The 260,122-nt window shown below is 45.3% G+C and overlaps 1 pseudogene; it reads right to left on the minus strand.

Moving 5' to 3' along the window:
- Nucleotides 1-62,611: 62,611 nt before the first annotated feature.
- LOC116882700 lies at nt 62,612-184,145 on the minus strand (annotated as a pseudogene).
- Between the last annotated feature and the right edge of the window lie 75,977 nt (nt 184,146-260,122).

The following is a 260,122-nucleotide window of genomic DNA, read 5'->3' on the forward strand; positions in this document are numbered from 1 at the left end:
CTCTCCCTCTTTTTTAGTTTCTTAAACTTGTTCTTTTCTTTGTTCATGGAAGAATCTCCCTCTTCATTGTTCTTTTCTTTACCATATGGGTTTTACAGGGCACTTATTGTCTCATTTTTAAAAATATAGGCTTTATTTTTAAGACAAATTTTGGGTTTATGTCAAATTTGAGTGGAAAGTACAGAGATTTCCTATAAATATTGGTTTCAAAAATAGTCTTCTTTTAGCACCAAATCTTGGGAGACCTTTTCTGACTATCTTTTAAGATTCTACTCAAATTTAAATATGGACTAGGATTTTGGAATCCCAGCTGCCTCTCAGGGTCCAGTGATGTTTTGAGGAGCTCACAATATTTCTCTAAATTGTGGCCATTATCATGCCAATGAAATTGTCAATACTGTGAGATATGGGCTGACAGGGCCACTGCTCACACCATGCTCTAGGTCACTGGGGAAATGAGGCCAACTCCACTGCTTGTGCTGTCTTTTAGGTCCTCACTACAGCCCACATCAGGGAAATAACTCCAGCCATTTATACCCCATTGCTGAGACTGTGCAGCCCTGCCATGAAGTTGTCATTTAGTGAATGTCTGTCCCATTGCTAATAGGACAGTCTGGGCTTTTCTATTTCTACACAACATCAAGTCCTTTTTCACGACATAAAATCTATCTAGGAAGACAACAGGGGATGATATGGTCTCTTACCTGGCAGAGGAGATTTATTCACCAAAAAGATTCTGTTGTGGTTGATTAAAATTAAGAAGTATTGATTAGGGATCTTATAAGACATTTCTGACAGGCTCAAAATAGGATATTTTGGTGAGTGTTTACTAAAGAGATAATTTATGAATTTGTGAGCAGAGCATCTGGAAATAGAGACTGAAAACCATAACCTAGTGATAGTGATGTGTGTGAAGGAAGTGGCAGTAGTAAGACAGGGGTGAAACAGGCCAATTGGGGATTCGTCCAGGCAATGGTGACCCCACTGGGAGGGGACCTGGGGTATCACTTGTCTTTAAACCCAATTTTCTCTCTGTAAATGTAAGAAAGTATGTCAGAAGCAAGTTTATCTTCTCAGAGTCAGCTGTGTTATTTGAATGGAGGTTGTGATTCTGGGGACATCAGAGGGCACTGTGAGCCTTACAAAAGAGTAGAGACTGATGCTCACTCCCTTACCACATGGGAAGAGCCCGAACCTGCTCTAGTGGGAACAGTAACATCCACCCATGTGTGACTCTCCTACAGCTATAACTTCTAAGCGCATGAGCCCATGAGAGAACCATTTCATTCTTCCTTCTCCCTGTGATTAGAACCATCACCAGCACAGAGCAATGCAGGAACTGGGCATGGAGAGTGGCAGCACCCTGTGTGCACTAATTGACTCCATTTACAAGAATGAAGGGGAAGAAATGAGTGAGACTCAATGTCCCTAGTCCCCATGGTGGCCCTTTGGAGGCTGTCCTGTCATGTTTCCTACATGACCTCATGTCCATTTGCAACAAACAATCCGTATGAGATCACCACCTGCTATCCAAGTATAACTCAGGAAGGAGGCCCTGCCCTCACCTGCAGGAGGTCCCTTCCACCCAGCCCCATCCCAAGTGGGATTCCAGAACTGACCCTGCTCCCACTGTGGAGATTTGTTCAGCAGCAGCAAAGTTAGCACAATTAATGTCCTTGCCCTGATTACTTCTCAAACTTCAAGGAGAGCAAGTGAGGAGGCAGCCTCTCTGATGGGCAGGATGGCTGTGGGGGAAAGGGACAGAGGGGGACAGAGGAGTTTGCAAAAGAGCTATGCTAAGGAGAGGAAGAAGACACTTGAGGAAATGAGGAAAGTCTAGAGAGGGTGAATGTCCCACCTTATCACACAATGAGCCCCAATTTCTTCTCATCCCCACCTCTCATGATGCCCCCTGTCCCAGATACTTCAGCTTGACCTTGGACACTATACACAGACATGACCTCATGACCCATCCCAGAGCCGCCCTGCTGTGCAGGTCTACAAATGTCTCCACCAAAGGCCTCTTCAAAGCCTTGAGAATTTGCTGTAACACTTCCTCAGGAAGACAAAGAAGGGTTGGTATGTCCTAAACCTACACCCACCTCTGCACTTGGGATACATGATCAATTAGAGGTGCCCACAGGGGTTCCACAGAGGTGACACAGTTGTGGACAGTAACCTTAAGACACTGAGGACCCCACAGGGGGCATGTGACAAGCAGAGGGCACTGTGCATCTCCCTAGACCCTGTAGAGGAGCCATCACAGCTGGGGGAGCCCCTCTGGCCTCAGGGTTAGGCAGAGGCAGAGTTGCCCACTGTGTTTCCTGGTGACACCCAGCAGCCTGGTCCCTCAGGGCCTGGCAGGGGTTCCTGAGCAAGTTCCTGTGGGTGTCCCCACAGCTGTGCCCTCCACACTGTCCTGGGTCCCACTTGGAGTAGGCTCTGCCCTCAGGTCCCCTCTCAGGCTCATGAATCAGTGGTCAGGTGAGGGCTGAGAGAACCAGAAAGGGGGTGTGCAAATTTGCACAAGGACAATAGTCTTTTATTTCCCTGGGGGCAGTATGGAAGACAAGAAAAGACTGGGACAGCCCAGCCCCAGTGTGGGGCCTCGAGCTGTGTCAGCATGGGCTGTGTTCCTCTTTCTGTATCCAGGTAGGGATAGGCCTGGGGGACAAGGTCACAGTTCCCAGGCTGTGTCAGCCACAGTGACTCACATCCCCTTGAGCTTTACTCTGGTCCTTGAAGTTCTCTCTTCCAGCCTGTGCTAACTCAACTGGCTTCCCCTCTGCATCCTTGGGTGAATCTTCCCTGCACCCTGAGATGTAACATCATTGTTGGTAAAAGAAAAAAAATATGTATATTCGTACCAACAGAAGCTGGGGAACCCTCCCTCGTATCTCACGAGACTCAATTCAGACTCAGATAAGAACCAGGGATCTGGGGACCTGTTTGCTTTTCTGCATCCAAAGGTGCATCACATAATTGAGAGGATCTGCACATCTCTGGAGACCATCACAAGGATAAGGTAACTATTACTGTCATATATGTCACCCTAGGGCCAGTGCACACCATGTTTCAGACTCCAGGAAGTGAGATAAAATCTATCTCCACTCTCCAGGCCTGGTGACATCACCCTCAGGTGGCTCTGGGAGTGACTTCTGCTGTTGGATCTCAACTGACCCCTATCTTTCCTGTAACAAGTAGATATGATGATGTCATTTCCTTTCCTTCAGTTACATTTTTAGACTGACAATGTATTCTCACTGTTTTCATGTTTTTGAAGGCAAGTTAGCTTGCTTAGAGATGAAAATTACTCAGTAGATTTGTCAGAGGTCAAAGGTATTGATTCCAGCTCTGGATCTTGGGGTGGCTCTAGATGCTTCCCATGTAAGTCCCTTGATCTGGGTTTCACGGGGTAGTGGGTGGGAGGTTGGAGGAACCAGGTGGTGGGTATTAGAGAGGGCATGGATTGCATGAAGCATTGGGTGTGGTGCAAAAACAATGAATACTGTTATGCTGAAAAGAAATAAAAAAAATGTAAAGCACGTTTTAAACTTAAAAAAAACTCATGTAGAAATAAATGGTATTTTATATTTATATTAATTTATTAATATTTACATAAATATTAGTATATTTATAGAAGCAATAAATCAACATTTAATAAATAAAAACAATGCCATTTTAAATTATGAAATTTTAAAATTGAGAGTCTTATAGCAGGAAAACTATATAGCAGTGCAAGAAAAATGAAAGGCAATTTGAGTAAGTTATTAGCTATCCCTTACTGTTGGGTCAAAATGCTGAGTTTGGCTAAGACAACAATTCTTCCTAAATATTTCAATTGATTGTCAACAACTTCCTGGCACAAATTAAAGAAATAGAAAATCCCTCCCAAATAGACACTCATATGTCTTTTGAAAATGTTAGAAGACCAGAATTTGTAATGGAACAAATACGAGTTACTCCTTGGTGAGCTGCAGGTAGACACTGCTCTAGGAGGCGAGTTGTCACAGGAAGGAAACAGTATGTGCAGCAAATAAGGAGATCATGGGGAATCACTTCCAGAACCATCACTCCCACAGCAGGGAGAGTGGGTTCTTTTTATGGAGGGTCTTGTGTGAATATTCAGAAAGGGGAGCGATGTCATCCTATATACAGCTGGACATAGTTTGCACGGGTGTATTTAGAGTGGGTGCATGTAGTACATCCTCTGTGATATTAATGCAGCTTGTGCTCCTCCCAGGGTGGAGATTTAACATTCTAATGAAGCAGAGGTAACTGACAAGGGTGAGGGGCTACACATAGGCTCCAGGAGCTGGTATAAACTGGATGGGGTCTTGGGTTGCTTATCTGCAATGAGCAAGGCAGGGCCATTTGTTTGTTCATCTGCAGAAACAGCTCCTGGATTTGTTAGTGGTCTCTGAAAAGAAACAATAGCTGATTAGAGAGGAACACTTCCCTGAAAAACAAGCTTTACCTTTTTTTGCTAGTTTCAACCTTATCAACCTTATGGGGCATGGTTTCAAAGTTAGTAATATATGACAGGACATACATATCAAGACCAAATGGGTTTCATTGCAAGGATGCAAGATAGGTTCAGTATTCAAATCAATCAATGTGATCTCTTGTATTAACAAGCTAAAAAAGAAAATCCCATAATCTCATCAATCAATACAGAAAAAGCTTTTAATACTATTCAAAACTTGTTTGTGACAAAAATCCTCAGAGAATGAGAAATAGAGACAATTGTCTGCTTGATAAACAAAGGTATAAGACACAGCTTGATAGATGGAGGTGAAACACTGAAAACTCTCCCCAAAGCATAGGGACAAAAGCAAGCAAGTCTAATCCTATCACTACTACTCAACATAAGACTGGATGTTGCAGAAAGAACTGTAAGGGAAAAAAAATAGTGAAAGGCATAAGGAATAAGAAGAAAAAGAGTTGTTTCAATTTTCAGGTGAGAGAACAGTTGTGGAGGCTGAGAAAAATTAAGGCCATCCCACCTCAGGTTTAGCCTTAGCATAAGTACAGCCATCTTAGCTCTGGCAGCCATCTCAGACCCCTGTGCCCAAGGGCTGAACTTTCCCCTACTTTACTTTAGTTCTAGGGACCCCCACCCTGCTTTAGTAACAGGAAGCCCCACCTTGCTTTGGTTCCAGAAACCCCCACCCTGCTTTAGTAACAGGAATCCCCACCCTGCTTTAGTAACAGGAACCCATAAATACCCCTGCCTTAACTAAGCTCGGGGTCCAAGTCCCTACTCTGCTGTGTCGGGTATACTTGGGCCCAAGTTTAAGCTTGTTAAATAAACCCTCATGTGATTGTATTGGTGTTGGCTCCTTGGTGGTCTCTTGGACGCGAAAACTCGGGTACAACATTTGGAGGTCCCACCGAGATCTGGGAGACTTCCAGGACCCCAAACCAGAGGGTCTTGCCCCGGCTGGTGAGTGCACTCATTTTCATCTATTTGTGTGCATACTTTGGGAACTCCAATCTGCATTTTTATCTGTAGGAATTCCAACTTGTATCTGGGTTGACATTGGCTCAAGCAGACGCAAAAACTCGGGTACAACACAGTCCACATGAAAAATATGAAGGACACTGCAAATATACCTGTAAGTATATAAATTCCAAGAGTATTAAGTAATTTCAGGAGTGTCTTATGATACAAGATCAACATAGATCATTTAGATGAACTATGCAATGAACATGTGAAAACTAAAGTACCACTTAAAACCACTCAACAATACACATTTATGTGTATATTTAAAAAAAAAACAGGTGCAGGCCACGGATGCTTTAAACTGGACATTGCTGGTCCATGTAATCAAAGTGGGTCTTAAACATACCAGGTTTCTCCCTTTCTCCTGAGACCAGAGCTTTGCTGAGCTCCTGAGTTCCTGGGTGCTGGGCGGTGCCTCCCCAGTGAGCAGATCTGAACAGACACCTTAGCAAGGAAGGTACACAAATGACTTTTATATGTGAAAAATGTCCAACATAATATGTCATTGAGGGATTACAAGCTGAACCAGTGAAGTACCACTTGGCTTCCACTAACATGGCTAAAATTCAATACAATGACAACATCAGATGCTGCCTGGGATGTGGAGCATTCATTGCTGGTGGGAATGCAAAATATTTCAGCCATTTTGGAACATGCCTTGGCAGTTTCTTAAAAAGCTAAACAGAGTCTTAATAATAATACAGAAAGCACACTCCCACATATTTCCCTAAATGAGTTACTAGTGTCCACAAAAAATATGCACATACATTTGATTGTTATTTAATATATGATTGTCAAGACTTGAAAGCAACAAATATGTCCTTCCATAGGTGAATAAGTATATAAACTCTGGTAGGGCCATACATGGAATATGATTCAATCATGAAAAGACATGAATTATCAAGCCAGAAAAGGAGACAGAGGAAACTTCCGCTAGTATTTCCGAGAGAATGAAGCAAAAACCTGAAGATGCGGAACTGTGAGCAGTGGGATGGGGGAAAGAGAAGCCCTGATACCAGCTCCAGCACAGGGTCCACAAACTTCCTGCATTCACTAGAGGGCACAGGTCCTCCCCAGTTCCTCAACCAGGTGCTCCTGTGTCATCCCTGGGGTGAAGCCACCCCCCATTCTTACACTCTCTTTGCTCTGCTGGAGCCCAACTGTAAGACAAAGGATGGGTTTCCATGGCCTCAGGAAAGGGGAGGATTTGCACAAAGAACACTACCCTGAGCATCAGAGGGACACATAGGAGGGGTTGGTGGGTTCAGGCCTGGCTGTGAGGTTCAGCAAACAGAGTCTGGTGTGTTTCTACCATGGTGTGGGTTTCTCTGCTTTTTACCTGCCTTACTCATGGCACAGGTGATTTCCAAATACTCCTGAGGGACAAAACAATCCCAGGTTGAGATCCGCTGGGTCAAATAACATATTCTTAACTAGTACACAACTTGAAATTCTTATGCCATTCACTGGATGGAGGCCTGATGGGATAAAATGGACAGATTGATGTCTCTTGACAATACCTGGTCTTCTGATTCAGGAAATAGTTAACTTGTGAGTCCTCACTGCCTAAAACAAATCCCCCTTCAGGGAAAAGAAAGTTTGAGATACTTGCCCTTTATTTATTTATTTTTTCTTTCAGTGTTCCAGAATCCATTGTTTATGCAACACACCCGGTGCTTCATGCAATATGTGTCCTCCATGATACCCACCACCAGGTTCACCAAACCTCCCACACCCCACCCCTCCAAAACCCCCAGTTTGTTTCTCAGAGTCCACAGTCTCTCATGGTTCTTCTCCCCCTCTAATTTCCCTCAACTCACTTCTCCTCTCCATCTCCCCATGTCCTCCGTGTTATTCCTTATGCTCCACCAGTAACTTCTTAAGGAATCCCCACACTGTTTTCCAAAGTGGCTGCATCAACTTGCATTCCCACCAACAGTGTAAGAGGGTTCCCCTTTCTCCACATCCTCTCCAACACATGTTGTTTCCTGTCTTGCTAATTTTGGCCATTCTAACTGGTGTAAGGTGCTGTCTCAGTGTGATTTTGATTTGAATCTCCCTGATGGCTAGTGATGATGAACATTTTTTCATGTGTTTGTTAGCCATTTGTATGCCTTCTTTGGAAAAGTGTCTGTTCATGCCTTCTGCCCATTTTTTGACGTGATTATCTGTTCTGTGTATGTTGAGTTTGAGAAGTTCTTTATAGATCCTGGATATCAGCCCATTTTCTGTACTGTCATTTGCGAATATCTTCTCCCATTCCTTGGGTTGTCTCTTTGTTTTGTTGACTGTTTCCTTTGCTGTGCAGAAGCTTTTGATCTTGATGAAGTCCCAAAAGTTCATTTTCCCTTTTGTTTTCTTTGTCTTTGGAGACATATCTTGAAAGAAGGTGCTGTGGCTGATGTCAAAGAGGTTACTGCCTATGTCAAAGAGGTTACTGCCTATGTTCTCCTCTAGGATTCTGATGGATTCCTGTCTCACGTTGAGGTCTTTTACCCATTTTGAGTTTATCTTTGTGTATGGCATAAGGGAATGGTCGAGTTTCTTTCTTCTATACATGGCTGTCCAATTTTTCCAGCACTATTTATTAAAGAGACTATTTTTTTTCCACTGGATATTTTTCTTGCTTTGTCAAAGATTATTTGACCATAAAATTGCGGGTCCATATCTGGGCTCTCTGCTCTGTTCCACTGGTCTATGTGTCTGTTTTTATGCCAGTACCATACTGTTGGTGATCACAGCTTTGTAGTAATGCTTGAAATCAGGCAACATGATGCCCCCAGTTTTGTTTTTCTTTTTCAACATTTCCTTAGCAATCTGGGGTCTCTTCTGCTTCCATACAAATTTAAGGATTGTTTGTTCCAACTCATTGAAAAATGTCCGTGGAATTTTGATCAGAATGGCATTGAAAGTATAGATTGCTCTAGGCATTATAGACATTTTAACAATGTTTATTCTTCTGATGCATGAGCATGGAATGGTATTCCATCTTTTTATGTCTTCTTCAATTTCTTTCATATGTGTTCTGTGGTCCTCGAGTATAGATCCTTTACCTCTTTGGTTAGGTTTATTCCCAGATATCTTTTGGTTCTTGGTGCTACAGTAAGTGGAATTGATTCTCTAATTTCCCTTTCTGTATTTTCATTGTTAGCATATAAGAAAGTGATTTCTGTACATTGATTTGGTATCCTGCCATATTACTGAATTGCATTATGAGTTCTAGTAGTTTGGGGGTGGAGTCTTTTGGGTTTTCCATATAAAGACTCATGTCCTGTGTGAAGAGAGAGAGTTTGACTTCTTCATTGTCAATTTGAATACCTTTTATTTCTCTCTGTTGTCTGATTGCTGTTGCTAGGACTTCTAATAGTATGTTGAACAGCAGTGGTGGGAGTGGGCATCCTTGTAGTGTTCCTGACCTTTTCCCCATTGGGAATGATATTCGCTGTGGGTTTTTCATAGACAGATTTTATGAAGTTGAGGAATGTTCCCACAATCCCTGTATTTTGAAGAGTTTTAATCAGGAATGGATGCTGTATTTTGTCAAATGCTTTTTTTCTGCATCAATTCAGATGACCATGTGGTTCTTTTCTCTTCTCTTACTGATTTCTTCCATCACATTGATTTGCAAATGTTGAATCACGCTTGCATGCCAGGGATAAATCCCACCTGGTCATATTAGATAATCCTTTTCATGTACAGTTGGATACTCTTAGCTAGGATCTCATTGAGAATATTAGCATCCATATTCATCAGGGATATTGGTCTGAAATTCTCCTTTTGGATGGGGTCTTTGCCTGGTTTGGGGATCGAGGTAATGCTGGCTTCATGAAAAGAGTCTGGAAGTTTTCCTTCTGTTTCTATTTTTTGAAACAGCTTCAGGAGAATAGGTCTTATTTCTTCTTTGAATGTTTGGTAGAATTCCCCAGGGAATCTGTCATGTCCTGGACTCCTGTTTTTTGGGACGTTTTAATCACTGCTTCAATCTTGTTACTAGATATTGGTCTATTCAGCTTGTCACTTTCTTCCTGTTTTAGTTTTGGAAGTTTCCACGTTTCCAGGAATGCATCCATTTCTTCTAGGCTGCTTAACTTATTGGCATATAGCTGTTGATAATAATTTCTGGTGATTGTTTGTATTTCCTTGGTGTTGGTCATGATCTCTATCTTTTCTTCCATAATTTTATTAATTTGGGTCCTCTCTCTTTTGTTTTGGATTAGTTTGGCCAGTGGTTCATTGATCTTATTGTTTCTTTTAAAGAACCAGCTTCTAGTTTCGTTGATGTATTCTACTTTATCTCTAGTTTCTAATTCATTGATCTCTCCTCTAATCTTGATTATTTCCCTACTTGTGTGTGGGGTTGGCTTAATTTGTTGTTGATTTTCCAGTTCTTTAAGGTGTAAAGAGAGCTGCACACAGTAATATAAGAACAATATATGTAGAGTACTCAGTGGCTTAGAAAAGTGTAACCATTAAGTGGAGACACAAAATGGCTAAGTGTGAGACTCTGTTTCAACTGGTTCCCTAAGGTGAGCTATCTACCAGAACACTCCGAACACCCATGAAATCAGCCTGAGATGTAAGATTATACACTTCTGGATCTCTATGGGGGCAGAAGACATCAGTGTAGCAGTAAAGCAGAGTGGGAATGCTCAGACTAATATTGAATGATAAGCAGAAGGGGGAAGGAGTCACCAGAAGCAACCCATTGGAAAGTAATAGCCCAATACAAAAGTGCCCTTTGGTTGAGGACCAGCATTAACTTGGATTCTGATTGAAGGCACTCAAAAACAGCAAAAGAGCTTAAGAGGTAACTGGTGAGATCGGGCTGTCATGGGCACAGGCCTAAGCCCACCGACCCATGGTGACCACCGCCAGTGACCACCCATGTGAGAGAGAGTGTAGTGGAGCCTCTGTGGTCCCTGAACTCATGGCTTTCAGCTGCTTGCACCACCGCTGAGCTGGGATCACTCCTGCCTGGTGCGTGAGAGAGTCTGGTGTGAGCGCTGACTGTTGCTCGCTACGTCCAAACCGTTCTGCACTTTGCGCACCCTGCATGACCAACAGGCTGTGAGCACACTCCCGCTGGGCCTGAGAGCACCTGGTGTGGGAGCCAGCTAACGCTCTTTAGGACCCCAGTCTCCTGCCACTGGCCGAGATTCTGGACATGCCCAGCCCGCGACTGAGAGAATCCAGTGCGATCCCTGCTCGAGATCCCTTGGTGGCGGCAGCCTTCTGCGACCTGAGCAACCGTGAGGTCTGGACCCCAGATAGCAATCCCGGCAAAGGAATCCACTGGGAGCGGGCTCCTTGGACCGATATTGCTCACGGTTTTAGTGGCACGGGTGTCCAGAGATAAATAGGTGCCTCTGGTGACCATCCAGAAGGTGGCTGGGGGCATCAACTGCCTGTGGGAGGTTGTGCTCTTCAGTGGAGTTTGCAGAAGGGGAGTCTGTGTGTTCTGGACCACCCAGAGGGGAGCAGTCTGAGGCTTCTTTCTGAGGTGGAGGTCTGGATGCATTTTGCTTTTCACTAAACCTCCAAAAAGCTACAAAAAGCGACCAAAGAACAAAAACCTCTAGAGAACAAGAGCCTGAAAACCAGTTTCCACAGAGCCCAGCCACTTGGTAGGGGTCAACCAAGCAAGACTGACTGACTCAAGACTGACTGAAAAACAATGTGGCAGGCCTCTCCTCCTGATGGTAAGTCAAAAGAACGAGAGGACAACCACCACAGGGACCCCATAAAACTGCAAAACCCCAACATTAGGGGAAAACAATATATTAAGATCTCAGTACTGCCATAAAAGCTATATATTTCACAGATAAAACTTTGCTTTTAAATTCTTTCTTACGATTCTTGTTCTTTTTAAATATTTTAACCTACTTACCATTACAACTAGAAGTTTAATACAACATATTCCATAATAATCTTTTAACTTAAACTTTTTTTTCATACATACACCTGTGTTTTTCTTTCACTTTTCTATTTTTTTAATATACATATAGATATAAGCTTCAAGGTACTCCTCTTTCCCCAATCAATACAACCCCTATATATAAACCTGTTTTAACCTCCCTATATCTCTGGAAATTTGAGTCCTTTAACAAAGATATCAGGATACACTCAGGAAGAATTAAATAAACTTCCTCACTCATATCATATAACCACCCTTCCATCTTTTTTGATGGTCAGTGTTTCTGTTTTTTTGCTCTAGCATTCTATAAATCTTATACTTGGGGTTCAATTTGATTGGATTTTTTTTTTCCTTGTCAATTATGTTTGTCCGGGTTTTGTTTGTCCGTTTATGTTTGTATACCTTATAAATCTTACTTTACTGAGGAAAGAAAGATTCGTTACCTGTGCGTGGTGTGGGAAACCTAAGGAAGGTGTAGGGCCCATGGGTTGGTGGATCTCCGAGAAGGCACCCCCTTAACTAGGGCCTCAGAGCAGCCCAATATGCTGCCAGGATACCGGCTCCTACTATCTCCCTGGCTGCCTCTCAAACCAGAAGCCCTGCTGCGGGACCCACAGCAGAACACAAACTCCACTTCTTAGTGTGCGACGACCACTTCTGACAGCTCCTGTTCTCTCAGGCTGACATTAGCAGTTGGCCCTGGCCATGCTTGTGCAGGCTTGAGGAGAGTGGCATGATGGATACGTATCTCATGGAGAGGACACGGTAGTGAGGCCCTCCTTCAGGCTAACATCTTTGAGGTTCCCTGAGCAGAGAGACTTTCCAAAACGGGTGTGAGGAAGCACAAGGCAAGTGCCAACGGCTGTCCTCGGGGAATTGCATCTGGGGCACATGCCAAACCTGGTCCCATGAGGAGAGAAGCATTTTGAACACCAGGAAGCACAGAGGAGGAAGTGCGAATCCCTCAGCCCCAAGAAGGAGCAACGGAGGGGAGGGCCATCAGCTTCCATTTACCCCTGAAGCCAAAAGCCATATCCCAGAGGCTGGTGAGCATGTGTATATGCTGAAGGCCCTAGGCTTCACTCCGAGAAAACCAACAGTGCCACATGTGCCTCAGGCCTGACAACTTGTTTCAGGGAGAGAGCAATGTGTTTACACAGCACTCTGGATGTCGAATGAGCATGCCGGGCCTGAAATCTAAGCAACCACCAATCTTGTCCACCCACAAACATTTCCGCAAAGACAAAAGGGCTGATGTGAGAGGGCAATAGTCTGCATACTGAATGGGGGGCAACAGGGCTGAGCAGCTGGGAGCTCTCAAGACACTGTATTGTGTCATAAAGGGGGACACAATTTCAAGAGGGCCTGAGAAAAAGGCTATCTGCCTCGCTGAGAGAAAGAACTCTGAGGAAGGTGACCAATGTCTCCTCACATGTTGCTCCAAAGAGAAGGATGCCTTCTAAAACCACTGCCTGGAAGCCCAAGGAGAGTGGCTTGCATTATCTCCTAGAAAGAAGCTTGAAACTGAGATGCTTTTCCCGAACATCGCTCTTCCCTGAGGAAAGAAAGGTTCACCACATGTGTGCGGTGGGGGAAGCTAAGGGAGGTGCCGGGCACTTTGCTCAGACGATCTCCGAGAAGGCGCCCACCTTACCTTGCGGCATAGAGTAACCCGGCACACCGACAGGGCATTGGTTACCGACATCTCCCAGACCACCACATTAAGCCAGAGCCACGGCCATGGAACCCACAACACAACATAGACTCCAGTTCTGTGTCCGCAAAGAACACTTCTAAAACATCCCGCTCTTTCAGCCTGATCATAGCGGGCAGCCCTGGCCCCGCCTGAGCAGGCATGAGGAGAGTGGCGTTGCCGATGCGTATCTCACAGAGAGCCCATGGAAGGGAGGCCCTAACGTCCTCGAGGCTCCCTGAGCAGAGAGGACTTCCAAAACCCGTATGTGGCAGCACAAGGGAATTGATGCAGGCTTACCATAGGGAATCCGGGCTGGGGCACACGAAAAACCTGCTCCATGTGGAGGGAAGCATTACTAACAGCAAGAAGCACGGAGGAGAGAGTGTGAATCTCTTAGGACCCAAAGGAGCAACGGAGGGGAAATTCAGCAGCTCCCGTGTTCCCCGGCTTTCATGGAGACAGCACAATTTACACACAGCCTCCTGGAAGTCCAAGAGAGTGCCGGGACCTAAATCCTAAGAAACAATTCTCTTGGGGGAAAACCCTCTTCCCTCAAAGACATTCCATGAAGAGAGAAGAGTCTCTATGAAAGGGAAACGGATGGCGTAATGACGGGGGCAAGACGGGGCTGAGGGGCCGGCAGCGCTCAGGTCACTGTCTGGCGGCCTGAAAGGGGGAAGTAATTTCCGTGGGTACATGGGGGAACGCTTGCAGAAAAGGCCAGCTGCCTCCGTGTGAGGAAAGAAGTCTATTTGTAAGAGGACCACTGTCCCCTCATGCACTGCTCCACGGAGAAGGAGGCCGTCACAAACCTCGGCCTGGAAGCCTGAGGAGAGTGCCATGCCCACAACTCCTGGAAATCAGACCAACACCAATACGCCTTACGTGACCTAGGCTCTTCCGTGAGGAGAGAAAGATTCACCACCCGTATGCGGTGCGATAAGGCTAAGGAAGGTACTGGCCCTTGGCACAGAGGATCTCGGAGAAGGCGCCCACCTGAACTCGGGCCTCAGAGCAACCTGGCACACTGACAGGGCACCGGTTACTGCCATCACCCCGGCCGCCACCCTAAAAGGGTGCACCGACCGCTGGACCCACAGCAGAACACAGACCCCAGTTCTGAGTCTGCCATGATCACTTCTGAAAAATCCCGCTCTCTCAGCCTGACCAGAGCAGTCGGCCCTGGCTCCGCCTGAGCAAGCATGAGGAGAGTGGTGTGGTGGAATCATATCGCTCAGGGAGCTCAAGGAAACTAGGCCCTCCTTCAGGCTAAAGTACTCGAGGCGCCCTGAGCAGAGAGGCCTCTGGAAACCGTGTGGGTGTCAGTGCAAGGCAAGTGACCAAGGCTTACCTCAGGGAATTGGGGCTGGGACACATGCCACCCCTGGTCCATGCAGAGGGAAGCATTGCTAAGCCCAGGAAGCATGGAGAAAGGGTGACTCTCTCAGGCCCCAAAGGAGCAACGGAGGGGGGACATCAGCAGCTCCCGTGTTCCCTGTCTTTCATGGAGACAGCACGGATTCCTCACAGCCTCCTGGAAGTACAATGAGTGTGCTGGGCCCTGAACTCGAAGAAACAACTCTCTTGGGGGAAAACCCTTCTCCTTCGAAGACTTTCCATTAAGAGAGAAGAGTCGCTATGCAGAGGAAACAGCTCGCCTACTGCCAGGTGAGCAAGGGGGCTGAGGGACTGGCTGCTCTGAGGTCACTGTGTGACATCCCGAATGGGGAATCAATTTCCATGGGTACACTTCGGTGTGGAAGCACAAGGCAAGTGCCACCGGCTCATCTCAGGTAATCCTGGCTGGCGCATACGCAAACCTTGTCCATGGAGTGAGAAGCATTACTAACCCCAGGAAGCATGAAGGAGAATATGTGAATATCTCAGCCCCATTTCAGAGCAATGGAGGGGAATGCCATCAGCTCCTATTTCCCCTGGTAGCCAGAAGCCATATCCCAGACTCTGGCCAGCACATCTATATGATGAGGGCCCTAGGCTCCATTCCGAGGACCCTGACCTTGCCACATGCGCTCATGCCTGACAACTTGTTTCAGGAGACAACACTGTTTACACACAGCCTCTTGGAAGTCAAACAAACGTTCCGGGCCCTGAACTCTAAGAAACAACCCTCTTGGCGGGAGAACTCTTCTCCTGGGTATAGTTTCCCCGTGGACAGGAGTGCTATAAGGCCCAGTTCTACAAAAAACAAAACAAAACAAAAAACCAACAAACAAAAAAAACATCCCTGACAGACTCAGTCACTTGCCAGGGACACAGCTGTGGGGCAATGATATGGACACCCTCCACAGACTCCAAGCCCCCTGTTCCCATAGCAATCTGCTCTGGGTTTCCATCTCAGTGAGCCCCTGTCATACTCTCCAGCCTCATCCTCGGTTCTGCTTCAGTGGGGTCCCTCCCCAGGGCCACTCCAACTCCAGGTGTGGCAGTCAGGGACATGGTCAGAGTTCTTGGGGAAGAGGACGACAAGATGTTGTTTGCATGCAGAGCCAATGGGTGTGCTCAGTGAAGTGACCTGTCCTACCTCCCATCTGGGACTTCCTAAGTACCAGGCACTGGAGCAGTGGTACCTTGGGCAAGGCCCTTCCCTACTCTTTACCCTGGCACCCACTTTGTGGCTTCTTGGGAAGTACCCATGAGCAGCATGTTCTGTGGATCTTCAGGGACAGAACTGGTGCCCTAGCCATGCTTAGAGTGTGAGCCAGTGTCCCTACGGCCTGTATGAACCCTCTAGGACAAGATACGGAGCAGACAGTCTAAGGGAAACATGAGCTGAACCCAGAGTGCTTGGAAACAATCCAAAGGGACAATCAGAAACCCTGCAAGAGGTAGAAGGCAAAGGAGGCTGGCGTGCCCTGAGCCCTTGGCACATCCTGGCCAAGTTCCAGGCATCGCAGACCACTACTCTCTCTACTTCCCACACAAGCAGGCTGAACCCCATCCTATAGGGGTTTTGTGGAGGCTTCATTCCACAGGCTAGACTGATGAAAGCATTGGCCATTGGCCATTGATTGAGCCTGTAGCCGCTCTCCCATCCCCAAAAGTCAGGAATGGGATGGAATGTTCCACACCTCTAATAACAAATTTAGTTATCTTGGTGAGCTGCCCACATCCTCATTAACATGACAAGAGACATATTTTCACTCTGCACAAAGATGCAACATATGAGCAACACATCATTCTCATCTGAGTGACTAAATAGATGTTCTTCTTAGAAGTCCCAGTATTGCAACACATCGCTTCAGTCTCTGCTTCCATGCTTCCATGAAGCTCTCCCAGGAGTGTGTCCAAATTCCTCTCCTCTTCTAAGGACCTTTGATTCTCTTTATTGTCTCAGTATCTGTCAACGGATTGCTGGATACTAAATTTGCTTCTCTAAATATGCTTTGTCTTCATTTTCAACAACTGATAATGTGGAACACTTGGGCTCCCCATGTGAATTAGCTATCATAATAGCTTGCTTATGGTTTAGCTATTAGTTAAATCATTAGCTGTTATAATACGCTGCTCTGTCCAACATTTGTCATTACATCTGGAAGCAGCTTTGCTGTTAGTGACCTTCAAACTTGAAGGTAGTCCTCTTGACATTGGGTGTCATTAAAAAGACCTGTAGATACTTTGTTTTGGAGTTTTGGGGGATTGTTAGGTTGAGCTTTTATTTGCATGACTCAGGATAGCATATATGCGGTCATTTATGTCGGGTAGATTGCTAGAAGTGTAATTGCTGGATTAAAAGTCAAGTGCATTGAAGACCTTGATAAATAAAAGAAAATTGCCTTCCCAAAAAGAAACCGGTCATTGAATTAGGGCCCTCTCTACCCAGTGTGATCTCCTCCTAACTGCAAGTTCTACAAAATCCTATGTCCATGTAAGGTGGCATCCACAGGTGCTGGGAGTTAGGATGCCAAAGTATCTTTATGGAGGACACAGTTCAACCCACAAGAAAGGAGTTTTCCTATAACAAATCTGTGGCCTCTACTGTGGGACCAGGACAGTGTTTACTAAGTTGCTGGTGGCACCCTATAGACAGTGGCTTCATGGGTGTCATGGGGAATTGGGCATGTATCTCTGTCCCTGGGCATGCCCTTTGTCCATCTGTGTGGTCACAGCTTGAGCTGTTCTTGTCCTTATTTGCTGAGTGTTCCAGAGGAGACATGAGAACCAGAGCCCCTGGCTCCCTGGTCAGCACTCTGGCTGCTGCAGCCCTCCCCAGACTGACTGACCAACAGACATTGATGGGAAGGAAAATGGGGGCTGGGTATCCCAGGGTGATCCCGGGGTGGGTTAAATTCAGAGCCTCATGGCTCGTCTCCCACCATTCACGTTCCACAGGTCTCTAAACTTTGAATGAGCACCTACCCTATCCTAGGCCCTTTGTATGTCACCTGACCTTGGAGGGACCAGGGGGGTTCCAGCTTAGGTCTGAGTCAGGACAGAGTTGGGGTGATCTGGAATGCAGAGCAGTCACTGGGCACCCCGTCTGAGGCAGTCACAAACCTGGATGGCTTTCAGGGCAGCATGGTGCCTGCCAGTCTCTGTGCAACAACCTACCCACATGCATAGCTCCCTTAGAGTTCTGGCTTCAGGATGTGTGGTTCAGGGAGTGTATCACTGCTCTCTCCACCTCCAGGGAGCAGGCTGTGCCTTGGCCCTGCTAAGGTCACAGGACAGCAGACGGGCAGTAGCTTGACCCGGCGTATCCCAGGAGTGGTGCTGAGTGGAACATGTGGCTCATTTGCCTCCTGTGCACTTGAACACACACCCCCATCCACGCCCCAGAGGTATCTCCCTTGGCTTTGGAACAAAATCAAAACAACAAAATGAAAGGACACAATGCATTTGGACCCTTTTACCTGCACAGGTGCTCTTGGTCTGTCTTGCTAATCCCTGTCAGAGTAGGGCTCCCACCTGAGCACAGGTAGGCCAATAGCCATGCCTGCCGCAGGGTATCTGGAAAAGTTGCCTCCCTGGGGAGAATCCCAAGTCTTCCCGATTGTTTTTTGTGCTATTTCCCGGATACTCCTCTTACCCACTCATCAGAGGGTGAGCACAGACCCCAAATACTGTGGGATGGGGTGCCTGGCTGTCTGAGAAAGCAGTGCAAGAACTTATGGGGAGCTAACAGTAAGTGTGGGGACAGCAGTGTACCTGGGCTGCGGCTTCCTAGTGAGGCGCCAGCCTGCAATGTTGGCAGACATCATTTGCAGTAACTGTTCCATGCCTGCTAGCTGCCTTTCTGCTTTGATTACCCCTAATAGCCCAAAGCAGTTTCAAGACCAGGAACAACAGCTTCAAGACCATGAACAGCAGCTCCACATTAACTACATATGAATCAACACGTAAGTACACACTGCCTTCAGCAGGAGCAACCATGACATTGGGGCAGGCCTGGGACAACAGCCATCACTGCCCCCCTCTAGGGCCCCATTCCTCTTCCATGGCTGAGCCTTTGTCCCCATGAAACATGCACCCCTCCCCATCCCGGCCCCTGGCACCCACCCTCTCATTTCTCTGCCTTTGAGTCCACCAGGGACCATGTTATGGGTTTGTCCCCTTTGAGGAAGGGAACTCTGGCTTCTTCTCTATCCAGCTTCATCCCTGCTGGGGCACATTTGGGATGCCCTTACTGTTTAGAGCTGAGTAGCGCCCCACTGCATGCACTCACCCCATTTTGGTTGCCCATTTATTTCCTCTTGCCTTTGGTGCACCATGTTGCTTGACCACATGCTCCTGGTCCTCCAATGGTTTCAAGTTCCAAATATAGGGCAAAGGGGCCCTACATTGTGACTCCTCTCTGTGCAGGAAACTGACCGTGATTGTGTCCACGTACCCTCTGGCTTGTCCCAGTTGACTACAAGGAGCCAGAAGGTCCATGGAGGTCAGGGTTGGGACTAAGAAGCCAGGCGGGTGTACCTGCCCAATAAGGCAGCACAGCTTTGGCAAGACTGAGAGCAGGAAAGGGCGGGTCCCTGTGTGTCCTTGATGCCAGAGGGGGCAGGAACCTGGTGCTCTGATTCACTGAACCTCTGCAGGCCAGCGCTTTCCCAGAAGGTGAGATCTGAACCCTGGCGTGCGTCTTCATTCACTCAGGGGTCAGACCTGCACATAGGCCTCGGGAAAGCCCAGTGATGATGAAGCAATATTAACTCATGAGAGAACCTTCCAGAATGTGCTGGTAAACAGGTCAGCTCCTTTTGCCCTGTCACTCGGGCTCTGCCTGTGTAACCCTAAGTATGTGGCTTCATGTGCCCTTGTCTTGCCATGGCACGGTTGTTAAAAACTCAGACAAATTTGCATTGCCAGTATATTTCTTCCTTAAACACTGGGGTCTTTCCTCACCAGTTTATGGAGAGATTTGGGACCAAAGGGAAGCCCACATCAATTTCTGCCACCTCCACTCTTCCCTCTGGAAGAGGGCCTTCTGCTGCCTTGACCCTGAGCACAGAGTGGATGGGTCTGCTGAAGCGCTTGGTGATTGTTAGTCTGGCACCAGTGAAGGAGGAGGAATACACTCCACAGACCCTCTGGGGACACACATGGACTGGCCTGTGGGCCCTTGGTGTGATCCCAAGGCAGGGAGGTGGTCATGGGCCAGCTGACCCTTGTCCCCTTCCACCTGTAGGTCTGAAGAAACACCAGTGCTATGCGGTCATACTGCCATCTTAAAACATCATCTGCAAGAGCCTTGCTGGCTTGCCCATGGAGGTGTTTGTCAGCGAGACCAGTAAGCTCTGGGCACCCTGGCCTTCTGAGAGGCCTGGTCTGCTGCTCTCAGGGGCCTAGCAGCGTGCCCGTGTTGAAGAGCATGTTTCCGGGGTACTGCGGGGTGGGGGACAGCGGGTTCAAGGTCACTGCTGGGAAAGAGATCTGCGGAGGACTGGGCAAACCCAATGGACAGAGAGATGCTTCCAGTCTTGTACTCAGACCTGAAAGATGATTTCACAGCTGGAGGCATCCTCCTGCTTCCCAGGACCTGCTCCCAGAGAGAGGCTGCTTCCTCCTCGGGAAGCCAGGCATGTGCAGACTTTGGCTTCTGCCGAGAAGTTTGTGCTTGGTCACCCACAGTCCCAGGTGGGCTCTGCAGCAGCCCAGCACCCATGTCAGCTTGACCTCCTGGTCACAGCCCCCTTCTCAGGTCTGAGAAAGCCATGTGGCTCATTGATTGTACCCCTTTTAGCTAAGATGAAGCCCCTGAGTTTGTTTTCAGAGCTGCACCTTCTTTAGAGTCTCCCAGAGGGATGTCATGTCTCGTTGAGAGCCAGTTGGGCTTGTCTCTGACCTGAGGTCCCTTCCCCTTCCCCTCTCCTCTGCTGGGGCTCCTGCTCAGGTCAGCTGAAGCAGTTAGAGGGCCATGCCTCTGGCCAGCAATGATGGCAGTTCCCTCTGAGGACCAAGCCCCAGGCTGGCAGGAGAAGCCGGCTCGGCTTCCGGGCCAGCCCTCAGAAATGGGTCACGTGACCTTTCAAAATCTGGTGAGATTACTGTTCTGACCCTAACAGCAGCACTGAGGCCATAACTTAGCAGGATTTTTCTTGAAGCATCAGTCAACTGTGCAGCATGTGAGGATGACTAAAATGCGTTGCCTGGAGTGTAGGTTGTGCTGGCGTCTTGGTACTTCTGTCCCCAGGGTTTATTCGGGTTGGTGGGGTGGGGGGTGGGGGCCCAGTATTTGGGACATATGTGCCTTGCTTCAGAGGTGTCCCCTGAGGCTGAGCAGGAAGGCAGGGGCTTCAGTCCTATCTGGCACCTGGGCACACATTGGTCACCACGGTGGTTGGTTTGAGGGGAGCACAGGGCCAGCCAGCTGGAGTCTGTGGACCCTGAACTGCCTGTTGGCAGTCTGCACCCAGGTCCCGGGACCCTGGAGGCAGAGCCTGAGTCACTGGGCCCAAGGCAAATGCTCATCGGAAAGGACTGGAGCCAGGGAAGGAGGCAGGCAGGCCCAGGCAGCCGTGTCAACCAGCCAGGTCACTGTGGGGCTGAAGCCCACCTCCATGGTCTGTGCTGCATTGGAGGGTTGGCATGTCTCAGGGCAAAATGCACACAGTGTGAAGTCTGCCATCCCCATCACCCTGAAGCAGAAGGTGTGGCATGGAGCTCACTCACGTTGTGGGGCAGCTGTCACCCATGTGTGGACAGAGCCCCCTGTCCCAGAAAGAAGCCACCTGCCATCCAGCTGTCCCTCCCTCCCCTGCCCCACTTCCCCTGCCCAATGGCCTGGAATGTCAACTGTTGGTCTCTATGAATCTGCCTGTGCTGAATGTCTCACAGTATCTGTGTTCTCCAGCTGGCTTCTTTTTCTGCACATATTTTCAATGTTCATAGCATTAGTCAGCACCTTGTTCCCTATCACAGCTGGGGAATATTCTCCTATGTGCACACACACATTTTGTCTCTCCCTATCTGTTGATGGACCCTGGCTTAACCCCACCATTTGGGTTCTGTGAGGAGAGCTGCTGTGAACAGTGATGCACTGGTGTTTTCCAGCAGCATTGAGCTGATGATGCTCCTCAGTGGGCAGGGGAAACCACAGGGTCTACATTGGGGGACCAGGTGCTGAGGCAGGTTGTGAGCTCTTTCTCCACCCTGGGCCCCTCATCTCCCTCCACTCTCTAGGAGGGGTCCTGCTCTGGCCCATGTCCTCTACCTACCCACTCCCCATGCTTCTCCACAAAATTTGGGTGTCAGCCCCCGGACCCCATGACCCCCCAGAAGGGAAAGGGGAGCCCTACCCATCAAGCCCAGTCTCCAAGGCCATCTGACACACACATACTCTTAGGAGCCAGCTGTTTTGCTGAGGGCACTGGCAGGAGATGCTAAGAAGGGCTTTTAAATTGTCTTGAGAAGTTCTATACTCAAAGTGTCTGTTGCACTGCCCAGCCTCTTAGCCCTGATCTCTCCCCCTCATGCCCAGGACCCAACTCTGGGGTCTCCTCTCCAGAAAGTTGTCTCTCACCCCTTTCCAAGTATAGGTCCAGCTTTCTCTCCCTGTGCCCAGATCCACAGGCACTGTATGGACACTGCCTTTGTTATCAGATGGAACTATCCTTTCTTTCTCCACACGGGGCCACAACCACTGATCTCAAAATGTGCCTCATCCTGAGCTTAGGACCAAAAGGGCACCTGAGTGTCTTTGCTGTCCTGTAAATAAAGGTCCCCAAACACCCACAAGCATGAGGCAGTGGAGCAGCTCTGGGAATCCTGAGCACTGGGAAACGCCCAGGTGGGGTGAGAGGATGTGGGTGGACTTCATGTCTCAGAGCAAGTGTGAATAAGTGGGGAGACAGAGCTAATCAGAGATGCCACGTACTGAAGCAATGTGATGTGTGGCAGTGGTACCTGCCCCGTGATTGCTGTGACCCCAGTACTCTTGTTGCCACAGGCACACACGTGCAGTTTGCATGTTTCTCCATCAAGTCTCCTTTCCAACACCTTCTACAGCACCTGGGCAGGGTAAGGAAAGGCAGCTAGCCAGGGTACATGAGTGTGCTCTGGGGAGGCAGGCACACAGGATGCTGACCTGTGGGTGGGGTGGTCCGGCAGTAAGGCAGGGACCAGAGAAGCCTGTTAAGGGGCTAAGGGCCAGGCTCTGTGCAAGGGGATTCATGGAAGCACCACATAGGAAGAACCCCACGTGCTTGTCCCTGCAGCTCTGCTCCCCCCGCACAACCTCAGGTGGGTACAGGGGGTGAGATAGGGAAGGAAGTTTATGTTGTTCTTTACACCATAATTTGGGTTACAGCCTTCCAAAGGGACTAGTCAAGGACAAGGAACATGGAGGCAGAGCAGCCTGGCAGGCACCAGGAGAGGGCGTGCTGTGTATCCGGGGGAGAAAGGGCGAGAATTGCCTGCCCTAGTGGGATGCACTGTCAAGGTGATGAACTGTCACCCCAGGGAAAGGAGGGACTGGGCTGGTTCTCCCTCCAAAAGAGGGAGTTGGAATTTCTCCTACACCTGGGGGGAAGCACCCATGGGAGGTCAGGTCTGCAGTCTGACCTTTGTTCTTTGACATAATAACTGTTGCTGAAAGGGAAAACGGATAGTCCTGAACTGTTGTCATCAGTTGCTTTGGGGACATATTGGTCACATTGGGCCCAAGTGTTGCTTCTGGAGACCGCAAAGCATCTTGGAATGATTGTTTGGTTCTTTTTTTAAAGAATGAGAAACTTACTGTGATCTGTGACTCTACCTTTCTTGTAAGAGGTCGAGTTTTTAATTGTGGCTATTCCAAAGGAGAGAGAAACCACATGGCTTCTCACTGTTTTAGCTCACCCTAGGGACACATAGATCTGGGCTCCAGCCTCAGGGGACAAGAGAAGGCTTTGGAGCTCTGCTGGTCTGAGCCTGGTGGGTGGGCAGGAGTCCAGGCACTTCGCTGATGGCTTCTCCCTGGCATCAGACACCACAGTCTCCGGGTAATTACCTATGGTCATGACAGGAAGAAAGCCATGGGCAACTTCCGTGGCATGTCTGGTCCATCTTTTAGTGGGCCTCACAGTATGTAGGTGGAGAAGTGCGTTTACAGGCAGGTGAACACCAGTGGTGGAGTTGGTGTCTGCTGGGATGTGACAGCCTGCTGTGGGCCAGATGTGATTGCTCTATCTGGCTCTCAGGTGAGCCACTGATGCTCAGAGGCCATCACCCAGTCTCGAGGTGGTCGGGGGCTCCTGGGGTTCCTTCTCAAATCAGGTCATTTGCTAGGCTCACCCTAAGGGAGGGGGCGTGCATCAAGTAAAACTATGAAGATGTGGTTTATAAAATACATCTGCCCTCCAGAACCTCTTCTTTCCCTCAGGACACCCCCATAATACCCCATGTGGCTTCCTGTAAGGTGGCATTTTCCTAGGACAAAGATGTTTGTTTCCACCTCAGACCAGAGCTGACACAAATATTGGTGCTGAAATGGGGGTTCTGAGGTTTGCTCTGCCCATGCCAACCCCCCATGAGGAGCCCTGTGTGACATGTGACCCATCACAAACTGGCCACATGAGGGTCAGCAGAGATTGGAGATGAGCCTCAACTGCCTTGTCTTCTATCCAACATGCCCATCATCTGTCCAGCCCCAAAGTCCTTGGCAGGAGACACCTCACTGGGACCAGAACTCCCACCATGGACACTGTATTCAGTACGTCCCCTGCTCTCTGTTCTTCTTTCCAAAGGGGCCACAGTCCCTGCAGGCTGGCAGCAACCTGAGGCTGTGAGACTCATAAAGTTGTGGAAGGTTCCCAAGGTTCAATATTGTACTCAGTCTTCTTGGCTTTGCTGTCAAAGGGCCACGGGAATATCGAGGAAGAAATAAACACGCCCCCGGGACAATTGTTGGCTTTGAGAATTGATGGAGAGGATGTAAGAACCCAGTTTCTATGCCATGCAGTAGTCCAGGTGCAACTGTTCTCACGAGAGGTCACCCCTACATGGAAGACAGTGTCAACAGTGCCCAAGGAGTTCAACACCAGGACAGCCTTAAGATGTGACCTCTGCTTTGCCGCTGGCTTATCCCATGGTCTTCTGGAGAGGTGGGGTTTGGGATTGCTTGGGGCCTGACAACACACATCATAGACCCGCTGGCTCTCTCCCAAATTAATGGAGGCTTCCATCGTGATGGGTAGGGCTCAAGCCCAGTGCCATTATCCCTGCCAAAAAAGGATCCGACCAGTTAATCCTTAGCCCTGAATATTGGGATAGCTTAATGCTCACAAACTCTGATGTCAGTGGTAAAGAGGTCCTAAGACTAAGAATCGTGTGTTGACTCTTTAAATATATATGTAGGCATATGGAGAGAGAGAGTTCATATGCTAATACATCACCTGCACCTCTTACCCCAGGCAAACACTAATTTTCTTTCTCTCTATAGACCAACCTTCTGGGTACTTGAGACAAAGCACCTCATCTCTGTCTCACCTCTTTTGTACTTGCCTTTTTCTTTTCATGTACTAAGTTCATCCACACGGTACCATGTTTCAGTTGTTCAGTCCATGTTACTGTTAAAAAGGATTCCACTGCATGTGTAGAGCAGCAACTACAGTTTCTTCTGTAGATGCACACGTGGCTTGCTTCCAGTTGGAAGGGTTGACCAGTAATGCTGCCATGCCCACTTATGTGCAGAGTTTCTGTGTTTTCTGCTGGGGAGAAACCCCAGAGCAGAGCATCCAAGCTAGATGATAATTCTGTGTCTAGCGCTTGGAGGAATTGCCAAAGGGCTTTCCAAAGTGGCTGAACCGATCCCACCTTTCTACCAGTGCTTCACCAAGGTTCCAGTATCTCCCTGTCTTTGCCAACATTCTGTGTCCTCTGTGGGTGACCACAGCCATCTTGGAGGACGTGGGGTGCTTGCTCATGTAGGTTTTGATTCCCATTTCCCCAATGGTTATGGTTTAGGCATTTTTTTGTGTGCTTTTTTTGGCCATTTGCATATCTTCTTCAGAGATATATCTGCTGAAATCCTTTGCCCACATTTTTCAAATTGGTTTACTTTTTAAAAAACAATTATGTAAGTGGTATTATGTTCCTTATCAAATATAAATCTGCAAACATTTTTCTCCCAGTCTGTGGGTTGTCTTGTCCCTTTCTCGATGTTTTCATTAGGTCTTTGAACTATTTTTCCTATTAATGTTTCATGTTTAATGTGTATGAGTTTTGGACTTCCTTTATTAAGTGTACTCCTAATTATTTGACTCTTCTGATGCTATTATAAAATGAATGGTTTTCTTAATTTTATTTGAGGATTGTTCATTTCTACTGTAGAGAAATTCAAGTGATTTCTTTATGTGGATCTTTCATCTGAAACCTTGCTTAACCTCATCAGTTGTCCGAATAGTTTTTTTTTTTTAGTGTATTTTTAGACATTTTTAAAATACAAAATCATGTTTCTGTAAATAGAGATGGTTTTATTTCTTCCATTCAAACTGGATGTTCTTTACATATTTTTGATCTTTAAGTACTCTGGCCGAAGCTTCCAGTACAACATGTGAGAAAAGTCGGGAAAGCAGGCATAATGGTCTTTTTACTGATCCTACTGAAGGGAAATCCTTCAATTATTCATCACTGACTGTCCTAAATACAGATTTTTCATAAATGATGTATCAGGTTATGGAAGTTCCCTTTTGTTCCTAGTTTGTTCAATGCTTGTATTATGGAAGAGTATTGGGTTTTGTCAAATGTGTTTCCTGTGTCCATTGAGATGATCATATGGGCTATGTCCTTCATTCTCTTAATGTTTTTAATATAATGATTTGTTTTCACATATTAAACCAACTTCACTTTACATCCTAGATGACCATAGTGTATCTTTTTCCTTTGTTGCTGGGCTTCATTGACTAAGATTTTGTTAAGGATTTTTAATCACTATCCATTAGGGATATTGTTGTGTCATGTTGGAATATTTTTGTTTTTGTTATCTCTTTGTCTGGCTTCAGTATTTGGGTAATTCTGGCCTCATAAAATTAGTTAGTAAATGTTCTTCCTCCTCTTATTTTTGGGAAGAGTTTGTGAGGCATTAGTGCTTCTTCTTCTTTCAGTGTTTGACAGAATTGATCAGTGAAGCAATCCGCTTGTGAACTTGCCTTCATGGGAAGTTTTATTGCTAATTCAATCTCTTTACTTGCTATACATCTGTTCAGATTGTCTATTTTTTTTTTTTCCTGAGATGGTTTTGGTGATTTGCGGTTTTCTAGGAGTCTGTTTCTCTTATCTGGAGTCTGTTTTTAGTTTTCTAGGAGTCTGTTATCTTAGCTATCGCTATAATTGTTAACAAAATTCCCTTATAATCTTTTTTTTTTAAAATTTGTGAAGTCACTAGGCAGACCTTCTTGTTGAATCTTGATTTTAGTAATTTGACTATATTTGTTTCTTCTTTCAGGCAGTCTGTGTGAGGTTTCTCAATTTTGTTGATTTTTTCAAGAACGCCTTTGTGTTCTATTGATATTCTGTGTTGATTTTCTATTCTCTATTTTATAATATTTCTGTTCCTTATGATTTCATTGTCTTCTACTTGCTTTGGGTTTTGCTTTTTTCTTGTTCTGTTTTGTTTTGTTAAGGTGGAAAGGCTGGATTGGTTTAAATCATTACTCTTCTTTCTTTGTTTCTTTACTACTATGAATTTCTATTAAGCACTCTTCAGCTGCATTCTTTAACTCATGGTATGTTGCATTTTCTTCTTATTCATGGTGAAATTTTTTTTTTAAAGATTTTATTTATTTATTTGACAGAGAGAGATCACAAGTAGGTAGAGAGGCAGGCAGAAAGAGAGGAGAAGCAGGCTACTTGCTGAGCAGAGAGCCCGATATGGGGCTCGATCCCAGGACCCCGGTATCATGACCTGAGCCGAAGGCAGAGGCTTAACCCACTGAGCCACCAGGCGCCCCTCATGGTGAAATATTTTTTTATTTTGTTTGTGATTTCCTCTTTTGCCCTACATGTTTTTGAGTCTATGTCTCTGAGTTGCCCCAATTTTCTCCTTTCATCAATCACTCATTAAATTCTACTGTTGTTAGAAATTGTATGTATAGTTTCTTCCTTAAATGTATTAAGGTATTCAACTTCTCTGAAGTCCCCTTTTAGGGTCCTCTGGCCAAAGCTTGAGGCTCTCATCACTGTGGTCTGCTGGCCACCTGTCTTGGGCATTGCATGTGGGCTCATGTGGAGGGAGGAGAGGGAGAGGAAACCTCCAGGGTCGGTACCCTTTTGAGTGTCATAATTCCACTGAACGTAGAAGGAAGTCCCCCTCTCTGAGTTTGGGCTCCTGTTGGCCCCTTGATCAGCCACTACCTCTGGGATTGTCCGAGGGCCAGGGTATGAGAGAAAGGGTAAAACAAGAAAGAAGATGGAAAAGGAAGCCCAGGGCACTGCTCCTCTTTTTGGGGATTAGGAATCCCATTTTTCGACTTTGAGCCAGAGCCAGCAGCTTCCCTGAGCTCGCTGCCTGTGCCCCCACAGGTCACAAGTGGGTTTTCAGCTACATCCTATCCAGGCTGGGACACTGGAGGGAAAATGGCAAGCTCACCACCACCGGAGTTCTTTTAAATGTTGGTCTTTTTCCTCAATCTTCCCAGCACTGTTTTCTTCTGAGGGACCTCTGGTACCTGCCCCATGCATTCTGTCCAAGTTTTATAATTAAACATCGTGGAAAAAAGAGGAGAAATGTTGTTCCATTGTATTCAGAACTGGAACTTGAAGTGGATTTTAGAAACCAGAAGTAAAAGATGAACACAGATTAATGCAAATGCATTTTTTTTTTTTTTTGCGGGAAAGATAAACCCATTGTCTGCTGTTAGTGGGGCTGCTATTTTATCCTCATCTACAAAGGATGGCTTTGTTACCCTCATATAAATTGTATGCTCAGCCATAAATTTATCGAATTCTTCCTTATTTGAAAGAATCACTCATATTCACTGAAATTTCCAGGTGCTTCAAGACTAGGTTGAATAAATAAATGACTCCCCGAGATGTGCTCACTTTTTAAAGATGTTTAATGACTCGAATACTCCAGGCTCTTGCTAATTCTATAGCTGAGGTCCTTCAGGGATTCTCTCAAACCCATAGTCTTAGATATTAACTTGCGTTTTTGACAAGACAATTGATGGCAATGGCGACTTCAAAAACGTTAATTATAACAAATTTGATCACGTCATTAGGTGCACATGTGCTGATTCTCCTACTGATTTTTTAAGAACTGGCCTAGTAAGACAAAGGAGAGATCAGAGAACAGAGATGCCACAGTCCCCAATTCACTGAAATGCAAATTTCGTGAGACAGATCCTGTTGATTCCATCTGCATCAGGCAATTGGTTGCAGGAAAGGAGTCAGAAAGTGCTTGTCAGATACTTTTTTCCCAACCTGCTTTAGTTTCAAAAGCTTAAGCTCATTGGGAATATAGAGTTCAAAGAGAGAAGTGAGCTCTTGAGGGATATGTGGAGACAGAAAGAGAGTTTCTCTTAGTTTAAATAAAAGAACATCTGGGTGTGTCGGGTAGAGGCTATAGGGGAGGCAGAAATGCTGCAAACTCTGGTCTGACCTCAGGGACAGTGGTCAAGTGATGTCCCATGGATGTGGATACCACCCCAAACCCAGTCCAGAGGCACCAAAGGGGCTTCATATCTGAAGGGTTCATGGGAACTGGCAGGGGGTGTCTCTTCTCTCAGCTGTCATTCTCCCACTTGGAACTCCAAAGGTGAGTCTCAGTTTCTAGAAAAAGTTACAGTGGTAGAGTGCCCTAAGGGTTTAGCATTATAGGATTTGAGCTATGGAGATGGTGGTTCCCCAGGGTGGGAAGAAATCGGACATACTTGTTGAGATGCTTTACAGGCAGGAAAGCACTTAATCCTTTTGCCAGGCCCTTTGAATAATGCAGAGGAAGTTGATAGACTCCAAGTGGTTGCAAAAGTAATTGATGATCAGAAAAGCCACCTGATTTTCTTTAAGTAGAATACCTTGGAGTTATTTTCACTTACCCCCCAAAAGAGCACCAAGGTCCCTTGTTAAGCATCGGAGAAGGTCAAGAATCACAAAGACTGACCAATTAAGTGACACTTTTTGTTATCAGAAAGCAGGATGAGAATGGGCGGAGCCAGCTCATTTGCAGAAGTGAACAAAGAGCACTCAGTGTTACAGTGTTCTGTGTGTTTTGTGGTACAATGAGCCCTTATTGGTGAAGGTCAGGAGTTTTACCCGCATTTACCTCTGCATTCCTTAACAGTTGTCCCACAAGTTAAATTCAAAGACTTATCTTCAAGAACTGAGCAAAACAAAGGATGCAAACACAGTGATCCAGAGGGGTACCTACACCCCAATGTCTATAGCAGCAATGTCCACAATAGCCACTCTGTGGAAAGAGCCCAGATGTCCATCAACAGATGAATGGATAAAGAAGATGTGGTATACGTGTGTGTATACACACATTACAATGTGTGTATACAACCATGGTTGCATTACAACCATCTAAAAAATGAAATCTTACCACTTGCAATGACATGGGCATAGCTAGAGGATATTATGCTAAGTGGAATAAGTCAGTCGGAGAAAGACAACTATCAAACAATTTCACTCACATGGAATTTAAGAAATAAAACAGAAGAGCATAGGGGAAGGGAGGGGAAAATAAAATAAGATAAAATCAGAGAGGGAGACAAACAATAGGATACTCTTAATCATAGGAAACAAACAGGGTTGCTGGAGAGGTTGGGGAGAAAGGATAAGTAGGTGATGGACATTAAGGAGGGCATATGATAGAATGAGCACTGGGTGTTATATGCAACTGATGAACCACTGACCTTTACTTCTGAAACTAATAGTATACCATGTGTTAATTAATTGAATGTAAATACGATTTAAAAAATAATAATTAAAAACAAAACAGCAGAAGTACCCTTGATTTCATATATGGGAATCCCTGTCCACTTGGAACAAAAGAACAGCATAAACTCCAATTTCGGTAGTGTCATAAGCTCCTTCTCTTCCGTCTTCCCTTCCCTGACCTCTCTTCTCACAGCCCTGTGTGGACATGGCTGCCTGCCCCTCAGAGGTATGCTGTTGGAGTTTTGTCCCAGGCCTGCCTTCTGTCCTTGCTCTTCCTGCTGTCCCAGAGAGGTCTTCCTGTCTCAGAATTTCACTCACGATTCCTGCACTGACCAGCCAATACCCACTAGACACCCCACAGCCACCTGAACATAGCCATCTTTCCCCCAAATGCCTTCCTTCTCTTCCACCCTAACACACCAACGTCCTCACCCCCAGCCCTACTCTTTCTTCCAAGTTTTCACCCCTGAGTCTCTCTGCTGACCACCCAAACCACTCTGGCCAGCAACCAGGAGCATTTCTGTACAGAAATCCAGCTGCCTGAGGCCCCTCTGCTCTCTCTCCCTCCTCCCCGTGGCATCTCACCCTCTCTTACTCAGAATGGTCCCCTCCTTAGGGTCCTTAAGTGACTCTCCATTCTTCACTGGATCATGTCCCTGCCACATCCAGAAGCACTTACCCTCAACCTCCAGAGGGACTGGTACTTTTCCATGTGTGCTGGCAGGTTTCCACCTTTGTTGTTTTCTGTTCCTGAAGTGCCTTTCCTTCCCTCCTCCACCTGGTGAATGTCTATGCATCATTCAAGGACATGACTCAGGCTTTCCAAATTCCCCTGGAAGAATTAAGAAGTATTTGCTGAAAATAACCAACTCTCTTCTATTTGGACATGACTTAATTCTTTATTTAACAAGCACTTGCAGAAGAGCTGTTATGGCTAAAGCACATTGTTTCATAGCAAGATGAATAATAATACATGTGTCCTTTCTTATTCCAAAAGGTGGATAGACCTAGGGGCACCTGAGTGGTTCATTCAGTTTAAGGGTCTGCCTTTGGCTGTGGTCAGACAACATACAGGTCAATGGCATTATATATTTCTTCATTTTATCAATTTTTATTATGTTATGTTAATCACCACACAGTACATCATTAGTTTTTGACGTAGAGTTCCATGATTCATTGTTTGCATATAACAGCCTGTGCTCCATGCAGTATGTGCCCTCCGTAATACTCATCACTGGCCTCACCCATCCCCCCACCCCCTCCCCTTGAAAACCCTCAGATTGATTCCCAGAGTCCATAGTCTCTCATTCATTTCCCCCTCTGAATCCACCCCCCTTCATTTTTCCCTTCCCTCTCCTAATGTCTTCCATGCTACTATTCCTTATGTTCCACAAATAAGTGAAACCAAATGATAATTGTCTTTCTCTACTTGACTTATTTCACTTTGCATAATCTCCAGTTCCATACTTGTTAATGCAAATGTTGAGTATTCATCCTTTCTGATGGCTGAGTGATATTCCATTGTATATATGGGCCACATCTTCATTATCCATTTTCCTATTGAAGGACATCTCGTTCCTTCCACAGTTTAGTGATTGTGGATATTGCTGCTAAGAATATTAGGATACATGTGACCATTCTTTTCACCCTATCTGTATCTTTGGGGTGAATACCTGGTAGTGCAATTACTGGGTCATAGAGTAGCTCTATTTTTAAATTTTTCGGGAAGCTCTGCACTGTTTTCCAAAGTGGCTATGCCAACTGGCATTCCCACCAACAGTGAAAGGGGGTTCCCCTTTCTCCACAAGCTCTCCAACATTTATTGTTTTTATCTTGTCAATTATCGCCATTCCAACTGGTGTAAGGTGGTATCTCAATGTGGTTTTGATTTCAATTTCCCTGAGGGCTAATGATGGTGAACATTTTTTCATGTGTCTGTTAACCATTTGTATGTCTTTGAAGAAGTGTCTGTTCATTTTTTGACTTGATTATTAGTTTGAGAAGTTCTTTATAGATCTTGGATACCAGCCCTTTATCTGTAGTGTCATTTTCAAATATCTTCTCCCATTCTGTAGATTGTCTCTTAGTTTTGTTGACTATTTCCTTTGCTGTGCAGAAGCTTTTATCTAGATGAGGTCCCAAAAGTTCTTTTTTTGTTTTTGTTTCCCTTGCCTTAGGAGATGTGTCATGAAAGAAGTGCTGTGGCTGATATTGAAGAGGTTAGTGTGGATTCCTACCTCACATTGAGGTCTTTTATCCACTTAGAGTTTATCTTTGCGTATGGTGTAAGTGAACGGTCGAGTTTCATTCTTCTGTATACAGCGGCCCAGTTTTCCCAGCACCATTTATTGAAGAGACTATCTTTTTTCCATTGTATATTTTCCCCTGCTTTGTTGAAGATTAGTTGACCATAGAGTTGAAAGATTTCATTTTAAAGTAATCTGTACACCCAGCATGGGACTGGAACTCCCAACCTTAAGATCAACGGTTGCAGACTTCCGACTGAGCCAGCCAGGTGCCCCTCTTTATTTTGCTTTAAAATGTTTATATTGGATATTTATGTCGCATATAGCTACTTTATTACCTTCTTTTCAAGTTTGCAGAAAGGCAGATTTTTAAATTATGTTAGTCACCGTTCATTGCATTAGTTTTTGATGTAATGTTCCATAATTCATTGTTTGCATATGGGCAGATGGGCACATAAGTTTTTTCCATGTTTTGGCTGATGGGAATGAGGCTTCCATGAGTGTGGGGGTGCAGACTTTTATTTTGTGGTAGTGTTTTCTTTTCCTTTGGGTCCATACACTGAAAAGGGAGTGCTGGGTCATATGATAGTTGTATTTTTAATTTTTAATTTTTTTTTTTTTTGAAGAATGGACAGAGATGGTGTTGGAGACAGGATGGTAAAGAGTGAACTTTGGGAGCAGAAAAGCAAAAAACCAAGTGTAGAGGGATACGTCCGGGTCACTGCTGAGCCTTGAGCCTCTTCCGGAACTGCTCCCCACAAGCCTGAACCTGCCTGGTCTTTCCTCTCAGACACAGCAGCTTCTCTCACCACAGCTCCTCTTCCATAGACATTACTGTATTGAACTGCCAGAAAACTCTGACTCTGCCCTTGAAAAGTGCCCCAAACCTAGTTTCCATCCCCATCACCCATTCTTTTGGTCCCTTGCCCCCTACAGTGGGTTCCAGGGTTTGAACCTTAAAACAGGTTCACATCATGTCATCCTCTGCCCTAGATGTTCCAGTGCCTTCCAACCCACCTTTAAGATAAATATATATGTATATTTTTTAAGATTTTATTTATTTACTTGACAGAGAGAACAAGAGAGCACAAGCAAGGGAAGCAGTAGAAGGAGAGGGAGTAGGTTCCCTGCTTGGATATAGCCCATGTAGGGCTAGATCCCAGGACCCTGAGATCATGAGCTGAGTGGAAAGCAGACACTTAACTACCTGAGCCACCCAGTTGCCCTCACTTTTAGGTTTTTGCCCAGAGTTTTCCTGGAGGTGTGAGGCCTTCTCTGAGCTGACCTCTCCCATCACTGCCCCTTGCCCATGTCTCCCCTTGTCCTTGGGGCTCCAGTCTGCAGCCCACAGCAGTCTCTCCAGCACCCTGAGCCCACCAGGCAGTGCAGGCTCTGCAGCATTCCCTCCCTGGAATGCCCTGCTCCCAGGCATTCCCAGGCTGATTCCCCACGCCCCACTCCTTCTGGGTTCCATACCTTCTCCAGAGTCTGTCTTCACAGGCATTCCCAGGCTGATCCCCCCTGCCCCACTCCTTCTGGGTTCCATACCTTCTCCAGAGTCTGTCTTCCTGTCTCCATATGCTTGCTCTTCCCCTAAAGCCACAGAGCAGGGTGTCTGTCTTTTACCCTCCTTCATCTACAGCTCTGCAGCACTAGGAGTTTAGGTGAACTTTGAACTTTTTGTCATTATTATTATTTTTTTTGGCAGCATTCCAAGATTCATTGTTTATGTACTTTCTGATTAAATGCTACTTCCCCCTACCCAGCTCTCCGTGATATAGGGTTCCTGGTGAGGGGTAGACTGAGGAAGATTAGGTGCCGTTTCCCTGGCTCAGATGATCTGTTCCCATAAGTACAAATAGGCCTCTGCTAAAGCTTTTGCCTTGCTGCTGCTGAAGCTGCCTGGTGCCCATTTGTTGCGGACCTCGGCAGAAAGCCTCTCTGGATTCAGTGTCTTCAGCTCCAACCACCTTAAACCAGCCAGGGAACTGTTAGGTGGAAAACTGCAGTAAAGTCTCAGTTAAGGAAATTCTTGGGGGAAGGAATATTCTAGTCGATATAATTTTTGATTAACTGAGCACCGCCAGAGTTTTTATTAGGAGGAAATGGCATTATGCGAAAGGAAGTTGACAAACTTTGGATGGAGGCTTTCCTTTATTTAAACCCTTTGCCTGCCATTTGAAGTCATGTGACTCCGGGCCTCAATTTTCTCATCTATAAGAGGGGGGCAGTAATAGCTCTCTTGTTGTTTGGCCATTAGCTCAAGTGGGGAAACGTTTGCAAGTCATTTAGCTATAGACTTGGTGGCTACATGGGAGCTTGGTAAAGTGTGCTCCCTTCCCTTGTCCTTTGCATTCTTCTCAGAAAGAATTCTTAATACATTGGCATACAGCATTTAAAAAATCTTGTGTTAACATACAGCATTGAAGGAGAGTGTACTGTTCCTGGTGGGGGTAGCAGTGACTCATTATTGGGGAATATGTATGAAAAAATACCCAGTCATTAAGGATTTTGAATGCTTTTGTATCTCTACAAACAGCGCAAGTAAAAGAGGCTGTTTTATTCTTTTTGAAATGCCTATTCTTCTTTGCATCGCTCTTCTAAAAACTGAATGTGGGGGAAAAATTGGTAGCTAAGTCAGCATGGCAGGTTCAAATGGCAGATAAAACATCTTTATTATTGCATCTCTCTTAAAAAAGAAATAAAAACCCTCTTAAAAGCAGTAAAGGGGTAAGGGACTGAGGAGCACAATGGCAAAAAACAAAACAAAACAAAACAAAACAAAACAAAAAAACAAAACAGGAATGATTCACGGATGGGAGGTGAAACCATTTCTAGAGAACTGCTTTCAGATGGTGGAATGGGGCCATGGGGGACAAAGTAGCAGCCTAGGGACCCTTGAAGTGCTCTGGGTTACAGAGGGACTGATAGGACCTGTACCTGTAGACAGGGGGAAGAGGAAATGCTTTGTCTCTGGAACAATCTACTTCCTGCCCTGTACTGAATGCAGAAAGTCAGCAGCTATACAGGACGGACAGACGGACACATAGGTAAGGTTCTCCTCCACTGAGGATGAATGGCCCGGAAGGAAAATCTCTGCACTCTGGGATCTGGGGTCTCTGCAGAATAATAGTGTCTCCCGCATGACCCAATTTGCTAGTTAACAATCTGAGTGCTCACATGGGGGTCATCCATGTGCCCATGCAGGTTTGATTGAGATTTAAGTTCTTTAGAAGAGAGTGCTGTAGCCTCATGGGCTGTCATGAGCACAGTTCCTACAATTGGGATATCTGCATTCTGGCACTTGGGTAAAATTGTACTGAAACGTTGTAACAGCAGTTTCAACAGCACTTGTGCAGCTTTGCTCAGATCTTGCTGTGTGGGCTCCAGGAGTCAAGGTCACCTCACCACAAAGGATCACAGATACTGCACTGAGAAATGACCACAGTTTAATGTGCACCTCTTACCCCTCCTACTCCAACATGTGTCTTGTGCCCTGAATCAAACCCAAGGTATGACTGGACTTGTCCATCTGACCCTGCAGCTGAGGCGCCTTGGCACAGCATCTTGCTGTGTGTGAAAGTGAGTTACAGAAATACCGCTTGCTGCTCCATCTGTCCCTATGGCCAGAACCCTCGACAGAGTGGTGCTGCTCTGTCCCACCCGCCCCTGAGGAGCTGTAAGCTGGGCCCTGGCACTTCTCAGTGCTGTGTGCATGGAGGCCTGAGGTCAGTGTGCCATTGAGGCCAACCAGCAGAGGCCCCATCCTCCCTGGGCAGTGACAAGTGCTTGAGCACAGGTTTCCTCTTCTGACACTGTGGCTGAATGGTGATTAATGCCAGATTAGCACCTTGCTGGATGACTTTGAGCATTTGCCACAATTCTTCTTCACTTCACATAACTATTTGCAAATATTAGCTTCTCAGGTCATTGCTCCTCATCAGCAACTTTCACAGATGACAGGCAGGTTTGGCAGTCAGCTTTTGTCCTTGACCCCATCATGAAAGTGTCTGTGCTTGAGCATCTCATCAGGAATCCGATAAGCAGCCCTGTGGCTTCTATGATGTTCTAAGCAGAGAATATCAGAAGGAGGCTCGCAGGCCTTTCCAGGCTCGCTTTGGGGGCAGAGAGGCTGGGAAGAGCTTGAAGCCAGATTCCCAGGAGGCCCTGGGACTTGTGGAAACTGGCTTCCATCAATGTCATCAATGTATAGGTTAAAAAATTAATTTGTTGGCTCTGTGCACACCAAGCTTTTTTTCTGTAATTCACATGAACCTATAAATAAAAAATTACAAATACTTAAGCAGTGAAGGCAGAACACAGACAAAGCTAATCCTTGTTTTCCCTGCCATGCTTTCTCAGTGGCTTTAACCCCACTGCAACCAGGATTATGTAGAGATACTATACACAAGTTCTGGAGTTTCTTCTGCTCCTCAAGATGGATGAGAAGCCCTTTTTCTTTCTTCTTTTCACTATTATTTAGCCATCCATTGATGTATTAAATCTATATTTTATAGAAGAACCATCAAGACTTTACGAAATTTGTTATTGGTCTGATCCATTCCCTGACACAGGCCCCATGCCTGGCTATGACACTTTATTTGACATGCTGCATGCAGCGGGGTTTGGTTTAGACACTAAAACAAACTATCTTGTAAAACACTGTGCTGTAAATATAAACATTTAGGAAGCTCTCAGGATAGTCCTTCTAAAATGTGAATTAAGATATTCTATGATTCAAATCCGTAATCAGAAAAGTAGCCTGAGTAGTAATTTGATTTCTGAAACCTTAGAATATAAACCACCTTTGGCCTCTACTCACTGCATTCCGAGCCTGTGTGTACAATCATGACTAAAGAAGTTTCCAGAAATAGTTCTTAAAAGGAGTTCAAACACTTTCAGGCTAGATGTGTCTCCTGATATACTCCTCTTTTGCTTAGGAGCTTTTTTTTTTTTTTCCTCACTTAAAGAGCAATTGTATTTTACTGCTGAGCCTGAGAGTCAGATCATAGGAGAAGTGGACAGTACCATGGACATCATGTGTTGAGCGTGGGTGAGTGTGGGATAGCTGCTCCACAGGCCACCAAAGGTGGAGGAATGGAAGGGGCACTTTCGTCACAAACGGGACACACAATGAGTGTGATGTTAGTGACAGGGCCTTTGGATCCTAGAACTCAGTTACTGGGCATGTGACCATGAGGAAGGTGACCTTGACCTTGCTGATCTATTGTTTCCTTGCCCACAGAATAGAGATAAGAATATTCACCCAAGGGAACAACAAGGAGGCCTTCACCCCATCCAACCCCACAGAGAGGGATGTTCTTGTCCTCTGGACTCCCTTTCAAATGCTCTGGTTCCACAAGAGTGTGACTCCCTAAGGCTTGGGGCAGGAGATACTTCCCCATCTTGTAGGGTGATTGGGACTTGTGACCACATGTGCTCTGTAGTAAGAGAAATGGTTTCAAATTCTTTGAACAGGAAACCTTCCTTTTTTTTTTTTCTCCTTTTTTTCTTTTCAGCTTTCGGTTGACATTTATTTTGTTATTCCAGTAATCTCACTACTCACCTCCTTGCCTTGTTAAATGAGCTGTCCACTGTCAGGCAGCACAAATAATTATATGGACCCCCCCTCACAGGGACAGGCTTTTTAAAGGCAATTTCATTAACAAAGACTATATGTTAGTGCATTGGAGACTGTCAGGGAAAAGGACTTTTTTACTTTTATGTTTAAACCTGTCCATCTTCAGAACAGGTATTTTATTCTAAGAACTTGGAGGACAAGGATCACTAGCAATTTTGTAAATCTTCAAAACAGCTCTATAAAAGAGATACTGTTATCTCAGCATACACTCATGAAAACAAGACTTTAGAAGGCGAGGCTAAGTAATATGTTCAAGTCATAGAGCCAGGGAGGGGAGATAAGATACCTTGGTGTCTGGCATATAGGAGCTGCTCATTAAAGACTGGACAAACCACCAGGAGTGCATGGCAAGGGAGATAGGATCCAGTCCCAGACCCATCAGCTCGCAGAGCAAGGGCTTTGGCCAGGACATCTGGCTTCTCCCAGGAATCCGAGGTCCAGGCCTAGAACACATGCTAGCAATCCACAGGTATGGACATGTCATCTTTCATCTCTGAAAGGGAGTGGGGGTGCCCTCTGATAAGTGCTGATGGCTCCTGTAGAGATCAGGGTCTGCCATGGGCACCCTCTAATACCCACTGTGTTTCTGCCCACAGCATGTGTCCTGGGGGGTTTGGTCCCCAGCCCCCCTGGACAGTTCACAGGGATGATGTTGGCACATCAGCTCTGCAGCATCCTTTGCTGTTCAGGATCTTGGGGAGGAGTGGGGAGAGAGTGATGTGAACTCTACATCGAAATGTCCCACTCGCAGTGGGTCACATTGAGCAGAGAGCCTGATGCAGGGCCCGATCCCAGGACCCCGGGATCATGATCCAAGCCGAAGGCAGAGGCCTTAACCCACTTGAGCCACCCAGCACCCTGAGTACTCAGATTTTAGAAACCAGCATCTGCAGCACTGCTGAGGTTAAGATTTCTGTTTATGACACCACATCGCCCCCAAATGGAAAGGCTCCCAGTTCCATGTATACTAACAATTAATTTTTGATGAATGACAATCTTAAGCTCATCCCTTGACAAGATAATGCTCTTTTTTTGCATAATTTATATAGGGTAAACAGCTTGTTAAACAGAGACATATAAATATACATTTATCTTGCCTTTCAATGTTGCCATTGGATAATTTACTGATTTCTTATAATTTTAACAATGAAACTATAGCAGCATGGGAAGCAGTTATTCTTCATGAAAGCCACATCATGTAATTGCTCTTATGAGATCTTATATGAATTGGTTACGCTTTTGCCTTGAAATTGATTTTTAATATTTCCTGATTTGAGGAAAAGTGGCAGGAAACATCATTAAGGCAAAGGACAGAATCTGAGAGCATATCATCTTGAAATATTCCATGATATTAACTTTATTTATTAAGTCTTACATCTTACACACCTTACACCTACATAGCATCTGAAGTCAAGGGATTAGGGTGTGCTTCTTACCATGAATCCTATTGAGACGTGATTTACTTAAATTAATTTCATAGGTAGGGATACCGAGGTACAGAACAAGCCTAGACATTCCTGCGCGTTTCCTGTGGGCCCACAGCAGGCATACACATGCCCACCATGGCTTAGGACCTTGTTGTTTCATGTGCTTTGGTGGAGATTCTATTCACAGCCTGTCATGTCTACCAGTTGGCCCCTCCAGTGGTTTAGAAGGGCCGGAGAAGCACCAAGGAAGCAGTGTCCCCTGCTGCTAGTCACACAAGACTTCCAGGGGAACTGCCCAGGGAAGGAGCCTGGCGCCTCCCCAGTCAGGGCTCATCCCATGCAGTAGGGCTCCAGGGGAACACTGCATGCCTTATCTTTGCCCAGGCTCCACGTGCTGAGCACAGCTGTGTGGGGGCCTAGCAACAGAGGTCCTCGTGCTCTCAGACTGAGGATAGTACCTTCATTTACAACCCAAGTTCTGCCCCTGTGGGCATGTCCTTTGTCCCCTGCATCTTCCCTTCCAAACCCAGCCTCACTCTCTATCAGCTGGGCCAGCTGGGTGGCACGGAGCTCTGGTCTCACTAACTGAGGCCTGGGTTTTCACTGTATCATTAGGATGAGGAAGGCATACCTAACCACAGTCTGATGCTCCCATCCTCCTGGTACAAGTGTTGGTTTTGCTCTGAGTGCCATTACCTCCTAGGGACAGGGATGGCACCATCCTGCAGCCCTTCCCCATCATCTGCTGGACTCACATTTGTCTCAGGAGCCATGGCAGCCTTTCCCATGTCCAGAGTTGAATGCCACTCATGTCTCTTCAGCCTCCATCCATGTGCATCTTGGGTGCTTACTTAACAGCACCCATCTTCCACTGCCATAGACACCTGCCTAGGCCAGTGATGTCCAACACCCTCAGCAGGGGACAGCTGGAAAGATGGGATGCCTTCTTCTTGTGCTTAGTTGTAATCATAGCCATTCTAGCCATTGAGCGGTGGCCATGTGCTGGGCACTAGGAGATTTGTGTGCACTGATGCTGTTGATCTCCCCAACATTTCGGGGTTGCAATGACCACTTCCCGCCAAATGTGTCTCCTTTCCTGGTGGCCCTTCCCCAAGCCTCGAGTACCAGAATCAGGCACTGCAGGACATCAAGGACCTTCCTCCCAATCCCTATCTGTCCCCGGGTCGGTCATGGTCATGGATGGAATTCCTTTCAATCCAGACCAGAGCACAGTCCTGCATCAGCTCAGGGGGAACAGAACAGTCTGCAGCCTGGCATCAGGACTTCAGTTCTGCTCTTCCTCTTTCTGCCTCTCTCTGTCCATTTCTTCATAGAGATGAGAAAAATAACACTGTGTTGGGTGGATGAAAGGACTCCTAGAAGGAAAAATGCCACGGAAGTATTGCCTGTATCCTGTGAATCATGTTTGCCTCAGCCCTCACATTAAATGATTGAAATTTAATTTTTTAAATGCCCAATTATTTCCGCTCCCATACAGGGGTCCCTCTTCCCACCCTCCAGTGTGGTACAAGGATGCCATCTCCATGAGTAGGCTCCAGAATCCCCATGACATGATGCTGTCAGGTGGAGGCCTGTGCATCCAGAAGCTGCATCTGGGGGACTTGGGGATCTTCCAGTGCTTTGCAAGTAACGAAGGAGGGGAGAACCAGACCTGCACCTACCTGGATGCCATCAGTGAGTACTGCCCCTCAGCAATGCCAGACCACCTGGGCTGGGCCCTCAGCCGGAGCTCCCCAACCTTTGTGTGTCTGATACCCTTGGAAAATGGTAGCATCTGTTCAGCAAATGGACAGGATACAGGGGCCAGCAGTGAGCCTCTGTGGAGCGCTGCCTCTTCAGCCGACAGGAGCCCATGTGCTCAGCCCCTCAGCAGCAAATACACCTCATTGTCCTCATGCTCTGGTGTCTGACCCACTCTCAGGTGAGCCTTGAGCCCTCCTCTCTACTGAGAAGTGGGGTTGGGGAGTGGGATCTCCATTTTTCTGGACAGAACTGGTAGGACTGTTTAGTGAATAGCTTATTCCTAAACTTTTCTTTGGATATTTCCTCCATATTTTATATTCATTTTATATTTTAGTTTTATTGAACAACTATAGGTCTTCTGTAAATTTCTTTTATTATCCCATTAGGAGAAAGACTTTGGCACTCTGTCTTTGAAAAATAAAATGAAGGTACAGGTTTTCACTGTATCTGTGGGGTTTCTTCTTCATCCCACAGTTGTAACATTGTTCTTCTAAAATGAAGTAGAACTTAGTGATTATGGAATTAAACCTTTCACATTTGCCCCTTTGGAAGCAAAATGCTGATATCCTTAGGCATCAAAGCCATTTGAGAAAGAAAATCATGTCCATATGCAAATGGCCCTTGTCTGCTGGAACTTCAGAATTTAAGGATTCCATAATTTTGGTAAATTAAATTAAATTAAGGATTCCATAATTTTGGTAAATTAGAGGTCACTTCCTTGAACCTTGCCCAGGGGTCAAATTTGGCCTCTGGTTTGGAGTATAAGAAACCAGTATCACTTCAAAAAGCAACAATAATTTGGGTTCTTAAGCTGGAAACTGAGTTTCGATCAATTAGAATTATTTAAAGTGTATTTTAAATAATTTAAATTATCTAATATTATTTAAATAATTATTTAAATCACTTAATTAAATTATTTAATAAATAATTATTAAATTATTTAAATTATTTAAAGTGTATTTTATGACTGCCAGGGGCACAAATGAGCACAGTTTTTTTTTCCTTTTTAAAACTTAACCTTATTTCCAGTACAGTTAACACACTGTTGTATTAGTTCATTCATTTAACAAACATTTACTCAGCATCTGTGTCAGGCACTGGGGTCTGTCACACTTGGGGACAGAGCTCTGAGGGAGACATGTGAGCAGAGGTCATGAAGTGGGGAGACAGCAGAGGAGACAATAATTTAGCCAGGGATGAGGGCTGTGAAATGAGGGAACAGGCCGGACTTGGGGTGACCAGGGAGGCCTCCCTGACCCTCCATCTCAGGCCCCTAGCTGCCATTTTGCCATTTAGGGTGTCCCCTTCTAGCAGGCCCTAGAGCCTTCTCTTTGGTGGCTTTTTATCAGCAAGGGGGTGGGAATTCAGAAACCACTTTTACTGGAATCACACACTGAGTGAGAATCAGGAAGCTCTGAGGGGCAGAGAGACTGTGCACAACACCCTCCAGGAGCAAGTGCTCAAGTAGTTTGCTCTCCTTCCAGAAGTGGCTGTGATTGGCTAATAATTGACAAAACACTCCACTCCCCAGAAAAAAAGCTCTCTGGTCACCTGTCACATTGGTCATTTCTTAGCCCTCATTCTAGGCTGAGAGAAGCATGATCTGAAATTGAGCAGAAGAACTGCATATTTTCCCAGCTGCCTGAAAGACATACTTTCAAGATTTAGAGTTGTATCCAGTGTGGCCCCTCAAGGCCACAAGACATGGTGACATAGTAGTGTCATTTTCTCTGGAGCCACAGGATGGACACTCCTGTTGTCCAATAGGAGCCTATTTGCCTACAGCCTTGGGTCCAGTCCATCCAAACTCAAGGTCCAGAAGCATCACTCTGCAAGGCTTGTCCCCAGCAAGCTGTGCACTCCCCACTGTCTCCTTTCAGAGCCTGGATGCCTGGCTCCTTAATCTGTAACCCAGCTTTTGTCTCAGGACCTGTCTTCTCTCCTGACTGTTATGCAGATGTCATGATATTTTGTCTAGTCCCTGGGACACTTTCCAATGAGCTGCTCTTGGGGTTCCAGCCCTGAAAGTCAGTGTCACACAGATAGCCCAGAAATTTTGAACCCATATGTCTCTTATGTGCCTTCCTCTGTTACCCAGTGCAAACTGTGCATTCCCACCACTGCCCCCAAACCACCCTCAGTCTCCCCCTTGCCCACAGTGGGTCATTCCCCTTCTTACCCCTCCTGCCTAAGGAGACTCCTCTCCCTCTCCACTCACCCATATCACTCTAGCCATGTGATCACCTCCTCCACAAGGTGATCCTTGATGCAGTCCACCCTGTATACCCACCCAACATTATTTTCAGAAACACCCTGTGGCTCCTGATCTGAGGTGCCTCACCGTGTCCTAGTCTGTGTACAGACCTCATGCCCCTCCTTAGCTTGTCAGCTCTGGGAGAGGAGGACAGTGGCAGTCTCTCCCTCAAGGTCAATGGAAAGAGGCAAAGAAAGGAGAAGAGAAATTTCCTACCTTGGAGAAGGCAGGCAGATCCAGAATCAAATAAGATACAGTGGGGTTCCTGCTCCTATAGGACTTCAAGATGTTTGGTGAACTGAAAAATATATAAATTGCAGTAGGAATCAAGAGGTAGAAGTGATCTGTTCTTCCCAAGAATTACTCAAAGGTGAGAGGGAGGCTGAGCCTCAGAGGCTGGCACTCTGATTGACATGACCTTCTGGTCAATGGGGTATCATGCCTGCACACAGGTCACAGAATGGCTTGACTCATGGAGCTGCTGGAGGTTTGATGTTCTCAGGAGGGCACCCAGGGTTGGATGGGGGCTAAAGGGTATAGGAGGGGTCATAGTGGATGCAGGAGGTAGTTCATGGCATGACCCTGTATAATGGCAGTAAGCAGGACCATTGGGAGGATCGCATGTCATGGCTCATGGGAGAGCAGGTGTCAGTTGGGCTGAGGCTGGTCTGTGGTAATGAGGGGTTGGTGTTATGGCCATTCTTCATGTACAGTAGTTTAAACATAGTGACTACATAGATGCATGTGAGGGTGTACAGGAGAGTGGAGATGGGAGTGCAACCAGTGACTGAAAGAAGGATAGGCAAACCAATGCTGTGGCTTTGGTGGGATGAATATTTCATGACTCACTGTCAACCTCAAGAGATCCTTCCTCTTAAATGTATCATTGGACTTGCCTCCTGCTCATTGTAATATCCTCTTAGGAACTCTCAGTGCATCATTTCCATCACCCTTGTCCTCCCAGGCTCTCCAGATTGCTGCATCTGCTTCCAAGCCTTGGGGCTGCATGCACATCTCTCCTCCTAACTTGTAAGTGGGGGCTCAGGCCCATGTGCGGCAGTGTTCTACATGAACAATGGCTTAGAACACCAATTATCCCTGTCAACCTTCCCAGTTAGTGTTCATCATGTCAGAACACCTCATATTTTAGGGGAAGTCTTTAGAGGGCAACTCTGACCCCGTGGAGTCAGCAGCACCCCACAGGTGACGAACACCATTCCTCACTTCAGACATGAGGTACACCTCCATGGTCCCCAGGCCACCTGTGACTCTGATCAACTAAGTAGTGTTTGGAGCTTCCCACTGACACAACAGGGTTAATAATTGCCTAGAACAACTCACAGAAATCAGTTAAGTGCCATACTGAGGACTCCTATCTTATTGGGATAAAATCAGGTCCAGACATATGAAGAGAGGCAAAGACAAGGTATGGGAGGGTCCCAACACAAAGCTTCCATGTCATTGGGATACGTCATCATCCCAGCACATATATATCTGGTTACTGACCATGAAGCTCAACTGAACTTGGTGTCCAGAGTTTTTATTGGGGTGAAATTATCACTGGCCATATGACTGAGCTTGGCTCCCATTTCCTACCCCTGCACTCTTTTTTTAATAAAATTTTATTTTTTCAGTGTTCCAAGAGTCATTGTTAATGCACCACACACAGAGCTCCATGCAATACACGTCTTCCTTTAATTCCTGCCACCAGTCTCACTCAACCTCCACACCTTCCCCTCCAAAACCCTCAGTTTATTTCTCAGAGCCCATAGTCTCTCATGCTTTGTCTACTCCTCCGATTTACCCCAAATCATTTCTCCTCTCCTTCTCCCAATGTCCTCCATGTTATTTCTGTTCTCCACAAGTAAGTGAAACCATATGATAATTGACTCTCTCTGCTTGACTTATTTCACTCAGCATAATCTCTTCCAGTCCTGTCCATGTTGCTACAAAAGTTGGGTATTCGTCATTTCTGATGGAGGCATAGTATTCCATGGTATATATGGACCATATCTTCTTTATTCATTCATTTGTTGAAGGGCATCTTGGTTCTTTCCATAGTTTGGTGACTGTGGTAATTGCTGTTATGAACACTGGGGTACAGATGGCCCTTCTTTCACTACATCTGTATCTTTGGGGTAAATACCCTGTAGCGCAATTGCAGGGTCATAGGGAAGCTCTATTTTTAATTTCTTAAGGAATCTCCACACTGTTTTCCAAAGTGGCTGCACCAACTTGCATTCCCACCAACAGTGTAAGAGGGTTCCCCTTTCTCCACATCCTCTCCAACACACAATGTTTCCTGTCTTGCTAATTTTGGCCATTGTAACTGATGTAAGGTGGATTCTCAATGTGATTTTGATTTGAATCTTCCTGATGGCTAATGATGATGAACATTTTCTCATGTGTCTGTTAGCCATTTGTATGTCTTCTTTGGAGAAGTGTCTGTTCATGTTTTCAACCCATTTTTTGACATGATTATCTGTTTTTTGAGTGTTGAGTTTGAGTTCTTTATAGATCTTGGATATCAGCCCTTTGTCTGTAGTGTCATTTGTGAATATCTTCTCCCATTCTGTGGGTTGCCCTTTGTTTGGTTGACTGTTTACTTTGTTGTGCAGAAGCTTTTGATCTTGATGAAGTCCCAAAAGTTCATTTTTACTTTTGTTTTCTTTGCCTTTGGAGACATGTCTTGAAAGAAGGTGTTGTGGCCGATGTTGAAGAGGTTACCGCCTATAGTCTCCTCTAGGATTTTGATAGATTCCTGCCTCACGTTTATCCATTTTGAATTTATCTTTGTGTATGGTGTAAGAGAATGGTCAAGTTTCATTTTTCTATACAGAGCTGTCCAATTTTCTCAGAACCACTTATTGAAGAGATCCTTTTCCACTGGATATTTTTTTCCTGCTTTGTCGAAGATTATTTGACCATAGAGTTGAGGGTCCATATCCTGGCTCTCTACTCTGTTCCACTGGTCTATGTGTCTGTTTTTGTGCAAGTACCCAGCTGTCTTGGTGATCACACCTTTGTAGTAAAGCTTGAAATCAGGCAACAGAATAGCCCCGGTTTTGTTTTTGTTTTTCAACATTTCCTTAGCAATTCGGGGTTTCTTCTGTTTCCATACAAATTTTAGGTTTGTTTGTTCCAGCATTTTGGAAAAATGCCAGTGGAATTTTGGTAGGTATGACATTGAAAGTATAGATTGCTCTAGGCAGTAAGACCTTTTAACAATGTTTATTCTTCTGATCCATGAACATGGAATGCTATACCATCTTTTTGGGTCTTCTTCAGTTTCTTTCATGAGTGTTTTGTAGTTCCTCGTGTACAGATCCTTTACCTCTTTGGTTAGGTTTATTCCAAGGTATCTTATGGTTCTTGGTTCTATAATAAATGGAATCAATTCTCTAATTTCCCTTTCTATATTTTCATTGTTATTGTATAAGAGAGCAACTGTCCATTGATTTTGCATCCTGCCACATTACTGAATTGTGGTATGAGTTCTAGTAGTTTGAGAGTTGAGTCTTTTGGGTTTTCCATATAAAGTATCATGTCATCTGTGAAGAGAGAGAGTTTGACTTCTTTACCAACTTGAATACCTTTTATTTCTTTTTGTTATATGATTGTTATTTCTAGTACTTCTGGTACTACGTTGAACAACAGTGGCAAGAGTGGGCATCCTTGTTGTGTTCCTGATCTCAAAGGGAAGGCTATCAGCTTTTCCCCATTGAGGATGATATTTGCTGTGGGTTTTTCATAGATAGATTTTATGAAGTTGAGGAATGTTCCCTCTATCCCTATACTTTGAAGTGTTTTAATCAGGAATGGATGCTGTATCTTGTCAAATGCTTTTTCTGCAACAATTGAGAAGACCATGTGGTTTTTCTCCCTTCTCATTGATTTGTTCTATCACATTGACTGATTTGTGAATGTTGAACCACCCTTGCATGCCAGGGATAAATTCCACCTGGTCATGGTGAATAATCCTTTTAATGTACTATTGGATTCTATTAACTAAGATCTTGTTGAAAATGTTGGCATCCATATTCATCAGGGATATTGGTCTGAAATTCTCATTTTTGGTGGGGTCTTTTCCTGGTTTTGGGGATCAAGGAAATGCTGGCTTCATAGGAAGAGTCTGGAAGTTTTCCTTCCTTTTCTATTTTTTGAAACAGCTTCAGGAGAATAGGTATTATTTCATATTTGAATGATTGGTAGAGTTCTCCAGGGATTCTTCAGGTCCTGGGCTCTTGTTTTTTTGGGAGGTTTTTGATCATTGCTTCAGTCTTGGTTACTAGATATTGGTCTATTCAGGTTACCAATTTCTTCCTGATTCAATCTTGGATGTTTATAGGTTCCCAGGCATCATTTTCTTCTAATTTGCTTAGCTTCTTGGCATATAACTGTTGATAATAATTTCTGATGATTGTTTCTATTTCTTTAGTGTAAGTTGTGATCTCTCCCTTTTCATTCATAATTTTATTAATTTGGGTCTTCTCTCTTTTCTTTTGGATTAGTTTGGCCAATGGTTTATTGATTTTATTGATCCTTTCAAAAAACCAGCTTCTAGTTTCATTGATGCATTCCACTATATCTCTAGTTTCTATCTCATTGATCTCTGCTCTAATCTTGATTATTTCCCTTCTGGTGTGTGGAGTTGGCTTAATTTGTTGTTGATTCTCCAGTTCTTTAAGGTGTAAAGAGAGCTGGTTTATTCTGGATTTTACAGTTTTTTTGAGGGAGGCTTGGATGGCTATGTATTTTCCTCTTAGGACTGCCTTTGCTGTATCCCATAGGTTTTGGACCGAAGTGTCTTCATTCTCATTGGTTTCCATGAATTGTTTCAGTTATTCTTTGATCTCCTGGTTGATCCAAGCATTCTTAAGCAAGGTGGTCTTTAGCTTCCAGGTGTTTGAGTTCCTTCCAAACTTTTTCTTGTGGTTGAGCTCCAGTTTCAAAGTGTTGTGATCTGAGAATATGCATGGAATAATCTCCATCTTTTGGTATCAGTTGAGCTCTGATTTGTGACCCAGTGTGTGGTCTATTCTGGAGAAGGTTCATATGCACTCGAGAAAAAGGAATATTCTGTTGTTTTAGGGTGGAATGTTCTGTATATATCTGTGAGGTCCATCTGGTCCAATGTGTTGTTCAATGCTCTTGTTTATTGATTTTCTGCTTGAGTGATCTGTCTATTACTGAGAGTGGCATGTTAAGATCTCCTATATTAATGTGTTCATATCAATATGACTCTTTATCTTTATTAAGAGTTTTCTTATGTAATTGGCTGCTCCCATATTGGGGGCTTACATATTTAAAATTTTTAGATCTTCTTGGTGGATAGACCCTTTAGGGTTATGTAGTGTCCTTCTGTATATCTGACTACAGTCTTTATATTAAAATCTAATATATCTGACATGAGAATCACTACTCCAGCCTTCTTTTAAGGCCCTTGGCATGAAAGATGCTTCTCCATCCCTTCACTTTCAGTCTGGATGTATCCTTAGGTCCTTCACTTTCAAGGATATATTTCAGTCTGGATATATCCTTAGGTTCAAAATGGGTCTCCTATAGGCAACATATGGATGGGTCCTGTCGTTTTATCCAATCTGCAAACCTGTGCCATTTTTTGGGCATGTTTAGGCCATTCATGTTGAGAGTGATTATTGTTATTATTATTTTTTATTTATTTGACAGAGAGAGATATCATAAGCAGGCAGAGAGGCAGGCAGAGAGAGAGGAGGAAGCAGGCTCCTCGCTGAGCAGAGACCCTGATGCAGGGCTTGATCCCAGCACCCTGGGACCATGACCTGAGCTGAAGGAAGAGGATTTAACCCACTGAGCTACCCAGGTGCCCCAAGAGTGATTATTGAGAGATATGTTTTAATTGACATTGTGTTACCTGTGAAGTCTTTGTTTCTATAGATTGTGTCCATAAATTTCTGTTCAATGATATTCTTGTTTTTTTTTCCTCTTTTTTAAAAATTAATTAATTTTTAAAAAATAAACATACAATGTATTATTATCCCCAGGGGTACAGGTCTGTGAATCACCAGGTTTACACATTTCATAGCACTCATCATAGCACATACCCTCCCCTATGTCCATATCCCCACCACCCTCTCCTATCGCCCCTCCCCCCAGCAACCATCAGTCTGTTTTTTGAGATTGAGTCTTTTATGGTTTGTCTCCCTCCCAATCCCACCTTCTTTCATTTTTTCTTTTCCTACCCCAACCCCCCCACATTGCATCTCCACTTCCTCATATCAGGGAGATCATATGATAGCTGTCTTTCTCAGACTGACTTATTTCACTAAGCATAATACCCTCTAGTTCCATCCACATTGTCGCAAATGGCAAGATTTCATTTCTTTTGATGGCTGCATAGTATTCCATTGTGTACATATACCACTTCTTCTTTATCCATTCATCTGTTGATGGACATCTAGGTTCTTTCCATAGTTTGGCTATTGTGGACATTGCTGATATAAACATTCGGGTGCACGTGCCCCTTTGGAGCACCACATTTGTATCTTTAAGATATATACCCAGTAGTGCAATCGCTGGGTCATAGGGTAGCTCTATTTTCAGTTTTTTGAGGAACCTCCACACTGTTTTCCAGAGTGGTTGCACCAGCTTGCATTCCCACCAACAGTGTAGGAGGGTTCCCCTTTCTCTGCATCCTCACCAGCATCGTTCATTTCTTGACTTGTTAATTTTAGCCATTCTGACTGGTGTGAGGTGGTATCTCATTGTGGTTTTGATTTGTATTTCCCTGATGCCGAGTGATGTGGAGCATTTTTTCATGTGTCTGTTGGCCATCTGGACGTCTTCTTTGGAGAAATGTCTGTTCATGTCCTCTGCCCATTTCTTGATTGGATTATTTGTTCTTTGGGTGTTGAGTTTGATAAGCTCCTTATAGATTTTGGGCACTAGCCCTTTATCTGATATGTTGTTTGCAAATATCTTCTCCCATTCTGTCAGTTGTCTTTTGGTTTTGTTAACTGTTTCCTTTGCTAGAAAGCAAAAGCTTTTGATCTTGATAAAATCCCAATAGTTCATTTTTGCCCTTGCTTCTGTTGTCTTTGGCAATGTTCCTAGGAAGAAGTTGCTGTGGCTGAGGTTGAAGAGGTTGCTGCCTGTGTTGTCCTCAGGATTTTGATGGATTCTTTTCTCACATTGAGGTCCTTCATCCATTTTGAGTCTATTCTCATATATGGTGTAAGAAAATGGTCCAATTTCATTTTTCTGCATGTGGCTGTCCAATTTTCCCAACACCATTTGTTGAAGAGGCTGTCTTTTCTCCATTGGATATTCCTTCCTGCTTTGTCAAAGATTAGTTGACCATAGAGTTGAGGGTCTATTTCTGGGCTGTCCATTCTGTTCCATTGATCTATGTGTCTGTTTTTGTGCCAGTACCATATTGTCTTGATGATGACAGCTTTGTAATAGAGCTTGAAGTCTGGAATTGTGATGCCACCAACTTTGGCTTTCTTTTTCAATATTCCTTTGGCTACTCGAGGTCTTTTCTTGTTCCATATAAATTTCAGGATTGTTTGTTCTATTTCTTTGAAAAAAAATGGATGGGATTTTGATAGGGATTGCATTAAATGTGTAGATTTCTTTAGGTAGCATAGACATTTTCACAATGTTTGTTCTTCCAATCTATGAATATGGAAAATTTTTCCATTTATTTGTATCTTCCTCAATTTCTTTCATGAGTACTTTATAGTTTTCTGTGTATAGATTCTTAGTCTCTTTGGTTAGGTTTATTCCTAGGTATCTTATAGTTTTGGGTGCAGTTGTAAATGGGACTGACTCCTTAATTTCTCTTTCTTCTGTCTTGTTGGTAGTGTAAAGAAATGCAACTAATTTCTGTGCATTGACTTTATATCCTGACATTTTACTCAATTCCTGTACAAGTTCTAGCAGTTTTGGAGTGGAGTCTTTTGGGTTTTCCACATATAGTATCATATCATCTGCGAAGAGTGATAGTTTGACTTCTTCTTTGCGTATTTGGATGCCTTTGATTTCTTTTTGTTGTCTGATTGCTGAGGCTAGGACTTCTAGTACTATGTTGAACAGCAGTGGTGATAACAGACATCCTTGCCGTGTTCCTGACCTTAGCAGAAAAGCTTTCAGTTTTTCTCCATTGAGAATGATATTTGCAGTGGGTTTTTCATAGACGGCTTTGATAATATTGAGATATGTGCCCTCTATCCCTACACGTTGAAGGGTTTTAATCAGGAAGGGATGCTACACTTTGTCAAATGCTTTTTCAGCATCTATTGAGAGTATCATATAGTTCTTATTCTTTCTTTTATTAATGTATTGTATCACATTGATTGATTTGCAGATGTTGAACCAACCTTGCAGCCCTGGAATAAATCCCACTTGGTCGTGGTGAATAATCCTTTTAATGAACTGTTGGATCCTATTGGCCAGTATTTTGGTGAGAATTTTCACATCTGTGTTCATCAAGGATTTGGTCTGTAATTCTCTTTTTTGATGGGATCCTTGTCTGGTTTTGGGATCAAGGTAATGCTGGCCTCATAAAATGAGTGGAAGTTTTCCTTCCATTTCTATTTTTTGGAAAGTTTCAGGAGAATAGGAATTAATTCTTCTTTAAATGTTTGGTAGAATTCCCCTGGGAAGCCATCTGGCCCTGGGCTCTTGTTTGTTTGGAGGTTATTGATAACTGTTTCAATTTCCTTACTGGTTATGGGTCTGCTCAGGTTTTCTATTTCTTCCTGGTTCAATTGTGGTAGTCTATATGTCTCTAGAAATGTATCCATTTCTTCCAGATTGTCAAATTTGTTGGTGTAGAGTTGCTCATAGTATGTTCTTATAATTGTTTGTATTTCTTTGGTGTTGGTTGTGATCTCTCCTCTTTCCTTCATGATTTTATTAATTTGGATCCTTTCCTTTTCTTTTTGATAAGTCTGGCTAAGGGTTTATCAATCTTATTAATTCTTTCAAAGAACCAGCTCCTCGTTTTGTTGATTTGTTCTATTGTTTTTTTAGTTTCTATTTCATTGATTTCTGCTCTGATCTTTATGATTTCTCTTCTCCTGCTGGGTTTAGGCTTTCTTTGCTGTTCTTTCTCCAGCTCCTTTAAGTGTAGGATTAGGTTGTGTATTTGAGACCTTTCTTGTTTCTTGAGAAAGGCTTGAACAGCTATATACTTTCCTCTCAGGACTGCCTTTGTTGTGTCCCACAGATTTTGAACCGTTGTGTTTTCATTATCACTTGTTTCCATGAATTTTTTCAATTCTTCTTTAATTTCCTGGTTGACCCATTCATTTTTTAGAAGGATGCTGTTTAGTCTCCATGTATTTGGGTCCTTTCCAAATTTCCTCTTGTGATTGAATTCTAGCTTTAGAGCATTGTGGTCTGAAAATATGCAGGGAATGATCCCAATCTTTTGATACCGGTTGAGACTTGATTTATGTCCCAGGATGTGATCTATTCTGGAGAATGTTCCATGTGCACTAGAGAAGAATGTATATTCTGTTGCTTTGGGATGGAATGTTCTGAATATATCTGTGATGTCCATCTGGTCCAGTGTGTCATTTAAGGCCTTTATTTCTTTGTTGATCTTTTGCTTAGATGATCTGTCCATTTCAGTGAGGGGAGTGTTAAAGTCCCCTACTATTATTGTATTACTGTCGATGTATTTCTTTGATTTTGTTATTAATTGGTTTTATAGTTGGATGCTCCCATGTTAGGGGCATTGATATTTAAAATTGTTAGGTCTTCTTGTTGGACAGACCCTTTGAGTATGATATAGTGTCCTTCCTCATTTCTTATTATAGTCTTTGGCTTAAAATGTAATTTATGTGATTGAAGGATTGCCACCCCAGCTTTCTTCTGATGTCCATTAGCATGGTACATTGTTTTCCACCCACTCACTTTAAATATGGAGGTGCTTTGGGTCTAAAATGAGTTTCTTGTAGGCAGCATATTGATGGGTTTTTTTTTTTTTTTATCCATTCTGATATCCTGTGTCTTTTGATTGGGGCATTTAGCCCATTAACATTCAGGGTAACTATTGAAAGATTTGAATTTAGTGCCATTGTATTGCCTGTAAGGTGACTGTTACTGTATATTGTCTCGGTTTCTTTCTGATCTACTACTTTTAGGGTCTCTCTTTGCTTAGAGGACCGCTTTCAATATTTCCTGTAGAGCTGGTTTGGTATTTGCAAATTCTTTCAGTTTTTGTTTGTCCTGGAAGCTTTTTATCTCTCCTTCTATTTCCAATGATAGCCTAGCTGGATATAATATTCATGGCTGCATGTTTTTCTCATTTAGTGCTCTGAATATATCATGCCAGTTCTTTCTGGCCTGCCAGGTCTCTGTGGATAGGTCCACTGCCAATCTAATATTTTTGCCCTTGTATGTTACAGACTTCTTTTCCCAGGCTGCTTTCAGGATTTTCTTTTTGTCACTAAGATTTGTAAATTTTACTATCAGGTGATGGGGTGTGGACCTATTTTTATTGATTTTGAGGGGTGTTCTTAGCATTTCCTGGATTTTGATGTTTGTTCCCTTTTCCATATTAGGGAAATTCTCTATAACAATTCTCTCCAATATACCTTCTGCTCCCCTCTCTCTTCTTCTGGAATCCCAATTATTCTAATGTTGTGTTGTCTTATGGTGTCACTTATCTCTCAAATTCTCTCCTCGTTGTCCAGTATTTGTTTGTCTCTCTTTTGCTCAGCTTATTTATTCTCTGTCATTTGGTCTTCTATGTCACTAATTCTTTCTTCTACCTCATTTATCCTAGCAGTAAGAGCTTCCATTTTTTATTGCATCTCATTAATAATTCTTTTGATTTCAACTTGGTTAGATTTTAGTTCTTTTATTTCTCCAGAAAGGGCTTTATCTCTCCAGAGAGGGTTTCTCTAATATCTTCTATGCCTTTTTCGAGCCTGGCTATCACCTTGAGAATCGTCATTCTGAACTCTAGGTCTGTCATATTACCAATGTCTGTATTGATTAGGTCCCCAGCCTTTGGTACTGCCTCTTGTTCTTTTTTTTTGTGGTGAGTTTTTCTGCCTTGTCATTTTGTCCAGATAAGATTTGCTTTCTCCTCTTCTGGAATTCCACTGTTCTCCTTGGTGAGTGAAGTTGGTCTTGGCTGGGTTTCTTGTTGATCTTCTGGGGGAGGGGCCTGTTGTAGTGATTCTCAAGTGTTTTGCCCCAGGTGGAATTGCACCGCCCTTACCAGGGGCTGGGCTGAGTAATCCGCTCGGGTTTGCTTTCGGGAGCTTTTGTTCCCAGAGAGCTTTCCCTAGAGTTCTGGAGGACTGGAATGAAGATGGCAGCCTCCCAATCTCCGGCCTGGAGGAGCCAAGAGCTCGGGGTCCTGCTCCTCAGTGCGCCCTCAGAGAAAAGCGCCCAACAGCCCCCGTCTCCCTGGCCTCTGGTCCCGCTTGGAGGAAAGCGCTCAATTGGTTGCACTTGGAGAAAAGTGCCCAGTCGCTTCCGTCTCTGTGGCCTCTGGCCGTGCTCCAAGTTCACCCAGCCTGTGACCGGTTCAAGGTAACCCTGAGCTGAGAGCTCACTCCTCGGCTTTGTTGCTATAGCTGGCTTCCCCGCTTTAATACCTGTGAGCTCTGCGACACTCAGACACCCCCGGTCCTTCAGTGACCCTGCGGGATGTGGGGTTATGCTGACCCCGCGTGGGCTTTCCCCCGGTTTAGCCTCTGGAACAATGTCCCTCCATGGAGCAGACTTTTAAAAGTCCTGATTTTGTGCTCCGTTGCTCTGCCACTTGCTGGGAGCTGGCCCCTCCCACCATGGTCTATCTTCCCATCAGTTTGGATTCATTTCTCCGCAGGTCTTACATTTCAGAGAGTGATCAATTTTCTGTTTCTAGAATTGTTGCTCTTCTTCTCTTTGATTTCCCGTTGGATTTGTAGGTGTTCGCAATGGTTAGATAAGCTATCTAGCTGATCTCCTGCTACCTGATGTCATCTCAGCCTGCTACTTTTTCGCCATCTTGACTCCTGCCAGGTTTTTTCCTCTTTTTTAGAACCCCCTTAATATTTCTTGTAGTGCTGCTTTGGTGGTCACATTCTCTTTTAAACCTTGCTGGTCTTGGAAACTCTTTATCTTTCCATCCATTTTGAATGTCAGTCTTGCTGGATAAAGTATTCTCGGCTGCATGTTATTCTCATTTAGTGTCCTGAATACATCTTGCCAGCCCTTTCTGGCTTGCCAGATTTCTGTGGACAGGTCTGACATTATTCTGATGGGCTTTCCTCTGTATGTAAGGAATCACTTCCCCCTAGCTGCTTTCAAGAGCTCCTGTCTAAAATTGTGATTCATCATGTTCACCATCAGGTATCTAGAGGTATTTCTAGATTCTATGATCTTGGGGGGAGACCTTGCTGCCTCTAGGACATGAACACTAGTTCCATTTGCCAGATTGGAAAAATTTTCTTGGAGAATTTGTTCAACTATATCTTCTAGTCTTCTTTCTTTCTCCTCCCCCTCAGGGATTCCAATAATTCTGATGTTGGAACATTTCATGGCCGCATTTATTTCCCTAATTCTGTTTTCATGGCTTCTAAGCTGTTTGTTCCAGGCTTCCTCCTGATCCTGTGGTTCTAGAGAGCACTGGCTGGCGTCCACCCCAGACTACCTCATGGGTGCCCCCACCCAGACTCTCTCAGGCATGCTGGTGGCTCAGGGACCAAGACCTGGCTTCTTCGCTGAACTCTCTGATTCCTCGCCCACGGTGGCTGTCCTGGGTCTGTGGGGTCAAGTTTCTGTCCCTAACCGCCCAATTCCACCAATTTCCCCTTAAGATCTTTTGCTCTTTTTGAGTGCTTTCAACAAGACTCCAAGTTAATGCTGGTCCTCAAACAAAGGGCACTCTTGTATTGGGGTATTACTTTCCAATGGGTTGTTTCTGGTGGCCCCTCCCCCTTTTGTTTATCATCCGATATCAGTCCGATGTTCCCACTCTGCTTTACCTGTCCTCTGGTGTCTTCTGCCCCTGTAGTGATCCAGAAGTGTTTAATTCTAATCTCAGGCTGATTTCATGGGTGATCAGAGTTCTTTGGTAGGTAATCAGCTCACTTTAGGGGACAGGTTGAAACAGTGCCTCCCACTTCTCTGCCATCTTGTCTCCTCCCGTCACCCCTCTACTTCTAAGAAATCAGAAGATCTGGCTGATATCACTAACACAAGGGCCCAACCCTCTAACCATTCGGTCTGGTTAGTCTTTCCAGCATTGCGAGTCTCCTCCTGGAACTCTGCAGGGACCACCATGAGTGCCATTATTGGCATAAATGCAGGTGCGGCCCAACAGGCCCTCCACAGACAGCTAAATCAGTTCCTCAGGAACTTCCGAGGGTTTAGAGTTCTACCTCAGGAAACTGGGGCAAAGACCAGGCCAACTCATTATGATACCACAGTCTTCTTTGGACATATTTATCCAAGTTTATTTCAATATGAGGCCAAGTGGGATGATTTGAACAATTTCAGTTTAGGTTTCAGAACAAACCAGTGACAGTAGGAAATGGTGGGTGGGAGAATAGGTATTTTATCCTGGTATTCCTTTCATATTGGTCTTCACTGGGAATTTAAGGGTGAATCAGTTACTGGAGAATTCAAATAGAAATAATCAGCTCCCTCTCTGATTTAAAACATAATTCACAATTAAAGTGAAAACAGGGCAACTTTTCAGGCTCATGTTGATTCTTTATTGTACTAATTTAAAATTTCTGTCTACACTGTAAATATTGTTTGTTTATTAACAGTGTGCCTGCATTAGAAAGAGCTGCATTTCTTAGGTAGCTGTAAGCATATAATGACTTAATAAATTTCACAGTGTAAGGAGTACATTTTTTAAAGGTTTTTATTTATTTATTTGACAGAGAGACACAAAGCAAGAGAGGGAACACAAGCTGGGAACACAAGAGGGGGAGCATCAGGCCTTCCACAGAGCAGAGAGCCTAATGCAGGTCTCAATGTCAGGACCCCGGGATCATGACCTGACCCAAAGGAAAATGTCCAATGACTGTGGCACCTGGCCACCATTGGGACGGACTTCTTCTAGAAACTTCCCCAGGCATTGTTGGGAGGGTAGTGCCACATGGACCTGATTTCATGGACCACTAGCTAATTTTGTCTTAGACATCAATTACTGCTGGCCCACACTGGTCAGCACAAAGAGCCAAAATTATGCTAGACACTTTAAATTTTAAAAATGTGCCCCAATGAATTGGTACATTTTAAAAATGTAAAATGTAAAATTTGGCTTGGGCATTTTGTCTAGTGACCCCACATGCCAACATCCAAAACATTCATGTTCAATATTATTTCCTAGGTCTTTTCCTGTTTACATGGCTTCCTGTATTTCCATTACGGTTTCAGGTTGTAAAAACTAATTGCTGACCAATGATTTTCAATTAAATAACATATTGTGTAAAAATTGGCCCTCCCCACCCTATTGAAGTTATGGAGTCATTAGCTGCAGAAACTCCACCAGAAGGATTGATAAAATTTCTGTGGTAGAAAAATGAAATTGTGGATGGGGGAGGATTGGAGGAGAGGGGCAGTCGTTATTTGTGCTTGGGGCATATTTAGTTCCCCATTTTCCCAGCAGTATCCACCAGGACCATGCAGTGTAAGGACCAGGGCTAGCCATTGACCCTAATGTGCTCTCTCTTCCATTTTTGTTCCTTTGTGCCCTAGTGAACTGACTCACTCACCTCAGAACCAGCTGGCCAACCTGAACGCTTCCCACAACCACACCATGATGCTGTCTTGGGGCCAACCCTTTGATGGAAACAGCCCAGTGCTTTATTCCATCATGCAGCTGTCTGAGAACAGTAAATAGTGAAGCCAAGTCATTGTCTTGGAGAGTAATCAGATTGGTCTCTGCACACACAATGCCCTCAAACTTTACTTCTGGCTCAGACCCCAGAGGATCAGTAAAATGCTACTAATGCTTTACAGAGTTCCAGTGAAAACCCCAGCTCTGGCTTTGGGAAAGATAGAATGTGACGTTGGAGCCTGGGAAGGATGAGGAGGCCTGGGGACTTCCCATGAGGGCCCAGATATGGAGGCTGAGGCTCCACAGGGAGTCTGTGCACACACCTGTTCAGCACTGCTGCTAGGACATACCTGGGCTTTGTTTGGGAGCCAAGGACAACACTAGTTAGCATCTTTGCATGTTTCTTCTGGTGCAGACACAGGCTAAGTATTCCCTGGGCCTTCCTTTCCTCCACCTCTTGGCCTTGGTCTACATGTTCTGGCTTTGCTCCAGCCCCAACTGATCCTCTTTCCCTCCTCTCTGGATGTGCTCCTCAGTGCCTCTCCCCTCTGCCTCCTGCAATCTTTTCTTAGGAAGTCATGTGCATCCCTGTGATTTCAAGGGGCATCTTTTCCCTGAGAAGAGATCTTGGTCTCCAGCATCCTTATCTGGACCTCTGGAGTCAGGCACAGAGCATCGTCCCTCCACATCTCTGTTTGGTGGTCTCACACACTCTTCTGTGTGAATTCTTCAGTTATTTCAACTCCTTTTATCCCTGCTCAAACTCACCACATTAGTGCAGCCATTCAAATCTTTCACATCACATGGCACCCTTGGTGATCTCTATGTAGCTCAAAATGGAAGGCATAAAATAGTCCATGGCTCCTTTCTCCTTCACCTGGCCCCACATCCACATCTGCATCTCAGCCACCCTGCCTGGTGTTTGTCCTAGGACAAACTTGACCCTGCTCCCCTTTCCAGCTTTGCAGCTCCCATTCTTTCTCACCAGGACAGCCTCTAACTGGTCCCCCTGCTTCCACTCTTCTTTCTTCCAAAGCATTCTTACACAAGCAGAAACACTGATCTTCTTCAAATATGAAGGATCTAACCCTAACCCTCAACTTTATGGTCAACTAATTTTCGACAAAGTAGGAAAGAATGTCCAGTGGAAAAAAAGACAGCTTCTTCAATAAATGGTGTTGGGAAAATTGGACAGCCACATGCAGAAAAATGAAATTGGACCATTTCCTTACACCACACACGAAAATAGACTCAAAATGGATGAAGGACCTCAATGTGAGAAAGGAATCCATCAAAATCCTTGAGGAGAACACAGGCAGCAACCTCTTCGACCTCAGCTGCAGCAACATCTTCTTAGGAACATCGCCAAAGGCAAGGGAAGCAAGGGCAAAAATGAACCATTGGGACTTCATCAAGATCGAAAGCTTTTGCACAGCAAAGGAAACAGCCAACAAAACCAAAAGACAACTGACAGAATGGGAGAAGATATTTGCAAACGACATATCAGATAAAGGGCTAGTGTCCAAAATCTATAAAGAACTTATCAAACTCAACGCCCAAAGAACAAATAATCCAATCAAGAAATGGGCAGAAGACATGAACAGACATTTCTGCAAAGAAGACATCCAGATGGCCAACAGACACATGAAAAAGTGCTCCACATCACTCGGCATCAGGGAAATACAAATCAAAACCACAATGAGATAATACCTCACACCAGTCAGAATGGCTAAAATTAACAAGTCAGGAAATGACAGATGCTGGCGAGGATGCGGAGAAAGGGGAACCTCCTACACTGTTGGTGGGAATGCAAGCTGGTGCAACCACTCTGGAAAACAGCATGGAGGTTCCTCAAAATGTTGAAAATAGAACTACTCTATGACCCAGCAATTGCACTACTGGGTATTTACCCTAAAGATACAAACGTAGTGATCCGAAGGGGCACGTGCACCCGAATGTTTATAGCAGCAATGTCTACAATAGCCAAACTATGGAACGAACCTAGATGTCCATCAACAGATGAATGGATAAAGAAGATGTGGTATATATACACTATGGAATACTATGCAGCCATCAAAAGAAATGAAATCTTGCCATTTGCGACGACGTGGATGGAACTAGAGGGTATCATGCTTAGCGAAATAAGTCAATCGGAGAAAGACAACTATCATATGATCTCCCTGATATGAGGGAGAGGAGATGCAACATGGGGGGTTAAGGGGGTAGGAGAAGAGTAAATGAAGCAAGATGGGATTGGGAGGGAGATAAAACATAAGTGACTCTTAATCTCACAAAACAAACTGAGGGTTGCTGGGGGGAGGGGGGTTGGGAGAGGGGGGGTGGGGTTATGGACATTGGGGAGGGTATGTGCTATGGTGAGTGCTGTGAAATGTGTAAACCTGGCGATTCACAGACCTGTACCCCTGGGGAAAAAATATATGTTTATTAATAAAAAAAAAAAAGAACAGCAGTGTAACAGTGGCTATAATGTACATGTTCTGTGCCAAGAGCCTTATCTCATGTAATCCCCACAAGGGGCCTATGTCGAAGGTGCTGTGAACATCCCCATTTTGCAGATGCTAAAACCAAGACATGGGGGTGAAGTGACTTGCTACAGTTCAACCAGGATTCCAGAGCCCATGGCCACTACCTCAGGTACCTCCTGGTCAGGTGCATCTTTATTAAGTTAAGTAGCACGTGGTTCTCATTTGGGGAGAAACCGAGATACTAACTTCCTAGTTTCAGGTCCCCCCACCCCCGGCTGGCCCCAGAGTCCAGATCACTTTTTTTCTAATCGCAAACACCTGAAATCATTTTCATGATCAACTAACTGGTGGATCCAGGGGGTCCAAAGATGGGGCAGCTTACCGAATTCAGACTGCATACGAGGGTAGATGATCCTGAGCATGTAATTTCTGGCCTTGTCATTTTCCTTGTCTGAAGACGTGGATTGGGCAGAATTCTGAGATCTTCGCTTGTGCAGTTTGGGAACTACTTTGCCCTGAAAGAACATGTCCCATTGCACCGTCCTTGGGATACACCTGTTCCCACAATCTGCACGGCCTGAGGGTTTCAGTGGGATGTGTGCCTACAAAGTCATGTAAGGATCCATAGGCAAGAATGGCCACTTCTCCGGGAGCCTGGGTAGCTCTGTCAGTTAAACATCGACTCCTGATTTCGGCTCAGGTCATGATGACCTGGTGATGGTTGTGAGATTAAGCCCCGAGTTTCAGGCTCCTTGGTGCATGGAGCCTGTTTGGGATTCTCCCCCTCCCACCACTCCTCCCCATCCCACTTGCACACGTACACATGGTCCTCTCCTCCCTCTCTCTCTCAAAAAAAAAAAAAAAAGGACGTGGTCCAGAAGAGTATGGTTGGCCATTGTGAAGTGACCCACCAAAGGGAAATAGTGTTCCCAAACATCCGATGTCCTTCAAGCACCCTCCACGAATCAACTTGACCTATTTTTATATGGAATCTTTCAGACCTATCCCATTTCAGAGAAGTATTTGACTAGCTAGCACATATTGAGCACTTACTGTATATAAGCACAACGCATTAAAGGCAGTGTCTTATTGGAATACTCAAAATAGACCTATGAGGTATATCTATTACTGTCTATTTTACAAATGATGGAACCAAGGCCCAGAGAGGTAATGTAATTTGCTCACAGCTGCAGAGTAGGGCCTGGATCTGAACCCAGGTCTGTCTCACGAAATAAGCTTAATGTTTTGTGCCTAGGTGCGGTACAGATCCCTTGCTTTCTACAGCAGGATCGCCTTCTTGTTCTGAATGTACCTTCTCTTTACTTTAAAGAGAACTGTAGTCTTTTATCCCAGATCTTCAGAACACAGGCTTTGGAACAAAAAAGACCTGATTTTGAGTCCAAACTATGGCGCTTCCAGGCTGTTTAGAGCCCTGCTGTGCCAAGCTGTTTAGAGCCCTGCTTAGCACATTACAAGAGCTCAATAAGTGTTAGCTGATAACACCATGGGTAGGATGCTGAACCCTTATCATATATCATAGGATGTTCACAACAAGACCAGGAGAAGGTGCTGCTATGTTTCCAATTCATAGATGGGGAAACTGAGGCTCAGTGAGGAGAAGTCCCTTGTTTGAGGCTATACAAGTAGTAAGGAGGTGGGGCCAGTCATGGGAGCTAGGAGGAACACTCCAGCCCTGTGTTCCCCCATGGTCCCTACCTTGCTGGTGGCAGTACACATACACAATCTCCTCTAGGTGGGTGGTCATGGCATAGTTCCAGTAGACGCTGGAAGCGGAGGGATGGTTAGGTCCACAGGATGCCTTCTCACCTCATTCTGACAAAGGTCCCAGGAAGGCAGACCACACCTATGGGCTCCTGCACCCTTATCACTAGGACCCATCTGCCCCCAACAACAATTGGTTAGACTTCGAATCCCACTTCCACCAATTATACTGAATCAGACCCTTCTCCTCTCTGTGCCTCAGTTTCCCTAGCCACAACACATGGAAGTTAGAAGAGAAGTTCTCTAAGGGACCTTCCTGCACTGGTCTGTACCAGAGTCAGCCGTGCCAGGGCCCATGGAGTGAACGTCCTCTGAAGGCAGCCAAGCATAAGAGGGTTTTCAGAGTAGCAGTCTCTATGGAGCCCCTTGCATGTGAATCTGGGCCAGGAGTTCCTTCCCCAGACTCCCACACTACCCATCACCCAGGGGTACAGTGGTCTGTTTTCTCTTGTTTCCTGGAGAGGTGCTGATCTGGACAATAACTGGGTTTTGCTCACTTCTACAAGATGCTCAGAGAATATTCAGAGCTAATGGTGAATGCCCTCGGGTACCCAGTAAACAAAGCAACTCTCCACCTACCACCAGATACCAGCAAGGAAGAGCTGTGGCCACAGTCCCTTTGAAGATGTGTAACTTGACACCAACAGCCTCTGGGTTCCAGCCTCCCAGCTAAGGGCTTTACCAGCATTTTCTCATTGACTCTTTCCTGTATGCCCATTCCAAGCTTCCATTATCACATCCCCATTTTACATCAGATGAACAAACTGAGGCTCAGGAAGGTGAAGCTGACTGTCCAAGATCACTCAACTGGGAAGGAGTAAGAGCTGAGCGTCTGTTTTCATTTTACATGTTTCAACAGTTTCCTAGAGTAGTACTGCTGGGTCACGTGGTAAGAGTAGGTCATAAGAAACTTCCAAACTGGTTTGTGAAGTGATCGTATCATCAGCGATGTGGGGGGAGTTCCAGATGATGCTCCACATGGCAAGGCTAAGATCTGAGCCAAGTGCAACCTGACTCCAGAGGCCAAGTAGCCATTCTCTGGTGATATTTCCTCACGTACACTAGGAAAGTCAGCTGGGGAGTTCTGACCCTCGTTATTTAACAGAGGGTGCTGACGGGGACAAGAGAAGAAGTCCTGAAGCTCCTCAGACAAGGACCATGCCCCTTTTCTTCATTGCCTCTTCATCCCCAAAGAGATGCCGGGGTCCCTGGGCACTCTCATTTCCTACACGTTAACCACCATGTTTCTGACACCTGGCTTTTTCTCTTTCACTGAGTTCTGGGTTCCAGGCAGGAGTAAAAATGATAGTTGGGGGTTCAGAGCCCAGGGCTGGGGAAGTCTCTAGCCTCTGCAGTAATGACCTTGAAAGTGCAGACTCAGCTGGAACAAAATATCAATGTGTCTACAATGTGCCTGTTCACAGAAGAAAAGGTGAGGCAGAAAGATGAAGGCCCCAGTGATGTAAGTAAGGTGAGGGGGAGGAGTGCTTGGTAATCATATGGTTCAATGTTTCTCCAAGCTAAAAGTTTTTTGGCCACAAAACCCTGGGCTTAAATGCAACTAAGAAACTGGGCCCTCGAATTGAATTCTGAGGAGAATTCTGGGGAGAAAACTTATCCCGCCCCCTCATTTGATAGGAAGGGGGAAACTAAGGCCCAGAGATAGGAAGAGATATACCCCAAGTCACCCAATGAGATGAGGACCAAGCAAGAACTTGGCCCCAGAACATACATTTATGCATTTACCTGCATATTCGTTTTCTCCTCCGGTATAATGTAAACACATGGTAAGCTCTGAAAAGATAAAGGTTTTCCTCTCTTTTTCTGCATCTGCTCTCCCTCTTTTTCTCATATTTAGCACAGAGACTAGCACATTGCAGGTTCTCCATTAATAGCTGATGAACAAATCCAGGTCCTCTTTTTTTTTTTTTTTAAGATTTTATTTATTTATTTGAAAGAGAGGCAGTGAGAGAGAGCATGAGCGAGGAGAAGGTCAGAGGGAGAAACACTCCCCATGGAGCCGGGAGCCGGATGCGGGACTCGATCCCGGGACTCCGAGATCATGACCTGAGCTGAAAGCAGTCGTCCAACCAACTGAGCCACCCAGGCGTCCCCAAATCCAGGTCCTCTTACTTCCCTGCTTCATTTCACAGAGATTATCTGAGCACTGACTTTGTGCTAGGATGGGTGGCAGGTGCCGGAGAAAAGACATGCGCATGAAAGATTTCTTGCCTTTTCAGAAATGAGGTCTAGAAAACAAGAGCTGGTATACAGGTGGGCACAGATTTATCAATTGAGCACTATTTTATAAATGCTGTGAAGAAGATTCAGGGCTCCATGTGATCCAAATTCAGCTGGGAAATCAGGGAAGGCCACGGGTTTAAGACGAATAAGCTGAAACAAGGTCCCAGGCCAAGGGCATCTCCTAGGCCCCGCATCATTCCGTGGGGAGGGTTTTTTGATCAGAAACTCTGGAGTCTGGGGTGCCTGGGTGGCTCAGTTGGTTAAATGACTGCCTTCAGCTCAGGTCATGATCCTGGAGTCCCAGGATCAAGTCCCACATTGGGCGTTCCTGCTCGTCCATGCTTTTCCCGCTGACCTCTCCCCTCTCATGTTCTCTCTCTCTTTCATTCTCTATCTCTCAAATAAATAAATAAATAAAATCTAAAAGAAAGAGAGAGAGAGAGAGACTCTGGAGTCTGGCTGGAGCTGAGTTATGTGGCCCAGCCCAAGACGGATTGTACCTTCCATTGACCATCTCTGAAGACAGATGCCACCTCTGCACAGGAATTGGCCAGCTTAGAGAATAGCATTAATCACACCAAGGCCTGAGGTTCCTCACAGTGAAGCCTAACATGAAACAGAACAAGTAATGGTGTTCTGCTTCTGTTCTGTTAAAAGAGCCCTTATTATATAGATATAATATCTATATACTGCCAGGATTCCTCAAGCTGGAATAATCAGGCCATACACACTCTGCACAGTACCTTCCCTCTGTCTGCATTCCTTCTAGGGCCCATCCCTAATTTTGCTAGAACAGAGGGTTGCAGCAGGAAATTCCTGTTTTTCGGGTTTCTTCAGAGCATGACCACAAAGCCTTTGCTGAGCTTTACAGATCACAGGGTAACATAGGGAGACATAGCTCTGGACCAGATACCCACCAACCACAGCCTCCCGCTTTCTTTCTTGACTTGAGTGATGGGAAGGGAGGCAGCAGATGGGGGAATATTTGCCATTGGTAGGCTTCGCAGATCTTTGTTAAGATTTCTCCCACTGGGAGAAATGGTGTTTTGACCAGGATTTGGCTAACTCCCATGCCCTAAGATTCTTCTCTTTGGTTTTTAGATCCTCCCATTGAGCTACCCGTAAAGCCACAGCTGTAGGGAGGCTGGGCCAAATGGCTGCAAGAACCAGACCAAGCACTAGGTCAGGGCAGGGCATGAAGGGGAGAGCACAAACCTCCCTGTGTTAAGGGTAGGAGAGGGACAAGGCACCCTACCTCTTCTCATAGCACAGGTACCCCATTGACCCATTCATTAGTTGGTTCAGTGTCCATTTCAAAGTCATAACATCAGCCGTCTGATACAGGGACAGGTACCCTGGCACAACCTCCATATCATCCCTCTGCAGAGAGAGCACAGGCTCAGTCAAAGTGTCACAGTGATCGTGGGTCCTGGCCCAACTGCTTTAGGATGCATAACAAGAACCAAGATGTTGGGTCATGCCCCCAAGGCCATGGACATTTGGAAGATTCTGAACCTCCTTCCAGGTGGCCATGCCAAGCAAAGCAGTGTGTAATCACCACCCACCTCCACCAAAATGGGTTCTGTAGATCCAGGTATGAAAGCTGTCTGCCCCCACCCACTTTCATACTCACACCTCCTCCCCTCAACCAAGGTCCAGGAGCCTTGCTGCAAGGGCAGGGCTGGTGGCTCTTTAGAATCAGGAAGGGGCTCTACCCCTCTTCAACACCACCCTCTTCTCAACAGAAGACATTTATCAGCATTGTTTTGGCCAGTCTTAAGCGGGGAAAAGAGGGCAGCTGAGCTCTATGTCCCATCTATAAACATTTTCCAGAATCCCCAAATACCAACACTGTATTCGCTGCTCAGCAGCCTGACCCTCTGTCTTCCCAATTTGCCTGCAGAGCTTTTTACCTGCTTGCTCTGCTTTATCCCAAGTGGGGTGTGAGGGAGGGGGCTAACTCCAAGACTCATACATAGAGGAGGCAATTTCTCCACCAAATTCACCTAAACAACACGTAGGGATGGACAGCTGACATTTACTGAGCACCTACTGTGTGCACCAAGCATGGCTTGGCATCATGTGCATGGTCTCCATTTAACCACACATGCCCCATGATGGAGCACTATTTTATGAATGGTTTTCACATTTTAATGCTCCTGAAATGAGGATGCGTCTGATAGAGTAGCATCTCATGATCATGACATAGTGGTCACTGCCTGATCTCATGCAAACTCGGGCCTAGCAGTTCAGACACTATTACTTCAATACAGTTTTTTTTTTTTTTTTTTTTAGATTTTATTTATTTCTTTGACAAAGAGAGAGAGAGAGAGAGAGAGAAAGAACGAACAAGCAGGGCAGGTGCAGAGGGAGAGGGGGAAGCAGGCTACCCACTGCGCAGGGAGCCTGATTCTGGGCTCAATCCTAGGACGCTGGGATCATGGCCTGAACCGATGACAGCCAAGTTGCCAAATGGAGCCAACCAGGCGCCCCTCCATTCCATTTTGAGCATGGTTGTTACTTCCTTTGTGGAGGGAGTACAGGTGCTATTTTAAATGTCTTTATAAATATTAGGCTGATTCATCTTTGAATCCAAAAGTGATTGTGCAGAAAACCTGGCAACAGAGCAAAAGGGCACTGATGTGATATTGGCAAAGCAGACACACTATTCACCACTGCACAAATGCCCACAGTGCCAGGTTGTCTCACAAAGCAACAACCAAGTGCACACGTTTGGAAAAAATACTGCGCTTTCAACACTCTTGATCAGAGGTTAGCAAACTTTCTACAAAGGGTCAGATAGGGAAAAATTTGGGCTCTGGGCGCCATACAGGCTCCATGGCAGCCAGTCAACTCTCCATTGTAGCCTCAAAGCAGCTATACACGATATGTCATGGGCATGGCTGTGTTACAACAAAGCTTTATTTGCAAAAACAGGTGGAGCACTGCATTCAGCCTGTGACTATATAGTTTGTTGACCCCTTCTTTTGATGGAACAGAAGACAATATTTGGTGGAAAAATATAGACAGTGATGTCTCTCAGTCAAAAAGTGACCTGATGATTAAACCCTAAAATGTGAAGAAGTTTTCAGACTATCTTCACTAATGAATGTCAATTTCATGTTCTGTGGGAGTTCCTCAGTGGCTCAGTCAGTTAACTATTTGCCTTCAGCTTAGGTCATGATCCCAGGGTCCTGGGATTGAGCCCCACACTGGGCTCCTTGCTCAGTGTGGAGCCTGCTTCTCCCTCTCCTTCTGCCTGACATTCCACCTGATTGTGCTATCTCTCTGTGTTACTATTTCTGTCTGTCTGTCTCTCTCTCTGTCAAATAAACAAATCTTTTTTTAACTGTATGTTTTGCGTGTAGATACAAGTATAATGTATGACTTTAAAAAACAATATATCCAAATAAGTCTTAAAGAGTTCCTTCAAAAAGTGTAAAATAAAATGTTCAAGTTGTGAAAAAACATTTTATATGACTTAATAGCATTTTTTTTACTTCCTGATGGTTATGTTTAAAAATGGGATGTCTTAAATTCATAGTTTCTTAGATCTGAGGAGATAGGATCTTGTACCCACTAGGATGTAGATACAAAGGCTCAGAGGGAGAAGTGACTTGCTTAGGGTTACCTTGTGGTCACAACTGTGACTGCAGAGCAGGAGTGGCCAACAAGAGAGATTGGATGGAGAGACAGCTGTGTGGACAGGTGAGTGGAGAGAGGGACTGGAAGATAAACGGACAAATAGTTGGATAGACGGATGGATGAATGGGTAGATGCATGCAAAGATGGGTAGGTGAATGGATGGATAGACATGTAAATAGGGGTAGATGGACAGAGTGATGTCTGTATAGGTAGGTGGGTGGAAAGAAGTAAAGATGGGTAGATGGATGTATGGATGACTAAATGGATGGATATAAAGATGGATGGATGAACAGATGTCAAGATGGGTTGATGGGTGGATAGAAAGATGGATGGATAGTTACATAGATGGATGGACTGATGGATGGGTAGATAGAAGGAAATGTTGTCCTATGGATGAATGGTTGAAGAGATGGAATACTGACAAATGAAAGAAGAGATAGATATGTGGGTAGGTGGAAGGATGAATGCATGGATGAATGACTGAATGGATAGATGTAAAGATGGGTGGATGGATGAATAGTTGGATGGATGGATGCGTGGATGGATGGGTAGGAGGAAATGTCATAGAGATGAGTGGATGGAGAGATGTACCACTGGCAGAAAAGAAGAGACAAGTATGTGGGTAGGTTGATGGATTGAATGGATGAGCAACATGGAGCCAGAGGGAACTCCTCCTCTATAACCTGAAGACAGACCCCCCCCCCCACACACACACCACCCGTGGAAGATCAGACCCAAGATCTCTCTCACCGGCTGAACCTGAATGTTGTTCTTGCCATAGAGCAACGTGGCCTTGGAGCTCTGAAACAGGGATTCTATGTAGTTACAGGCAGAAAGGGATTGTCAGTCACCCATGCTGTCACTTGAATACCTATTCTGGATCTGGCAGTGTGACAAGAGGAGGAGGGTGAAGCCTGGGGTGACCCTCAGGGTCCCACTCCATTCCCCACCTTCCCCACCAAAGTCTGGGACCCAGCCCAACTCCCTTCCGTGGCCCCACAGCCCACCCCTACTCACACAGAGGGCCAGATGCTTGGTGGATAAGTCCTGCCACAGGTGCAAGCTGCGGATGCGGTGCTTCTGCATGAACTCGTCTGCCAAGGGGTTAGTCCAAAAGTGATCCACAATCTTCATCTGGGAGTACTCCAGGGCACGGGGCCCCACTGTGGGGGATACAGGGGCTAGGACTCCAGAACCCCAGACAGTTCGTCTACCCCCTCCATGGGCCACTGATTTCACCTCTTCTCTCCTCCAGCTGGTGAGTACCCCCCAGGGTCCTCCTAAGGAGAGGCCAGCACCAGACCCTGGGAGCCAGAGCCAGGGAACAGGTACGTTTTTGATGGAGGAGGCTGGGGGGAGTTGACAGAGGCTCTTTGTCTGCCCAGTGGGCAGAGCTCAGAGTACTGGACTACTTACCCAACAAAGACACAAGGATGGGCCATCCATGGGTCCATTAGGAGGGCCTCCTTCACATAGTACTTACTAGCATGAGTAAAGGACAGGCAGGTTTGGATGGTGACTGGCAGAGAGCGCACAATCGACTTTGACCATCTGATTAACAGTGGACTGTGTTCAGTCTCCCTCTTGTCACCTCTGTGAGCCTCAGATGCCCCATCTGTAAAATGGGTGTAATAAAAATAGGTGTCTTAGGGCTGTTGGAAAGCCTTTTGAGAGAGACAACAGATGTGAGGCACTTAGCACCATGGGTGGCGTGGAACTGCTTAGTACATGGCTATATGATACAGCTGGAATGAGAGTAACAGGAATAATGATTACAAAGTGACTCCTGGGGTTTCTTGGGTGGCCCAGTCATTAAGCATCTGCCTTTGACTCTGGTTAGGATCCCAGGGTCCTGGGACCAAGCCGCACATTGGGCTCCCTGTGCAATAAGAGGCCTCTTTTTCCCTCTCCCACTTCTCCTGCTTGTGTTCCCTCTGTCTCTCTCTCTCTGCCAAATAAATAAATAAAATCTTTAAAAAACAACAACAGCAACAGCAACAACAAAATGACAACAATAACAAAACGAAGTGGCTCCTGGGTGGTTATATCAACTTCTACCTCATCTTCCATTTCAGAGGGCAAATTGCTTAGGGGCTCGGATGTTGTTGGCCCTTCTAATGTTACTGAGGCAGCGAGATGCTTTTTAGCCCTTGTGTGCCCTGAAAAGCTGTGTTAACAGGACTTCTTGCCCAGGCAACCAATGTGGGTCATGCCTGCCTGATGTGCTCACGAGCGCCCCCTGGCTCCTGACTCTTCCCCATAACTTGTTCTTGCTGTTTTGCTTTTCATTTCTTTGTTTGAGTTGTTGTGGAGTGGCTTCTAATTCTTTGCTAACTCATACCATCTAGAAACAGAATTCTAGAGGTTGGAAAAGACCTTGTTCTACCCTCCTGAGGGGTCTCAGGCTCAGGGAGGGCAAGTGACTTGTTGGAGGCCACACAGCAAGTGGCTGTAGGCTACACCCAGTCAGCCTGGCTCTTCCCATCCTATAGCAGGGGTGAAGACCACAGGATTGGGAGGGAGACAGGAGACAGACTGAGGGAGTGCCAGGCTCAGCCATTCCGCCATCGGTGTGTGTCCCTGGGCAGGTGACTACCTTCTCTGAGCTTCAGTGTCCTCAGCTGTAAAATGGGAAGAACAAAAAAACTCACTTACCCAGGTTGTTGGGAGGATTAAATGTAGACCTGCTTGTACAGGAACAGCACAGACCCTGTATCTAGGAAGTTCTCATGAAATGGTGGCAACATCATGGTAATTTTACCCCAGAGGAATCTTCTGTCCACAAGAATATTGGCTGAGGCAGAACTGACCTGCCAAGTACACACTCAGCAGCAAGTTTATATGTTTTGGCTGAAGATGAGGCTTCAAGACACTTTCCACTCTGCCACTCCGTTTCCATTCCAAAAATCAGTACAGTTACCTGATCATAAACCTTGGGAATACTGCCTTGAAAAATAGCAGGTAGGATTGGGAGCAAGATGTGACCATCAAGGGTGGCCCAAGGAAGCTCCTTTAGGGTGATAGGTTTCGCTGGAACAGTTCTGTGTCCTGACTGTGCTGTCGGTTATACAAACCTATACATGTGTTGAAATTCCATAGAACAACACAGGGGGAAAAAATGAGTGCATGTAAAAGCTAACAAAATCCAAATAAAGTTTGTCGTTTGGTTAACAGTATTTTACCAATGGCAATCTCCTATTTTGGTTCCTTGTACTATGGTTATGGAGGATGTTATCAGCTAGGGTAGAAGAGACTCTCTGTACTAATATTAGAGCTTCTATGTGAATCTAAAAAAAATAAGTTTAATGAAGAAATAGGTTAGCATTATTGCTGAAATAAATCGCTGATTCCTTTTGACTGGCTTATTGAGAAAACACAAGGTCATGTGCCAGAGGTAATAACTACAGAGGCCCTGAACCCATGCTAGGCACAAGGCAGACACGTGTCACAAGAAGATGAAGAGATTAATTGGACTCCAAGGCCTGGATTTCTTCCAGTTCCTCTCTGCCTCCTGGCCTTTGCATCTGCTCTTCCCTCTGCTGGGATCACTATTTCCCCATACCCCCCTTACCTGGCTAATGCCTACATGTCCTTCAAATGGAAGCTTAACTGCCATGTCTTCCAGTACACTTTCCCAGACCACCCAGTGGAGATTAAACACCACCCACCTGACTTGGAATACTCATCATATCTTAACCCAATTAGCAGGTACCTGTTTTCCTTGCTACAATACAAGGTTCATGAGAAGAAGCACTTTGCTCTACACTTTCATACACATTTTCCTAGGAAATAGGCTAAGAATAAAAGATGATCATAATACCCATTGTATGTGAAGATGTGGTTAAACAGGCACTTTCATACAACAAGAGATGAGGGAATTCTCAGATACTCCTCTCATATTCTCCCTCCCTCCCACCTTCTCCCGCACCCCTGGCTGGAAAGGAGTACTGGCCATGAATAGTATCTTCATTCTTCACTGGCTGCCCCATGCTCTTATTTTTTTTTTTAAGATTTTATTTATTTATCTGACAGAGAGAGAGAGATCACGAGTAGGCAGAGAGGCAGGCAGAGAGAGGGGAAAGCACGGTCCCTGCTGAGCAGAGAGTCCGATGCGGGGATCGATCCCAGGACCCTGAGATCATGACCTGAGCCGAAGGCAGAGGCTTTAACCCACTGAGCCACCCCGGCACCCCCTCCTCCATGATCTTAGCATAACATCCAAGTTTTGAACATTGACAGTTGAGACCAGTGTATCCCCAACATCTGGGTTAGTGCCTGGCAGATGGTAGGTGCATAAATATTTATTGGATGAATGGATGGATGGATGGGTGGATGGGTAAATGCTTGCCAAGAGTGCTCATAATATGAAACTTTTACACCAGGTTGATCTGAGCTAGAAAAGAAAATGTAAAAAGGTATCATTATTTCTAAAATGCTGTGTACTCACTAACTCTCCTTCTTTCCCCTTCTCCAGAATGGTGGCAATCCCTGTCCCATTTACCAAATGAGAGAATAGACAGAGGAGCTAAATGACTCCTCTAGGGCCATAGCTAGCAGGAAGACAGTAGGCTGAATTCACGGGAGAAGAAAGATGCCTAAGATAGCAAGATCCTACATCCCACTCTGAATCTTAATATCCTGCATTGACAATAAGCACCTGAATTGTCCCAAGGTTCTCAACTAGGCTAATTTGGAGGCAAACATCAAGAAAGCCTTTACTTAATCTCTTTCAGATAAAGTACATACCAAGAGGGAGAAAATAAAACTTTGTGTAATAGGTTGCAACTCCCAGCAGGTGGCGGCAGAGCACACCCAGGCATCCAGTCTTTCAGGCGCACCTGATGTTTTTCACCAGGTAATGCATTATTTTGTCCAGCACCTTCGCAAACAAGGCAGTATGAATCCACAGGTGCTTGATGGCAAGTGGGGACAGGCTGGGCAGCTTCAGCAGCTTCTGCACATTCTCCTGGATCTGGTTTCACCTTCAAGGCCAGTAAAGGAGGATGAATATTCACAAAAGAGGAAATTCCACAGGACCAATATGCAACTGGTGAAATGTTCTACCTCTCTAGGAAATGAAGGAATGGCAACTAAACCAACAGCAGCCCTTATTGCTCCTGGCAAGTGGGTAAAGAGTTGAAAAAATCATAATACCCAGTGAGTGTAAATTTACAGAGATACAGACACTTTCATAAACTGTTGATGGATAAGCCAGATTCTCACAGTGCTACTTCTCTTCTCTTCCCCTTTCTTCCTCTCTCTTTCTCTTACCCTCTATCTGCCATGGATGAGTGACTGCATGAATAAATGAATAGCTCTCCCTTACCACCTGGCATGGGTATCTGGGTATCTCTAATTTCTCCATTAGAAAGTCTCTCCCAATATTATGGAAGACCCATGGAAATCCATTCCTTTAAAAGTTATCAGCAAACACCTGGGAATTTAGCAGATGGATTGGAAGGCACCTGAAGACCATGTGGCTGAGGAGTCAGACTGCAAACAGGAGTTGGCAATGCCAAAGCCACATGCGGGTCCATCATGCAGTTCTGGCCAGAAGCACTGGGCTGACATGGCCTGGAAGGCAAGGCAAGGACGATTTTCCATCCACTGATGTGGAGTGATCACCCACAGCAGAGAAGACAAACATGGCATACATGCCTCTCTCACCCTTCTCTTGCCCAGAACTGACATGGCTGATCAATCCACACATTCTTTCCCCTGAAACCCACTAGCAGCTCTGGAATCTTTCAAAACAAGGCCTTTGGGTGACCTCTAGCATGGACTGAGAATCCCTGACCAGGCCCCAGATGGAAGCTTTGGCTGCATAGTTGGGACTTTGGGGGTGACTCTGGTGGAAGGTATGCATATACACACACTCATGCCATAAGTCTCCCCCCAACAAACACAATCATCCCTTAACATGTGTGAGTGAAGTCACTGCTCCCCTTCAATGGTTGCCTCAATGTCACACCCGGGCCATGCAGACTGTGACCATACTGGTTTCATTAAACTTTGGTCTTCCTGCATTCAGAATGGGGTCTGGCTCCCAAGAGGCACTTATTCATTCAACAATCATTTCTAGAGCATTTGGGGTGCCGGGCACTGTCCAGGCACTGGGGACATAATGGGGAATAACTGATTTTAGTTGTCTGTTCTCATGGAGTTCAGAGTCCAGTGGAGGAGATAGACAAGAATCAAGTGAACAAAAGAATGAATTAGAGGTAGTGATAACCACAGGAAAGTAAATAAACAGAGGGATGATCTAAAAGATAAATGGGGTGAGGGTTGGAATTTACCTTTAACTGGGGAAGGCCTGAATGATGACAAGGAAGTAGTCATGGAAGATGGGGTGTGTGACCTGGGTGGTGGGTACAGAATGTGCAAAGGCGCTGGGATAGGAAAGAGCCTGGAGGTTTGGGGAACAGAAAGGAGACTGGAGAGAGTGCCAGGAGGTACAGGTTCTTGCAGAGCTCAGGGAAGAGCATGGACTGTCCTCTACGGGTCCGCCCCACCCATACTCCACACTCACGCACTCTTGTTTAGCTGCTCCAGGTCCTGCACCTTGTGGCTCAGCTCCTTGCCTGGTGGGAAGTTCTTGTCCACTTTCATTAAGAGAGCTACAATCTTGTTGCTGTGCAGAAAGCCAGCTGCCAGCTGCCTGCTGCCACAGCCCATGCAGGATGCAGGCCTCCAGAGCTGCTGCAGGGACACAATGGTTGGTCAGCAGGCCCTGCCCTGCCCATGATCCCCTGCACCCAGCTCAGAACTCCAGCCACACAGAGGCGCCTTGGAGATCTATGGGACCCAGAATCACAAAATTTGTAAAAGTCTCATAAGGAAAGGCATATATGCCTCCCTACCTTCCACTACCTCAAAAAGGAGCAAGAGAGTTTAGCAGTTAACGTATGCTCACTGTCCAAGGTCAGATTGTCCGTGTTGATGTCCTCTCCCAAATACTAACCAGTCATGTGACCTTGGGCAACTACTTCCCCTCCCTGAGTCACAGTTTCCTCATCTGTGAAATGTGTCTTAAAAGGTTGCTGTTAGAATGAGGTGGAGAGGGATGCCTGGGCGGTTCAGTCAGTTAAGCATCTGCCTACAACTCAGGTGGTGATCTTGGGGTCCTGGGACTGAGCCCCACAGAGGGGTCTCTGTTTAGGGGTAGTCTGCTTCTTCCTCTCCCTCTGTTCTCTTTCTTTTCCTCTCTCATATAATTGTGTAAAATCTTAAAAAAAAAAAAGAGAATGAGGTGGAAAAAAAATGTATGGAAAGCACTTCATGTAAAGTCACGCACATAGTGAGTGCTTTAGAAACATGAGCTATTGCTCCTGCCAGTGACAGAGGAGGGACTGGACCACAGGACTGTCAAGCTTTATCTGGGTTAAAGAATCACACCAACGTCATTACTGTGAATCCGTAAGAGCTAACATTATGCATCTCTCATTCTATCTCTGCCACAGCCAAGGAAGAAAAATTTAAAAATCCCCATTTTTCAGATGTAAAAACAGAGGTGCTAAGCGGTGAGCTGAATTCCCCAAACCCAGCAAATGAGTGATGGGGTTGTGATACAAATTCAGCCCTGAGCCTGGGGTGTGCTCACAACACTTGTGCTTCCATGAAAATTTTGAAGAGAGGATTCAGTCATCATCTTTTGGTGTTTGTGTTTCCCCTGGGTGGTTGCCTGTGCTCTACCATGACCTTGCTGTGTGACCTCAGGCAAATTGCTTTCCCTCTCTGGCCCTTAGTGTTCCCTCCTGGAAAATAGTCCCTGTGTAGGCCCTTCCGATGACCCCAGTCTTCTTTTTGGTATTTTCAGCAGGCCTCTATTAAGTATTTTCCTGCCTTCTGTCTTACACACAGCAGACTGGGAGCTCATTCTGCTATGTAACAGGAGCATAGTCAGTGTTGATGGGAAAAGGGAGTCTATTATAAGAGCTACTTCTTAGTGGGTATCTGCCGGGTGTTCACCAGTGTTGAAGTTTACCGTCCCTAATCCTGGTGGAAAAACCCTGTGAAGTGAGTGTTCTAGTTTCTGTCACTCCATGCAAGGAAAATGCAAGTAGTCCAAGGGTGAAGAACCTGGCCAAGGTCAGGTTGTGCACAAGGAGAAATACTGAGAAGTTTTGGTTCAACTACTTGTCTTGGGGTATTTATTGTTATTGTTGCTGTTGTTGCTAGCAATTACTTGGCTTTTTTAAAAATTACACTTTTTTTTTTTTTTTTTTTTACACGTAGGCTCCATGCCCAACGTGCGGCTTGAACTCACAACCCTGAGATCAAGAGATGTGTGCCTACCGAATGAGCCAGCCAGGTGCCCCGGCAATTATTTGACTTTGAATGTATGTCCATTCTATTGTCTAATTTGCATGTGGGCTTAAAATATTATGGGTAAGCATCTCCTAAACACCATTTTTGCTTACACACACAACATTTTTCATTTGTCTCTACTGCAACAACTTAATCATCTAGGCATTGGACCTTGGTTGATTCTTTCCAATAATGGCTCATAAGGAGCAATGGGTCTGGGAGACCCTGTAGGCCTTATTCAGTGCCATTATGCTTCTTCTCTCATCCCCAAACGGTGGTTGAAGTTAGAAAATTATCATGATTTTTAGCACTTTCTATTCCTCTAAGTCTTTTTTTTTCTTTGCCTGTTGTTAGTCTTTATTTTTTTTCAGACTAGATTTTTTTTAATTTAATTTCTTTTCAGTGTAACAGAATTCATTGTTTATGCACTACACCTAGTGCTCCATGCAATACGTGCCTTCCATAATACCCACCACCAGACTCCCCCAACCTCCCACCCCGCGCCCCTTCATAACCCTCAGATTATTTTTCAGAGTCCATAGTCTCTCATGGTTCATCTCCCCCTCCAATTTCCCTCAACTCCCTTCTCCTCTCCATTTCCCCATGTCTTCCATGTTATTTCTTATGCTCCACAAATAAGTGAAAATGATAATTGACTCTCTCTGCTTGACTTATTTCGCTCAGCATAATCTCTTCCAGTCCCGTCCATGTTGCTACAAAAGTTGGGTATTCATCCTTTCTGATGGAGGCATAATACTCCATAGTGTATATGGACCACATCTTCCTTATCCATTCGTCCGTTGAAGGGCATCTTGGTTCTTTCCACAGTTTGACAACTGTGGCCATTGCTGCTATGAACATTGGGGTGCAGATGGCCCTTCTTTCACTACATCTGTATCTTTGGGGTAAATACCCAGTAGTGCAATTGCAGGGTCATAGGGAAGCTCTATTTTTAATTTCTTAAGGAATCTCCACACTGTTCTCCAAAGTGGCTGCACCAACTTGCATTCCCAATAACAGTGTAATAGGGTTCCCCTTTCTCCACATCCTCTTTAACACACGTTGTTTCTTGTCTAGCTAATTTTGGCCATTCTAACTGGTGTCAGGTGGTATCTCAATCTGGTTTTGATTTGAATCTCCCTGATGGCTAGTGATGGTGAACATTTTTTCATGTGTCTGACAGCCATTTGTATGTCTTCATTGGAGAAGTGTCACAGCAACTTCTTTCAAGATATGTCTCCAAAGGCAAAGAAAACAAAAGCAAAAATGAACTTTTGGGACTTCATCACGATCAAAAGCTTCTGCATAGCAAAGGAAACCATCAACAAAACAAAAAGGCAACCCACGGAATGGGAGAAGATATTTGCAAATGACAGTACAGACAAGAGGCTGATATCCAGGATCTATAAAGAACTTCTCAAACTCAACACACACAAAACAGATAATCATGTCAAAAAATGGGCAGAAGACACGAACAGACACTTCTCCAACGAAGACATACAAATGGCTATCAGACACATGAAAAAATATTCCTCTAAGTCTTTAACAGGTAGATATGGTCACACATTCTGAAATGGACATGCCTGTTATTTTCTTTGGAAAGAAAGATGTCCAAAAGAAAAAAAAAATAGGTAAGCATATCCCCATATTCACATTTATATGTGTGTGGGTGTTTGTATACACCCACACACATATAAATGTGTATCTATACACCCCTACATATATACATACACATATAAGTACATAAATATACCTAACATTATGCATCTCATTTAAATCTCTGTAATTTAAACAAACATTATCTCATTAAAAACATAAAATTTGCCAAGGTCACCCAAAAACCAAGTGGCAGAAAAGGATTTGAACCTAGGTCTGCCTGGCTGCAAGGGGAATGGATGGACATCAGCATGCTCCCAGATCTCAGCATGTGCTCCCATGGGTGGTGTGCCCAGCCTATGGGATGAAGTTGAAGGGCTGACTGGGTTTCCTCACTGGGGCCTCTCCAGGAGGCCAAGACCTCAAGAAGGGAATTAACACATATCCTTTCTCTCAAGACCCTCCAGTCATGAAGTAAAAAGGGTTTTCAGGGAGAAAGAAATACCCCCACTTACACATACACATGGATTAGAAGCTGAATTCTGACTTGGTGGACACACAAACCCTGCATCTATAGCCACAGTGGAAATATAGTAAGAACCTGGCAGCATGGTTATTTCTAGAAACTTTGTGATATAATGTATTATTTGCCCCGGTACAGGTCTGTGATCGTTAGGCTTACACACTTCACAGCACTCACGATAGCACATACCGTCTCCAATGTCCATAACCCAACCACCCTCTCCATACCTCCCCTCCCCTGCAGCAACCCTCAGTTTGTTTTGTGAGATTAAGATTATGGTTTGTCTCCCTCCCGATCCCATCTTGTTTCATTTTGTCCTTCCCTACCCTCCAAACTCTCATTTTGCCTCTCAAATTCCTCACATCAGGGAGAACATATGATAATTGTTTTTCTCTGATTGACTTATTTCACTTAGCATAATACCCTCTAGTTCCATCCACATCTTTGCAAATGGCAAGATTTCATTTTTGATGGCTGCATAGTATTCCATTGCATATATGTACCACTTCTTCTTTATCCATTCATCTGTTGATGGACATCTAGGTTCTTTCCATAGTTTGGCTATTCTGGACATTGCTGCTATAAACATTCAGGTGCACGTGCCCCTTCGGATCACTACATTTGGATCTTTAAGGTAAATACCCAGTAGTGCGATTGCTGGGTTGTAGGGTAGCTCTATTTTCAACTTTTTCAAGAACCTCCATGCTGCTTTACAGAGTGGTTGCACCAGCTTGCATTCCATCTGTGTAGGAGGGTTCCCCTTTCTCCACATCCTTGCCAGCATCTGTCGTTTCCTGACTATTTTAATTTTAGCCCTTCTGACTGGTGTGAGATGGCATGTCATTGTGGTTTTGATTTGTATTTCCCTGATGCCGAGTGATGTGGAGCACTTTTCATGTGTCTATTGGCCATCTGGATGTCTTCTTTGCAGAAATGTCTGTTCATGTCCTCTGTCCATTTCTTGATTGGATTATTTGTTCTTTGGGTGTTGAGCTTGATAAGTTCTTTATAGATTTTGGATACTAGCCCTTTATCTGATATGTTGTTTGTAAACATCTTCTCCCATTCTGTCAGTTGTCTTTTGGTTTTGTTGGCTGTTTCCTTTGCTGTGCAAAAGCTTTCGATCTTGATGAAGTCCCAAAGGTTCATTTTTGCCCTTGCTTCCCTTGCCTTTGGTGATGTTGCTAGGAAGAAGTTGCTGTGGCTGAGGTCAAAGAGGTTGCTGCCTGTGTTGTTCTCAAGGATTTTGATGGATTCCTTTCTCACAGTCCTTCATCCATTTTTGAGTCTATTTTCATGCATGGTGTAAGGAAATGGTCCAGTTTCATTTTTCTGCATGTGAGCCGTAGTTCTAAACATTGACATGGAACAATCCAAAGAAGAATATCAACATTCCATTTCCAAGAGCATCAAAAAGGATAAAATACTTAAGAATAAACTTAACCAAGGAGGAGAAAGGCCTGGGTGTTGAAAGCTCTAATAGATCTGCTGAGAGAACTTTGTAAGGAGGCATAGAAATGGAAAGGCATTCATTCCACCTGTTCAGAGATCAAAAGACACAATATCATTGTCAGTAAAACCCAAAGCAATCTGCAGGTGTCATGTAATCCTCATCAAAATCCCAATAGCATTTTTTTGCCCTTATTGTTGTTTATGGGCATTTTTTTTTTTTGCAGAAAAAAAGGAAAATCTATCCTAAAATTTGTATGGAATCTCAAGGGACCATGAATAGGCAAAGCATCTTGAAAAGGAAGAACCAAGTTATAGGTCTCACACTTCCTGACTTCAAACATTTAGAAAATTATGGTAATCAAAACAGTGAGATATGGGCATAAAGACAAGTGGAAAAAAATAGAGAGCCCAGAAATAAACCCTCGTGTCTATCAGTATACGTGAAATGATTTTGACATGGGTGCCCAGACCATTCAATGGGGGGAAAGGACAGTCTTTCTCACAAAATGCTCTTGGAAAAACTGGATCTCTACATGCAGAAGAAGAGACCCTCACCTATTCCACACACAAGAATCAACTAAAAAATGGGTCAAAGACCTAAATAGAACAGTTTGCCATGGTACTCAGAAAACCGTGGGACTCCTCGAAGGAAACATAGCAGAGAAACTCATGACGCTGCGTTTGATAATGATTTCTTGGCTCTGACACCAAAAGTAAAGGCAGCAAAAGTAACATGAAATAAACTGAGTACATCGAAGTAAAAAACATCTGTACATAAAAGGACACAGTAGAATGAAAAAGGCAAGCCATGCAGTGGGAGAAAATATTTGCAAATCGTGTATCTGATAAGGAGCCGATGTCTAGATAGATGATGAATTCCAAACAGCCCAACAACAAAAAACAACCTGATTCCATAATGGGCAAAGGACCTTAACAGACACATCTTCCAGAGAAGACCTACAGATGGCCAACCAGTGCATGAGAAGGTGCCCAACATCACTCATCATCAGGGAATTGCAGATCAAAACCACCATGAGATACCACCTCACATCCGTGAGGAGGGCTACTATCCAAAAACAGAGAATAACCATGTGGATGGGAATGTGGAGAAACTGGGACCCTTGTGCATTGCTAGTGGGTACATCCATTTTACATAAATCAGGTAGTTCCTAATGAAAATAGTAGCAGTTGCTGAAAAAATTAAACAGAACATCACTGTAGGATCCAGCAATTCTGTTTCTGGGAACACACCCCAAGGAACTGGACACAGAGTATTGGAGAGTGATTTGCACGCCTGTGTTCACGACAGCATTAACTACAAGGGCCAAATGTGGAAGCAACCTGAGTGGCCATTGCTAGACCAATGGATAAGCAAGACGGAGTGGACACGTTCAAGGGAATAAAATTTAGCCTTACAAAGGAAGGGCATTTAGACACCTGCTCCAGCATGGGTGAACTTGAACACATCATGCCAAGAGAAACAAGCCAGCCACAAAGAGACATGGTCTCATGGGAAGCCCCTGGAGTAGTCAAGTGCATAGAGACAGGAAGAAGTATGGCACATGCTGGGGGCTGGGAGGAGGAGGGCACGGGGAATTCTGGCTTAATGCAATTACTGTTTAATGGGTACAGAGTTGTAGTTTTGTAAGATGGAGAGAGACTGACTACCCGACAATGTGAATTACTTACATTACCGAACTTAAAAAAGATGAAGACAGTAAATTTCATGTTCTGTGTAATTTACCACAATTTTTAGATGTGTGGATATTATGTGTTAACATGGTATAAATAAATGAATATTTTGAACCCTGCAGGGCTCTCATCTCACTGAGAATGACAACTCCAGTCCTCACCATGGGCCACAAGGCTCTGCATGACCTGGACCCACTACCAACCTCCTGACCTCCTCCCCAGCTGTCCCCATCATTCAGTCACCACTGAAGACACCACTTCTTCTTGTGGTCTGCCCAGCTTGGCAGTCGTAGGCCCATCTCATGGCCCTCTGCACGTGCTGTCCGCTTTGCTGGAATGCTCTCTCCCCATAGATCAATACAGTTCAACTCTGTGCTTAAATGCCACCTTCCCTGATCATGCTGTTTACAACTGCCTGCCTCCCCCTACCTGACACTCAATGTACCCATTTTCTGCTTATTTCTCTCCAGAGCACTTCTTGCCTCTAATCCACTATGCATGGTGCTTATTTTATAATGGGCATCTCCAATCTCATGGGCCCCTATAATATACAAGGTTAGGAATTCCACATATGTCAATCACTGCCCTATTCTCAAGACCTGGAGAATGCCTAGCACATAGTAGGCATGCAGTATCTGTGGGAGGAATGTGGACCTCCCATGGTGACATTTACATGAGGTGAGAAAGAGCACTCAGCATAGCGCCAGATAGAGGCGCTCTGTGCTCCATAAACAGCAGCATTTTAATAATGATGATGCAGGCAGCCTGCTGCTTAAACAAGTCACTTCTGGTCCTTGCACCCTACTCCTCTACTCATTCAACACATGTATGCAGGTAAAACCAGGTTAAAAAGAAAGAAAATCAATCTTGCAGGGGAAACTGCCACCAAAGGTGGCTTGCAGGCAGTGTGGAAAGAAGGGGCTTTGCCTTGAAGATGAGGAGGTAGGTGCCTTGAAGATGAGGAAGTGGGGGGCGTTATAAGCAGGTGGAATGCAGAGAAGAAGAGCTAGTAAGTTCCAAGAGTGTCCCAGTTTGTAAAGTGCTCTCTTGCCTGCCTTCCCTCCTTGGATCATCCTGACAATTCAGGGCAAGTGTTTTCCATTTACAGAGGAAGAAACAGAGACTCTGGAGAGAAGGGCACTCCCTGCCATAGACTGAATGCTTATATTCCCCTGAGAATTCCTATGTTGAAACCCTAATCCCCAGTGTGATGGTTTTGGGTGGACGGGCTGTGGGAGGTGATGAGGTCATGAACAGGAGTAGTACCCATATGAAAGAGTCCCCAGAGAGCCCCCTTCCCTCTTCTGCCATGTGAGGACACAGAAGACTGTTGCTTATGAACTGGGAAGCAGGTTCTCAGCAGACACCAAACTACTGGCACCTTGATCTTGGACCTCCCAATGACCAGAACTATGAGAAATACATGTTTATTGTTTAAGCCACCCACTGTATGGTATTTTTGTCATAGCAGGCCAAATGGACTAAGACACTTCTTCGAGTTGGCAAAACAGGGAAGTTTCGGGGGCAGACGTGGCACCCAGAACTCTGGTCCCCTAAGCCCAATGACTGGGGTCTGCAAACTTCTTCTGTAGAGATATGCAGTGTAAGCATTTGTGGCCATGCTGGCCATCTGGTCTCTGTCTCAATGATTGAACTTTGCCCTTGTGCCATGAGAGCAGTGATATGTAAATGAATGAGTGTGGCTGTGTTCCAATAAAACTTTATTTACAAAAACAGGTGGAGGGCCAGTTCTGTCCTTTGGGCAAGAGTTTGCTGAGAGTGAAATAATAAAAAAATATATATGTAATCTATTGGTCTTGGCCTCCAGTTTCTGGCAGAGCTCGTAAAGCCCTGGTAATTTCCTATGTGATAATAGCACTAGGAGCATCTTCTGGTCTGACATTCAACCTTTGACCCCAATTCCTGACACTGAAGTCCTAAATCCCTTGGAATTTCCTCAGTGATAGGAATGTCTTTTATTCTAATGAGGCGATGCCTGGTGGGCTCTTGGATCATGTCAGGATGGGTACTGGTCACCAAAAAGACCAAGCCATGGTGAGAAGCTTGCAACCTTCAGCCCCATCCCTCATTCTCCAGGAATGGGGGGGAGGGGAAGGGATGGAGACTGAATTAACTACTGATCATGTCTATGTCATGAAGCCTCCATAAAAATCCCAAAAGTGCGGGGTTTGGAGACAATCTGGGACTTGTATCTGAAGTGGGGGGCAGGCTTGCAGGACTGGTCCCTGAACCTGTGGGATCTAACACTGACTCCAGGTAGCCAGCATCAGAATTCAGTTCGATGACCGGCCATGCAGCTGGGGCCAGAGACCTGCCTGATGTGTAGCAAACATACAGCCCTCTAGGGTCCGTAGGGTCATGTAGGAATAATGTGAGATAAAGGAGGAATGCACAAGAGTGTGTCTTCCCAAATCATTGATCCTACATGAGAATACCTGGGAGCACCAGGGTGGCCCTGGATGCCTGCCTTGGGGACATAAGTAATGACACAGTGGGGACAGCTCTGCGGTAAGCACTAACGCGGCAGACCACACCATGCCCGGGGCCAGCCTCAGCTCTTCTCAGGGTCCAGTCCTCTCTTATGCAGCTTGCAACCCTCCTATCAAGGTCCCCCTCCTCCTCGGTGGTGGCCATCTGCCTGTCCCCTGCTGGAGCCACTGTGGTGCAGGGGCCCTGCACCTGTGTCCTCCCCTCATGGCAAACACAGAGACTGCCAGGCACTATCTGCTCCATCCATACAAGGATGCCAGGATAGAAAATCCCTCAGCTTTACGTTCTGGTGGGGCTACCAACTAGGAGGTGTCGTCAGGCTGGCACTGTCCCTTGGGGGCTCAGTTTACCCTCTGGGCTCAAAGACCTTCACCTCCTTTGTGTCACACTGCCTCTACCCACATTTCAGTTCCTGCAGACTGTCACCTCCTCCACTGCTATGGGCTGAACTGTGTCCCTGCCCTTTGCTCATATGCTGAAATCGTAAACCCTAGTATCTTAGCATGTGATTTACCTATTTGAGGACAAAATCTTTAGGGAGGTAATTATTAAAATGAAGTCATTAAGGTGGGCCATCATCTGGTACTGCTCGTGTTCTTGTAAGAGGAAATGTGAACACAGCCCGCTCCAGAGGGAAGGTCACATGAAGACTCCCCCAGCGCCCTCCCTTGAGGACCTTGGAAGGAGCCAAACCTGCTCGACGCTATGATCTTAGACTTCCAGCCTCCAGAACTGTGAGAAATTAAATTTCTGTTGTCCAAGCATTCCCCTCTCCCCCCAGAATGTGGTACCTTGTGATGGCAGCCAGGAGAGAATGCCAAAGCTCCCATCAGCATCCTCGCCATCACATTCCTCACCCCCATCCCTCTGACTGAGCAATTCTCTGCCAGAGAATAAAAGAATGAATGAGGGAATGAATTCTAGGCTTACCATATTATCAACTTTCTTACCCTCTCCAAAGCCCTGGAGACTTGGTTCTATTTTTATGAGAATGAAGATCAGAGAGGCTAAGCAACTGGCCCAAGGTCACACAGTGAACAGGAGGCAGAAGCAGAATCTAAACCCGGGCTCTTGATGCTGCTCTAGAAGCTTCAGCCAATGGCTTGTCTTTGAAAATAATAATAATGGTCTCACTTACTATATGCACAGCACTATGCTAAGCAGACATGGTATTATGGACCAGATGCTTGTGTCCACACAAATCACATGAGGGAGCCCTACCCCCCACCCCAGTCCTGTGTGACGGTATTTGGAGGAGGTGCCTCTGGGGTGCAATTAGAGTGACATGAGGTCATGAAGGTGATGCCTCAGGATGGGACTGGTGTCATTAAAAAAAGAGGAACAAATCAGAGCAGTGGAAAGTGAAAAGGTAGTGGTCTACAAGCCAGGAAGAGAGCCCTCACCCGGAATCAAATCAGCAAGCACCCTGACCTTGTCAGGACTTCTCAGCCTCTAAACTGCAAGAAACAAATGTCTGCTTAGACCACTGCATCTGTGGACTTCTGCTATAGCAGCCTGACTTGAGACGCATGGCAAGCCCCATGTAATCCCCATGACACAGTTCCTATCCACTTAATAGATAAGGAAATGGTGAAATTAGAGGTATCGGTGACTACCAAGCCAAGGTCATCAGAAAAATCCAAGGTCACCCTGCTGAGGTTCATATGCTGGTCACTCTGACTCCAAGGGGAGCCTCTACCCACCATACTCTGCCCCAGAAATAGGGGTCAGACGCTCTCACTGGGGTTGCTGGCCTCAGTGACCAGAGAAGACACAATCCCTTATTATCCCATTCTTTGTCTCCACAAGGCCCAGGGGACTCCTAACCACTGCATGTGTAACAGGTAACAACAGTGATGCATCTATTCCACATCTCAGCACAAGCCAGGGTGCAGTCTGGGGGGCTTATGCCTCTCTGTGTCCCAGGATGGCCTGGCCCAGCAAAACAAAGATTCAGAAGGCAGCTGTTGGCAAACCCACAGTCAGGGGCTTCTGTGTGCTTGAGGGATAGCAAGAACGTTTTCGGTTTGGGGCACAGGGGCCACAGGACTCAGGGATAGGGAAGGGAGGCCTCTGGTCCCTCCCTGGCTCCTCAGACAGGTCCTGATGGTGTGGTAGGTATTACAGTGTGCCCCACAGACCCCTCCGGGACTGGAAGCTGCTGGAGATCTGTGGGAGAAACCTCAGCTACCAGTCCCTTAGGGGACAGGGGATCCCTTCAGCTAAAGGCAGAGAGCTTCCCCCAAGGCCTCACTGCTTCCCAGGGTGGCCCCCACCCAGTGGCTGGAACATGTGGGCTATAAGATCTGGCCTCCTTGCCCCGACTCAGGACACCTTTGAAGGGCCATCTCGGCTCCCTGGGAATGCTCTGCCGGGTTTCCATGAAAGGCTCATGGGCCATCTTCTCCCTTGGCTCCCTCCTGCTTGCCTTACTTTGCTTCCCTGGGTGTTCATCCCAAAGACACCCCCAAATAAGCCTGTGTGCTGACCTCCATCTTGACAATGGCCTCTGCTTGGGGACTGCCAGGCCTCGGGGAAACTGCCAACAGGGACAAGATGCACACAGTTCCCCATGCCGGGGAGCTGTTTGGCAGCAGGCAAGAGGCCCCCTACCCTGAGAGCACAGAGCAGCGGGGACAGAGCCAGGCAGTCCCGCCCCAGAAGACCACTCACCCCAGTGAGAGACAAAGGTGGAACCAGCTAAGACAGGCACAGGGCAGGTGCGACTTGGCCAAACAGAGCTGCTGCCTGGGAGCAGGCTGCAGATACAGATGCTCGGCCTTGGACCCATGCAGTCAGCAGCTCCGGGTGGTTCATCAAGGGCTCTAAGGGATTCTCATGCATGCTCAGATTGCAGCAGGGGATTTGAGAGGAGGACAGAAAACAAGGAGCTATCCCAAAAATCCTTAGGAAGACACTGAGCAATTATAGCTCCTGTCCATTCTGGGACCTACCCCACACAGTTATTCCCCTCTGGCACCTCTCCCTTCCCCCAGGTCACACTAGGGAAGCTAATAGTTCCTGGTTCCCCAATATTACAACCACAGGGTGCTGCATCCTTCCCCCCCACCCTGCCCCCACTCTGCCTTGGTCAAGAGCGCCTTTACTAAATGCACCTTACTCTACTCAGTTTGGGGGAATCATTTGTTTCCTATTGTTACCCAGACTCTACATGCACATTGTCTTGAGTCCAAACTGCCAAGGGGAAGAGGTTGTCTGCTTATCGCTGTAGACCCTGAAACTCAGCAACGGTCATGCTCAAGGAAGGCTGGCCAGGCCTCTTGTCCTGGGGATGGATCTGGAGGGAGGGTGGGAGGCGGAGTGGGGAAGGCACCACCCATGGGTAGTACTCAGCCTAGGGAGGGGCTCCAACAAGTGAGGTGCCTTCCCAGCCCTCCCCACTGGCTCCCAGCTGTGGGGTACAACTGGGCCCCAGAAGTTAATAACAGGCTGAGAGCCTGAGGCCAGAAGAGGAAATCAAAAAGGCAGTGGGGTGGAAGGTTGCTGAGAACTTTACAGGGGAGGAAATGGCTGTGCCCACACCTGCGAGGTTGGGGGCCATCCCAGGAGCCTGATCTGATCTGCGGGCCAGGGTGGATGGCCACAGAAGGCCTCCGAAATTCAGTTTCACCTCCTTCCCCGTCTTGCGCTCTCAGGCACAGGCTTGGCCTTGGTCCACCATGGAGGCTGACAGATCTGAGGGACCTTGGGGTGATCTGGGATGGTGATGGTGGCAGCATGGCCCCCTGGCTCCCTGCAGCATCCTATATGATTTCTCTAAGCTCTGGCCCTGGAATCATGCCTGATTCACACAGCACAGTGGCTGAGGCTGGTAGGACTCTGGGGTCATATAGACCAGTGTCTGTGTCCCAGCTCGGTCCCTCATGTCCAGGGGTGAGGATTAAATGGGCTGTTATTTGCAGGCCTGACTAGTACATAGTAGGAGTTTTATGATGTTGAAGCTTGCTGCTCATTTTTTTTTCCTTCGAGCACTCACTGTGTTCCTGGGACTGTTTATAGCATGACTACCTGAACAAAGTAGGTTACCAAATTATTCCCATTTCACAGATGAGGAAATTGAGGCAGAGAGCTATTAGATAACCCACCCAAGGTCATGCAGAGGAGCCAAGGATCAGACCCAGGGCCTTAATTCTAACAAATACTTTGTCTCATAGCAGAAGCTGGAGGTCATTTTGAACAATAACAGTCTTCTGTTATTGTCCAGCTTAGAGTGAGACCATATGTTTACTGAGCATCTACCAAGTGCCAGGTACTTTGTATAGAATATTTAATCTTCACAGGAACATAATTATCCCCACTTTAAAGATGGATAAACTGAGGTTCAGAGTTTATGTAATTTGCCTTAAGGTTACAAAACCAGGAAAGGGAGCAGCCAGGACTTGAACTCAGGTCTGATGGTCAGCAATGCCTCCAGCCCTGCCCAGAAATGGGTCAGGCCCTCTGAAACCCCAAGGTGCTGAGAAACCTATGAGAAGGGGTTCCTCAGTCTCGCCCAACATGGGGACCTAAAAAGCACTTAACTGGGAGTCAGGACACTGCCAACCACATCCCATGGGGGTCTTCCTGGGGAAATAGGACCTCAAAGGTCAAAGTGGTCAGGAAGTTTCATCCCCGTCCAGCATCCATTCAAGGAGACCTCCAACATCTGCTTGTATTCCTCCAATGATGGGGAGCTCACTTCTTTTGGAACCAGTTTATTAGTTCTAACGACAGGATTTTAGGAGGCAGTTGAGAGGCTAAGAGCCAGAATGTGGAGTCACTGACCTGGCGTCGAATCCTTGACCACTCGTGATACTGGACAAGTTTCCCCATGTGGAAAATGGGGTGGATGACAGTAGTACCCCCATCTCATTGAGTAATGGGAGCCTTGAATGAGCCTGTGGAGACAGCACCTGGCACACAGTAGGGCTTCTACGACCAGGAGCCAGTCTTAGATGTCAGGGATGGCCTGGGTCATGATCTGGGCTCCTGGTGGGTATTTGTGAGTGTGAGTTAGGAGAATGTGCAGTTGCTAAGGGGCTCTTCCGGCTCTATGCACTTACCCCAGCTTACTATCCTTGGGGCTATCCAGGACCTAGCTGGCCTCTGGGGTAGTGGCCTGGCCCCACCCCTCCACAGGAGACCTCTGAGCATCAGCCACTGCCCACCTCTCGCCCCACCCTGCAACCATTCAGAAACCAGTCACGCCCTCCCACCCTCCACCTGGAAATATTTAAATAGCACAGAGGAGGACTCTCCAGATGGAGTCAGGCAGGGAAATCGGGACAATCCGCAAAGCCCAAGGGGGGGCTCCTGGGGCTCCCAGGCCTACCTTGTCTTCCCCCTTCCTCATTCCTGCTACCTGTCCACCCATACCCAGGTACCCTCATTCTGCCCATCTGGAACCCTGTCAGGTTCCAGATCAACTCACTACTGGCCCCTGCCTCTCCACGTAGTGCTATGCTCACCCCTTCTATGCCTAGAGAGGAAAAGTCCAGCCCAGTGAACAGGGCTGTCCTAAGGATTATGAGACATGTTGGCAGAGGGCCCCAAACAGGACTGGGCACACAGCTGGCACCATAGAAAGGGAGACACCCGAATGAAGTCAGTAAAAGTCAGCTCAGGTATCAACAGGCCCAGGTCAAATTCCAATAACGCCATTGGCTGGGTGATCTCAGGCCTCAGTTTCTTCATTTGTGAAATGGAGATGATGCTCACACCACCTGTCAGGGCTATTATGTGCGAATTTCATGAACAAATCATGCGCAGTGCTCAGAATCAAGGCAAGGGCTCAGGACCACCACCCTATGGAAAAGAGAGCTTCACACATGGCACTTGCTACCTCTTCTGCCGCTGTATATGTTTGTTTAGAATTTATCATGGCCTGACTTTCACTATATATCTGTGCACTTATCTGTTTAGTAGTGTACACCTCTAGGACAGTGCCAGGCAAACAGAAGGTGCTCAATATATGCTGATGACCACTCTGATGATATTAGCAGTGCTAATGCCAGCAGCTAATGCTCATCAAGTTTGGTCCAGGCAGTGTCTTTAAGTCCCTCTGACACCTGATCTCATTTGTTGTGTGTTCAAGGCCAGGGCAGGCAAATATTTTCTGTAAAGGGTCAGAGAGCAAACACATCAGGTTTGATAGTAGGACTTCCAGAAAAATACAGGCTGCCCAGTGACATCTAAACTTCCAATATGTAAGGAATGTCTTTTAGTGTTAAGGATGTACCAAATATTGCATGGACCCTATCCACACTAAAAGATTATTTGTTGTTTTTCTGAAATTCACATCTAAGCAGGCCATCTGGATTTTTATTTGCTAAATCCATTAAACCAATTTGCAGGCCACATACAGCCTATGCCCCATCGCCTCCTGTTTTCACAACCCTTTTTAGGATACCAAAACCGTTCTTAGCTTAAGGGCGGTGCATACTCGGGCTGGATTTGGCCCATGGGGACCCCTGGTATAAAGCACCTAGCACTGTGCCTGTAGCGTACCTGCAGCCAAATACAAACCAGCCGAGCTGCCACCTGCTCCTCTCCAAGGCCTGTTGCCTCGGTCCTGACTCAGAACACATTGTACCCCGGCTGGGGTTTTGGGCGGTTGCAGCTAATGAGATGGAGGCCCCCTGAGTCTCACGTCTGCAAGAAACTCACAGCAGAAAGGCCAGTTAATTTAGGATATCTGGAGGGCCTTTAGGGTGGCTTTAAAAAATAGCTCTCAGGGGGGGCGCCTGGGTGGCTCAGTGGGTTGAGCCTCTGCCTTTGGCTCAGGTCGTGATCTCAGGGTCCTGGGATCGAGTCCCGCATTGGGCTCTATGCTCAGCAGGGAGCCTGCTTCCTCCTCCTCCTCCCTCTCTCTCTCTGCTTGCCTCTCTGCGTACTTGTGATCTCTCTCTGTCAAATAAATAAAAATAAAAATAAAATAGCTCTCAGCCTTTGGGCCAGGTGAGGAGGGGAGGGCAGTGAGCAGAGGGCTGGCTCTGCCTCCCATGCAGGCACTCTGGATGCTGAGGACAAGATGAGGGTGCTCTAGCAGGCCAGCGTCTCCACCTTGCCTTGGACTGCTGACCCTAAGACATAGCTTCCCTAAGGCAGTGCTGTGGGATCTTCTGTGCCTTTGCTCACTCATGCCAGGTGCCTCTTCCTCCATGTCCCAGCTCACTAAGTGCAACTCAGTCCTCAGCCGGATGTCACCTCCTCCTCCTGGGAGCCTTCCTGGATTCTCCATACCAAGCAGGGATAAATGGACCTCTTCCACGTTCAGCTAACACCTGTCTTCCCAGCACCTGTCACATGAGCCAAAGTTGCCCCTGATTCACTCATCATTTATGGAGCACCTCCTATGAGTTTGGTACAAGGTGATAAGCAGATAGAATCCCTGTCCTCTTGGAGGTGCCAGTCTATTGAGATAGATGTTAACCAAATCCAACAAATGGGGACATTACAACGAAAAGTGAGGCCAGTTCTCTGCAGCCAAAGAATGTGGTTCCATGAGAACAAATAACAAAGAAACTTAACCTAGTGAGGTAGGTCAAGAAGTCAGGGAAGGCTTCCTGAAGGAGGCGTTACTCAAGATCTAAGGTACAAACAGAATGGAACTCTCTGGTCTGTGGTTTCTTTAACTCTAAAGCAGAGGGGGAAAAAAGCTGTCCCCTGCAACCGCCCCCACAGAGCCACCATGGAGCTCAAAGGAAGGAACAGATGTAAGGACAGTGTGGCAGGGAAAAGCACTACACGGAAATAGCTGGCGGCTTTTTATTTTTTAATTTGTTATAGGTGGGGCGCCCAAGAGGTGAGCTGGGAGAGGCTGGAACAGGGCTGCCAGCTGTGACTCTTTCCACCACTGTGTGGCCCTACCTTCCTTTCCTGCAAATCCTGTCTCTTCCCCTTCCTGCACCCAGCTCCACCAGTCACAGGTGGAGCTGTGTGACTTCCTTCTGTGTGACTCCCTATTCATATGCCCCACCTTTGCTTTGTGCAGCCCCTCCACCTGATATCCCCACCCACTCCTACCTCCATCTCCAGCTCTGGAGAAGCCACCCCATCCCCCAGGACTCACTGAGGGACCCTTCTCCTCACTCCCTCCTGAGAGCCCCCCAAAGTTGATGTGATTGTTCCCTCTTCTAAGCTCCTATAGTCAGCTAGGAGCACTGGGCTCTCCAGGCAAACTTCCAGAATTCACACCCCAGCTCTTGCACACATGATCTTGGCAAATCGTGTCCCTTCTCTGAACCTCAGCATTTCCATAAGTAAAATGGGTCTCAGCTATTGGCCTCACAGGCATAAGATAATACATTGAAAGCTTTTAACACGGTGGCAGCCACAGAATAAGTGCTTCATATACTGATACGGTGTCACCGAGCCTGGCACCGTGCTTGGACATTTTATTTCATTTAATCATCAGGGCAATTAGGTGAGATGGGTATGAGGACTCATTTCACAGATGAGGAAACTGAGTCTTGGTGAGGTTAAATACTTGCCCAAGAGCACATGGCTTTTGAATGGCAGACTGGGGACTCGAACCCAAGACCAACTGCCCTCACACTGAGCCTGGCACACAGTAGGATCATTTATTCATTCAACACCAATGGGTGCATCCCACAAGCCACGTGGGTGTTTCACATCCAAGAACCCAAAGATTCATAACAAGCATGCAATGTGGGTGTCACTGTTGTTATTCTATTTTCCCAATGAGGCAGGTGACCTAGGAGGGATGGAGACCATCTGGCCCATGAAGAGGTTGGGATTTGAATCAAAGTCTCCTGCTCTGGAGTTCCAGGTGGCCAATGCACCTGCTCCCTCAGCCCAGCGCAGCCAGTGTCACAGTCATGGCCAACTCCCTGCTTCCCCCATCCTAGTCCTAGGGCACCAGCCGGCTCCACCTCTGTCCTGCCATGACCTTTCATCCCTGACCTCCCCCAGGTGTGCCCAGCACCTCACAGCTCCCTTTCCCCACAGCACTTTGGCTTCTTCTTCCTTTTTTTTTTTTTTTTAAAGATTTTATTTATTTATTTGACAGACAGAGATCACAAGTAGGCAGAGAGGCAGAGAGAGAGGAAGGGAAGCAGGCTCCCTGCTGAACAGAGAGCCTGATGCGGGGCTCATCCCAGGACTCTGGGATCATGACCTGAGCCGAAGGCAGAGGTTTTAACCCACTGAGCCACCCAGGGGCCCCATGCACATTGACTTCTAAAGGAGAATCATGATCACAAATGGAAAACATCCAACCTGAAATGCTTATTACTGAATGAAAGAAGCCAATCTGAAAAAGGCTACATGCTGTACAATTCTAGCTGCAGGACATTCTGGAAAGAGCAACCCTATGGAGACCACAAAAAGATCAGTGGTTGCCAGGGGTTGGAGGGAGGGATGGATGAATAGGCAAAGCACAGAGGATTTTTAGGGCAGATAAGAGATGTATAGGAAATCTCTGTACTTTCTTTTCAATTTTCACTGTGAACCTAAAGCTGCTGTAAAAAATAGTCTATTAAAAAAAACAAGAAGAAGAAGAAGAAAGGAAAAAGGAAACATCCTTTTTGTGCTCTGGGGCCAGTGTAGGATATAAGCATGTATGCTGTGCTTCTGCACATGGGCGAAGTGCCCCCTCCCAGACGGGGTCCTCCACGCCCTCAGACCATCATGGCCTGCACTGGGCTGGGATCTTCTCAGACAAGGGGTCTGCAGGGGTCTGGCACTCAGCAGGAGTGTGCAGCAGCCGCTGGTGGATGGATGGATCAGAGCTTCCTCTCCTGGAGGAATTCCAGAGAGAGCTGCCCCGCCCTCCAATCCACACACTTCCACCCCACCCTCCACATCCACACAGATGGAAGATGAAAGCCAAGACACAGGACGGTCCTTCTGCAGCCCCATCTGTGCGGTGGGAGAGAGTGGGTGGGGAGAGGGTGGTTCCTGTAAGTGATGACACCATGGCACAAGGATCTTCAGAGGGCTAGAAAAGACCTCCCTCCCGCACTTCCCTGTTGACCTGCCCTAAATATGGCTGTGGGCCTTGCAAGGGAAGCAAAAGCCTCTCTATCTCACTGGGGGGCTGCTAGACTGGTCCCGGTTAATCCTTTACTAGGATGCTGTAAAAAGGCACAACGCATCATTTCCTCATGGTATAGGGACTCGCCAACCTGCTCTGACCTGGAAGCTTGGCGTTCTGGGTACTTAGGATGGGTTTCCCACACAAAGGCGCCTCCTCACTGCCCTGCACAGGTGTTCAGACACCCCGTGACAAGGCGGTCCTCCCGCCCCACCACTGTGCCTGGTTCTGGGGTGTTCACCTGGGGGCATCTTGACAAAAAGGTCCTTCCAGCCCCACTCCTGCACACAGCCACCCAGGGAGATGATGGAACTGTGAAGACAGTCAGTCCCCGCCTCCCCTCCATTCCCAGAGGAAACGGCCTGCATGTCTCACATTCCCAGCCCACACCCTAGAGACCAGCCAGCATCCTGCTGGGGGCTCTGACTGTTGCCGAAGGCGGCTCCTCTGACAACGCGCCTCGCTTCCACAGACCCACGAGCCTCGTGGATGAGGAAGGTACACATAGAGTCTGGAGCAGCCTCGATTCTCTTTGGGGGTCTGAGCAGCTGCAGGAAAGAAGAGCCGGAATTCCCAGAAAGTTGCTTCAAACATGCACAGGGCATACCAGGAAACTGACAAACTGCCTCTAGCCAAGGTTAGGAGGGAAAGCAGTCCAGGATCACATCCAAGGGCTGGGGTAGGACCCTGGCTCTGCCCCCTCACCAGCTGTGTGACCTTGGGTAGGTCATTTCACTTCCTCCATGCTTCCATGTACCCACCTGTAAAAGGGGATAATACACTGGACCTACCCTGCTGAGATGTTTTAAGAATTAACTATGTTAACAGATGTAAAGCACTTAGCACAATGTCTAGGGCACAACCTAACTTTCGGGAAATGTTCTATGCCTGTTTTGTCCAAAGTGGGATCGCTAGCCACATGTGGCTGTCGTGCACTTGAAACTCGGCTAATGTGACTGAGCGACAGGGTTTTTTATGTAATTGAGTTTTACTTAAATGTAAACAGGCACACATGACTAGTGGCTCCCATTGGACTGTACAGTTCCAGAACACAGTAGGTGCCCAATAAATGCTAATTATGATTATTATTAGGGGAGGTTGTGTTTAGAGGGCTCACTGAGTTAGAAATTAGGGAGCATTTCATTTCTGAGCTAGCTGAGGTCGGTTAAACTGTGTTCCTCTTCACATCCCACCACCTTGCCGGGCAGTTCTAAACCACTTTGGGTTTCAGGGGTTGTGGACCCCTTAGAGGTACTGAGGATACTGTCTTCCTACAGCAAGTACAATGACAGGGCTGTGCACACCGCTGGAGTAGAATCACTGATTCCACAGACACCCAGCACCCGGTAGGCCCTCAAGCAGCACTTCCAGTAGGACTGGGGCAACCTCTACATTTCAGGGCTGGGCTCCAGATGCCGGCACCCTCATCCTGTCCAGGTGGACATCTGTGGCTTGTCTGCCTGGTTCCCATGTCCCTGTCTAGTCATTTCACCTTGACATTCCCTGGGGGTCCCCTCGCTCACTCTCCCTGGGCTAAAGCCACACCACACCATCCCTCTAGGCCCAACCTAGTGGAGCAATGCACCTGACAGTGATTGACGCAAAAGGTACTTGTGACCCAGCTGGTCCTGTGAAACCTAATCCTAAAACTTCTGGGAGAACCACAGGGAAGAGGATGCTTTCTGTCTGCTGATGCCAAGGTTGTACCCTGAGAGCTGCCTGGGCAACACTCTCCCTCCCCACGCAGACAGGCAAGGCAGAAAGCTAGCACAGAGACATGAAAACACACAGGGTCCTGATGACATCATCGGTAACCCTGGATAGTGTCACACCTGAAGCTGAAGCTGGCTGGACTCCAACTTCCCAAATGCCTGAACCAATGAATCGATTTTTTTAAAGCCTCTTTCTCTTTTGGCTTTATGTTTATATATGTATTTATTGTTCTAGCTAGTTTTGTTAGCAAGTTATTACTCAAATTGAAATGGGTGCAGCTAGCTAAAAATTCCCTGCTGTGCTGCTTCCCAGTTGTGTGAACTTGGTCCAGTTTTATTTTTTTTAGATTATTTACTCATTTATTTATTTGATAGAGATATAGGGAGAGCACACAGTAAGGGCTAAGAGCAGAAGGAGATGAGAGAAGACGACTTTCAGCTGAGCCGGGAGCTTGGCACAGGGCTCAATCCCGGAGTCCTGAAATTGTGACCTGAGCCGTAGGTAGACACTTAACCGACTGAACCACCCAGGTGCCCCACCTCAGTCCAGTTTCTTAACCTCTCTCAGCTTCAATTTCCCTCATCAGTAGAGCTGCTATTTGTACCTAGTCTAAAGGAAACTTGCTTGATGCATTAAATGAGATCAAACAAAGCAATTTAGAAAAGCATTTAATAAATGGTGGTTGTAAAGATATTTTTATTTCTTAAAAAAGGGAGGGCAAAAAAATGCATGATAGTTGCTACAATTCTAACTTACTAATTAAACATAATTTACTAACTATACAAATTAAAGGAGGATGCGTTCAAGGTCCCAGGTATCACCAAGTCTCTTCACTCTAGGGGCTTCTGTTATCTGATTTTTTAAAAATTTTTTTAAAAGATTTTCTTTATTTGAGAGAGAGACAGGGAGGGCATGAGAGGGGAGAAGGTCAGAGGGAGAAGTAGACTCCCCATGGAGCTGGGAGCCTGACAAGGGACTTGATCCCGGGACTCCAAGATCATGACCTGAGCCGAAGACAGTCACCTAACCAACTGAGCCACCCAGGTGCCCCTGTTATCTGATTTTTAAATGGGGACTCATGGCTAAAGGAACTGCTAGTGTCCTTTATGAACCTGAGTTCCTTCAAGGTACTCTGAAGAAAAAGCACAAGAATCTATTCATGTCTTGCCTTTCTGTACCACTGAAAGAAAAATACGCTGCCTCTCACTGGAGTTCAGTAGCCTTAGCTGCTCACTCAGGAGCTCTGCACAGCTAAGTTGTGGGGCCCACAGGCTCACGAGGGCGCAGACCTTCCTTGGCTGAGGGATCACCTCCATGAGGCCAAGGAGCCACCAGACCCAGAGGGAAGATTCCACTGCCCACCTCAGGATGGCGAGGCAGACAGGCAAGACTCAGCCTTCCTGGCCCCCATTCATGGGCTCATTTTTCTGGACCCCACAAAATAACCCCTCCCCAGCCTGTGGCTGCTGCATCCCCCGGCCCAGGGCTTACCCACAGAGAGCCAGATCCCACGCCGAGAACATCTGCAAGTTCAGATGTGCCTGACCAGAAAGGGCAGCACAATGTCCCTCTGTGACTGAGTTCTGTCTTACTCTTAAATGGGTGAGCGAAGCCGTATGCCAGGGCCCTTCATGAATACTGATGAATGCCCGGGAATGATGGCATAATAGCAGTGCTGCGTGGTACAGGGTACACTTGCCATCTGATGCCCGAGGACGCCGGAGCCAGAGAGGTTCATGCGTCTGCTAAATGACAGGGCCAGAACTTTAACTCAAGGTGGTCCAGTTCCAAAGCTTGGACCTTTCCCCAGTTCCACATACTCAGGGTATCTCCTAACCTTAGGTAGGTCATCGGTTTCAGCTCTGGAGTAATGCAGAGCAGGGTTCTAGGGCCAGAACCCCATGCTGTACTACTGACAATGTCTGTGACCTTTGGCAACTTACTTGCCATCTCTGCGTGTCAATATCCTTATCTTTAAGGGACAGCCTTCTTTTCCACTTCATGTGGTGGCATCAGGACAACGGAAAGAGGTCATCTATATAAAATGCCCAGTAAATGCTGTTTAAGAAACAAATAAAAAATTTATCCCATTAGAATGCCTTTAGTTGACTCTTGTTTTCCCTGAGTGGAATGAAGGCTCCCAAATAGTTTCATCAGCTACTGAGTTTTTAATAGGTTTTAAGTATAGGCTTGGCAACTTCAGAGTTGACAAAATGCGGGGAGACTTGGCTCTTGGAAAGACATGCTGGCCAAATCTGATGGCTCTAGGTTCTTAGAATCCTGGAGCTGTCCAACCTTGTCCACTTAGAAAGCAGAATGACACAGGGAGAAGGGACCTGTTCGGAGGCCACAGGTGCTTAGGGGAAGAGTTGGGACAAGGGCTTTGGTGTCCTTGCTTCCCATCCTGGGGTCTGCAGGCCCATGGGGGTGACAAAAATACCCTTCCCTACCTGCCAACCAGTAACAGAGGCGACCAGCCTCTCCTGGAGCCCCTCATGAGGTCACTGCAGGGGAGACCCAGCCAGACCTCGCAGGAGACATAACCAAGCCAGAAGTCCTTCTGTCACCCTTGTCACATCTGACCGAGGTGCTGAAATCCAGGCCCTGCACCAGCAGGAGCTCCTGGAAGCTGCATTGCCAGAGCCCTAAGAAAAGCATCAAATGCAAGGCATGGCTGTGGCTGCATGATTCATGAGGAGAAATTCTGCCATCTTAAGCCTGGAAACATGACACATGTGAACTGATCTGAGTCAACCCTATAAGCATCAGAGAGCCCAAAAATATCTGCACCTGGTTTTCCTGCATCCATGCAACTGGCAAGCATTTCCAGAACCCCTACTTGGCCAGTGGGGGAGTGGGGCAGAGTGGGAAGGGCTGTGGTTTCTAGCCTGAGTATTGAAAGCTCAGAAAAGAACAAGCTAAGTTTCTTCTCTTGCTTAATGACCTTGTACCCCCATTTGTCCCCCTCATTTATCGCTGGCCTATAGCCTGAACCGTCTACAACAGGGATGAATTCATGTTCCCTTCACCTCTCGTTCAAAATCCTCCCATGGCTGCTATCTCTTGTCCAAGGGCCACAAGACCCTGCAGGAGCAGCCTCCTGTTCTCTCTTTGACCTTGTCTCCTCCTTCTCCACTCTGTTCACTCCATTCCAGGCTTCTTGGCCTCTTCATCCTTCATTGCTCCTGACTCTGCGCCTTTGCATATGCAGTTCCTTCTGTCAAGAACACCCTTTCTGCAGATGTCAGTAGGGTTCTCTCCATCCCTTGAGGTCCTTGCTCAAATGTCATTATATCAGAGAGGCCATTCCTGACCACCCCTTCCCCTCCTCTCCATCCACTTTCCAGCTTTATTTTCCTCACAGTACTTGTGACTTCTAATACAGGCATACTTAGCTTTATTGTGCTTTGTAGACACTACTTTTTTTCTTTTTCTTTTCCTTTTTTTTTTTAAACAAACTGAAGATTTGTAGCAATCCTATATCAAGCAAGTCTCTATCAGCCCCATTTTCCAAACAGCATTTGCTCACTTCCTGTCTCTGTGTCACACTTTGGTAATTCTAACAATATTTTCAAACTTCTCTTTATTATTACATTTATCACAGTGATTTGTGATCAGTGATGATAACTCACTGGAAATTCAAATGATGGTTAGCAATTTTTTAGCAGTAAAATGTATTTTTTGTGGGGGGAAGCCTGCACCTCCTACTTAAAATGTATAAAATATGGGGCACCTGGGTAGCTCAGTCAGGTAAGCGTCTGCCTTCTGCTCAGGTCATAATCCTGGAGTCCCAGGATCGAGTCCCACATGAGGCTCCCTGCTTGGTGGGGAGTCTGCTTCTCTCTCTGCTCCTCACCACACCCTCCTGCCTTCTCTCTCTCAAATAAAGAGATTAACTCTACATTTAAAAAAATGTATACAATATATTTAAAATGTATACAATGTATACAATAAGATAAAAATATAATTTATTTAATAATATAACAGTATTTCTAAGTTAAAAATATACACATTGGTCTTTTGAGACACAATCCTTTTGTACCCTTAATAGACTACAGCATAGTATGAACATAACTTTTACATGCTCTGAAAAACCAAAAAATTCCTTTGACTCAATTGATCTCGGTACTTGCTTTCTCCTGGTGGCCTGGAATAGAATCTGCAATATCTCCGAGGTGTGCCTGCATATATTTATTGTTTATCTATCTGTTCCCCCAACTAGATCATATGCTTCATGACAGCATGTGAGCAAGGATGCTGCTTTGCTCCTTCTCTACAGTTCCTAGAGCGGTACCTGGTATATAATGGATGCTCAGTAAATATTTGTGGAAGAAAGGAAGAAGTAAAGAAGGAAGGGATGGAAGGAGGGGGTGCGGGGAGAAGAGGTGGGGAGTGAAAGAGAGAGGAAAGAAGGAGAAAGTTTTCTTCCAAGAAGTGGCAAAGGCTCCCTCCTGGCCCCTGTTATCAGCTGACACTTTCTGAAGTCCAAGTGCAACTAACACCCTCCCTGCTCCTACGTCTTCTCTAGCTCCACACTACCTGATGGAGCAAATGCTGCAGCCTGGCAATTCACAGCCCCGAACAAGCTGAGGCCCATGGACCTATCCTGCCTTATCTCTTTCCCTACACGCATGTGACCCTGAGCAATGTTTCTGGGGACTATGCTGAACCTCTCTGAGGCCACCCTTCAGAGCTGGACGAAGCAGCATTTGAATCCTGGCTTCACCATGGGCTGGCTATGTGACCTTAAATGGGGCTGCTTAACTTCTCTGTGCTTCCAGCTCCTCTTTTATCAAGCAGATAATTACTCTCCCTCTTGGGGCTGTTGTGAAGAGTGAAGGAGGGAACATTTGGGGGTGCACTCAACACATGCTCTGCCCAGAAGTTTCTCAATTGCAACAACAGTACCATTCTGGGCTGGACACGTCTTTGTGGTGGGGGGCTATCCCAGGTGCTGCAGGAAGCGGAGCAAAATCCCTGGATTCTCCCCACTAAATGCCAGCAGGACCCCTAGTTTTGACAACCAGAAATGGCTCCAGACATTAGCAAATGTCCCCTGGGGTGGGACTGCCAGATTCAGAAATTCATACTTACACTAAAAAAAAGTATTTACTGTTTATCTGGAATTTGAATTTAACTGTATGACCCATATGTTATCTGGCAACCCTACCTGGGGGAGGGGGGCAAGCTGTCATCCGCCTTTCACTGAGCGCCCCTGGATTAAAGTGGAAGCACCATGGGGGTCTTAGTAGAAACATGGGTTGATTCTCTCACTTTCCTCCAATCTTAGGATGTGATGCCCTCCTCCCCCATCCCATCACCCCCCACAGGAGGGCTGGGAGGTGCAATTCCCCAAACATGCCAGCTCAACCACTGTGACAAGGGTTCCCCATGGCAACTCTCACACCAGCCCCAATTGGCAGAGGTACATGGAGCCTTCTCTCCAGCACCCGCCTTGTCCGCCTGCTTGCTTCCCAGGGTCTCTCCTCCTGCCCTCCGGCAGTGGGAATCCTTTCCAATTAAGAGGCCTCCCAGGCCCAGCACCTGGCAAGAAAACAAGGCAGTCACTTTGCTTCCCTTATCAACTCCTGTCACGTGGCTGGCTCATTTACTGGCAGTCGTCATGGCAACGAGAAGCCAGTCCCCACAGCTCTGGGAAACAAAACAAAATTAAGGGGTGGAGAGAGGGGAGATGAAAGGAGGGGAGGGTGAAACCAGTAAGGAAGGAGCCAGGATGGAGATAGTTGGGTTTAACTGGAGGAAATTGTGCCCTTGTCGAGGCCACCCTGACCCTAGCTTTCCCTTGGCAACATTAGGGAGACCAAAAAAAAAAAAAAAAAAAAAGAAAAAAAAAATGCCTGCCCAGAAGCAGCACAGGCTAACATGGTGGGCATGTCCACATGGCTTATCCTGGCAGGTGAGTAATCTTCATCCTCATGATGAATAAACTGAAACTCAGGACGCTTGTGAAGGTAAAGACAGATGCTTGTCTAAGACTGTACAACTTACAAGCCATCAAGTTTAGCTCCACCCTCTACCTCCATATAGCTCATGTCGTCCCCACTCCTCTCCTTCTGCTTTTAGGATAGGACCACATGCTCTGCCCCTCTGCGTTTGGCACCAGGCTCCTTTCCCTCTGTACTCCAGCCACTTCCCCAGTCTGTTCATCCCTCAAGTTCATGGTGCTCCCTCCAGCCACAAAGTCTTTGTATATGCAGTTTCCTCTGCCAGAAAGGGTTTTCCTCTGTGTCTTCCCACCTCCCACCTCCACCTAGAAGGTTTACTCATTCCCCATGTATCTTCTTAAACATCATTTCCTCCAGAATGTCTTCCTGGGCCACCTGCATGAGGTTAATTCACCCTGTTGTGTGTTCTTTTGGTGCCAAGTGTCTCTCCTTCACACTTTGGTGCAAAGCCTGTCATGATCCCTTGAATTATACTCAGAATGTCTATTGGGGTCTGTCTACCATACCGGCATGTCAGCCCCAAGAGGGCAAGACTTATCTTGTTCACTGCTATAGCCACAGAGCCCAGCCCAGTGTCTGGCACACAGATGCCACCCCAAATGCACCGGAATTTAAACCCAGCTCTGGGTGAGCCCAAAGCCCCTTCTTGACCTGCTTCATGGTACTGGGTCATAATAGCGCCCAGAGTCAGCACTGGACAGAACTCCCAGCCCCACGGACTCTGCTGGTCATTGTGGTTTCTGTGGCTCAGCCCAAACTTGCACACCTTATCTAAGGAAACTAATTGTTAAGCCACCCCTTCCAGAAAGAATGATGGGAGTTGCCTCTGGCAGGGACGTGGCTCCTCTGAACCCAGAAGATGGCAGTGGTGGGGGGGAGAAGGAAGAGCAGACTTGACTTCCAGATTTCTAGGCAAAGAGCTTCCCACCACCATTCCACTGGAGACCGGATCTCTGATACTGGGAAGAGATGCTCCCCCAAAGAGGCGGGAAGAGGAAGGAAAGGAGAGAGGAGGTCTTCTTTGGTGGGGCACGACTTGTCGCCATGCCCCTGGGGGCACCCATGCTGAACAAAGGCCTCATAGAAGACTTGAACTTGTCTTCCATTTGCTGGTTCCATGCCCTTGAGACCTTGCTTATTCTGTCTGGGTCATTTTTCAGCTCTGTATGATGGAAATCATGCCACCCACATGCTGAGACTCTGGTGCCATGATTGGGCACATTTGGGATATGGGAGGTAAGAGCCTGGCTCTGATGTCAGACAGACCGGGTGGTTTAAGCCCCTGGCTTTGCACCTTTTTGGCTGTGTTCTCTTGAGCAGCTCATACCTCCTCTCTAGGCTTAGTTTCCTTGTCCATAAAATGTGAACAATCTCAGTCACCTCATAAAGTTACTATGTACATCGGGTATGGCACAGAGTAGCCCCCACTGTCTGGAAACTCTGATTATTGAAATGACCCAAGAAATGTGGAATTTAGAAATAGCCACCAATTTGTGACCATAAGTCTTGCCTTCTGGCTGCACGTCATGAGGCTGCTTGAGGCCCTTTCCCCAAACTTGCAAGGTTCTGTCCCTAACCCCCTCAGGCACCAAGCAGGGTATCAAGGGGTCCCTTTGATCAGGTGATGGCTGTGGCCTTATGCCAGGCAGAGAGTTTATTCCAAGCCCTAAACTCAGCTGCTCCCAGGAGAGAGGATGCAAGCCCACAACTCTGGTCACCAGGGGCAAAGTGTCCCCCACAGCCTGCCACTATCCCAAAATAGACTAAAATGGGTGGTATCTCTAAGAACAGTAGACCAATGCCTCTTTCTCCAGATGTGGAAACTGAGTCCTTGAGAGGGTAAAGGGTCTTGTCCAGGGCACTGAGGGAGCTACTGACTGAGCCAGTACCAGGGCCCCAGCTGAGCCCTGCACAGAGGCACTGTCCTGCCCAGATGCCTTGTTCAAAAGCTCTTCTGCCTGTAGAGTTCTCCTAATTGAACCAGCAAACCATTTCCTTAAAAACATTGCCATTCCAGGTGAAAACATCTGGGAAACAAAAATTGACCCAAACTAAGTAGGTTTAGTTAAACAATGAACAAACAGGCTCTTCGGACACACTCCCCCTGACACGGTCTTCAGACTATTGTAGGTCTGTGGGTTCTCTTGGAAGGATGGTCTATCTAGACAGAGCTTTCTTCAGGTCCCCATAGTGCCTATAAGAGGGCTAAACTGAAAAGTTCTGGGCCTTTCTGAGGAATTCCACGTATACTATTTTGCATCCTTACTCAGAAATCCTGGAGTGTGCAACCAGCCCTGGAGCTGATTCTTTAAACAACGCAGGACATGCCACACACAGTGACCTATACACAGACATACGCCCATGCTTTCCGAGGAGGGAGGGACAGCAACAGGTCCCAGAATCAAGGCTGTCTTTGATGGCTGTCTGCAGACCATATGGGGAGGGACTTCTTGGTGCTCAGTGCTGACATCAAAGACTGACACCCTCAACACACACACACACACACACACACACACACACACACACACAGGCATATACACACGTAAAGGAATCAGGCCAGCCCCCGAGGTCTGTAGCCATTCCTGGTCTTGGGCTGAGAACTCAAAGATAGGTGATCAGCTCAGCAGTGATGGGGTTCCAGGGTGAGGGATGTTAGGGGACATAAGCAAGGCAAGATACACAAACACACAATTACACATACATGGTTAGAGCCTCACTCATGCACAAAGAGACTCATACATCACACAGATACACATCATACTCACAAAAATGGATAAACAGACACATACACACACAATACGGAGATGCACTTGGATATCTCCAGACAGATGCACAAAAATTCTCAGATACACACTCACAGCCACATGTCCTCGCCCACACAGGCGTTGAGTATGCTCTACACACACGCACACACACAGTCCGAGCATCTAAATGCTTCCCAGGAACCCACCCTATAGATTCACCCCTCTGCGGAAAGTCAAGCGCTATTAACTAAAGGCTAGACCTGGCTCCCAGGTGGGCCCAAGGAGAGAGAAGGGGCAGAAGGGCAGCTGAGCCGGGCCTGATTCTGTGTGTGGGGGTAGGGAGGGGTGGGTGAGGGAAGCCCACCTGCCAAGACGCCCTGGCACATGCCCACAAATGGAGTAAGCCACTGACTAGGGACTTTCAGGGAGGGAGTCCCCTGGCTCCTGAGGGTGGCTCCAAGGACAGAGAATCGAGGGGAAGGTGGTATGGGAGGGGTTGTTATTTTCCCAAAGTGAACTTTTTCCTTTTTCCGAAGTCTGGTCCTCCTTCTGCAGCCCAGTCCAGGTCCCCACCTTCCAATATGTCCAGTCAGCACCCACATGTGCTTGCCTCCCCTTAGTGAGACTCAGGCATCTGCTCCTCCACAAGAGGGGGTCCTACCCAGGCACATCCAGGTGTGCCCCACACCTGGGGGGCCCTCCCGCTGCATCCAGAGCCCCCCCAATACCAGAGGCTCCCACCCCCAAACTCACTGGCCTACAGTCCTGCAGGAGGTAAATACCTACCCAGGGGAGCCCACACCCGAGGTGGCCGTCCCCGCTGCCATGAGCCACCACTCCTTTAGAGAACTTTCCCGGGGTGGGGGTGCGGGGCTGCAGCAGCCCTCTCCCGCAGGGTCGCGACCCCCGCCCCCGCCCTGGCACCTACCTCCTTCTTGACAGTGCGCAGCAGCCTCTGTCGCGTGTCCGCCTCTGTGGGACGAGAGGGGGGACGGCCGGTCAGCTCAGCGCTGGGGGTGGGGGCTCGAGGCTGTCCTTCCGCCGGCCCCCCTCACACCCCGCGCCCCATGGCCGCGGGGCCCGAGGCCACCTCTGTGAGCTCTACTGTCCCAGTCAGGCCAGCGGTGATGGCTGTTCGCTGGCTGGGCTCCAGCGGCCGCCGCGGGGCGGGGCCCAGCGCCGGGTGTCCTCAGGACCCGCCCCACCGCTGCCCCGCCCCTCCAGAGAGCTGCCGCCGTGCGTCCTGGCTCCTGGCAAAAGGTTCCTCTGGAGCCAGACGCGGGCTCAGATCCCGACAAGGCCAGCGCCCCGTGCTACGCGGAAGCCCGGTTCCCCACGACCAGCGCGCCAAGCCCCTCACAACCCCTATTGGGCAGGGCAGGGAGGCATCCTTTATTGGAGGTCTGCTCTGTGCCAGGCTCCAGGAAGCAGGAGGAGATGGTGGGACTGTTACTGACACTCTGAGCTTCAGGGTTTTCACCTTTAAAATGGATATAATTTGATAATAGAGGAATGATATGAGACATAAATGAGAATGAAGATAAAGCACTTAATGGAGACCTAGGAAAAAAGGCCAGCAACGGTAAAAGATAGCTGTTGTTGTTGTTGTTGTTATTATTATTACTATTATTATTGTTATTATTATCAAGAGGCTTGTACGTTATGGCCAGGTCTTAAGTGGCTCCCTCCCCCACAAGCAGCTCATTGGGGAAAAACCTCCCTGGACCCTAATAGGGCACCTGTGAGCCAGGACCTCCAGGGCCAGGCAGGCAATGACCTCTTTGGGACCAGCACTTGTTCCACCAAGCTCCTGACCGCAGCCACCCAGACTGCAGCTTGGGTCTACAAACATTTATTGAGCACCTACCATGTGTCAGGTTATTGTGCTGAGGATACCAAAGTGAGCAACTCAGACAAAAGCCTGCCCTCACAGGGCTTAGGAGGCAGAAAACAAAATAAATAAGCAGATCATGCGGCATGTTGGAAGTTTCTGGAGAAAAATTATGTAGGCAAAGGACACAGGGAGGGCCCACACAGGTGCGATTTGTATTTTGAAGTAGGGTGTTTGAGAGGTCCCTCACTGAGGAGGTGACATCTGAGTAAAGAAGAGAAGGAAAAGACTGTGGGGATTTATGGAGGAAAAGCATTCTGGGCAAAGGGAACAGAAAGGGCAGTGGCCTTGAAGTGGGAGTGTGCCACTGGGTGTGACAAACAGCTTGGAAGCCAGTGGTCTGGAGTGGCATGAACAAGGAGGTTGGTGGAAGTCCAAGCTCCTGTTATGACCTTGAAGTCCACTTTAAAAACTTGCATCCTGCCCTCAAGAGCCCCCCAGGTTTTAGCCCTCCTGTCACAAGGACTGAGGACAGCTCATAGTGTGCCCTATCCTTGAGGGGATTCAGAATCCCCTCTTTTCCATTTGTCAGTGTCGGAAGTCTTTGGCTATAAGCCAGAGAAGGTGATTTTGGCTAACTTAGGGAAAAGGGAAAAACTGGAAGGATGATGGGCATTCCCAGAGTCTAAGGGAGCCTGGGGAACTGGGTTGAAAGCAAGGCAGTTCCAGTAAGAGAGACCTTTGGGAATAGTCAGCTGGTAAGGACAGTGTGGTTAAGGTGACACCACTCAGGTGAAAGGAGCTATAGCTATTGGAGGTTCCTGTTCCGAAGAGGGAGCATCCCACTGAGACACACACCTGCTCCTTGCTAAGGAAGGGGACTCTGAGTCACAATCCCACCCACCCACTATCTCCAATGAGAATGTGGTAAGTCTGCCATGAGGCAAGAGAAGGTGAAATGGTGGCTTGGAGGCCAAATACCCCCCCCCCCCACACCATATATTAGAACCATATATTGAGGACCTATTATGTGCCAGCCACTGTGTTAAGGGCTTTAGGTGTGTCTGCTTGATCTTCTTATCTTCCCACCCCTCAACACTGATTTTTTTTGTATTATAAGAGAAGAAAGCCAAGCTTAGAGAGACCTTTGTCCAACTTCATGCAGCAAGTGAGCCACAGCCAGAATTATGACCTCAAGATCCAAGAGATTGATTTAGTGGTTCTTCCCCTTGACTGCACACCTACGTTAACTAGGGTACTTTAGAAAAGTAGGGTGCCTAGACATCACTGTGGGGAGCCAGTATTCAGAGACCAAGTTTCTCTCTTCCATGCCAGGCACTAAGTCTGGGAAGTTGACCTGAGCTGCGCTGGTCCTTCCTTGATAACCTGGAGGTTTTCTTCCAAGATGCAGGATTTGGTAGTTTGGGTTTGATAGCAGCAGGAAGTTGGGCATAGATGGGATCAGGCCTGGCTCCCTGGGGTTTCTCAACAAAGCCCACTGCAGTTGGACCACTCAGGGGCGCCATCACTTAGTATCATCTTGGGAAGTGATGGGACTCTCCCCCTGGCCAGAGCAGAAAAAATTTGCTGGGTGCCAAAGCCTTCCCCATGCCTCCCAGGCTATGCCTCATCCAGTGTCACTGCCCAATGGTGCTGCAGCCAGAACCAGGTGGAAAGCCTTTTTCTCCTGCCTTGTCCCTTCTCTGCCCTCTATTAAGAAAGCTTAGCAAGGTGCTCAGTACAAGTTAGAAATGCTCAGGCAGTCCTGCCTATTATAGAGAAACAATCTTTGGAGGAGCAATTTGGAGCTGAGAGGCAGTACACTGATAACTGGCAGAAGGCATGACCTTACAATTCATGATACAATAACAATGATAATAATTACTCTCATGTAGAGCATTTAAATGTGTCTGGCACAGAGCTGTGAACTTCTCATGTATTAGCTCATTTAATGCACCCAAAACCTCCATGATGTAGGTTCTTCTCATCATCTGTATTTTATCCTGAAGCTCCCAGAGAAGTTAAACAGCTTAGCCAAAGGCATGTAGCTAGAACATAGAGAGGCTGGATTCAAGCCAAGTTGTTCTTAACCCACTAACTGTAGAGAGTAATCCTAGATCTTATTGTCTTTTGTGCCCCGTGCAGCATTTACTCTTCATTGCTGTGGTGGTTAATTGTATGTGTCCACTTGATAGGGTCATGGGCTGGCCAGATATTTGTTTCAATTTTACTCTGGGTGTGTCTTTGAGGATGTTGCTAGATGAGATTCACAGTTGAGTAAAGCAGATGGTCCTCTCTAGTGTGGGGAGGCCTCAGCTAACCAACTGATGACCTGAATAGAATAAAGAAGTCCGAGTTAGAGGGAATTCTTCTAGCCTGACTGTGTGAGCTGAAGCATCTATCTTTTGGGGCCTTCGGATTCAAAGAGAAATCTCAGCTCTTGTTGGGTTCTGGGCCTTCAGACTTGCTGTGGAATACACCATTGGCTCTCTTGGGTCACCTGTTTGCCCGTCTTGGGATATTTCAGCTTCCATAACTGCAAAGGCCAATTCCTTGTAAAAATTGGTAAATAATTCCAGTTGGTTTTGTTTCTCTAGATGGGTCTCCATCACAGGATGTTATGCCCCTTGGGTCTTTCGTCTTTTGAGTTAAGAGATAAAGTGGAAAGTGGAAAGAAGAGCCTACGGAAAACCATAGGACAAAGGTCAGTGGGTAGAAGCAGGTGAGTAAATTTCGGTCTTGGGGTCTGGATGATGTTATTTTTCTCATGGAACTCACAGCTGAGCTGGGGGGAGACAGACAATAAGCAAATAATCAAATCCATAAAATAATAGATTGTGATCAATGCTGTGAGACATGTGAACTGGATGCCATGACACTGGGGATCTTGGGGTTGGGGAGATAAGGAGGAGTCAGTCAAAACTGTGGAAGGATGTTTAAGGAGTGACAGCACAGCTGAGACATGAGTGGAGATGGCAGTAGCCAGGCCTACAGCTGGAGGAAAATAATTCCAGGTCTGTGGAAAGGCAAGTGCAAAGGGCCTAAGGTGGGATTTGCTGTGCCTAGACAAAGAAGAGAAAGGATGCAGTAGAGTCTGAAACCCAGTGAGGACTCAGGAAAACCAGGAGACTCTTGATTTCCTTCTGACACTTTCATCCTACCTTCTTACCTTCAGCAAGCTTTTTTCTTTTTTTAAAATTTTAATGGTGATTACAGTCACCATTTTAACCATTTTATTTCTTTTTTTAAAGATTTATTTACTTATGAGAGAGAGAGAGGGTAGGGGGAGGGCAGAGGGAGAGAGAATCTCAAGCAGACTCCCTTTATCATTTCCCTACATACTAGCAATGAACAATTGGACCTTGGTATTAAAAACAGAACACCATTTACATTAGCACCAAACCCAGAAATATTTATGTATAACATGAACAAGACCTGTAAAATGGAAATTATAAGAGTCTAATAAAATAAATCAGGGGTGCCTGGGTGGCTCAGTCATTAAGCATCTGACTTTGGCTCAGGTCATGATCCCAGGGTCCTGGGATTGAGTCCCTCATCGGGCTGCCTGCTTAGAGGGAGGCCTGCTTCTCCCTCTCCCACTCCCTCTGCTTGTGATACTCACTGAGGATCTTAAGGGAAAGCTTTTGTAAGGGTCTACTTAGCCAGAGGGAGCCATTTTGTTGTTTATGCAGTAAACTTAGATTGACTCTGCCCCTACCCAGAGAAACTTACTTACAAAGCCTAGATACAAGGGCAGGTCAGGCCAGGTGGAGTCATCCAATCAGTGGAGTGCACATACTATCTCCCTAGCTACCAGGGAGAGTGGGCCCTGCCTTTTGGGTGCCAATTCTGACCAAGGTGATGGGCTAGGGTAAATTGTAATCTCATTGGCCACCTGTGTGTAGCCAGGCTCAACCACATAACCTTTGCTCTATAAAAGCTAGTCTGTGAGTCGGGGAAGGGTCGCCTCTTTGTAAGAGAAGGCCCTGACTGGTCAATTTGATTCTCAATGCTTGGCACAAAATAAAGCTTTGCTTGACCTTCGCTTTGTATCAGTCTCGTTCCTTTGATTACAGACCGAACACTTTCAATCCTACACCATTGAGTATGATTCTGCAAATCTTTTTTTTTTCTTTTTTAAATATTTTATTTATTTATTTGACAGAGAGAGATCACAAATAGGCAGGGAGGCAGACAGAGGAAGCAGGCTCCCTGCTGAGCAGAGAGCCCGATGTGGGGCTCAATCCCAGGACCCTGGGATCATGACCTGAGCCGAAAGCAGAGGCTTTAACCCACTGAGCCACACAGGCGCCCCTGATTCTGCAAGTCTTGGGGATCTTGAATCTGTCCACTTCTCAATCCCCTGTTCCTACTTCTTGAACTCTTTTGCCTATAATATCACCACTTGCTTGGACCACTCCAACCAACTTCTAAAGTGAGTTCCCCCTTATCTCTCCACCCTGAAATCCAATCCAAGATCAATTCTTGCACATGTTGATCTTTTCCCTCTCTCTGGAGTTCAAAGGTCAGCCCCATCCTGGCCTCCCCTTCCCACCTTGCTTCTTTCATAGCCCTTATCCCGATTTCACTCTCTATTTTTATTTGCACTTTTACAAAGCTTATTTCTGTGGCTACACAATAGATCAATTCCCTGTCTGCCAGTTCGACACAGAAGCTCTTTCTATCTTTTAAGTTCCCTTCCTGTCTGAGCCCCCAGGCATCCACTGTTGTGGCTGCATTCCCTGAGGCAGCACAGGACTTGAAAGTTTATAAACTGCTTTCATAGTCATCACTTGAGCCTCATGAGGACCTTGTGAGGTAAATGTTATAATCACTGTGTTTCCTCTTCTGAACACTAGGAAACTGAGGTCCCCGACATGGGGTGATACGCCCAAGGACTGACCGTTCTGAAGTGGCAGATCCAGAGAGAACACAAAACAAGAGAAAGAACAAATGAGGCACTCAGAGGTGAGAACCAGAGTGAAACATTTGGGAAACTGCATATTGTTCTGTAAAGACTTGAATGTTGGGGTGCCTTAAGGAGAAATGGGGTCCACTAAGAAAGGCAGCACCACATAAGAAAGGTTAAGACCACAGTCTCTGGTCAGACATATGCATAACTGAACTTCAACCCTGCTACTTACTAGCTATGTAACCTTCATCACAACCCTTGACCTTCCTGAACTTCAGTTACTCATCCATAAAATGGGGCAATAATTATCAGTCTATGCTGGTTGCAGTATGAGATGGACAGCAAGTGTTCTGTGTTGTTCCTGACACTTAGAAAATCCTCAGAAAATAAGAGTTTCTGGCTTGCAAATTTCAAAATCTGATTAACATATCTTAAATATATTACTATTTATATCCATGGACATCCTTAAAATGAACTGGAAGTGGTAACTGTCACAGAGGAATTTATTTATTTACTTATTCTACTTGCATGGTCTTGATCACTTCTCCACAGGACCATACTTTTTCTTTTCCTTTCTTTTTTTAAAATTTTCAAAAAATTTTTAAAAATTTTTTAATTTTTTAATTAACATATAGTATAATATTAACATATAATGTATTATTAGCCCCAGGGGTACAAGTGTTTGAATCACCAGGTTTACACAATTCACAGCACTCACCGTAGCACATACCTTCCTCAGTGTCCATAACCCAACCACCCTCCCCCTACCCTTCTCCTCCCGGCAACCCTCAGTTTGTTTTGTGAGATTAAGAGTCTCTTATGGTTTGTTTCCCTCCTGATCCCATCTTATTTCATTTATTCCTTTCCTACCCCCAACCCCATTGCCTCTCAACTTCCTCATATCAGGGAGATCATATGATAATTGTCTTTCTCTGATTGACTTATTTTGCTAAGCATAATACCCTCTAGTTCCATCCACATTGTCACAAATGGCAAGATTTCATTTCTTTTTTTTAAAGATTTTATTTATTTATTTGTCAGAGAGAGAGAGTGCGAGAGCGAGAGCGAGCACAGGCAGACAGAGTGGCAGGCAGAGTCAGAGGGAGAAGCAGGCTCCCCACTGAGCAAGGAGCCCGATGTGGGACTCGATCCCAGGGCGCTGGGATCATGACCTGAGCCAAAGGCAGCTGCTTAACCAACTGAGCCACCCAGGCGTCCCAAGATTTCATTTCTTTTGATGGTTGCATAGTATTCCATTGTATATATATACCCCATCTTCTTTATCTATTCATCTGTTGATGGACATCTAGGTTCTTTCCATAGTTTGGCTATTGAGGACATTGCTGCTATAAACATTCAGGTGTATCTGCCCCTTTGGATCACTACATTTGTATCTTTAAGGTAAATAAATACCCAGTAGTGTGATTGCTGGGTCATAGAGTAGCTCTATTTCAACTTTTTGAGGAACCTCTTTTCCTTTCTTTAAAAAAAAAACATTTTGTTTATTTATTTGAGAGAGAAAGAACATGCAGGGGAAGGGGAAGAGGAAAGGAAACTCCTGCTGAATGGGGAGCTGGATGGGGCTTGGGGGGAGCTGGATCTCAGGACCCTGAGATCATGACCTAAGCCAAAATCAAGAGTTGGACACTTAACCTACTCCACTGCCCAGGTGCCCTGGGAGAGTGCTTTTTCTAGTTTGTTTTGTAGAACAAGTAAAATAAATTTCAGTCTTTCCTCTGGTGTGGAAGATAGAAATTTGTTCTTCCTTAGTGATAGCTTAGAAAATGATGTGTCCTCAGTTGTGATACCAACTAAATTTTTGAGATTGTTGTCAAATGTGGGAAAGACTTTACTGAGCTTCTATCAGCATGTATAATTTCCATAACCTGGGCATTTTGAGGTGTTTTTTCTTTTTTTTTTTTTGTGAACTGATTAAATTTTAATAGTCTTTGAAGTAAGGATACTCATTAGTTAGTTTGTCACCAGTGTAAATTTATAGAGAGTTTTCTATTGGTTTCTCATCAAACCAGTCAGGAAATGTTTCTATTCTTTGAGATGTTCAGATTTACTCCTCTTTATTAACTAGGTTATCAAATAATCTGAGAACCTGATCTTTGATTCTATTTGCAATTTATCTCTTCCTCTTAATGCATGATTGCTTCTGATATGATACAAAAACCTTTCATTATAAAATTCTCATCATTTGGTTCATTTATAACGATACATGTTGCCTCATTGAGTGTATTCCAGTAGGAATGGATTACTAGCAAAATTCTCTTGGGTCCACATGAACCTGAATGTCCTAACTGAGCACTCTAGCTTGTTCATTATGGGAAATGGTCCTCAGTTTTTGCATATTTGGCACCTGAGAATTGGGGGAAAAAGATATCAGACAGGAAATGTTTTCTTCTGGTAATTAAGGACACCCGCACCCACACACAAAACCACTACACATCGATTTTCTCCATCATTTCTTAAAAGGAAGATCATCTTAACTCATAAAGAAGAGTATGACTTCACAAAAAAATAATCATAGCCCTTCCCAGGCAGGGGCAGTTGGTAACTTCTGCCACTGGTTTACAGATTTGAGTCTTGTGTCCATTCCCCCCAAACTCTGTGACCTTGGGTAGGCCACCTGGCCTCTCTGTGCCTCCCTGCCTCCTTCTAGGGGTGGTTGGGAGGATTAAGCAATCTAACCCCAGGGAAAGCCTTCACTCACCCAGCTCCAGGAGCTCCAGAGGATGGGAGAGCGATCTTCGTCGTTATTCACAAGGCAACAGCGCCCCCCAGTGGCTCTTCATCCTGGCTGCAGACAAGCTGTCTCCACGCAGCAGTAATGAAGCCCAGAGGGCTGGCTGTGGGTGGGCACCTTGTGCCTGGGCCATGGCTGAGGCCCAAGCAGGGAAAAAAGCCATAAATATTCATGGCATTATGAATGAACTTGGACCCTCACCTGACACTATATACAAAAGTTAATTCAAATTGGACAAATATCAAAACCTAGGGCAAAACCCATAAAACTGTTAGAAGGAAACAGGGCAAAAGTTCCATGACACTGGATTTGGCAATGATTTCTTGGATATGACAATAAAAGCGCAGGCAACAGAATAAAAATAGATAAACAGACTTCATCAACATTTAAAATTTATGTCCATCATAGTTCACAATCAACAGAGTGAAAAAGAGAGCCAATGGAATGGAAGAAAATATCTGCAAATCATAGATAATGGTTTAATATCCAGGATATATAAACAACTCTTACAACTCAAGAACAAAACATAAATGGCAAAATTCAAAAATGGGCAAGAGACTTGAATAGACATCCATCTGTAAAAGATATACAAATTCTCAACAGACACATGAAAAGATGCTTAACATTATTTTCTTATTTTTTAGAAGTTATACATATTTAAAAAGACTTTATTTATTTGAAAGAGTGCAAGAGAGAGCAGGAGTGGCTGGGTGGGGAAGAGAGAGAAGCAGGCTCCTTGCTCAGCAGGGAGCCTCATGCAGGGCTGGATCCCAGGATCCTGGGATCATGACCTGAGCCGAAGGCAGACCCTTAACCACTTAACCGACTGAACCATCCAGGGGCCCCAAAGATGCTCAACACTATTGATCATTAGAGAAATGTAAATCAAAACTGCAGTGGATGCCACTTCACATGCATTCAGATGGTTACTATCAAAGAAACAAAAAACAAATATTGGTGAGAATGTGGAGGAAGTGAGACCTTTGCACACTGTTGCTTGGAGTGTGAAAATGCTGTAGCCTCTATGGAAAATGGTGGCATGGCTCCTAGAATGAAAAATAGAATTACCACATAATCTGGGAACTCCGCTTCTGGGTATATACCCAAAAGAATGGAAAGAAAGGTCTTTTTTTTTTTTTTAAGATTTTATTTATTTATTTATTTTGACAGAGAGAGACACAGCGAGAGAGGAAACACAAGCACGGGGAGTGGGAGATGGAGAGGGAGAAGCAGGCTCCCTGAGCCCAAGGCAGATGCTTAAGGACTGAGCCACCCAGGTGCTCTGAAAGAAGAGTCTTGAAGAGATATTTTTACACCCATATTCATAGCACTATTATTCAATGAAAACCAATCTATGAAAGCCATTTAAATGTCCATCAAGAGTTGAATAGTGGATAAAGAAAATGTGGTCTATACATAACAATGGAATAATATTCAGACTTAAAATGGAAAGAATCCTGTCACATGTTACAACCCAGATAAACCTTGTGGATATTATGTAAGTGAAAATAAGCCAGTCACAAAAGGACAAATATTGTATGAGTCCACCTATCTGAGGCTCCTAGGGTAGCCAAATTCACAGGGAGAGAAAACAAAATGATGGTTGCCGAGGCAGTTTTGCAAGATGAAGGGAGTTTTAGTGATTGGACACACAGCAATGTGACTGTCCAGTTACAAAGGATTAAGATGGTAAAATTTATGTTATGTGTATTTTAGCACAATTTTAAAAAATCAAAGTGTCAGTACCATAAAAGACAACACAAAGCTAAAATTCAAGACCCAGATTTTAAGAAAAAACCTTTGCAATTCATAAGCAAATAAGCATACAGACTATATAAAGCCTGGTGGTGGGTATTAAGGAGCACACGTATTGCATGGAGCACTTGGTGTGATGCATAAACAATGACACTTGAAACACTGAAAAAATAAAATAAAGTTATACACACACACACACACATATGTTAAAAAATTAAAAATAAAACATTTTCTATAAATAGAAAATGGTGGAGTACCTGGATGACTCCATTGTTTAAATATGTGACTCCTGATTTGGGCTCAGGTTATGATCTCAGGGTCATGAAATTCAGCCTCGTGTGGAGCCCCACATGGGCTCTGGGATCAGCAGGGAGTCTGCTTGGGATTCTCTCTCTCCTTCTTCCTCTGGCCCTCCCCTCTCTCTAATAAACAAATAAATAAATAGAAAATGGTAGAAGATCAAGAAAGGGACAGAAGAATAAAATAAATGGCTAATAAATCTATGCAAATATACATAATCTCACTAATCATTTGAGAAAAAGGAGTTAGAAAGAAAAATTATTTCTCAATCACCAATTTGACGAACGATGATGGATGATATTCTCTATAATTAAGGATGTGGGTAAATAGGAACTCTTATATACCGGTAGTGATGATATAAATCAGTGACTTCTTTTCTGGCACACAAATCTTTCATTTTTACCAAAATCCACACTATTTCCTAGTATTCTATTTCTAGGACCAATCATTAAAAAAAAATCTAGCTCCTGTAACAACGGGGGAATATACAGGTGTGCCCCATTCAATATTATTGACAATAGCAAATAATCAATAAAAATGTGACCGCTCCTCAGTGGATAAAGTATGATAAACCATCCCATGGAATAATGGTACAACTACTTATAAAAATGATCCATATGTTTTGTGTAAAGTCTGGCCATGAGACACCACATAAAACCAGGTTGCATTGTGTAAATATATGTGTATGTTCATTTATAACTGGGATTTCTGGTGTGCATATCTTCACCAATTAGAAATATTTTTATTTTCCAAAGATTTGAAATCAAAGAAGATCACTGTTTTATAGATGAGGAGGTTACTAGGTAAGGCAGACCTGAGAGAGGCAATTCTTTCCAAATGGAAATCTCTGGAAACTGCAGAAAACAAGTGCAAAGCAAGGTAATCTTCATGGAGAACAGGGAATCAAACAAAGAATTTAGACCAAAGCTCTTTGCACACTGACTTGACTCCATTCCACTGACTTTCTAAATTGTACCCTCTTTCTTTATTGACAAAGAGAAACAAAGGCAAAAATTCTAGTCTATGGTCACCTCATTAGACAAAATGCCAGGTGCTCATCTCCCTGTTGCAATAGAAAAACTAAACCAAACCAAACCAAAACAACAACAACAACAACAATAAAAACAAATAACAACAAAACCCCCCACACCCAACAACAACAAAAGAAACTATGAAAGCAAAAATCTATAAAATTATGTTTCATTTAATAAATATTCTCAGAATCTCAGATAAGAGTTTAGGCCAAACAAACACGGATGAAGGCAGACACTGCCAGGAGGAAGATGGCCTTGATGTTTAAGGTGGTCCCACACAAGGACTTCTCAGATGAGTCCATCAGCTCCCTCTTGGGCTGTGCCCTTCCCCCATCTTTGCTCAATATGGGGCCTTTCCTTTGCAAACTGCAGAATAAGTCATAAGCCCCTTTGAGACAATCCAAATTCATCAGGCTTGTACAAAGCAAAGGAAAATAAATTACCCTAAAACATGGGAAATAGAATTCTTATTTCAACTGACAGCTGGCTGATCCTTGTCAATGCGAGAAAGATCACTATAAAGAATGACTGTAACTGCTTGTAAGTGTTGGAAGAAACCCTGAGACATACAGATGCAATTGATTATATAAAAATGGAAAAATATTGCATCCCATAACATTCAATAAACAAAGTAAAAAAGATAAAGAACAAAATAGGAAAAATCTGTATTTTAAATCACAAAGTTCTAAGTTATAAATATTTCCTAAATATAAGGAAAAAAAGACTGCTAACAGTTCCAGCAGAACATGGTAGAAACACGAATAAACAGTTCAGAAGAAAAGAAGACAAATGACTCTTTACCTTGTTCAAAAAAGACAAATTCAAATGCAAATTACACTGAGATACTACATCTCTTCTATCAAAAATTGAATAGTTTCATAATATACTATGTTAGTGTGGCTGTGCTGAAATAGGCTCTCCCACACATTATTGCTCAGAAAGCATCATTCAGCCCCAAATGGAGGGAAATTTGACAATACCTAGTAAAACTACATAGGCATTAACCCTTTGATTCAAGAATCTTCTCAAAATGTGTCCCAAAGACATATTGGCAAAAATATGAAAAGATTTGTATACATGATCATCTGTTGCAGTGTTGGGAAATTTAAAACATACTTCTAAACTCAAATGTCTACAAAAGTAATAAAATTAGACAAAGCTTGGTAATAAATATTAAGGAAAATTCTAGAGATTAAAAGCTGTGGGATACACCAAAAACATTACTTTGAGGCCAATCAATAGCATGAATTATTTATATTAAAAATTCCAACTTAAGTTAGAAACTATCATGAGCATACTACGAATGTGCATGCATGAGTCATGTCTTTCCAGAACGCCAACTTTATTCAATTATGAAACAAGGTTAACATCATTGCAAAGCAGGCTCAGGATCCCAAACTCAATGACATTTCACTCCACATTTCACTTGGCTTCATACAGGTCACACAAAGCAAAGCACAACACAAAGTCACAAGAAACAAGGTAGAACAAGGAGTAAGAAGTTGAGGAACCAAACAGGAAGTCAGTCGGTGAGCATGCATTTGTGATGAGGACTGGGTCTGGTCTGGGTCAGCTCAGGGCATTTCCTGCTCATTCTTTTCAAGCCTTGGAGAGTCTCTGTTATTTCAGAGATCAATCAGGCAGAACCTTTCATGGTATTTGCCTTTCAAATGTAGTCAGACAGCTAAGGGTGAGCATCTGGAGGGCCAGACAGTTTGCTGCAAGTCTTCCCATTTTTAAGAGAGTTTAATCAGGCCTGGGTCCTTGCTGGCCACTTCTGGTTCTAGTGATTATCAGCTCCAGGTCCTTCCAGGCTCTACTGGCTTTGCTAGTTATCTGTTCTGAGTGATGCTGGTCTGGGCTGATTTCAGTGATGTCTGGTCTATCTGCAGGGCCTTGGCTGTTTGCATCATGGCTTGACATGAGTGACTCCATCTTGCTCTCTACAGAAACAATGACAGAATAAACTCATATAGTGACAGTGCAAGGTACACAAATGAGAACAGAACGTAATGAAATAGAAAATAGGGATGATAGTAGAAATAAAGCTGAAAATTGGTTTTGTCTAGAAAGTAAGAACAGATTAAGTCTTTAATGAGATTTATTGAGGAAAAAAGAAATCACAAAAAATTATATTAAGAATTAAAAAGAAGATATAACTATAGATATGGAAGGGATAGAAAAGATAACAAATGGATCTCATGGACAAATTTATGCCAATACATTTGAAAAATGTATACGAAATGTACAGAGTCATAGAAAAACACAACTTTCTAAAACTGATCCACGGAGAAATGTAAACTCTAAATAGTTTTATAGCGAGTGACTAAATTTAATCATAGTTTAAAAGCTTCTCTCTGTCTCTGTCCATCCATCCATCTGTCTGTCTTTCTGTCTCTTTTTTACACACACACACACACACACACACACACACACACACACTCCAGGCCATATTGGTATTATTGGCTAAATACCAAAATTTCAATGGAGATATCACTCCAATCTTATTGAAATACTTCCATGAAATAGTAGAAGGGGCTACTTGCCAATCCATTTTATGAGAACTCTGTGACTTTAATACCAAAATCAGGCAAATACTAGGTAGAAGAAAGGAGAACTATACACCAGTCTTACTGTGAATCACTGATATAAAAAAATAAAAATAAAAAGGAGGAGAAGGCATTGACCTTTTCTTTGAGTCAAAGATCATGACCCAATCCAAACCAAACCAAATCAGTTCATGTGCAGTTGAAGACAACATGTCCTGAAGTACTAAACATAGCAAATGGCATTTAAAATAGTAGATAAACAAAGACTAAGGTGGGGGGTGGCTGTTGGAGAAATTGTCATGAAGGAAGTGAGTTAGGAAATACATGTTTTAGAAACAAGTATTTTAAAAAATGTTTTTATCTATTTATTTAAGAGAGAGATAGTGAGCACAGAGGGAGAGTGAGGAGAAGCAGACTCCCCACTGAGCAGAGGGCCCAGTGTGCGGCTCAATCCCAGGATCCTGAGATCAGGACCTGAGCTGAAGGCAGATGCTTCACCAACTGAGCCACCCAGGTGCCCCAGAAATAAATCTTTAAAAGTGATCTTTTTCTATCCACAAGGTGGTAGAAATATGGTACTGCGTATGTGGGGAGTTTGGTGTTTGTGGGTAAAAGTGAAGAAATCTGCCTGCCTGGAACAGAAGATATATTGGGGGAAGATAGAAATAAGATAGGGGGAGAAGGTAGGATTGCTTAATCACAATCATCAAGATGGATTTGTTGAGCACAATCATGGCTAGGGAAGGAGTATCTGAAACTCTCACCTCAGCAGCTAACACAGATCCATGGATGGGTGATGGATGGACAGGCAGACTAATAGACACACAGATGAAGGGATGGATTTCACATGTAACAACTTATCCAGGCTGTTGGGAAGGTAAAAGTTTGAAGTTTCAGTTAGCCATAAATCTAACAGATTTGCCAGAAGCTAGACTGAGTGACATTAAAAGATATAAATCCATGCTAGACACACAGAATTCCTATAGGAACCAACTATTATTCCTTTTAAGACCATCATCAGCTTCTTCCTGTCTTGTCTTTTCTGCATCTAGATTGATTTGTTCCTCTGAACTGTCCTAAAGACTCCACCCAGCATGGACAATACAGCTACCCAGAGACCACCATCAAGTCCATGGTTGAGGGGCAAATTTTCACATTTCTACCATGTAACCTTTTACAAGTCAATCTGAAATTTCCTGATGAGTACTAGTGAAGTAATATGAGTGATAAAAACCCTGCCATTCCCTTCCTGCCCAAAAGAAGATGTCCTGTCCTGCAACAATCTTTTCTTCTTCCCCCACCCTCCTCCTTATAAAAAACCTTCCATTTTGTACAACCCCTTGGAGCATCTCTCAACTTGCTAGATAGGATGCTGCCTGATTTGTGGACCACTTAATATGGCCACTTAGATCTTCAAATTTACTTGATTGAATTCTGTTTTATTATTTTTTACAACTGAATTATAGTCAATATAGAATGTTGTCTTAGTTTCAGGTATACAACATAGTAATTCAACACTTCCATACCTTACATAACGTTCACTATGAATTTTGTCTTTGGACATCACCAACCAAGCTGCCTAAAGACCCAGGGTCTGTGGTCACATTACCTCATGGGAAGGAGGCTCTCAGGTTGATTCTTATAGAATTTGTGCACAGTGTAGCTGATTGGAGATGAAGGACACCCCTCAGGAGACACATTTTCTCCCAGCATGAGACAGAATTGGATTCTGAGGCTATGGGAAGTCAATACCATGAGGAGGGGTGGCCTAGACAAATACATTACAATTTGGTTCTGTTTCATGAGCTATGGTGTAAACTCTGTAGCTGCATCATGAAAGCCAGAATTCAAATGGGAAGAATAGAATGCTAACAAAGGGTCACAGAACTGGAAGAAGAGAAGGCAACTATGACTTATAATTCTGTCTTTCATTCAATCAACCGGTATTATTGGGTATCTAGAATATTGTTGGTACAGGGAATGCCCACATGAGTGAGTCCCAAACATGGGAAATGCATAGTATCATTTTTTGAAGAATGTTATAACTCCCTTGGGATCAAAATTATCTGATTGCCACTGGCCTGAGACTGGTGCCTGGGGCCTTCCCTTTTGGGTAAGCACTCCTATCCCTAGGCTTTTACTTCAAAGAGCAAAATCCAGAGGTCATGGACCCTGAGTCATGATAATCACCATGAGATACTTTTAGGTTGGCTCATTTGTTGTCAAAGCCACTGACCCAGCCCCACCCATAGCCCTGTTTGAGTAGCCAAAGAAGATATACAAACAGCCAATAGCATATGAAAAGATGCCTAACATCTCCAATAATCAGAGGAAACTGCAAATCAAATCCACATTGAAATATCAACTCATAACCATTAGGATGGGCACATTGTATGTATATACTTCATTGTTTAATCCATTCATCTGTTGATAAACATGGGTTTTGCTTCCACCCTTTGGCTATTGGAATAATAATGCTGCAATTAACAAGGGTGTGCAGATACCTCTTCTTTGAGATCCTGGTTTCAGTTCTTTTGAATGTATACCCAGAAGTAGGCTTGCTGGATCCTATGGAAATTCTACTTTCAAATTCTTGAGTAACCTCCATACTGTTTTCTACAGCTGCTGCACCATTTCACATCCCCATCGAGTGTACAGGGTTCTGATTTCTCCACATCCTGAGCCAATACTTATGGTTCTAAGGGTAGACCCCTACCTCCTTAGAGATCTTATGACTTGGACCCCACTCTGCCCATTCATCTCACTTACCCAAGTGGCCACCTCCAGGGGCTGAGCAAAGGCACACACTTTGGCATCCCGGCCTTAAGCAAGTAGATTACTCTTGCATTTATGTGGGCAGTTATGTGGCCCACATTCATTGTGTTTCAGAAGCTTCATGAGGCTTTCAAATGGAATTTCCAATACACTGCACCAGCACGTTTATCATGAGTTGTTTGACTGTATGGTATAGTCATTACTTATGATTTAGGAATCTTTCAATACCTAAATGTTACCCTTTGGGGTAACACCATGCTTTTCCTGTACTACCATATGTATTGTTCTTCACCTACCCCACTGCAAAGATTTATCTTTATCAAATAGTCCCACCATTCACAGAGCAAAGAGCTTTGCTCTTTTGAACTTTGATATGAAGTCCTGCCATGCAGCAACTCCCTCAGAGAGCTAGGCATCCTTTAATTCAGTGGGGGAAGGATCCAGAACATTTGGCTCTACAATGGAGGTGGGTTCTCAGGTGGTTTTACTACCAGTCCTAGAGGCAGAGACCTGATATGCTTGCATGCTTCCAGAAATACCTCCACTCTTAGCATATGTCATTTTATAGAGTAATTTTGCTGCACACGTCTTTCTAGAATGACTTTTCCATACTACTCAAGACCTAATAGTTTCTTCATGCTTCCATATAATCTGAGGTCCTTTGTGTCAATAGCATGCATGCCTAAGAGGTCACATCCAACCGTGGAATCAGTAAATATTCTAATCCCAAATCCAGCTGTCATTTTAGGAAGCTGAGCAGAATTCTTTCAGAACCTCCACCTGGATGTGTTTTAGTTGCATTTGAATTTAGTAGAATTTGAATCAGAGCTGGGGTTTTCCAATGTCCCCTTGGAAATCAGAACTCTTTACTATTTACTACACAGGTGGTCTTGGCAATCCAAAGAGCTCCCATTTATCATGGGCAATCTCAACTGAGCAGAGAATAGGCTTGCCAGAATTCAGCTATGAGCTGGTGGTAACAAGTTCTCTATTTACGAATCATGTGCATTTTATTTACACTTTTAGGGACAGGTGATGGCACCAGTCCATAGCTGTCCTTCTTACTTTCCTCCTTGGAGTTTTACTGGGACCTTGGTGCTTTTAACATAACAATGATCTAAAACCAAACTTCACTTCTGGCCTCTTAATATTATCTTCGTTGATATGTTACATTGTAAAAGGGGAAATGAAATAGTCAAGGGTTTTTAAAATGGAGCCCAAGGCTAGTAAGGAGATGCGCCTTATGCATATCTTCACCTATAGGAGAACCGTGAGTGTCTGAACTGGGCCAAACTGCAAATATTCCAGGGACCCAGCCCAAACACCTGGAACTTGCTATAGTAAGAGACTTTGCTTTGTGATAGCCTTCGAAACCAGGTATGTTTGAAACCAAGATTAGTTTTCTGCCACCAACACTAATCTTTGTAATCTGCATTCTCTGTAAATAACATATAAAAGCATTCCTTTTTGTCTTTAAAAAACCCTTTACTTTTGGGATGCCTGGGTGGCCTGGTTGACTAAGAAGTCTGTCTTCAGCTCAGGTCATGATCCCAGGGTCCTGGGATGGCAAGTCCCACATGGGGCTCCTTGCTCAGCAGGGAGTCTGTTTCTCCCTCTCCCTTTGCCCTTCCCGCACTCATTCTCTTCCTTCCAAATAAATAAATAAAATCTTAAAAAAAAAAGAACATTTTACTTTTGTTCCTGGGAGGTAGGGGGACGCTGATGTAAATGATATGATTTGAAGTTTTGGGTTCATGACTGAATGGCTAAGAAAGAATTCTTGGGACATTTTTTGGGGGAAAAGTTGATTTTATTATAATACAGGGACAGGACACCTCGGTAGAAAGGGCTGCGGCTACAGGTTCGAGGGGGGGCTGATTATATATTTTAAGTTTTGTGGAGGGAGAGATGGTAGGGAAAACACAGGTTTCCAAGGATTTCTGTATGCAGAAAGCAGGGTCTTACAGGACCTTGAAGATTTAGTTATTGTCAAGATAAGGTTACTTTTAGTCTTTAATGAAATAGAAACATGAAGGCATTATGGCAGCCATGAATTCCTTGAGGTATATCACACTCTGCATATTTCAGGTATCTACCAGTGGGCTGCAAGCTGTCAGGAGATTTAATTAAACTACATCTTTTTTCTCTTTTGTTTTCATCAATGTTTTCTTGGGTTGCTGCCCAAATCTGAGCTCCAGCACCTGCAATTCTGAGACCCCCAAATAAATACTTCTGTTTTTATTTCTGTTCTGCCTCCTCTCAGTCAATGCAATAGGTATATAAAAGCTTTACTCACTCACCTCTAGGCTCTTTAAACATTTTAAGTAACTTAATTTTAACACAATTTGGATCTTGCAGGGAAATTTCAAGCACAACAAAAGCATCCTGGTGTATTCTTCCCTGAAATGCCTTGACTTTATATTCTCTCCCTTTATACAACAAATTGCACACATTTACTGTACACACTTTGATGAATGTGGTCATACACACACACCATATTGATACCATCACTATAGCTGAGGTACTAAACCTATCCATCACCTCTGGGAGTGATCTTGTGTTCTTTTGTGGTTATTTACTTATTTATTTGGGTAAGAACTTCTAGGAAGCAGAGTCCTGGGGGCAAGCTGGGGTGGGGAACATGAAGCCAGGAGGGGGAGAGTGATCAAGGTGATTTTATGCAGGGTGGTGTAGAATACCATTCCTTTTGCCCAGGTTTCTCCATTAATTTGCAGAGGCATGCTAATTATTCTCTTATCATCCCTTCTCCATCTCTGTGATCATTTCTTATTCTTTCTTCAAAGATTCTCAGTGCTTTCTTTTTGTCTCAATTAGGCTGAATGGTGGTTTGGCTGCTCTCTTGGTTACTTAATGAACCACCTCTTTACTTATTCTTTTTTTTTTTTTTTTTTTTTGACAGATTACAAGTAGGCAGAGAGAGAGGGGGAAGCAGGCTTCCCGCTGAGCAGAGCGCCTGATGTGGGACTCGATCCCAGGACCCTGGGATCATGACCTGAGCTGAAGGCAGAGGCCTTAACCCACTGAGCCACCCGGGTGCCCCTTGTTCTATGTATTTTTTTCCACCTCCCAATTCATCCTCCTCTTCCATTGGCTGGTTTTCACTAGGTATATTTTGATGTGAGATTGTGTTTTCTCCATGCAGGTGTAAATACACATATACATATATACATACATAAAATGTATGTGTAGATCCAAGATGTTTACAAAATATTTCTCCAAATTACATTTAATTATCTATCCATTTTTGACTGTGTATCCCCAATTTTCCAGTTTAAATATCACCTTCTTTCCCACTACCCACCCCCTCCTGTTTAAAATTATTTATTTATTTATTTTAAAGAGAGAGAGAGTGAGCAAGCAGGGGGAGGAGTGAAGGGAGAATCTCATGCAGACTGAATGCTGCACACAGAGCTTGAACCAAAGCTCAGTCCCATGACCTTGAGAACACGACCTCAGCAGAAACTAAGAGTTGGATGCCTCACTGACTGAGCCACCCAGGTGCCCCTGCCCTCCTTTTTTGCCCAGAAAGCACATTGGCAGACTCCTGCAAGTTATCAGGAACCTAATGGAAATCAGATCAACTCTCTGGTGTTTGGGGTTATTCATAAGAGTTATAAATCAGTCAGATTTCCCAGCGGATTCATCATTAAATTGAATCATTCATGCATCCATCTATTCTCTTCTGACATGTGAACTGAACACATAGTCTCGACCAGGCACTATTATATCTACTGGAGAAGGAGCAGGGAAAGAACAGATCAACTCCCTTCCCTTGAGGCCCTTACATTCTGATGGTGAAGGGTCAACAATAAGTAGTGATGCAGACTCTGACCTTCAGGAACAAATCCAGTGCAGGACCTGTAACACCGGCGGGCAGAAAGTGGTATAACTTCTTTGAAAGGCATAGAAAGAAGACCTACTGGAAGGACTCCCAAGTACCATGAAGAGCTAGGTACTTCCTGAAGGATGCATTTCAGGTGTGCTTAATGCAGGTCCAGGAAGTATTTACTAAGTGTCTGCTATACCCAAGGACTGAGCTGGACTCAGGGCAGAGCACACACCCGGTCTACAAGTGAGGTCTGGGAGTATCTCATCCGAGTCAATATTCCAGAGTTTTCTTCTCTGGTTCTCCTGTCTTCTCTTTATATCCTCTCACCTGGGTTGCCCTCTACCAGACAAATCAGACTCTTCAACAAAGCAGAACATGCACTAGGCATGGCCACTATCCAGAAGGCACCTGGTACAGTTTCTGTGGTGCTATCTTCACAGCAACCTGGACATCTACACACATCTTCCTTGGAATAATTTCTGAGCACAAGGGTTTTCCAGGAAAATCTTAGTGAGGGCTCTGCAACTCAGAAAGTAAATCAATGTCTAAATTCAATCCAACCTCAAAGTAATAGAACAATAGAATTTACTATATTCTGGAACTTAAGGCAACGACTATAATTCATTTGAAAAAACAGCCAGGGATTTTCATGTGTTTAGCCAATTTAGGCTTTTCTAGTCTTTAGAATGTTTTCAGCATATAACAAAGATATATTACTGGCATAGCAGACAAGGCAGAATTGAGTTTGGAATTAGAACTAAGGGAGCAAACAGGTTTATATAGAATTATGGTGGGACTTCAAAGCAGTGGGTAAGGTTAGGATTACTCAAGAAAAAATGTCAAAAAAAAGTATTTTAATTAAAATTGCTCATCCAGTGGAAACTAATATGAAATTGTATGCTAACTGGAATTGAACTGAAAAAATTTAAAAGTAAAATGGATATACATTGTGTGCATCAAGGATTTAAATGCAAAACAATGCAATTATAAAAATCAAATAATTGCTGATTAAAAATGTTTTTTAAATATTTTATTTATTTATCTGGCAGAGAGAGAGGGGGAGCACAAGCAGGAGAATCCTCACAGGGAGAGAGAGAGAGGAAGAGGGCGAGTTAAAAGAAGTCTGGCCACTGAGAGGGAGCCTGATGAGGGGCTCAGTCCCAGGATCCCAGGATCAAGACCTGAGCTGAAGAGAGACCCTCAATGGAATGACCCAGGCCCCCCCAAAAAATGCTTTTAGTAGCAAAATCAAAGAATGATGGAAACTTGGAAACAATTAACAAGAAAAGACGGACACAACAAATATCATTAAAAAAAAAATGACTCCCCATACTTACAAATTTACACCACACTGCAAATCCACTTGTAGGGATCTAGGCCAAGGAGATGATGATGGAAGAGTGTAGGTTTGGACAGTGATTACAATTTAGTTGTATTGGTAACAGCAGGGAATTGGATAAAATATTAAGTGGTAAGGGACTAAGTTTCTGGATCTCTAAGTGCACATCATTCCCTAAAGTCACTGGCAGGTTAATCTGGGGATGATTGATGGGTGAGTTAAGGTGGGACAAGAGAGCAGGCAGAACCACTCACTTTCATCACACTGGAACCCAGAGCACCTATAAAGCTGCCTGGTGAACATCAAGGATGGTCTCATTTGAGCAGAAAGGAGGTGGGCTGGAAGGGGTAGGGCCAGCAGGGTTGAAATTGAAAGGAAGATGGGTCCCTGGACACACCTGTCTTCCTGATTGCAGGAGCATCCTGCAAGGCAGTTAGGCTAGTCCTACATCTACTTGGTGACTGTGGCAGGGTACAGGGTCAGTCCAGGAAAAGGCTAACCCTTTTGGAGAGAAGCTTTAGCCCTTCTGACCACACAGATATCAGCACTCAGACACTGTGGGGCTGGAGGAGAAGAGCTCCAGGCCATAGGGCCTGGGTACATCACCCACAGAGGACCCTAATTCTTGAGGAGGAGGGTGAGTGGTATCAGTGATGCTGGGAGGACCCGTTCAGGTTAGCTCCAGGGTGTGTGTTCCTGTGGTGGGGGATCAAGTGTTCAGGGACACCGGAGCTCCTCCCTGTGCCATGGGGATACATCGTAGGCAAGAACCTTGTGCACACCTGACTTCTACAAGCAAGCACTGTAACCCATGGTGTCCTGTCACTTTGTGTGGGGAAAGAATCCTAGCCAACTGTTTTTCTTAAAATTTTAAGAATATTTTACCAGGTTCCTATCTTTTACTACAGGACACTTCCCTGACAACTTTGGAGTTATCAGGCTTGTTGTGATCAGAAAACCTGCCTGGTTAGTACCTGCTGTTTTCTTTAAAGTCCTGGTTTGTAGAAAGTTACCAGGCAACTTACATAGAGATGTCTAATAGAACCGTGCTCTTCCAGGGCTTGTCCCTTCAGGGTCTGCACCTTCAGGACAGCAAGGTCAGGCTGAGCCAGGACCCAAGCCCAAGGTAGAACGTGTGGTCAGATACCCTCCCAACCCATACCACCTGGAGCCACCATGCCACCTGAAACCACCATGCCACCTGGAGCCACAACGCCACTAGTGAGCTCAGCCCTGTTCAGTCTCCTTTATGCAAAAGATGCTTTATTTTCCTTTACTGCTTCCCTCTCATGTGCTTTCACATATGCACATGGACTTAAATTCACCCTGATAGATGGAAAGTTTTCTGAATAGCTTGGCCCCAGCCAATGACTCCTCTTGGGGAATGACTTCAAAACAAGCAGCTGATGCCCCACAGATCTTTCCACATTCCTGACATGCTCATCTAGACAGGTCCCACTCACCTTGTTTGAAGAGCCCCATTCTTCCAGTTGCTGGGGCCAAAGTCTTTGGACACATCATGGACTCCTCTGAAACCCTTCACATAAACAACCAGGAAATACTCTTGTACCCTAATTTTTTTTATTATTTTATTTTTTCATTAACATATAATGTATTATTAGCCCCAGGGTTACAGGTCTGTGAATTGCCAGGTTTACACACTTCACAGCACTCACCATAGCATATACCTTCCCCAATGTCCATAACAAAACCACCCTCCCTACCCCGCCTTCCCCTGCCACAACCCTTAGTTTGTTTTGTGAAATTAAGTGTCTCTTATGGTTTTTCTCCCACCCGATCCCATCTTGTTTTATTTATTCCTTTCCTACCACCCAAATCCCCCACATTGCCTCTCACCATCCTCATATCAAGGAGATCATATAATAATTGTCTTTCTCTGATTGACTTATTTTGCTAAGCATAATACCCTCTAGTTCCATCCACATCATTGCAAATAGCAAGATTTCATTTCTTTTGATGGCTGCATAGTATTCCATTGCATATATGTACCACTTCTTTTTTATCCATTCATCTGTTGATGGACATCTAGGTTCTTTCCATAGTTTGGCTATTCTGGACATTGCTGCTATAAACATTCAGGTGCATGTGCCCCTTTGGATCACTACATTTGGATCTTTAAGGTAAATACCCAGTAGTGCAATTGCTGGGTTGTAGGGTAGCTCTATTTCAACTTTTTGAGGAACTTCTGTGCTGTTTTCCAGAGTGGTTGCACCAGTTTTCATTCCCACCAACAGCGTAGGAGGGTTCCCCTTTCTCTGCATCCTCGCCAACCTCTGTCGTTTCCTGACTTGTTAATTTTAGCCATTCTGACTGGTGCGAAGTGGTATCTCATTGTGGTTTTGATTTGTATTTCTCCGATGCCGAGTGATGTGGAGCACTTTTTCATGTGTCTATTGTCCATTTGGATGTCTTTGCAGAAATGTCTGTTCATGTCCTCTGCCCATTTCTTGATTGGATTATTTGTTCTTTGGGTGTTGAACTTGATAAGTTCTTTATAGATTTTGGATACTAGCCCTTTATCTGATATGTTGTTTGTAAATATCTTCTCCCATTCTGTCAGTTGTCTTTTGGTTTTGTTGACTCTTTCCTTTGCTGTGCAAAAGCTTTCACTCTTGATGACGTCCCAATAGTTCATTTTTGCCCTTGCTTCCTTTGCCTTTGGCAATGTTGCTAGGAAGAAGTTGCTGTAGCTGAGGTCAAAGAGGTTGCTGCCTGTGTTGTTTTCAAGGATTTTGATGGATTCCTTTCTCACAGTAAGGTCCTTCATCCATTTTTGAGTCTATTTTCATGTGTGGTGTAAGGAAATGGTCCAGTTTCATTTTTCTGCATGTGGCTGTCCAATTTTCCCAACATAATTTGTTGAAGAGGCTGTCTTTTCTCCATTGGACATTCTTTCCTGCTTTGTCAAAGATTGATTGACCATAGAGTTGAGGGTCTATTTCTGGGCTCTCTATTCCATTCCATTGATCTATGTGTCTGTTTTTGTGCCAGTACTGTCTTGATGATGAGAGCTTTGTAATAGAGCTTGAAGTCTGGAATTGCGATGCCACCAATTCTGGCTTTTTTTCCCCAACAATCCTCTGGTTATTTGAGGTCTTTTCTGGTTCCATATAAATTTTAGGATTATTTGTCTCATTTCTTTGAAAAACATTGATGATATTTTGATTGGGATTGCATTAAATGTGTTGATTGCTTTAGGTAGCATAGACATTTTTACGATATTTGTTCTTCCAACCCATGAACATGGAACTTTTTTCCATGTCTTTGTGTCTTCCTCAATTTGTTTCATGAGTACTTTGTAGTTTTCTGAGTACTGATTCTTGGCCTCTTTGGTTAGGTTTATTCCTAGGTATCTTATGGTTTTGGATGCAATTGTAAATGGGATTGACTCCGTAATTTCTCTTACATCTGTCTTGCTGTTGGTGTATAGAAATGCAACTGATTTCTGTGCATTGATTTTATATCTTGACATTACTGAATTCCTTTATGAGTTCTAGCAGTTTTGGAGTGGAGTCCTTTTGGTTTTCCATGTTAAATATCATATCATCTGCAAAGAGCAGAGTTTGATTTCTTCTCTGCCAATTTGGTTGTCTTTTATTTCTTTCTATTATCTGATTGCTGAGGCTAGGACTTCTAGTACTATGTTGAATAGCAGTGGTGATAGTGGACAGCCCTGCCATGTTCCTGACCTTAGGGAAATCTCTCAGTTTTTCCCCAGTGAAGATGATATTCACTGTGGGTTTTTCATGGATGGCTTTTACGATATTGAAGTATGCACCCTCTATCCTACCCTCTATCCTACCCTCTATCCTTGTTTGAAGAGTTTTAATCAAGAAAGATGCTGTACTTTGTCAAATGTTTTTTCAGCTTCTATTGAGAGTATTGTATGATTCTTGTTCTTTTATTAATGTATTGTATCACATTGATTCATTTGAGGATGTTGAACCAACCTTGCAGTCCTGGAATAAATCCCACTTGGTCATGGTGAATAAACCTTTTAATGTACTATTGGATCCTATTGGCTAGTATTTTGGTGAGAATTTTTGCAGCTGTGTCCATCAAGGATATTGGTCTGTAATTCTTTTTTTTTTTTTTTTTTTTAAATGAGATCCTTGTCTGGTTTTGGGATCAAGGTGATGCTGGCCTCATAAAATGAGTTTGGAAGTTTTCCTTCCATTTCTATTTTTTGAAACAGTTTCAGGAGAATAGGAATTAATTTTTCTTTAAATGATTGGTAGAATTCCCCTGGGAAGCCATCTGGCCCTGGGCTCTTGTTTGTTTGGAGATTATTGATGACTGTTTCAATCTCCTTACTGGTTATGGGTCTGTTCAGGTTTTCTATTTCTTCCTGGTTCAGTTGTGGTGGTTTATATGTCTCTAGGAATGCATCCATTTCTTCCAGATTGTCGAATTTGCTGGCATAGAGTTGTTCACAATATGTTCTTATAATTGTTTGTATTTCTTTGGTGTTGGTTGTGATCTCTCCTCTTTCATTCATGATTTTATTTATTAGGGTCCTTTCTCTTTTCTTTTTGATAAGTCGTGCCAGGGGTTTGTCAATCTTATTAATTCTTTCAAAGAACCAGCTCCTAGTTTCATTGATTTGTTCTATTGGTTTTTTTGTTTTTGTTTTTGTTTTTTGTTTTGTTTCTATTTCGTTGATTTCTGCTCTGATCTTTATTATTTCTCTTCTACTTCTGGGTTTAGGCTTTTTTTTTTATTTCTCCAGCTCCTTTAGGTGTAGGGTTAGTTTGCATATTTGACACCTTTCTTGTTTCTTGAGAAAGGCTTGTATTGCTACATATTTTCCTCTAAGGACTGCCTTTGCTGTGTCCCACAGATTTTGAACCATTGTGTTTTCATTATCATTTGTTTCCATGAATTTTTTCAATTCTTCTTTAATTTCCTGGTTGACCCATTCATTCTTTAGAAGGATGCTGTTTAGTCTCCATGTATTTGGGTTCTTTCCAAATTTCCTCTTGTGGTTGAGTTCTAGCTTCAGAGCATTGTGGTCTGAAAATATGCAGGGAATGATCCCAGTCTTTTGATACTAGTTGTGACCTGATTTGTGACCCAGGATATGATCTATTCTGGAGAATGTTCCATGTGCACTAGAGAAGAATGTGTATTCTCTTGCTTTGGAATGGAATGTTCTGAATATATCTGTGATGTCCATCTGGTCCAGTGTGTCATTTGAGACCTTTATTTCCTTGTTGATCTTTGCTTGTATGATCTGTCCATTTCAGTGAGGGGAGTGCTAAAGTCCCCTACTATTATTGTATTATTGTTGTTGTGTTTCTTTGATTTTGTTATTAATTGGTTTATATAGTTGGCCGCTCCCATGTTAGGGGCATAGATATTTAAAATTGTTAGATCTTCTTGTCAGACAGACCCTTTGAGTATGATATAGTGTCCTTCCTCATCTCTTATTATAGTCTTTGGCTTAAAACCTAATTGATCTGATAGAAGGATTGCCACCCCAGCTTTCTTTTGATGTCCATTAGCATGGTAAATTGTTTTCACCCCCTCACTTTAAATCTGGAGGTGTCTTTTGGTCTAAAATGAGTTTCTTATAGGCAGCGTATTGTTGTTGTTGTTTTTTTTTTTTAATCCATTCTGATACCCTGTGTCTTTTGATTGGGGCATTTAGCCCATATACATTCAGGGTAAAAATTGAGAGATATGAATTCAGTGCCATCGTATTGTCTGCAAGGTGACTGTCATTGTATATTGTCTCTGTTCCTTTCTGGTCTACTACTTTTAGGCTCTCTCTTTGCTTAGAAGACCCCTTTCAACATTTCCCGTAGAGCTGGTTTGGTGTTTACAAACTCTTTTAGTTTTTGTTTGTCCTGGAAGCTTTTTAGCTCTCCTTCTATTTTCAATGATAGCCTAGCTGGATATAGTATTCTTGGCTGCATATTTTTCTCATTTAGTGCTCTGAATATATCATGGCAGTTCTTTCAGGTCTGCCAGGTCTCTGCCACCAATCTAATATTTTTACCACTGTATGTTACAGACTTCTTGTCCCGCGCTGCTTTCAGGATTTTCTATTTTCACTAAGACTTGTAAGTCTTACTATTAGATGATGGGGTGTGGACCTATTTTTACCGATTTTGAGGGGGATTCTCTGCACCTCCTGGATTTTGATGCTTGTTACCTTTGCCATATTAGGGAAATTCTCTACAATAATTTGCTCCAATGTACCTTCTGCTCCCCTCTGTCTTCTTCTTCTGGAATCCCAATTATTCTAATGTTGTTTCTTCTTAGAGTACCACTTATCTCTCGAATTCTCCCCTCGTGGTCCAGTAGTTTTTTTGTCTCTCTTTTGCTCAGCTTCTTTGTTCTCCATCATTTGGTCTTCCATATCTCTAATTCTCTCTTCTGCCTAATTTATCCTGCAGTAATAGCCTCTATTTTTGATTGCACCTCATCAATAGCTTTTTTGATTTCAGCTTGGTTAGATTTTTTGTTCTTTTATTTATCCAGAAAGAGCTTTTATTTCTCCAGACAGCGTTTCTCTAATATCTTCCATGCCTTTTTTGAGCCCATCTAGCACCTTGAGAATCATCATTCTGAACTCTAGATCTGACATATTAGTAACGTCCATATTGATTATGTCCCTTCGGTACTGCCTCTTGCTCTTTTTTTGTGGTGAGTTTTTCTACATTGTCATTTTATCCAGATAAGAATATATGAATGAGAGAATAAAATACTAAAAGGTTAGCAAAGATCCCAGGAAAATGTGCATTAACCAAATCAGAAGAGACCCCAAATTGTGGGGAGAAGAAAGGGGATAAAAAGAAGTTAAAATTTTTTTTAAAAAGAGGAAAAAAAAGAAAAAAAAATACATATATTAGACTGGGGATTAGAACAGAGCCACCCACTTAATTTTGGGAGTATTTTCATCTCTTAGAAGAAACTATCTCCCAAAATTTTAAAGAAACAAAAATAAGGGTAAATATGAAGGGATGGAATATGACTATAAAGATGAAAACTTAAAAAAACTTCTAAAAAAGGGAGACAAGATGGTGAGGAAGTAGGAGGAGGTACCTTTTCAACTTGTATCCTAAAGTGAGCTGGTTACCTACCAAAGAACTCTGATCACCCATGAAATCAGCCTGAGATCAGAATTATACACGTCTGGATCTCTACAGGGGCAGAAGACACCAGTGGGCAGGTAAAGCGGAGTGAGAATGTCGGACTGATATCGGAGGATAAACAAAAGGGGGAGGGAGCCACCAGAGGCGACCCATTGGAAAGTAATACCCCTAATACGAGAGTGCCCTGCATCTGGGGACCAGCATTAACTTGGAGACTGGTTGAAAGCACTCCAAAAGAGCAAAGGATCGCGGGTGGGGGGGGGATTGTGGGAATCAGGGTGGCTAGGGACAGGGGCTTAAGTCCTCGGACCCAGGACAACCTCCCCTGGCACTGAGCCAGAGAGAGTGCCGCGGAGAAACCAGGTCTTGGTCCCTGAGTGGCCAGCGCGCCCGAAATTGCGTGGGGTCTGGCTCCTGTGAGGGGCTGGGAGCCACGCCAGATGGCAAAATGCCGAGCCCTGCTACAGAGCCTAAGACACGCGTGCCCCTCACCCTCCCCTGAGAGAGGTGTACAAAGGCCCAGCCGGCGCTCTTACACCCGCGCCACTGTTTCAGAGTCTGAGACGCACGCCCCAAACTCTCCACTGAGAGAGGTGCGCGAAGGCCCAGCCTGATACTTTCAGACCTGCACCCTGCTCTCAGAGCCTGAGACACGCGCGCATGACCCACAGCCTCCCCTGAGAAAGGTGCGTGCAAGCCGGGCGCTCTTAGACCCAGAAAGACCAGGCACTCCCAGCCTGGGCCGGCGGGAATATCTCAGTGTGCGATCACTGCTTGGAACCTCTCTGGCAGTCTGGAGCTGCCCACAGAGCCGCCGCTGCCATGGTTTTGGGTACAAGCAGAAGATCCTGAGTCCCCAGGGACCGAGACTTGGAACCTGCTCCGCCAGCAGCCAAGGGGGAATTTATATGGGCTCTGTAGCCAGACTGAGGCTTCTCTCTGAGAGGGAGGTCCGGGTGCAGATTGCTTTCCTCTAAACCTACAAAAACCATCAAAAGCAGTCAAGGCGAGAAAAAAAAAAAAAAGTGAACAAACACAAAAACCTCCAGAGAACAAAAGCCTGAAAAAACCGGTTTCCTCAGAGCCCACCCCCTTGAGGGGGACTGGAGGACTTAACTCAGGGAACATCATTGACTGAAAACCCACGTGGCAGGCCCCTCCCCCAGAAAACCAACTGTAAAAGAAACAAACAAACAAAAAGACTACAAGAGAACAACCACCACTACTTCATAGGACAACTTTTATTTTTAATTTGTTCCCACTATTCTGGCTCATTTTTAAAATATAGATAATTTTTTAACCTATTTACCATCACAGTGAGCTGTCCAGTACATCAAGTTCAATAATAACCTTCTAACCTGAACTTTTTGATACATAAACCTGCGTTTTTCTTTAGCATTTCTATTTTTTTAATTTCTTTTTTTAAAATTTTAGTTTAGTTTAGTCTAGTTTATTCCTTTCTTATTTTTATTTTCTAATATTCATATAGAGTTAAACTTCAAAGTAATCCCCTTTCCCCAATCAATACTACCCCTATAGGTAAACCAATTTTAATCCCCCTTTAGCCTAGGAAAGTTGAGTCCTTTAACAAAGATATCAAGATACACCCAGGAAGAATCAAAACAACCTTCCTCGCCCACACTGAGAATTTATAACCACCCTCCCATCTTTTCTTCCACCAGTGTTTCTGTGCTTTTGTGTTTGTCCTGATAGTATATAAATCTTACACTTGGGGGTTTTTTTGACAAGGTTCTTCCTTTATTTGCCTTTATATATATATATATATATATATATATATATATATATATATTTTTTTTTTTTTTTTTCCTCTTGTCATATACTTTTATCAGTCTTTTTGTTTGTCTGGTTTTGTTTGTATACTTCATAAATCTTACCTTGGGGCCTATTTGGGCTGAACCTTCTCTTTTATCTTCCCTTTCTTTCCTGTCTCTCTCTCTCTCTCTTCTCTTTTTTCTCTCATTTGGGTGGGGAATCCTGATGGCTCAGAAGTGTTCCAGGGTGTACCTTGATGGCACCACGGTCGATACATCCAGCTACATCAGTTCAATCATCTCTCACCAAAATGACTAGGAGAAGGAATGCCCAACAGAAGAAAAATACAGAGGATGGGCCTTCTGCAATAGAGCTAACGGCTATCAACATAGACAATATGTCGGAAAGAGAATTCAGGCTAACAATTATCCAGGCAATAGCTAGGTTGGAGAAAGCCATGGATGACCAAGTGGAATTGATTAGGGCCAAACTGAAAGCGACCAAAGTCGATGTTCACAATGTTATGGCAGAGCTAAAAGCTACCAGGGATGAGCTTCACAATGCTCTCAATGAGTTCCAATCTAATCTAAATTCTCTCAAAGCTAGGGTAACTGAGACAGAAGATAGAATTAGTGATCTGGAGGACAAACAGATAGAAAGGATCAGGAGGAAGCCTGGAACAAACAGCTTAGAAGCCATGGAAACAGAATCAGGGAAATAAATGATGCCATGAAACATTCCAACGTCAGAATTATTGGAATCCCTGAAGGGGAGGAGAAAGAAAGAAGTCTAGAAGATATAGTGGAACAAGTTCTTCATGAAAATTTTCCCAATCTCACGAATGGAGCCAGTGTCCATGTACTAGAGGCCGAACAGTCTCCACCCAAGATTATAGATTCCAAAAAAAATCAAGGCACCTGATAGTCAAATTGAGGAATCATAATTGTAGATATAATCTCTTGAAAGCTGCTAGGACAAAGAGGCTCCTTACTTATAGAGGAAAGCCCATCAGAATAACGTCAGACCTGTCCACAGAGACATGGCAAGCCAGAAAGGGCTGGAAAGATATATTCAGGGCACTAAATGAGAAGAACATGCAGCCAAGAATACTTTATCCAGCAAGACTGACATTCAAAATGGATGGAGAGATAAAGAGTTTCCAAGACTGGCAAGGCTTAAAAGACTATGCAACCACCAAGCCGACATTGCAGGAAATATTAAGGGGGGTTCTATAAAAGAGAAAAATCCTAAGAATAGCATTGAACATAAATATAGAGACAATCTACAGAAAGAAAGACTTCAAAGGTAATACGATGTCAATAAAAACATATCTATCAATAATCACTCTCAATGTGAAATGGCCTAAATGCACCCATAAAATGGCACAGGGTTGCAGATAGGATAAAATGACAGGACCCACCCATATGTTGTCTATAGGAGACCCATTTTGAACCTAAAGATACACCCAGACTGAAAGTGAAGGGTTGAAGAAGCATCTTTCAGCCAATGGGCCTCAAAAGAAGGCCGGGGTAGCGATTCTCATATCAGATAAATTAGATTTTAAACTAAAGACTGTAGTCAGAGATACAGAAGGACACTACATAATTCTTTTTTTTTTAATTTTTAAATTTATTTTCAGCATAACAGTATTCATTGTTTTTGCACCACACCCAGTGCCCCATGCAATCCGTGCCCTCTCCAATACCCACCACCTGGTTCCCCCAACCTCCCACCCCCCGCTCCTTCAAAACCCTCAGATTGTTTTTCAGAGTCCATAGTCTCTCATGGTTCACCTCCCCTTCCAATTTCCCCCAACTCCCTTCTCCTCTCCATCTCCCCTTGTCCTCCATGCTATTTGTTATGCTCCACAAATAAGTGAAACCATATGATAATTGACTTTCTCTGCTTGACTTATTTCACTCAGCATAATCTCTTCCAGTCCCGTCCATGTTGCTACAAAAGTTGGGTATTCATCCTTTCTGATGGAGGCATAATACTCCATAGTGTATATGGACCACATCTTCCTTATCCATTCGTCCGTTGAAGGGCATCTTGGTTCTTTCCACAGTTTGGTGACCGTGCCATTGCTGCTATAAACATTGGGGTACAGATGGCCCTTCTTTTCACTCCATCTGTATCTTTGGGGTAAATACCCAGTAGTGCAATGGCAGGGTCATAGGGAAGCTCTATTTTTAATTTCTTGAGGAATCTCCACACTGTTCTCCAAAGTGGCTGCACCAACTTGCATTCCCACCAACAGGGTAAGAGGGTTCCCCTTTCTCCACATGCCCTCCAACACACGTTGTTTCCTGTCTTGCTAATTTTGGCCATTCTAACTGGTGTAAGGTGATATCTCAATGTGGTTTTAATTTGAATCTCCCTGATGGCTAGTGATGATGAACATTTCTTCATGTGTCTGATAGCCATTTGTTTGTCTTCATTGGAGAAGTGTCTGTTCATATCTTCTGCCAATTTTTTTTTTTTTTAAAGATTTTATTTATTTGACAGAGAGAGATCACAAGTAGACAGAGAGGCAGGCAGAGAGAGAGAGGGAAGCAGGCTCCCTGCTGAGCAGAGAGCCCGATGCGGGACTCGATCCCAGGACCCTGAGATCATGACCTGAGCCGAAGGCAGAGGCTTAACCCACTGAGCCACCCAGGCGCCCATCTTCTGCCAATTTTTTAATATGATTGTCTGTTTTGTTTGTGTTGAATTTGAGGAGTTCTTTATAGATCCTGGATATCAACCTTTTGTCTGTACTGTCATTTGCAAATATCTTCTCCCATTCCGTGGGTTGCCTTTTTGATTTGTTGAATGTTTCCTTTTCAGCACCTACTTCTTGACTGACACCATCGTGTACCAATGCAAAGCCCATGTTAGGCTATCTATACATTATCAGGTTATGGCAAATATCAGAGAAAACATTAAAATGCCAAAGTGCACTTCACCTTAAATTCAGATTCCTGAAATTGATCTGTTTACAGTTAAATCTTTTTGGAAAATTTGGTGCAATTGAACCAGTTCTGGGTGTCATAAGTAAAATTTATATTTTGGCAGAACACCAGAAGTCCATCTAAGTCATCCATAATAACCTATAAGGTACTCTAAATAAGTATACTTATATTCACACCACCACCTACAAAAACAAAAACAAAAACAATAAGAAAAACAAAACAAAAAAAACCTTGCAAAGTCATAAACTCAAATTAGTTGTTATCTGACATTTGCCCAACTGAGAAATTACTTGATATTATATAAAAATATAGTTCTTAAAACTATATATTTTCATAAAACAACTAATAAAGTTTTCTAAAACTGTGCCAGAAAATTATTGGGTAAAATGCTATGACTACATTACCTAAAGAAGCAAAAAGACTGATTTGTAATGTTTAAATTTATGCTGTTACTCATATTTTTTTCCCAATCCTATTACACATCATAAAATATATTTTATTTTTTAAATTTTCTTAAATATTTTATTTAATTACTTGGTAGAGAGAGAGAGGGAGCACAAGTAAGCAGAGTTGCAGGCAGAGGGAGAGGAAAAGCCAGCTCTCCACTGAGCAGGGAACCTGATGCAGAGCTCAATCCCAGGACACTGGACCTGAGCCTTAGGCAGCTGCTTAAATAACTGAGGCAACCAGGTGCCCTGGGAGAGACTTTTTGAAACATTGTATTAATAATGAAAGTTTTATATAATAGGTATGTAAAATGAAAATTTAAGTCTCCTATGTACCTCCTTCCAGGAGTATCCTTTTTTTTAAAATTAATTTTAGTTAACTTACAGTGCTGTATTAGTTTCTAGAGTAGAATTCAGTGATTCATCACTTATACACACCACTCAGTGCTGATCACAAGTGCCCTCTTTAATGCCCATCATCCATCTACCCATCCCCAACCCACTTCCCTCCATCAACCCACAGTTTGCAGAGCTGCCTTAATTCTGCAAATTCTAGCATGACCCATCACCATGGTACCTGATGATACACACCCTTTTTTGGGTATCAGTCTGTCAGTTAAGCCTTTGCAGTTTGGTAACAGGTGTGAAGGTCCCCAAGAAGAAAAGTGTGGGTCTACATCAAACTATAAAATGTCCAAACAACAAAGGAAACCATCAACAAAATAAAAAGGCAACCTATGGTATGGGAAAACATTTGTAAATTATATATCTGATAATGGGTTAATATTTAAAATATAAAGAACTCATGAAACTCAACAGCAATACAAAGCAAAACACACCAAATCACCGAAGATGATAAGAACTCCACAAGCCATCTAATTTAAAAATGAGCTGATCCAAATAAACATTTTCCTAAAGAAGACATACAGAAGGTCTACATGAACATGAAAAGATGCTCAATCTCATTAATCATCAGGGAAATGCAAATCAAACCAGAATGAGGCACCACTTCACACCTGTCAGAAGGGCCATTATCAAAAAGACAAGAAATAGCAAGTTTTGGTGAAGATGTGGAGTAGAGGAAAACCCTTGTGCACTGTGACTGGGAGTATAAATGGGTGCAGCCATTATGGAAAACAGTACAGAAGTTCCTCAAAAACAATGAGAAATAGAACTACCATAGGATCCAGCAATTGCCTTTCTGAGTATTTACCTGAAGGAAATGAAAACGTTAACTCACAAAGGTATATTCACTCCTGTGTACACTGCAGGATTATTTACAACAGTGAAAATAAAGAAACCTAAATGCCATCAGTGGATAAATGGATAAAGAAATTGCAGTGAATAAACACAGTGGAATCTTACTGAGACATAATGAAGGATGAAATCTTTCCATTTACAACATGGTGGCCCTTGAAGGCATTATGCTAAGTAAAACACACCAGAAAGAAAGACAAACACTAGAAATCACTTACATGTAGAACCTCCAAACAAACAAAACAAAAACAAAAGTCTGAGCTCCTAGATAGAACAAATGGGGTGTGGCAGAAATAGGGGGCTGGAGGTGGGAGAAATGGGTGAAGGGGTCAAAAGGAAAAAGAAAGCAAGTCCAATTGTAGCATTTTTTTAAATTAAGTAATCTGTACCCCCAACATGGCTCAAACTCATAACCCTGAGATCAAGGGTAGCACACTCCACCCACGGAGCCAGCCAGGGGCCCAGAATTGTAGCATCTTCTGATACTCAATGGATTGAGAAAGGGAAAACTAATTTAATCTATGGTTTTTTGAGGACTAGGTATTTATTTGGTAAATGTAAAAATGAAAGTACACAAACTTCAGAGTCACACACATGGGTCTGTACCTGGTTCTAATATTTATAATGACACTGAGCAAGTAACTTAACTTTTTAAATTTTACTTATTCATTTGAGAGAGAGAGGACATAAATAGGGGGATGGACAGAGGGAAAAGGAGAAGAAGACTCTCCACTGAGCTCAGAGCCTGATCTGGGGTTCAATCCCAGGAACCTGGAATAATGTCTTATGCCAAAGGCAGAAGCTTCACCGACTAAACCAACCCGGTGCTTAACCTCTTTTCTGCCTGTATTTCCCCACTTCTGAGGATATTATGAATATTTGCTTTTAGAATAGATTCTATTTTTAATTTAAGAATAGTTTTTAGAATTGAATGAAATAGAGGTCACTTAGAATAATACCTATGAGAGTGAGCCCTCAAAAGTATTTTAAAAAACTTATTCTGGGGGGAACTGGGTGGCACAGTCAGTTAAGCGGCCGACTCTTGATTTGGGCTCAAATCAAGATACAAAGTTCCTGGGAGACAGCCCCACACCAGGCTCCACACCAGGATAACCTCTCTCCCTCTGCCCCTCCCCTCTCTAACATATGCATGTGCATGCACTCTCTTTCTGTCTGTACAACAAATAAATATGTCTTTAAAAACCTTATCCTGAACATTTGGTGGTTGCATAATCATGAGCATTATAACTTTTCATACTTGGGCAGTATCTCCTAGTTTTCAAAGCACTTTTATACACATCCTATTATTGGAGTCAGAATATAGTCCTGGAAGGAGAATTTATTGTTTCTATTCTATAGAAAAAGAAAAAGAAAACCAGACTTAGAGCAGGGGTGTGCTTTGTTCATGGCTGCAGAGCCAACAGATGATCTTCTGATCCTCAGTCCAATGGAGGAGAAAAAGAAAAAATCAAAACACTGTAACAAGAGCCAAAGAAGGGCACTACAAACTGATAATGGAATCAATGCAGTAAGAGGATGCAACATTTATAAATATGTGCCCACCCAACAGAGGAGCAACTAAATATGTAGTGCATATATAAAAAACCTAAGAGGAGCAATCAGCACAAATACTGTAAAGAACTTTAATACCTCACACTCTCTCATTGAAATATACCATCAAGACAGCAGATCACAAAGGAAACATCAGCCTCAGACACCGTGTTACTTAGATGGACTTGACAGATATACACAGAACCCTCCATCCAAAAGCAGCATATGGAATACACCCCTTTCAAGCGCACATAGAACATTTTCCACCACAGATCATATGAGAGGCCACAATACGAGTCAATAAACTCCAGAAGACGAGAATTTTCCCAAATGATGACTGAAATCAAATCAACCATCTTTTCCAACCACAGTGGTATAGAACTAGAAATCAATTACAAGAAGAAAACTGGAATTTCATAAACACAGAGATTAAAGAAAATGCAACTGAACAACCAATTGGGTCCATGGGCAAACCAAAAGAGAAACCAAGAAATACTTTGAGGCAAATGAAAATATAATACAATGAAACAAAATTTATGGAACACAGTAAAACGGATTCTTTTTTCTTTTTTAAAGAAATTTTTCTTAAGATTGTATTTATTTATTTGACAGAGAGAGAGATCACATGTAGGCAGAGAGGCCAGGCAGAGAGAGAGAGGGAGAAGCAGGTTCCCTGCTGAGCAGAGAGCCCGATGTGGGGCTCAATCCCAGGACTCTGGGATCATAACCTGAGCCAAAGGCAGAGGCTTTAACCCACTGAGACACCAGGGCACCCCGGTAAAACAGGTTCTAAAACGGGGCACCTGATTAGTCAGTGGAACGCTTTGACTCCTGATCTTGTGGGCTTTTTTTTAAAAGATTTTATTTATTTATTTATTTGCCAGACAGAGACCACAAGTAGGCAGAGGCAGGCAGAGAGAGAGAGAGAGGGAAGCAGGCTGCCCGCTGAGCAGAGAACCCGATGTGGGACTTGATCCCAGGACCCCCTGATCATGACCTGAGCCGAAGGCAGTGGCTTAACCCACTGAGTCACCCAGGCGCCCCTGATCTTGTGGTTTTGAGCTTCATCCCCACACTGGGCATAGAGCTCACTTTACTTTTTTAAAGATGTCATTTATTTATTTGACACAGTGAGAGACTGAGCAAAGCCAGGGGAGTGGCAGGCAATAGGAGAGGGAGAAAGTGGCTCCCCGTGCTGAGCCGGGAGCTGATGCAGGGCTCAATCCCAGGACCCTAAATTCAGGACTTGAACCAAAGGCAAATGCCTAACAGACTCAGCCACCCAGACAACCCTTAGATCTAACTTTAAAAAAGAAAAAAAAAAACAAAAAAAAAAAAAAAAAAGAAGTAGTTCTAAGAGGGAAGTTTATACTGATACAGGCCTAACTCAAGAAACAAGAAACATCTCAAATAACAACCTAATTTGATACCTCCAGGAAACAGAAAAAGAACAAATAAAATCCAAAGTTAGTAGAAGAAAGGAAGGAACACATCAGAACTGAAATAAATGAAATACAGACTAAAAAGACAATAGAAAGATTAAAAGAAAAACAATAGAAAGATCAACAAAAGAGTTGCTTCTTTGAAAAGAACAAAGCTGACAGATTCTCAGCCAGACTCAAGCTAAGAAAAAGAAAGAGGTCTCATCATCAGGAATGAAAGAGCTGTTCCCACTGATACCATAGATTTGCAAAGGCTCATAAGAAGGTACTATGAACAATTATACCCCAACAAGTTGAACAATCCAAAAGAAAAGGATAAATTCCTGAAAACATACAACCTGCCAAGACTGAATCCTGAAGAAACGGAAATTCTGAACAGACCAATGATGAGTATGAGATTAAATGAGTAATCAAAAACTTCTCAACAAGCAAAAGTCCAGGACCCCATGGTTTCACTGGTGAATTCTACGAATCATCCACAGGAAAAAAAAAAAAAAAAAAAAAGAATACCAATCCTTCTCAACCTCTGCCAGAAAAACAAGAGGAAGGAATGCTTCCCACCTCATTTTATGAGGCCAGCATGGCCCTTATCAAAACCTCCCAAGACACCAAAAGAAAATTATAGACCAGTATCTGTGATGAACATAGACATTAAAATCCTCGACCAAATATCAGCAAGCCTAATTCAACAATACAGGAAGAGGTATGAATGAGTAAGATTTATTCCAGGGATGCAAGGGTCGTTCAACATCCACAAATCAGTCGAAGTAATATGCCTCCTTAACAAAATGAAGGATCAAAATCATAGGATCATCTCAACAGATAGAGAAAAAGCATTTGACAAAATTCAACACCCATTTTGATGAAAGCTCTCAACAAAGCACATATACAGAGAACATAACTCAACATAGTAAAGGTGAAACATGACAAGCCACTTCATCAGCCATGGTGAACGTCAAAAGCCTTTCCTCTAAGACCAGGGAAAATCAAGGATGCCCACTCTTGCCACCTTTATTCAACACGTAGTTGGCCCTTGAATAATGCAGAGATTAGGGGTGCCAAACCCCTGTGCAGCTGAAAATCTCAGCATACTTTCCACTCCTCCATCACTGAACAGCTAATAGCCTACTGGTGCCCGGAAGCTTTACCAATAACACAGAGTCGATGAACACACATTTTGTATGTTGAGTGTATCATGGACTATATTCTTACAACAAAGTAAGCTACAGAAACAACGTGATGAAGAGCACCCTCATGGAACTAGAGTGTGTTATGCCCAGCAAAATAAGTCTGTGAGAGAAAGACAAATGCCATATGATTCCACTCCTGTGGAATGTAAGAGACAAAACAGATCAACCAATGGGAGGGGGACAACAAAGAACAGAGAGGGAAACAAACTATCAGAGACTCTTGAGGACAGAAAACAAACTGATGGAGGGGAGTTAGTCAGGGGACGGACTAACTGGGTGATGGGGATTAAGGAGCACACGTGTTATGATGAGCACTGGGTATTGTATTACAGTGATGAATCCCTGAATTCTCTTAAACCAATATTGCACTGCGTGTCAACTAGCTGGAATTTAAATAAAAAGTTGAAAAGAAAAAAAAAAACAGAAAGAAATCTGAAAGGAAAACACATTTACAGCAATGTCTGCATTTCCTAAAAAAAAATCCATGTCTTAGGTGGATGGCACAGTACAAACCCATGATGGCTAAGGGTCAACCGTAGTACTGGAAATCCTCGGCAGACCAATGACACAAGAAAAATAAATAAATAAATAAAAGCTCTCCAAATTGGAAAGGAAGAAGAAAGGTCACTCTTTTCAGATGACATGATATTATATGTAGAAAACCCTGAAGACAACAGAAAAAAACTCGAACAAATCCAGTAAAGTTGTAAGATAAAATCACATAAAAATCTGTTGCATTTTAAACACTAATAATGAACTAGCACAAAAAAAAATTTAAAAATTATCATATTTACAATCACAATAAAAAAGAAGTAAGGATAATCTTCACCTAGGAGGTGAAAGCCTATGTATGGAAAACTATAAGATATTAAGGAAAGAAACAACACAACACAAGTAAATGGACATTCCATGCTCGTGGATTGAAAGAAGTCATAGTGTTAAAACATCTACACAACCCAAAGCCATCTATAGTTCAATGCAATTCCTATCAAAATTCCAATCATATTTTTTGATGGACATAAGGCAAAGAATCTTTAAGATTTGTATGGAACCACAAAACACTCTGAACAGCCAAAGCAATTCTTAAGAAAAAACAAAGCTGGAGGCATCATGCCTCCTGGTTTCAAACTGTATGAAAAAGCATGAGTGGTTGTTGGCACACTGGCTTAAGAACAGACACGCCCAATAGCAGAATAGAAGAGAGAGCCCAGAAGTAAACACACACATCCATGGTCCAGCACCTTGTGACAACTGGACAGCCACATGCAAAAGAATGAAACTGCACTACTATCTTATACCATACACAAAAATTAAGTCAAAATGGATTTAAGACTTCAATATAGGACCTGAAACCATAAAACTCTTAGCAGAAAACACACGGGCAAAGACACTTGTGCAGTGATTTTTTGGGATCACCCTCCAAAAGCCATGGCAACAAAAGCAAAAATAAACAAGTGAAATGACTTCAAACTAAATAGCCCCTGCTTAGCAAAGAAAATCACCAACAAAATAAATAGGCAACCTACCGCCTGGGAGAAAAGATTTGCCAATCATAGATATGATAAAAGGTTCATATCCTATATATACGTATATATTAAAATTCATACAACTCAGTAACAACAAACAACAGTAACAACAAACAACAGCAACAACAACAACAACAATAACAATGTGATTAAAAAGTGGAAGGACTATCCAAAAGGGCATTATCTAGAGAACAGCTACAGAGAACCAACAGGTAGGTGAAAAGTGGCTGAATATAAATCATCAAGGAAATGCAAATCCAAAAACAATGAGGTATCACCTCACACTGGTGAGAAGGCTTAGTATCAAAAAGAAAAGAAATCACAAATGTGAATGAGGATGTGGAAGGAAGGGAACCCTGGGGCACTGTTGGTGGGAATGTAAGTAGGTGCAACCACTGAGGAAACAATATGCAGGCTCCTCAAAATTTAAAAATACAACTGTCCTACAAGCCAGCAATTTCTCTTCTAGCCATTTATTCAATGAAAACAAAAAACCGATTTGAAAAGACAGATGAAGTGGGAGAGGAACCATGAGAGACGGTGGACTCTGAGAAACAAAGGGAGGGTTTGGGAGGGGAGAGGGTGGGGGGTTGGGTGAGCCTCCTGGTAGGTATTATGGAGGGCAGGTATTGCCTGGAGCACTGGGTGTGGTGCACAAACAATGAATTCTGGAACACTGAAAAGAAATTATTAAAAAAAGAGGGGCACCTGGGTGGCTCAGTGGGTTAAAGCCTCTGCCTTCGGCTCAGGTCATGATCCCAGGGTCCTGGGATCGAGCCCCACATGGGGCTCTCTGCTCAGCAGGGAGCCTGCTTCCTTCTCTCTCTCTGCCTGCCTCTCTGCCTACTTGTGATCTCTGTCAAATAAATAAATAGAAATCTTTAAAAAAAAAAAGAAATTAAAAAAAGAAAAAGAAATAACAGATGAACCCCCATGTTCACTGCAGCACTATTTAGAATAGCTAAGAGAGGAGGACAACTTACGTGTCCCATGGAGGGATGAATCGATAAAGAAGATGTGGTGTATGCCTATAAAGTGCGATACTCTTTGGTCATCCTAAAAAAAAAACAACCCCGAGGGCATGATGCTAAGTGAAATGAGTTAACAACAAATGCTATATGATGACATGACTTTTACATGACACCTAAAAAAACATTTAAAACTGAGCTTAAAGAGACAGTGAACAGATGAGTGGTTGACGGGCAGGGAGACGGGTGTGAGATGGATGACAAGGGTCCAAAGGTACAAACATACAGGGATAAAATAAGTAAGTCACAGGGTGTAATGGGCAACATGGTGACCACAGTTAATAACACTGTACTGCAAACTTAGAAGTTGCTAAGAGTAATCTTACAAGTTATCAAAAGAATAAGGTTTTGTAAGACAAGACAAGACAAAACTGGATTTAAACAGATAAGCCATACAGCACTACTCAGAGGACTCAGAACGTACACAGAACTGCAAACATCTGCACGGGAGGCTGCCCTCATGATCCTCACAGAGCCTAAAGGAGGGCTTTCGAAACTGGTGAGTGCATGCACAGAACAGCATGTAAGGTGCTGGGCTCCACTCTGCTCAGCACGGTCTGCCCTGCATCACACTTCGGGGTATGGGAAGAAGCAGGGAGTTGATGGGGGATACTGAAGTTGAGGAAGGGTAGCAATGCTGGATGTATGGAAAGTGCCTTACCGGCTTCCAAATCCTTGGGCATGGTCCATCTCCTAGGTGTCTTTTGAGATCCTACAAAAAGTCATTGCTGCTGTCTACTCAGGCTCATTCAGCTGGGCAGCCAAGTTCTTTACTTCACGAGTAACCTCTGAATCATCCCTGTCTTGTGATCCTAATCATGGAGGAGAAGAGCACATAAAAATGGTCTCATTTCTCTCTGTTGGGATGGTCTTTCAGCTGTTGATCTCAATCACTAACAAAGGCTGTTCCTGACTGTGCCATCAATGGACTGCAAGTGAATCAAGACAACTATAGTAACAGAAATAGGCAACATTTAGTCCTATGTGTTAGAAAGTGTTCTAAGCCATAAAGCGTTCTAAGCCATAAGTTCCAGAGCAAAGCATGGAGGCAGGAGGGATTGGGATAAGCCCCAAAAGGGAGAGCTTCCAAGCACGGGTTTTGGATCTGCAGAGACAAGGGCTTGAAATCTAGTTCCAAACATTATCTGTGTCTCTAAGACCCAGGGCCCTCTCAGGATCCTAGCTGACTGAGATAATCAAGCTGGTAAAGTGTGTAGAATGCTGAAACCAGGGGCCTGCTCTTTAGTTACCTAATGATGATACTCCTGAGGGTGACCATCACATTGGCATTCGCTTACCCTGCACCAGGCACCAGGGTTCACATTTACCGTGGACGTGCCTTCCATTTACTAATTCACTAACTCCTTAAAACAAGCCTACATAGGTATTATTTTCAGGTCCATCTGTCAGATGAGAAATCTGACGCATGGAGATGACATTCTCTGCCAAAGGTCAGGCAGCTAGAAGTGCAATGAGAGGAATGACAACCTGTACTATGAACCTGTCTGTAATAAGCTCATTACCTCCGTTAAATCCTACAATAACCCCAAGGTTTTGAGGTTCTGCCCGCTTTACAGATGGAGAGCCTGAGGCACAGTCCCAGGGTGGAGGCCCTACCTACCTGGCCTCGCCAATGTGAGGAAACACCCCTTGGCAGTCTACCTTGGCCTAGTCCTCCCCTCCAGGCTACTTCACTCCCTCCACCCCCCTACTGTTGTCCAGCTCTACTGCTCTGCCCTTCTGTTGTGCAGCTGCTGCCCGCTGTCCACTACATGCCATTGCTGTCCCGCTGCCATATCCCCTCGCCACTGCTGCTCTGCTGTGTCCCCCCAGCACCACTACAACCCCCCCAAGCTACTGCCCAACTACTGCCCTCCCCCCACCTGTTGCGCGTTGTGTTTCCAACACCACCACTGCTACCTTGGTCGCCCAGCTGCCGCTACCCATCTCCGATGCACCGCTCAGCTCCCCAAGCCAGGCGGCGCCATTGCTGTACAGCTGCAGTGGCGCCGATCTATCCTACCGTCCTTGCCAACGCCGATGGGCTTTGCACCCCACCCCGGCCTTCTGCTGCCACCTCACTGCCCTTCTCCAAGCCACTGCTTTCCTTCTGCCCCACCTACTTGCTGCTGTGGCCCCGCAGCACCGCCCCCTTACCCAGGAGTCACTGCTGCCCTCTGTCCTATCCTGCTTCGACCTTTGGCTGACTTGTCTGACAAGCTGCTGATCTGGCGCTGCCGGGGCTTGCCCCTCTTCCCGTGCTCTACCACCTTGCAGCCCTCCAACCCCCAACGCTGGTGCAGCCCCAATGCCCCAACCTGCTCCCAACCGCCTGCCTTTACTGCCTCACTTGCCCCACCATGTTGCCATGGCCATGGGATAAGCCACGCCCCCGTGCTACAGCCCCACTACACCCTCCCCCACTGCCACCCTGTGAGGCTGCGGCCCCCCCACCCTGCTGTCACTGCCCCCCCTTACTGCCCCATCACTCCCGATTTGCTGCTACTGCCCTATGTCCCAATACTGCTCTATGTCCAGCTGCTGCGGCGCTTCACAGCCTCTTCTCTGCCCCGCCCCGTTGAACAGGACTGCCCCCTTGCCCTCCACACCAGGCCATTGCCAAGCCACTGCATCCCCCACCCCAACGCTGGCCCCACCTCCCCCTCCCTTGAACCACTACTGCCTAGCTTCCCCTTCACCCTGCTCTGCTGCCGCCCCAATCCCCTGCCCAGTTGCCATGCTACCGTCGCCCTGCTGGTCCTGGCCGCACTCCCTGTGCTGAAACCGCCTGGCTGTCCCACCCCAACATGCACCCCTGCCCCCGCCCACACCACCCCCTTACCACCTCTGCTGCTGCTCCACTGCTGTCCTGTGTCCCCAGCTGCTGTTGCTCTCAGCTGCCCTGCCCCATATTAATGAATACTAGTGCCCAGCGCTGCCTGCCACGCTGTTGCTGTACTGCTATCACCAAGCTAGTCCAGGTCCTCCTCACCATGGGTTACTGCCTAGGTTCCACCCCCCACCGCCAGTGCTGCCCTGCTGACCCACCTGGTTGTCATACCGCTCCCGCCCCCCCTGGTCTCACCACACCTCCCTGCAATGCTACTGCCTGGCTGCCCCCTTCTCCCCCACTCTGGTGCCTCCCCACTGCCCTGTCCCATTGGTGCACTGCAGCCACATGCCTGGTCTCGGCCCCCACTCCCTGTGTTGCCACTAAAGGGCTACCCCCCCAACATGTGCTGCTGCCACCCAGCTGATCCTTACACCTCGCACCGCTGCCACTCCGCTGTGCCATCCCCCTCACTGCCACCCTGCTGCACCCCACACGCCTGACGCTGTCCCTTCCACCAGCCCCCCGTTCCTGACAGGCCGCTGCCACCCTCCACTCTGCTATGCTGTCAAGCTCCACAGCATTGTCCCTTTCTTCTGCAACTTCTCACCCTCCCCATTGCTGCCCTGCTGCTCCGCTCTGTTGTCACTGACACCCCCTTGTGCCACCTCCAGCGCCCGTACCACTCCATTGTGCTCCTGCCAGGACTCTGATGCCCTGCTGCACCACCGTCCAGCACTGCTACCGCCCTCACCTGCTGCCCTGGTGCCTGTGTTTCCAACGCTACTGCCACCCCTACCTTGGTTGCCCTGCTGCTCCTTCCCATCTCCACTGCCCCGCCCTGCCACCACACCATGCTGTGCCATTGCTGTGCAGCTGCTGCCCCGCTGGTCCCTCCCAACCCACATCCATGTCAATGCCTTCCCGTTTCTCTTCCCCATCTGCTGCCATCCCACCGAGACCCCCCCGACGTTGCTGCCACCCCCTGCTCCCCGCCCCGCACCATTTCTTCACTGTTTACTGCCCCCTTGCTGCTGCAGCTACGCAGCATCCCACCCGGCTGCCCTCCTTACCCCAATGCCTCTGCAGCTGCAGATCCCTTGCTGCCCTCAGTCCTGCTCTGCTGCTCCTGATGCTGCGTTTCCCTGCCCTGTCCACTCAGCTGCATTTCCCTGCCCTGCCCACCCAGCTGCCCACCTGATGCTGCTGCCCTGATGGTCCCACTAACCACTCCCGCACCGCTACCACCTGGCTGCCCCCCTACCCCTGCTCCGGTACATCCTGATTCCCTCCCCTTTGACTTGCTGCTGCCACCCTACTCATCCCAGCCCCACCCTCCATGCTGCTACCACCCAGCTGCCCCCCCTTGTGACCCTGCCTCCCTGGTGTGCACCCCCACACTGTCCATCTTACTGCCACTGCTGCTGCCGCTGGGCTCCTACCCTGTACCCCCGCTGCTGAGCTTCACTGACCCGCCCCCACTGACATGCTTTAAGGCCCCACCTAGCCCACCATGCCCTTGCTGTGCAGTTGCTGTACCACTGCTTCCCACCTGGGCCCTCCCCCCCTCTCCAGGGTGCTACTGCCTGCCTGCCACCCCGCATGCACCAGGGCAGCCCCGCTGCCCCACCCTGCCCACCAGCATGCGCCATTACATCCCTGCTGCCCCACAGCATTGCTGCTACTGTCCTGCTATGCCCTCCCTGGCTGCGCCCCACCCCTGCTACCAGTCCCCTATCCCTCGCTGTCACTGCCCCCCTTACCGCACCCTGCTGCTGATCTGCTGCCACCCAGTGTCCCACTACTACCCTGTGACCTGCTGCTGTCCTGTGTCCTCCAGCTGCTGTTCTTTGTAGTCCAGCCCTTCGAAGCCCTGCCCCGTTGACTTGCACTGCTGCCCTGCCTGCCACACTGCAACCCTCTGGTCCCACACCCCTCCCCTCGTGCCACAACCTAGCTGCTACCTCTGCCCCCGAACTCTGGAGCCTTCCTGCTTCCTTACCCCTGTTGCCGCACTGATGCTGCCCCACTGGTCCTGCTCCACCTTCCTTGCACTGCTACTGCCAGGCTGCTCCCACAACATGAGCTGCTCCTACTGCACTGCACCCCTTTCCACACCGACCCACTTAGAGCCATTGTTGCTGCTCTGCTGCTGCCCTGGTTAAACCCCCCTCTCCTGCTGTTGGTGGTACTGCCCTTTTGACACACAACAGGCTCAGCCCACAAAGCCTGATCCAGGCACTTGCTTTTCTGCCCCACCCACCACGCTCTAACATTAAAGCTGTCCTGCTGCCCTGCTGTTCTAGCCCCACCCAGGAGCCCCTAAGGCCTAGCTGCTTCCCCTTCCCACCTCTGTTGTGTCCCCACTGCCCTGCACTTTACTGCGCTGCTGCCACCCCGCAGGTCCACTCCCCCCACGTGCTACTACCACCTAGCTGTCCCCCCACATGCACCTCTGCCACCCTGCTGTGCCTCCAACACCACCCCCCTTACCTCCACTGCCATTGCTATGCGGCTGCCCTGTGCCCTGTGCCTCTGCTGTGCTGTGCTTCTCTGCCCCGCCCCCTGGAGGTGCACTGTGGGCCTGACCACCACACCCATCACTCCTCTGCCAGGCGGGCTGGTCCCCCCCCCTTTCCCCTTCCTTTATTGAATTTAGGCTACCTTTCCCTCTAAAGCCTTGTCATTTGTGCTGGAACACTTTGTAATTTCAATGAAAATACCAAATGAGTAATTACGAATTTTCTATGGTCTAGAGTTACCACTTTTCTCGTTGCTGCTTACCCAACAAACTTTCAACCTTCTTTCACTACAATTTAGAAAAGACCTCTCTCTGGCAGTTGTGGAGTTACAGAAAATCTATTGAGCTAGAACTCACAAGAACAGAGTGATTGTAAAGCTCTGTTTGTGGAATCCTCAAAGGTCACTGGGGATATAGCTCATAAAAGGATCTGGTGAGTGGAGTTTGCACCCTCAAATTTTCAACTAGAAGTCTTTTATTATTTCACACACAATTCAGTGATTCAGCCTCAGGAATAATTCTCATTGTTTTGCATCTATTTGAAATATTTTTTCTGTAATTTTTTTCTCTTTAAGAGTTGATTCTACAAAACAAAAACCATTATCCATACATTGGACCGACTGAACAGTTTCAGGATGCTGGGGTTTGTAAAATAACAGCTATCATATGGCTGTGGCTTAACGATGAAGGAGGTATACTTTTAAGTGGTGATCCATGTAAAATGTCAGTGTGGAGCGTCATTCACTCTCTGAGGGCAAAATTAGTGGATATAGGACAAACTTCTGAACCTGAGTATTGCTCTGCATCTCTATCTACCACAAGAGGGCACCATTATAGTTTATGTTGTGGTTTAATGACTGCCAGTGTCGGCTTGGTTTTCATTTGCACATACTCCTTTCCCTTCCTGTTCTTAGTAGGACTGGAGTGCTAGTATCCATCGGAAGCCCACTTTTAAGGAGTCCCTTAGTATCCTAGTCACCTCATGGGGACGTGCTTGCCAGGGCCTCCATATATGTGCCGTCAGCTAAAGACTCTCCGTGCTGCTGGCTTGGGTTCTTTGGTCCTTTTCTCACTGATTCTCTTGAAGGTCCTAGCCTGATGCTCATACTGTGGCTCTTCCAAAACATACAAGGCAGAACTGTGTGATCTTACCCTGTCCTCTTTGATGCCCTTTTTTGTTCATGCTTTTATTGAGTCATACACAGTGATTTGTCTTCTGATATATTGAAGCAATAGGTCAGATGACTGTCACAACAACGTCTGTCTAATGACTGGCCGTAAAAACTCCTGCTGAAGACCACTCCCAACAAAGGTGACCAGATTTGCCATTCTCACCCCCCATATAGAATTTCAGGACAACTGCCTGAACCTTCTTTCTCAGATGTTTATCTTCTTGGGAGTGCGGTAAGATCGCTTCCTTTTCTTTGATTCATCACAAAGACTCAACACAAGATGAGGGGTGGACTTCTTTGGAATGCTACAGTCAGACTAGGTACCCCCATCTTCCAGCACAGGTTACTCTTTGCTGATCAGGACAGACTCCTTCCTTATCCTGGATCTTGGCTTAATATGTATATATATATTTTTAACTATATCAGATGTTTCAATCTCAAGAATAATGGTCTTCCCTTAAGGGTTTTTAATTTGTTTAGCTTGGCAGTGGCTCCAGTGCAGATGGCGGATGGGAAAGTTCCTCCTTGACTTTTAAGATTGTCAAGCAAATTCAGTTTCAATGATTGAATTCCATTTAAAAATGGCAAAATAAATAACTTGATGAGGTTATTTGCAACCCTAATAGGTTTGAGGCACGTAGATTCCTTTGATGCATTAACATGTACCAGGAATTCCAGCCAAATGTCTGACTTGAGCATGAGTCCAACACTTGATCTGAAGTCCCACATTCTCCTTTTATTTCTCCATACTGTGACAATCTATAAGAGAGGTTCAAATTGGTGTTAGACGAATAATGGTGTTATTATTGGTGTTAGATAGTGTTAGACGAATATGTGTTTAAAATTCTGATATTGTGTGAAGATTGGTCTTGACTCTGGGCAAATGATTTATCCTTGGCAAGCTTAATTTTGTATTTCTACAAAGGACAATAATAACAGGACTACTGAGAGAGTTAAATGTGATAAAGCATGTGTAATGTAGTGGTTGGTAAAATGTAAATCTGTGATGATTATTAATTATTGATTCAAAATATATCCCTCAATGTCTCCCCAAACCTGTGTCATTCCCCATTATACTTAGTCCTGCCATAACTAACAAAGCATTATTTAGAAGATAAACATGGTTCTCCATATTTAAATGGAGCCCCACAACATCATCACTTCATTGTTGTGAAGACATTCAGCAAAACTGATGCTAAAAGAGAAATTCCCTGTACGTATCTCCTCCTCACGTTAAATTAAATGCATGTTTGTGATGAATATTTTTGAACACTTAAGTTTAAATTTTCTCTAGTTTCTACCATCCATAATAAAAGGTCTATGTTGTTGAATATTAAGCAAAAAACTGTATGAAGTTTTACAAACTTCAAATTTCCAATTTCATTAAGTGTGTTTGGCATATTGAAGGGGTGGATAATTTACTGTAAAATATTAAAATGTTAAATGTAATGACCTGCACAAAATGTTGGCTGAATCCTTGGAACAGTAGTTAACTAATTTTGGGTACATTGTCAACTCCACAGAAGGCTTCAGACATTTAAAGTAACAGAAGTTAATGTGCTATGATGAATAAGGTTCTTCTGCAAATCAAAGGAATTAAGGCTGATTAGATTAGCATCTGCAAGGGTTATCCAAATTTGATACAATTTATATAAATCAACATAATAAAGCTGGAAAGAAAAAGAATCAAAAATAGGCATAATAACATATAAAGCAAAGATTGATCACTTTTCTAGTTTGTAGTATACTTTGGAAGTAACAACTTGTATATCTTCATTTTCTTTCCAATTATAGCAAATGCTGATATTTTACAAATGTAGGAGCAAGGTCATATTTTCTCTGCATATTACATATTTAATCAAAATCCCATACTTGCTATCCTTAGAGATATGTTTACGTTCCTAGCACCAATTTTTATGTGATGAAGTGTCTGGAATTAGTACAGATTTGGGTCTATACTCACTTGCACAAGTGGTACGGAATGAGGTAAATAAAATTATTTTAAAAATGGAAGTCAGGAAAATATAAATCTGGGAATAGAATCTTGGATTACATAAGACTATTATTTGAATACCAGTAAACTGCTCCCCCCCGCCCAGTTTCACCAAATTTAATGAGGAAGATATTATCTGGAACTGCTGGACCTATGAGAGGACCCGGGGTACGCTACAACCTGAGGGCAAACCTGGCTCACCCCCTGTTTTTGCACAGAAAGCTTATTGGAACACAACAATGCCTGTTCATTTAGGCATAGTGCATGGCCGTTTTCATACTTGATAGCAGAGTCAAGTGCTTGCAGCAGAGACTGCTGCAAAGCCTAGAATATTTATTATTTGATGCTCAACAGAGAAACCCGAATTCTAGCTCACCAGACTGCTCTGTGTTGTTGGAAAAGATCATCAGTTTTAAAGCAGTCACACAATTGCTCATGCAGCTCTCTCTGCTTAAGTTCTTTCCTTGAGTTCTACCTGATAATCTCTCCTTCATTCCCAAACACGAATTAATTGACAGGTGGTCTACGTCATTCCTAAGCACAGAGAAACATGGCCTCCTTGGTGTTGTAGTAACACTTTGACCTGGCTTCCTACTAAAATACGCTGTTGGGATTGCATCTGTTTTCCCTATTTTTCCTTAGAGCAGGAAACTTCATATAATTCACATTTTTGTCTCCTAGAAACAAAGAGACAAAAATTTATCTTTAGCTTAAAACCTAAAAAACAGAAGAAGGTGCTCCATAGATTTCTGGTTCACGAAATGGAAGAAGAAGGAAGGAAGAAGGAAATAAAGCAGGGAGAGAGGAAGGATGGAGGAAACAAGTGATTTGAGGTAAATGAGTGAAATAACTTATGGACACAGACTAGAGAACATTATTTCAATAGAATGAGACACAGTACTATTACAGGACATCAGTGTTAAAGTTAGAGTGCACACAATTTCATATTGAGGGAAACATCAAGAAATACATGTACATATGAAAAACACATACCTATAGCACCTATAGGATATAATGCATATTGATATATAGCAAAACAGTTTTAAGGTATGTTGTTATGATACATATGGGATGCATATATATTATCAACATGTTTAGTTATTATTACAATTATCTTATTATTATTATTATTTTTTTAGAGAGAGCATGGAAGTGCTCATGAGTGGAGGGAGGAGCAGAGGAGAAGTAGAGAGAGAATCTGAAACAGACTCTGCACTACATGGAGCCCAACGTAGGGTCCGATCTCACCACACTGAGATCGTGACCAGAGCCAAAGTAAAGAGTCAGATGCCAAACCAACTGAGCCACGTGGGCACCCCAATTAGATTTATTTTAATATATTATGGTGGTCTAATATTATTAGATTGACATTATATTGCAGGAACAATAAATGTCATCAGGATCAGATGCTTGATTTCTCCTGCTTCCTTGCTGCTCCCAATTTCCTATATTTAATAAATTCTACTTTTAATTGAACTATGGTGGCAGAACAAACTTACAAATTTTCAAAAAAATCTACTTCTTTGGTTGTTTTACCAGCAAATCTTAAGCTTCAGTTCTGTCCTACGAGTAACTAAGTATGATAAGAACAAACCACTGAACTTGACAAATAGCTTTAGGTGGTACTATAATTTCTTTCTCTCATTCTTCATTTTTAAAGAGATTTTATATATTTAATTGGAAGCGGGGAAAGGAGTAGAGGACAAGCAGACTCCCAGCTGAACAGAGTCCACATGGGGCTTAACATGGGGCTCCACATGGGGCTCAATCTCAGGACCCTGGGCTCAGGACCTGAGTTGAATCTGGATGCTTCACTGACTGAGCCCCCCAGGCATACCAGGTGGTGCTGCAATTTCATTAATGCAAACTCGCAGATGGAATTTTCAACACTGCTTGCTATAGTCTCATCTAAATAGTTCCTGAGCAGACACAAGTTCATTGTCATGATTGCTGTCTCTTGTATTTTTTACTTCTAATATTTTTTCATGGGCCAGATTTGAACATTCACTTGAGATGAATTTGCTCATAAAACATGGACATAGAAGAAACAACAGATGCTGGTGAGGATGCAGAGAAAGGGGAACCCTCCTACACTGTTGGTGGGAATGCAAGCTGGTGCAGCCATTCTGGAAAACAGTATGGAGGGTCCCAAAAAGTTGAAAATAGAGCTACATTATGACCAAGCAATCACACTACTAGGAATCTATCCTAAAGATACAAATGTAGTGATCCAAAGGGGCATGTGTACCCAAATGTTAATAGCAACAATGTCCGCAGTACACAAACTAAGGAAAGAACCTGCATGCCCATCAACAGATGAGTGGATAAAGAAAAGCGGTATAATGGAATTCTATGTGGCCATCAAAAAGGCAGAACAAAATCGTCCCATTTGGAATGACTTGGATGGAACTAGAGGGTATGACACTATGTGAAATAAGTCAATCAGAGAAGGACAATTATCATATGATCTCTCTGTTATTAGGAACTTGAGAGGCAGGACATGGAGTCGTGGGTGGAAGGGAGATAAAAGTGAAACAAGATGGGACTGGGGAGGGAGACAAATCATAAGAGACTCTTAATCTCAGGAAACAAACTTAGGGCTGTTGAGGGGTGAGGGGAGGTATAGGGTGGCTGGGTTATGAACACTGGGGAGGGTATGTACTATGGTAAGTTCTGTGAATTATGTAGGACTGATGATTCACAGACCTGTACGCCTGACTCAAATAATACATTATACATTAATAAAAAAAAATTAAAATAAGTAAAACTTGGACCTATAAATGTGTCAGTGGAACAATTTAATTATTTTGATTGGTAGGGAAATTATGTTTTGATTTCCTCATTTTTTCCATTATTTTCTTCTTTTTATGCATGTGTGTGTGTGTGTATGTGTATGTGTAGATGTAATTTTGTCTAAACCAGAGAAGACAAACTATGGATGGTGTTATAATATGATTTTGGAGTTGTTCTTCCTCTTGGAATTTAGAGGTGACAAAAGGCAAAATGGACAATTGTCTGAAAATTTTCAGTAATTGTTTTCTATCTGAAATTTGGCAGTGTTGAATATAATGAATAAATATTCTAAAATGCCACTCCTCAAATATATATTCAGAGATATTTTAATGTATAAAACAAGCCAGGAGTTTTCACTCTAGAAACATCTAAGTTGCCTGTTGAAACTTTCAACTGTTTGCTTTTAAATTTATATGCAATATCCATTACTCTATGGGGGTACATCATTCTCAGTTTTGACAGATGCATAGAGTCAGATAACCAGCACCACACTCAAGACACAGAACTGGTCAGTCACCCCCAGAATTTTCTTGGTACCATCCCTTGGTCTTCAGTTATCCATACCCCAGTAGCTGCAAACCCCTGATGGTTTTCACCAACTACTGCTATTTTTCCAGAATGTCATTATCAGTGCAATAATAGATTGTTCAGCCTTTTTTTTTTTAAATTTTATTTTTTATAAACATATATTTTTTTCCCCAGGGGTACAGGTCTGTGAATAGCCAGGTTTACACACTTCACCGCACTCATCATAGCACATACCCTCCCCAATGTCCATAATAACCCCACCCCCCCTCTCCCAAACCCCCTCCCCCCAGCAACCCTCAGTTTGTTTTGTGAGATTAAGAGTCACTTATGGTTTATCTCCCTCCCAATCCCATCTTGCTTCATTTACTCTTCTCCTACCCCCTTAGCCCCCATGTTGCATCTCCTCTCCCTCATATCAGGGAGATCGTATGATAGTTGTCTTTCTCCGATTGACTTATTTCGCTAAGCATGATACCCTCTAGTTCCATCCACGTCGTCGCAAATGGCAAGATTTCATTTCTTTTGATGGCTGCATAGTATTCCATTGTGTATATATAGCACTTCTTCTTTATCCATTCGTCTGTTGATGGACATCCAGGTTCTTTCCATAGTTTGGCTATTGTAGACATTGCTGCTATAAACATTCGGGTGCACGTGCCCCTTCGGATCACTACGTTTGTATCTTTAGGGTAAATACCCAGCAGTGCAATTGCTGGGTCATAGGGTAGTTCTATTTTCAACATTTTGAGGAACCTCCATGCTGTTTTCCAGAGTGGTTGCACCAGCTTGCATTCCCACCAACAGTGTAGGAGGGTTCCCCTTTCTCCGCATCCTCGCCAGCATCTGTTATTTCCTGACTTGTTAATTTTAGCCATTCTGACTGGTGTGAGGTGGTATCTCATTGTGGTTTTGATTTGTATTTCCCTGATGCCGAGTGATATGGAGCACTTTTTCATGTGTCTGTTGGCCATCTGGATGTCTTCTTTGCAGAAATGTCTGTTCATGTCTTCTGCCCATTTCTTGATTGGATTATTTGTTCTTTGGGCGTTGAGTTTGCTAAGTTCTTTATAGATTCTGGACACTAGCCCTTTATCTGATATGTCGTTTGCAAATATCTTCTCCCATTCTGTCAGTTGTCTTTTGGTTTTGTTAACTGTTTCCTTTGCTGTGCAAAAGCTTTTGATCTTGAGAAAATCCCAATAGTTCATTTTTGCCCTTGCTTCCCTTGCCTTTGGCGATGTTCCTAGGAAGATGTTGCTGCGGCTGAGGTCGAAGAGGTTGCTGCCTGTGTTCTCCTCAAGGATTTTGATGGATTCCTTTCTCACATTGAGGTCCTTCATCCATTTTGAGTCTATTTTCGTGTGTGGTGTAAGGAAATGATCCAATTTCATTTTTTTGCATGTGGCTGTCCAATTTTCCCAACACCATTTATTGAAGAGGCTGTCTTTTTTCCATTGGACATTCTTTCCTGCTTTGTCGAAGATTAGTTGACCATAGAGTTGAGGGTCTATTTCTGGGCTCTCTATTCTGTTCCATTGATCTATGTATCTGTTTTTGTGCCAGTACCATGCTGTCTTGATGATGACAACTTTGTAGTAGAGCTTGAAGTCTGGAATTGTGATGCCACCAACTTTGGCTTTCTTTTTCAATATTCCTTTGGCTATTCGAGGTCTTTTCTGGTTCCATATAAATTTTAGGATTATTTGTTCCATTTCTTTCAAAAAAATGGGTGGTACTTTGATAGGAATTGCATTAAATGTGTAGATTGCTTTAGGTAGCATAGACATTTTCACAATATTTATTCTTCCAATCCAGGAGCATGGAACATTTTTCCATTTATTTGTATCTTCCTCAATTTCTTTCATGAGTACTTTATAGTTTTCTGTGTATAGATTCTTAGTCTCTTTGGTTAGGTTTATTCCTAGGTATCTTATAGTTTTGGGTGCAATTGTAAATGGGATTGACTCCTTAATTTCTCTTTCTTCTGTCTTGTTGTTGGTGTAGAGAAATGCAACTGATTTCTGTGCATTGATTTTATATCCTGACACTTTACTGAATTCCTGTACCAGTTCTAGCAGTTTTGGAGTGGAGTCTTTTGGGTTTTCCACAGAGAGTATCATATCATCTGCGAAGAGTGATAGTTTGACTTCTTCTTTGCCGATTTGGATGCCTTTAATTTCTTTTTGTTGTCTGATTGCTGAGGCTAGGACTTCTAGTACTATGTTGAATAGCATTAGTGATAACGGACATCCCTGCCATGTTCCTGACCTTAGTGGAAATGCTTTCAGTTTTTCTCCATTGAGAATGATATTTGTGATGGGTTTTTCATAGATGGCTTTGATAATATTGAGGTATGTGCCCTCTATCCCTACACTTTGAAGAGTTTTGATCAGGAAGGGATGCTGCACTTTGTCAAATGCTTTTTCAGCGTCTATGGAGAGTATCATATGGTTCTTGTTCTTTCTTTTATTAATGTGTTGTATCACATTGATTGATTTGCGGATGTTGAACCAACCTTGCAGCCCTGGAATAAATCCCACTTGGTCGTGGTGAATAGTCCTTTTAATGTACTGTTGAATCCTATTGGCTAGTATTTTGGTGAGAATTTTCGCATCTGTGTTCATCAAGGATATTGGTCTGTAGTTCTCTTTTTTGACGGGATCCTTGTCTGGTTTGGGGATCAAGGTGATGCTGGCCTCATAAAATGAGTTTGGAAGTTTTCCTTCCATTTCTATTTTTTGGAACAGTTTCAGGAGAATAGGAATTAGTTCTTCCTTAAATGTTTGGTAGAATTCCCCCGGGAAGCCATCTGGCCCTGGGCTTTTGTTTATTTGGAGATTTTTGATGACTGTTTCAATCTCCTTACTGGTTATGGGTCTGTTCAAGCTTTCTATTTCTTCCTGGTTTGTGGTAGTTTATATGTCTCTAGGAGTGGATCCATTTCTTCCAGATTGTCAAATTTGTTGGTATAGAGTTGCTCATAATATGTTCTTATGATTGTCTGTATTTCTTTGGTGTTAGTTGTGATCTCTCCTCTTTCATTCATGATTTTATTGATTTGGGTCCTTTCTCTTTTCTTTTTGATAAGTCGTGCCAGGTGTTTATCAATCTTATTAATTCTTTCAAAGAACCAGCTCCTAGTTTCGTTGATTTGTTCTATTGTTTTTTTGGTTTCTATTTCATTGATTTCTGCTCTGATCTTTATGATTTCTCTTCTCCTGCTGGGTTTAGGGTTTCTTTCTTGTTCTTTCTCCAGCTCCTTTAGGTGTAGGGTTAGGTTGTGTACCTGAGACCTTTCTTGTTTCTTGAGAAAGGCTTGTACCGCTATATATTTTCCTCTCAGGACTGCCTTTGTTGTGTCCCACAGATTTTGAACCGTTGTATTTTCATTATCATTTGTTTCCATGAATTTTTTCAATTCTTCTTTAATTTCCTGGTTGACCCATTCATTCTTTAGAAGGATGCTGTTTAGTCTCCATGTGTTTGGGTTCTTTCCAAATTTCCTCTTGTGATTGAGTTCTAGCTTCAGAGCATTGTGGTCTGAAAATATGCAGGGAATGATCCCAATCTTTTGATACCGGTTGAGACCTGATTTAGGACCGAGGATGTGATCTATTCTGGAGAATGTTCCATGTGCACTAGAGAAGAATGTGTATTCTGTTGCTTTGGGATGAAATGTTCTGAATATATCTGTGATGTCCATCTGGTCCAGTGTGTCATTTAAGGCCTTTATCTCCTTGTTGATCTTTTGCTTGGATGATCTGTCCATTTCAGTGAGGGGATTGTTAAAGTCCCCTACTATTATTGTATTATTGTTGATTTGTTTCTTTGATTTTGTTATTAATTGGTTTATGTAGTTGGCTGCTCCCACGTTAGGGGTATAGATATTTAAAATTGTTAGATCTTCTTGTTGGACAGATCCTTTGAGTATGATATAGTGTCCTTCCTCATCTCTTATTATAGTCTTTGGCTTAAAATCTAATTGATCTGATATAAGGATTGCCACTCCTGCTTTCTTCTGTTGTCCATTAGCATGGTAAATTCTTTTCCACCCCCTCACTTTAAATCTGAAGGTGTCTTCGGGTTTCAAATGAGTTTCTTGTAGGCAACATATAGATGGGTTTTGTTTTTTTATCCATTCTGATACCCTGTGTCTTTTGATTGGGGCATTTAGCCCATTAACATTCAGGGTAACTATTGAGAGATATGAATTTAGTGCCATTGTATTGCCTGTAAGGTGACTGTTATTGTATATTGTTTCTGCTCCTTTCTGGTCTACTACTTTTAGGCTCTCTCTTTGCTTAGAGGACCCCTTTCAATATTTCCTGTAGAGGTGGTTTGGTGTTTGCAAATTCTTTCAGTTTTTGTTTGTCCTGGAAGCTTTTAATCTCTCCTTCTATTTTCAATGATAGCCTAGCTGGATATAGTATTCTTGGCTGCATGTTTTTCTCGTTTAGTACTCTGAATATATCATGCCAGCTTTTTCTGGCCTGCCAGGTCTCTGTGGATAAGTCTGCTGCCAATCTAATATTTTTACCATTGTATGTTACAGACTTCTTTTCGCAGGGGAGAACTTCTGACTGGATCTTCCTGAGTGGAAAGGACCTTCTGTCCTCTGGAAGTTACTGCAGTGAAGGGTTCCTGGCACCACCTGCAGAGATGCGGGGAAAACAACACAACAAGGTTAGAAGAAGAAAGAGAAGGAGAAGCCCCATGAAGAGTCCTTTAATAGTGGGTGAGAGCCCTCCCCCAGGCCAAGAGTTGAGCTAATCCTTAAAGAGAAGGATCCTTGAAAGTGCAGATTTGAGCCAGTGCTGTGTGTTAGGAACCCAGAAATCTCTCTGTGATAGTGGGGAATGTACCCACAGCATGCTGTCCTTAGATTGGCACAATCTCCACCTTGTGCAGCAGTTACAACATCTAAAGCCTTTGTGTTTTGTAGAACTGCTTTATGCATTGGGATCATTCCCGTATTCCACTGAGAAATCCTTTTCGGGGTGACAGGTAGGGCCTTGACTTTGTACTCAGTAAGGAATTCCCCATGCCCCATGACATCCTCCAGTCCCAAAAAGGGACAAAGATGGATGCTAGGTGGCCATCTCAATGGAATAGAGCACACGTGCACCGTTGCTTGAGATGTGGAAGTTTGGCAGGGTCGGTGATGGTTTTAATAATGTGCCCATGCATCTAGGCCCAACCCAAGAGTCTGGTGGCCTTTGGAGCTTGGGGAAGCCATGGGCACAGGTTAGAGCTTCATGGCCATTGGGTCCCAGCTAGGGGCCCCGATCTAATCCTGAGTGTCCTTGAACTGCAGTCAGGCTTTCAAGGGCTACTCGGGTTTGGACGGCCATTCTTGGAATGTGCAGTCATTTCAGGCCCTTATTAGGTTGGCAGGTTATGGCTTGGGAAGAAGAGCTTTTTCTGTAAATTGCTTCATGGGCATAGAGGATGAGGAAGGCCTGTTGGAGTCAGGATAAATACTTGTAAGATTTTGCCAATTACAACCAACAGGCAGGCACTAGGATCTCTGCTTTGGGGGCAGACATGTTTGCTGATAGACTTTGGCCTCAGCAGTCTGAGTTCGGCTGATGACAGCATACCTGGTCTTTCTTATTCCCTTTCCATGAAACTGTTGCCATTGATAAACCACCTGTCCTCTGCATTTTTGTAGGGGTATCTTAAGTCTGTTCGACTTAAGAACCTTTCAAGAGTTATCAGCCATGGACGTAGAGTGGTTGGGTCCAGGGCTAAGGGTCGGGCCACCAAGTGCATCCTCCACTCCAGTCACAGAGAGAGTGGGGCCCTTCACTGTCTCTGTAAGTCCCTAGAGAACCCTGTGGAGTGGTGTATGTTCTCTGGCTTTGAGGGAATGAGTTCCTCAGCCCAGGCACATCTAGTTGGTCAAGGTGCTAGTTGACTTGTACAGTCATGGGGGAATCAGTCGCATGTTCCAGTTGTTTAATTAACCCTGGGCCCATGAGGTCCTGGTGTTATCCCCACAGAATAAGAAGCAAGGGGATTGCCTATCCATGAGCTAATGTGGAAATGTTTCTGAAGATGACCTCAAGTTGTCTAGCTTAGGTAAGCAACACATATGGAAAGGCCACCAGAGTTAGACTTGAATGTCCACAAAGGTGGGTTCTGGAAACCTACTTTTCCTCTTCAAAAGAATGCTCCTTTCCAGAGATAGCCAACTCAGGGCTCATTTCCTTGAAAAGCAAGTCCCGCTTTAACCCTCGTGGCCCAATTATCGACTTAAGCTTAGCAAGCCTAGTGATTGATCATGTTGATTGCTTAGAATCTACATCACTGGGACTTTTCCAAGGAATCTCTAATCGTTGTCTCTCTAGGCCAGAAGCCAAGGGAAGGGCTTGCCATTAGACATGCCTGTGATACCTGTGGATTTGGGCAGATTCCTTTTCCTGAGGTGCCCGACATATCCTGAGGTTCCTACACCTGCCAGGAAGTGACATTCTTTACGCTCCTGGTGAGGCGGTGGGGAAGTCTGGAAGCAAGAGGTCAGGCCAACATTCTCAAGGGGCTTGATGGCTGCAGGTTTTCTGAAAGTCAGCCTTAGTTTCTTAAAGCCCTTTGGTCCCATCTGAGCCTCTTCCTAGCTCTCTCCATAGGACAGTCCCGTCTAAGCCTTGGTCAAATCACCCATGTTTCCAATGATGCCCTGTTACAAGGAGAAGAGATTCTTATTGAACATAGGGAGATAATGAGGGTTGCCATGGAAGAAGAAATGCTTCCTGAGACCTTTTGACTTGGAGGGCTCAGGTAGAGCAAAACGTGCAATGCTTTAACTTGCTTCCAAAGGAATACTGGACCCCATTTCTGTATGTCCTAGATGTCTGTCTAGCATTGCCAACCTTGAGGCCCCAGTTTTCCCCAAGGTGCAGCATGGTGCTTGGGGCCCCAGTTCCTGTGCCGTGGTGTCTGGGTGCTCCAGAGGTCGAGCTCAGATTAGGGACAGCCTCTCCTCCCTACACCTATTGCTGCTGCAAAACACACAGACTGATGGGGGGCCCGTTTTGTGGGGCCACTGCCAGTACTGAGCCCAGCATTGGTCACAGACCTGTGTGTGGAAGCGACAGGCTGGTTCAGGGGCAGCACCCTAGGGGAATACAGCTGGGATAGCTGCTGCCCCTGGAGTTGATTCCAGGGTGGTCAAGGGGCCCTGGCAGTCCCACTTCTTCCTGCATCTGTCATGCTCTGCATGGTTGCTGAGGACTGGAGGGACAGTGGGAGGAGGAGCAGCCCCTGCAGCAGACAGGGGAAAAGACCGGAAGGCTGCTGTGCCCCCCAGTCCCAGGTGGGCTCAGTCTCACCAGACAATGGAGTATTGTAGGCCCAGATCGTTGCCTCCTGCTCCAAGTGTCAGTCATCATCAGGGCCTGGGCAGCCAATTCTGGGTGTGGTGGCCGACTCAGAGGGTCCTCTCATCTTGTCCTCGGGGTTCCAGTGCTGTCTTCTGGTGGGATGCACAGAAGTCTTCTCTTTCTTTGGCTTTCAGAGGTCAGGTGCAAGAAAGCCGGTCCCACAGGGGTGTTTCCTTGCGTTTTCACACCGAGTCTTCCTCCGGGCCCACATCGAAGCCGCGGGTGGGGCCCCAGGCCCCTCCTGGCTCCCTTTGTCTGAGCACCTCTGGAGACACTGGTGCCTCGGGGTTGTGGGTAGACTGTCCTGTGGTGCAGCTGTGGAGACAGCAGGTGGAGTGGTATGAGAGAGTGAGTGGCGTGTGGCCTGGGGCAGGTCTTACCAGAAGCCTGTGGGGTTGTGTGGGACATGTCTTCTGAGGTCTTGAGGTAGAGGTTTCCCTGCAGGAGCCGTGTATGACATGAAGAAAGGGAAGTTTCCCATGGGCCCCCTGGGGCTGAATGAAGGCTACACTCCCAGGGTCACTTACCCACTTCCCTGACCGTCCTCCTCCATGACTGCGGGGTCCTCGTCCTGCTGGGCTGTCCCTTCCCCAGCCTCTCTGAGAACCCTCACTGTGCCCTTCTCTGGGGTGGGAGCCTTTGCCCACACGAGTGTTGCAGGTGGCGTGGCAGAGACGACGTGCTCCCGACTCCCATGGGAAGGGAGTTTGCCTGTCCACACGCTGTGGGCAGGTAGTGGGCGAGGTGGGAGCAGGCAGGGTGGCCTTTCCCTGATGGGTCTTCCCTGCAGATTGAGGGATTGAGGAGAGTCGATAGAGTATCAAATTCACATAGCAAAATGGTGCCATGAGGGGACCCGCTATCTCCCATGAGGCTTCTTGGAGGCTCGGGGGACTGAAGGTGTTGGTCAGGTCCTATGGGAGTGGCAGGTGTACATGACTCGGCTGGAGACTGGGGCCTACTCCATGCCCATAGGGATGCAGCGCTGGGAGGGGTGAGCTTTCCTGCTCCTATGAGCCTGGTGGCCTGTCTTGTTTGCTCATTTCTCAGGTGCCTGAAGTGGTTGATGAGGCCACGCCACCACTGTCTCTTCCCTACTAGTGTTGTTCGGAAGTCTACTGACTTTTGCAGGGTGGGAGGGCAAGGCTTGGGTCGTGCAGAGTGAGGGGCTCAATGGGGCATGGGACCCTTTTCCAGAAGAGCACAGTGCATAGGCTTCCTTGGGTCCAGTCCCTCCAGGCAGCCACTGCCCTCCCTCGGAGTTCAGCAGCTCCTGGACAACACCACCCAACCACCACAGGGAGTTGCACGGATCAGGGGGAGGTTCCCCGTGGGATGTTCTCAGGGCTTCCTAGTGCCTACAGGGACTGTGACCTTCCTCTCATCTCCTCTTTGTGGTCAGAGGTTAGGGTAGCACCCTGGGTTTTGTGTGGCTTCCCGAGGTGCCCACAACGAAGTCAGGGAAACGAGGGAGAATATGTGTCCATGTTTTCCTGCCCCTTTTCCTGCCCAACTCACCCCATTCCCAAGTCCCTCTCCTCTTCTGCTTCCCTTGTTGTTTCTGTCAAGTCCATAGAAGGGAAGCTTCTTGAAAGCTGTAAGCAGAATGGGGCATGAGCACAGACTCCCAGGCAGCAGAGAACCAAGTGGGGACATCCAGGCCCAGCCTCTCTTCCTGAGGCCCCTCCAGCAGGGTGAGCTGTGCCCTGCCTTTCCCAGCCCTACTTGCTGCTCTGCTGTTAAGGGCTGCTTCCCAGACTCAGTGGTGAGGGGTCAGGGTGATGCTAGGAAAGGGGTGAGGAGGGCTGCACAGGGATTTCATGCAGTAGTTCAGATGCAAAGCCTTAGTGCCTGAAGGAGACTAGGGCCCCCAGGGTGGGCCTCATCAAAGCAGGGAAAGGGGAAGAGCTTGGAGGAGGGGCTTATGGACAGATGAGAGAGGAAGCCCAAAAGATGGAGGTGGAAATGAATTACAGGCGCAGTGTGCCTCCTTCCATCGGAATCGTCGTCTTCTGCGGAATCGTCCTCCAGTGCAGAGAGCAGTGATGATGCTGGGGTGGCCGTGAGAGAGGACAAAGGGGAGTTAGTGGAGCTGACGACCTATGGCCTGCTGCTTTGGGGATGATGGGCTCTGCCCTTAGTTGGATGGAGCCCCAGCTCTGAGTCCTCCCTGGCCTTGGTTGCTTGATCTCCGCAGGGTGCAGGCGGGTCTCTGCTTTCTCACCTGCTTTTCCCACCTCCAGTTCTCTCCGAGACCTGGAAGCCTGTCTGTGTTTGATCCTTTCCCTCCTGGAGGCCGTCACTGTCCCTAAGACTGACTATGCTGGACTTTGCCTTCCTCCGTCCTTGTTCCTCTCCCTCCTTGCTCCCCTTCCTCCTCTTCCTCCCCTAGTGATGCTCCATGTCCTTCCCCCTGCCAGGCTCCACCAGTCATATTGTTGTCCAAGATGGGACAACCAAGGAAAGAGAGGAGATATCCTGGATGGCCAACCACCTCTCTATAGCCTTTGTCTGCCCAGTGCCTGAGATGACCTTCCCAGAGACATGTTTCAGGCTAATACTACGCCCTCTGTTTCCAGAAGTGTTACAGAGGTTGAATGGAGATGGGAGCACAGGAAATTCTCCAGGTGCCTTCAGCTGTTCAGTGCGGCCCTGGAACATGTCCAATGGTGTGGTCACTGAAACACAGGATTCCTGCCAGTGCTCCTGCTGAGGCTTGCAGGGAATGGACGGGACAGGGGTGTGTGTAGGACCTTGGGCAGGCCTGAGGAATGTTTGCATTTGGACATGACTGGGGAGTGGGGAGCATGGCCAGGGCTGTGTGCCGGAGAGGTGGGTTTGTGAGAGGAGCCGTGATTCCCTGGCCCTGCTCCCAAGAGGCTCTGTGCTATGCCTAGACAACAGCTGGTGTGAGGTCGAGTGGACCTGGGACAGCATGTGTGAAGCAGTTCCAGCAGCCCCTACGCACAGGCCTGGAGGACCCTGGCCTGAGACAGGGGGTCTCCAGGGCAGCTGCATGGGGGCGTCATTCCCTTGGAAACAGGCCCACAGATCAGACTCTGCTGGGGTGTGAAGGCTGGCAGAAGCAAAGGGACACAGGAGCCTATGTAGTGAAGCCAGGGGAAGTACGCTTTACCTTCTCCAGCTCCTTCAAGGAGTCCCCTTGAAGGTACAGCAGCTTGGACAGAACCAGGAATGTTTGGTAGTGGATGTTATCAGGGAGAGAGTTTACCTGTCTTCCATCTCCTGGCTCACACCAGAATGTAGTGTCCTGGTTCTGTTGCACAGGAGAGGGTGGTTGGGGCCTCCATGTCATGACCATGACCAAGTCTAGACCCATGACAAGAACGATCCAGAATCTCTTGTGCACCGTTCCCGAGAGGCCATGAGCAAAGAGACCAACTTTGACATGTGGCAGTGGCAAAGGGAGGCAAGAGCAGGTTTGTGGGAAAGATCCTTAACATAGCCACCCAAGGAGTAGAGTGGTGGTTACAAACCCAGCCTACCCTGAAGGCCTGTGGACACAATGTCTGTTCTTTTTCCTTCAGAAACTATGAAATGAACAAATCATGCTTGTTGCCAACGCATCCCTTTCACCTTCTTCATTCTCCAGAGCAGCAGGGGCAACCACATGTTCCCAGGAGCCCTGTACCACTGTTCCCTTCCTGTGTGCTTTTCCCTACCTGAAGAGACTTCATCCTCGCTGCTGGAGTCGTGATTGCTCTCTACACGCAGATCTGTAGGAACTGAAACAGAGGCAATGCTGTTATTAGAGACACTGACTCACCCATTCATCCCAGTTCCATTGAGATGTCTATGGGCCATGCAGCATCTGCCTGAAATTTTTGCTCTGCTGTCAGAATTTCATGGGGCTGGTGGAGTCAGAGCCCTTCGAGGAGACAGGGATTGGAGTTTCATCCCTTCTGATGAGACCGGGATGCTGCAGCAGTCACCTCAGTGTCAGTTCTACATGCCCATGACCGCTTTCCCCTCCCAGTGCAACAGTCTAAAATTCCAGTCGTTACGGGACTCTTGACATGTGGCTGGTGGGAGTGAGCACCTGGATGTTTTCTTTTTCTTGATGATTTTCTTGTAGTTCATGGAGATAATAAATAACTGTGTAAAATGGATTGTAGACAGACTTTTCCCTGGTTACCTCAGCACTAGAAGCCAACCAGGAGCGAGAGACAAGCCCCATTCTCCCGTGTATTTCTCAGGCATTAGTGGCTGGCCTGACAGGAACATTGATACGTAAGATGTTCCCAGACTCACGCACACCCACCAGGCACTGTTAGAGGCCTTTGGACCCTAAGAGATTAAGGTGAACCCCCAGTTCCTAGAATAAATGGAGAATAGATTCAGTGCAGCACTGACCAAAAAGCACAATGTGATGATGCTCTCAAAACAGAGAAAGTGCTAAAGTAGATATGGAACCACAAAGGAACACAACGAGACAAAACGTTTCTGAATATGAAGAAGTAGGTGGTGGGTCACCAAAAAGCACAATGTGTGATATTCTCAAAACAGAGAAAGTGCTAAAGTAGATAGCAGAGGAACACAACGAGACAAAATGTTTCTGAATATGAAGAAGTAGGTTGTGGGTCCCTAGAAGCTGACCTTCAAAAACCTTGGATCACTCCCCTGAGCCAACAGGATGGTGCTGGCATAATAATAGGCAGAGGCACGTGGGAGCGAAATAGAGATGCCTGAATAAATGTGTTCATGTTGGCATCACGATGCTTGAACAGACGGCCGACTAGAAAAAGCATCGTCTTCTGAAACAGTGAACAGAATGAAAAGGCAGCCCACATATTGGAGACACCATTTGCAATCCTTATTTCAGAAAAGGCGTGCTCACTGACAAAAAGGAAAAACAAAAAACAAAACAAAAATAAGAAGAACGGGATTTCACCAAATGAAAAAATCGAGAAAAAGACTTGAATAGACTGTGCTTCAAAGGAAACAAATGACTGGCCAAACAGACGTATGAAAAGATGCTCAACATAAGGCATCGTGAGGGCAATGCAAATCAGAAGGCCGTGGTCTGTTTAGGGTAGGGCCCAAACCAGGAATTCAGACCCAAAACCCATGTTGGAAGGATGCAGAAAATTTGAGACTTTGTATGCAATTAGTGGAATGCAGAATGGTGCAACTACCCTGGAAAAGCCTGTTGAGTATCCTCAGAGAGCAGCAAAAGGTACTCCCGTGGATCCCACACATGAGAGTGAGGAAAATAGATGTCGAAAAATCAGATTCTGTTCAAATACATGTTTCTCATGAGAGAAAGTCTTGTTTGCTGCAAAAGAACCCTGAAACCTTAATTTGGCTCTGTTTCCATTCCCAGGCACTGAACTACCTTGACTTGTCTACTGGCCCAAATCTTCCAAATAAAACAAGGCCCTCTTGCATGGACAGATGGCCAGGGAAATGTGTGGTGATTGTCCTTACACACTTGTTGAGGTTGGAGGTTCTCTTTCGCCACCTTACAATGCACAGAGCACCCTTTGTTCCCGCATGGAGAAGGCCCAGGTCCCCACGGTGATTCTCAGTCCCTGAAGAAGACTTCATTTCTCCTTTGGCAGGACATCTTTTGGGCCCACCTCAGAGAGCCCAAGCTCTAGGACCAGTGGTGGGTGTGTGATTTCCCACGGGAGAAGGCTGGTTTAATTCTTAGACACAATATCTGAACGGAAATGGTAGATCTCCATGGAGAAACGTGGAGTAAATTGGCCCCAGCTGTTCCTGGCCACTGCTCCTTTGTCAGGATCCTCCCCGAATGGGCTGTTGCACGAGGCTGCACCAGAAGCCTCCTGCAGAAGGAAGGAGTCTGTCTCAGCACACAGTGCTTCCAATGAGGTTGGGAAGATGCATCGTGGGGCCTCTGATGCAGGATGTGTGTGTGAGTGAAGTGGCAAGAGTGAGATATTGTGACCATTCATGCCCGAGACGTACCATGACGTGAGACACTCATGGACACTGACTCAGTAGCAGGGATTGGAAAAGACACACTTGTGTCTTTGGGGCACAGTTTTCTCCATCCTAGTTAGTGACAGGATTTGTTTTCTAGGGGAATTGATGTGTATTTGCAAGGAAAGAACACCTATTTAAATTGTAGGTGTTGAAGAGTTTTCACATGCATGGACATTCATGACGTCATGGTGATGGGAAACTTCCTTGAGAAAGTGGACACCATTAATCGCCATGTTGAAGGGAACAAACACGTACGAGAACACACCACTCACCCAACTGACACACGCATCAACCCTGAGAATCACAGCACATGGATTCCCATGTAAACACACCTCCTGCCTAGCACCCAATCCTACAATGCCTAAGAACAGCACAGTAGCTTCCAGGGACAGGGTCATGAGGCCTCATGGTCCGGTACATGACCCTTAGTCTCATCGCAGCAGGATCTGGATTCTGGCTCTCAAGATGGAGCCTGCAAGGAAGCCCCAGCTTGCCCATTGTCCAGGTTGCTCCAAACCAGTGAGTGACTCTAGAGTACAGCATACTTACCACTCTCCCTTTCCAGCAGGGCCACCTGTGATTTCAGAAAAGAAAACATTATGAACATCAAATCATGCCTAGTCCTGCGTTCACAGCTTTTTTGTTTTCTTGGTGATGGGCAGGACATGGAATCTACCTAGAGGTTGCATGCCCTTGGTCCATTTGACAAAACAGTTGGCAGGGTGGTGTAAGCAGTACCCATGAAAAACCTCACTAACCTGTGGGCTGTAACTGAACCTGCTGTTTCCTCCTGCAGTGTCTTTGGAATCGGGTATCCATGGGAAACAGACTCTCACTCAATAATCTCCCCACCAGGTATATTGTACGTGCTGAAGTGTTTGGATCTGATTTCGATTATAAGAGAAACAAAGGATGCTGTGCCTCACATGAAGGAAGGCTAACTTACCACCTTGGTGAAAAATGGGGCCTCTCCCTCTATGCTGTTCATGGCAAGGCCATCATACAGGCTAGCCAGGGGATCTAGGTAGATACACACAGAGAGTGTCGGGACACGGATGGGGCTCTTCGGGCATCACACAGGGAGCTTTGCTTGGCGTGCACATGTGGACGAGTTTGTGGAGGTGGGGAGCTAATCAGTATGGACTGAGCTGCAGTTGGCCCTTCTTTGATGGAGGAAGAAAGGTCCTGGAGAGGAGCAGGGAAGTGAATAGAAACTCTGCCTCCTATTGGAGCTATAGGGCATGGAGTAGCTGTGAAATAGTCCATCTCAAAGGCACACCTACTCCCTGCACCCAAACCTGCACCACCTAAGGGCAGCAGAGTAGTTTCTGGGGACAGGGCCATGAGGCCCCGGGTCGTTCCCCAGAAAATACCTTTCTGTTACTACGACCCTTATTCTCAGTCCCGCAGTACCTGGAATCAGGGTGGTTCTCATCATGGAGCCTGCGAGGAAGCCTCACCTTTCCCCTTTTCCAGGTTGTTGCAAACAAGTAAGTGATCCTAGAGTACAGAATACTTACCACCCTCCTCCTCCAGGAGGGACACCTGTGATTTCAGAAAAGAAAACAGTATATGAACATCAAATCATGCTTTGTCCTGTTTGCATGGCTCTTTTGTTCCCTGGGGGATGGGAGAAAACCAGATGGAGGAGTATGATAGAGGCCCGTGAACCCCAAAGCGTGAAGAGAGCAAAATGAGTCACGCACAAATGTGCCCAGTCTTCCTACAGCTTCCACGTTCCGGGTCCCACTGGACAAAATAGGTGGCAAGGAGGAATAGCTGCTACCTGTACCAAAGCTCACTGCCCTGCAGATTGTAGGTGATCCTGCTGTGGTTGTCCCCGCCTCCCTGCGATGTCTTTGGGATTAGGTAGCATTTTGGTAACAGATTCTCACTAAAACTTCTCCCTACCCTGTAAATTGTGTGTGCTGAGACTTTTGTATGTGACTTTGATTTAAAAAGTCAAAAGAATTTTGTATCTCCTACAAAGAAAGGCCAGCGTACCACCATGGTGGAAAATGGGGCGTCTTCCTCTGTAGTTCCTGTGGAACGTTCACCCACCTGTCCATCCAGTGAAGCTAGGGAGAGAGACACAGAAATGTTCAGTACACTGGTGGGGCTCGGCAGGAGGAGCTCAGGGAGTTTAGCTTGGGGTGGGCATGCACAGGAGTGTATGGAGATGTTGGGTTAAATGGGTATGGACTGAGAAAGCTGCTGCTGCATCAAGAAAGGTCAGGGGAAGGAGCAGGAATGGAAAGAGAAACATTGACTCTGAACTTTAGCCACAGGGAATTGAATCAGGGTGACATGTTCAGTGTGAAGGAGGGTAAACCCTAATATGCACACTACGTTTTACTGACAGGCAAGTTCCTCAAACCACCAACTGTGTCATGGTCATCGTCAAGACCGTTTCTTTATCAGGTTCAACCTATGCCACTCCTGCCTATTATCTCTCGCCTCTTATAGAAGATTGTATTTCTTCAGAAGAACACTGGTTTACTGGGTTGCACTCAATGCTAGCACAACTACCATAGGGTTTTATATTTGTTCCCGAGTCATTCATGATAAGGAAAACCAGAGACACTGGATTTCAACCTACTGGCATCGGTGCATTCCAAGAGACCCCATCCACAAAGTGCTGATTCTTCCCAGTCTTCCTTTCCTGTGGCATGTGGGTGTGTCCTTCGAGTCAGTGAGACCCAATTTCCCAGGACCCCTTACCCCACCAGAAGCAGGTAAGTTCATTAGAGAGCTGAGGCCAGGCAAGAGAAGGGCACTCTCTAACCTGGCCATGTAGCAGATTGTCAGGAAGTTTGATCGGGCACCAAGCTAATGAAGCTTTCCTGGCAGTTGCCATTTGCCATTGAGCCTTCACTCTGCATTCAAGATGTGAGCATTTTTTTAAGGCTGCTGTTGATGTTTTGGTAGACTGAACTAGCTTCCTGATTCTTTTGTGTTTTGACCATGTCAGAAATGTCCCCAACTAGGACAGATGTGGGCCCCTTCCTTTCTCCCCATCCCTGTCTGAGGAAAGGGAATCCTAAGCAACCCTCCAGGTGTAGCTGTGGTCAGCGAGGAATGTGGTGTCCTAGGGGGTGTGCACAGCGGGGATGAAGGAAGTTTGGCTTTGAAACTTTGACCCGTGCAATGAACTCCATTAAGTGGGAGATGTCTTCTGATGAAACGCATGCATTTCAACACACCTACATGCTCAGTCCCGCCACATCGACCCACACAAAAACAAGCCCCAACCCTCAGATGCACCAAGCACACCACCTTGATGACCTACTTGTTTGCAGGGACTGTAGCACAGGGTCCTAGTTTGTTACAGGACACTCCGTTTGTTCAGTCCACCCCAGCCTCCGTTCCCAGCAGGAACTCAGAATTGGGGAAGCTGTCCAGACCAAAGGAGGAGAGAAAGCCCTACCTTGTTCTTCAGCTAGATTTGTCCCCAAAAAGTGACTGATGTGCGAATACATATGTGCGCCATTTCCGGATGCCGCCTCCTGCAGTTGGAGAAACGGAAACCAGTGAGGATCATGTCACCCTGTGCACACCATGTGCACCCATGTCTGTGCCTTTGGTGTCGTATGCAAGCTAGATGGGATGCAGTCATTGAGTTTATGATCCAAAGAAGGAGAAAATCACCTCCAGAAAAGGCTCCAGCTTGGAATGTCAAATCTCCCAAGTCCATTTTCTTCAGCAGCTAATTACAAAGGTATTTTCCATAGACAATATTATGTCCCAGAAAATGCTCATGACCATCCATTGCCTAACTAATGGTGGTGGCGTTTTCTCAGTGCCCCTCTAAATATGGTGTCCATTAGTGGTATAAACGAACTGCAGGCTCTCAGCACCGAGGAAGTTGTCTCTACCCTCTGGCATGTACGTGCTCAGATGTTCATGGAAAGAGAAATCAAACACTTGTTGTCCCTCTGAAGCACAAAATGACTTTAGCGAGGTGACTGAGCGACTCAGACATTGAAGCTTCTGCTGTCAGCTCAGGACCTGATCCTAGGGTCCTGGGATGGAGCCCCACATTGGGCACCCTGCTCGAAAGGGGAGCCTGCTGCTTCCTCTCCCTCTGCTACTCCCCCTGCTTGTGCTCTCATGTGCTCTCTGTCTCTCTCTCTTTCTCTCTTTCAAATAAATAAAATCTTGAAGAAAAATGAGTTTACCTGAGGGAGAGTTGGAGTTTCTTCCTCTGCCATCAAAATGGGTAGCTCTTCCATCAGGTCCTTGGGGGGAGCTAGGAGGATACAGAGCCATTGTGAGGACACTGGTGTGGCTGCTCAGAAAGTAGGCAGGGAGTTTGGATGGATGAAGACAGGAGGCAAGTGTGTGTGTGTGGGTGCTTTGGAGGTCCGGACCTCACTGCTGTTGTGCCTTCTTGGTGCACAGAGGAAGGGATGGGGGAGGAGCAGGAAGGAAATGAGAAGAGGGTTTTTGTCTTTGTAGACAAAGCGAGCCTGATTAAAGACAAATAGTCCAATACGTGTGAACCCTAACCTGGCTTCTGTGTGAGGACCAAGTCCCATAACCTCTCCTGACTGACGTGCCACTAAGCTGTCACACGCTGCTTCTTTGGAAATCAGTTCTGGGCCCAAGATCTCCATATAGTGTGACTATATGCATCATGTTTTTGTAAGATTTTGCACAGGATAAAAAGCAGCCTTTCTTGCCAACTGAATTCAACCCTGAGAAAAGAAGCCTAGTAGTTTTCTTCACTCATCATTTGTCTTTAGAAAATCCCATGTACAACACTCGAGAACACTGACATCGCAGCTTATGTTAAAAGCCGGCACCGTCGATGAGTTTAATATATTCCTTCCGCTGTTCTAGAGCTGTACCGTGTGTGTTTCCCATGAAGATGGTGGCTGTCCAAACCCTCCCAGGTGTTCTGACCAGTAGGAAGTTCCTTACACAGAGGAGTCTTGGGAGTATGTGCTGACACTCTCTAAGCCGGCTTTGCAGGAGATTTGCCATGGGGGTGTTGAGTCCAAAGCTTCCCACCAAACTTGACCTTGATTTCCTATTTGCCGGTGGTGTCTGAGTGTGTGCTTAGAGAATTTGAACCTTCCTGAGGCTTATGGAAATCTTACCAAGTACACTGAATTCCCTCTGTGATGCTTTTCTGCCATTGGTCGTGTGTACACATTGAGACCAGCTATGACTGATGTTGCCCTGGTCTGTCCTCAATGGGTCCACACCCTTTCCAGCATTATGGGCTTGAGCACGAGGATGTGGCTTTTCTCTGTGCACTTGACTCCAGGGACCAGGCTGTAATCTTTAACATGGACTTCTATACTTGCCCCGGCTTCTGTGACCTTGGAGGCCACTGTGTCATGTTGGGTCTTGTTGGGGACCTTCATAGAATCTAGGTTTTTGGCTGTGTGCACAGATGCTGGTGCCACTTTACTAGCTAGCACCTATGGTACATCATGACGCCCTGGCTGAGGGACTAACACAGGTGTGTAGGCCAGAGCAACTTTCAGATTGAAACATGTGTTCAAATCTTGGCTTTCCAAGTAAGAGGTCAAGGGTTTGGGTCATTCATCTCCACACCATGCCCGTCTCAGAAAAGCAAACGGAAACATCCTCCAGGTACAGCTGTGGTGAGCAGGGGAATGAGTATGTTACGTGTGCCAGGGTGATGAGAGTGTTTTGGAAGGGTGACACTTTCATTGTGATGGAAGTGTGAGAAAGACCTCCTGAGAAAAGCACACATTTGTGTTCACAAGCATAACGCATAGACACACACACACACAGATGCACCCACCCACGCACACAGGGCCTTCATCCCACATGCACACAAATCACCCCTTCTGTATGTACTGGTTCCCAGGCTCTGTACAACGTGGTTACTGTGCCTTACTGGACAGTCTTGGTCAGTATCCCCCAATCCCCCTTCTTTGTTGGAACCCAGAATCTGGGGGCAGACTTCTTTGTACTCTAAATTTCCTCCCCAAACCCAATACTCTTAAATACGTACAGTTGTTGTTCCTCCCAGCGTCTACCTGTGATTGGGGAAAAGCAAACACAGTGAGGATCCCAGCATCTTGTACGCTGTTGGGCCAGCTCTATTGTTTGGGGAGGATGTCAGGCAATTAATTGGATGAGGTACCGTGGTTGAGTCCATTTCCCTACCCCCCCGAGTTAAAGAGGACACTTTGAATGATGCTGGAGCTTTTTGTGGCAGATCTCTGAAGTCCATTCTGATCAACAGATAGAACATTCTTTTTCAAGGAGAAACTTTTTCTGCTGAAGAAGGTGTTTGATCCCATCGAGTTTGTAACTGAGGCTGTCCCATGTCATCACCCTTTTTGGGTCCACTGTCCATAAGAGGTTTGACCCAGCATTCCTCCACGGGGGCAGACCGCTTACCCCCTCCCCTGGGAGGTAAAGTGCCAGATTTTCATCCTCCATTGATAGAAATAGTCACGGAAGGAACATTTCTGTCTCTGAGAAAGAGAGGCGAGCTTACCTCAGGGCGAGTTGGGGTGCCTTCCTCTGTCCTGTCCCTAGGAAGGTCATTGGAGTGGCCCTCCACAGGGTCTAGGAGAACACAGAGGAGCTGTCAGGACATTGGCTGCGCTACTCAGGAATGACCCGGGGAGTTCTGCTTGATGTGGATGCGGGGCCAGAGTGAATGGATGTGAAAAGTGATGAAGCAAGGCCCGACCTGCTGCTGGGCCAATGTCCTTGGTGTACATAGAAACACAGAGGAGGGGAGCAGGATGGAAAAGGGAAACAGGGTTTTGGCTTTCAAATGGAGGGGATGTCATCAGTGGGAGCTCATCAGCGTCAGTCTGGGAAAAACACTCAAGGCGCACTGGGTTTCAGGACGCAGTCCCCTGAGCCCTCCTGCCCACTGTGAAGCCAAGCCAGCTTGCCACTTCTTCACCTCGTCATGGGGCCTATTCAGAGGTCTTCCCTGCATCTCTGCTGTGACCTATCTGTCCTCTGTTGCCTTGGAGTTTTGGGTTTTTCAGTGATTGGAATCTAAGTAATATCGACGGTTGTATTCATTAGCATGTGTACGTACAGTGACACTGCTCACATCCCTGATGCTTTGTAGACAGCACTCCCATCTACAGTGAGAACATTGCCAGCCTATCTCCTGTAAGCTCTGTACCCATGACGACATGACCGGCCCTTCCCCTTTCCTCCCTGCACCGTACTTTCCACTTTCTGGGTCTACGAATGTCCCTACTCTAGGGTCCTCAAAGCCTGGGATCATGTAATGTACGTCTTTCCTTGTGAGCTTGCTTTCAAAACGTGTGTTAGGTTTTCAAGGTCCGTCTATTTCCTAAAACATTGAAAACCTGTTTCTTCTTATGGCTGAATAGCACTCCATGGTGTGTATGTATGCCATTTAAAGTGTCTTCTCATCCCATGATGGATTTGGGGACTGTGCCTGTCTATGGCTGTTGGGAATCCAGCTGTCTTAGACATTGGTGCACAGATTTCTGTCTGTTTCCAGAATGGGAAGACATCCCAGAATGTATTTGCCCAATTTGTAGAATGGTAAACACAAGAAACGTACTGGGTACTTTAGTTTCCCAAATGTTGTGAGGTTGCTTTGTTCCTTTTAAGGTACGTAGCATATCCATGTAAGATGTGGCTAATGGGCGGAAGTGGAGAGGGGAGATAGTGAAACCTCCTGTAGTATTCTGTTCCATTTTTATGTTCAGCATTACTGGTGGAAAACATAGTCCCTTCCTTCCTACGCATCTAAGGACCATGTTTCCTGGAGAGACACACATGGACCTGTGTTCCAAAAAGAGTTAAGATCCATCCCTTCAGCTAGTGGACACTTTTCCTGCCCCTTGGATCCAGTTTGAATGAGAATTTCATCCTGACTTTTGGACTTAATGGTGACGGACATCATAGAGAGAAACTGCTACCAGTGAAATCATAGGAAAATATGTCTCAGCAGTTTTAAAGCCTTCGGTTATGTCTGTGTTACTGAATGGAAGAATTCTTCTGCAATCAACGTAATGAGTCAGTATCAAAGGTACCTTCCTCGGTGTCCCCGATGAGGTAGACCTGATCCTGGAGGGAGAACCGGACTTTCTTCTTGGGTGGTGGTGGAGGGGCCGGTGTGGTTGTGGGTGGCTCCACATCCTCAGAGGGATGCTCCACTTCAGGGGGATGCTCCACACAGATTCCTGGGAGACGCATAGAAATAGCAGTGTCGGCATCTTGTTGTCAGAAGACCGTAGGGGGATTCAACATTCTTTACTTCTAGTCCAACCGTCTCCTCCCCCACGCACCACCTGCCCAGCAGGCATTCCTCCCTCCAGGTCGGACTTAGGAAGATGTCCCTGTGTGGTGTGCTCTGAATTCCGCGCCCCTCCCACACCCACAGGTTTTGTGGGCAACTGCTTATATTTAGCAGAGACATTACAGAAACACAGCAAAGCACAGTGAGCACGCCTGATGGCCTGGATTCACATCCCATTTAGCAGCCACACCTACCCGAGAGCTTTCCCGAGAGCCCTCTGTGCCCCATTTCCCTGCCCTGCGGCCTAAACATTAGTGTGCCGTTATGGTGTCCCAAGTGATTGACTATAAGGAGTGCCTTGGACATAGGAAAGGACGGATGCTTCCCAGTTGCTCTGTAGGTGTTGAGGAATGGATTGCCTACTGGATCAGCTAGACGGTTGGCTGTGGGTGAATCCAGACATGAGATTTGGGATGGCTCCACTGCATGGGAGGATGGAAGCCCCCTCTTTATCCTTCACATGAGAATTATGCTTTACAGCCAACAGAGAATCGGTGTTCCTTTCTCCTGTCCTCCCCACAGCAGCACTGATGGGAGTGGAAACGGGTTGGAAGCCACAGTGGACAGTGGAGGGCACTGAAATGTAGGGTGGTGAAGGGACTTTCCAGAGTTGCCACCCTGATGAGTGATGGATCTGGGACAGGAATGTCATTGTTTCCCTGTGGATGGAGATCCCCAAGCCCCTGACCCCAACCCAGGGCCCCTTGGAAAATGTCCTGAACCCCTGAACCAAGAGCTGCACTCACAGTCTCCAATCCCCCGTGCCAGTGTTTCCGTAGAGGAGAGCGGGTGCCCTGCAGGAGGTGTCTTTGCCACGAGACCAGACTCAGTCCTCACTCACCTCTGTGTTTGGGACCCTGACATAAAATATGAGACGTTTTTTCCAAATGGAGCCCTAGTGAAGGACCAGGAACATGTAGCATTGGCCACGTTCCCCCACCTCTTTGCAAGGTCAGCATAGTCACCCACGGCCTTCGTGAAAGCCAGTTGAAACACCGCCCCCCTCCCCGCTCCTGGTGTTCTGCTTGTTCCCCAAGCTGATTCAAACTCTAGGCCATTCCACTCCCAACTGTCACACTATGACCCCGCCGAGAATTCACTTGCCTTCAGCTGGCCAATCCCAAGGAGCAGTTCATGGTAAGAATTAACATGGAAGTGGCCATCTGGGCTGGGGATGGTTGGTTTCAGGAAGTAAATGTATGATGCTGGATGCCCTACTCTTGATCTGAGGAGTGTTCTGAGGAGCCTGGATGGAAGTGAGGCCACCCTGGCTTGGGTGTGTTCCTCCCTGCTCTCTCGTTCCACCCCAACATCCCCTCTCTATTCTCAGGTCTCTTGATCCCCTCTGGAGACTGTAGGTGTAGGAGACAGTCTCCTGTCTCCCTCCATAGGCCTGGCCTTCAGAACCCAACCCCGCAGTATCTTTGAGACCAACACAGTCCACCGTGCAGCTGCTCAGTGTTCTTTCCACCTACCCGGTGGCACAGCCCATTCCCATCCACTCCCAGGCATCGTGCAGACGGCCAGTGCAACCCTCCACATCAACCCATGAAAACACCCCGATATCTTCCCGTGTCTCTCCTTCTAGAAACAGCTGCATTTTGACTGCTGACCGTTCCCCTCCGATTTTGTCATCTCCATTGAGAAGAGTTGACCAGCAGTTCCTTCCCCTCAAATGGGCTGCCTGGCTCACAACAAGATTCTCCTGATTCAGGGACAACAATATAGCATATGACCTGTGTGTGTTCACTGTATGATTATGTCTGAATTTGGCATTCAGAAATAGTACGGTTTTCTGAATGTAGAAGCTACTTATGGAAGGCAGCTTCACCAAGAAATCAAAATGAAGTAACACAGAAAAACTAACAAATACGTGCATCTAACCAGGAGGAGAAATCAGAGGGTGGAAATGAAAAGCCAAAGAAAAGAACCCAGTGCCTGTAAAAGTGAGGCACTCAACTTGAGAGAAGAGAATTGAGAAAATCGATAGGAACATACCCATATTACAGCAGTTGAGATTTCCCATCGTGGGGACCTTTACACCTGTTCACCAAACTGCAAGGGGCTTGGCTCACAGAGTGACAGTTGAAACGGAAGGAAGGGTGTGTGTCATCAGGTCACATGGCGATGGGTCATGATAGAACTCTCAGAGGGAAGGCATCCTGGCACACTGTGGGGTAATGGAGGGAAGTGGGTTGCGGAGGGGGTAGATGGATGATGGGCATTGAAGAAGGCACTTGTGATCAGCTCTGAGTGGTGGATATAAGTAATGAATCACTGAATTCTACTGCAGAACCCAATCTGCACTGTAAGTTAACTAACTACATTTATTTTCATTAAAAGAAGATACTCCTGAGGGCACATAGGAGACTTAAATTTTCATTTTACATCCTCTACTCTGTAAAATCCTATATATAAGACACTGTTTCACAAAGTCGCTCTATGAAATCTTGGGCGGCTCAGTGGGTTAAGTATTTGGCCATCAGCTCAGGTCCTGCTCTTGGAGTCCAGGGATCAAACCTAGCATCAGGCTCCCTGCTCAGGGGGGAGTGCTTCTTCCTCTGCCCCTCACCCAAGTCATGCCTGCTGTGTTGAATAAGTAAAATATGTAAAAAAAAAAAAAAGTGCCACCTGCGGGGTCCCCCTCCCCAGGAAGGCCCTTTGTTCCTTTCAGGAGCCGCTTGGAGCCAAGGGTGACAGTTATAGTATCGTCTGTGGGGCGGACTGCCTGAGCCACAAGCTAAGGATGCAAACATACGTCCGTCATTTTTCAGTGAGTTGCATCAGTTTGGATCCCAAGGTGCCCTTTCTGCAGGGGACAGAGAGATACTCTTTGAAAACACTGGATTCCCCCTGCGTGTCTCATTTGAAAGGCCCTTAGTGCATTGACCTCCCTCTTCCCTGCCACCCACCCTCAATTTCCATTCTGCAGGGAGGGTCGTCCTCTCTGTGCCCTCCCTGCAGTGCAGACTGCCTGCACTGCAGACAGTGGACAGTGGACAGTGGGTCGTCTCCACCACTGGATGGCGCCTCCGGGGCATTAATACATGGCATGCATATGTGGTGTCCTTACATGGACACAGAGGATGAGGCAGGTGACAGCTGGGCAGGACCCTCTTGGCTGCCGAGGTCAGTCTGTGCACTCTGGAGTGTTTGGACCCCAAACCTCTCTGCTGGTTTCACCCCTTGTCCATGCACTCCCTGGTGCTTGGCAAGCAGGGAGCCACATCCATTGTAAGTCCCTGCGGGACTGGCCACTGCTGTGTGGTCTCTTGGAAAGTGAAAATTCAGAACTCCTTGGCAAAAACCCAGGGGATATAGGCATTTGCAGGCAGCAAATATAAAGTGATTACTTTAGAATAGTTTCTTCCTGGGGCACCTGGGTTTCTCAGTCACTTAAGCAGTTGCTTTCGCCTCAGGTCCAGGCCCTGAGATCCAACCCAAGTCGAGCTCCCTGCTCAGGGCAGGAGAGCCTGCTTCTCCCTCTACCTCTGCCTGCCGCTCTGCCTACTTGTGAGCTCTCTCTGGCAAAGAAGTGAGTAAAATCCTTATAAAATAAATAAATTAATAAAAATGACTTCTGCAACATAATACGATCAGAGGAAGAGAAAAAAAAAAACCCAAGTAACAGCGTATATTTACACATGACAATACAGTCGTCATGCTGCTTCAGGTAACGCAGTTACACCATTTTATCCAGTTTATATCTAAATAGATCACTTTTCTGGCAGAGTTTTGGAAAACTTTCTTAATGATTTGATGTACTTTTTAAGTACTTTTTAAATAGTTTTATGTACTTTTAAGAAGTTAAGTTTTGAATAATATCAAGTAATCTCTGTCACTTTGGCAAATGTCAGGTAACAATTAAATGTCAGGTAACAATAACAAAGTTTACGACTTGGCGAGGGTTTTGGTGGTGGTGGTGGTGTGAAGACAAGTATAGCTATTTAGAGTACCTTATAGACTACGATGGAGGACCGTGGATGGATTTCTGATGTTCTGTTGAAATAGATATTTTATTTCCGACATCCGGGGCTGGTTCTTTGGAAAGAAATTTTCCAAACAGACTGATTGGAAACACATCAATTTCAGGATTCTGAATTTAAGGTGAAGTGGAGTTTGGCATTTTAACATTTCCTCTGATGTTTGTCATTACCTGCCAATGTATAAATAGCCTAACATGGCCTTTGCCTTGGTACATCATTGTGTCAGTCAAGCAGTGGGTGCTGGGAAAAAATGGAAAAAAAAAAAGACACTTCTCTTTGGGGAATTAGGGACAGTCATCTGGGGGACACTGAGTGGAGAGAAATCAGGTGTGCTCCCGATTTTAAGCAGGGAGTACCGGTTTATGAGGGAAAAGCACAGGCACTTGTTTTGAGAGAATGATGATGAGTGCTGGCAACTAACAGGCGTTACATTGTCTCTCTTTCAGTCCTGAGTAGAAGGATGTGTACCAAGTGGTGGTGGATTTGCCACTGAGCAGGTCTATGTGCCGGAAGTCAAAAGTTCATGGTGCTCAGATAATTGAAACAGGAGATGTGCTTATGGTTTCCTTCCTTACTGTCCTTCACACTCTAGTTCCAGAGTGGCTCTCTTAGCAAAGCTTACTTTGTTATGAATCTTCCTTGAGAATTCTCATCCATCTCTTTTCTGCCATCTTTCTAACAGGAAAACACCAATGATCCGAGTATGTTTTCTTACCATCCCTTTTCATTGTCTGGGTGGCTGGCACCCTGCTTCAGGTCCCTCATGGCCCCGGAAGGGGGCAGTTTCCTAGTTCATGGATAATCCAGGCTAGGACTGAATCCAGGGATTCAGACTGCATCCCACTAAGAAGAAGATTTGAGGACGTCCCATCTAAGATGGTACGTACGTAGGGTCTCATTTCTGGGTAGATCTGATGGCTGACTTCTATTCTTGGAGGAACAATTATTTTGACATTTTCAGTAGTACTACAAGGAGAAATGCAAAGTAGAAGTAACTGGAAAATTATAAAATTAAAATACTCAAGAGTCCAAACAGTGAATTTCTTCCTCAGATGCTGGGGTCTTTCCCCATGTGTTCTCAGAGATTCTGGAGGAATGGCAAGTGCCATGACGTTGTGTTCTGGCGCCTCCACTCTTCCATCTGGAAGAGAGCCTGCTATCTCCTTGACCCTGAGCACAGAGGGGATGGGTGGGTCAGCTGTTGTGCTCAGTGGATGATAGTCCCTGGTCAGGGAAGGAGGAGGACACCACTCCACAGGCCCTCTGGGGATACCCGGGGCTTTCACCGCGGAATCTCAGTACAGTTCCAAGACAGGGAGGTGGTTCCGGACCCCCTGATCCCTGTCTCTTTCCACCTGTAGGTGTGAAGAAATACTGGCACTTTGCGGTCATCCTGACGGCCTACAAGAGCATCGGCCTGAGCCCATCTAGCATGCCGTGGAGGTGTTTGTGGGTGAGACTGGTATGCTCCGGGTGCCCCTGGCCTCTGGGAGTCCTGGCCTGCCTCTCTCAGGGGACTAGCAGCATGCTGCTGTTGAAGAGCATGGTTCCAGGGCACTTCGGGGTCGGGGCGAGACTGCGGGTTCCAAGTCACTGCTGGGAGAGAGGAGATCTGTGGAGGGCTGGGCAAACCCAATGGACAGAGACACGCTTCCAGTCTTGTAGTCAGACCTGAGGGATTATTTCACACCTGGAGGCATCATCCTGCTTCCCAGGACCTGCTCCCGGAGAGAGGTGCTGCCTCCTCGGGAATCCAGGCACGTGTGGACCTTCGCCTCTGCCGAGAAGTTTGTGCTCAGTGGCCCATGGTGCCAGGTGGGCCCACAACAGCCTGGCATCCACGTCAGCCTGACCTGCTGGTCACAGCCCCTTCTCAGGTCTGAGAAAGCCCCATGGCTCATTGTTTATACCCCTTTTAGATAAGATGAAGCCCCTGAGTTTGTTGTCAGAGCTGCCCCTTCTTCGGAGGCCCCCAGAGGGATGTCAGGTCTCATTGAGCACCATGTGGGCTTGTCTCTGACCCAAGGGTCCTGCCCCTTCTCCCCTCCTCTGCTGGCGCTCCTGCTCGGGTCAGCTGGGGCAGCTAGAGGGTCATGCCTCTGGCCAGCAATGATGGGAATTCCCTCTGAGGACAGAGTCCCAGGCTGGCAGGAGATGTCGGTATGGTGCTGGGCCAGCCCTCAGAAATGGGTCAGGTGACCTTTCAAAATCTGGGGAGGTTTCGGTTTGAAACATAACAAGAGCATCCAGGCCATAACTTAGGGTATTTCTGGAGCCATCAGACAACTTTTGCAAACGTAAGGATGAGTGAAATGCACTGCCTGGAGCGTAGGTTGTGTAGGTTGTGTTGGCATCTCGGTACCTCTGTCCCCAGGGTTATTTGGCTCGGTGGGTTGGGGGCTGAGGGGCAGGTTATTTGGGGCCGATATGCCTTGCTTCAGAGGAGCCCCTGTGTTGGAGCAGGAAGGCGGGGTTGCAGTCCTCTATCTGGCACCTGGGTGCACGTTGTCACCACGGTGTTTGAATGGAGGGGAGCGCGGGGTCGGCCAGCTGGAGTCTGTGGCTCCTCAACTGCCTGTTGGCAGCCTGTACCCAGACCCCGGGGAACCAGAGGCAGATCCAGAGTTGCAGGGCTCAGGCAGTTGCTCATAGGAAAGGACTGGAGCCAGGGAGGGAGACAGGGAGGCTCAGGCAGCCACATCAGCCAGCCAGGTTGCTGGGGGGCTGAAGCCCGGATCCGTGCTCTGTGCACAGGTTGGCATGTCTCGGGGCAAAAAGCATACAGTGTGAAGTCTGCCATAGCCACAGCCCTGAAGCAGATGGTGTGGGGTGAAGCACACTCAGGCACATGGGTGCAGTGGGCATGTCTCCTCATCCAGTCTCCTTTTGGATGCCTAGGTCAGCACCTGGGCGTTGGATGGAGGGCAGCTAGCTAGGGTGCAGGAGTGCGTTCTGAGGATGCTGGCAGGTGGAATGCTGCCCCATGGCTGGGGTGGAGACCAAAGGAGCCTGCTAGGTGCTAAGGGTCAAGCTGTGTGCAAGGGGATTCTTGGAAGGACCGCACAGGAAGAACCCAATGGGTGTGTTCCTGCAGCTCTGCTCCCCTTGCACAAACCTCAGATGGGTGCAAGGAGGGAGAAAATGTGGGAAGGTGTACATTGCCTCCTTCCACCCTTCTGCGGGTTACAGCCTTCCAAAGAGATCCATCGAGGACATGGAACACAGAGGCTAAGCGGCCTGGTGGATACCAGGAGAGGGTGTTGTGGGGCACCCGGGGAGAAGGGACACGGCCTGCCTGACCATGGTGGATGCAAAGGCCGTGGACTGCAGGACCTTGCCATCATCCATGAAACCTCCGTGAACACTGTTGCAAATCCTTTATATCCTCTCTGGTTCTCTTCTTGGGAAAAAATGCTAGAAGTAGAATCCTTGGCTCAAAAGACATGAGCGTCTGTGGCTTGGAGGAATGGAAACTCATGGACATGCCGTGCCCCGGGGACCAGGATGCAGGTCTTGTGGCCTCTGTGCTTCCATGTTGACATCTTGCCTTCTATGTTCAGTAAAAATAAATCTCATTAAGCGTGTGTCCAAAGGCCTTTCATCCCTACTCTGCCATTGAATGCCTGTGACTGTACATGGTGATGTGTCTCGTGGGGTCTTAGTGTCCGATCGTGAAAATCCTCAAACTCAGCTGGGTACAGATTTGCAGAACTCATGGGAAAGCTGTATTCAAGCCTAACAAGAATTAATAAAGGGGGACTGAGTGAGTTGAGGAAGATGAGTCTACCTTTGTGACTCTTGTTTGAAGCATTGCTGGTTCTTTAATGTTTCTTCTTCCAGATTGAGGGAAACTGTATCTGAAAATATCCATGATCTACAGAAATGTGATGAAATATTTCTGTGTGAATAAGTGGGAGCATTTAACTTGTCTCCCTCCCTGAACCCTCCAGCATTCAGAAACTCTCGGTGAGTATTCTGTCTTCTCAGGTACTTAGGATTATTGACGTAAGTTCAGCACAAGTGCCTTTTTCTTGTAACAGGACACCGCTGGACACATGGGTTATTTTACCAAGGGATTGAGTGAAATGTCCAACTTGAAAGTAACGTGCATAGACTCCGATAATGACCAGACGATTTTCAGGAATTAAGGGTGACTTTGTGGAGCCCCTTGGCAGTAGCAGCTTGACACCTTGATGACACCATGCCCAGGTGCCTTGCCAGATGATTAGGGAATGTTATTTGTTGGCAGGTATAGGAACCTCAGGATATTTGGGGGACCTCGAGAAGAGGAATCCATCCAAATCAACAGGTATTGCAGACAAGTCTGATGTGAGTATTGGTATTGGCTTTGGCCTGGACACACTACTGAAAGTTCACTCTAGAGATTGCTCATGAAAAGTTCCAGCAAAGCAAGGTTTCAAAATCTGAATGGTATGCTTAGTTACTATGCCTGCTAGGCTTAGTTAGAATAGATGCTATGAAACCAAGTGTGATTGCTGCTGACTTCTTGCAGCTAAGAAACCATCCCAAATCCGTTGAACTGAAATCCGTCACCCATCTGGGCTGGCACTCGCTGCCACCACCGCCAGGCATTTCTGTGCCTCACGATGGGTCCCATGAAGCTCTGAAACTCTTTAGTTTGTGATTAGGTTTGGGGACCTCACCTTGTAGGGTGACAGTGTCTTCTGATTGAGAACATCCTATCAGAATGCAGCCACAAATGGTTCTGGAATGCTCTAGAAGCTGGTTGTTGGAGGGCTTGCACTTTGGGTCAGTATCATAATTGGGGGTTAGGAGTGAAACTCCTTCAGTCTCCACAGTAAAGGTTACATTTTCATTTTGTGGTGATTAGGTTTTGTGTTTTTGTTTTTGTTTTTGTTTGTTTATTTGAGTTTCACTGTCTGTGAGAGGCATCTCTTAACAAGGAAAGACCCCAGAGGCCCATTTCTGACAAATAGAGATTTTCCAGGTGGCGTAGCTTAGAGCTTCCTTTCAGTATGTGTTAATGCAGTTTGCCAGTTGAATCTCACAGAATTCCATTTAAGAATGTAATACTACTTTACTGTGTTACTCATCTCAAGCTATCCTTTTTCACTATTTTAGAATTGCTTACTTAACCTGTGACTAAAATATAAGCCAAAAATTAAGAAAAATAGTTAATGACTGATAATATGCTTTTGAATAGAGAGTTGTGAAAGAAGAAAGGAAGCAAGAGTAAGAGGGTCACTTGTGTAGAGTAGAAAAGAGGAGGTAGATTGTATGCACATCTCCTGTAGGAGTTCCCTATCACTGAAGTTATGGGGTAGATGAATGAGAACGCATTTCAGATGTGAAAGAAGATTCAAGGAGAAATAGGCATCCCAGGACGGTCATGCAAAAATGCCTTTGAAACAGGGTTTCTGCAGGTCTTCTGGTTTCGTTCTGGGAGCAGCAGGAACTTTGTTTAGACTCTCGTCTCTAGTTACAAATGGTGATTGACCTCTGGGCGACCTTCTGGCCCACATCCTCTTGTGCTTTGGTCTGGCATAGACATCTTAGAACTCCTGGTAGCCAAATTGCCAGTCACGTATTATTTGAAGGTCTGCCAGCAGCAATGCTAAGTCTTTCAAACAACGCGGGGCCCTGTGGTTTTGGCCTCTTTGAGCCTGCACTCCCTGCTGGGAGGGAGGAGCATACTTTCAGTTTTGGGTGACTCTGTGTATCCCCGAGTGCAGGTCCTGAGACCTCCACTAAATGCTCTACTTGTTTTTACAGATGGTGCTTCGAGGCTCAGGTGACATGGCCTTGTGGGCAGCATCTAAAGTGTCTGGTCTCTGTTTCTTCATTCACTGCAGATTTGATCAAGTGCAACACGTATAGGAGTGTGACCCCTGTCGTCTCCCTGGTGGTTCGTGCATCACAGTGGTAAGTTGTCTTGGTTCTGAACCTCCCGCCTGGGTTGAGGTTCAGGCCTTGACTTAGGTGTCTTCTTTTGCTGGCTTCTGTCTTTCTTTTGGAGGGAAAGATACCCTCTTCATGTCGATTAAATTTGGAGATGTGCCCTTAACCAGAACATCTAGAGTTTGATGCTTGGGGAAAATTACTTAGTAGTACATATGGAGAAGGTTCTGCAAGTCCCTGCCCCACACAAAACATCTGAACTACAGGTTGCCTCTGTTGACAGAATCCTGAGTTATTACAGGTTTACGTCATAAGCAGACATTCTCTCTATGATAGTCTTTCTGCGAACACTTTCTTTTTAGGGCCATTCATTTAGAGCAACAAATATTGGGCATCCTTACAAATGGATCTCTGAGTGGACATGCTTTGTCTTTTTTTTTTTTTCCCTTTTGTTTTTGGCGGGGGGTGGTGCAGAGGTAGAGACTCTTAAGCCGCTCCACATAGTTTGCAGAGTGTGACATGGGGCTTGATTCCACAATCCTGAGATCATAACCTCAGCCAAAATCAAGAGTTGTTCCCTTAACTGATAGAACCACACAGGCATTCCTGGACGTGATTTGTCATTATGGAAAGCAGCATAAGTATCCCCTCCTGTTCTAAAATCTTCTGAATCAGGGGGCTATTTCCATGTCTTCAGTGGTCTTACCCCTTCTTAGGCCCAGAGATACATATCTATTCTTGGTGGTCCAGGAAACCACTTGGCTACCACGTTCTCATAGATGGGGAGGAAGCCCTCACTGCCTGATGCTGAACTGCAGAGGTTTTCCTGTCCTGGTACCTACAGTTCTTCCAGAAGAGCACCTTTGTAAAAGATGAAATTAATTTTCAAGCCCCTGGGTGGCACAGTTGGGTAAACATCTACCCCCTTTGGCTGAGGACAGGATCCCTGGATCCTAGGGGATCAAGCCCTGCATTGGGTAGCCTTCTCAGTGGGAAACCTGTTTCCTCTCCCTCTTCCCCCCTCCAACCCACTGTCCTTGATCTCTCTCTCTAGCTACCTTGCTCTCAAATAAGTAAAGAAAATACAAATATTTCTAAGAGTGAAGTAAATTTGTAAGTCCTTTGTATTTTATGAGCAGAATATCAGTAGAATTTAGGATACATGAGGTAGATCACAAATCGTGTGTTTGTTGAAGCCTGTTGCCATTCATCCTTGCTATCTACATACATCAGAAGCTTAATGTTTTCATGAACATGCATCATCTTGTGTTCTACATTTCTGAGTTAATACTCCAAGCTATGTTCTCAGGGATCATCGGCAGTGTATTTATGTGGAAAACTTCCTACCAAGAGACAGTACCAGTGTCAATTGTGAGAGCTAGTAAAAGAAAAGTCCCCCATTCTTACTTTGCACAGTGTGCACGGTTGTGAGACCCCGCCTGTTCAGTGATACTGGCCTTTCTGCAAGTACTGATGGAAGGGAGCAGATCTGCTTTATTTCTAGCTATTGGTTACTGAATTCTGCATTCAACATCCCTCAGAATGTTACCCAATTGTGTTTGCAGTGAAAAATTGTCAGTATCTGAGTTTGTATGTCAGTTTTACACTAAGAAATTCCTTGGGAGGTATTTGCTCAGTGATTTTCTGATGTGAGTGTCAGGGGAAGAATTTCCCTCCTTGCGTTGGGATCAGTGTTTCCTCAGTGTGAGGATGTCCTTGCTGGCTGAGGAATAAGGGATACCTGAGGACATTGCTTTCCTTATCACACTGGGAGGATTTTCTTCTGTGTGAATCCTCCCCAGTCCTTCATGTGTTGGCTCCATGAGGAATGGGATTCCCACATGGATTTCATCGGCATTCAGCAGCAGCGATGATGCAGGGGTCCCAGGAGGTCCCTGCACCTTCGCTTCTGTGTGAGGGATGACGTGCACTCCAAATGTGAGAGTTGTATCTGACAGCTCTTCCACATTGACCCCATTTGTCAGGGTTCCCTCTGGTGTGGATTCTCAGATGCTGGCTAAGGGTGTGGCTGGACTAAATGCTATCCCTTCTAGATGGCATTCAACCAGTTTCTGTCTGTGGGAACATGCCCGTGGCCTTGAAGGGATGCATGTTGCTGAGACCCTTGTACAGCAATCCCACCACATGGCTTCTACCCCGTGTGAGGTCATTGGCATGAGTAAGAGTAGAGCTCTCTGAATGAAGGGTCTCCCACCTTCTTTACATTCCTAAGACACTGCTCTGGTGGTTTTGCTATGTACAGAGGTGTGCACTTCCCTAGAATTGTTTACCCCATGCGTATCATGTCTACTTTCCTTGGAAGGGTGAGTTCTCTCATGTCTCCAGAGGTTAGAGCCCCAACTAAAGGTTCTCTCACACTGGGGAGATGTGTCTGGTGCGATTCAGTATGAAAGAGCTCTGATGTCACTTGAACGGGGACTCACAGCTGAATGCTCTTCCACTTTGGCTGTAAACATAAGGTTCCTCTTCCCTGTGAGTTCACACACATGCGGTGAGGTGAGGGACATGAGAAATCTTCCACCTGTGCCCCAGCATTGGCTGAGTTCCTGTGCAGTGTGAACCCTCTGCTAATGGCCAGGACAGGAGAGGCTGTGGAAGGATTGCTCACTCATGTTCCTTCCTTCCTGACTCGACAGGAATTCCAGCCTCCTTCAGGTTTAATCTCTGCATAAAACTCTGCATTCCACATCTAGTCAGGTGCAGTGTTACTTTCCTGAATTCAGATAGATCTTTCTACATGGTAGCCTCACACCCACGTCATCTTCTGATTAAATTTTAGATGTCTAAGTTTCAAAGACTATATCGGTGAGCTGTGTTGAAGCCAGTGACTTTTACAGACACTCAGGCGATAGCTTGACTTGAGGCCCATTTCAGCCGAGAAATGAAACTATTCAGATTTTTGGTGGGACAACCCGAATGCTCAGTGTTTTGGAAGACAGGAGATTGTGGTGAATTCTTAGCGTATCCTGTGTCCAGCTGTTGTGTGGAAGGTCAGTGTTCATTACCTTGAAGCTTACCATTGAGTTGCAGAGAAGCAGATCCTTTGAGATGCACCCATGTGGGTATCATTTTATCCTTTTTAATAGGGAACATATTGTCGTGAGCACTTGGATCTTATAGGCAAAGAATGAGTCATGGAACACTACATGAAAAACTAATGAAGTACTGTATGTTGACTAACATAACAGAACAAAAGAAAGATGGGGAAGGAGGAAGGAATGCAAAGAACAAAAAGACAATGATGGAAAGGAAGGGAAGAAAGGAAGAAAAGATGGAAGGAAGGGTAGGTTTGAGAACAAGGGAGAAGAGAAACTGGTAGAGAGGCCTTAGGGGAAAGAAAATTTTTGAAAGTTGTGAGACAAACATCAGAGAGTTAAAATTTGAGATTGATGACAAAGGAAAGAAATGGAGTCATTTACTAAGGAGCAGAAACATGAATTGGTGATTAGAACTTATTGACCAGATAAACAGTTGATAGAAAGAACGTGAGGTTGGGATGCTGGGGAGATTAAGATGGGGAAACTCATCAAAGGTGAGGTGAAATAAGTGCCATGTCACAGTTCAGTCAAGAATCACAGAAGTGTCCTGTCCTCAGAGGACATGGAATGTGCAGTAGGTTAGGTGGATGGAGATGGATGAGTTGACAGAAATGGGACAGTGTTGCAGGGTTGTTTCCACATGGGCCTTACAAGAGACAGGACTGATGTAGAAAAGATGTTAGGGTTCAAGGCTGATGATCAAGAAAGAAGTCTTGAGACACCTTTGTTGGCAAAAGGTGATTTTATTAAAGCATAGGGACATGACCTATGGGTAGAAATACTTGCTATGCTGGGGTCGTGATGGGTGGCTGACTCTCTGTGATGGCATTGGAGGAGGTCAGGAAAAAGGGAGGTTTTGCAAGAATGTTCATATTTGAGAGAAGACACACAGGATACAGGAGCCTTTGTTCTTGTCAAGTGAAGGTGGTTTTTCCTTCTAGTAAGGTATTAAAAGAAAGATAGTTGGGAGCTTCCTGGAGGAATGTTACCTTCCTCCTCTCACAAGTTGTATGCTTAGCTAAAGCCTTTGTTTGCCATTGTACCTCAATAGGAGTGGCTTCTTGGATCAATATGACTGTGAGGGAAGAAACCATTCCAAGAATTCCTTTTATTTGAGGTCTCACCTGAATATCCTCATTACAAGGAGTCACTGGCAAATGGGAGGAACCTTGTCAAAGAGTTAAGGGACTCCCCAGTGCATCATCTACTCCAGTCATAGAGAGAGTGGGGTCCTTCATTATCTCCATAAGTCCCTAGAGAACCTGTGTAGTGGTGTATGTTCTCTGGGTTTGAGGAAATGATTTCCTCATCCCAGCCACATCCAAAAGCATCCAAAGGTGCTAGTTGAGTTCTACAGTCATGGGGGAATCAGTCCCATTTTCCAGTTTTTGAATATTCCCTGTGCCCATGGGTTCCTGGTATTATCCCCACAGAATAACAAGCAAGGGGACTGCCTATCCATGAACAATGCGGAAATGTTTCTGAAGATGACTTCAAGTTGTCTAGCTTATGTAAGCAATACATATGGAAAGACCACCAGCGTTAGACTTGAATGTCCACAAAGGTGGGTTCTTGAAACCTGCTTTTCCTCTTCAAAAGAATGCTCCTCTCCAGAGATTCCCTGCCCCCTTTTCCTGCCCAACTCACCCCATTCCCAAGTCCTTCTGTTCTTCTGCTTCCCTTGTTGTTTCTGTCAAGACCACAGAAGGGAAGCTCCTTGAGAGCTGAAAGCAAGAGCAGAATGGGGCATGAGCACAGAATCCCAGGCAGCAGCAACCAAGGAAAGAGAGGAGATATCCTGGCTCCCATGGAATCAACCCCCTGATCCCTCTGTGTTGGGAGCAGCTGTCATGGGTCTGGGATTGCTGGGTAACTGCAGGGAGAGCTGGCCAACCACCTCCCCATAGCCCATGTCGGCCCAGTGACTGAGATGACCTTCCCAGGGACATGTTTCAGGCTAACACAATGCCCTTTGTTTCCAGAAGTGTTACAGAGGTTGAATAGAAATGGGAGCACAGGAAATTCTCCAGGTGCCCTCAGCTGTTCAGTGCAGCCCTGGGAAATATCCAATGATTTGGTCACTGAAACACAACATTCCTGCCAGTGCTTCTGCTGAGGCTTGAAGGGAATGGACGGGGCAGGGGTGTGTGTAGGGCCCTGGGAAAGCCTGAGGAATGTTTGCAGGCTGGGCATGACTGGGGAGTGGGGAGCATGGCCAGGGCTGTGTGCCAGAGAGGTGGGTTTGTGAGAGGAGCTGTGACTCCCTGGCCCTGCTCCCAAGAGGCTCTGTGCTATCTCTAGACGACAGCTGGTGAGAGGTAGAGTGGACCTGGGATGGCAAGTGTGTGAAGCAGGTCCACAAGCCCCTGTCATGGGCCAGGCCTAGAGGACCCTGGCCCGTGACAGGGGAATCTCCTGGGCAGCTGCATGGGCGCATCCTTCCCTTGGAAACACGTCTACAGGTCAGATTCGGCTGGGGTGTGAAGGCTGGCAGAAACTAAGGGACATGGGAACCTATGTATTGAACCCAGAGTTTTCCAGCTCTGGGAGTCCCCTTGAAGGCACAGCAGCTTGGAAAGAACCAGGAAGGTTTGGTAGTAGATGTTATGAGGGAGAGAGTTTACCTGTCTTCCACCTCCTGGCTCACACCAGAATGTAGTGTCCTGGTTGTCCTGCACAGGAGAGGGTGGTTGGGGTCACCAAGTCATGACAATGACCAAGTCTAGGCCCATCCCAAGAAAGATCAGGAATCTCTTGTGCACCGCTCCCAAGAGGCCATGAGCAAAGAGACCAAGCTTTCACATGTGGCGGCCCCAAAGGGAGGCAAGAGCAGGTTTGATGGGAAAGAACCTTAAAATAGATGCCCAAGGAGTAGAATGGTGATTACAAACCCAGCATATCCTAAAGGCCGGTGGACACAGTGTTCTTTTCATTCAACAACTATGAAATGCACATCATGGCTGTTGCCAACGCATCCCTTTTTGTTTGTGGTTTTTTACCCACTTTCTTCATTCTCCAGAGCAGCAGGGGCAACCACATGTTCCCAAGAGCCCTGTCCCACTGTTCCCTTCCTCTGTGTCGTTCCCTACCTGAAGAGACTTCATCGTTGCTGCTGGAGTCATGGATGCTCTCTACACGCAGATCTGTAGGAACTGAAACAGAAGCAATGCTGTTATTAGAGACACTGACTCACCCATTCATCCCAGTTCATTTGAGATGTCTATGGGCCATGCAGCATCTGCCTGACCTTTTTGATCTACTGTCAGATGTTCACGAGGCTGGTGGAGTCAGAGCCCTTCAAGGAGACAGGGATTGGAGTTTCATCCCTTCTGATGAGACCAGGATGCTGCAGCTGTCACCTCAGTGTCAGTTCTACATGCCCATATCTGCTCTCCCCACCCAATGCAACTCTAAAATTCCAGTCATTATGGGACTCCACATGTGGCTAGTGGGAGTGAGCAACTAGATGTTTTCTTTTCCTTGATGATTTTCATATAGTTCATTGAGATAATAAATAACTGTGTAAAATGGATTGTAGACAGACTCTTTTCCTGGCAAGCTCAGCACTAGAAGCCAACCAGGAGCGAGAGACAAGCCCTATTCTCCTGCGTATTTCTCAGGCATTAGTGGCTGGCCTGACAGGGACATTGATACGTAAGATGTTCCCAGGCTCACACACACCCACCAGGCACTGTTAGAGGCCTTTGGACCCTAAGAGATTAAGGTGAACCCCTAGTTCCTAGAATAAATGGGGAACAGATTCAGTGCAGTACTGACGAAAAGCACAATGTGATGTTCTCGAAACAGAGAAACTGCTAATATAGATATGGAACCACAAAGGACACAGTGAGCCAAAACGTTTCTGAATATGAAAAAGTAGGTGGTGGCTCCATAGAAACTGACCTTCAAATACCTTGGATCACTTCCCTGAGCAAACAAGAAGGTGCTGGCACAAAAATAGGCAGGGGCATGTGGGAGCAAAATAGAGACACCCAAAGAAATGCACTCATGTTGGCATCACGATGCTTGACAAGACAGCCAACTAGAAAAGCATCCTCTTCTGAAACAGCTAACTGAATGAAAAGGCAGCCCACATATTGGAGACACTATTTGCAATCCTTATTGCAGAAAAGGTGTGTTCACTGACAAAAATGAAAAACAAAAAACAAAAACAAATAAGAATGGGATTTCACCAAATGAGAGAATAAAGAAAAAGACTTGAATAGACTGTGCTGCAAAGGAAACGAATGACTGGAAAACAGACCTGTGGAAAGATGATCAACGTAAGGCATTGTGAGGGCAATGTAAATCCAAAGGACGATAAGCTGTGGCATTGTCTGTTAGGGTAACGAGGACCCATACCAGGAATTTAAGCCCAAAACCCATGTTGGAAGGATGCAAAAAATTTGAGACTTTGTATGCAAGTAGTGGAATGCAGAATGGTGCAACTACCCTGGAAAAGCCTGTTGAGTGTCTTCAGAGAGTAGCAAAAGGAACTCCCATGGATCCAACACATGCAAGTGAGGAAAATAGATGTCGAAAAATCAGATTCTGTTCAAATACATGTTTCTCATGAGAGAAAGTCTTGTTTGCTACAAAAGAACCCTGAAACCTTAATTTGGCTCTGTTTCCATTCCCAGGCACTGAACTACCTTGACTTGTCTATTGGCCCAAACCTTCTGAATAAAACAGGCCCCTCTTGCACTGGCAGATGACCAGGGAAATGCATGGTGATTGTCCTTACACACTTGTTGAGGTTGGAGGTTCTCTTTCGCCACCTTACAATGCACAGAGCATTCTTCATTCCTGCATGGAGGAAGCCCAGGTCCCAATGGTGATGCTCAGTCCCTGAAGAAGACCTCATTTCTCCTTTGACAGGACACCTTTTGGGCCCACCTCAGAGAGAGAGCCCAAGCTCTAGGACCAGTGGTGGGTGTGTGATTTCCCACGGGAGAAGGCCGGTTTAATTCTTAGACACAATATCTGAACGGAAATGGTAGATCTCCATGGAGAAACGTGGAGTGAATTGGCCCCAGCTGTTCCTGGCCACTGCTCCTTTGTCAGGATCCTCCCCGAACGGGCTGTTGCACGAGGCTGCACCAGAAGCCTCCTGCAGAAGGAAGGAGTCTGTCTCAGCACACAGTGCTTCCAATGAGGTTGGGAAGATGCATCGTGGGGCCTCTGATGCAGGATGTGTGTGTGAGTGAAGTGGCAAGAGTGAGATATTGTGACCATTCATGCCCGAGACGTACCATGACGTGAGACACTCATGGACACTGACTCAGTAGCAGGGATTGGAAAAGATACACTTGTGTCTTTGGGGCACAGTTTTCTCCATCCTAGTTAGTGACAGGATTTGTTTTCTAGGGGAATTGATATGTATTTGCAAGGAAAGAACACCTATTTAAATTGTAGGTGTTGAAGAGTTTTCACATGCATGGACATTCATGACGTCATGGTGATGGGAAACTTCCTTGAGAAAGTGGACACCATTAATCGCCATGTTGAAGGGAACAAACACGTACGAGAACACACCACTCACCCAACTGACACACGCATCAACCCTGAGAATCACAGCACATGGATTCCCATGTAAACATACCTCCTGCCTAGCACCCAATCCTACAATGCTTAAGAACAGCACAGTAGCTTCCAGGGACAGGGTCATGAAGCCTCAGGTCTTGGTCCAGCACATGACCCTTAGTCTCATTGCAGCAGGATCTGGATTCTGGGTGGCTCTCAAGATGGAGCCTGCAAGGAAGCCCCAGCTTGCCCATTGTCCAGGTTGCTCCAAACCAGTGAGTGACTCTAGAGTACAGCATACTTACCACTCTCCCTTTCCAGCAGGGCCACCTGTGATTTCAGAAAAGAAAACATTATGAACATCAAATCATGCCTAGTCCTGCGTGCACAGCTCTTTTGTTCTCTTGGTGATGGGCAGGGTCATGGGCAGGGACATGGAATCTACCTAGAGGTTGCATGCTCTGGATCCATTTGAAAAAACAGGTGGCGAGGTGGTGTAAGTAGTACCTGTGAAAAAGCTCACTACCCTGTGGACTGTAACTGAACCTGCTGCAGGGTCTTTGGAATCGGGTATCCATGGGTAACAGATTCTCACTCAATAATTTCCCCATCAAGTACATTGTATGTGCTGAGGTGTTTGGATCTGATTTCATAGGAGAAACAAAGGATGCTGTGCCTCACATGAAGGAAGGCTAACTTACCACCTTGGTGAAAAATGGGGTCTCTCCCTCTGTGCTTGTCCATGGCAAGGCCATTGAACAGGCTAGCCAGGGGATCTAGGTAGATACTCAGAGAGAGTGTCGGGACATTGACAGGGCTCTTCGGGAATCGCTCAGGGAGGTTTTCTTGGCGTGCACATGTGGACAAAGTGTGGAGGTGGGGAGCTACTCAGTATGGACTGACCTGCAGTTGGCCCTTCCTTGATGGAGGAAGAAAGGTCCTGGAGAGGAGCAGCGAAGTGAATAGAAACTCTGCCTCCTACTGGAGCTACAGGGCATGGAGTAGCTGTGAAATAGTCCATCTCAAAGGCACACCTACTCCCTGCACCCAAACCTGCACCACCTAAGGGCAGCAGAGTAGTTTTTGGGGACAGGGCCATGAGGCCATGGGTCTTTACCCAGAAAATACCTTGCTATTACTAGGACCCTTATTCTCAATCCTGCAGGACCTGGGATCAGGGTGGTTCTCATCATGGAGCCTGTGAGGAAGCCCCACCTTTCCCCCTTTCCAGGTTGTTGCAAGCAAGTGAGTAACTCTAGAGTACAGAATACTTACCACTCTTCCTTTCCAGCAGGGACACATGGGATTTCAGAAAAGAAAACAGTATGAACATCAAATCATGCTTTGTCCTGTTTGCATGGCTCTTTTGTTCCCTGGGGGATGGGAGAAAACCAGATGGAGAAGTGTGATAGAGGCTAGTGAACCCCAGAGTATGAAGAGAATTAAATGAGTCATGCACAAATGCACCCAATCTTCCTACAGGTTCCACGTTCTGGGTCCCACTGGCCAAAATAGGTGGCAAGGAGGAATAGCTGCTACCCGTACCAAAGCTCACTGCCCTACCGATTGTAGGCGATCCTACTGTGGTTGTCCCTGCCCCCCTGCAATGTCTTTGGGATTAGGTAGCATTTGGTAACAAATTCTCACTAAAACATCTCCATACCCTGTAAATTGTGCATGCTGAGATTTTTGTATGTGACTTTGATTAAAAAGGTCAAAAGAATTTTGTATCTCCCACAAAGAAAGGCCAATCTACCACCCTGGTGAGAAATAGGGCGTCTTCCTCTGTAGTTCCTGTGGAACGTTCACCCGCTTGTCCATCCAGCAAAGCTAGGGAGCGATACACAGAAATGTTCAGTACACTGGTGGGGCTTGGCAGGAAGAGCTCAGGGAGTTTAGCTTGGTGTGGGCATGTACAGGAGTGTATCAAGATGTTGATTAAATGGGTATGGACTGAGCAAGCTGCTGCTGCATCAAGAATGGTCAGGGGAAGGATCAGGAAAGGAAAGAGAAACACTGACTCTGAACTTTAGCTACAGGGAATTGAATCGTCTTCAATCTGGAAGAGGGTAAACACTAATATGCACGCTATGTTTTACTGACAGGCAAGTTTCTCAAACCAGCCACTGTGTCGTGGTTATTTTCAAGACCGTTTCTTTGCCAGGATCAACCTATGCCGCTCCTCCCTATCTCTCACCTCTTCTAGAAGATTGTATTTCTTCAGAAGAATGCTGTGTAGCAGGGTTGCATTCAGTACTAGCACAACTACCCTAAAGTTTTATATTCGTTCCTGAGTCATTCATGATAAGGAAAACCAAAGACACAGGATTTCAAAATACTGACATCTCTGCAATCAAAAGAGTCCCCATCCACAAAGTGCCGATTCTTCCAAGTCTTCCTTTCCTGTGGCATGGGCGTGTGTCCTTCGATTCAGCGAGACCCAGTTTCCCAGGAGCCCCCCTGCCCCCGGAACCTGCAAGTTCATTAGAGAGCTGAGGCCAGGCAAGAGAAGGGCACTCTATAACCTGGCCGTGTAGCAGATTGTCAGGAAGTTTGATTGGGCACCAAGCTAATGATGAAGCTTTCCTGGCAGTTGCCATTTGCCAGTGAGCCTTCACTGTGTGCATTCAAGATGTGAGCATTTTTTTAAGGCTGATGATGATGTTTTGATAGACTAAACTAGTTTCCTGATTCTTTTCTCTCTCCCTCTCTCCCACTCTCTTTCTTTCATCTAAATAAAATCTTGTAGAAAAATTAGTTTACCTGAGGGAGAGTCGGAGTTTCTTCCTCTGTCCTCACAATGGGTAGCTCTTCCATCAGGTCCTTGGGGGTAGCTAAGAGGATACAGAATCACTGTGAGGACACTGGTGTGGCTGCTCAGGAAGTAGGCAGGGAGTTTGGATGGATGAGGATGGGGGCAAGTGTGTGGGTGCTTAGGAGGTACGGACTGCACTGCTGTTGGGTCTTCTCCTTGGTGGACAGAGGAAGGGATGGGAAAGGAGCAGGAAGAAAATGAGAAGAGGATTTTTGTCTTTCTAGCTAAAGCGAGCCCGATCATAGCCAAATAGTCAATCCAATACATGTCAATCCTGACATGGCTTCTGCGTGAGGACCAAGTCCCATAACCTCTCCTGACTAACGTGCCACTAAGCTGTCACAGGCTTCTTCTTTGGAAATCAGTTCTGGGCCCAGGATCCCCATATTTTGTGACTGTATGCCTCATGTCTTCATAAGATTTTGCACTGGATGAAAAGCAGCCTTTCTTGCAGGGCTGAATTCAGTCCACAGAAAAGTATTCTAGTAGTTCTCTTCACTAATCACTTGTCATCAGAAAATCCTTTGTACAACACTTGAAAAGGCCAATATCATAGTTTGTGTAAATAGCTGCCACCGTCAATGAGTTTCATGTATTCCTGCCAGTTTCCCTGGGCTGTATCGTGTGTGTGTGTGTGTGTGTGTGTGTGTGTGTGTGTGTGTGTTTCCCATGAAGACAGTGGCTGTCCAAACTGGCCCAGGTCTTTTGACCAATGGGAAGTTCCTTACACAGAGGAGTGCTGGAGTGTGCGCTGACATCTCTAAGCCAGCTTTTCAGGAGATTTGCCACAAGGTTGTTGGGTCCAAAGCTTCCAACCAAGCTTCACCTTGAGTTCCTATTTGCCAGTGGTGCCTGAGTGTGTGCTTAGAGAATCTGAACTTTCCTAAGGCTTATGGAAATCTTATTAAGTACACTAAATTCCCTCTGCGGTGCTTTTCTGGCATTGGTTGTGTGTACACGTTGAGCCCAGCTATGTCAGATGTTGCCCTGTTCTGTCCTCCATGGGTCCACACCGTTTCCCGCATTATGGGCTTGACCATGAGGATGTGGTCTTTCTCTGCACATTTGACTCCAGTGATCAGGCTGTAATCTTTAGCATGGGCTTCTATCTTTGCCCTGGCTTCTGCGACCATGGAGGCCATTGTGTCATGTTGTGTCATGTAGGGGACCTTCGTAGAATCTAGGCTTTTGGCTGTATACAGAGGTGCTGGTGCCCCTTTGCTAGCTAGCTCCTATTTCATGACGTCCTGTCTGAGGGACTAAGGCAGGTGTGTAGTGCAGAGCAACTTTCAGATTGAAATCTGGGTTCAAAGCTTGGCTCTTCATGTAGGAGGCCATGGGTATGGATCATTCATCTCTGCACCATCCCTGTCTCAGAAAAACAAACGGAAACCTCCTCTGGGTTCATTGCGGTAAGGGGGATATGAGGATGTAAAGTGTGCCAGGGTGATGAGAGTGTTTTGGAAGGGTGACACTTTGATTGTGATGGAATTGTGAGAAAGATCTCCTGAGAAAGGCACACATTCGTGTTCACAATCATAATGCCTAGACACCCACACATATGCACACAGCACACAGGGCCTTCATCCCATATGCACACAAATCACACCTTCTATATGTCCTAGTTCCTTCAGGCCCTGTACAACGTGGTCACTGTGCCTTACTGAAGAGTCTTGGTCTGTATCCCCTAACCGTCATTCCCTGTTGGAACCCAGAATCAGGGGGCAGACTTCTTTGTACTTTAGATTTCCTCCCAAAGCAAGATACTCTTTATATATATATATTTTTTTCTTTTTTATATATATTTTTTGCCTAATAAAACACTTTTGTTCAGAATCTCAGTCTTCTTTCCTTTCATTACAAGGTTATTTGCATGCTTTTGGGGCCTCCTGAACAATTCGACCACCTCTACTTCCTCAATCTCTATGAAAGTTATTGTTACCTAAAGTCATCTGCCATTTTTTAAAAAACAGTTGGCATCTTTTTGGAGTTTACAGTTTTTTTGGTATTGAGTATCTGTTTATGGGCTGATGAAGGTGACTTTCATCCTACTCTTTCCTTCTGAATTTGTTTCTTTTTGGGAAAGGAAATTCTCTAGTCTTTTAAAAGAAGCAAGATACTCTTAAATATGTACAGCTGTCATTACTCCCAGCGTCTACCTGTGGTTGAAGGAAAGGAAGCACGGTGAGGATCATAGCATCCTGTATGCTGTTGGGCCAGCTCTTTTGTTTGGGGAGGACTTCAGGTAATTGGATGAGGTATCGTGGTTGAGTCAATGTCCCTCCACCAGAGTTAATGAGAGCACTTTGAATGATGCTCGAGCTTTTCATGTCAGATCTCTGAAGTCCATTCTGATCAACAGATAGAACATTCTTTTTCAAGGAGAAACCTTTTCTGCTGAAGGTGTTGGATCCCATCAAGTTCATAACTGAGGCTGTCCTGTCTCATCACCCTTTTTGGGTCCACTGTTTGTAACAGGTTTGACCAAGCATTCCTTCTAGAGGGGAGTAAGCAGTTATAAACTGCTTTATAATACAGTTATAAATCCGATGGGATCAAACCCCTCCCTTGGGAGGTAAATTGCCAGATTTTCATCCTCCATTGTTGGAAGAAATCAAGGAAGGAATATTTGTATCTCAGAGAAAGAGAAACAAGCTTACCTCAGGGAGAGATGGGACGCCTTCCTCTGTGCTGTCCCCGGGAAGGTCGTTGGACGGGCAATGACCAGGGTCTAGGAGAACACAGGGGAGTTGTCAGGAGGTTGGCTGCACTGCTCAGGAATGACTCGGGAGTTCTATTTGATGTGGACACAGGGCCAGAGTGAATGGATGTGAAAGGTGACCAAGCAAGGTCTGACCTGTTGCTGGGCCAATGTCCTTGGTGTACTTAGAAACACAGAGAAGGGGGGGTAGGATGGAAAAGGGAAATGGGGCCTTGGCTTTCAAATGGAGGGGATATAATCAGTGGGCACTCATCAGCGTCCATCCAGGAAGCACTCAAGGCACACTGGGTTTCAGGACGCAGTCCCCTGAGCCCTCCTGGTCAGTGTGAAGCTGAAGCTAAGCCAGCTTCCCACTTCTTCATCTGGTCACAGGACCTGTTCAACTGTCATCCCTGCATCTCTGCTGTGACCGTATCCATCCTCTATTGCCTTGGAGTATTGGGTTTTTAGGTGATGGAATCTAAGTAATATTGATGGTTGTATTCATTAGTATGTGTATGTTCAGTGACACTGCTCACATCCCTGATGCTTTGTAGATAGCACTGCCGTCTATGTCGAAAACACTCCCATTCTATCTCATGTAACCTCTGTACACATGAAGACAGGCCTGCCCCTCGCCCTTCCTCCTTCCACTATACTTTCCACTTTTTGGGTCTATGAATGTCCCTAATCTAGTGTCCTCAAAACCTGGGATCATGTAACGTATGTCTTTCCTTGCGTCCTTGCTTTCAAAACGTGTGTTAGATTTCAGGTCCATCTATTTCCTAAAATACTGAAAAATTTTGTTTCTTCTTATGGCTTTTAACAGCATTCCATGATGTGTATGTAGCCATTTAATGTGTCCTTTCCTCCCATGATGGATTTGGGGGCTGTGCCTATCTATGGCTATTGGGAATCCTGCTGTCTTGGACCATTGGTGCACAGATATCTGTCTCTTTCCAGTATAGGAAGACATCACAGAATACATTTGCCCAATTCATAGAATGGTAAATGCAAAGAATGTGCAGTTTGAATAAGAATTACATCTTGACTTCTGTACTTAATAGTGACAGACCCAATAGAGTGAAACTTCTACCAATGAAATCACAGGAAAATGTGTCTCAGCATTTTAAATTCTTTGGTTATGTCTGTGTTACTGAATAAAAGAATTTTTCCCCAATCAACATAATGAGTTAATATCCAAGGTACCTTCCTTGGTGTCCCCTATGGGGTACACTTGATTATGGAGGAAGAAACAGACTTTCTTCATGGGTGGTAGGGGAGGGGCTGGCATGGTTGTGGGTGGCTCCACATCCTCGGGGATGCTCCATACAGATTCCTGGGAGACACATAGAAATAGAGAGCAGTGTCAGCATCTTGTTGTCAGAAGACCATATGGGGATTCGACATTCTTTACTTCTAGTCCAACCGTCTCCTCCCCCTACTCGCCAGCTGCCCAGCAGGCATTCCTCTCTCCAGGTCAGACTTAAGAAGATGTCTCTGTGTGCTGTGCTCTGAATTCCTCCCCCACCACACACACAGGTTTTATTGGCAACTGCTTGTATTTAGCAGAGACATTACAGAAATGCAGCAAAGAGCAGTGAGCATGGCTGATGGCCTGGATTCACATCCCATTTAGCAGCCACACCTACCTGAGAGCGTTCCTGAGAGCCCGCTGTGCCCTGTCTCACTGCCCTACAGCCTAGACGTTAGTGTGCCATTACAGTGTCCCAAGTGATTGATTACAAGAAGCGCCTTGGACATAGGAAAGGACGGATGCTTTCCAATTGCTCTGTAGGTGCTGAGGTACTGAATGCCTACAGAATAAGCCAGACATCTGGCTGTGGGTGAATCCAGACATGGGACTTGGATGGCTCCACTGCACAGGAAGTTGGAAGCTCCATCTTTATCCTTCACATGGGAATGATGCTTTACAGATGACAGAGAATACATGTCCCTTTCTCCTGTCATCCCCACAGCAGCACCCATGGGAGGGGAAACAGGGGCTGGAAGCCACACTTGACAGTGGAGGGCGCTGAAATGTAGGGAGCTGAAGGGACTGTCCAGAGTTGCCATGCTGATGAGTGATGGATCTGGGACAGGAATGTCATTGTTTCCCTGTGGATGGAGATCCCCGAACCACTGACACCAGCCCAGGGCCCCTGAGAAAATGCCTGAACCCCTGAACCAAGAGCTGCTATCACAATCTCAAATCCGCCTGTGCTAGTGTTTCTGTAGGGAAGAGCGGGTGCATTGCAGGAGGTGTCTGTGCCACAAGAACAGACTCAATCCTCACTGACCTCTGTTTTTGAGGCAGTTTCTTCCAAATGGAGCCCTTTTGAATGGCCAGGAAAGTGTGACATTGGCCACCTTCCCCTACCTCTTTGCAATGTCAGCACAGTCACAGAGGGCCCTCCTGAAGGCCAGTTGAACCTCACTGCTAATGGTGTTCTGCTTGGCTCCCAAATTGATTCAAACTCCAAGCCATTCCAATCCCAACTGTCACACTATGACCCCACCAAGAATTCACTTGCCTTCAGCTGGCCAATCCTGAGGAGCAGTTCATAGTAAGAATTAACATGGAAGTGGCCATCTGGGATGGTTGGTTTCAGGAAGGAAATCTATGATGCTGAATGCCCTACTCTTGATCTGAGGACTGGTCTGAGGAACCTGGATGGAAGTGAGGCTACCCTGGCTGGAGCGAGTTCCTCCCTACTCTTTCATTTCTCCCCAACATCCCCTCTCTACTCTCAGGTCTCTTGATCCTCTCTGGAGACTGTAGGGTTAGCAGACAGTGTCCTGTCTCTCTCCATAGGCCCGGCCTTGAGAACCTACCCCAGCAGTATCTTTGAGACCAACAGACAGTCCACTGCACAGCTATTGATTGTTCATTCCACCCATCTGGTGGCACAGTCTGTTCCCATCCACTCCCAGGCATCACGCAGACAGCCAGTGAAACCCTCCACATCAATCCATGAAAACATCCCAATATCTTCCAGTGTGTCTCCTTCTAAACACAGCTGCATTTCGACTGCTCACAGTCCCTTTCCGATTTTGTCATCTCCATTGAGAAGAATTGATTGGCAATTCCTTTCACTCAAATGTGTTGCTGGGGTCGCACCAAGATTCCCTTGATCCAGGGACAACTGTGTGGTGTGTGACCTGTGTGCGTTCGCTGTATGACTATGTCCTAAATTGGCATTCAGAAATAGCATGGTTTTCTGAACATAGAACCTCTTTAAGGAAGGCAGCTTCACTGAGAAATCAAAATAAAGTAACACTGAAAAACACAGAAGTAACACAAAAAAGCATATACATCCATCTAACCAGAAGGAGAAATCAGAGGGTGGAAATGAAAAACCAAAGAAAAGAATCCAGTCTCTCTAAAAGTGAGGCAGCCAACTTGAGAGAAGAGAATTGAGAAAATCAATAGGAACATACTCGTAGAACAACAGTTGAGATTTCCCTTCGTGGGGACCTTTACACCTGTTCACCAAACAGCAAGGGGCTCAGTGACAGTTGAAACGGAAGGAAGGGTGTATGTCATCAGGTCACCATGGCGATGGGTCATGAGAGAACTCTCAGAGGGAAGGCATCCCTGCACACTGTGGAGTAATGGAGGGAAGTGGGTTGGGGATGGGTAGATGGATGATGGGCATTGAAGAAGGCACTTGTGATCAGCTCTGAATGGTGTATATAAGTAATGAATCACTGAATTCTACTGCAGAACCCAATACTGCACTGTAAGTTAACTAACTAAATTTTTTTTTTATTAAAGAAAGATACTCCTAAGGGCACATAGGAGACTTAAATTTTCATTTTTTATCTGCTACTCTGTAAAACTCCTATTTATAAGACATTGTTTCACAAAGTCTCTCCAGGAGTTCTTGGATGGCTCAGTGGGTTAAGTATTGGCCATCGGCTCAGGTCCTGCTCCTAGAGTCCAGGGATCAAACCCAGCATCAGGCTCCCTGCTCAGGGAGAAGCCTGCTTCTCCTTCTGTCCCTCACCCAAGTAATGCCTGATGTGTTGAATAAGTAAAATCTTTAAAAAAAAAAAGTGCTTCCTAGAGGGCCCCTCTCCCCAGGAAGAGCCTGTTTTCTTTCCAGAAGCCCCTTGGAGTGAAGGATAATAATTATTTGTATTGTCTCAGGGGCAGACTGCCTGATCCACAAGCTAAGGATGCAAACATATTTCCATCATTTTCTAATAAGTTGCATTAATTTGAAATCCAAGGTGCCCTTTCTGCAGGGGACAGAAAGATAATTCGTCAAAAACACTGGATTCCCCTTGTGTGTCCAATTTGAAAGGCCCTTAGTGCATTGACCTCCCCCTTCCCTGCCCTCCATCCTCAATTTCCGGTCTGCAGGGAGGGTTGCTCCTTATGGACAGTGGGCCGTCCACACCACTGGACGGTGCCTCCATGGCCTGCATACATGGCATGCATATATGGTGTCATTACATGGACACAGAGGATAAGGCAGGTCACAGCTGGGCAGGACCCTCTTGGCTGCTAAGGTCAGTCTGTTCACTCTTGAGTATTTAGACCCCAAATCTCTCTGCTGGTTTCACTCCTTGTCCATCCATTCCCTCGAGCTGGCATGTAGGGGGCCACATCCATTGGAACCAGCTGTAGGCCAGGCCACATGCTCTTTGTGGTCCCTTGCAAACTGAAAATTCAGAACCCCTTCAAGTACTTTACCGGGGGTAATAGGCACTTCCAGGCAGTAATTTAAAGTGTTTTTTTTTTTTAATATTTAAAACCATTAATGTGATTTAACTTTATAAATAATGGGCACCATAATGTTAATAGATTAAATTAATTTAAAATAAATTATGCAATTGAGTGTTATCCTGACAACTGGAAAAAGCCTAAGTAAATACTTCAAATAGGAGAAAAAATTAGCACAAACTGTATCTTTCATAATTCTGTAATTTTGAGTTGAAATTTGTTTCATCTTGCTTTTTAAAATTATTCATCTCAACATTTGATTTAAAACATTATACAATCTCTCAGTTAATCATTTAAATTCATATATTTGTATACATAGACTGTATGACAAACTCAGCCTCAAATTTTCTCCAGTTGCATCCTAAATGTCTGTTAATTACACATCCTATAAAGTCAAATCAGTATAACAAATTCAGCTATCCCAAATTCCAATTAAATCCTATTATTATTATTGATTGTTAAAAATCATTCTGATTTGTTATTTTAATGTTACACTTAATTTTATTTAAATTAGATTGCCTACATTTATAAACAATAACCTATGTAATCATCTCCAGAAATGCCATAGTTGCTGTTAATTCTGAACCTAGTTTTTCAAGTTTTAATGTTGTTTATGAGTTCTTTCAAACTTTACAATAAGTTCATATTTTGCTTATGTTAAGCAAAATAAAATAAAATAAAATATTTTAGGACATGTAAAACATAATAGGATTGGGATAAAACATGTGTAACAGCAAAAATTTTACACATTAGAATACAATCTTTTTGTTTCTTTAGGTAATGTATTCATACTATTTTATCCAATTGATATATAAACTGATCATTTTACTGACAGTTGATAAAGCCTTATTATGTCATGGAAATGTATACTTTACTAACTTAATTTTTAAAAAATTTTTTATTTATTAATTTTTAAATTAACATATAATGTATTATTAGCCCCAGGGGTATAGGTCTGTGAATCATCAGGTTTACACACTTCACAGCACTCACCATAGCACATACCCTCCCCAATGTCCATAATGCCACCACCCTCTCCCTACACCCCTCCCCCCAGCAACCCTCAGTTTCTTTTGTGAGATTAAGAGGCTCTTATGGTTTGTCCCCCTCCCGATCCCATCTTGTTTCATTTTTTCTTTTCCTACCCCACAAACCCCCCACTTTGCATCTCCACTTCCTCATATCAGGGAGATCATATGATACTTGTCTTTCTCTGATTGACTTATTTTGCTAAGCACAATACCCTCTAGTTCTATCCATATTGTTGCAAATGGCAAGATTTCATTTCTTTTGATGGCTGCATAGTATTCCATTGTAGATATATACCACTTCTTCTTTATCCATTCATCTGTTGATGGACATCTAGTTTCTTTCCATAGTTTGGCTATTGTGGACACTGTTGCTATAAATATACGGGTGCACGTGCCCCTTTGGATCACTACATTTGTACCTTTAGGGTAAATACCCAGTAGTGCAATTGCTGGGTTGTAGGGTATTTTCAACTTTTTGAGGAACCTCCATGCTGTTTTCCAGTGTGGTTGCACCAGTTTGCATTCCCGCCAACAGTGTAGGAGGGTTCCCGTTTCTCCACATCATTGCTAGCATCTGTCATTTCCTGACTTGTTAATTTTAGCCATTCTGACTGGTGTGAGGTGGCATCTCATTGTGGTTTTCATTTGTATTTCCATGATGCGGAGTGATATGGAGCACTTTTTCATGTGTCTGTTGGCCATCTGGATGTCTTCTTTGCAGAAATGTCTGTTCATGTCCCCTGCCCATTTCTTGATTGGATTATTTGTTCTTTGGGTGTTGAGTTTGATAAGTTCTTTATAGATTTTGGATACTAGCCCTTTATCTGATATGTTATTTACAAATATCTTCTCCCATTCTGTCAGTTGTCTTTTGGTTTTGCTAACTCTTTCCTTTGCTGTGCAAAAGCTTTTGATCTTGATGAAGTCTCAATAGTTCATTTTTGCACTTGCTTCCCTGGCTTTGGTGATGTTCCTAGGAAGAATTTGCTGCAGCTGAATGCGAAGAGGTTGCTGCCTGTGTTCTCCTCAAGGATTTTGATGGATTCCATTCTCACATTGAGGTCCTTCATCCGTTTTGAGTCTATTTTCGTGTGTGCTGTAAGGTGATGGTCCAATTTCATTTTCCTACATGTGGCTGTCCAATTTTCCCAACAGCATTTGTTGACGAGGCTGTCTTTTTTCCATTGGACATTCTTTCCTGCTTTGTCGAAGATTAGTTGACCATAGAGTTGAGGGTCTATTTCTGGGCTCTCTATTCTGTTCCATTGATCTATGTGTCTGTTTTTGTGCCAGTACCATGCTGTCTTGATGATGACAGCTTCGTAATAGAGCTCGAAGTCTTGAATTGTGATGCCACCAACTTTGGCTTTCTTTTTCAATTTTCTTCTGGCTATTTGAGGTCTTTTCTGGTTCCATATAAATTTTAGGATTCTTTGTTCCATTTCTTTGAAAAAAAAAAAAGGATGGGATTTTGATAGGGATTGCATTAAATGTGTAGATTGCTTTAGGTAGCATAGACATTTTCACAATGTTTGTTCTTCCAATCTATGAATATGGAACATTTTTCCATTTATTTGTATCTTCCTCAATTTCTTTCATGAGTACTTTATAGTTTTCTGTGTATAGATTCTTAGCCTCTTTGGTTAGGTTTATTCCTAGGTATCATAGTTTTGGGTGCAATTGTGAATGGGATTGACTCCTTAATTTCTCTTTCTTCTGTCTTGTTGTTGGCGTAGAGAAATGCAACTGATTTCTGTGCATTGATTTTATATCCTGACACTTTACTGAATTCCTGTACAAGTTCTAGCAGTTTTGGAGTGGAGTCTTTTGGGTTTTCCACATATAGTATCATATCATCTGTGAAGAGTGATAGTTTGACTTCTTTGCCGATTTGGATGCCTTTAATTTCCTTTTGTTGTCTGATTGCTGAGGCTAGCGCTTCTAGTACTATGTTGAATAGCAGTGGTGATAATGGACATCCGTGTCGTGTTCCTGACCTTAGCGGAAAAGCTTTAAGTTTTTCTCCATTGAGAATGATATTTGCGGTGGATTTTTCATAGATGGCTTTGATAATATTGAGGTATGTGCCCTCTATCCCTACACTTTGAAGAGTTTCGATCAGGAAGGGATGATATACTTTGTCAAATGCTTTTTCAGCATCTATTGAGAGTATCATATGGTTCTTGTTCTTTCTTTTATTAATGAGTTGTATCACATTGATTGATTTGCGGATGTTGAACCAACCTTGCAGCCCTGGAATAAATCCCACTTGGTCGTGATGAATAATCCATTTAATGTACTGTTGAATCCTATTGGCTAGTATTTTGGTGAGAATTTTTGCATCTGTGTTCATCAAGGATATTGGTGTGTAGTTCTCTTTTTTGATGGGATCCTTGTCTGGTTTGGGATCAAGGTAATGCTGGCCTCATAAAATGAATTTGGAAGTTTTCCTTCCATTTCTATTTTTTGGAACAGTTTCAGGAGGATAGGAATTAGTTCTTCTTTAAATGTTTGGTAGAATTCCCCCAGGAAGCCATCTGGCCCTGGGCTTTTGTTTGTTTGGAGATTTTTGATGGCTGTTTCAATCTCCTTACTGGTTATGGGTCTGTTCAGGTTTTCTGTTTCTTCCTGGTTCAGTTGTGGTAGTTTATATGTCTGTCTCTAGGAATGGATCCATTTCTTCCAGATTGTCAAATTTGCTGGCATATGGTTGCTCATAGTATGTTCTTATAAGTGTTTGTATTTTTTTGGTGTTGGTTGTGATCTCTCCTCTTTCATTCATGATTTTATTAATTTGGGTCCTTTCTCTTTTCTTTCTGATAAGTCTGGCCAGTGGTTTATCAGTCTTATTAATTCTTTCAAAGAACCAGCTCGTAGTTTCGTTGATTTGTTCTATTTTTTTTTTGTTTCTGTTTCATTGATTTCTCCTCTGATCTTTATTTCCTTTCTCCTGCTGCATTTAGGCTTTCTTTGTTGTTCTTTCTCCAGCTCCTTTAAGTGTAGGGTTAGGTTGTCTATTTGAGACCTTTCTTGTTTCTTGAGAAAGGCTTGTACTGGTATATATTTTTTCCTCTCAGGACTGCCTTTGCTGTGTCCCACAGACTTCGAACCGTTGTGTTTTCATTATCATTTGTTTCCATGAATTTTTTCAATTTTTCTTTAATTTCCTAGTTGACCCATTCATTCTTTAGAAGGATGCTGTTTAGTCTCCATGTATTTGGGTTCTTTCCAAATTTCCTCTTGTGACTGAGTTCTAGCTTCAGAGCATTGTGGTCTGAAAATATGCAGGGAATGATCCCAATCTTTTGATACCAGTTGAGACCTGATTTAAGACCCAGGATGTGATCTATTCTGGAGAACATTCCATGTGCACTAGAGAAGAATGTGTATTCTGTTGCTTTGGGATGGAATGTTCTGAATAGATCTGTGATGTCCTTCTGGTCCAGTGTGTCATTTAAGGCCTTTATTTCCTTGTTGATCTTTTGCTTGGATGATTTGTCCATTCTAGTGAGGGTAGTGTTAAAGTCCCCTACTATTATTGTATTATTGTTGATTTGTTTCTTTGATTTTTGTTATTAATTGGTTTATATAGTTGGCTGCTCCCATGTTAGGGAAAAAGATATTTAAAATTGTTAGATCTTCTTGTTGGACAGACTCTTTGAGTATGATCTAGTGTCCTTCCTCACCTCTTATTATAGTCTTTGGCTTAAAATCTAATTGATCTGATATAAGGATTGCCACCCCAGCTTTCTTTTGATGTCCATTAGCATGGTAAATTGTTTTCACCCCCTCACTTTAAATCTGGAGGTGTCATTGGTCTAAAATGAGTTTCTTGTAGACAGCATATTGATCGTTTTGTTTTTTTTTAATCCATTCTGATACCCTGTGTCTTTTTTTTTTAAATTTTTAAAAGATTTTATTTATTTATTTGGTAGACAGAGATCATAAATACGCAGAGAGGCAGGCAGAGAGAGAGAGAGGAGGAAGCAGGCTCCCTGCTAAGCAGAGAGCCCAATGTGGGGCTCGATCCCAGGACCCTGGGATCATGACCTGAGCTGAAGGCAGAGGCTTTAACCCACCTAGCTGCCCAGAGTCTCTACCCTGTGTCTTTTGATTGGGGCATTTAGCCCATTTACATTCAGGGCAACTATTGAGAGATATAAATCTAGTGCCATTGTATTGCCTGCAAGGTGACTGTTACTGTATATTGTCTCTGTTCCTTTCTGATCTACTTCTTTTAGGCTTTCTCTTTGCTTAGAGGACCTCTTTTAATATTTCCTATAGCGCTCGTTTGGTGTTTACAAATTCTTTTAGTTTTTGTTTGTCCTGGAAGCTTTTTATTTCTCTATTTTCAATGATAGCCTAGCTGGATATAGTATTCTTGGCTGCATATTTATCTTGTTTAGTGCTCTGAATATATCATGCCACTTCTTTCTGGCCTGCCAGGCCTCTGTGGATAAGTCTGTTTCAAATCTAATATTTTTACCATTGCATGTTACAGACTTCTTGTCCTGGGCTGATTTCAGGATTTTCTCTTTGTCACTAAGACTTGTAAATTTTACTATTGGATGACGGGGCATGGACCTTTTGTTACTGATTTTGAGGGGGATTCTCTGTGACTCCTAGATTTTGATGCTTGTTCCCTTTGCCATATTAGGGAAATTCGCTACAATAATTGTCTCCAATATAACTTCTGCTCTCCTCTCTCTTTCTTCTTCTTCTGGAATCCCAATTATTCTAATGTTGTTTCATCATATGATATCACTTATCTCTCAAATTCTCCCTTCATGCTCCAGTAGTTCTTTGTCTCTCTTTTGCTCAGCTTCTTTATTCCCCATCATTTTGTTTTCTATATCACTAATTCTCTCTTCTGCCTCATTTATCCTAGCAGTAAGAGCCTCCATTTTTTATTGCACTCATTAATAGCTTTTTTTAATTTCAACTTCATTAGATTTTAGTTCTTTTATTTCCCCAGAAAGGGCTTTTATTTCTCCAGACAGGTTTCTCTAATATCTTCCATGCCTTTTTCAAGCTCAGCCAGCACCTTGAGAATTGTCATTCTGAACTCTAGATCTGACATATTACCAATGTCCATATTGATTAGGTCCCTAGTCTCTTGTTCTTTTTTTGTGGTGAGTTTTTCTGCCTTGTCATTTTATCCAGATAAGAATATACAAAGGAACAAATAAAATACTAAAAGGGTGGCAAAGACCCCAGTAACATGTGCTTTAACCAAATCAGAAGAGAACCCAAATCATGGGGGGAAGAATGGGGATTAGAAGATGTTCAGAAAAAAAAATTAAAAAAGAAAAAATAAATAAGGAAAAAGTATATAAAAAGAAAAAAATATATATATATATATTAGACTGGTGAATAAAACAGGGTCATTCACTTAATTTTGGGAGTATTTTGGTCTCTTAGAAGAAACAACCTCCCCAAATTTTAAAGAATGAAAAATATATATAAGGGTAAACACGATGAAGGGATGGAATATGACTATAAAGATGAATTTTTTTTTTAAATTTCTAAAAAAGGAGTTGATAAGTTGGTTGGGAGAATAAAGATAAAGAAAGTGGAGAGAATTTGCTCAGGCTGGAGACTAGAACAAAGCCCTGTGCTAGATTTAGGATGTATTTTGATCTATTAGAAGAGGTTTTATCCCCAATTTTTTTAGAAGAAACAACCCTATGTGTATACAAAAAATAAAGTAGATACAATGAAGGATAAAATATGACTATAATAATGAAGGTTCAAAAAAGATTTTTTTGAAAGGTATTGTTAAGATAAACTAGTTAAAAAATGTTAAAAGAGGAAAGGGTAAAAGTTAAAAAAAATTAGCGTAAGAAAAAATAAAATTAAAAAATATTAATTAACTTTGCAAGTCTAAGGAATCAAGGGGAGAAAGCCATGACTTCCATGCTTTGCTTTCTCCTCCTCTGGAATTCTGCTGTTCTCCTTGTTAAGTGAACTTGGTTGTGGCTGGATTTCTTGCTGATCTTCTTGGGGAGGGGCCTATTGTGGTGATTCTCAAATGTCTTTGCCTGAGGTGGAATTGCACCACCCTTACCAGGGACCAGGCTAAATAATCCGCTCCGGTTCACTTTTGGGAGCTTTTTTCCCCTGAATGCTTTCCATAGAGTTCTGGAGGACAGGAATGAAAATGGCAGCTTCCCAATCTCCAGCCCAGAGGAGCCAAGAGCTCGGGTCCCTACTCCTCAGTGCACCCTTGGAGAAAAGCGCTCAATCACTCCCATTTCCCTGGCCTCCGGCTGTGCTCCGAGCTCACTCAACCTGTGGCCAAGTGTCTCTGTGTCTGGCACACAGCCCTGCCTGGAGTATCTGAACCCTACAGATCCCTGAACTCTCAGGGAAGTCTCCCCAGGTCTTGTGGTGTCCCCACTCACAGAGCAGTGGCCTGTTTCAACGATCATGATTTAAGGTAACCCCGAGTTGGGAGCTCACTCCTTGGCTCCATCTCCGTAGTCAGCTTCCCTGCTCTAATACCTGTGAGCTCTGCAACACTCAGACACCCCCAATCCTTCTGTGACCCGAGGGGACCTGAGACCATGCTGCCGCGCATGGGCTTCACCCTGGTTTAGCCTCTGGAGTGATGTCCCTCAGTGGAGCAGACTTTTAAAAGTTCTGATTTTGTGCTCCATTGTTCTGCTGCTTGCCGGGGCCGCGCCCCCCCACACCCCTTCGGTCTATCTTCCCGTTGCTTTGATTTCACTTCTCTGCTGGTCCTACCTTTCAGAAGGTGGTTGATTTTCTGTTTCTAGAATTGCTGCTCTTCTTCTCTTTGATCTCCTGTTGGATTTGTAGGCATTTGGAATGGTTTGATAAGCTATCTAGCTGATCTCCTGCTATCTGATGTCATCTCAGCCTGCTATTTCTCCGCCATCTTGACTCCTCCTCCCTAACTTAATTTTTGAATAATATCAAGTAATATATGTCACTTTGGCAAATGTTAGATAATAGCTAATTTTTGCTTATGACTTGGCAAGAGTTTTGGTGGTGGTGGTGGTGTGAAGACAAGTATAGCTCTTTAGAGTACCTTATAGACTATGATGGAGGACATTGGATTCTGATGTTCTGTCAACATAGTTATTTATTTAGGACACCCAGGACTGCTTCTTTTGAAATAAATTTTCCATAAGGATTTAACTCTAAACAAATCAATTTCAGGAATCTTAATTTAATGTGAAGTGTACTTTGGCATTTTAGTATTTCCTCTGATGTTTGCCATAAGCTGATGTTGTATAAATAGCCTAACGTGGTCCTTTGCATTGGTACATCATTGTGGCAGTCAAGAAGTTGGTGCTGGAAAACACCTGAAACTTCAATTTGGTTTCTTGGGGACTGACATCTGGATGAAGTAGAGTGGAGAGAAATGAGGTGTTCTTCTGATTTTTGAGCAGAGTGTGCAGGTTTATGAAGGAAAAACACATGCCCTTGTTTTGAAAGAAATCTGGTGACTGCTGGCAGCTAAAATAATCTTCGACAAAGCAGGAAAAAATACACAGTGTAAAAAAGACAGTCTCTTCAATAAATGGTGCTGGGAAAACTGGACAGCTATATGTAGAAGAATGAAACTCGACCATTCTCTTACATCGTACACAAAGATAAACTCAAAATGGATAAAAGACCTCAACATGAGACAGGAATCCATCAGAATCCTAGAGGAGAACATAGGCAGTAACCTCTTCGATATCAGCCACAGCAACTTCTTTCAAGATATGTCTCCAAAGGCAACGGAAACAAAAGTGAAAATGAACTTTTGGGACTTCAAGATCAAAAGCTTCTGCACAGCAAAGGAAACAGTCAAGAAAACAAAGAGGCAACCCACAGAGTGGGAGAAGATATTTGCAAATGACAGTACAGACAAAAGGTTGATATCCAGGATCTATAAAGAACTCCTCAAACTCAACACACACAAAACAGACAATCATATCAAAAAATGGGCAGAAGATATGAACAGACACTTCTCCAATGAAAACACATGAAAAAATGTTCATCATCACTAGCCATCAGGGAGATTCAAATCAAAACCACATTGAGATACCACCTTACACCAGTTAGAATGGCCAAAATTAGCAAGACAAGAAACGTGTGTTAGAGAGGATGTGGAGAAAGTGGGCCCCTCTTCCACTGTTGGTGGGAATGCAAGTTGGTGCAGCCACTTTGGAAAACAGTGTGGAGATTCCTCAAGAAATTAAAAATAGAGCTTCCCTATGACCCTGCCATTGCACTCCTGGGTATTTACCCCAAAGATACAGAGGTAGTGAAAAGAAGGGCCATCTGTACCCTAATGTCTATAGCAGCAATGGCCATGGTCGCCAAACCGTGGAAAGAACCAAGATGTCCTTCAACAGACGAATGGATAAGGAAGATGTGGTCCATATACACTGTGGAGTATTATGCCTCCATCAGAAAGGATGAATACCCAACTTTTGTATCAACATGGATGGGACTGGAAGAGATTATGCTGAGTAAAATAAGTCAAGCATCATATGGTTTCACTTATTTGTGGAGCATAACAAATAACATGGAGGACATAGGGAGTTGGAGAGGAGAAGGGAGTTGAGTGAAATTGGAAGGGGAGGTGAACCATGAGAGACTATGGACTCTGAAAAAGAACCTGAGGGTTTTGAAGGGGTTGGGGGTGAGAGGTTGGGGGAGTCAGGTGGTGGGTATTAAGGAGGGCACATATTGCATGGAGCACTGGGTGTGGTGCAAAAACAATGAATTCTGTTACGCTGAAAAGAAATTTAAAAAATGTAAAAAAAATTGGTTACATTGTGTCTGTCTCAGTCCAGCATAAAAGGATGTGCTTATGAGGGGGTCTAGTTGTACCTGAGCAGCTCCATGTGCCTAAAGTCAGAAGTTCATCATGCTCTGGAGAGTGAAACGGAAGAAGTGCACGTGTGTTACCTCCTTATTTACTTTGCACTCTAGTTTGAGTGGTTGTCTTAGCAAAACCTACTTCATTTTGAATCTGCTTTCATAATTCCAGCCCATCTTCTTTCTGACATCTTTCTGACAGGAAAATATCAGTGGTCAAATTGTGTTTTCTTACCATCCCATCTCATTGCTTGGGTGGTTGGCAACCTCCTCCAGGTCAGTCCTGTCCCTGGACGGTCAGAGTTTCATGATTTATGGATAATCCATCCTTGGTGAATCTTTGTGGAAATCACATGTGGCTCTTACTTCTGGTCCCATTTCTGGGTAGATCTGATGAATGACTTCTGTTCTTGGATCAAGAATAATTTTGATATTTTCAGTAGTACTCCAAGGAGAAAGGCAAAGTATAAGCAATTGGGTAATTGAAAATAGTTCAGAATTAATATATTCAACAGTAAAACCTAAAAATCTTGATGCAAGAGAATCACAAGTCCTGAAGCAGCCAGCTTAAGTACCAGAAAACAACATCCAACCCCTCTGGGGTGACGGTCTCATGTCTTTTAAAGGATTTATCTAGTCAGTGTAACTTAGTGGTTTTTAGTTTTTAATTTAAAAATATCCCGCTTTTGAATATAGGTAAAGGCAGGGAGGGAATAAGAGTAGGGATCCAGAAACCTTGGAGACTATGTTTACCAGCAGAGCAGTAGCCCTGCTCAGTGTCAGAGAGCAAGAATCACAATTCATACACAGAGAAAAATAGGCCAGCAATTTTAGCTCCTTTATTAATTTCCATCAGAATTTTGTGTTTTGAATGTACTGTGGTACAGGCCTGGCCCTGTCTTGGGAGAGCAACTTGGCCCAGTTGTCATGTGATTCCTTTTCTGGGTTACAGTCAGAGGAGGTCTGGCATTGGTTTGGTTGTCCAGTTGGAGGTTACAGCCATTTTATTTTATTATTTTTTAAATTTTTTAAAATTATGTTTGTTAATATTTAATGTATTATTTGCCCCAGGAGTACAGGTCTGTGAATCGTCAAGCTTATATATTTCAAAACACTCACCATAGCACGTACTGTCCCCAGTGTCTGTAACACAACTACCCTCTCCCTATCTCCCCACCCCTCAGCAACCCTCAGTTTGTTTTGTGAGATTAAGAGTCTCTTATGGTGTTTCTCCCTCCTGATACCCTCTTGTTTCATTTTTTCCTTCACTATCCCTCCAAACCCCCACCCTGCTGCTCAAATTACTTATAAAAGGGAGATCATATGATAATTCTCTTTCTCTGGTTGACTTATTTCACTCAGCATAATACCCTATATTCCCATTCATTTCAGTTGCAAATGGCAAGATGTCATTTCTTTGGATGGCTACATAGTATTCCTCTGTGTGTGTGTGTATACATATATACATTTGGGTGCACATGCCCCTGTGGATCCCTACATTTGTATCTTTAGAGTAAAGGGTTGCAGCCATTTTAAAGAAATTGTTGACCTGAACCATGAGTCAGTGCCTTCTAGTTTGGTGATGAGAAATAGCTGGTATGAATCCTTCCAGAGGGACCAAAGGGAGTCTTTGTGGACTCATTTCTAGGTCGAAGGCCATGTTGATGTCTCTGTCTCCCAGGTGCATGATGTGGACAGACTGTTCCAGTAATGACTCATTTCTTTAAAGGGCCTATTTAGAGCTGTCATTTCTTACTAAGTCATCACATCACTTTTACTTTGCTTATTTCACATGCTCCTTGATCACATCTCCCTGATCTTCCAGCAATAATTGCAAGGTATGAATGTTTATGTCTACCATGCAGAGTGGATCTAAGAATCAGCAGTATTAAAGGAAGATCTTTGGGCCTTGGCAAATGGAAAGATGCAGTGGGTTTTGCCAGTTGGGTTTTGATGATGCCATTTGTTTCTTCCACAAGGTGGAATGTTTGGGAATGATAGGCCCAGTGGAAATGTTGCACAATTGGCTGAATGTAGCAAATGGCCCAGTATGTGTCCTGTGAAGTGGGTCCCTCAGTCATTGTGTATTCTCCAATTTGGAAGTGTTTTCTTCAATAACCTTTATCTCTTCCTGAGGTTGTAGCTCTTAGAACAGGGAAGGCTTCTACCCAGTGAGTACACTTAAAAACCATTAGTAAAACACATTGTATCCTGAGATGATGGCATCCAGATTCCAGTCATCAGATCTGTGCTTCATTTATTCCTGCTGTGAGCTTTATTATTTTCTTCCTTATACTAACCTTGGTCTTCATCATTCTCTAGGCCTTGTAGGCATAAGGTTAAAGTGTTTGAATTTGTTTCCTTGTTCCTTTATGCAGGCCTGTATTGGTATAAAATTCCCTCTTAGAACTGCTGTTGCTGTGTCTGAAATACTTGGGACTGATATATATTAATCTCAATGTGATTTGTGGTTTCCCCTTTTTTCATTAACCTATAGATTGTTTTATAGCATGGTGTTTAGACTCCATGCCTTATTGTTTTTTTCCAGTTTCTTTTTTCCTGTGATGGTTTTTAGTTTTATACGGTTGTCATTGGAAAAGTTGTATAAGATTTTAACCTTCTGAAATCTATTGAGATTTGTTTTGTGGCTTAACATGTGAATGTGAAGGTGCCATTTGCACTAGATTGAATGAGGTTTCCGTTGTTTTTGAATTGAATGTTTTGTTTATACCTCTGAAGTCCACCTGGTCAGAACCGTCATTCAAAAAGAGACTATGGACTCTGAAAAACAACATGAGGGTTTTGAAGGGGCGTGGGGTTGAGAGGTTGGGGGAGCCAGGTGGTGGGTATTATGGAGGACACACATTGCATGGAGCACTGGGTGTGGTGCAAAAATAATGAATTCTGTTAACGCTGAAAAGAAATAAAAAACAAAACAACAAAACAAAACAAAATAAAAAAAACAGGTTTCTTATTGCTTTTCTGCCAAGTTGGCCTATCCATTAATACACATGGGGTGGTAAGCCTCTGCTATTATTGTATTAATGTCCATATTTCCTTTATGTCTGTTAATATTTGCTTTATGTAGTTAGGTGCTCCAGTGCTGGGTGCTTAGACATTTATACTCTTGTATCTTCTTGTTGAATTGATTGACCTGCACCATTATGTATGCCCCTCTTTGTCTCTTGTTGCAGCCTTTGTTTCAAAGTCTGTTTTGTCTGATACAAGTATGGCTACCCCAGCATTTTTCCACTTCCCTGCGCATAAATGTTCTTTTTCCAACCTTTCACTTTCAGTTTTTGTGTATCCTGAGGACTAAAGGGAGTCTCCTGTAAGCAGCACATAGATGGGTCATATTTTGTTTGTTTGTTCATGTGAATTCATTCTGTTATTTTCCATCTTTCCATTGGCATATTTAGGTCATTTACATTTAGAGTACCTATTGGAAGGTTTGTACTTATTGCCATTTTGTTAATTGTTTTCTGCTTGTTTTTATGGTCCTTCTCTTTGTTGTTGTCTTTGTTTTGCGATCAATGACTTTCTGTAGTGTTATGTTTGGCTTTCTTTCTCTTTATTTATTTATCTATTTTTCATTTATTAGAGGTTTTGGGTTTGTGGTTACCATGAGGTTCATATATGACATCTAAAGTATAAGGTAGTCTATAATAAGTTGATGTTCATTTAAGTTTGAACACATTTTAGAACTTTTTACTCCTTCCTCCACACTTGATGTGTATGTTTTCCTATGTTCCACAATTGTACTCATGCCTTTCTCAATCTGTTTATGAGCTTTTCTTTTCCACTTTAAAGAAGTCTCTTCCCGTTTCTTGTAATGTCTTGTTAGGGGTGAATCAATTCCTTTGAGTTATTATTTGCCATTCCTTCAGTTCTGAATGAATCACCCTGCTGGTTAGAATATTCTTTTTTCTTAAGATTTTATTTATTTGTTTGACAGAGATCACAAGTAGGCAGAGAGGCAGGCAGAGAGTTGGGGGGGGGGGAAGCAGGCTCCCTGCTGAGTAGAGAGCCTGATGCGGGGCTGGATCCCAAGACCCTGAGATCGTGACCTGAGCTGAAGGCAGAGGCTTAACCTGCTGAGCCACCCAGGTGCCCTGAGGGTAGAGTATGTTTGGTTATAGGATTATTCCTTTCAGAAAGTTGACTAGATCATCCCATTGTCTTTTGGGCTGCAAGTTTTCTGCTGAAAATTCATCTGATGACTTTATGGAGTTTCCTCTACACAGAACTTGTTTCTCTCGTGATGTTTCTATAACTCTTTACCTTTAAACTTTGACATTTGAGTTATTGTGTCATCCTGTGGGCCTCATTATGTTTCTCTTGTTTTGGAATTTCTGTGCTTCCTGAATTTGGTTCCTGATGTCTGTTTCATTCTCCAGTTGAAGGAAGATTTCATCCAATATGTCTTCCAACTATGGTTTCTGACCTTTCACTTTTCCTCTCTCTTCTCTATTTTCTCTAGTATCTCTACAATGTTAATGTTTCCTTGCATCATGGTATCCAAGTAATCCTTTGACTGAGCCTCATCTTCTTTACTTTTTTTCTTCTTCTTTACTGTTCAGCTTCCAAGCTCTCCATCACCTGGTCTTCCAGATGACAGAGCCCTTGTTCAGAATCCCCTAATCTAGATTATCTACATTGTATTTTTCATTTCAGTTATTATATTCCTTAACTCTGTTTTTTTTTTAAATTTCTGTCTTCTATCTATATCTTCTTGAAGTTCTGAGTACTTCCACTTTTTTCTCCAGCCCAGTGAACATCTTTAATGATCATTACTTTAAACATTTTACCAAGCATATTGTTTATCTCTGTTTCATTTAGTTCCTTTTCTGAGGTTTTATATTGTTCATCTATTTGGAGCATATTTCTCTTTCACCTCATTTTGTTTGACTTTCTGTGTTGTTGTCATTGCTTTTGTTCTATTTAATGTATGAGGCAGAAAAGCTGCTTGTCCAAACAAGCAATGGTCTTGTGTATGGTCATCCTCTCTGTAGACTGTGTGTGCCTGGTGATTGAACAGCTGGCCAGAGTTGTGGGTGGCACGTGCTAGGGGGACTAGGTCACTTTGCATGGGCTGCCTGGTGGGATAGTTAGAACTGAAGTAGGTGTGAGCCAGGGTGGTCCCCGGGCTTTCTGAGCAGAGAATGCCCTAACAGGATATCTTAAGTGAGAATGAATGGGGGCGAGGGTGGTCCTGGGCTCCCTGTTCAGAGGGCTCCCTAGTAAGGCAACTTTAGGTGAACTGGGTGCAAGGTGGGGCCTCCCAGTATGCTCAGTATCAGGTGAACATTGGTCCAGCAGTTAGAGCTAGGAAGTAGGCCTGTGGGTCCTAGGGTGCTCCCTAGAGAGCATGCACTGATAGGGTGGCTGGAGTTGAGATGGGAATCACGCAAGGAAACTGGGGTGCTGGGGGAAGAAGGCACCCTGCCAGGGAGGTTGAAGGCAGAGCAGACATGAGTCAGGAGGCCCTAGAGCACTCTGCCCCAGGGGTGCCCTAGTAAGCCCTCTGGAGATAAATTTTTGTGGACATGGACAGTCCCAGGCTTCTTTATACCCGTGGCACATGGGCAAGACAGCTGGAAATGCAGTGAGTGCTGACCAGTGTTTCTTAGTGTGTGCTGCTTTGGGGCTGCCTCAGTGGGATGGCTGGGAGTGGTGTGGGCTAGGGGCCTGGGGCTGAGATGATAGGCAAGCTAGGACTCCCAGTGTCCTGTGCTCCTGTGTCCATTATCAATCTGGAGGGATCGTGGAAACCATAGTACTTGCCAGCTTCTCCAATGGGGGGAGAGATTTCCAGCTACTTCTCTGCCATTTGGCAGGGTTGTAGGGCTCATCGATTTATATTCTAGTTGCCCTTTTAAAACCTGCTTTTCTACTGTGCCCCAGGGCTGACAAGTCTGCCTCCATCCTATTCTTCCCCACTCCAGTTTGCAGTGTCAGGAGTGGGCATTGCCTTCATGACCTTGTCTCTGTCTCCCTTGCTGTCAATGTAGATAAGGTGTGAACACAGTCAACAGGAGTGAATTTAGGAACTTTCTACATCACCTTTCTTGGATCAGCTGAGTTTCTAATTTTAATCATGTTTCTAGTCGTTCGTGAAAGAATCCCAGGAAGCGACTCTAAGTCTTCTGTCGCCCTGGGAAGTAGTCTGCATCTGTTTTGGCACCTCCGCTTTCATGAGAGTGAGAGTCCTGCTCTGGCCCCTTGTAAATACTGTGCTTGTCTCTGGCTGGCTCTCTGGCTTGGATGACTCAGTCTCTATTTCCCTGTGGACACATGCTCTGAGGTGCCTCCACCTAAGTCAACACAGGTGTCAGTGTGCACAGGGCTTAAGCTTTGCTCACATTTGGGGTTTCCTTTTCATTTTGATGCCTGTAAATATTTACATATTTGTATTCCCATCTATGTCTTCTCATTTCAAAAACTATTTTATTAACCATTTATGTTTCAATGCTTTGGGAGAAGAGGGCCTCACTACATAACAGTGCAGTTCCAACCTGACTGACCTTTCTCATTCAATTTCCACTGTCTGGATTGAGAGTGGTGGTCTGAACTCCAAGATGATGGCTACGATGAAAGTGGTGGTAGTGGACAGAAGCACCTCAGCTCAAAATATATATTTTGTAATGAATTTTATAAAATGTCTTAGTTGAATGTGGGTGGTGAGGCATGGGAGTTTTACAATATCTGCCAGTCTTCTGGACTGATCACTGGGTAAATTTGGAGTCATTTAGTGAAGTGGGAGAGACTGGAAAAGAAAGCTCGTTTCCTAAGTGGTTGCAATCCAGTTTCCTTCTGGTCACGGGGAGATGAGACACTGATGAGACCTAGAAGTAGACCTATCATGCAGCTTGATGGATACCCAAGGGGACCTGAAGAAAAGTCTGGATAGAGGAAAAATAGGAAGTTGTCAGCTTACTGATGCTCCTGAAAGCCTGTCTCTGCGTTTATATCTTCTGTTCTAGGGCATTCAGGTTGATTGTCCAGAGCTACACATGTTGACTAATTCTGATCTGACACATTCAGCTGCCAGATCTCTCTATTCAGATTTGGCAACTCTTCCTCCTTCAGATCACCGGATGCCCGAGTTTTCTCTTACACAAATAATCCTTTACATTTGCATGGCAAGGGAACACAAGTGGCTCCTAACTCAATCCTGTGAATATGGGTAGACTTAACATGAACACGTGGCTATAGGACAGAAAAAGTGGTTATCTAGATATTAGGTGAGAACTTTTGTCTGATTTGTTAGGATGTTTCTACCAGCACTGAGGTTTTCATGTCACAGGCATTTTCCCCCTCCACATAGAAAGCCATAATTTATGGAAATCCTTTGTTCATAATGAAAAGTTCTGCCAAGAGAAGAGCCATCACAAATATAAAGAGCCACATTCCCCAGAACAACAGTGATACCTTAATTTGTTAAAATGAAGAAAATTAAAATTCATCGGTTGGTTCTAAAGAGGTTTAGGTCCTCCTTAGTGTAAATTGCTACAATTCATCTGATCAATAGAAAGTCAGTTTTAAAGGCAATATTTAAAGAATATGCTTATAGCTGTAGAAGTAGAGCAATTTCAGAATGTACAACTTTCAATCTCAACATTACTAGTGCAATCCTATTCTCAACACATGAAGCAAAATCATGTGGGACTCTATAGTTATATGTAAATGTATTTGTCACTTTCAGCAGCTATCTACCAAATAAAAAGAGAATGAAGAGAGAAAATGAAGGTCCGTCCTGGAACATAAATCTGAATATCTGAGAACAAAATTGCATCTGGTTCCACAGAGTTGAATAAAAGCTCTTTTATTCCATTAAGATAATCCATAAAGTGCAGCTTCCAACCCCAGACCTTTCTGTTACTGATATCACGAGGTACAGTGATTATTCCTGAATAAATCAGAATAAGGGTAGTGGCATATCAGGAGACCTTCTGTTCTTTTAATACAATGAAATGAAATAAAAAATCAGAGGAATCTTAATAGGAAACTTAACAGGCCACGTTTTCTCTGGTTAACTTCCTGACATCCATGTCCATTTCTGATGGGAAGTGCTGCTCCTTGTTCGTGGGAGCTGCCCACACCCACCACCACACTTCAGCCCCCCCATCCCCAGCTCAGGCTGTAGCTGGGTGAATGAGTTCCTGCAGGAGAGCCCCTTGGTGCAGTCCATGCACCATGGCCACTTGTTCATGGCCAAATACTCCTTTGTATTCTATTTAATGCCTTTACTTGCATCTCAGTGACACATTTTGCATTTTTTGTGGTTGCTCTTGGGAGCACAGTATACAATTTAATGTATCAGAATCCACTGAGAGTTAAGAGTGTGCTAGTTTAATAAACATCCAATTGTCAGGTCCTTACCACAGGATAGTTCTGTGTTCCTTTTTCTATCCATTGTGCTCTTCTCATGGATTTTATATCTCCCCATGTTACAACCCTCACAATGTAGTGGGAATTTTTGCCATAAGCAGTCCCAGTTCTTAGAAACAGATGATGAGGGAAAAGTTGTTAGTATATATTTGGGGACAGAGGCTTGGAGGCTCTGAAGAGTCACTGATTCTCCTTTGAGTTCACTGCACTTCTTGCTTCCACCCATGAATCTGGGAGAGATAGGCCACTGACTTATTTTATAGGTCAGCATTGCTCCAGGTATTTAAAAATATCATATGAGGTGGTCTACCCTGAATTAAAAAAGAATTACCTTCCATCAACTGTTAATGAGTTGCTTAGTAGGCACACAGTTGTTAAAGAAACAACCTTCAGCTGAGTCTTTGGACAGTGCCTGGGATTCAGTGTACCTGGAGCAGCACTCCAGTGGCCAGAACCTCCCACTGAAGTAGAAGAGCACCATTCTGGAAAGATGCATTCTGACATTGCAGCCCCAACAGTCTCAGGAGGGACTTCCCCCATATTAACTTTTCAGCCAGAGCACTGCCTCTGTTCAAGGCCAAGAGGAGTGTGTCTCACCATGGCTGCTGTCTAGCACAAGTTGGCTGACAAGATTTATAAGGTCTTGTCTGGGGCAGTAATGTAGAAAAAAAGGTCTTTAGCAAAGAACTGGGCACATCAGCTGAAAGTCCACGTCATTTTTGATAGTCTTAGTGTCCAACTGAAGGTTCTGGGTCCCTGGGTTGCAGTGCAAAAATTTTGCCAGAAGGAAGATTGAAGTCATTCCTACTCTAATTTCTTGAAAGCCAACTGGGATTAAGTAAGAGGCCCCAGGACACCATAGATGGTTCAGAACTACAATATTACAGTATTGAAAACATGTAGACTGAGTATATTTCAGAGGTGTGATGGACCAGAAGGATCCACTGGTGACATTGGGGTTGGAGACTGTCTACGGTCATGCAGGACCTCTTGGGAGAGAACCACACACGGAAGCTCAGTCTTCTGAATCTCAAGCTGTTCTCCTTCATTGCATAACATTGTCAGTAAAGAAACTGATTCAAGGACTCTAATTGGCCGTATTAAATAGAGAGAAAGGTGGCCTCCTTTGATTCAAGGACTCTAATTGGTCGTATTAAATAGAGAGAAAGGTGGCCTTCTTTGTTTATATCATTTATGCTCAGAGCTCATGGTTCTGAAGAATTGCTCTGCACAGCCACACTGTTATTCTCTGGACTGTCATTCTCTAGTAGCAATGCCCAGAGAAGGTTGGGGAAAGGAGAGAGAGGAAAGAAGACTGAGCAGTCTCCTGTGAAAATAATATAATTTCCTATATCATTAAGCATGATAGAATCTTCCCCATTGGGTTCTCTCTCAATTTGGGTGAAGTGGGCACCAGTTCACACTGGCCAATGCTTGTTATATAAACTGATGTCCAATTGAACAGCGACAAAAATAGAAGTTATGTACATGCAGTTGGAGACCTTTTAAGGTCAGTTGGTTAAGGTGACATATGAAGAGTAGGCTGAATTTCAAACCTTTTTTCTCTTTGAGAAGTGATCCTTCCTCTCCACTGTCTGATCATCAAAGGGGTGAAATCTCTGTAAATGCTGGGACGGGTGTGTGTACAAACCAGGAGGTGGTGTGTGATGTCAGGAATGCCCAGGATACCATCCTTGCCCAAAGGATCCCGGAACATCGGGATTCACCCTGTTGAGTGGCCGTGAGAGTTTAGTGGTCTCTCCTCTTCAGACTCAGTGAGGTGGGCTGTGGTCAGTCCCTCCAGGGTCAAGGGTAAGAAAGGAGAAAAGGAGGAAGTGGCTGACTCAGAGCTGCCCGTGCAGTGATGTGGTTGTGCCCTGCTAGGCCCTTGGGCCATCCGCATCATCTCCATTGTTAAGCAATGAAGGCAGAAATGCCTTTCTGTGCATTTTTTCTCTTCATCAACTGGCTTTGCCAACTAGGTAGTGCTCTCATTAAGTGAAAGAATAAATGTAGAATAACAGCTCTGGACGCATGAGCACAGTGTGAGTTAAATGAAAGGACACAAAAGTGAGGTTCTTTTCCTAACTCGCTTTTCGTGGGCCTGGGCATGAACTCCACCCACTGTGACAAGGGCACAGTTGCACTGGAACATGTGGCTTGAGATGTGGCTGTGGCAGGAGAGGCAAGGCTGAGGGCAGCTCTGGCCAGCTGCATCTGTGAGCAGCTGGGGCTTCGTTTCCCTGACCCTGATCATGCTTTTCTGAATCCATTCCCATGTTTTGTATGCAGAATTCCCTGAACACAGGGTTTGGCTACACCATGGTTAGCTGCAGTAATTAGTTGAATTCTTAGAAGAGCATTTGGTTGGGATACCCGTGTGGCTCAGTCGTTAAGTGACTGTCTTTGGCTCAGGTCATGATGCCATGGTCCTGGGATCGAGCCCCACATTGGGCTCCCTGATCAGTGGGAGCCTGCTTTACCCTCTCCCATTCCATTGCTTGTTCTCTCTCTCTCTCTCTCTGTCAAATAAATACATAAAATCTTAAAAAAAAAGTAGAAGAGCATTTGATTGGTTACCCATGACAAGTATACATAGTTTCTAAACCCCAATGACTCTTAACACAAGTCCACACCAGGTCTCCTCTGTACCCTGTGTTCATGGCTCTGAGCTTCTTGGGACACCTGCAGTTGGAGAAAAATGGATGCTGCTGCTGTGAGCACTCTCTCTGAGCCTCCCAGGTGACTGATTCTAAGGAGAGAGGAGGGATGGGGGTGTTTGTTTTTCCTGAAACACAGAGCCTTAACACTGATGGGGAGGAGAGAGAGTCATCAGTCTGGCCATTTCCTGGACCTCCCTAGGCCAGTGCAGTGTTGACACCGCTGGTGGCAGTCAGAGTGGGGGCAGAGGCCCTGGGCACCATGTTAATTATTTACTTGTAGGAAATGGAAAGTGGATCCTCTTAAAAGCCTGTCTGTCTTGCTCTAGAATTTGTGAGACTTCATCCAGAGCAAATGTCATTTCCATCACTGCAAGGTAACTTGGGCCCTCCCAGGGGCCAAGTGTCCATTCGCCAGAGGGAACAGATCAGGAGCAGCTCTCCAATGACCATCACACAAAATAAAAGATCCTGCATTAACAGGACCTGGCACTCTCCTTTGGGCTTCGCCCTTTCTTCTTAGCAGGAGGCAGGAGGCAGGGAAAGTCTGTGTGCATCTTCTGAACTGTCACAGTATACTGAGAAACAGCCTGACAGAAATGTCATCCCAGTGAATATCATGTGACAGATAGTGAAATGTAGTCTTCTGTTGCCTCCCTGACACTGGCTGTTGGCAGGATTTTCATCTCCACCAGTTGGATGCTTAATGGATGCTTTATATTCCCTTCCATAATCACCAGTGGCTTTGAAAATCCCTGCATATTTTGATTAGATGTTTAGATTTTTTTTAAACTGTGTCTTCTTGACATTTTACTACTGCAGTGTTGATTATCCCCTTACTTATTACCAACACATTGAGTACAAATATTTTTTTTTTCCTTTCATCTTTACGGTGCTTCATCCTTAAGAAAAGCAACATTGAAATAGTTTCAGCTAAAGCACTAATGTTGGTTCCTTCCTAAATAAGTGGACAGTTTTCCCTGAAAAGCCTGAAAATGTAAGCACCAAGTCTTCCTACTAGTTGGTCTGTAGGATCCTGTTGTTTGAACTCTAAGAAGGTCAATACAAGCCGGGATCACCCATCAGAAAATTCCTGTGGTTTCTCCTTCTCAGAACCCCAGGGATCCCCACAATCACAAAACTGGAGGGTGCTCGCAGCTGAAGGTGGCCCCTATGCAGGGAAGCAGGCAAAGCAGGGGGGATCTTGGCAGTCCCTGTCACCAGACGGCAGGGGGTGGCTCTCAGCTATCTCCTTGGATGCACTTGGCCTCAGGGAACAAGAGATGAATAACACACTAGTCTGAAGTTTTCTCAGCTGTGAGATTCAAGTTGGAAAGAGTATTGCTTCAGGACATATGGCGCATAGTAGGTCAGGAATCGCTCTCCCTTCTGCCCTCAGGGGGAAAAGAAAAAGAAAGAAATCACAAAGGTATGAGGTGCCACAAATCAGCGACTCTACTCTGTGTCTTTGGAGTAGCCAAGCGATATATACTGACAGTCCTTCTCAAACCCAAAGGACTAACCCAAACCAAAAAGAAAAGGCCAAAGCCATTTTTGGTGTGTGCTCCATCTTCCTAAGGTCTGTAATGGTGAGATATATGGGAGTAAAAGGAAGCAGATGACTCCAGTGCTCACTGACTCCTTCCCGTGGCAAGTCTCTTACTCAACATAACCATTTCAGGAGGCAGGGATGCGACAAAAGGATCAATCATGTGATCTGATCTCGTAGGAGAACTGGTCTGCCTACACTTTAGCTGAGCCCAGGAACCCTAGTGGTACAGTCCCAGATGGGGGGACCCTCTCAGGGTTATCAGCCAAGCCTAGAAGGGCAAGGGAGAAGCTTGGGTCTAATCATCCATGTCATGGACTTACTGTGACAGTGGCTAGACTTCCCCAAAGTGGTCTGTACACAGTTTATCATAGACCAGTGTTTTGGGGCCTTGAGTGTATCCTCCTCATATGGCAAATAGAAATTAATCATTTCAGAGAATGACTCAACAGCTTATTCTTCAGTGTGGTCAATATACTTTCCAAGAAGTATAGCAAGAGTTCAGTAAGTGCAGGCACCCTGCCTGAGAGATGGCAGACCCCATTTTCACACGGGAGAATGGAATTGTAGCAGAGGCTTTGGTGCAAAATCCTAGTATCTTCCAGGCAACCATCCCTACAGAAAGTAGTGATTAATTGATCCACAAAGAGGCAGGTGGGACAGATTATAAATTCTTTGGTAAAGAGAAAAAAAAAGAAATCCCACCAGAAAATGGTCCGCCATTTCCAAATATCTTTGCACTTGCCCTGCTTTTTCCTGAATAATTTCACAGCCATGTCCAACCGTAGTAGCAGCTATCCCTGTGAGCCAGGACAGGTGTGAAAAGCCTTTGGTAGAGCTAGTTTTCTGTGAGCTCTTCCCCCAAGGCCAGTAATGGTGAATCCAGTGGGTCATTCTGCCTGTCCCCCCACGGCTGGCAGGAGGTTACCTTTATCCTTGATAAGATTTGGGGGACAGATACTTTCCTTCCTGGATGTTCATATTATAACCCAAACTCAAGATGAAATGTGTTCAAGACTAAAATCTTCTGTCCTTAATTATGTAACATGGGGGATAAGGAAGCAGTGGGCAGTCTTTTCAGAACCTCACAAATCTTCATGCAAAGTAGCCTCCTGTCAAAGGCCAAGCCTGGGGATCTCTGTTGTACACAGTGGGGTCCGTCCCAGTTGGCCTGGAGGACAGGTGGCTGGCAGCATCGTCAGCAGAATGTGACCCTTTGCTGACCCACTGTGCTCTGACATGAGTGACAAAACATAAAGAAGATAAATGTTTTGAGAGGGAAAATGTTACAGATCAGAGGGAAAATTTTGTCACCTTTTTAGCAAGAAAACCTCTGTTCAGTGTGGCAAATAATCAATATTCATCCACTTAGGTAAAAGTGTTTTCGATGGTTGAAAATAGAGATTATACTTTATACCTTCCATTCCCAGTTTTTCACTACCCTGTGTTAATGTCATCATGTTCCAAATATTTGAAACAATTGAAAATGCATAAGTTTTAATCAAAGGGCATATCGTAATGTATTTCACCATTTCCCTATAGGACATTCAGGTTAATACTCATGTAAATGTCTATTTTTGTATTTATTTCATGTACATTGGCTTGCCCCATGAGATGTGGTGTAGAGGGTGGGAATGGCTTCGTGCACACTTCCCCTTGTATTCCAGAGGGCCAGTGTAGGGAGAAAACTGCACTACAGTTTGGGTCAGGGAATGAAATATAGAGACAGGAGGCAGAGATAGGACAGACCGTTCTCATGGCACAGCACCTCCTGCTGGGCACCCGCTCTTCCCTACAGAAATTTTGGCACAGGTGGATTTGAGATTGTGAGGGAAACTCTTGGTTCAGGGGTTCAGGCATTTTCTGAGGGGCCCTGGGTTGGTGTCGGGGGTTCGGGGATCTCCATCCACAGGGAAACAATGACATTCCTGTCCCAGATCCATCACTCATCAGCATGGCAACTCTGGACAGTCCCTTCAGCTCCCTACATTTCAGTGCCCTCCACTGTCAGGTGTGGCTTCCAGCCCCGTTTCCCCTCTCATTGGTGCTGCAGTGGGGATGACAGGAGGAAGGGACACAGATTCTCTGTTGGCTGTAAAGCATCATTCCCATGTGAAAGATAAAGAGGGGGCTTCCATCCTCCCATGCAGGGGAGCCATCCAAGTCCCATATCTGGATTCACCCACAACCAGCTGTTCAGCTGATTCGATAGGCATTCAGTACCTCAACACCTACAGAGCAATTGGAAAGCATCAGTCCTTTCCTATGTCTGAGGCACTCACTTGGGACACTGTAATGGCACACTAACGTCTAGGCCGTAGAGCAGGGAACCAGGGCACAGTGATCTCAGGAATGCTTTCGGGTAGGTGTGGCTGCTAAATGGGGTGTGAATCCAGGCCATCAGTCATGCTCACTGTGCTTTGCTGCATTTCTGTAATGTCTCTGCTAAATACAAGCAGTTGCCCACAAAACCTGTGGGTGTGGGAGGGGGGCGGAATTCAGAGCACAGCACACAGGGACATCTTCCTAAGTCTGCCCTGGAGGGAGGAATGCCCCTGGGAAGCTGGTGAGTAGGGAGAGGGGAAGGTTGGACTAGAAGTAAAGGATGTCTAATCCCCCTGACAATCCATCTAATCCATCTGACAACAAGATGCTGACACTGGTCTCTATTTCTATGTGTCTCCCAGCAATCTGTGTAGAGCATCCCCCTGAGGATGTGAAGCGGGCCACAACCACGCCAGCCTCTCTACCACCACCTGTGAAGAAAGTCCATTTCTTCCTCCATAATCGGATGTACCCCACTGGGGGCACTGTGTAGGGTACCTTGGATATTGACTCATTACCTCAAGAAAAATTTTTATAATTTCTTCAGTGCTGTACACTTAAGAGAAACTATAAAGATGTTGTGTGATGTTTTTCCATTTCATAAAAGCACAGTTAAATGTATCAAGTGCATCATTAGTGTAACTGCAGAAGTTAAGATGCATTTCTAACTCAACATCAGAGGAGGACTCACTAGGAAGCAAAGGCTCAGGGCTCCTGGGACAGTGGGGTGGACCCTGCCCCTAGTTAGAGGTCAGCCTCTGTCCTGCCAGTGGTGAAGTGGCTGAGCACCCACTTCAGTTCTGACTGTCCTTGTTGTTTCCCAGACCTACCCGGACCCCCTGCAATTGTCCGCACACAGGATTCCTTCGCAGAGTTCAAAGGCTCAGGCACAGGGAGCATCATTGTTCCTTTCACTCATTTTTTCCTCCCAGCTTTTTCACTTCCTCTTTCTGCCACCAGTGAGCACCTCTTCTTAGCTTTTCCGCATCTCCTCCTTTTCCAATGTCCACCTGGAAGGACCTGGTCTCCTGCAGGCACTGAGGCCTTGCATTTGCTGTGTTCCTGAAACTTCCCTGAAGCCCTCCTCAACCCTTTTTAGCTGGTGTAGCTCTGGCTCCTGACCCCTGGGCTGGCCCACTGAGGCTGGGAAGCAGCCCTGAACAGCCCAACGGGGAGTGGGATTAGGAGTCAGCAGGGGTGAGTCTGCCCTGCTGGACGAGGGGCTCCAGGAACTGAGGATTTGCCTGGGTGTCCCCACTTGGCTGTTTCCTGCCTGGGTGGCTGTCATGCTCAGGGCAGCTCTTGCTTTCAATTCTCAGGAAGCTTCCTTTAAACAGACTTAAGAGAAAAGTAGAGGAAGCAGTTTGGAAGTCAGAACAAGAGGAGAAAATACAAATGTTGTGAGCTGGGCATGAAAAGGGGGAAGACAGCCACGTGCTCATGCTCTCCATCACTTTCCTGATGTACTTACTGTCACTTCAAGAAAAGTTTCCAAATAGTGGGGTGTCTGCTATTGTGTATGAGCACAATGTGGTGACAGGGGGGTGGTCATGAGTAGACCATGGGTCAGACCCTCAGGAGCTCAATCTGGCATGTAAAGATGCTGGGGAAGAGGGATACAGATTGGCCTCCCAGTCCTTCCTTGCATTTCCTTTCAGGAAAATGTCATGGCTTTTGATTCAGGCAGGAATTAACTCATTGGGGTGGAGGCTGGTTCAGGCATGTGCTGTTATCTGGGTGAGGAATTGGGGAAAGGAGGGAGGGGAGCACTCTATTCAGAAATCCTGGATGTAACCTAAAGGACTCAGGGTTCAGGGTTCTCTGTCCTAAGAAAACCAACTACTTTCCTATCCCTGAGCTTTCTCTGTCCCTGTCATTGCACTGTGATTCTGAGCAAACCATTTAACATCTCCACATTTCAGTGCCAAGAACCCCAGAACAGGGGTCATAGCTCCTGGCCCCTGCCTCCCACAGGGAGGATGGCAGATGACAGGAGACGATGACACAACTTCTCCATGGGCAGAAAAGCCTCATGTCCCTGTGAATGCTGAAAGGCCACCTTCTACCCTTCCCTGCCCTCCAGGCATCAACATTTCCTCTCTGGGGGAAGTCACCCCTTTATTTCTTGCTTATTCCTGCAGACATGCCATATTGGAACACTCATGCAGCACTTATGAGGGACCACTCATTGTCTTTGAGGGTTACCTGGATTTTTCTAGGATGCTTCATAACAGAATACCAGTAAGGAGGACCCTTGGGCAGAACAGGGAGCCGGGAACAGAAAGGTCAAGTAACTTGCCCAGTTACATGTGGCTTCTAGTAAGATTTGATACCAGCCACCAACAGCAGCCTCTGTGTTCTCTGCTCACTGTGAGCACTGCATTTTGAGATCATCTCATCCAAATGCTTATGTTCCCACCCAGTCCCTGGGGTGTCAGGTACACACCACATCCAACAACCCTCTCTAGGCCCAGCTCAGACTCAGTTGGCTCCCCAGGTCCTCGTGAATAGGAATGTGTGACCAGGGAATGAATGATGAGTTCCCAGGGTCTTTTTCAGCTTCACCTCAACAGTTCTGGTTTTGGTGTATTTTCCAAGATTGTGGCTCAGGTTAGAAGAAGGAAAAATCATAAGGGGTTCAAACACTGGAGTCAGAGCATCATTGGCAACCAAGAAATTCTCCTGGCTGTCCCCAGCCGTGGTTCACCAGCACCCACATGGGCATCTGTTGAAACAACAGGGGAGTCGCATACATTACTTCCACTGACTACAACTTTGAGGTGCTGTGGATGTAAATCAGTTATTTAGATTCAAGAGAAGAAACTGCAGTTTGCGCAGCAGAGTGTGGATGCTGGGAGGAAGGAAGGAGCAGGAAAGGTCACACACAGAGCAAGTACAGCTACTTCCCGCTCTCACAAGGCCTTAGTCCCGGCTGCACAGATAGTGGTTCAGATCTTAGTCTAGAAGACACGGGGGCTGGTAGACTTCATGCATTAAGGCACTGAAGGGCCAGCCTGAGCAGCCCTTTCCTTGTTCATTAACTGTTCCACAGTGAGGTGTGGTCATTTGAGCAACTTTCATGTAGGCAGTTGGTTTGGAATGTGCTGCGTTCTGAGGCAGTTGGGAGTTAAGAAGCCTACTGGTCATTCAGGGTGTTCACAAGACCTGGGACTTCTCACTGCAAGGCAGTTGATACAGTCAAATTCTGGTTGTGGAAAGGCAAGTGAGGAAGAGTTGGGGACATGTTTGGATCCCCTCAATCCATCAGCGGGTATGCATTTGGGGGAAAGAACCAAAATGTAGACTGAAAGGTAGGGACTGAATGTAGAGCCAGAAGATGGCTCAGGATTTGAGCCATCTTCTTGGGCCAGCACACCCCTGGGGCACCAGTGACTCCTTGTAAGAGTGTTGGGGAGGAAGGTGTGGACCTGGGCCTGAGGACAGTGCTTGGTTCAGTGTGCAGTGCATGATCTCGTATCCCTGGGTGACCAGGGAACCATGTGTGTCCTCTGTCCCAGAGCCAACCCTCATCAGTGCTGCGACCCTGAGCACATCACTTAATCTCTCCCAATTTCCATGCCCTCAGCCCCTCCCCTGCTCACCTCATGGTGCTGATGTGAGCAGAACCAGAACTAACAGTTTCTGCACTGTCAGAAGTCGAGTATGGAAATATCCAGCCATTACTGTTGAGGATCTGTACCTCTCCTCAGTTCTTTTCTTCTGGGCCATGTCCTTTGGAGCCTTCTCATTAAGTATGAAATGATCATAATCATCTCTGTGAAAAGTGGCCACTTTTCTTAGTATTAATTGTCTTTCCTTGTGTAAAAAAATGTCATACTCTTTGTCTTAAGATTTACAAAGCTGGCCTAATTTTCTTTAATATCTGCTTAATATCTGCCTATATGATTAATATCTGCCTCTTTTCCCATTTTTATTATGTTAGTCATCATACAGTACATCATCAGTTTTTAAGGTAGTGTGCCATTACTCATTGTATAACACTCAGTGCTCCATGAATCTATGCCCTCCTTAATACCCATCATGGGGACCCAGCGCTTAGAGGCTCCATCCATCACTGTGGCTGTGCCATCCCTCTCAAATGCAGGCAGAAAAGGAAGCACCTGGGGGAAACAAGGCAGAGTGGTGGTGGAAGGGTGGCAGAATGTGGGGTCCATGAGCGGGTGACATGACTGACACGGGGCCTCTTGTCCCACCCACAGAGTACCAGATTGCCTACTTCCTGGCCAGCAGCCCCCCAACATTTTCATCAGGATGGAGATGGGCACCACGGTGAGGTAGTCATTGGCCACTGAGCTGGCCCCGGAGTTGATATGCACCTTCAGGCTATTGGCTAAGAGGAGACAGGGCTGGGGAGCAGCCACTGAAGACCACTGTTAACACCAGTGAGAAGAGAGGTAAGACCCGAGGCCTAAGTCCACTGTTGTGGTGCTACAGGGATGAGAGCTGGGCCCACATGGGAGCTGTGAACTTGCTGGGTCCACAGCTTGCCGAGTTCAGGCCATGCACCCTATTGTGTCTACAGAGCCCGACATTTACCAGATAAGCAGGACTGTCTTAGGTTTAAAGCTGGAGACGTGGCTCAGGTCGTGTAACTGGCCCAGAATGGCTCTGAGGCAAATGTTTGAGGGCAGCTCCTTGAAGCCAGGCACTTGGTTTCTGATGTTCAAAACCACATGCCCAGCTGAGCAGGTGCTCAATAAAATATTCTACTGAGCAGTCTTAGGGAGATCTGTCTTCACAGATGCCATTTCTGTTCCAAGCACTGGTGTGGTGCTTATTGTTCATTGGTTTATTCTCACCAAATCCTGGGGGACAAAGTGCTATGAAGGTCTAATTCTACAGAAGTTGTAGGGTCCAGACAGATTCAGGCATTTGCTGGCGACACAGCTGTGGGGTGCTGATGTGAACACCTTCCACGGACTCCAGGGCCCCTCTTCCTACAGTGATCTGATGTGGGTTCCCATCTCAGCGACCCCTACCATGCCCTCCAGCCTCACCCGGGGATCTGTCTCAGCAGGTTCCCTCCCCAGGGCCACCCTAGCTTTAGATGCAGAGGTTAGGGCCAGTCCCAGAGGTCTTGGGGAAGAGGACAACAGGAAGGCACTTGCACATACAGCTGACAGGTGTGCTTAGAGGGATGACCTGTGCTACCTCCCATCTGAGATTTCCAAACAGGCTCTGGAGCTGTGAGAACTTAGACAAGGCCCTTTCCCTCTCTGTGCCCTGACTTCCACCTGTGGCCTCTTGGGAAGCACCCGAGGGCCAGCACGGTCTGCAGAACTCCAGCAGCTGACCTGGTGCTATGTCCATGCTCAGAGTATGGGCAAGTGTCCATGCGGGCTGTGTGTTCACTCTGACGAGATCTAGAGCAGTCTGAGGGAGGCATGGGTTGAAACCAGAGTGCTTGAAAATAATCCGAAGGGCCAATCAGAAAACCTACAAAAGGTAGAAGGCAAAGGAGGATGGCATGCCCTGAGGCCTTGCCATGGTCTGGCCATGTTCCAGGCATTGCAGCTCAATGCTGTCTCTACTTCCCACACAAGCGGGCCATACCCCACCTGCTAGAGTTTTTATGGAGACTTCATTCCACAGGCTAGACTGATGAAAGCATTTGCCATTGGCCTTTGATTGAACCTGCAGGCTCTTTACTCTTCCCAGAAGTCAGGGTTGGGACAGAATGTTCCAATCCTCTGATCAGAAGGTTGATTCTCCTGGTGAGCTGCCCACCTCTGCATTAACACGACAAGACACTCTGGCACTCTGCACAAATACAAACACGTATATGAGGGAAACATTTTCTCATTGGAATGACTCAATAGATTTTCTTCTTATAAGTAACAACATTGTAAGGCATCACTCCATTCTCTGCTTCCATGCTCACATGAAGATCTCCCAGGAGTGTGTCCAAATTTCTCTTCTCTTCTAAGGACCTTTGGAACTTCTAATTGCCTCAGTATTTGTCAAATGATGGTGGGATCCTAAATTGCTTCTCCATATGTGCTTTGTCTTCATCTTCAACAACTGATAATGTAGAACACTTGGGCTCCCCATGTGAATTTTCTATTATCTATTATAATACCTTGCTCATGGTCGTCTGTCCAATGCTTGTCATTACATCTGGACACAGCTTTGCTGTTAATGACCTTCAAACTTGAAGGTAGTCTGCTTGTCTTTGGGTGTCATTAAAAAGGCCTGTGGTTACTTTGTTTTGGGGTGTTGCAGAGTTTGGTAGCGTGAACTTATATTTTCAGAACTCAGAAGTCTGCATGTGCAATTATGTGTAATTGCTGGATTAAATGGCAAGTGAACTGAAGACCTTGATAAATAAAACCAAATTGTTCTCCAAAAAAGAAATCAGTCATTGGATTAGGGCCCTCCCTACCCAGTGTGATCTCCTCCTAACTGCAAGTTCTACAAAATCCTATGTCCATGTAAGGTAGCATCTACAGAAATGTGGGTTAGGACACCAAGGTATCTTTATGGAAGGCACAGTTCAAACCACAAGAAAGGAGTTTTCCTATAACAAAGCTGTGGCCTCTACTGTGGGACCAGGACAGTGTTTATTAAGGTGCTGGTGGCATGCCATAGGCTGCAGCTGTGTTGGTGTTGTGGAGAATTGCGCATGTATCCCTGTCCCTGGAGAAGCTTCACAACACTGCTGTAGCCAGTGGTCCTGCGCATGCCGTTTGTCCATCTGGTCACAGCTTGTGCTGTTTTTGTCCTTATTTTCTGAGTGTTCCAGAGGAGACATGAGACCCAGAGCCCCTGGGCCCCTGGTCAGCACTCTGGCTGCTGCAGCCCTCCCCAGACGCATTGACCAACAGACATTGATGGGAGGGAGAATGGTGGCTGGGCATCCCAGGGTGATCCAGGGTGGGTTAGATTCAGAGCTTCAGAGCCTGTCTACTACCATTCATGTTCCACAGAGTCTCTAAACATCGAAAGAGCACCTATACTACACTGGGCCCTTTGTATGCCACCTGACCTTGGAGGGACCACGGAGGTCCAGCTTAGGTCTGAGTCAGAGTAGAGTATGGGTGATATGGAATGTAGAACAATCACTGGGAGCCCCCTATGAGGATGCTACGAGCCTGGGTGGCTGTCAAAGATGGCATGGGGCCTGCCAGTGTCTGATGCACAACCAGCCCACATGTATAGTTCCCTTCAGTTCTGGCTTCAGAATGTGTGGCTCAGGGGCTATGTCCCTACTCTCTCCACCTCTAGGGAGCAAGCTGTGCCTTGGCCCTGCTGAGGTCACAGGGTAGCAGATGGGCAGTAGCTTGATCCGGCCTATCCCAGGAGTGGTGCTGAGCAGAACATGTGGCTCATTTCCCTCTGTGTTTTTGAACACGCACTCCCATCCACGCCCCAGATGTATCTCCCTTGGCTTTGGAACAAAATCAAAACAACAAAATGAAAGGATCCAGAATGCATTTGGGCCCTTTTACCTGCACAGGTGCTCTTGGTCTGTGGCTTGCTTGTCCCTGTCAGAGTAGGGCTCCCACTTGAGCACAGGTAGGCCGATAGCCGTGCCTGGGGCAAGGTATCTGGAAAAGTTGCTGCCCTGGGGAGAATCCCATTTCCTGTCTTCCCGATTGTTATTTGTGCTATTTCCTGGTTACTCCTCATTTTTGCTATTTCCTGGTTACTCCTCTGACCCACTCATTAAAGGGTAAGCACAGACCCCAATATTGTGGGCTGGGGTGCCTGGCTGTCTAAGAATCAGAAAGCAGTGCAGGAACCCCCAGGGAGCTAACGGTAAGTGTGGGGACTGTAGTGTGCACGGGCTGCGGCTTCCTAGTGAGGCACCAGCCCGCCGTGTTGGCAGACCTCATTTGCAGTAACTGTTCCCTGCCTGCTAGAAGCCTTCCTGCTTTTCTTTCCCCTAATAGCCCAGAGCAGCTTCAAGACCAGAAAAACAGTTTCAAGACCACGAATAGTGGCTCCACGTTAACATAAATTAACATGTAAGTGCGCACTGCCTTCAGCAGGAGCAACCATGACCCTGGGGCAGGCCTGGGCCAAAAGCCATCACTGCCCTCCTCTAGGGCCCCATTCCTTTTCCCTGGCTGAGCCTCCGTCCCCATGAAACACTCACCCCTTCCCCTCCCGGGCCCAGGCCCCCACCCTCTACTTTCTCTGCCTTTGAGTCCGCCAGGGACCATACACTACTGTTATGGGTTCGTCCCCTTTGAGAAGGGGAAGTCTGGCTTTTTCTCTATCCAGCTTCATCCCTGCTGGGGCACATTTAGGATGCCCTTACTGTTCAGAGCTGAGTAGCACCCCACTGCATGCACTCACCCCATTTTGGCTGCCAATTTATTGCCCCTTGCCTTTGGTGCACTATGTTGCTTGACCTCGTGCTCCTGGTCCTCCTATGGTTTCAAGGTCCAAATATAGGGCAAAGGGGGCCCTATATTGTGACTCTCCTCTGTGCGGGAAACTAACCATGATTTTGTTCATGTACCCCCCTGGCTTGTTCCGGTTGACTACAAGGAGACAGAAGGTCCCTGGAGGTCGGGGTGGGGACTAACAGGCCAGGCAGGTATACCTGCCCCATAAGGCAGCACAGCTTTGGCAAGACTGAGAGAAGGAAAGGGTGGGTCCCTGTGTGTGCTTGAGGCCAGCATGGGCAGGAACCTTGTGTTCTGATTCTGAACCTCTGTAGGCCAGCGCTTCCCGAGAAGGTGAGATCTGAACCCTGGCATGCATCTCCATTCACTTAGGGGTCAGACTTGCACATAGGCCTCAGGAAAACCCAGTGATGATGAAGCAATATTAACTCATGAGAGAACCTTCCAGAATATACTGGTAAACAGGTCAGCTCTTTTCAACCTGTCATTCAGGCTCTGCCTGTATAACCTTAAGTATGTGGCTTCATGTGCCCTTGTCTTGCAATGATATGGTTGTTAAAAACTCAGACAACTTTGCATTGCCAGTATATTTCTTCCTTAAACACTGGGGTCTTTCCTTACCAGTTTATGGAGAGATTTGGGACCAAAGGCAAGCCCACATCAATTTCTGCCACCTCCACTCTTCCCTCTGGAAGAGGGCCTGCTGCTGCATTGACCCTGAGCACAGAGTGGATGGGTCTGCTGAAGCGCTTGGTGATTGTTAGTCAGACCTAGTCTGACCTCCCCAGTGAAGGAGGAGGAATCCACTCCATAGACCCTCTGGGGACACACATGGACTGGCCCGTGGGCCCTTGGTGTGATCCCAAGGCAGGGAGGTGGTCACGGGCCGGCTGACTCCTGTCCCAATCCATCTGTAGGTCTGAAGAAACACCGGTGCTATGCGGTCATTCTGCCGGCCTAAAACATAATCTGCAAGATTCTTGCTGGCTTGCCCATGGAGGTGTTTGTCAGCGAGACCGGTAAGCTCCGGGTGCCCCTGACCTCTGAGAGGCCTGGCCTGCTGCTCTCAGGGGTCTAGCAGTGTGCCTGTGTTGAAGAACATGTTTGCAGGGCCCCGTGGTGTGGGGGGCAGCGGGTTCAAGGTCACTGCTGGGAAAGATCTGCGGAGGGCTGGGCAAACCCAATGGACAGAGAGATGCTTCCAGTCTTGTAGTCAGATCTGAGGGATGATTTCACACCTGGAGGCATCCTCCTGCTTTCCAGGACCTGCTCTAAGAGAGAGGCTGCTTCCTCCTTGGGAAGCCAGGTGGGTGCGGACCTCGGCCTCTGCCGAGAAGTTTGTGCTTGGTCACTCCCGGTCCCAAGTGGGACGCATAGCAGCCCAGCACCCATGTCAGCCTGACCTCCTGGTCACAGCCCTTTCTCAGGTCTCAGAAACCCATGTGGCTCATTGATTGTACCCCTTTTAGATACGATGAAGCCCCTGAGTTTGTTTTCAGAGCTGCCCCTTCTTTGGAGTCTCCCAGAGGGATGTCCTGTCTCGTTGAGAGCCAGTTGGGCTTGTCTCTGACCCGAGGTCCCTGCCCCTTCCCCCCTCCTCTGCTGGTCTCCTGCTTAGGTCAGCTGAAGCAGTTAGAGGGCCATGCCTCTGGCCAGCAATGATGGCAGTTCCCTGTGAGGACCGAGCCCCAGGCTGGCAGGAGAAGTCGGCTTGGCTGCTGGGCCAGCCCTCAGAAATGGGTCACGTGACCTTTCAAAATCTGGTGAGATTACTGTTCTGAACCTAACAGCAGCACTGAGGCCATAACTTAGCAGGATTTTTCTTGAAGCATCAGTCAAGTGTGCAGCATGTGAGGATGACTGAAATGCATTGCCTGGAGTGTAGGTTGTGCTGGCGTCTTGGTATTTCTGTCCCCAGGGGTTATTCGGGTTGGTGGGGTGGGGGGTGGGAGGCCAGTATTTGGGACATATGTGCCTTGCTTCAGAGGTGCCCCTGAGGCTGAGCAGGAAGGCAGGGGCTTCAGTCCTATCTGGCACCGGGGACCACCTTGGTCACCATGGTGGTTGGGTTGAGGGGAGCACAGGGCTGGCCATCTAGAGTCCGTGGCACCTGAACTGCTTGTTGGCAGTCTGCACCCAGGGCCCAGGGACCTGGAGTCAGGGCCTGAGTCACAGGGCCCAGAGCAGATGCTCATAGGAAGGGACTGGAGCCAAGGAGGCAGGCAGGCCCAGGCAGCTTATTCAGCCAGCCAGGTTGCGGGGGCCTGAAGCCCAGCTCTATGCTCTGTGCCCCACTGGAGGGTTGGCATGTCTCAGAGCAAAATGCACACAGCATGAAGTCTGCCATCCCCACCACCCTGAAGCAGAAGGTGTGGCATGGAGCTCACTCATGTTGTGGGGCAGCTGTCACCCATGTGTGGGCAGAGCCCCCTGTCCCAGAAAGAAGCCACCTTCCATCCAGCTGTCCCTCCCTCCCCTGCCCCACTTCCCCTGCCCAATGGCCTGGAATGTCAACTGTTGGTCTCTATGAGTCTGCCTGTGCTACATGTCTCACAGTATCTGTGCTCTCCAGCTGGCTTCTTTCTCTGCACATGTTTTGAATGTTCATAGCATTAGTCAGCACCTTGTTCCCTATCACAGCTGGGGAATATTCTGATATGTGAACACAAACATTTATTTTCTCCCCATCTATTGATGGACCCTTGGCTTAGCCCTACCACTCAGGTTCTGTGAGGAGAGATGCTGTGAACAGTGATGCACTGGTATTTTCCAGCGGTGTTGAGCTGATGCTGCTCCTGAGTGGCAGGGGAAGCCACAGAGGCTACAGTGGGGGACCAGGCCCTGAGGGAGGGTGTGAGCTCTTCCTCCACCCTGGGCTCCTCATCTCCCTCCACTCTCTGGGAGGGGTCCTGCTCTGACCCATCTCCTCCACCTACCTACTCCCCATGCTATCTCCACAAAACTTGGAAGTCAGCCCCCTGGACCCCTTGACCCCCCAGAAGGGAAAGGGGAGCCCTACCCATCAAGCCTAGTCTCCAGGGCCATCTGAAACACCACACATACTCTGAGGAGCCAGTGGTTTTGCTGAGGGTACTGGCATGGGATGCTAGGAAGGGCTTTTAAACTGTCCCTAGAGGTTCTGTACTCAAAGCGTGTGGAGCACTGCCCAGCCTCTTAGTTCTGATCTCTCGCCCTCATGCCCAGGACCCACCTCTGGGGGCCTCCTCTCCAGAAAGTTGTCTCTGGCCCCTTCCCAGGTACAGGTCAAGCTTTCTCCCTCTGTGCCCAGGTCCACAGGCACTGTGTGGACACCTCTGCCTTTGTTATCAGATGGGACTGTTCTTTCTTCCTCCACATGGAGCCATGACCACTCATCTCAAAATGTGCCTCATCCTGAGCTTAGAACCAAAGGGGACCTGAGTGCCTTTGCTGTCCTGTAAATAAAGGTCCCCAAACTCCCATGAGCATGAGGTAGGAGAACAGCTCTGGGAATCCTGAGCACTGGGAAACGCTAGGTAGGGTGAGAGGATGTGGGTGGACTTCCATTTTTCAGAGCAGGTGGGAATAAGTGGGGGGACAGGGCTAATCAGAGATGCTGCATACTGAAGCAAGGTAACATGTGGCAGTGGCATCTTCCTCGTGACTACTGTGACCCTAATACTCTTGTTGCCATAGGCACACACATGCAGTTCACATGTTTCTTCATCAAGTCTCCTTTTCAACACCTCCTACAGCACCTGGGCAGGGGAAGGGAAGGCAGCTAGCCAGAGTGCATGACTGTGCTCTGAGGAGGCAGGCAGCCAGGATGCTGACCTGTGGGTGGGGTGGCCTGGCAGTAAGGCAGGAACCAGAGAAGGCTGCTAAGTGCTAAGGGCCAGGCTCTGTGCAAGGGGATTCATGGAAGTACCCCAAAGGAAGAACCCCGTGTGTGTGTCCCTGCAGCTCTGCTCCCTCTGCACAAATCTCAGATGGGTGCAGGGAGCAAGATAGGGAAGTGAGTTTATGTTGCTCTTTCCACCATAATTTGGGTTACAGCCTTCCAAAGGAACTAGTCAAGAACAAGGAACATGGAGGCAGAGTGGCCTGGCAGATACCAGGAGAGGGTGTGCTGTGCACCCTGGGTAGAAAGGGCTAGACCTGCCTGCCCTAGTGGGATGTACTTTCAAGCAGATGAACTGTCGCCCCAGGGAAAGGAAGGACTAGACTGGTTCTCCCTCCAAAAGAGGGAGTCGGAATTTCTCCTACACCTGGGGGGAAGCACCCATGGGAGGTCAGGTCAGCAACCTGACCTTTGTTCTTTGACACAATAACTGTTGCTGAAAAGGAAAAATGGACAGTCATGAACTGTTGTCATTAGTTACTTCTGGGGCCATGTCGGTGACATTGGGCCTGAGTGTTGCTTCAGGAGACCACAAAGCATCTTGGAATGATTTTTTGGCTCTTTTTGTAAAGAATGAGAAATTTACTGTAATCTGTGACTCTTCCTTTCTTGTAAGAGGGCAAATTTTTAATTGTGGCTATTCTGAAGGAGAGAGAATTGGCAATGCTTCTCACTATTTTAGCTCCCCTTAGGGACACATAGAGATGAGCTCCAGCCTCAGAGGACAAGAGAAGGCTTTGGAGCTTTGCTGGTCTGAGTCTGGTGTGTGGGCAGGCGTCCAGGGCACTTGGCCTATGGCCTTTCCCCAGCATCATGCACCACAGTCTCCAGGTAATTACCAAAGGATACAGGTCGTAACAGAATGAAAGCCAGGGGCAACTTCTGCGGCAGGTCTGGTCTTTCGGTGGGCCTTGCTGTGTGTAGGTGGAGAAGTGGGTTTTCAGCCAGATGAACACCAGTGGTGGAGTTGGTGTCTGTTGGGATGTGATAGCCTGCTGTGGGCCAGATGTGATTGCTCTATCTGACTCTCAGAGGCCATCACCCAGGCTCGAGGTGGTCAGGGGCTCCTGGGGCTCTTTCTCAAATTGGGCCATTCGCTAGGCCCACCCTAAGGGAGGGGGGGTGCATCAAGTAAAACTATGAAAATGTGGTTTATAAAATACATTTGCCCTCCAGAGCCTCTTCCCTCCATCAGGACACCCGCTGTAATACCCCCACGTGAATTCCTGTAGGGTGGCATTTTCCTAGGACAAAGATGTTTGTTCTCACTCCTGAAGATCGCGACCTCAGACCAGAGCTAACACAAATATTGGTGCTGAAGTGGGGGTTCTGAGGTTTGCTCTGCCCATGACACCCCCCCATAAGGAGCCCTGTGTGACATGTGAGCCATAGCCAACTGGCCATATGAGGGTCAGCAGAGACTGGCTATGAGCCTCAACTGCCTTGTTTTCTGTCCACCATGTCCATAGTCTGTCCATCCCCAAAGGCCTTGGCAGGAGACACTTCAATGGGACCAGAGCTCCCGCCATGGAAACTCTATTCAGTATGTCCCCTGCTCTCTGTTCTTTCCAAAGGGGCCACAAACCCTGCAGGTTAGCAGTAACCTGAAGCTGTGGGACTCATAAAGTTGGGGAAGGTCACTGAGGTTCAGTATTGTACTCGGTCTTCTTGGCTTTGCTGTCAAAGGGCCACAGGAATATCGAGGAAGAAATAAACATGCTCCCAGGACAATTGTTGGCTTTGAGAATTTATGGAGAGGATGTAAGAACCCAGTTTCTATGCCATGCAGTAGTCCAGGTCCAACTGTTCTCATGAGAGGTCACCCCTACACAGAAGACAGTGTCAGCAGTGCCCATGGAGTTCAACACCAGAACAGCCCTAAAATGTTATCTGTTGCAACATGGACGGGACTGGAAGAGATTATGCTGAGTGAAATAAGTCAAGCAGAGAGAATAAATTATCATATGGTTTCACTTATTTGTGAAGCATAACAAATAGCATGGAGGACATGGGGAGTTAGGAGAAAGGAGCTGGGGGAAATTGGAAGGGGAGGTGAACCATGAGAGACTATGGACTCTGGAAATACAATCTGAAGGGTTTTTTTTTTTTTAATTTATTTTCAGCATATCAGTATTCATTGTTTTTGTACCACACCCAGTGCTCCATGCAATCCGTGCCCTCTCTAATACCCACCACCTGGTTCCTCCAACCTTCCAGCCCCCCACCTCTTCAAACCCTTCAGATTGTTTTTCAGAGTCCACAGTCTCTCATTGTTCACCTTCCCTTCCAATTTCCCCCAACTCCCTTCTCCTAACTCCCCATGTCCTCCATGCTATTTGTTATGCTCCACAAATAAGTGAAACCATATGATAATTGACTCTGCTTGACTTATTTCACTCAGCATAATCTCTTCCAGTCCCATCCATGTTGCTACAAAAGTTGGGTATTCATCCTTTCTGAAGGGTTTGAAGAGGTGGGCGGATGGGAGGTTGGGGGAACCAGGTGGTGGGTATTAGAGAGGGCACGGATTGCATGGAGCACTGGGTGTGGTACAAAAACAATGAATACTGTTACGCTGAAAATAAATTAAAAAAATGATTAAAAAATGTGATTTCTGCCTTGAAACTGACTTATCCCATGGTTGTCTGCAGAGGTGTGGTTTGGGGTTGATTAGGGCCTGACAACATGCATCATAGACCTGCTGGATCTCACCCAAATTAACGGAGACTTCCATCGTGATGGGTGGGGCCCAAAGCACAGTGCCCTTAACCCTGCCAAACAAGGAGCCGATCAGTAAGTCCTTAGCCCTGAATATTGGGATAGCTTAACGCTCACAAACTCTGATGTCAGTGGTAAAGAGGTCCTAAGACTCAGAATTGTGTGCTGACTCTTTAAATATATACATAAGCATATGGAGAGAGAGAGTTCATATGTCATACAATTCACTAAAGTTTACAATTAGATGGATTTTAGTACATTCACTAGATGCCGTTTTAGTATATTTATTTTCTATGTTTTATATTTCTTATACATAACATACTTTAGTAAGTTTAGTATATCCATCTCAAATCATATTTTAGAACAGTTTCATCACCACCCCCAACAGAGACCCTGTACCTCAGGATTCACCACCTACGTCACTGCACCTCCTGCCCCAGGCAAACACTAATTTACTTTCTCTCTATAGACCCACCTTGTGGGCACTTGAGACAGAGCACCTTGTCTCTGTCTCGCCTCTTTTGCGACTGCCTCTTTCTTTTCATGTACTGGGTTCATTCACACGGTACCATGTTTCAGTAATTTGGTCCATGGAACTGTTAAAAAGGATTCCACTTCATGGGTAGAGAAGTGACTACAGTTTCTTCAGTAGGTGCACACTTGGCTGCTTCTACTTGGGAGGGTTGAACAGTAATGCTGCCGCGGCCACTTACCTGCAGAGTTTCTGTGTTTTCTACTGGGGAGAAACCCAGGAGCCCAACGCCCAGGCTAGATGATAGCTCTGTGTCTAGCGTTTGGAGGAACTGCCAAAGGGCTTTCCAAAGTGGCTGGCCCATCTCATGTTTCTACCAGTACTGCATCAAGGTTCCAATTTCTCCCTGTCTTTGCCAACATTCTGTGTCCTCTGTCAGGGTGACCACAGCCATCTTGAAGTATGGGGGCTGCTTGGTCATGTAGGTTTTGATTCCCATTTCCCCAGTGGTTATTGTTTAGGCATCTTTTTGTGTGCTTTTTGGCCATTTACCTGTCTTCTTCAGAGAAAAATATGTGATCAGATCCTTTGCTCACAGTTTTAAAATTGGGTTACTTTTTAAAAGTTTTTATTTATTTGATAGAGAGAGATCACAAGTAGGCAGAGAGGCAGGCAGAGAGAGAGAGGAGGAAGCAGACTCCCTGCTGAGCAGAGAGCCCAATGCGGGGCCTTGACCCCAGGACCCTGAGATCACGACTTGAGCCAAGGGCAGAGGCTTAACCCACTGAGCCACCCAGGAGCCCCAATTGGGTTACTTTTTAAAAGCCAATTTTGTAAGTGGTATTATGTTCCTTTTCAGATATAAATCTGCAAACATTTTTTTCCCGGTCTGTGGTTTGTCTTGTACCTTTCTTGATGTTTTCATTTAAAGCTCCAACATTTTGTATTTTGATGAAATATTTACCTCTTTTTTGCTTGCTTGTGTTTTTGGTGTCATATCTAAGGAACACTCGGCTAATCCCAGATCATGAAGATTTGCTCCTGTGTTTTCTTCTAGTTGTGGATTTAGTTCTCACACTTCAGTTTGTAATGCCTTTGGATCAATACCTGTGGATCATGTGAGGAGGGGGTTCCACTTTGTTCATTTGCATGTGGTTATTTACTTGTTCCCACACCATTCCTTGAAAAGACTGTTGTTTCTGAATCAGTTGTCTTGGCTGCCTTTTCTAAATCATTCAACCTTAAATATAAGGGTTTATTTCAGAGCTCTCAATTCCATTACCTTGATCCACATGTTAGTCTTTATACCAGTACAACATTATCTTGATTATTATAGCATTGTTGTAAGCTTTCAAATGAGGAAGTCTTAGTACTCATTTTTATTCTTCTTTTTCAAGAGTGTTTTGCTATTTTAGGTCCCTTGCATGTCCACGTACATTTTAGGATGAGTATTTTTATTTCTGGTGGTGGGGGGAAGCGGCTGGGATTTGATAGGGATTTCCTGAATATGTAGAAAATTTGGGAAGCATTGCCATCATAACAGCAAGTCTTCTAATCCATGAATATTGGATGTCTTTCCATTTCTTTCCATTTCTTTAGGTCTTTGATCTTTGTCCTCCATAGTATTTCATATCTTAATGTGTTGAGTTTTGAACTTCCTTTATGAAGTGTACTCCTAATTATTTGACTCTTACGATGCTATTATAAAAGGAATTGTTTTCCTAATTTTTTTTAAAAGATTTTATTTTATTTATTTGACAGAGATCACAAGTAGGCAGAGAGGCAGGCAGAGAGAGAGAGAGAGAGAGAGAGAGAGAGGAGGAAGCAGGCTCCCTGCTGAACAGAGAGCCTGATGTGGGGCTCAAGCCCAAGACTCTGGGATCATGACCTGAGCCAAAGGCAGAGGCTTTAACCCACTGAGCCACCCAGGCGCCCCTTTTTTCCTAATTTTATTTTAGGATTGTTCATTGCTACTGTAGAGAGGTACATGTGATTTCTGTGTGTCAATCATTCATCTGAAACTTTGCTTAACTTCATCAATTGACTGAATAGGTTTTTTTTTCGACTGGTAAGTTTATGCAAGGTTTGTCAAATTTATCCCTCTATTCAGGACACCATTTTCATTGATACTCTGTTTTGATTTGGAATTCTCGTTTTTATATTTCTTCTCTATTCTTTATGATTTCCTACTACTTGCTATGGGTTTTGCTTACTTTTCTTTTTCTTACTTGTTAATGTGGAAAGGCTGGATTGGTTTGAATTATTCCTCTTCTTTCTTTGTTTTTTGAGTACTATACATTTCCCTTAATCACTCTTTAGCTGGACTCTTTAAGTTCTGGTATGTTGCATTTTCTTCTCATTCATGGTAAAATGCTCTTGATTTTGTTTGTGACTTCCTCTTTTGCCCTATGTGTTTTTGAGTCCATGTCTCTCTGAGTTTCCCCAGTTTTCTTTTCTCATCAATCACCCATTGAATTCTGCTGTTGTTAGAATATGTACTTGGTATGGTTTCCTCCTTAAATGTATTAAGGCATTCCACTTCTCTGATGCCCCCGTTTAGGTTCCTCTGGCCAAAGCTTGAGGCTCTCATCGCTGTGGTCTGCTGGCTACCTGTGAACTCAGGATGGGATGTGGGCCCTTGTTGAAAGAGCCCAGGGAGAGGAATATCTCCAAGGCTGGTACCCTTTAGAGGGCCAAAGTTCCACTGAATGTAGAAGGAAGTTCCCCTCTCTGAGTTTGGGCTCCTAGTGGCCCTTGACCAGCCACCACCTCTGGGATTGTCCGAGGGCCAGGGTACAAGAGAATGGGGGGGCGGGAGGAAGAAAGAAGAAGGCAAAGGAAGCCTAGGGCACTGCTGCACTTCCTGAGGATTAGGAGTTCCAAATTTTTTTGACTTTGAGCCAGAGCCAGCAGCTTCCCTGAGAGCTCTATGCTTGTGCTCCCACATGTCACATGTGGGTTTCCAGCTACACTGTGTCCAGGCTGGGACCCTGGAAGGAAAATGGTAAACTCTGCACCACTGGAGGTCCTTTAAATCCTGGTCTTCTTCCCCAATCTGTCCAGCACTATTTTCTTCTGAGTGTCCTCCAGATTTTATAATTAGACGTAGTGGGAAAGAGAGGTGAAATGTTATTCCATCTTATCCAGAACTGGTACTTGAAGTGGATTTTAGAAACCAGAAATATAAGAGAAACACAGATTAGTGTGAATCCACTCTTTGTACTGGAAAGTTAATTAAAACCATTGCTGCTAGTGGGGTAGCCATGTTATCTCATCTACAAAGGATGGCGTCATTACCCTCCTCTAAATTGTATGTCAGGGCCTATCTTTATCTAATTGTGCTTTATTTCAAAGAAATTATTCATGTTCATTGAAATTTCCAGGTGCTTTAAGACTAGGTTGCATAAATAAACAAATGATTCTCTGGGATGTGCTCCCCTTTTAAAGATGTTTAATAACTCGAATATTCCAGGGTCCTGCTAATTCTATAGCTGAGGTCCTTCAGGGATTATCTGAAACCCACAGTCTTGGATGTTAACTTGCATTTTTGACAAGGCAGTTGATGTAAATGCCAAGTCCAAAAAAGTTAATTAAAAGATGCATGATTGCATCATTAGATGGACACGTATTGATATTCCTTACTAATTTCTTTTTTTTTCAAAGATTTTATTTATTTATTTGACAGAGAGAGAGATCACAAGTAGGTAAAGAGGAAGGCAGAGAGAGGGGGGAGGCAGGCTCCCTACTGAGCAGAGAGCCCAGTGTGGGGCTCGATTCCAGGACCCTGAGATCATGACGGGAGCCAAAGTCAGAGGCTTAACCCAGTGAGCCACCCAGGTGCCCCTCCCTATTGATTTCTTTAAGAGGTGCTCTAGCAAGACACAGAAAGTGTTAAGAGAACAGAGAATCTCTGTTCACTGAAATGCAGAGTTTATGCAAATGGTCATGTTGATTCCATCAGCATGAGGCATTTGGTTGCAGGAAGGGATCAGGAAGTGCTTGCCAGATATCTTTTTCCCAACATGATTTAGTTTCAGTTGCTTAAGCTCATTGGGGATAGAGAGTTCAAAGAGAGAAGTTAGGCCTTGGGGGAAATGTGGAGACAGAAAGGGAGTTTCAGATTAAAAAAAAAAAGAAGAGGAAAAAAAAGAACACCTGGCTTGGTTGGGAGGGGGAGAGGCTACATGGCAGGCAAAAATGCTTCAAACTGTGCCCCAACCTCAGAGACAGTGGTTATGTGATGTCCCATGGATGTAGACCCCACCCCAAACCTAGTTCAGAAGCAGCAAGAGGGCTTTAGATCTGAAGGTTCCATGGCAGCTGGCAGGTGGTGTCTCTGCTCTAGCTATCTCTGTCCCCCCGCCTCAATACCACAGGTGAAACTTGACTTCTAGAAAAAGCTACAGTGGGAGTGTGCCATAAAAATGCCTTTTGTATTCCCCCAACGAAGTGGAGATAAAATTAAATTGATTTAAAGATTCTGAAGACATAAAATATTTCTGGCACACCCAAGTTTCCATTGTCAGAAGAGAAATGTTCACTGTTCTAGCCCTGGAACCAGCAGCCTCCTTCAGAGTGAAAACGGGAAAAATCTGCTTGCTGTGGAGAAAATTTTGGGCTGAAATCCACAGCCACGTGGAGCTATAGTGGACAAGGAGACATCAGACAGGAATCATTGCAGCTCCAAGAGTACATCTCCCAGACATCTGTTCTCTGCCTCTCTCTGACCCGAGTCCAGCATAGGTTACTGGAGTCTGTCTGCATTAACTCGATGCCACTTGCACATTCCCTTCCTGATGTTTTTTTGTTTTACTTCTTCTTTTTCTTTAAATCTTTTTGTAGGATTGTTACCTGTGCTCCTGCAAAAGGTGTGTCTGGACCAATTCCATGCTAGAAAACCAGTTCACATTTTGCCCAGAGCAATGTAATCAAGGTTGTTCCACTTCCAGCCCTAAGTGAGATGCATTTTCCTCTTCTTGGAAATGTTTTTGTCATTATTCAAGCCAATTTTCTGCCATCAGCCTAAACTACTACTTGCCGCAGTCTCTTCACCCCACAGAGAAATCCCTTTTACCACCTTCTCCCGATAACCTAGAGTCCTTGACTCCTAACAAGAATAAGGTGACTCATTAAAATAATCCATTGCCTTTCAGAATGAATGTGACCACATCAGACAATTTTTCTGTCTCCCTGGAAATCATGCCTAAAGAACAAGGATAACTTTAAAACCCCATAAACTCCATTTTCAGGAAAACCAGAAAACAGATGCAGTCAACAGTCTTCACATCCACAGACTGATAACCAGCCAGGATGGAACAGAACTAACCTGTAGGACGGAGGAAGTGGGAAGTGAGGGTGGCTGGTAGTGGCTGAGGAGTGCACCAGCTAGCCTACACATCCCAAGATGAGGGGTTCACCCTGAAAAGGGGCAGACACAGGCACATGCAAGGAAGAGTGCTGTTCTTGTGTGAGCCACAAAATCACAGGAGGCAGGTCTGTAAAGAATGCAGCTGATGTTTATGAGAAGGAGCCCAACTCTGGCAGGGGAGAAGGAAAACCCATCCCAGTTGATGAATTAATTCTGCCATCTCTCAAGGACTTCCTGCTGACTGTCCTCCCAAATTCTTCCTTTCCTTTTCCAGGTTAATGGAGTTTCAGCCAGGGTAGGGCCTCCAACGTGATGACTATACTCCTAGGAACAATTTCACTTTCATGTTTTCATGTGACTATTAGAAGCCAATTAGGTTGTAAGCAGAAGTGACTCTCCCAGCTCCTTTGCAGCACCTTGTGGGCATGTGACTCTTAGGGGCCAATGGAAAGTGAGCAGAAGGGAAATCCCATATGTGGTCATGTGGCTAAGAGGGGCCAATGGAAAATGATCAGAGGAGAAGTTCCTCTGGTCTGGTGTGAAAGCAAACTGCTTATCCGGGATACCTGCACGTTCCCCGTGTTTTCCAGAGTCTGGGATGCAGGTGCGGTAGCAATGGTGTTTCTAGTGTGTTCGTTGTAGGTAGGAGGGAAGGAACCTAGGTCTGGGGGCAACTTCAGGTAGTATGGGGTGCCCCGTCACTGCCCGAAGGGTGAACCGTGGGACTGTGGTGTGGGAGATGAGGGTCTGAGTCTTGTGCAAGCTGTCGGGTCTCTACATTCTTAACCTGCAGGCTCTATTCACACCCTTACATAAATGTACCTACAGAAGTCAGGAGTGGCTATCAAGGAGGATGAGGGAATGACAGTGAGGGCACCCGTGGGAATCCTCCTCTAGCCCTCTGGGTGTCAGTCAGACCCTCCCAGTGCACCCACAGGAAGCTCAGTGTCCCAAGTCCAGGCCCCTCCTCACTCTTCACCCCAGAATTCGGTGACTCTCTCTGGAATCCTCACACTATACAGTTGTCAGTTAACTTCTAAAGTTTGTCTCAGCAACAACCCCACAGTGAGCTTATCGGACATGTCCCCTGCCTCTAATCTTTTCCTTGTATTTCACAGGGCTCACGGAGGGCTTATCAGGCTTCCTGGCTTTCTGGGAGACCCATCCTCTCTGAACATGACTGAGTCTAGCTCACTGTGGAAACACAGCAAGGGCTCCTGAACGATGTTCTTTCTCATCTCACCAGTGAGGCCTTGGGCCCCTGCAGGTAGGGTATTGAGGTTTGGGGGAACTTCCAGACTTGTGCTCGATGCGCAGCCAAATCTGTGTTCATGGACTTTCTAAAAATCTCAAACTTACATGACTGTGAAAATGGTTTCTATCTCGTGGGTGCCCTCACTTCAGAGAACAGACCCTCATGTGCTTAACTAAGGTGAGTGGCCTGTGGCCCACAAGTCCTGTTTAAAGCAGGTAATCTTTTTTTGGTCCCGTTACAAAACTTTACCCAAAGCATCGGTATATAAAGACACAAAATCAGGCCTTAATGTGGTAGTTGCAAGGTGGTTCTGAACCTATGGGGACCACTTTCCTCCTCCCTCAGCTAGTCTATGGAATCACAACCAGCCCCATTCAACTGTAAGTAATGGAGGTCCCAGCTACTCTGTGGTCTCCCAGGGCCCACTTCATCCTGTCCCACTGAGCAGAAACCCTAAGCCAACTGCTAACACAATGGTGGGGATGAATCTCACAAACATTTTGCCAGTGAGAGAAGCTGGGCACAAAAAAGTGACAGTGTTTTATTCCATGGATGCAAAATTCTAGAACAGATGTATCTGTAGTGACAGGAAGCAAATCAGTAACTGTTTCTGGGGACTGACTGGGGAGGGGACATGAAATAACAATCTGCATAATAGAAAAGTCTGTATCTCACTAGAGGTTTGGCTGACACAGGAGTTTGCACTCATCAACACTCATCAGATCGTAATGCTTAAGACTGGTACATTTCACTTTATGAAAATAATACCTAAAAAGAAAGAAAGAAAGAAACTAACAAACAGAGAAGATGGGGTGTGTAAGTGGCCTGTTGTAGCCAAGCAGGAGGGTGGGGGGCTCTGCTGAGAGCTAGGAGCCAGCCATGGAGCCAGCCATGGAGCAATGACTAGGTGATCATACTGTTTTGCCAAGAAATGGTTTGCACCGAAAGTCTCAGTATTAGAGTGTGCTGTGACCAAAACTGTGTTTGAAGAGAGTGATTATTTTGTCACCATCTCAGGTGGGCACATCCCAGATTATCAGCCATTTGTGTACCTTCCATGGTAAGGGATTGTTCACATCTGCTCAGTGGGGAGAGATCACCCGGTCCCTGGATATTCAGGGGCTGAGCAAAGATCTAATCTCAGGAGAAAAAGAGAAAGTATATATTGCTGAGATTTTGGAGGTCAGGGGATTCTCAAAAACGACCAGCATGGCACCAGGGGAATTGGAGAGGGATGGGCAGAGGGCTACCTGGTCCTCTCAGGTCACACCTCCTGCACAACTACCCTTCTTGTCATTCCAACACGGTAAATGCAAGAGCAATTTTGCTTCTGGAAACAAAGTAACTATTTTTGCATTGGGAGACAAATACCTGCAAACTGAGATTTTCCATTGACCTTCTGAACTGAAGTCCAAAGATTAAAGTCCTCCGGGTTTAACGGGTATGAAGTATTAGAAGCTGTATTCTAAGCATGTGTTTGTCCCTGGCATGGACAGGGGAGAGGTGAATAAGTCCAGTGCAGAGGTGAAGGGTACATGTTATCACATGTCCCCATGGGACAGGAGCTCTGTATGATATTTTCTTGTATGTCCCTTTACAGCAGTGATGATCAGATTCTCATCAGAGGTTGTATCAACACACCTAGATTGGAGAATCAGGTTTAAACACCTGAATGTTCCCTCTCTACTGTCCAGAGTCACAGTGTAGGGGCTGTGTTTGGAAGCTTTGGTATCATTATCATGGTGACCCCTAAGTTTCTGCTGCTCCTCTTCAGGAGGAGGTGACCTGGGGTCTGGGATCATGAAGAGCTTCCTCCTGGGGGAGTGACACTTGCACATGGCAGTTGCAAGGGGGCGCTTGCAGGGGGTGGGGAGAGGAGAGGATTCTGGCCTCACTGAACCCACCTGCTTCCCACCACCTCCCAGCAGGATGGCAGGACTATCACAAGTTACTCCAGGGCTACTAGGACAGGCTGGCAGGGGGGCACTCCCACATAAGCCCTGAGGAGGTGCTGGGTACCAGAAGTTTCCCAACCAGGTTAGGCACTGGAGAGGTTCTCTGGGCCTGGGGGCTGCCCTTCTAAGTATCTTTTTTGTTTTTTTGTATACCAAAAGCCTTCCCATAACCTTCCTGGACGTAAGTCAAATTAGGATCTCGGGCAGGTTATACCCACGAAGGGATCTCTAACAGGGCATTTTCTTCTTATATATTTTCAGGGCTTTTGTTTATTTTGCTTCAATCCATGCCATCCACAAAATCATGGTTTGTGTACTCATGGAATATTTTGGCATTAGGACAAGGTGCTGTTAATGGTTGTCCATCATACACTGGAATCTTGTGCAATAAAATATCATCTAAATTATTTGAAAGGCAGTGATGATTGTGTTTCATATGATAAATTGTATGGGCAAGATTTGGATCTCCTATTTCTTGGAGTGTTCT

The sequence above is a fragment of the Lontra canadensis genome, unplaced genomic scaffold (genome assembly GCF_010015895.1).
Source record: "Lontra canadensis isolate GAN:19392208 unplaced genomic scaffold, GSC_riverotter_1.0 scaffold87, whole genome shotgun sequence".
NCBI lineage: Eukaryota > Metazoa > Chordata > Mammalia > Carnivora > Mustelidae > Lontra > Lontra canadensis.